General features: G+C 41.0%; 10 protein-coding genes and 3 long non-coding RNA genes across 38 annotated transcripts; 6 read left to right on the top strand and 7 right to left on the bottom strand.

Annotated features, from left to right (window-relative positions):
• Nucleotides 1–47080: 47080 nt before the first annotated feature.
• LOC109632414 (leucine-rich repeat-containing protein 15) lies at nt 47081–57120 on the bottom strand. 2 transcript variants are annotated; one of them, XM_020091671.2, is made up of 7 exons: nt 53105–53276; nt 50072–50260; nt 49775–49959; nt 49435–49691; nt 48165–48285; nt 47766–47901; nt 47081–47633 (listed from the first exon to the last, which is right to left on the bottom strand). In XM_020091671.2, the coding sequence occupies exons 2-7, from the start codon at nt 50253–50255 to the stop codon at nt 47443–47445; spliced, it is 1074 nt and encodes a 357-aa protein (XP_019947230.2). In that variant the 5' UTR covers nt 50256–50260; nt 53105–53276; the 3' UTR covers nt 47081–47442. The 2 variants fall into 2 exon arrangements, with proteins under 2 accessions (XP_019947230.2, XP_019947229.2); XM_020091670.2 differs by lacking the exon at nt 53105–53276 and adding an exon at nt 56702–57120 and having other exon boundaries at nt 47082–47633.
• Nucleotides 57121–63558: 6438 nt separating this feature from the next.
• LOC138405515 (uncharacterized) lies at nt 63559–66022 on the top strand. Its single transcript, XR_011239280.1, has 2 exons — nt 63559–63853; nt 63933–66022. It is a non-coding gene; the product is annotated as an uncharacterized lncRNA (long non-coding RNA).
• On the bottom strand, nt 64536–79053 carry lbr (lamin B receptor). 11 transcript variants are annotated; one of them, XM_069514614.1, is made up of 14 exons: nt 78873–79053; nt 74521–74695; nt 73687–73878; nt 73110–73193; nt 71406–71580; nt 71103–71299; nt 69726–69780; nt 69051–69245; nt 68811–68914; nt 68115–68240; nt 67805–67973; nt 67548–67628; nt 66989–67111; nt 64536–66790 (listed from the first exon to the last, which is right to left on the bottom strand). In XM_069514614.1, the coding sequence occupies exons 2-14, from the start codon at nt 74689–74691 to the stop codon at nt 66630–66632; spliced, it is 1833 nt and encodes a 610-aa protein (XP_069370715.1). In that variant the 5' UTR covers nt 74692–74695; nt 78873–79053; the 3' UTR covers nt 64536–66629. The 11 variants fall into 11 exon arrangements, with proteins under 11 accessions (XP_069370715.1, XP_019947279.2, XP_019947282.2 ...); XM_020091720.2 differs by having other exon boundaries at nt 71070–71299; nt 73669–73878; nt 78873–79023; XM_020091723.2 differs by having other exon boundaries at nt 71070–71299; nt 73110–73190; nt 73669–73878; nt 78873–79023.
• Nucleotides 79054–79066: 13 nt separating this feature from the next.
• On the top strand, nt 79067–81095 carry LOC138405514 (uncharacterized). Its single transcript, XR_011239279.1, has 3 exons — nt 79067–79186; nt 79701–79780; nt 81062–81095. It is a non-coding gene; the product is annotated as an uncharacterized lncRNA (long non-coding RNA).
• A 1040-nt stretch (nt 81096–82135) lies between these two features.
• enah (ENAH actin regulator) lies at nt 82136–205446 on the bottom strand. 9 transcript variants are annotated; one of them, XM_069514605.1, is made up of 15 exons: nt 204952–205446; nt 141064–141229; nt 138944–139121; nt 117791–117863; nt 103499–103818; nt 98048–98851; nt 94989–95320; nt 94294–94436; nt 93596–93644; nt 92994–93045; nt 92382–92448; nt 91180–91227; nt 88496–88580; nt 87305–87362; nt 82136–86396 (listed from the first exon to the last, which is right to left on the bottom strand). In XM_069514605.1, exons 1-15 carry the CDS (start codon nt 204954–204956, stop codon nt 86359–86361), a joined length of 2418 nt encoding a protein of 805 aa, XP_069370706.1. In that variant the 5' UTR covers nt 204957–205446; the 3' UTR covers nt 82136–86358. The 9 variants fall into 9 exon arrangements, with proteins under 9 accessions (XP_069370706.1, XP_069370704.1, XP_069370710.1 ...); XM_069514603.1 differs by lacking the exon at nt 204952–205446 and adding an exon at nt 168028–168252; XM_069514609.1 differs by lacking the exon at nt 204952–205446 and adding an exon at nt 168028–168249 and having other exon boundaries at nt 98048–98200.
• Nucleotides 180532–186041, top strand: LOC138405603 (uncharacterized). Of its 2 annotated transcripts, XM_069515268.1 has the most exons (5): nt 181231–181790; nt 182516–183504; nt 183612–183773; nt 183866–183961; nt 185194–186041. In XM_069515268.1, exons 2-5 carry the CDS (start codon nt 182536–182538, stop codon nt 185503–185505), a joined length of 1539 nt encoding a protein of 512 aa, XP_069371369.1. In that variant the 5' UTR covers nt 181231–181790; nt 182516–182535; the 3' UTR covers nt 185506–186041. The 2 variants fall into 2 exon arrangements, with proteins under 2 accessions (XP_069371370.1, XP_069371369.1); XM_069515269.1 differs by having other exon boundaries at nt 180532–183504.
• Nucleotides 205447–210256: 4810 nt separating the features above from the next.
• srp9 (signal recognition particle 9) lies at nt 210257–213154 on the top strand. The gene is made up of 4 exons (XM_020091504.2): nt 210257–210283; nt 210394–210638; nt 210784–210852; nt 212354–213154. The coding sequence occupies exons 1-4, from the start codon at nt 210277–210279 to the stop codon at nt 212471–212473; spliced, it is 441 nt and encodes a 146-aa protein (XP_019947063.1). The 5' UTR covers nt 210257–210276; the 3' UTR covers nt 212474–213154.
• Nucleotides 213155–215562: 2408 nt separating this feature from the next.
• On the top strand, nt 215563–223035 carry ephx1 (epoxide hydrolase 1, microsomal (xenobiotic)). 2 transcript variants are annotated; one of them, XM_020091525.2, is made up of 9 exons: nt 215563–215709; nt 218778–219012; nt 219126–219306; nt 219392–219610; nt 220111–220240; nt 220467–220681; nt 221086–221194; nt 221491–221613; nt 222529–223035. In XM_020091525.2, exons 2-9 carry the CDS (start codon nt 218830–218832, stop codon nt 222731–222733), a joined length of 1365 nt encoding a protein of 454 aa, XP_019947084.1. In that variant the 5' UTR covers nt 215563–215709; nt 218778–218829; the 3' UTR covers nt 222734–223035. The 2 variants fall into 2 exon arrangements, with proteins under 2 accessions (XP_019947084.1, XP_069370933.1); XM_069514832.1 differs by having other exon boundaries at nt 215612–215709; nt 218775–219012.
• Nucleotides 223036–223190: 155 nt separating this feature from the next.
• LOC109632358 (transcription factor 24-like) lies at nt 223191–229409 on the top strand. Its single transcript, XM_069514834.1, has 4 exons — nt 223191–225857; nt 226715–226867; nt 227689–227853; nt 228333–229409. The coding sequence occupies exons 1-4, from the start codon at nt 225690–225692 to the stop codon at nt 228471–228473; spliced, it is 627 nt and encodes a 208-aa protein (XP_069370935.1). The 5' UTR covers nt 223191–225689; the 3' UTR covers nt 228474–229409.
• On the bottom strand, nt 225705–231216 carry LOC138405555 (uncharacterized). The gene is made up of 5 exons (XR_011239319.1): nt 231108–231216; nt 228531–228559; nt 228260–228440; nt 226663–226861; nt 225705–225846 (listed from the first exon to the last, which is right to left on the bottom strand). It is a non-coding gene; the product is annotated as an uncharacterized lncRNA (long non-coding RNA).
• Nucleotides 231217–236004: 4788 nt separating this feature from the next.
• slc5a6a (solute carrier family 5 member 6a) lies at nt 236005–258694 on the bottom strand. Of its 4 annotated transcripts, none has more exons than XM_069514814.1 (18): nt 258561–258694; nt 250636–250744; nt 249279–249516; nt 248939–249160; nt 247961–248026; nt 247073–247124; nt 246853–246920; nt 246293–246447; nt 246036–246176; nt 245778–245907; nt 245519–245607; nt 244948–245060; nt 244434–244501; nt 244146–244232; nt 243834–244009; nt 243567–243670; nt 241941–242062; nt 236005–241844 (listed from the first exon to the last, which is right to left on the bottom strand). In XM_069514814.1, exons 3-18 carry the CDS (start codon nt 249402–249404, stop codon nt 241659–241661), a joined length of 1905 nt encoding a protein of 634 aa, XP_069370915.1. In that variant the 5' UTR covers nt 249405–249516; nt 250636–250744; nt 258561–258694; the 3' UTR covers nt 236005–241658. The 4 variants fall into 4 exon arrangements, with proteins under 4 accessions (XP_069370915.1, XP_069370914.1, XP_019947487.2 ...); XM_069514813.1 differs by having other exon boundaries at nt 250640–250744; XM_020091928.2 differs by lacking the exon at nt 258561–258694 and adding an exon at nt 257721–257807 and having other exon boundaries at nt 250640–250744.
• An 842-nt stretch (nt 258695–259536) lies between these two features.
• On the bottom strand, nt 259537–263874 carry rpl7l1 (ribosomal protein L7-like 1). 2 transcript variants are annotated; one of them, XM_020092025.2, is made up of 6 exons: nt 263750–263874; nt 263127–263235; nt 262199–262362; nt 260956–261093; nt 260757–260866; nt 259537–260267 (listed from the first exon to the last, which is right to left on the bottom strand). In XM_020092025.2, exons 1-6 carry the CDS (start codon nt 263761–263763, stop codon nt 260059–260061), a joined length of 744 nt encoding a protein of 247 aa, XP_019947584.1. In that variant the 5' UTR covers nt 263764–263874; the 3' UTR covers nt 259537–260058. The 2 variants fall into 2 exon arrangements, with proteins under 2 accessions (XP_019947584.1, XP_069370917.1); XM_069514816.1 differs by lacking the exon at nt 263750–263874 and adding an exon at nt 263317–263351.
• A 995-nt stretch (nt 263875–264869) lies between these two features.
• Nucleotides 264870–280884, bottom strand: LOC109632413 (gamma-aminobutyric acid receptor subunit rho-1-like). Its single transcript, XM_020091669.2, has 10 exons — nt 280532–280884; nt 275133–275183; nt 274136–274242; nt 272160–272227; nt 271848–272071; nt 268860–268942; nt 268588–268728; nt 268359–268511; nt 267974–268170; nt 264870–266944 (listed from the first exon to the last, which is right to left on the bottom strand). The coding sequence occupies exons 1-10, from the start codon at nt 280768–280770 to the stop codon at nt 266657–266659; spliced, it is 1551 nt and encodes a 516-aa protein (XP_019947228.2). The 5' UTR covers nt 280771–280884; the 3' UTR covers nt 264870–266656.
• Nucleotides 280885–281414: the final 530 nt, after the last annotated feature.

Here is a 281414-nt window from a genome sequence, read left to right as displayed (position 1 = left end):
GTATCACATTAATTTAATGTTCTGGCTGTTGGACCGGGAGCTGATTAAGGTAGCGTCCTGTGGGCCAGATAAAGCCCATTTGAAGTTTTCTATGGCCCACAGTACTGCCTGCAAATCAGGCCGACGTGTGTGACATGATAAACCAAATGTAAAGCTGAGAAGCCTCCTATGCGCAGACAGACAAACAAAAGCTAAAGTACTCAAGTGCTCAGACACAGGGCATGATCAGAGCAGAGACGCTGCAGTTAACATCAACACAATTAACCAAGTGAAGTGATGTTGATTTGAGTCAAACACCAAAACACCTTTTGATTGTATGGGGTAAAAAGTGAAAGAAAAAAAAAGAAAGTACGAGAGGCACTAAATTTGGCTTTTATACACAATTTCTGTCCGAGGGAGCATGCCCCCCTGGACCCCCATAGCTGGCTGTTTTTTCTAAATGCCTTGATACTCCATTATCTTGTGCAGACCTGTCTGAGTTTGTCTGAATTGATTATAATTATCCCAGATTAAGTGAAAGAAAGGGATGTGTGTCACTAGTATATTTAGAGTTATTTGTAGCCATTAGTACACAAACATTCTGTGTGGCCCATAAACCCCCAGTGATTTTCCGATAAGGCCCACTTGCTGTTAAAGTTGAACAGCCCTGCTGTTTGAGCTGCTTTTATGATCAGCAGGAATTTTGTTCTCACATTTTGATGTATGATGCCAAAATATAATCCATCATTTAATCTTTTTTTAACTACAGATAGCTTTAAATATAGCTTTTAAGGACGGGTTAAATAATTAGCATATATCTTAATCCAGAAAACTGATAAATGCAACAAACAACCAAGCGCAAGCACCACAGATAAGTATGATAGCCTAAAACACCTGTCAGTCCTCCTCCTATACATCATTAGAAGTAGCACTATGTAGAGCGCACACATCCACCAAGGCCCAACAATCAAGCTGCACCAAATTTCACATTCAGCAGGGAAACAAAAGCAGGCACATTCAGTTCCCTGAATGTGCCTCTTGAATTATTCTCTGGGAAATATGTGAAAATTTAAAACATAATAATTATAAAAAGATTTTTAAAAATATCCTGCATCCAGCCCCTGCATCCTTCCACCAAATTTCGTGTTAATCTGTCCAATAATGTTTTGTAATCCTGCAAACTAACAAACAAACAGAAGAAATCATAACCTCCTTGCCAGAATTAGGCAAATTATGTCTCAAGAAAACAAAAGTACACTGCACATAGTGTTTCCAGTCTCTGAATACTACTACTACTACTACGACTCAATGATGACCTAATGTGGTTTAGAATACTAGCTGACTGACCTCAACATACGGAGTTGGACACAATACATATGATGCAAGCATGCTGTCTGTCAGAGTATCTCCATCCCCCTCCCCCAATTCCTTATGCTGCTCTGATCTGTCGTCTGTCGGACAAAGCAAAAAGTGACAAATTAAGGAAAAGTGTGCGTCTGTCGGCAGCTGATGATTCATGACTGTAGCAGACTGAGGAAGTGAAGCAGCAGAAATACAGAGCTACATTCACAACAAGGATATCGGTTAAATACACTCCTGCATACTGTATATAGCACTTCATTTCTATTTTAATTTACCATCACATTTTCAAAGGCCTAGGCATTTGTCAGCTTTGTTAAGGCTTCCCTTTATGCACCTACCCCAGCTTTGTCACATAGATCGCTTGCTAGCTTTGTCACTTAATGCACAATGAATGCTGGGATAGGTTGGCTAAAGGATTCACTCGTTGGCTCATTTCTTGATTGGAAATGGAAGTACAAATATTTCGGAAATGATGAACCTGAAGCTCTGTTTTGTAGTTTAGAGTGACAACTATGTTCCAAATGTGTTTTCAAACATCAGCCTTATTTTACTATTCACTGATCACTTACTGTTACTGTTCATGCAAATGACTGAGCCTTTTCTGCTGTGGCTCTCCACTGCCAGAATTCATTTGTCATCAATTATTATACAATAATTAGAGGAAATCCCATGTGTGTGTCACCAGGTTAGTGGAGCTTCATTAGCGGTACGGATAAAACTACTTGACCTTGTTGTGCAGTACAGTGGGAAAACAGGGGCAGCATAGCTCGACCGATCGGCATGACTCAGCACGAGCAATGGATGAAAAGTGAAGGTGAAAACTGCATCTTAGCCTCGTCAAAATAAAACAATTATCCAAAATGTTACAGGTAACCCATAATAACGAGAGGATGCCACTTTAAGAGACAGCTGGTGGCATGAACAGTCATTAAATCTGAATTCTGCGAAGCTAATGAGTTTATATAACTTGTGTTTGTCACAAACTGTACAGCGCTGACTTAATTTATTCATCTTTGATTTGCATGTGTGTATTTGTGTTAGAGATCACATCATGAGTTTCCAGGGCTCATACGAGTGAAGTGGAGGAAAATCTTCATCCATGAAAGTGATCCTCAAACGATGCACACACCAAACACATGAAAAAATATCATACTCATTCACAAGTGCTCCAATGCAGATGGCTTGGTCACTCAAATGCACACACTAACGCACAGCTGGTAACAGGAGGGGAAACAGGAAACTCTGTACAAATTGTCTCCATCAAGCATGACACATCCATTTGACATCGCACCATGAAAAAAGTGCTTAAGCAATCACAGTTCTGGCCAACATCAGAGCTGCTAATACATTTTCTATGGAGCTCACTGATGCTTCACCCACACCCTACAGTAAATCTGTGCTCATTTCAGAGAGGAGTGGAAAACATACAGGCTTTTTTTTTATATATATATAGGGGAAGGAAATGGATATTAAATAAGGAAAGAAACTATAACTTGAACTATTTCTTTCCCTCTCGTGATGTCTGGCATTTTTCAAAAACATGTCTTATGCAATAGTTTTCATGTCTTACTGCCTCGGTCAAGAAGAAAATTGGTGTAAGATACAGATGGAATAAAGTGATGAATAAAATGCAAAAGTAAACTTCTCTCACAAACAGATGTCTCAACTGTAATGAGATAAAACCTGCATTCAAACAGAATCCATCTATTCATCTATTTATTAATTCCAGAAAACTGATTGTCTGTGGAACGCTCATCTTATCAACGTCATACTTGACATGTGTACTGTTTTTTTTAAGAAAGTAGATGAGGAATTTAGTCCAATATTAATAAAAGTTAAATAAATCAGCAAACAGTCGGTGGTGGTGGGGCAGTGTGCCTTAACATTTAGTCTGCAAACTCAGTTGACCATTTCTTCTTCTATGTCCTCAGATAAACTACAAAACTGGTCCACCACATCTTTTTGATCATGAATTATTATAATTTCACCACATTGGACTGACAGAATGTCACTGGTGTTGCAGGTGCTGATCTCCGTCATGGCAAAAACATTCATAGATTCACTTCTCCTCAGTTCTCTTCCTCTACCACTTTGTCTACAAAGCAAAACCACAACATTATTGGGGCCGGGATGCCTCACACGGGAGCTTCACTGAACTTTGAATCAACATGTGAACAGCTCTCCATGCTGCAGCAGTGGTGCAGCTTCAGGGTCCTGTGGTCTCAGTCTTCATCTGTACCACTACATTTCAGTTTAAAAACACAGACAAAGAAATGCCTGGTGTCCACATTACTCCAGAGTTCACAAACCCCAAAACGGAAAGGTTTGGAAATGCTGGTGGACTTATTTTAGTCTGAAAACTTTGGGGCTGTCTGGACGGGCTGAAATGGAGTTGTTTTAAAACAAAGATGGAACATCCACTTGCTTATTTGGCACAACTGTATGACACGAGCAAAAGTGATTAATGCATCCATCATCTTTGGTGATTTGAACCAACATGCACAAACTGAGTACACAGAGCAAATCCACAATGAAAGTGGAATGATTGTGTAAATAAACCAAAAACAATTTCAGGGACCAGATGCAGACACATGAGCGCAGGTGAGTGGAAGTGAAAGTTTTAGTGTAAGGGCAAGCAGACTCACAGATGCTCTGGCTGGCAGACATCAGGCAGATGAAGCACAGGGTGTAAATCCTGGGGCTCCAAAGTCAAACAGGACGGGAGGAACAGACAGTGAACTTAGTGAACACACAGGGGGTGGAGCTTATAACGCACAGGTGAGGCACATCAGGGCGGAGCAAGTTATCACTAAGGCGGGAAACACACAATGGGGCAGGAAGTGAAACAGCTGCAGACATATGAGAAGGTACATTTTCAGAATAAAACAGGAATTGCTATTCGATAGTCATGCTACAAAAAAAATCACTCAGTGTTACACTGTGTTCACACATTGGGCCCAATCTGTTAGACCCTCTGGTTAGAGGATGACCGCTCACAGTGGTGTAAGATAAGACAGGAAATACTTTATAAGTCCCACACTGGGAAAATTATCACCAAATTACTTTTATGATTCTAAGTGTAACTGTAACACAGATGATACTCACATTGGGAGCATTTATGATGCAGCATGTGTGTCTATGTTTGTGTGTGACTTCTTATCTAACAAATAAAAATATATATTTTGTTTGAAGAAACTTTAATAGCTGCTTTCGGACATACACTGAACTCCAGAGAATGTCAGGAGATTCTCCAGAGGGGCTGTATGTGAGAACATACATGTCCGAGTGAGCAGCCCCTGGAGAGTTTCTCCTGTGAGGCCCTCAGTTAAAACTCTGGAGAAGGCTCTTCCGTAGGATTCACGGCGAGCACAATTGAGCAGAGAATCTCCTGCTGTGTTGTCCATGTGCGAAAGACAAACTGGAGAACATCCACACAACTGGGTCCAGACCTCCTGCTGAGTTCATGCCTGAAAATGTTTATATTCTGTCACACGGTGCTCTCCTTCCTCTGCCCTGTTCTCTGCAGCAGAGTTATCCTCATGTGTTGGTCTGGAGAGTTGACAGTAATGTCACGTTCATTTTATCCAGATGAAACTGTCATCCTTTGAGTGGAGCAATGTTAAAGGACAAATCACTTAATATTGAACTAAAGGGCACACAATGTTGACACATTAGCATTTGTAAAGATGTTATGGCTACAGTGGACAAACGGTTGGCCTTTTACACATTTAGCAGACATGAAGCAACAAACAGGTTTGTCACTACATGCTGCACTTCTCATATTACATTAAACACAGTCATTTGATGTTTTCATATGAAATAGATATATATTTAATAAAATCGAAAAATGTTGGGTAGTACAGACATAAATGTAAAATGAGAAAAAATATATTGAAAGAGATGAATACTGTATTCGCACTTTCTTTCTGTTCAGGTCTTTGTCCCTTTCCCTCTCCTTTCATTCCCTTCTATTTGATGATGCACATCAACCCTTTCTTCTGGAAAAGAATTGGATTTCAGATTGATCGAGCCAGAGAGTGGCACAGTTTCATCTGTGATTCCAGCCTGAAATATGGGACCCAACCGTACAGTATGTCACAGTGTGTAGGAGCTATAATACCAGCGCTTAGCCAAGCCGAAGGTCTCCAATACTGACCTCTTATGGGTGATCATCCACCGCACCGATCAGTGTGTGTGTGTGTGTGTGTGTGTGTGTGTGTGTGCGCGCCTGTATTTACAGTACATTGTATCTCCCCACACCCACTTCAAGGTCACACATTCATGTGAATGGGTGACTCACTGAAAAGGAACATCATGTACGATGTGCAGTTTCAGGGCCAAATGAGAAGCTTTAATGATTCGGAATAAATGGATGACAGACGTAAGAAATAAATGAGGGGGATTCAGTGTTGAGAAGATGCATCACGCATGGTTTCTACTGCAGTGACTGAATATGCAAACTTATTTTCTAGCAAACCCACTGAAATACACAGAGGTTATCCTACTCATCCAGGACATAAAAGACTTAAACCCAGCAAGAGATAACGTTTGCTTAAATGATCAATGTGATAGACAAGCAGGAGGAAGTAAAGCAAGAGCTGAAGGCATGGAATGAAAGGAAGAAGTGATTGGAAGGGAGAAGAGGAAGTGAAAGGATTAATTTGATCCCAATTATGACTAGATTGGCAGCTTGTGAGCTGAGGCTGTATGTTGTGTCCTAATGAGTGGCTTTTGATTGAGGTCTATCAGGCTGTTGACTCTGGTTCTGCTTGTGATAAATAATGTTTGCTCTTATACTTAATATTTTGCTTCATTATTTATGGAGTGGGTTTAGTGGAATTCCTCCATATTTAATCACATTTTAATTATATATATATATATATATACAGAGAGAGAGAGAGAGAGAGAGAGAGAGAGAGAATTATTTTATGGCCAAACTAAACAAGATCTGCAAATGTACTACCCAGAACTGAACTAGACCAGTGTATGACTTGGCCCTGGACCCATGCAGAGTTGTCAAATGTCAGACATTAACTCTGTTTAGTCGGGAAACCCAGACACAGTGCTAGTGATTAATTGTGACCTTAAGGTCGTGCAACACTGTTTTAAATGATCAGAAATGACCTGCAGCGAGGTGCAGTGCTAATCACTGGAGGACACAGACTAAATGAGATCACAATAACTACTTGAGCCTTTCATTGGTGAAAAGAAGCACTCATAGATTTAATGTCGATAGGTCCTGGACGTCCAAACAAAGCGTCCACAGTTGGTCAGGATAAGAAGACGTCCCTGTCTACATTAACCATCAACACCAATGGTGAACTGAGCTTTAATAGAAATAATTTTCCTGCCATTACAAACCAATGTTCTATATATGTACGTGACAATTAAAACCATTTAACTTCAGTGCAAAGGTATTCATTCATCATTTAATATTGTTTACAGTGGTCACATTTAAACTGATTTAACAATTCATTTTACAATGAGAGCAAGAATAACAGCGCTTCAATTTCTAACACTACGTCCTTTTCTGTGAGTAATATTTCCACATTTATTCTGTATTGGCCCATGAGAGCTTTAATAAGCAGAAGCCCTTAAATCACTTGTTGCTGTTTGTAAAGCCTAATTGCTGTGAATCAATGTTTCTCTTCTCCCTTCTGGATTTTGGCAGCTTGACTGTCCAAAGATGTTTTCAGAGAGAATTTTAATGAGTAAATCAAACTGAGAGAGGAGTTTCCATCCCCAGTGGAAATTATGCCCTTGTTCACAACATTACTGAGTGACACTGATGTTTTAATGTTGATAGACGAGTGTAACGGTTGTGCTGCTTTGCATGTTGCACCTTTCCGTGTGGCACTGTGGGAAATACACTTTTTTTACCACGTTTGTGGCTGTCACAGTGTGGAGTTAGCATCCAGTCCTGGCTATGGTTAGATTCAGAGAGCGTACGCCCTCATGGTCTGGCTTGTTTCAGAGAAGGTGTATTCACATTTAAAAGTCCAGTGTGTAAGATTTAGGCGAAAGGGAACTATTGGCAGAAATTTAATGTAGAATAATCCTCATGAAGAAAAGGTCCTTTATATTTAAATACTTTATATTGACATGGAGGGGACCCTCTCTACGGAGGCCGCCATGTTTTTTACATTAGCCCAGACTGGACAAACTAAACACCTTTTGATTTTTTATGACAACTGAAGCTACCACAGGTTCTTTTTCATGTTAGGAAGGGGAGGGTGAGGTGAGGGGTGTTCAGGTGGAAGATGCAATTTCAACACTCTCACACACTCCAAGTGCTGTGAGAGTGTGAAAGATGTGCATCTATTTGCAAATTTGCATTGACTGTATGTAATCCCAGTGTGAGAAAAAATTTGCTTTGACTTTTCTTTGAATGCACAATTTAAAGTTTCTTTTACAAACTTCTTAACTTATCATATTATCATTTGTTTTAACGCTTTACATTTATCAAAAGTAAGCAAGTGTCATTTTTTCACAGTCTCATTTTGTAGCTTCATTTAGAGAACTAATTGACAAATGAAAAGGTCCTGTGTGCTCTTTTTAGGGCTATCTAATGGCAGAAGTATATTGTAGAATATTCATAATTACCCATGTTTCTACAGTAGCCCAGACCGGACAAACCACAGACTGGCTTAATAACACACAGGTGATTTTTATTTGTTAACAACTAGTGCTCCTTTAACGACTGAAGTGGATCCTGAATACTTCTCACTCAGATAAATTATATTCATCAGTGACTTTGAGTATTTCACCTCTTGTTGTAATTTTTCACATGGCGTTACAGAAAGAAGATGAGGATTTCCAGGTTCAATGTTTTGATCTCAGTTTCAATTTCCTTCATGTTGAAGAGATGAATAATAAGTACATGTAGAGGAAGCAGTTTCCTGCAGCTAATGAACTTCCAACGCCCCATATCTATCAGCCTATACAGTACATACAGTATGACTGTCTGTCCATGCTTTATTCTCTTTGCGAGCGCTCGTGCTTTAGATTCATGAGCTGGTCTGTGTCCTTGGGATGTCCTCCCAGGAGATGCTCCTCTCACACACTGTGTAAGTCTTTCATCAGCTTGAATAGAACAATATGGAATACAGAGGAGGAGAATTCAAATGAAAGGCTGGGATGGAAGTAAGATCGTAGTTTGTACTCCTATTTTCATTTTTATTAAATATAATTTTATATTTTCATTAGTTAGAATTTCTATCTAAATCACAACAGGACCAAGCATTTTAGAATATAATGATATATCCTGTGTTTATAGGAATCATTTTGTTAAAACAATCTTTTAAACAGTAATTTCAAAGAATTAATATAAATGAACAGCTCGTGGCTTTATCTTCTTTTCTAATCCGATACCACGACTTTTTTTCTTTACACGAGGTAATGAAATATTCATAGTTCACATAATCCATTTGAAATTCATGTGAAGTCTATAGGTGCTGAGACGTTAGAGCATGACTAAACATCTTGCAAGAGAAAGATCAAATTTGTCATATCAAGATTTAAGATGTTTTGACTGAATCCCAATGTCAACTCTTAGTAAATTGGTACGAGAACAATTAGTCATAGTTGCTGATAGACTATGAGATATAAAGTAATGCCACTTTAAATAAAACAAATAAATACAACTTATATAATTCAAGAAAAAGAAGGGAAGACACAGGTACAGAGGCACGATTAGTAAGTTTGTTGAAAAATCTAATTTGTGTTGCAGAAGTTGGATTAAGTTTGGATCCAGTTCGTTTTCATATGATTTTCAGATCAATTTTAAAACTATGTGCATCTCGCAGCTGCAAGACGGTAATGATGATTGTAACTGTTTCAGACAGCTCCATCGCTGTACAAGTTGGTTTTGTACAGTATGTGTTGGTATGCATGCCTGCATGTGTGTGTATCTGCACTCCTGTATTATGCATGCGTTTTTCCAGCGGTCTCATGACATTGTTCTGCAGCAGTATAGACAGCTTGAAGTGTCTCTCACTTTTCTACAGGCCTCTCAACCTGTTTGGGCATCAGCAGCGTTAAGCAGCACACTGGACCTTTTGACACCACTGATTACTTAGCACCGCAGAACATGGCGCCCAGGTCCCCCGGCTGGTTCCTGTCTGCTCTTATATTCTGCTTACCGTAACACAAATCTGACAGTGAACAAATTGACTGGGTGTTTGTGTGGGTATATATTTATATACCGTGCGTGTGCCTGATGAATTGCTCTGTCGTATTGGTTTCAGTTACAGCAGACATATAATACAAAGCCCTATATCTCCAGATTTGTCATTGTGCTGCAGGTTTATGCACTGCAGGATAATTGATAGTTACTTCACATATCTATTATATTCGCTGTGTCATTTGTCGGCTTGATTTATGACAGCAGCCGCCTACTAGAAATCCTGGACTGGATGAAAATCTATGTGAAGATGTTACAGACGAGGATGCTGGGTAGAATCTGAAACTGTGGGGGGGACACCATTTGGCGTATTGGATTGTTCCCATGAATGCTTTGTTTATATGTAGGTGACAGCGCTCATTCATCACCAGTGGCATTTTGAAAACATTGACGTGAAAGTGTCGGGGTTATCTCAACAGCTAATACATGCATTAATCTACCGAAACATCAAAGTTAGTTTAATGGATACAAACAATGATAAATCATGCTGCATGTCAAACGTCAGTCCTAAAAAAGCAGGCACAGCATGAAAGGATAGTACATGATATACAGTAGTAGTTCAATCAATCCATCAACGTGGTGGTCATGGTGGTCGATGGGTCCAATAACATACAGTAACAGCAATACGTTATTTATTATATCTTGTCTGCTTCTTTGCACTCACAGAATAATATCTTCTTTTGATTCAGTGATCTTTCAGTTGAGGTTAATTTGTCTTGAATCGCAGGTTAATCATTTATCAATATGTTAATTTGTATCTCTTTTACACCCAAATTAGCAGATGTATAGAGGTTGAACCAGCTTGAGTTTGCCTCATGTTCAACGTCACAAAAGCACCCAAAGATTACACACTCTCTCAATGCTGTCTTACCAAATTAGCGCCTGTGAGAACCTGTGTCCTTTGACCCGGGAGACGATGCCAATTGAACCATTTCTCAGTGGAGACAAAAGCAGGTGTTAGTTTGTTGTCTAGTGGGACAGGGTTTTTAACTTTACTCACATTTTTGTATTTTGTCTGTATGTGTTCTACACACTGGCAGTGATTCGTACACCCAGCAGGACCCTGACACTTCCTGTTGTCATGCATCTTCACTGTCAGGGTCATCCAGTCCTCTCTCTCCTCCTGAGCGTCACTATCAATGATCGGATCAGGAGCTTCAGCCACTGCAGTCGGTGGTTCAGTCATGGTGGTGCCACAGACTGAAGGGTTGGCTGTGATCTGAGGAAGCTTTATGTACCAGAGAGAAAGGACGAATGGAAAAATGCTGCAATTGCTTGCAAGAATGACAAATTTCATATAACGAGCAGGTCAGTGACACTTTCCCAACAAGAAGGACGTGCTGCTGGGTTGAAACATTGAGGAGTTCATAAAGATCATTGGGGGTGTTAGGTGTTTTTCCCATAGTAAAGAGTCACAAGGCGACATCTGGAAGGCAAATGATGTTTTAAATAGTATAAAAATAATAAATGGCTCTCTATGATCAATTGGGTGAGGCTACCAGAGCCAAGGAGCCAGTGTTGGTGATGTAAGAGTGAATCAAGCGATGTTCTAAGTGCTTTAGGGTCTGATCTTTTATCCCAAGTTCAAAAGACACCAAATGAAATGAGATAGTATTTTATTCTGAATAATTTAAAATTAATATTGAATTAATACTTTGTCATTTGCCATTACAGCAGCAAACAGGATAGAAAAAAGAAACATAAAAAAGTAAACATGCAATATAAACACTAGGAAATATTAAAACACCGCTGACAGAAAATTAGTATTGCTCAGTTAAATTAGTTTAAACCTAAGTGAGTTTGTGTCCCAGTGCCAGTCCCAGATCTCCCAATGCACAATTCACTACAGCACCCATGAAAATAAAAACTTTGACTGCAATGGATTAGCTAAAGAATAGTGTGGTTGAAACGGTGGATTCGACCATCCTACCATCACACTACACTATCTCTCTCCTCCTGCTCAGTCAGATTTATTGTATGAGCGGGTGTGCTGATACTGTCAACGCTGTCCTCTCACAGAAACATCAGTGTCAGCACGCAGTAGCTATTTCACCGCCTGTATATCATGTCTCAGGCAGAATGTGCACCAAACTGCCTCACTTATTGTTGGTCTGACATTTACACTGCACCCCTGAGCGAAGAAAGACCCTGTAAAATACCAAGCGTTATATAAAGGCCTGTCCAGATGGGATTAATTGTACCAGAAGAGGTCAAGTTAGTCTTGTGTGGGGAGGCATTATTTAATAAAAGAAAAATATGTGCCTCAGCAGTCTGGAGAATTATAACTGCAAACGATTCATCCAGGAAAGGACGTTAACTCAAATCACTGTCCTGCCCTTACAGACTCAACACCATCCTGACATGCAGCCCTGTCTGTGGAGGCTTTAATGCTGCATTCAATGGGAGTGGGGAGGAAGAGTCAATTAGAGTGGTAAGCAACCAGCAGTATTGTCCTTTACACCTTGAGAGTGCACCCTATTGAAGAACATTCATTTCCCTCCCCAGTTATTGACACCAGAAGCAGGCTGAAAAGACATTGCTGTTCCCCTCTGGTGTTTAGCACTCATCCTGTGTGGACCAGCATTGTTGTTTCAAAGCTGTTGTTAAAACGGTATGTAAATTGCCAGCTGATGTAACCAACAGCAACTGTGTCAGACCAGTTCAAACACTGTGTCTCGAGGGAATAGTCACATTCTAAAGATAGATACAATACGTTTTAATTGGCTGAGTCTTCTGCTGGCTTGTAGATTGTAAAAGAAGAAGTCAAATATTCAAGTATTTAAAGCAAGGGTGGGTAATCCTAGAAGAAGCTTGTGGCCTGCACCCGATACAACCCACCTCCTTCCACCAGCCCTGCTGTGAAAGCTACACCCACATGAACAAGACATGACCACTGCTTGAAGCTGACTTTTCCATGAATTGCTCGCTAACTTCTCACTATCATCTCTGCTTAATTTCTTGCAAAATCATATGCATGAGGAGCCATAGTTGGTATTTTTATAGTATGTATAAATATATCTATCCTGCCAATATAAAAACAGTCGGGGAGTATTATTACCTGGATGTGTGGCTCCAGACAGCTTTAATGTGATTTTTAGCTCATTGTTGTGTTGTCTGGCCTACAACTGTTCTGCTTTGGTTCAGTTCAGGAGAATACTGTTCTCCTTTTCGCCAGATGCCTACAAACATGACTCCAAATTCATTATAATGTTATTAACTGGTGGATAACAGTTTGCCATATTAAATTAAAAAGGGTTTGATTGGTCAAAGTTACTATCAGATTTGAATGTTCTCAATCCCTCTGTGTGTCTCAAGACTATACTCCATTACATGCATTTTAAGTAGACTTGCACATTTTACAAGTGGGATGATTTCCAATAACCACCTCCCTGATGTCGACATCCACATCAGCACCATCCATCACACCATCTGTATTTGTTTATGCAATTGCCTCTTTGGCAGTTAAACAGCATCTATTTTTAGGTGTGTACCTGTGTTTTCATAATGACAAGAAGGATCATTGTTCATCTTCCCTCTGATACTTCAACACATAATGATTATTTTATTGATAGGATTTATAAGAAACCCTAGAGGACCAACACGTCCTCCCAGCTAAATGAAAAAATAGATTTGGTCTCATGTCATTACCCTTGGTCACCACCCCTAGGACCATATTCTATGAAATCGTTACTGTTGTTTGGTTAATATATGAGCAGCAGTCTTCCATTTTAAAGTCCTGAGTTCAGTAAAACCATCAACCTTAAAATATGCATAACATGTACTTTGTCAGGTTACTGTAGATACAACCATCGCATAGTGTGCTTGCTCCTGTCAGCTAACACATAACCATGGATAGTAATTAGCTGCTTGCACAGACAACCAATAAAAAATCAGTCGAGGACCAGTTCTAGATGTCTGTACAATGTCGTGTAAATAGTAAAATCTTAATTATTATTGTGGGATAGAACAATATAGATTTACTTCAAGACAATTGATTTAAGCAGTGTTCACACTAATGTCTTTATTTGTTTGATTATCTTCCAAATCTAGTTTTGTACTCGATGAGATACGATTAGATTCTCCTTCATTAGTCTCACTATGGGGAAATTTTAGCTGTGTTAAATCAGCAAAGAGTTTATAGTGAAATACATTCAGTAAAGGTAATTGATGAATTAAAAAATTACAATACAAACAAAATGTGAAAACTTCAAATATGTTCGGTGTAACAGTATTGCAATTGTTTGGAATTGCAATCAAAGAACATTAAAATGATTGCTGCACAGTTTAACAGGGTTAAATAGTTAATATTACAGAATACATTACTGTATATTATTCTGTCAAACCTTTATTCGTCTATTTTGTTTAATTGTTTTACTTTTCTCATTTCTAACCTCATTCTCTCGGGCTGGAAGTCGGTTTTATCTACATTATCCACCTTTTCTTACTTTAAAGACAAAAACAATCTCAATCTGCTGCAATTCCAGGAGCAGGGATTTCCTGAGATATAATCATACTAATCCCCTCTGGAGCAGGGTAATGAAATGGTGCTGATGTCATTTTTACTGCACGTACACAACAATCGTGTATACATTCTCACATGAAATAACAAATCATTAATCTGAAAAAAAAAAAGATGCAATTTTCAGCCCAGGGGCACTTTTTGGTCCATGCTGCTTCTCTGCAAGGCGCATGTTCAGCAGAACAGTTTAACTCTGCATCGGGGCCTCATGCTATGACTGGATCAGAATAATTACCATCTCCTGTCTTTTAAAGCAGCTTTGCGGCGTCAACCTGTGGAATACAGCCGTGGATCATTTGAATGATCCTGCTATCAAAAGGTATCATGTTATGATATGTGTAAGAAATACACAGAGAACCTTAGACTGGACAAAGCAGGAGAGGCAGTTTATAAATCATCACAGTTAATCCTACATGACCTTACCTCATGGGAATCATGATATCACCATTAAATATTATAATAATGAGTTATCTGTTAAGATTCACATACATATGACTCTGGGGCACAGACTACATGTTTCATATGGATGACGGACACATCATACCCTGGGTACACTTGAGCTTAGGGAACATAAGGGCTTACGTACTGATATATTCCACTGCCCTGATGCATTATACATTACAAGCTGCATTGTAATGATTCAAGTGAGGCTTACTGCTGCTTTCAACATGACTGCATACGTTTTGATTTATATAGTTATATAGTATTTTTTCAAACATATTTATTACCTTTCTCTGTCAAACTACAGTTCTGTGACCTAGATAATAAACTGAATGCAATCGCATCATACATTACTTTAAAACCTGCCTGTTTGGAATGTCCTGTGTTAAAGCGACTCCTCCTCAAACAGTTCTACAGTCTATGGTGCAGAGTGAAGCTAGAACATGTTGTGTTCATCCTACCTGGTTTAACTGCAGTGAAGATGTTATAGTCGTGCTTTTTGTAAAATGAAATACATTGTATGTCAGCTATTTTAAAGGTCTGCTAACCATTGACATGATCTTCAGACCCAAGATCAAACATTTTCAAATTAAAAGCTGTGTAATTCTGCTTGGTATAAACTATTAGAGGAACGAAACGACAGTTGTGCTTTTAAATTGCCAAACATTTAGTGATTCTATGAATGTTGTCGCTTTAACTGAGATCAGCACCTGTGCTTTGTGTCTGTGTCTGCATCTCAGTTTGATCAAATCAAAAACAAAAAAGGTCTGAATGTGGTTTTAACCCGCTGTTTGACCAGGTTGCTGAGTGCTGCTGTAGTTAATCCAAGAATATAGAAGTCATGCTCAGCTTGTCCACAGACTGACTGTCTGCACACTGCCCCGCCCCATAGACTACTACAAATTCTGGTCACCTGTTTATTCACTGTTTTTTAATATTGAAAGTATCAAGTGTCCAAATTGCACCAAACTGGACGGTAAACTTCCCTAGGCCATTAACAATACACATGCCAAGTGTTCACAAGTTACAAGTTACGTTACGTGTGCTACATGCAGACGAACAGATACACAGACCTTTTTGGAAGGTAGATACGTTTTACATTTAGTTTTACATTTATTAACAGCAGCTTAGTGTCTTGCCCCCACACGCATACGTAACGGAAACTTTAGTCTCCTTTAGTCTCCAAACTTTAGGTGCAACATGACACTGACGCAGACTGTGCTGCCATTCCAGCTGGTGTGACAGCCACTGGTGACGAAGTGAGAGGAAATCAGGAGTCACACCCCCACTGGCCATGACTGTACATAAAGTTGCAGGCTTTCTTTTTTTTAAATCTCCCAGAAAGTCCCAACGACACAATAAGACCACATGTCAAACTCCAGCCAGCCACAGTGAGTGACACTCAATTACTGCAGGCCCTTTGGTGCTGTTCTCAAATTGTCTTCTTTGGACGATAAAATTCTCATTTCCATATGAATTCATCCCATCATTTCTCCTGGCTGCTGACTGTGGCTTGATGTGTTCCTTTTTCTTTTTTTTTTTACACACATTCCTAATTTCCCCCTAGACAGGATTAACCGAGCCAAGAGGGGGTCCAGGAGAGAGGAGTTCAGGCAGCTGCCAGAGCCAGACGAGCATTTCAAACTACAAGTTTGGATGAAGGGGTTTCTTTTACGCCAACTGAGATCAACAAGCAGCGCTGCTTTACACTGATGGGGAAGAGAGAGAAAAATCACACCAAAGCTTCTCTGCATTCTGGAGATAACAGAGTTTTTACAGAAAAACTCAGCAGGAGACGTTTTCAACCAAAAAAGAGTTTTGTGGGCAGAGGGAGGGGAGCGGTGTTTAATGGGCCCTAGTCAGCCGCCATCTGGAAAAACAACGAAGAGCAGGGTCAGAGGCTGTGACTGCATCCAACACAGGGTGTGTACAAGTGTGTGTTTCCTGTGTGTATTCAAATGTACAACTATTATCTTTTGTATGTACCATCTTTTTGTTTGTGTGCTTGTAATAGATTAGTAAGTGTGTGTGTGTGTGTGTGTGTGTGTGAGATGAATTTTCATGTCCATGTTATATCCAGACATTTGACACATCAACAGTTTTTTTTTTCCATAACCACCAGTTATGGACCAACATTATAATTCATTTTGAATCATGTTTCTGGCCATCTGGTGAACATGAGATGAATAATCTCCCTCTTTTAGCGTTTACCGCTATTTACAAAGGGATTATATAACATTTAACATATATTGCTTTTTTAACCCTTTATTTAATATTGGAAATATATTTTTATAATTGCTTTCTAACTTGTTCTAAGTTGTTTTTGTGCAATTTCAATTTTGCTGTAAAATTGTGTTTCTGAAATTCAAATATGAAATCATTGCAAAAGTCGAGAGAACAATTGAGGCTGAGAAGACCAATCGTTTTTGAATTTATTGTAAAAAAGATTAGTCAGGCATGTTTATATTGTATATTTCTCTAATCAGATGCTATACTTTATTTATCGAAGCCCATTTCTGCTTCTACCAAGTCAATGGATTCACGACATATACATTCTTCATTACCACAGAGCTTATAGACGGGCACTGTGCACCTTCTGCAGATAAGTAGGTTAAACGTCATCCTCATGGGCACCTCGACTGTAATTACAGAGGAGAGCAGCAGCATTAATCATTTACTGTCACTGTCAGTCTGAGGGCTGGATGTAGTGAACCTAGTCACAAAGCTCACGTCTCTACCTTTCATTTCTCTTCTCCTGTTCGTCATCCCTGGAGGTGATGTATTTTGTTTAGTGTATTTCATGTTTATAAGTGGTTTTCATACTGCAGTTTTATTTGTCAGGTAGAGTAGGTGATGCAGAGGATGTGAGAGGGTTGGGAGGAGCCTCTCTGGTATTGGGATACAATGAACCTTGAGGAAGTCTCAATTCTGAATGAAATAATAACGAGCCAAATTTGTAATCTGCTCCCCCCCCATATTTGTCAAACCAAAGAACTTAAAGGAAAGTACGATAAAAACATCCCAGTATTAGTTGTACATTAAGATATTTCCTTTGGCTCACATGCATGTTGGACCAAAACCCTCTCTGACCACAGATATATGTTGTAATACACTTTTTCACCACTGTGAACACCAGTCAGTAATCAGCCATCTTTTAACTGAACATCTGTGCAGTAGTTATTTCTTCATTAAACCCAATTTGTTGGTTTTCAGTGACAGAGTTAGATAGCCCACATGCACAGAGACGAACAGGGATGACGAAAAACTGTGCAGGGGATGGTGATTTGCCTCTTCCCCCATAAAGTCTACCTACAACTGTTTGCTAACCAAGCATCCACTACTGCTGAACAACGTATTTACAAATAGAAGCCTTTTCTCCCTTATTCAGATGAAATACTCGCCCCTGCAACATGGAGCCATACCAGAACAATTTGTGAAGAGACTCTACAGGTTTAATTAGTGTATTTGCAATGTCACATTGATTCATGTTCTCTAATCAGACGGTCTACTCAGATGATTACTTTCTGTTTTACTGGAATAATGAGGCAGCACAGTGGCTCAGTGGATAACACCATCACCCTGAAGCAAAAAGGTTGTGTGCCAGTTTTTAATGTTTAAACCAGAGAGCATCCAGCCCTGCCGCTGCAGTTCTACTAACCTACCCACTACTCCCCAGGTGGGATTTATCCCTGACATTGTTTCAGCGATGTATTTGATGAATTCTGTTCATTGTGTGTTTTTATGGCTTTGCACCTGCTCCTCAAATGCACACATAGAGCACATTCATTTCAACATAAACAGTTTACTCCACTTTGATTTATTTACTTAATTTAATCAGACTGGAGGCAGTTCAACTTCATTTCAGACATTATGCACTTTGGATGTTGGGCTGAAAACCAGTTTTATTGATGCCAGACAAGTTTTTACTGAGGTTGTTCGTCTCCGTAACTGCTCACTCATTCTGCTAGATATAGTTGATGTGAGTGCCTTTACAACTGCGGCATATGGGGACTTTTACAGATAGGCAGCCAGAGCTGAGAAATCAACCACACCCCCTCACTACTCTGCAATTTGCACGTCGCTACAGCTCGAAGCTTCGAAAAAACTGTTGAAGTCATTTTCTGATGTGCAAAATATAGATTTCACACACATTTTCCATACCAATTTGTGCAATATCACATCTCATCTCAGAAGTGTGAATGCTGAGTCAAAGGCAGCTTGTCAAGCATACTTGTCTGTAGCTGGTTATAAGTTGTCCCTCATCAGAGATCCCAGGAATATCTCTCTGCTTTACAAAGCCCCAGACTCGATGGGACACGGCCACGTAAATGATTAAAATGTTAGATGTAACAGTTGGTACTCAAGTTAGCTTTGTGGCCACAGGAGGGGAGTAAATTGCAAGATAATAAGATAAAATAATCTTTATGAGTCACAACGGGGAAATTAGCTGAGATACAGCAGCAGAGGGGATAGTTAAATAAGCATCAGTAAAAAAGTAATAAAATAAGTAAAAATGCAGTAAAAATATTAAAATAATTTAAAAAATTACTAATTAGTATTAAAAAACAGGCAATATCAGATCCTTCATAGGACAGAACACTGATGGTAAATGGTGTGTTTCAAAATAATGTATTTGTTTAACTTTTTATCTTGTATTTTCTCTCACATACTAACAATGAATTTCAAGCTTCATGTTCAAATCGCTGTGGATGCAACTGAGCTGTGCTCAATTTTTTTATCAGTGACAAGAGCACAGCATGAGACTAGTGAACAAATCTAATGATGCTTCTGTTGCTCCTGGATTCAATGAAGTAAATGGAAAAAATCTGCATCAGTTTCATCTAAACCTTCCCGGTGTGATACACAACACTGATTTCTCCCCCAGTCTCCACAGCAAAAATATCAGAACATATTTCTTATTTATTCCAAAACAGAAAACTCATCATCTAAATACTGCACGTGGAACTAAAAAGTGATGAAAGATAACACAGGTAACTGACTCAGCTGACTTAAAACACATTTTATTTTCCAGAGCGATCAATGGGCAGCCTCCACAAACAGATAAAAGAAAGGTCAGAGTGCCTTTTAGAAGATAAGATCAATGAACTGCGAGTACTCTACTCTATAAAAATAAAATACACATCATGGTACACAGCGCAGAGGGGGGTTTGTGTAAAAAAAATATGGAATTAAATTTAGTTTAATCTGTTTAGCATCAAATCAAAACTTACATCTGAAGGTTGTTTAGAGAGTGAGGTCAATACTATAGAGAGAAACCCAACAGCTCACACCAGGAGCAAGCACGTGACTGAGACGATTAAAAAAAAACTCCAACAGAACGAGGGGTCGACCTGACTGCATGTGTTGAAAGAGAAAAATGGGGGAGAACAGAGAGACCAGGAGCACCTGCATACCCTGCTGCATTTAAAGGAGACACGTGGTGCCTTTTTCTTTTTTCCCTTTCCTCTAGTGTGATAAGAACAATCTACAGAAACCGTCAAAGAGGAAAAAATGATTCTGGCCCATGTCCCATCCACTAACAAGGAGGCTGTGAAGTTAATGACCTATACTGGATCCAGCCACCAGGGCGCAATCAAGATGCCTTGGCTCTGAAATGTAACTGCCAATGAGATCATGGCTGTATTTATACAGTCCTTGATGCTGAAGTAACAGATGGATTTATAACTGCGCTTTTTCTCTCAGCCCTGCTCTCCTTTCAATTTCCTCTTTGGAAATTGACACTCAATTATATTCTATATTGTAGCCTATATACTGAACTCTGTAGAGTGTTGTCACCTTCATGATAAAAGCGACAAATAGAAACGTGTTACCTTGGAAAAGCAAGAGGATCATAGAGACACACTGCTGCCAGTAGTACTCCTGTAATATAGCTTTAAATTTTCTGTGATCATTCAGTGTTATCTGTGCTGCTGAAAATAGACCTCAGACCATACCTCTACAACATAACACAATATCTTAGAGGAGCTATAACTACAGACATTGGTTTTTACACTAGATGTCTGATGTAATTTGGGAGTCTAACAATTTTTGGATTTCAGTCCCCAAACACAAACCAAGGCAGGAGGGTGCAGAAAGACACAGGTATAAGAACAGGAAACACACTGGGCCAGGATGTAAATCATCAGCAGACACATGAGGAAGGACATTGTTAAAAATAAAAACAGGAAGTAATAATAAGTTCATGCATAAAGTCACTCAAGGGGCAGATCATGACAGGCAACGCAGGTAATTAACTGAGGAAATTAACGTGCACTGACTTCACGGCGCTCAAGTGTTATGACAACGTGTGTTGGTCGTTTTTTGGAGCAAGGAATTTTACAGTTACTTTGTAACACTGGTCAGAATAAATTAAAATTAAGGTCTTAAATAGAATTTCAGCAAACAAAACTCAGGGCAAGAGGTATCAGAATTGTAAGAGAAAAGGCAAAAATCACAAGGAGAATCAGAGGTCATACATGTAGGAACTAAAATGAATGGTGCAGTGTGTAAGATTAAGGTGAAGGAGATCTATTGGCAGAAATGTAATATATATATTTTTTAATATGTGTGCATTTGACAATCAGGAGATTGAAAGTACTTTTATATTTGTATTTAGTTCTGATGATGATATTTATATTTAGTTGTTTGATATTTATATTTAAATTAATATAGTTCTGATGATGATGTTGTGAACTGTAAGTTCAAGCAGCTTGTTGTTCACTGTGACTCCTGACTTGTGAGGATTTACATTACTTCTGTCTCTTTCCAATCTATGTGGGTCTGCGACAGGGGAACTACGATATTGTGTTGCCTTAAATGTTGGATCCGCAAAGAATTGTGGGGCAGGATTTTCTCCTGTCCTATCATAAAGGACAGTCAGATTTTTCCTACGCTAAAGGAGATAACTTCATAAATGTGAGCATCATCCAGGTAATAATCCAGAACTAACAGCCTTCGAACACAGATGTAAGGTCATTCAGTGTCATGGAGTCATACTCCCCACCTCTTGAAATGAGTCAAATGTTCCTCTGGAGCGTGAAGTCAGGATACAGTGGAGTCAGTTCACTTCTGGTGACGTTATGTAACTGTGTTTGCCATGTCTGTCAGTGTGACTGACTCCAGCTGTCATCAAGCTGTCGCACAGTCTCGTCCTTATGTGGACTCTGCTCCACTTCTTCCTATGTCAAAGAACCAAATATTAGTGTGACACTGACGATGTAAACTTTTTTTTTTTTTTCTGAAGGAGGGTGATATTATTACTGCCCATTTTCTTTTCACTAATCCTATTCAAACTAGTATAAACATGTGACAATAAAGAGTAGTTGGGAGAAATACTGATGTGGTATGTGGCAATGACCTGCTAGCTTCGGTCAGAGTCAAGTGTCAAGTGTCAAGTGTACTAAACCATCTCAGTGTGGCTCTCCTCTCTCTGCAGCTGTCGCAGTAACCGGGTGGCTTTGTGTCGTAAGCCAATCAGAAGAGAGGCTTAGAGGCTCTGTGACCTCTGTGAAAGACTTCGTGAATTTTGACATATGTGGTCACTGAATTGAGTCGAAGCAGAGATATGTGACCCATAGTGCCGTCCACACAAGACGGAGAAAAGCTCATTAACTTACTTATGAGAAATGTACGTTAGCAAATGTAAATGAAGAAAAGACACATTTTCATAGGATTTCATCCTATGTCCATTTTTGGACCCTTGTCTCTTTAGTTCTCATTCCAGTTTGGGAAAATGATTAGCCTGAGGCCTATAAGCCCAGCTGTGTGTGAGTGATATCTATGTATATGTATGTTGTCTTCTAAAATGATCTTATCCCCTTTACTTATGTAATATTTCATCAGTATTCTGCTTTAACTCTTACATCTGTTTTATTTAATATTATGAAGGCCAGAAACTGAAATACTTGTCTCCCCATTGCTGCATTTACCAAAAAATGGTTTTCAATATTGCAACCCATTTTGTAATCCAATACAATTAAAGTAAATGGAGACCACTTCTTCAAATGTAAAAAACATTTTTAAAAAAGCATGAAATGCCTCCATACTGCTCCTGTGATGTCATCCAAGTGTCCGTAAGCCCCACATTCTAATTCGACTTGAAATGACATTACTTACACCATGTTTTTTGCATAAATGTCCTCTATGATCCTCCTCCTCACTGCTCCAGCCTCTGCGAGAACTTACTCGTGGATTACAAGTATTCAAGAACAGGTTGGCCTCTAAAGGCAGAACACAGGAACAGAGTCAGACAGGGAAACAAAGTGGAACGGGCTTGTGGCATTTGCATCACTGTGGGTGTACAATGACCAGCTAGAGTCTCATGAGATGAACCAGTTTATATACTGACGCAGGCTTGATGAGTTGATTGCAGAATCCAGCTCAAGTGTGCAGGTGAATCCGCTGGGGAACACGAACCAGGAAGCCACACACACAAACACAGACAGAATGTGGACACACAGCCCAGAGTGAGGAAGGAGGAAAACAAAAAGAGAGATATATAAATATATAAAGAGAAAAAAGGTAAATGAGGAGGATGGGAAGAGAAAGAGCTGAGGAGGTGGGATGTGTGCCTTAGATGAGAGGAGGAGTGAAGGGGATCAAGGAGAGAAGTAGTGTGGGATTAATCAGACTGGACTGAGTGTCTGACTCTTTCACAATGTTAATGCCTTGTATCAGCAGCGGACGGTTATTAACTACATGCTTTGTGTGTATGTGTGTGAGAGAGAGATCAGCTGACTGAACGCTGCGGTTGTATAGAGTCTATCAGCCCGTTAGAACACAGCAGTCACTACAGACGACGGGATAATGGGATGGTGGGTGAAACAATATGATGATGAAAGACAACACAGACAGCACATCAGTGAGCAGCCACAATCAGAGATGACTGAACACACACACACACACACACACACACACACACACACACACACATACACACACACACACACACGTTGCTTTAATGCTTGACGGTGGATGTGCCTGATGCGATCATCATAACAACTACAATCAATTACAAGTTTTCCACTCAGGACACACAACACAGCTGTTTCTACTACATGCTCTCTATTACCAGTAAAACCAAACTCACCGCTTCTACAATCATCGCCCTTCCCACACTTAAAAATGAACAGACCAGAATGCCAACACATGCCTACACTCACCGTAGAAGACGATACAGACCACCCCCTTAGTCACAGCTTCACATTACTGCCATCCGACGCTGGTAAAGAACACTAAAATTGGAGAAGGGCCAGATTCAGTAGGAGCTTCATATCGTCTGCCATTGCAGCACTGAATACATTGCCGCAGTGAATTGTGACTTGTACATGCATGTTTTATGTTCCATGTGATATTCGGTAGGTTGCCTCAGCTGAAATGTGTCCTTTTGTGTTGATTGTACTGAAATGACTGTGAAAACTAATTTTCCCCAGGGGGACAATAAAGTCAAAAGTCTAATCAACCGTGTCTCCTAGAAATGACATTTATATCAGCAGATTCACAGACGAACACAATGAGGATTCACATGGCATAAAGTGTTCATATTATTGGTTCGAAACATAATGGAGGCTCAGGACATTTGTGCAGCAACAGCATATCTGAGTGCAGACAAACAGTTATGAGCAGCAGCAGAGGGAATTTGCAGGGACTATTTGGTGCATTTCACGCAGATAACCAAGCGTGAAATGAAGAAATAATACTTTCAAAAATAAAAGATTACACCCTTGAATAGAAGGGCAAGAAACTCCAAATAACTGGTGTCAGCTAAAACGCAACTTAAAACTTAGTATTTATGGGAAACAGAATACAGGACAGACATGCTGAGAAGCAACCAAAATGGCACAGATGACTGTCTCACGGAACAATCAGATAATTGACCAAACAGGTGTAACCATGGCAAAATGACATTGGACAACACCACCTGGGGGTTAGGATCCCCAGGAAGATTTATTTTAACAAATTAATTCCTCTTAAATACTGTTAATTAATTACAGAGACCTGGATTCTGTCTTTAGATGGGAACTTTATTTCACAATAGCAATAAAATATATTTAAAATCACTTCGGGCCATAAAAAAATGTACCACACCGTAACAACACTGAAATGCGAATGCCAACTTGGGATGGTAGCACACAAGAGTAAAACTCAGTTTACCGAATTTCCTGCCAGGCCACTTGGTTACCGTCACACACACACACACACACACACCCCGTCACCCGAACACAAACGTTTACACAATAATCACAAGGGAGAAGAGCCCCCATATGACACCACACTATTGGTCTGGCAGGGGAAATTGAACAAATTTGATGAGTGAGTGGCTGAGGTAGATAAAAATGTTAAAAAGGTGCTATTAAACCCTAGAAGTTGCCATTAAAGTAAAGCTGACCCATTCACACATTACCAGAGCAAAATATCAATTCACATAAAATCAACAATCATAGGCAAAAAATCAGCAGCTAGGACAACACTAAAATAGATTATTATAAAAATGAATTAGTAGATAAAAAGTTAAGCTCATGAAATCAACATCAACAACCATTACAACAACAACCACCCACAAGTGCCTGTTCTGGGATCCCATGGAAGCACCTGCTGGCCTCCACCAATGCAGCACCTATGTATTAAACTGTAGGGGAGTGATGCGCAACAGCCTCCAGCTGTTTTTACCTGGTGGGAGTTAGAGAGCGTGGGTGTTGCTGTGACGAATGAATTGATAAAAGTTGAAAAAGAGAGGACTTGGTCGGGCTGAGAGAGGTTTCCAATGGAAGAGAAATGCACTGTGTCAATAACACTGCTTGAGTTTAATTGGAAAAACAGGTTGAAAGAGGTGCACGGAGAGAAGCTCGGAGATCCAGAGAAAGTGAACCAGATGCAAACAGCCACATGCAGCGATGTAAAATCACCACTCTGACTCTCCAAGTGCTTCTCTCCCTCGGATGCATGTGTTTGCACCGGGGGAACAAAGCCAGCAGGAACAAACAAAGACAGAGATTGAAAATGACAGCAAGGGAGCAAGCGACAGAAAGAGACACGTGCACAAGAGTGAGAGAGGAAGACTGAGAACAACCAACAGGCATAACAAGAGACGACATTGCCACAGTATCCCAAGCATATGCCAGGACCATTACAATATACTCTGGGTACTGTGCACTCTGGGATTTGCACGCTCTGACCCTCCTGTTGTGGAGAGAGAAATGGATATGCAGCAGGATCGCCTCCTCCAGGGAATATAGCTTCTAAGGAACAAATAAGAAGAGGATGTTCACTCTGAAGAACAAGCTCTGAACAGAAAGGAGGGAAAATATGAGGGTGGATGGATTGTACGTCAAAAACATACGCATGTGCATATACAGAGAACAGGCAGCTACAGCTATATATTCTTTTGATGTGTTTGATATGACACCTTCAAAACCACATGCCGGGGGGGGGGGGTGAGCCAGAGAAGCAGCAACAACAAAGGAGTCGAATGCAGAGTATAGATGGAGAAGGAGGTGGGGGGAAGGAAGGAGAGATGGAGGGTGAAGAAGGTAGGAGTAAAACATGGAGTACAAAAGGGAATACCTGCTCCACATATGGGCCATGAAAGCAACCTGTGGGGGGAAACCTGAGCAGAGCTGGGCTGAGCTGCGTTGTGTTCCAGAGTCTTTGTATGAGAACATGAGGAGCTTCTCCCCAACCCCCCTCATCAAAAGACAGCAGCTTTCTGATCTTAATTCTTCAGCTAAACCAGACAGCTATTTTATGTGCAAAGACAAGTCCTTCAAATTCACAAACAACGGTTCTAGTTGGTGGGACCCTCCTGGCCCAAACTAATAAAGATTGTTAGGACTTGTTCCGTGAACCAGGTTTTCTGAAATATCTGGATGCTTTTGCTGAGAAAAACGTAATTTAATCATCATTTAGTTCATTCATAATTGTACATAGTCAGAGCATCCTGAGGTCCAGGGAACGACTCCTGTGTCAGATACCTGTCCACCTGGTTCCAGGCTTCATTATTTTTTAACTGCCAATTTTTTCAAACATTGCGTTTTGGTGCCAAATTTGTTTTAAAAGACGTCATAGTGCCAGTGAGGATACCAGTACACATGTAACAAAAAACACATCCAACTTCAGCTCTGTTGCAAGGCGACAGCAATAAGTGCTCAACAAGCTTGTGAAGGTGATCAGACCATATTGGACCAGACTGCGTCCTCTGAAGGAGGCTGCCCCTGAAATGGAACACCACTATGGTTTAGGAATTATGTTCCTGTATGATAATATACAGGATGTAGAAAAAAGAGAAGGAGCAGATTGACGTTTACTCTAAAATCCATAGACTCCATCAGTTCTGCAGATCCTGGTGATCAGCCCTCAACTCTTGGTGCTATGGTTTCAGTAAGGATTTGTCCTGTTCTGATGTCTAAAAGCTGAAGTGTTAGTTTGATGCACATCCAACATCATTTGTCATCATAAAGGAAAGCAAGACCTTCCTGTCTCACAGTCTGCTGCGGTGCTGTGGAGCATTGGTCACCTAATTTAGCTGAATGAGGGGCTAAATGAGGTAAGCTGTTTTTCTCCAACTGCCAGTGGTGTTCCCTGCGATGGGATACGCCACTTTAATTTCCGGAACAGTGCGTGAGGGGGTTAAGGTGACACCAAGGTTGCTGGTGTTGTTTATATCTTTCATATGTGACATTTGGAATTCTCATGATTGTTGATCATTTTTGGTATTTATGGTTGTTTTTCATCTGCGTTGGCCCAGGGCGCCATGTAAAAGCTAGAATAGCCCTTTATGCTTTCACTACTACTGTGCTACTAAGGCGGATCTCCAGAGCATCAGTTGTCTCCTCCAGAACATCTTGCACACACTGAAGACACTTGTATTCAGATGTCACACAATTTTTTAAATTATAATAACGGTCTCAAATGAATAAACAACAAATACCATAACCATATGCAGTACACAACTCAGACTATGAAGCCATAACATTTTTATAAATTATTAACAGAATTTAACTGAATTTGTCTTTATATCATCACACATAGGAACAACAAGCTCAGTCGTCTGTGAAGGAAGAAGAATGACTGTCCCCTCAGCTTTCTGTGCTCAACTCCTCCTTCTTCATTCCTTTACTCAGTTACTCAATTCAAACTGACAAACAACACCTCAGAAAACTGAAATATAAATGCTGGTGACCATCTTAAACTCATGCACGGGAAGTCCCACATGGAACAATTAGTTTGATTTTATTTTCTTCCTCCTCTAATCCTCTGGCTATTCTCAGAGGGAGAAATCAAATGATTTTTGTCAAATGCTATTTCCCCTGTGGGTGGACAAAAAAAAAAACAGAGCAGAAAAACAAATCGCACACATATATTCAACCATGGCCATTTCTTGTGATTCCCAGTATTTCCTTTAATCCAACGTTTCCTGTCAAATGCCGTTTAGACATGTGCAAACTTTGAGTCGTCTCTAATCAACGTAACGTGGGTCTGTCACATTGATATCTTGTCATCGGTGTTCATGGCTAAAGTTTGGCAGGAGAAATTGCTGTTAATCCTCTTAGTCTCACAGACGATGGGGTTTTTGTATGTTGGCTCGCTAAACTCCCACATGTTGGTTGCATACCATTAAAAACATGCTGCCCTGGTTGGGTTGCATCACTGACTACAAATTTCTCCGCCTCATTTCACATCACATCAGTGTCCCGCCCATGTTTTCTCCTCATAACATCATGCAGTGGGAGCAATGGGAGCGTTGCAGCTCATCCTTGGCTACAGAACGATATGCTGAACAGAGATTGATTGACTAGAGATTGAATTTTATTAAAATAACGTAAACAGTTTTGCTGGAACCTGGCCGTGCAGATGGTTCAGGGTTATTTTTCCATTTAATGGTGTCCATAGATTTCTGCCACCAGCCCAACACAAACAATGGTGAATGGTAAATGGACTGCATTGTTTTGCTCTTGATGACCACTCAAAGTGCTTTAGAGTAAAATTTGGCCATTCAGCCATTCACACGCGCATTCATACAGTGCAACTATGTGCAGCACTGTCTCTATCCCACACCATTAACACAATGCCTGCACAGCCATCAGGGGAATTTTTGGGTTGAGTGTCTTGCCCAAAGACACTTCAGCACTCAAAATGGGATCAAACCGCAGACCCTCTGGTTAACAACCTGCTCTAAATCCTGAGCTACAGGATGTAAATAAGTTCTACAGCTCAGATATAGTATATATTGTATTTGTATTTGTAGTTAAGATCTTCATTTGTATCAGACAGAATAAGTCCAACCAGGCAACAGATCAGACAGGTTGCTAACAAGCTAAACGTTCAGTCGGAAGCTGGGTCCTAGTCCAGGGGTCCAACCTCCTCACTGGCTCCCATAATATATCTGTCCAACAAAACAATTAAAGTGATTTAAGCTATACAAAAAAGTAAATTTGCTCATGCACAATCTGTTGAGAAAATAGGTCAGAACCATGAACTTCACCTCCAGGGATCAGGTGCCCAAAAGGTTGGATATCACTGATCAATAGCCATAAGTCTAATTTCACTTATTCATTCAATCAGTCATTTGGCACAGTGAGAGAGTACCCTCAGTTTCAATGGTGCTTAGGTTCAGACATACATTATAATGAATGAATGAATAGTATAGGTTTAAATTTCATTGAGTGTGATGCAATTTTGAGGTTGATGTAAAATATTGATTCCGAAGTTGACTTTGCGTAGGACATGATCAATTTGTAATTTGAATGACAGTTTAGAATTTCGATTTTTTCGTTTCTGTGTAGTAAAATCGTAATAGAAGACCATCAAATATATACCCATATACAAGTATTACTGTATTTCAGTACAGATACATAACAGTGAAATAGATCAAATTAAACAAGTACACCTAATAAATAATTGACATGTCTTTATTTATGATTAAGCAGGATTTTTTAGATCAAGGATTTTGCTCATGGAGCACACAGGAAGTCAATGACTCCCTTTGTGTAATTTTTTTCTGTAAGCATTTAACATAGACAAGGCTCGCTGGAGATCAGCAGGGAGACCTGGGCTTTACTTTCTACCAGATAATCACCTCCCACTGGTTTCATTACAGGAGGCGGCAGAGAAACTGCTACCATTCGCTCTCGCTCCTCCGCTGCCTCTCTCCCTCTGATTGGTCTGCCTACCGACCCCATACCTGTCGATCTATCAATCTATCTCCATTCTCTCACTCCACTGCCCCCTCATTCTCCTTCACCATTTTGTTCCAATCCACATCAATAGCAGTCTGTCTCTGTCCATTAGTTTGTCTGCCCTCCCCGAGCTCTTTCCCATTTTCCCTTCCCCACCAGTGTAACACGCTTATTTCGACTCCCGAAGACGCTGAGAGATACAGTGTGTTCCTGAAATGGCTTTTCCCCGTGAAAAATCCCACCGGCCCTCCAGTCGCTTAGAGTAACTAAAAGGGCAAGAATCCCCTGCTGGTAGCTTGATGACATATTTTTGATAACACCAGCGAAGAGGCAGCTCCCTGGTAAAATTCCAGGGAATACATGACATGAAAGCTTGTAGTGAAATTCCATGTAGTGTAGATAAAGAGCATTTATCCATCTCCCAGAATGTCTAACTCCATCCAGCCCCGGGCTCGCTGGGCTCCAAACGACCACGTCTCTTTTTCATTGCCAGGTCACATGAATTTACTGTATCAGTGGGGTTTCCTCAAACAGCTACAGAATCAGTACAAAGAAGCATTATATAAGGTAAAGTGGTTGTCAAATATTAATGGTTTTTATAAGATCTATGAAATTCATTACCCCAAAATTATATATTGTGACACTAGTAATTCACACATTTGTCAGGGTGATGTACCTCTCTACTGAAATTGGACAAGGTTTTGTTACAGCTTGGGTCTCTGACTTATGGTGGAGTTAGCCAACACTCCAAATTAGTGTTGCACAGATTGCAATTATACCTGTTGACTCACAGTTGTTCAACAGGGTTCAGGGTCATGAGAATTATCATTTCTGATTAATACCAGACCGGTTTGGGTGGGTGATATAGGCCATTTGGACGAGTCATTGGAGGAAAATCTTCGCTCTGTTTGGAACAAACAAGGCCGCTCATTCCCACCTTGCTCATTTAGCACAGCCGTTTGCATCATTGAGACAAGGCAGAGTCGCCTAAATCCTGGCACAGTGGACGCTATTTTATTTTTGGAATGTTTCATGTGGGTGCAGGTCTCTAAATTGGAGAAAATAATTCCTTTGGGTGGGTGATGGGTGGACGAGTTAAGCATTCGTGCTGATTAGGATGATGCCAGAGCCGATCTACTTCACATGTCCGTCCTTTTTTAACACAAGCTATACATCAACCTTACCAAGCCCCATTGTATGGCGACTACCTTATCATACATGAATAAAATAGAGGCCACTCCTATTCAAAACCCATCACATACGAGTTGAGAGGCAAAAGTATAACAGATGCTCAGAGACTTGAGTCTAGTCCATCATAGGTGAACTGTTCAACCAACCTGAGAGAAACATGGCCCCACCAGATGACGCTGCTTTTGTATCTAGGCAGCACAATATGTCTTAAAGGAGCAGTCCACTATTGGAACTGTTTCGTATTCAAGACAAACTCTGTAACATAACCACCAGAACAGGGCATCTCCAATGGTTAAGAGCCTTTTGCATTGACGAGAAGTCCTCCAAACTAAAGTTAGGTGCCATCAGCAGGACCACCTCATGACAGTGCTACTGCAGATGTTTCTTATGCTCTGTGATATTTCAACACTGGTTAAGGTCTGGTTTAATTTAGGCAACTTAAACTACTGGAGATGAGATCCAAACCATTTCCTGTGTCCAAGTCAGAGAATGTCATTGACTGAGACATTCCCCTTGACTGCAGAGGTCGGCACAACAGCTAATCACACCTACATGTTTTTGCAAGACAGCTTTCAAACAAAAGAAAGCTTAGCATACAGCTACATGAACTCAGCTCTGTTCAATGCCAACGTGTTCACAGGTCAGATTTACTGTGGAAGCCTACATGTGGGCAGTTTTGTTGGTGTTGGAAGTGAAAGCTTGATGTAACAGGGCCCAACATCAATGACCTGATAAAGATGTTTTGCTCCTTATTTTCCTTGTGGCTCCTCCTCTGTGGATAACCTCCAGATAGTGGTAATTACTTGAGTGTTGCTCCAGAAAAAAGGAGTCAAAGATAAGGGCTGGAAACTGCTGACATGCGCTGATATGGTTAATAGTTAGCTTTGAGACCAAAATGCTCCCTGCCTCATTATCATTCATTTCCAGTTTTCCCACAAAAGCCCCAGTTTTATAGCACAATTTTTCTAAATTAAATATTAGTTCAGAATAGAGGGGGAGGCAGAGGAGAGGGGTGTGTGGAAACTCAGTGGAGCTAAAGCTAACTCAGGCTAGTAATATAATTCAATTTAATAATTAGAACTGACACGTCATCTTTCCCTGTGACAGGAGCAGAATCATTGTTTTTTTTAATCTTGACTGAAGTGAACAAAATAAAATATTCCCATGAATTTAGTTAAATCCAGGAGTGGATCCAGGGGTGGATCTTAAGTCTAAAGGGCCTCTATCCTGTCGGTAATCAGCTTTTTTCTTCATCTTACTCCCCTCTAAACAGTTTTTAGCATTACATATTTAAGTTTGACCCTTAGAGCTAAATTTGATAATTTAATTAAATATTGGTGCACATCAGAATTTGGGAGTTCAGGGTTGTGCCTTGGTAGAGGTATGCTTTCTGCCATTTGACTTTTTACACTGGATTGAGTGTTGTTTCTACTGAACATCCAAAAAAGCCAAATAACATTTACATTACATATGACATAAAACATAAATCATTTTTGCCAAATGTTTTCCAATAATCAATTAGTTGAATGTGATGTGTACAGCCATTAAAACGTTGAATACAATTATTAATTTCATATTTTTTTAATGTTCATATAGGTCTCATGATTAATTCTTAAAAACAATATGCAAAATACATCCACATTTTAAGATAATGACAGACTTTTTGATAAATGGAGGTAAATACAAAATATACATCTATATACATAGTGAGCCATCAATTTATAACATTAGCTCCCACCAACTTAAACAGGTATCTTCCTAAAACATGGAATTGTGCATTCTTTAATTTCTTAGAGATTTCGTGAGATTGACAGTCATTACCTCCATGTGGATGCAAACAGCCCACGTGGACATTACAACAGCTCCGTACACTACAGTGTTGGAGAGGAGGACACAAGCACAACACACACTGTGATTCAACCCATTTTTTGAAGATCTGATGTATCAAGTCAAATTCCCCACACTTACGTGCTGTCACGCACACTGCACGTGTTGCCATGGTTACCACATAGTCTTACATAACTAGAGAGCAGATCCCCTCCTTGATCGGCAGATGCTCAGTTCGTCTTCTCAGTTCATACGTATGTCACACATGACTCAGGCCTGTGTTCACAGTCCCAATAAACAGCAGCAGAATTCACATGGATGCAGTCTGTGACTTATCTTGGAAAGTTGTCCCTGTCTGGTTGTCTCACTGACAAACACACCAATGTGCTAAACAGCGTTAAACGGGTAAACAGGTGATGTGTGCAAGTGACAATTAAGTTAAGATTTGAATTAGAAAAAAAACTCAAACTTAAATGTGTGTGTGTGTGTGTGTGTGTGTGTGTGGTCTTGATTACTGATCTGGTAAGGGTGAAGGTTAAAGTCATGCAAGTAAGAACTATGGGGCTGGGATTACAGAAATGCTGACACCAAATGTGAAGCAATTACTCTAATTTATAGTTAACTTGCAGTGCTTACATGAGCAACACGAGTGAACACAATCCACCTGTTCTCCTCATTAAAAAAGGGGAGAGGAGGACTACTGGCCAAAGTTACTACAGTTGCTGCGTTGTACCTCTTGTGGAAACTGAGGAGAAGCCAGGTCTTTCATGTGGGGGTACACAAGACCGTCCGGAGGCGCACACAGCTCTGGGAATTTCCCAGGAGCTGCATCTGGATCACTTGTTTCCAGCACAACCTGAAGCTGAGCAGCGGCCAGTTTGACCTGTCAGCTCAGGTCGGTGCCAGGAGCTGTCCCCGAGACTTTTCACCCTCAGCGTATCGCATCATGCAAATCTTTTACTCGAGTTCGAATATTTCAGCTTGAACCAGTGAAGCGAATGATAATTTCACATCCACGCTGGCCAGCGCGTACGTCTTTGCATTGACTTTGTAAGTAATGTCATTGCATAAAAATCATCATCAATTCAAGTGTGTGTGTTTTGCAGCCATTAGTTTGTCTAGTTGCTGGAGATGAGATGACCCACATGTTTTGGTTTGAAGTCCAGAAATTCTCCTGTCAGCTTTTTTTAAAAAGCAAACTATCTCCTTTAAGCTCCGTATCCACCTCTCCCTCATTAACAGTTTTCCCTGGTGCCAGTAGAAGCTCATAGTCGCTGCTCAGAGTATTGATTATGGAATTGGTTCAACAGCTCATCCCAGATCCCATGGCCCACATGGCTTTGCCCTCCTCTGCAGCTGGCAGGCAGACTGAAGCTTTGAGTCTATATTTAAGGGCAGAAATCACCAGATCACCAGACAGTGAACAGCTTCACCACCGGCTAATCCTTTCTTTATAAGATCCATTTGATGAACTAGTTAGTTCAGTGTCAACAGTGACAGTTATCTGAGGGGAAGTGCTGATTTAGATACTGCATATTCATTTCAATTTCTGACTTCCCCAGAAAAAAAAAAACTTTGGTTCACACCCAGAGCCTGTATCCATCAATGTATATATTTATATTATTAATTATAATTCTATTTTTGGTGTTATTACATATTTTACCACAAATTGACCAAGCATACCCGGCCTGGTGCAGGACTCTGAACTCACTCACTTTGAAATCGCTGAGGAACATTTGTTACAGCTTTTTCTTTATTTTTGTATTTTGTTACATGTATTTTTTATTTATTTGTTAATTTAGTTAAGTTAAATGCTTAAAAAGCAGTTTCTGTTCTGAGCACACACAGCAGCTTCTAACACCTGAGAAATCCACTCAACAAGAAGTGTGTTTTAACAAAGGGGAAACCATCTCTTTTAATCAACTGTCACATGGTGCCATGCGTCTAACATGCGTTTCTAAACTTAGAAAAATGAGTCCCTTCATCCTTTATCTCACTGCTGTCACTTTCACTTTGAACTAACAGGTTTTGTTTGATTATAAAGTCATGTTTAATCTCTAACCTGTTGAGTAGAATGTGGGGGTTTACCAGGATCAGAATGACAGTGACAAACGTTTGTGTTTTTCTTTAGCTGGTTTCCCAGATAGAGAAGCTGAGGCTAACAGGTCAGTACTAAGCTGTTATCCTCCTCCAGAGCTGTGTTTGCATGTGGATCACAGAGGACATTTAGTTTTAAAACATGGTGTGAATACCTACTTTCGAGTGGAATTTGAATGTCTGGGCTTATGGACACTTGGAGGCATTTTATGTTTATTTCTTTTGTTTTTTTTACATTTGAAGAATCGGTCAGCATTTACTTCAATTCTATTCGATTTGGCTGCAACACTTTTCACCCCTGATATTCCCAAAATGTTTTGTGGACTCAAGCACTTCCCCCACCCCTCCATAGGCAGAGTGGGGATTAGAAAATGGGTGAATTTTCATTTTTGGGTGAACTATCCCTTTCGGTTTATGCACAAAAACAACTTGTTTGGGTTTAGGATGACATCATGGGTTTGCCTCCGTCTTTGCTTTTGTCATCGGTGTCGATTGCTTACATACAGGAAGTGAAAAGCGTTTTGTCTTGTGTTTTCTCAACTCACCCATCCACCTCAACCTCCTCTGAACACACTCTACAAACAAAGTCACCTAACCTTTGCTCCCATCGTAATTACCACGAGTGCTCACCTAACAATAGAACATAACTATGGGTCATAATGAGAGGCTTGCAAACACGACCTTCGGGCTTGTTTTGGTTTTGGCTTTTAACAAGGGGACAGTCTCAAATTTCATCAGTCCACCTTTCCATTCCAAATGGCATAACATATGGCTGTAGATACCTCAGGGGGGGAAATAACAACATAAGGCCGGGTACTGTGGTTTGAGCAAGGGTGCCTCTCGACAGGGAGCACCCTCACTCATTAAAGATCATAATTCATGTTTTTGCTGTTCCGGTCATTAAAACTCAGCCCCAAGGGAAATGGTTTTCAGAGCATTAATGCAGATGTTAAGTGAACACGAAAGAAACTATTTATGAAACAAAAGCAGTGGGAAGGTCACATACAGAACAATGGAGCCTGGAAACAGAGAATAATGTCTCAAAAGAGCATGTTGCTTTATTTAGATTCATTTTTGTTAAAGCAGATTTTAAAACAAATAATTGAAATTCAATATGTATGCACTATATATATTGAGACATCTACAGCCACTGTCCTTTTAATGAAGTATCATTTAAAACGTTTTGTAATTATATAGAATTATTTGTGTCAAAAACCCACCTGCACTCAACTTTTGGCCAGTAGATGGCAGTTGTGCTTTGAAATCTCATTAACCGCCTGTATTCCTTGTTTGGTCAAGATCAACAAGGTGTTGTCTTTGCAATTCTTAAAAATACTGGGCTAATGAACAAACATGCATGTGTAACACTGCAACTGCATTATATTGCATATGCAATATGTTGTACTGGCACCTAGAACAAAAAGGCGGGGGGAAGTAAATATGTATTCTTATACTGTTCTTTGTTACATATGTTTCATTTGAATCTATGGTAAATATATATGATTATAAAAACATGATGGTGTTATGTCTCCTGGTAGCTACAGCTGGACAGTGACAGCATGTCTTCATGCATTTTACAAGTGTGAGATTTCGGCTTTGTCAGCTTTGAACAAAATGTGCCACCTCAAGAAAGGACAGGAAACATCGGCTTGAGTTATAAAGCAGGAGGAAGAGAAACATACACAAAGTTAACATGGGTCCAGTCAACAGCAGCCACCAGACATGCAGAGGAAGAATATCTAGAGAGGAGACAGCACTGACTTATAAAAGAGTTCCTTCCTGGACCTGTTGAGCAGCATCCACTGTGTCACCTGTCAGCACATCTGGCCCAGCGAGAACACAGGTCTTCTGACACAACGCCTGGCCCACCATCCCTGACAGGAGGGAAACCCGAGACATGCAACTTCCAAAATGTAAGTCAACAAAATAAACATATTTAAAGACATGCATATAATTATAATAACTTTTTATAGCACCTTTCAAGAGACCCAAGGCAGCCTTACATATTTGAGGGAGAAGGACTGTTTTAGGGTGACATAGACAAAGACAAGGACAGATCAGTCCAGGTCACATGCATTTTTAAACACCCCGGATGGGTGTAGGGTATAGGTCAGATATGTTTTGCAGAGTGAGGCCTTGAAAGTATTTGTAAGTGAGCAGGAGGAGTTTGTATGTGATGTAGGATTTAACCGGCATATGGGAGCATTTCACAGTGAACTCTTGGATTCATTCTTGTTAACACATCATACCAGTGTTACAAATCCCTAACCCTAACCCAAGTGCAACTCACCAGAACTCAGGAGCAAGTCATGAGGGTTTTTTACAGAAAAGACATTTACGGTAGAGAGGGAGGTGGCAGGTTCAGAGGAGGGCTTAGCAGAGAGAACAGGCAGTGAACATGCTGGTGAGGCGGTGGCAGGCAGGCAGGCAAAATACGAGGCACAAAAGACAATAATCATTTACAAAAAAACATGACAGAGCAAACTGTATTTGAATCCAGAATTCAATTGGCCGACTCCAACTACCGCAGTGATCCATAAATGTAGTTTGACGATCTGGCAGCACATGGGTGAAAGGTCGTGATTTATATTCACTGCAGGGTTGATTGTAGATGAGAAGCAGGTGAGCAGTGAGGAGGAGGAGGAGGAGGAGAGGCCAAGTAAAGAGGAGGCAGGACTTGAGAATGATCGGTCACTCCTGCCACACACACACACACACACACACACATAAACAACACAGAGAGGCACAAAAGAGGTGTGTCTCAAATCGGAAGCCACATCCATTGTCGGAGGTTGCATTTAAAGACCGACGTCACAGCAGCGTGACTAGACTGTCCTAATTCAAAGGCTCCACCAAATGTGGCCAACACATGTGTCCTTCCACCCCGGATCATCGGAGGCTCTACCAAGTGGATTCTACCCGGCCCATCATGTCCCAGGATTCATTGCAGCTCTGTGACTTCAAAGAGTCAATGGCAGCAAAAACTTTTTAAATCAACCAAAGACCTTTTTTGTCCATAACTCGGTTGCCTGGTAACAGCTGTAAGGGCGGGGCAAACTGGGGATGCAATAAGAAGACCAGATCATCTCATTTCAGTTCGACCTACGCGGTCCACGCAGCCGATGAAGGACGCAGCAGACTTCAGCTACATAGGCCAGGTCCTCAGAAGGACAGAAGGATGTGACACAAGGGGATACGCAGGAAAATACAGAGTAAGCTGAGGTCGCAGACATGGCTGTAACAGTCATGTAGAACTACAGTGTTTGTACAGTGATGGGCCATTTCATACAAACAAGATCCATTTTCACCTTTCAAGCACACATGCAACCTCAAGCATCTAAGTTCAGACTGTGAAACTAAATATTTCTGTATGAAATCATAACCAGGAAAATGTTAAAAGTCCCACATTTATCAGTTTGTACTATATAAAACAGATATTTAAGAAATATGGACATAGAACAGAATAAAATAGAATATATGTAATACTATTTCTGAGCATAATATTCAGCAGCACCATTAAACAATGGCCAGATTGACTGCAGCTGGAGTATTATAACTAAACATAATAATCCTCACAGACAGAGATTATACTGCAGGGGTGGGTTTGATTGTTTTAAGTGTATAAATGTGTTTAACTGAAGTTTTTTGTTATACAAACTAATGTTTATCAAGTGTTGACAAAAAGTGATAACTTTTTTGCTGCTCCTGTTACTAACTAGCTCAATACGCAAGAGGATGCTATTAACTAATATCTTACCTTTGCCCACCTGACTGAGGTGTGGGCATTCTGCACATCTGCACATTTTGCACCCAGCGTGCCATAACACCTGATTATATATTTGTAATCAGGCCCAAGGAAACAGTATCAGCATTAGTATCCGGGTGTTTCAAGACAGCTAACGTTGGCAAACCAGCTGAGTGGAGGAGGTCTAATACCTTCTGCAGATCCCTAAGGAGGTCACTGATTATTAGTGAGAGAAGAGTTGTTTAAATATATCTATCCTTCATCTATTAAAATGAACGGTGAGTGTTACACACTGCCAAAGCACGGACATAAGGCTAAAACACCCCTGAGACCACCGAGCTGTTAAAATCAGCCCCTCCATGCTCTGGTTATTGGTCTGATTACCTACAAGACAGTACAGCAAACTGCCTGATCTCAACAGAAACACAATGTACTGGAGCTCTTAAGCGGTGCTTTGAGACATATTATTTTACAGCTCACTGGCCTCAGGATTATTTATTATGCTGCTGCAACTCTTGTTTCACACAAACCCCATATGTGCCCGCATACCTTCAAATGATGTCCACAGATTGAATCCTGAACATCTGCAGCTTCCTCCTGATTGAGTTACTTTGTTTTATTGCCTCTTATGAGTTTTCCCCCGTGGCCCCCCCGCAGCTTCTGACAGTGTCCAGCAGGTGTAGTGCTGCCACTGTGTGTACAGATGTGATAGTTACTGGTGGTGATAATAGTGTTAATTGTGCCAATGGCTCCAAAATGTTGTCATTCGCTGGTTGTCAAAAACTGACACGTTGTCGAAACTTGCTCCTCACTGATTTGTGCAAGATTCTCAGAGACACACAGTTTTCCTTTGACTCCAGTGTTAACCCCTTCATGTCAACACGTCCATACTGTGTTGTGTGTAAAATGGCAGGGTGCCTGAGTCAATAGCTGCCAACAGTGATGTTTGCATGATAACATACGATGCAAACATTGATGCTTGATTCCATCGCAACCCGTATTGTAGTGTTAGCCTTCTACGATTCAAAACTGAAGAGAAAAAAAACAGAAACTTAATTGAAATGATTAAAACTGATTGACTATGTGATGACAAAGTCATATGATCTTACATTTGAGTCAATAGACTGATACTCAGAGCTGAGTATCAGTAAACAACTGATGTTAATGTGCGTTATTGCACCGATACCATAGGGGATCTTACAAATATAGTTCAGTTTATATCCAATAATACAGCAAATTTTAACAGACGTTTTTGAAAATAGGTGGAATATTTATGTGCATGTCTATCCACTACTTTTATACAACTATTAGAGTAAGGTTTAGGGAGATAAGTAGTAAGTAGAGCTTATTCTCCAGTCAGGTGCTATAATACACCGTTGCTGTTGCAAACTGAAACAAGCCCTGCTAGAAAAACCATCACAGAGCAGCATGCTGGTCATAGCAACAATACTGATTTGGGTGTTGGTGACTAGCATAGTTTTGCTAGGGGAAACCTCACCAGTAAGACCAGCACAGCCATGCTGATCCACCTGCCATACCAGCAGCAGCACTAATGAACATAGACCAGTATTGTGTCCATGCAGATTGATGGTGTTTTTTTCCAGCAAGGAGCTAAGGATGTCATATGACACCAACTGTAACACGTCTCGTTAAATGAGCTGGTTTCTCTTGTTGTATCTGTGCAACATGTTTTGTAGACAACATACACAAATGCATAAATTGTGAATATAAGCAAGGGTTAATGTATCAACAGAGGGAAGGAGTGGTGGTGTTAAAACATTTAAAAGTCACTTTATTGCTTCATACACTGTAAGAGCGACTGTGGGTGTATAGCATATTGTTGCATATTAATGTATGAGCACAGTCTGTGGTATAGGAGCACGAAAATCATGTGTCTCAGAGATTAAAGTGGAACGACTTTGTTGAAGGACAGGGAAACTCACAATCAGCACTTAGTACTTGTACATTATGTCCACCTCTTGTCTATTCTCTGTTGCATGTTGTTTTCAGTTAAACTAGAAAGCATTGGCTAAGGATGGCAATGTCCGTTGGTCACCTCCTTAGAAAGGTACATCATTTTATAGGTTTGGCCAGTATAATGGTATTAAGGTACTGTGGTGTTTAAATCCCAAAAGGTTTGACTTTTTGCAAACTTAAACAGGCACTGTCACAGACACTGAGTTTACGTGATGTTTTGCTGTATACAACACGCAGCACGAGTGATCAGCCATGATACAAACAACTGCTCGAACAGTCACAGAAAGCTGAGAAAGATGGTGATCTGGTGAAGGTAAGTAACCATTATTGTCAAGGTTGGCCTACAATCCCTGTGTTTATACTTTAAGTGCAACATCTGAACAAACCTTTTTGCACAGCAGGGATCTTAGTCACCCGAAATACACCCACAGCTGCAAAAAAGAAATCTGTAGTTTTCTTGGCAAGAATCTAGATGATTACATCTGCAGGATTTATCACTTTTAGCTGCTTTATAGCTGAAGGCTAAGAATTTAATTAGGCCAAACTACAAGACCAACATTAGTGTTTTTGAATGGAGAGAGTAGCAGTGTAACACAGTCTTCAGACCAAAGAGTTAGAATGATGCTAGACTAGTGAGAGTCCATTTATAGTATGTCTTTTATTCTGCCCTTTCATTAGTCCACTTTACCCTGAAGCCTGCTGCAACCTGTTACTGTCATAGAGAATTAATGACGACTTCTCACAAGTTCATGGTTCATGGTGTCTCCGTATTTAGTGCAGAAATGAGCAACAGAGAAAATCTGTCAAACAGCCAAGAATTACAGCTGTCACGGATGATGTGCTCAAAAAGCTCTGAAAAAGCAAACCGTCAGAGGAAATTATTTTGACTGCTGCAAGAGTCTGACAGTGGAGGGTCTGAGTCTGTCACTGATAGACACACAAATGTGGGTTTCACATCTTACCATATTTCATGTGTTGTAAGAAAGGGCTTCTTACAATTAGATACAATTTTGAATATCACAACGGCAGATAATCAATCAGCTGAGAATATAGTAGAAGGAGACATATGCTAATGTATCCTAGTTTGGGTTATTACTTGGAAAGGTTTACATGCTCTGATGTTCAGAAAACATCACTTTCCTCAAACGGTCCATGGCTGCAGCTTCTCTTCAATCTGTCCGGCACACTCCCGATAAAGGACAGTCTGCTCTGATTGGCTGGTCCACTCCATTGTGATTGGTTAACTTCCCTGTATGAATAGGAAGTGATTTTCTCTATTCTCATTTATCTGGCTTTGTTAGCGTGCTAGACTAGCCACCTAGTGTGTACTATGCACATGTGAAGTGAACACACGTTTGGGCTTGCAGAACGTTTACATACACAAAAACCTGTATAATCGCAATAATAAATAAGTATACGTATATGAATTATACTTATCCATAAAGTATACATACACAATTTGAAATGTTCAGTGTCGTAAGGAAACTGACTGTGCACAGTTCACTTGGTCAAAGCTGCACAAATCAGTTGTATTTGGAGCAGAAGTTTGTGACTGCAACAGTGATGTGTTTCCCTCATGGCTCAGCCCAAAGGCATGTATCCTGTGAGCTGAATGCAAACACAGACTACAGTGAGAGACTGTGGCGGTGCCACAGCAGCAGGACTGTGCTAAACCACACAGCGCTGGAATCCCTGACCAGACCTCCGTCTCTTCACTCTGACATGTGGCTCAGTGTGAAACATCTCACATGTCAGTACTTAGTTTGTCTGCAGTAGAGAAGGTTGAGTACAGTTGAAATGGCCTGCCCATGAAAAAAGCACATGTTTGAATATGTCTGTGATATTTTGGTGTGATATTGTGCTTTCACACTCACAGTTCTGACCTGTTTAGGTACAAAAGACAGTCAGAGGACAGTCTCTCCTCTGCACCATCGCTACATGACCCCTTTTCTAAATGGGTCCTCATGCACCACAGCTCAAATGACCATTTAGCAAAGTCCCAGTGAGGCTGCTGAGGTTAAACAAATACAGTTGATAATGAGGCCAACAATACGAGTCTGAAACCATGGCAAGGGAACGTCCCCAGACGGCCATCACTAGATAAATAAAAAACTGACGAGAGAAAAGGTCAAAATGTCCAAAATGAGCCTTGTGAGCTGCATATTTCCAGGTCAATATGAAGGAGAATTGGACCTCAACATCCCTCCAACGTCTCTCCCAGTTTCACTGACATAAACACACACACACAAAATGCGGGATGAATAATGTATGATGTGTGTTATATCTGCACTCCTGTGTATTCTTAGTTTTCTCAGCAATTCTATATCATGATAAAACGTTATGATAATGTGCATAACTACGCATCTCTTCTAACCTTACAAAGCCTATTTTGTAGACATAAGTGTGTACATGAGAGAAATCTTTAATTGTATCCCTGCTGGTTTGCTATTTCCTCTCCTCCGAGTTTACAAGTCCAAACTGTTGCAGGCCCTTCAGTGAACAACTCCACCACTTCATCAATGGAACAGTTTGATGTGAGGGGATGAAAGAGGGAGACTTTCCCTGGTAAGAATTGGAGTAAAACTTCAATTTCACTGTGGTATCGGGGAATCTAAATGTTAGAAATATTTTTCTTGTACATGTATGCAAGCCACACATGAGGTGCTCACAATAAGCAGTGCATGTATTGTTTTTCATTTTTACTTTTACATTCAAGGTCAATGTCCAAGGTCAGCATCGACTAAACTAAGAACAAGCAGCAAATGTTTAGCTCACTGACAGTAGGGGGATCATGATAAGGAATTTAAATTGGAATTGGATGATTTTACTTTTGTCATTTTGAAACAATCAGAAACAGCTGTCAGTGCAACTATTAGTAGAACCTTGTGAAATGGATGGGGCTCTGATGGACAAACTGTTATTATGGATGGACATCTATTGGAGACTCAACACTAGAATTATGTTTCTTGCTCCCTGAATTATTCTGCTTTTCAATAATGACTTTGTTTTCCATCAAAAAGCAGAACATCTGGGTCTATAGCTGCTAAATGTTCAGCAACAACGACCAGAAAAAAAGTGTGTGAACCATTTCAAATGAATAAAATGTACAGTCTTGTATCATTGACTAGATTTTCTACCTCCCTGTACCAACCAAGGTCAAGATCAAGGTAAACTGTATTAACCCACAAGAAGAAATTCATGTGGTCATAGCAGCTTTTCCAGTATGTACTGTGAATATTTTTGTCATATTATTTTTAAAATAGACAAGAAATATGAAGTGATTTTAATGTTTGTAGATTAATTCTTTTCATAATAGAGACCTAGGTGAAGATGTGTACAAACATGCAGGTGATTTCCTACCATAGTAGTAACTCTTACCTTATCTTCGATAAGTAAATCTAGCAACAAAGACTCTAAGTTAGAACAACTGCCTGCAAACTCCACCCTGATGACCAATGGTGTTACCTCAAGACTAAAACACCGTTTACTCTTAAAAACCAGTAAAACCACAAAACATCTAGCTTTTGTCTGCAATGGGAATAGATACAGTCAACTTTCACTCCTGGGTCCAATGACTCTGCAGTCCACAGATTTAAGGCTGGAATGATGTAACACCTGAGTGAACGTGCCAACTTGGCAAGACACAGAGGTGAGAGTGCGCCAATTTTCTTTGAGCATTTGTGATGTTAAACATGTTGCATCTGGGGAAGAAAACTGCAAGGAAAACTCCCCTTCTGGCATTGGGAAGGAGTCCATTGCCTTTTTTACAAAAAAAACCAGTGTATACACTTATTTACACTTATTCTGGTGTAGAGGAGGATGCATTTGGCCAGCCAGTGCTGACTTAGTCACTGACACAGTAAACAACATTCACAATTATAGGGTTGGCACAGTCCAGGGAAAAATAGAGTACTACAGCTTCGCCCCACAATTGGATGGTCAACAAGCTTGTGAGATATGTTGATTTGTCAAGTGATAAAGGTCCAACACATACCACATGCTAGCTAGTTTTTTTTAACCATGCAGGACCACAAAGGGAAAAACTAACTGAATTCAGCGTTTGTCTCACATCACTTGAAGAGGAGACCCACAATTCTCAGGGATAAGTCCTCAGCAGCAGCAGTCGCCAGTCTGCACTGAAAAGATGTTTTAAAATAGGAATGCATGGAATGCCTCTCATGATGTAATGTGGGTTTCCAAACAGTAACTATATCTGGCAGTGCAACACATTCATGATTCTCAAGGGACAACAGACCATCGTGGAAGAATTGCCGAGCAAACACATCTAACTTAAACACGACACATAAAACGTTGATAGTACAGCCTTTGTCTACCAGGCGTGTTGCATCACCTGTAGCTTCCATGAAAACCTAACAAAACACGTCAGCCTAAATAATTTAAATAAACAGCATGCTTAGTATGAGACTGTACATAAGCACAAAGTCATGATTCTGTATTTTATGCATGATGCATCTCAAAGAACCAGGCCTCAGAAACATGTAGAGCCATTTAATCTTGTGTAAAGAAATACACAACCACTAGCATGCAACACAACATGCATTGTCCAAATTGCACACTCTGTAGCTATTACTCTCTGCTGTAATTTCACACTCCCATCTAAAACCGAATCATCATAAATTCTGATAAGCATGAAATATTTCCATTCTGTGAAGTGTTGAGATGTGAATGTGTGGTGTCGATGATCAAACTGAACCCTCTGTAAAGATTATAGGTTTAGCAGCAGCTAATTAAAATAAACAGGCCAAAAAAGAAGCATTGAGGAGGAGAGAAAAAAAATAAATCATTGCTCTATATTATGCCGGATCCAACGGTGGAGGCGAGGAAAACTGCGGCTTGTTACAAAGCCTAGTTATTATATTGTTCTTAGGCGCTCTTCTATAATAGCAGGTTTAATGCAGGTGGAAATTATGGCTCACTCGTTAGAATTAGAAATTGGCGATCGTGTCAAAGTCATTGTGCGAGGAGGTCACCTTGTCAGTTACATAAGTTTTTGAGCAGGACATCATGCTCTGCCACCTCCTATCATCCCTTTACACCATATACTCATCCTCCCATTCTCTCCCTCTATCCACAAAGTGATCAAACTCTCACTGCCTCTTCCTGCTCCATCTCTTTCCCCCCTGTGGATGTGCAGTGATGAGCTGCTGAACGTGAGGAGTGAGTGTCTGACAGAGGCAGGTTCAGGGGAGGTTGCGGTACAGTAATTGCATATCATAGTGTGAAGCGTGGTGCAGGTGCACTGACAGTGAGAAGATGTGCAGTAGCAGCAGACACTGCAGGGGAGGTTGTTTTCTTTGTGTAAGTCCTTTTATACTTTCTTTCAGAAAAAGAGAAGTACGTGTTACCATCAATTAGTCAAAATCAGTCATGGACCCTTACTAATGGAGCATGTCTATGTCCAAAACCCTAGTGTACAACCTGAAACCAGATGATTGGAGGTTGATGTAGATTCAAATCACTGCCCACAGTTTTGGAATGAGACACGTCCACATACTTTTGGCCATTTCGCATATTGCTGCTTAGCTACTTTGCAGCATCAGCCTGGATCCGAGGCTCCCTACACTTTAATTTAGAGATTACATTTTCAATGAAATTTTTATTATCCAACACTGTCCTAATTCTTAGATTTTAGCTGAGCTTCTTCCTGGCAGTAATTAATATAATCCCACTGTAATCCCTCACTTTCCAATCCTGTACAGTTATTGTACGACAAGCAATATGAGATTATGATATTAAAGGTTATCTATAAGAGGTGATATTTAATAGTATAGCAGCCAACAACAATTTTCTATTTAAAAATAAAGTGTCTGTCTTCTATATGTACGGCAATGCTTTTTCATCCTGAAATATTTGTTTTCTTGTTCGCTCACTCACCTCCATGTGAAATCAGTCGCCCTCCCCTGTGTTTGTAAAGGGAGATGGTTACAGCTCTGATTGAGATGTAACTTTAAATAAAGAATTTTCTATCATGTTGAGTTAATGTGAATAGATCCGATAACTTGAGAATGATTTGATTAAATAATATTAAACTTCCACATAATATACACATTAAACACATAACTTTTGTGTAAACAATTTCAATTGAACGGAATTGAAAGTCAATAATATTTTGAGTTTAGTATTCTGCTTTTTTCTTGGCTCTTATGTACACAGAACTTGCTCAGACCATATGACAGCGGGAGCGGTATATTGATCTGTGATGCTGGTGATGGTGTGACATCTATGAATTAATATTATTAATATGACCATGTGTTGAATTTGCAGATAAAGAACAGCACTTGTATTTTGCTTGAGGGAAAAATATGATGATGTGCAGCCTGTCTGTCACTTATTTACTGTTTGAGTGCAGAACTTTTTATGAATTGTCTATGCTGCAAACTTTGTGTTCATCCTACCTGGGTTATCTTCAACCAGATTTTCTGATTGTACCAATATTTTACTATGCACAACAGTTTTTTGATCTATGTTGCTGACTCTAGTGGAAATGAATACATTTTATTTAAGTCAGTCTTGAATTTGCAGCACCTTTAGTTTGCTTGTTGAAAATACTGTGATTATACTCAGTGAAAACATCATACAGGTTTCTTGCTTGAACTTTTACTGCAGTTTAAAAGTTTCATGCTCCAGTATGGTTTGAAATTACATCGATATCTTTGGGCTTTAAACTTGATATACATGTAGGTCAAGCTAAAGTTTCAAAAAGGCGAATATAAGATTTCTAGCTGAAAATGTATTATGTTGCCCATAAAGAAGAGGAGATACAGAATCTTTCATTCAAATCTATTCCTTACATTAAAGCTTTAAGAAATCACAAGAAACAAGGTCACTCTACAAAAATGACCAAAACAAATTTGTTGAATAAAAGTTTGTTATCTGAATCTCTTAAGGTCCGGGGCCATGTCGAGGTCTGCTTCAAGGTTTTGTGGCGTTAGGCACGGCAGAGCAGTTTGCCGTCTTTCAGGCTGGCGAGGCTCTTGTTTTGGAGCTCTGGAGGGCTCAAGCATTTCAGGGCAGTCCGAGGAGACAGGCTGGCCTTCGTCTGTCCCATCCACTGCACCAAGGAGCTGAGGTTACAGTCACACCGCCACGGATTGTCATGGATGTGCAGCTTCTTCAGGTCTGAAGAGTCAGACAAGAAAGGTTATTACTAAACTGAATTATGCTGCATCAGCGAATGATGCAGTTATGAATCACTCCTTTGTTCCTGTGGAAATAGAATGGGCAGAAGACCCCTGCTGGCAATATTCTTACTGGGCATATGGGTGAACATGTTTCCATCCACTGTCTTCAGGCGGTTTCCACTGAGAGCCAGCTGAGAAAGCTTGGGCATGTTCCTGAACACATCAGGTGGCAGGTGCTCCAGATTGTTCTTCCTCAGATAGAGTTCCTGGTTCAATAGTCAGCACATTTATTTATGTCAGAGGACGAATGTACACTGAGAAAGTTTTGAGCAAGAACATAAATAACCATAGAGGTAGCTGAACTCCAGTGGTTGTCAAGATAATTACTGGGAAGCTCGCCTACTTGTTCTGTTCTATAAAAAGTGGATTGTTTTACACTGCATTTCATTAAGCTTGAGATGAGAATGATCCTAGCTGACGTTCTCAGCAGTTTGTGTGTAAAAAGAGTTATAAAAAGAGCCTATATTACCTGTAAGTTGTCCAGGCCATCCAAAGATGACGGGCTCAGTGAGAACAGAAGGTTGTTATCTAGGACCAACATCTCCAGAGACTGCAGCGGTTTGAATGCTCCAGGAGGAACAGTCTTCAGACTGGATATGGAGAGACATTTAGAGTATCATTATCAACCAGTATGGTAAGACATGGTACTGTAATGGCTCGCTCAATTCAAAATCAGGTTTTTAACATGTCCCAGACTTTTTCTTTTAATCATATCTCATAACACTGTTGCACAAACGATTGACAGCCATGGTATTTTACATCACATTTAAGGAACCAATCCTGTAATCTCACAAGATGAGGCTGCTTCCTCTGATGCTTGTTCCTCTGTGGCATTGCAAGTGGTATCAAGAGATTTTAAAAGGTATGGTACTTATCTAACTTAAGCAACACATTACTGTGTCATGAAGCAGTCAATTCAAAGGCTTATGCTATTTCTTACTGTGACATTTCAAATGTAACAAGTTATACATACAGTACATTACTATTCTGATCTAAATGGACATGATTCAGTATAATGTCTGCCTGAATGACTCTCTCAAATTTGCCATTGTGACAGATCTGATAATTCCTACATTTCAGTACAAGTCATTCATTAAACTGCTCATTATAGGCAAACTTAAAGAAATGTTTTATTACCTCATACATTTTAAAATATAAGGAGGTTGATTCAAAAATAGTAAATCAATTGTCTACGACTGTCTAACACAAAAATAATGAAATGCACATTTCCAGATTCAACATTTTACAGAAGAACTGTGCAGCTGTATTTACCTATATGACAGAGTAGTCAATGTTTGGGTGATTTAAAATGGTCAGTTGTCGAAGTGACACATCAAGTGATGTATAAATCATTTTTGTCTTTTGCTTTTTTAGTTCTCGGTTTTAAAATCAATTCAACTGTATTTGTATAGCGCCAAATCATAATATACAATATCTCAAGGCACTTTACATAGAAGGTCAAGACCTTAAAACCTTATTAATAAAGAGAAACCCGACAGTTCTCACAATGTGCAAGCACTTTGGCAACTGTGGAGGAAAAAACCCCTCAATAGAAGCATTGTGAAACATTCTGTATTTGTTCTCATTAAGGTAACACATGATTGAGTCTGACCTAACAATGCACAGTTGAGAAATTTGATTCTCATTTCAAATACCTGCAAAGTCAGTCTGCTTTTGTAGTCACTATATGCATGTACATCACTGTAGTAAAAAGAGGGGGGAAAGCCATGTGTTGTGACCTGTTATTATCCAAGTTGAGGAACATGAGCTGTCTGAGGCCATTGAAGGCCTTGGGAGACATCCTCTGAATGAGGTTCATTGAAAGGTCCAGAACTTTGAGGTCGGTGAGAGGCTTGAAGACATTCGATGGGAGAGAGGTGAGTGCATTGAGAGGAAGATCAAGATCTGACAGGTTCTTTAAACCAGCAAACATCTCAGCTTTGAGGACGCCTATCTGGTTCTGTCCCAGCATGAGGAAGCGGAGGTTCAGGAGGTCCTATAGATATGGGAAAAGAAAAGTTTTTGTGGTCAGATTATTGTATCCGTGTATGAAACCCATTCCCCCCCCATATCCTTTACCTGGAATCCTCTCGGTGGAAGGCTGGTGATGTGGTTGTTGTAAAGATTGAGAAGCATAAGTTGTTTTGCCCCGGAGAAGGCCTGAGGGTGGATGGACTCGATGGCGTTTCGTTCCAGGTTGACACTCTCAATCTTTGGAGTTGATGTCAGAACATCAGCCTTCAGGTCTGTGATACCATTCTCACCTTTACACACCCATGGGAAAGTTGGTTACTCATGGAATCATGTCCTATAACTATCATATCTTAAACATCACAACAATCTTGGGGTTCATTTTCATAACTGTGATGTACCCACCAAGTTTGAGGATCCAAGCATCAGCAGGCAGATCGGAGGGAAAATTCAGAAGACCCGTCTTGTAACAGTTGACCTCTGACTTTTCTGGACCAGCCTTCCTGGAGCATTTACAGACATCAGGACAGCTGTCCACAGTCTGTGCCACCCATAGGATCATTAATATCGACCACACGGAGAACTGCATCGCCCCTGCAGAACGGAAAGTGTGGAGAAGAAGCGGAAGAGCCTTTACATCGACAAAAAAATTCTGTTTATTTGAACATTTGAGTTTCAATATATTTTATAGATATGACAGTTGTGATCCTGGTGTCTCACAGCAAGTTGCAACAGACTTCCTCAAATGATGCAGGAATTTTTGGATTTTAATATTTATTCAGTATCATATGTTTGTGTTCCAATGACATTAAAATTCACTACACAATTTTTTTTTTTGGAAAGAATTATGTTTTCATGTTGTATATAGAGGCCATGGTAATAACTCGTTTGCCAGGAGGCACCCATCGACACAACACATTTCATTTTAACTTGTAATCTAAAGTAGCTTGGACCAACATGATTGTTTCAGGGGCCGGAAATGTATTTCTATTACAAAGCTTTTGTATTGGCGACATGTCAAGAGACAACATGTAAAATAAAGGACTGCAACATACTCACATGATCCTTCAGTAAATGAGTTTCAAGCATTAATAAAAATCTCATATGTCATATTTTTGCACAGCATGAGGGGGGCAAAATGAGCATTATTCCTCTAGGTGCCAAGATCGGTAGTTAGCGAGGGGTCCATCATAGCAGATATAATTTGTTGGATGTGAGTGATGATTGTAGGAGTTCAAAGTCTAAAAAAAGCACCATAATCTCATTTAGCTCAGCTTATTAAAGAACAGTAAACAATCAGTGTGATTTAGCTGCACCGAGTATAATGCGTGTGTGCAGGATGCTCAGTCACAATTACCAAGGAGGACCCAACCACAGGCACAGGAGCAAGGTGACGTTTAATTTAATAGAATAAGAGGCTGACAGTTTCTGACGGAAGGCAAACAAGTCAAAGTAAGGTAATTCAACACCAAAACACTCAAGCAGCAAATCATCAGTTAAACTAGGAAACAGGGCAGGAAGACACAGGACTGAAACAAATCAAACAGACCATATGAGCTTAAAAAGACAAAAGAAACACAGGCTATAACAGGGGCAGGGATAATTAAAAACTGGAGAAACACATCGGAAGAGTTTGCAGAAGAACATACAGGGTGGGACACAGTTGGAAAATAAAACATGTAAATGTAATGTAAAAATTACAAGGCATACAAAGACAAATCCAAAAATTGAAGGGGCCAAACAGAATAGTCCATAACATATATTAAATGTCCCAACATGAAAAGTGTCTCATAGGTTCACCACCAGTGCAGAATCTAAACATTGTCAACTATTCTCTGAAGCGTGTTCACGTTCTCACAGACACACCGGAAAACCACATACAAGCTCTTGACTAGGGGCATGCGCGGGGCGCGCATTCGTTAGCATTGCTACTTCAGATTTTATTCCCATGAACAAAAAGACTCAATAGTTGGAGTGGAAAGAGGTGATGATGTACAATTGGATCGTGCTCAGTTATATTTACTTGTTATCTAACTGGATGCTAGTCAACAGGCACTTTTTCAAATCCAGCCACGTGTTTGTTCACATGAGAGGCAGAGTTTTTAATTACAGGCCAATAACATGCATCACCATCAGATCAGGCACAGAGAATTTAATAAGTGACATGATGAAACTGTGACCATCATGGGGAAATCAGGTTACAGCAGTGTCCAGACTTATCAGTCAGGTGAAACACACAGCATGGTTTCACCATACTAGAAGAGAATGAGAAATATATATGGAAGAAAAAATAGCCAATGAAAGTATGCAAATGAAAAGCAATGGAATCATCTGATAAATTTGGTTTTTGGTTTCAATTTATCAAGCTAACGAGAATGAGTATTCAGAATAAATTGTTGACTATTGTGTGATTTGTCTCAGAATAACTATTGATTACTGCTAGTAAAAACTATTATGACTACCACATATATAACAAATATTAAGAATGCACTACACATACTAAATGCTTTGTATGCTACTCAATCCAGCGCTGATGAAAGGAGTGAAAGGGAACCTATCTGTAGGGAGCAAGCTAAAAGTGTGCATGTTTTTTCTAATGATCTGACTGGTGAGCAGATTGATAACTCGTACATACCCCATTATGATAAACAGCCACAGTATGGTCTGTGAAACACCTTAGGGTGACTTCTATTGTGGGTGAACTTTAAAGAACAAGCACCTAGAAGGGCCTCTTCCTGGAAAATCAACATCTCATCCATTTAGTCACATTTGGCTCAATCCCCCAAAACTGATTTGAGAAGCCACCGTGATCTTCGCCCCAGCAACGACCTGACCAGTCACTCCATAGGGACAAAGAAAAACACGGCCCCTCCCTCATCCTCAGACTGCATAGTAGGAGCAACAGTTTAATTTTCTTAATCAAAGTTCCCAGCTCCAGCAGAGACACGACTAATCCTCCTGCGACCTCTCAGCTCTGAACTGTGACCACACAATGAAAGAAGTGTTCAACATTGTCATTATCTGTATCAACCTTGTATAATTGTATAGTAAACTTTAAAGTTAGTTATTATAAAGCCAAATGAATCCCCTATTGTAATAATATAAATGTAAATTATCATCATAAACTAAAAAACATAGCGTCGAATGGTTCTGTAAGGATGATAAAAAGAAATGTTTTGACTCTTCAGTTATGGTGAGAAATTATTTCTAGACAAAAGTGTAATGGGTGTAAAAAAAAGTTAGAAAGTTATTCTAAAGATGAGGTAGGTAGGTATCAGCGATAGAAACCTTAGCATATCATTAATGTTTAAAATTTGTTCAAGTGCGTTGATTTCTCCCAATCCACATGGAAGTCAATTAGAGAAATGTAACAGTAAGACATGGATGTTGTTTGAAAGCAGTCACATCTGTTTTTTTACTTCTGTTGGTGCCACTTACCTGAACAGGCTCCTTCAAAACAACACTCCCGATGTCCTCTCAATCCAATTAAACACAATTACCCCTTTAGAAGTGTCTGTTACTTCTTATGTGGCCTCACCACCAAGAATTAAAAACTGCACTTTTAATTATTTTTTAATATCAGAGAAGGCACTGCAGAAGTCTCAGTCCCTACAGACGGGTGGAGGTAACTATGTATCATATGAAGCTGCTGTCAGACTTGACATAGAGGCAGCCACACAAGCCTCGCCAGTGTGGTGGTGTGGGAACACAGCCTCAGCAGACAGGGTGTGAAACTCTCTGAGCTGCAACTTCTGCAATGTCACAGAACCCAGAGAAATGTGGCATTCACAGGTTATGGCTCTGATCCATGTTACACTGCCAAGTCTACTGTGTGTGTGTGTGTGTGTGTGTGTGTGTGTGTGTGTGTGTGTGTGTGTGTGTGTGTGTGTGTGACTACATGGTGGGGCCAACACACTGCTCGTACACACTCGCAGGACAAGAACATGAACATAACCTCAGATTCAGTGAAAATAAGCTCAATATATAATACAACAATTCCCTGTGGAGTTTTCACAGCTCACTGCACATGATAATACATTGAGCCAGTTTGTGTATGCATTACCGTTGTGTGTTACTTTTGTTCACGACATATGTCATGAGGTTATTGATTAATAGATCCTGCTCAGGATGGTAAAGAAATCCAATGAACTATAACTGTATATCAGCAGTTTATGGGTATGTTTACGGGTTCAATAGGTCAGAGCTATTTTGCCTAGACCTGTGTCTTTGCAGAACAGAGGGGAACTAATAATTAAATAAATGGCAGATGTTCTGGCTTCAAGCTTGGCAAGGAATAACAGGGCGGCCAGGGCTTACACCTTAGATTGAATTTTACATTTCTGAACTAGTTAGTTTCTGTCATTTATCAGATGAGTTAGCAGCTACAACCATCAGTAATGTAGCGTGTGTGCAAAGATTCACTTGAATAAAGGCTAGACGTCAGTTTGTCTATTAACAATCACATTAAAGAAATCACAAAATCTGGAGCTGCTTTCAAATACATAACAGACACATGAGTCCGATAGAACACTGCGAGACCCCTGAGATCACTGGGGAGTGGTCTGCCAGTAGTACCCTGGGTTAAAATCTACACATGGAGAATCATATTCTAGTCACCATGCCGCACAGTGTTGGAAACAGCTGCATGATGATACAAATGCTCCATCTATTTTGATGTTTAAAACAACGTTTTAAAACTTTTTTATTCACAAAGGCACTTAACTAAGCTATTTTATATTGTCATACCATCATTGTATTTCATTATATTATTCTACAGTTCTTCCCATTTCATTTATGTTAATTGTCCCTCTTAACTTATTTTAAAGTTTTGATACAGATTCTTATTTTCGTTTATCTGGTTTTTTTTTGTTTTGAACTGTGCTTCTAGACTTTAATTTGCTGTCCCTGTGCAGCACTGAACTCATTAATGGTGCTTTATAAATAAAATGGCCTTTCCAACATCCATGCTCAACTCCTGATTCAGTAATTGATTCCTGTTTTAGCTCTATAGCTTTGAGCAAAGCCACAGGTTAATGAATATGTTTTTGAAATTGTTAAAGCACATTGTGTAGTTCAAAAAAGCTTAGGAAATAAAAATGTTTAACAAATTGCCAGTGTTGTTGATATGTTTGCTCTGAGGGACACCAATACTGCAGCCTAAAGCTCAAGGATTGTGTTTTGTCATAGAGGTAAAAATGTATGGCTCCACAAAAGGTTTTACACATAAACAGTCACTTAATGAATAAATGTTTTCAGATAGTGTGTCCAGATAGTTTAGATCCTTCTGTGGCTGTTTGTGACACACATTATTCCACAGGCACGTAGATGTGGCAGCAGCTGCATGTGGAACTGGGTCAGGACCGTAATTCCTTACGAGAAGAGAGAGCAGAGGAACTGCCAAACATGTCACTGGCTGTTACACAGCAAGGAGGAGAGGAGAGGGAGAAGAAACTGGGAGAAAACAATGATGGAGCAGAAGGGTGGAGATTAAGAAGCGAGAGAGCAGGTGAGGAGGAGTGGGAGGAGAAAGAAAGGGATCAGAGTGAAAGTAGAAACAGAGGGAGAATGAGAATGTGTAAGAGAACAGAGGGGGGAGAAGAAAGTGTAAAGCTTAATAGATTAAGAAAGCAAGAATAAATGGAGCAGTGGAGAAGAGCATGGGCCAAAACTGTGCAGCACGACGCTGGGATTTATCGAGACGTGCTGGGGAAGAGAGGCAGCAGATAGACAGCTGTGCTGACTGGACTGATTCTATTGTCAGAGGAAGACGAAAGATCCTTTTCAAACAGAGCCAGCGCCAGCACACACACGCACAGTAGGCAAACCATCTGGAAGTGTCATTATCCAGCCTTCACAGAGATAGTGAGAGAGACACAGAGCAGATAGGAAGAGAGACTGGGGAGTGTGTGTGTGTGTGTGTGTGTGTGTGTGTGTGTGTGTGTGTTTGTGTTTGTGTTTGTGTTTGTTTGTGTGTGTGTGTGTGTGTGTGTGTAATTGCATAAAAAAGTAGTAGCTAGTAGAACAGCAACAAGAATACATTTTGGAACTGATAAAAATGTGAATTAGGTTTCTTTTTTTCTAAGGCCAAATGAATAAGTGAAAAAAAATAAAATAATTGACCTGATAATAAAAAAAGTCAGCCTGTAAGTGGAAAACATATATGTCACACACCGCTCATATAATCTGCGATTTGGACTCCTAGGGGGCAGGGGGCAGTGTGCCTTCTGTCTGCAGACTGAGTTGAACATGACCTCTTATGTCCTCAGCTAAACTACAGCAGTGACCGTCAACTGGATCAAACTTGCAAGATCACTTTGATAATCTTATTTAACCAGAGACACAGCACAGGTGCGGATCTCCATCATGGCAACAACATTCATATAATCACTTCTTGTTTGGCAATTTGTCCTCAAAGTTAAAGCACATTATGGTGCTGCAATGCTTTATATTGAGCTGAATTACTGCTTTTATTTTGAAAAGATGCAAAAAACATGCAATATGAGATCAGTAACATCAGTTCATTCAAAGTTATAGATAATCCACATACATGAGCAAAGTAAAATAAAAAAACATTGATCATAACATCTTCATTGTGGATAAACCAGGTAGGATGAACACAAAGTTTTCTAACTTTTCTAACTGTAAAAATCTCTGAACACAACTTTCAGCACACAAACAATAAAAAGTGACAGTACATTGTAGAATTGTTTGAAAAGGAATAATTCTGAAGTAGCTCCAGAGCATCAGCACAGGATAAGAGAACAGGATGTCCCAAACAGACAAGTTTAGCAAAGACAAGGCTTCAGGATTGAGGCAGACACGCATTGGTATCCTTGTGCCATGCTGTATTAACCCTGCTGCATGTCCTCCTTCCTCTCCCCACCACTGACCTCTGCTCTCTTTACACGTTTACAATAAACACCAACACAGAACTTTCCTTTGTGTTTGATTCACTCTAGAGTTTGAGTCATGTATACAAATACAAAAGTCAAACATTTTGCATGCAGTGTGGAGTTGGAACAAAAACAGGCTTACCTTCTTAAAAGCATGTTGGACAAAGACACACCTGGTGGTTAGCTGAAGGCTAGAAGGCCCAATGGCAGCTGAGACAGGGACAGACTTCTGAAAAAGCCGGGGTTGAAACTTGGGCTGGTTGCTGGATGTTGATATCTTGGCATGATGGCCAAACAAGTTCCCCAAAAAGGGAACTGCTCGTCTAAGTGTGGTTCCTACAAGGCCCAGGTCTGCTGGGTCCATTTTGGATTTGTCATGGAGGCTTATGGTCTCCAGTGGCAGACAAACAGCACAGAAACCAGAGATCAATTCATAAATGAAAGTAGAGCTGAAACATGAGAAATAAATCCATGTGCAAACTGACAACCAGACGAGAGAGGAACACATTATGGTGCAGGTGCAGTAATCAAGAATAAGGAAACAAGAGGAAGTGAAGGGACCAACATTTAAATACAAGAGAAGCAGGAAGTGGACTTTAAAATAAAACAGGAAATGACAATACAGGGGATCAGAGGAAATTAAAGAAACTGAGGCAGAGACACACTAGGAAAGTTAACAATTAAATACAGAATCTTAAAACACAAAGTCCAAAACACAAGTCCATAACTTCAAAAAGTCCATAAGAGTCTCTCAAGAGTTTAGATCGACAGAGTCAGACAGCTCTTGTGGCAACTGGCAGCTAGTTTACAGAAAAATTAGGACATTGAAATACTAAGGACAAAAATCAGCTGAGCCATATTGAAGGTGACTGACAAGGTGATCAACATTCCACAGACCCCCCCGATGGTTACCACAGAGCAACAGCTCCTCCATAAGGCGAGATCAGACTGCACTTTGAAACCCTTTCTTCAGGCTGGCTTAAAATACCCCCCCTGCAATAAACCTGATCAATTTGCACATTATTTACGATATTAACTTTAGGAATTGTACCAAATTGTATATAGAAACATATTTTGTATTCATGTACATCTTATTATTTTCTTTCCGCTACCTTGTTGACCGTGTCCTCAAGAACAAGGCGGCCCCTGAATTGGGACACGGCAAAATGATTCATTTTCACAGGCACAATTTAGACATTGATACTTTGACATGAAATAACAGGTATAAAAGGTGTTACTAATTACATTAATTACAATTCTGTGCTATTTAGACAGAGTCTTAACAAATGTGATGAGTAATGTATGTTTAACTATGTTTCATGTCAAAATGGCATCTGTGAAAAAGGTCTGTTGCAACTGAGCTGGAGCTAAGAGAGGAAATCAAGTAAAAACGTATTTCATCTTTTGATTGATTATCAATATCAAATATTGCTTTAATTTCAGAGAGTCTAGAATGAGTTTTAAACCAAGTACATTTTTCATTGTAAAGTAAGGTCAGGGACATTTGGCTTCTCACCTAAAGCAGAGAGGAATATATTGTCTTACAAGTGCGACCACAACTTGAAGTCTTCGAGGTTTCAGAGCCTGCTGTTCGAAGTGTCTCTGTGATGAGACGCTAACAGGCCTCGTGGGCAGGTCTCCATCAGACAGATGTTGACTGTAATGATGCTCAGGGGAGCATGGTCATCCCCAGCTCAACCAGCCGAGCCAAATCAACCACTGCCTATTTAGAGGAAGGTCTTCGATTGGCTCGCCCCACGTTAGGCCCCCACGCTCCGTCTCCTCCCAGGTTAACTGTGAGAATCCTGAGATTGCAGGGACACAGCCAGACCGTAATGAACACACATAATCACCATGTTAATGATGTGAGGGTGAACGTGTTTGCACTCAGCTGCAGCGGAGAGAAAGAGCAGTGGAGATGGCTCATTAAATCAGCGACAGGAGAGATTATTAGTATACCTGTAGGTTCTTCATGTATTCACATGGAGATAAAATAATACTTCCTGTATATGGACGAAAGATATCACGCATCTTCATTTACAGTGTGTGTTCCACACCTGTAGGACTCGTGACCAGCATCGTCCTATCAAATGTTGCAGCGGTGCAGTATCCTCCCAGGGAAGGATATTGATGTAACTCCATGCTCATGTGCATGACACGGATTGTCTTACATCTCCGGCTGATCTTTGATCTCTGTGAAACAGGAGAAAATCGGAAAAAAAGATTTTTCTGGTATTATTGTTGCTGTATTATTATTATCTCCCAGATCCTAAATGGTATGACGTTAGAGAGTTTCCTTGTGTCCATGTCTTGCTGAGATCCCTGCATCAAAATCAGTTCACAATGAAGGTGCCTCTATTTGTAATGTAAAAAACATGTCCATCAAACACCTCATTAAAGTATGAATCATAGCGGTACAATTATTCTGCACAATCCACAGTGCTGACACCTCCATCGAGCCATCAAAAGACACTAGTGATGAGCAGGCTGATTGTGCTGGGCTGAGTCTGCTGTGCAGGCACGTGTACAGTAAGGAGAGGTGAGCCTGTGTGCATACTGGTGTGTAGTTGTGCACTGCACTAGAGCTGCATGTGTGATTAAAAGCAGGGAAAGCCTTTTTGCATCCTGTCTTAGCTGTTTGCCTGCAGCACCTGCCACTGAGTTGTCTCTGGCAGCGGAACACACACGTCTCTGAGCGGAGTGCTGAGCTGGCCTCTTTCTGCCTCCTGACTCATCTCTCTGACAAACAAATGGAGAAGATCATGGTTTTTTTTGGGGTGCACAGATTCTATTTAATGTGCTTCTACTAAAATGAGGAGAAAACACTAAAACACTGTAATTTAAAAAGCACAAAAGTGTAACTACAGGATACTTTTGCTGATGATATGTTGAATTACTTTTATTATTCTGTCCTCATCCTTCCAGACCTTTCTGCTGCATTTGACCCAGTGAACCACCAGATCCTTATTTCCTCCCTTCAGGATCTGGGTGTCTCAGGCTCTGCTCCCTCCCTGCTCTCATCCTTCCTCAAAGACCGCACTTACCGGGTAACTTGGAGAGGATCTGTATCTGAACCATGTCCTCTCACTACTGGGGTCCCTCAAGGTTCGGTCCTGGGTCCTTTCTTCTGTCTGTACACCAACTATCTTGGCTCTGTCATTCACTCGCATGGGTTTCTACACAGGTAGAAGTACACATCTCTTCCTGTCTGACTGACATCTCTCAGTGGATGTCTGCACACCACCTGAAAATCAACCTTGACAGGACCAAACTACATTTCCACTACCATGACCTGACTATTACCTTTGACAACTTCATGGTAACCCCCACCCAGACTGCTAGGAACCTGGGTGACACTCAACAGTTAACTCTCCCTTACTACCAACTTTACTGCAACAGCTCGCTCGTGTAGATACAGTACATGCTGCTCAACATCAGGAGAATCCGTCCCCTTCTCACTCAGAAGGTGGCGCAGGTTGTGGTCCAGGCTCTGGTCATCTCACACCTAGACTACTGCAACTCCTTCCCACTAGTGCTGTCAGAACTCTGCAGCTCATTCAGAATGCAGCAGCTCGACTGGTCTTCAACCAACCTAAGTTCACTCACACTGGTTACCAGTGTCTGCCCGCATCCGTTTCTGTGAACTGTGAACTGTGTGTCTGGGACCAGTCTACATCCAGGACATGGTCAAACCTCATGGTCGAATGCAGTTATTGGATACAAGCGTCAGCTAAATGAAATCCAACTGTCCTGGGACAGAGGCAACCAAAAAATCTCAAGTGGAGTTTTTGAGGATTTTAATTAAACCAAGGAAGATGGGTTTTTTTAATACACACTAGCATCTTAAATACTTTTTGAAATGCATGTGAGCATAATAATTATATGATATCATGGAGAAAGAGAAGATGTTTTGTTTATGTGCATGAGGATAGAAAGAGATTTATAACCGACTGGATTTACAGACTGAATTAAAGCAATAGAAGCCCAGTACGAGTACCAAAGTGTGTGTGAGAACAAAAAAAAAACAACACCGTGCTATTTTATGCTTCACACACTCCTGACTTCAAAGAGATTTTAAATCAATTAGTTATGTCAAAATCACACTCTAAGCACCCCCCCCCCCCCTCCCCTCTCTCTCTCTCTCGGTCTCTCTCAGTGTAGCCACAGACCTTAACCTGAATGTTTTGATGAAGCACAAACAGGAGCAGCGGTGGTAGCACAGCTTCTCTTTGATGTCTCACTTAAGTGACTATTGTGCTGCATAATGAGACTCACGCTGACCTTTGTGGAATCAACTGGCCTTATTATTCATTCAAAAACAAAATTAACTCGGCGTTTTCACTACAAGGACGAGATAATCTGTCTTTTCTTCTGTCTCTCTCTCTCTCTCTCTCTCTCTATGTTGCTGTGTGTGTGTGAGAGCAAGTACTCGTAGTTCTATCTTTCTGAGGACCAGTCTGCACATGGACATTTTCTAGTGCACCTTTAACTTCAGGGGCCTTGGCTTTACGGTGATGGTTAGAATCAGGTTTGAGTTGGGATAAGGTGTTCAGCTGTGATTAGGTTGTTTTAGTGTTTCAGTGAAGCAGCAACTCATTCCCCTCTGTATATTTGCTCCATCCAGTCTCTGCCTTGTCTTGTTCGTCCCCAGTTGGTCTCTCTCCGCTCGTCCCGTCCTTATTGATGATGTCTAGTGTCAGAGCTGAAGTTGGACGTGACGCATGTTTTAATGCCACTTGGAATTTTCTAACTTGTGTAACGTTAGGTGTTCGGTTGAGTTAAAACTTGATGGGACGTCTTGTTGCTTGCCAGAGCTACTGCCTCTTTGAAAAACTATATGGCTGCACTGGGAAAGTCAAATGACATGAGTATTTCAGCAGCCTCCATAATAAGTGTCTGTATATAAACTGAAAACATCTTTTCTCAGGACATTTCATTCTGTTTCGGACAGGAAACTTTATTATAACTGCCTGCAGCACAAAGTACCGGGAACATTTTGTGCAAATCTTCTGTGATAAATAAAACGCAGAGTGTAAGTGGAGTTAGATTTTCTCTGCACAGTGGTTCTCCTCTTCTAACTCCTTACCGCCTCTCCTTCAAATCTTTCCTTGACCTTGTGACGTATTCCATTGAGGTCAAGGAAGAGTGGTTAGGAAAGGAGAGAGGATATTATTTCCAAACGCAGCCTATTAATCACCAAAGTGCAATGAATCCTGGGATAGGTTGGGCTGGGATGGATCCACTGGTTGAAGCCTTCGCTTCATGGGGATGGAGGGACGCATTTGCTGGCTGCATTTGAAGGAGCCTTTGAAATGGAACAGTTTCATGTTTTCAAGTCCCGCTTTATTTTGCAGTAATGCTGGTCTCCTTTGTTTCACTTCCTGTCCTTAAGTGTTTCCCTCCACTCTTTGTTGGGCTCCGTCAGAGAGACTCCTGCTCACTCTGCCTTCATTTCAATAAAAGACCTTCAGCTGCTTATTGTGTCCTTGCCTGTGTTCCGCTCCTCGGGTCCAAAACTGAACCGAACTCAACAGCCAGAGAATAAATCATGCTGATGTGTCCCCACAAAGATTGTGGTAAAAGTTTGTGTGTGTGTGTGTGTGCAGGCTGGCAGCGAATGGCACAGAAGATGTGCATTGCCATGGCAACAAATGGACAGTTCACCCCAGGCAGCTCCCCTGTCCTCAGAGGGTTATGTGATTTGATTCAGCTCTATTGGCAGAGCCACCTGCAAACGGTCCATTTCCTTGGCACATCCAGGACACGTGATGTATGACTGAGGTCAACTCACACTGTTCAAGTAAAATCTATTTAAAGTGAGTTGTTCCCGTCTTTCAGTCTGTGATGAAGTGTCTGCATGTTGTCAAAGGTGAACTGTTCAATATTTTCATAATAACAATAGATGTAATAACTTTGTATAAAGTCAGAGGTGACAGCTGAGAGACTTATAGCCTCTTTCAGCTCATCGCTTTTGCTTCTTTTTCTCATGACCTCCTTTTCTGCAACAAAACAAAAATCCTAGAATAAACTGAACTCTTCATAGCTGTGTGTCTTTATGTGTTTCCTGATCTATTGCCCTTTTGGCAGATTTTCTAAAAATATTTCCTGCAACTTTTAGAAGAAAAACCACAAACTAAAGTTCAGTCAGGAACACTATGTCATGATTTACCCATTTGTTGCAAATGGGGATACAGTTATGATTTGCGCTCAAGGCTCCATTATTTGGCTGTTCCCTGGATTAGCCGAGCAGCGAGTTAGGATAAAACAGGGAACATGTGCAGAACCCCCTATTGTTTACCGCGACCGTGTTTGGACTTGGTGCTAGAAAGGTGGAGGCCGAGGTGGTGGGTGGCAGTGTAGCTGAGCAGGGATCAGCGAGGATGAGGTCGTATTTAAAGGGACTGCTTTGTTGAGAGAATGGGCTGTGATTGGTGGGAATCAGTAGCTGACAGCTGAGCACATGACTCCGTGTCCTGCATGAACTAAAGCGATGCTTCATTTAAGAACCTGCCTTAATGATTGGATCCAGGTAACAAAGTCATTGAATCTATTTTTTAGCATCAGACTCCACTTTGTTCATTTTCTCAGCAATTACATCAAACAGAGCTCAAACATATAGCAACATGTTGGCAATAGCAAACAACATGGATGTATAGTTGTACTTTGATTATTTTTTTATTCTGAGCCACAAGGGCAAAAAAAGTGAACCTGAATCTTAATGTGAAAAGTCTTAAAAATAATTAAATCTTTGTAAGAATTTAAATTATGACCAAACAATGTTCTAAGTAAGTAAAGTAATTGTGTTGTTATGACAAACAACATTTTATCGACCTATTAGATTTGCAGTATGTGCTCCCCTCAGGTAATGAGGGCTGGGAGTGCTGGTTTAGCTTTGACAGTAACACACAGATTCAAAGGGAATTTAAAGCTCAGTGCATTGATTCTGCACTGCAGCAAATTCAATTTAGTTTATTTCAATTAATCTGAGTTAAAAGTTAAGATGCTGACTCCTCATGAAACAGAAACATGTGGTCAACATATATACTCAGTTTGTCATTTGTCTTTTTTATGATGAACCTAACACATCAGCTGTACAATACAATACAGAATACAGTATGTGGGTGTGAACACTGGTCGATTTCTCTGCAGCAGACAGACAGTCGGAGTTATCTCGTGGAAAAGAGCTCCATCTTGTGGCAGCAGGACTTTGTGCGTAAATGATGGGATGAAATCTTGGCTTCTTGTCTTCAGAGGACACAACTGGGAAAAAGACTCTTTGCGCTTTGCATTACAGGTGGGTTCAATGTGCAAAGCTCCTCTTTTACATCAGTAAGACTCTGTCCCACTCTTATGATTCTGGTTTCCACACACAGGGCGCCTGAAGTCTCCCTGGGACAGCAATGAAGACACGACTCACTCAGGATTGGACAGGAGCTGCAGCCGAGGAGGATCCTGGTTCAGCTGCAGAAGAATCCGTCAGTCCACCTGAGGACACGAGACTCCACCTGCCAAAGATAACAGTCCACTGAGGAGGATGAGAAGGTTCTTTAACTGGGTGATGAGTATTTGTCGACAGAAACAAAACATTAACAAAGGACAATAAAAATTCAAACTCACTTCATGTCCTCCGTGTGATTTGGAGATGATGGTTAAATCACAGTATAACCCATTAAAACAATGCATGGATGCAAATGTATTCAGTTTTTGTTGAGTCTTCAGAATAATACAAATAAATCTATTATGGTTTAGTTCTGGCAGCTGTTTCAAAGTTATTACTTTACAGCAACGTGTAAAAATCAAATTACTTCTTTGAACTCCATCTGTTGGAAGATGCACATTGTAGCTTTTCTAATTCACACTTAATATGACAATAATGACTTTGTCCACGCAGAGACAAAATGGGCACCACGTCTTAGAAACAGAGAGCTTAGATACGAACCTACGAATGAACTAAATCCACAGACGGCAAGAGGAAAAAAGGAAATACTGTAAATCTTTATTTGAAGCTGCAACATTTGTACAGATGGGCGTTTAGATGAATCCTCACTGAGCTTCACTTCTCATTCACTGGTGTCAAATATTACAATACATCCTGATCTCTACTCAGACCAAACCAGAGAGAGAAGCTTTACCTCCATATTATGAAGAAGACAATCACCATAATGTGTCCTGGGCTGTACAGGGTGGTGCTATCTGAAGTATTCAACTCTTTTTGATCTGGCCAGGAAGGTATTGACCATCATACTTCTTTTTTTTTTTTAAATACATTTTGAAGAAATGCCCAGAAATGTGGCAAATCTATTTGTAAACATAACTACAGTGGTCAAATTGATAATTAACTTAAAAAAGCAACATTAAATATCTACTGAGAAACATCACTACTTTCAATTCTTTGACTCAAAAAAATAACATGATTAAAAAATATATATTTACAGGGTCTTCAGTCAGCACAGCATAAAAAATTACTAGCTAAGTATAGGTTTTTTTTGCTACTTGTGTATCTACAGCTGCACGGGCATAAAAATACTTTGTTTTGGGTTTGCACATGCACAGGTTATAAACAGTTCACAGCACCGCATGTTGTCACAGTCTAAATGTGGCCGAGCTAGTTGGGGCTGAAACGGGTAAATAAACAAATTCACGTGGCAGTGGTGAGAAATCAACCCCTTCATGAGGCTCCAGCAACTAGCTGGACAGAAATACGGATGTTTCATCAATGCTACAGAAACGCAGGAAGTAATAGACAAAAATAAACGCCGTTTGGAATTTCATCATAAAAGCATGGTACATCTGGGATGTGGTGACCCACTAGATGACGACATTACTGTAGAATAAAAATCAAACTAATCCTTCCTCTCTTCAGCAGAGATATCACACTCTTAATTACACATACTGCCCCCAAGAGGACAGACGAGGGAGAGCTGGACACTGAGGGAACCTGAGGTAGCAAAGCCCGAATCAAATACACTTTGGAAGAACTGATAAAAAAAACAAAAATGCCTTCAAGCATTAGTGCATTTTTTTCTTGAGACCTCATCATTAAATCATTTTACACTCTGGAGTCGAAGCTACTTGATAAAGCTATACACAACAAAATGATCATGACAAAACTTTCCTAGTTCAACTTTCTTAAAAAAGTTCTGGGTCCTGAGAAACATGATCCTAGTTCCAGCCAGTGACCGTATACAAAGATGGCCGACATGACGATTAAAAAGTGAAGCTGTAAAACACCTGGGGCGCCCTCTGGTGGCTGGCTACATTACATGTCATAAACTTTCATGAGGGCAAATGTAAAATGGATTTAACTGAAAAGAATGTACAAGTAAAATTAAGTTTTCTCAAAGATGATTCTATCACTTTAGGGAGTTCTTATCACGCTGACATGTCCTGAAGTTTCTGATCAGTTTTTTTTATTGGGGATTTGATGCTACCTGATCACTGCTCATGGCTGCTGTAATAGTTTGGCTTCATTTTTTCAGTGTGGGAGGAAGTGGAGACAAGTCGTCCATCTTTATATATAAAGTCACTGGATCCAATTTACAGATAATTAAAAAGTGAGCATTTTCAATACCAACCATGACAATATACACAAGCTGTAAAATTATAGGAGGGTATACTTACAACATTATTCATAAAAGCAAAGATGATACTGTCATTTTGAATATCAGAACAAAGCGTAAAACTTACCGGTATAAGTATGCAGGTGGTGTATTATTCTTCCAAGTATTAAAACAACAGTGTATATACAAAAATATACATCCTAACAAGACATTCCTAGCAGAGGTGTTTGTTTTTCCCATCATTTTGCAAGATCTTAAAGTAATATTTTTTTTTTTTAGGTATTTTCTATTTAAAAAGAAAATTCTTCAAACAGTTCATAAAACCAATGAGTCTTTTTCTTCCACGTAAAACTTCAATGTACTGTGGCCTTCTCAGTCCAGAAAGATTTTGAAAAATTCTTTGTTTTTTTTATCTAAAAAGTCAATTTGTTCATTTATTATTTTTTTTGGCGAGCCTTCTGATACTGGTTTAAAGAAAGGCCTCAGCTCGAGTGTCCAGCGTCAGGCTCCTCAGTAGACGCGGGGAATGATCCGGTAACGAACAGTCCGGCAGTACTCGTCCCACGCTGAGCCGTACTTCCTCCTGCAGTCGCTCATGTCACGGGAGTCCCGGTGCACGAGCAGTATGATGAAGTAGATCATGTAGTACCACGGCAGGAGGTGGCTGAAGCCTGAGACAGAGGACAGACGAGACAGATTAACCTGTGAGTATATCTCCCATCTGTTCACAGCAATAAATTCAAGTTCTCCACAAAAAAAAAAAATGCACTAATTCATGGTTTCTAGTCTGTTTCACTTTGCTTATACATTTTTTAACAGTGAACACTAGGAAGTTTCAGATCATTTTTTGTCTCATAGCCAGGACTCACCACAGGGCAGGGACCAGGCCAGAGCCATGATCAGGTCTCCCAGGTAGTTCGGGTGACGCACCACACCCCACCATCCAGAGACCAGGAGACTCTTCCCTGTCGCTGTGGGGATCGTTTTCAGATCTGGAGAAAGACAAGAAGTTAACGACACGAAAAAGGACAACGACGAGGAAGAAAGGAGGGGTTTGTTGTTCACATTATTTGTTGTGGATATTTCTGTAACATTTGATGTTAATAAAAGTGCATTTTCAGCATTTTGTTGAGTGTTTCATGCTGAAATTATTTGTGAGCCAAGTTTCTGAAAATGCTGAATGTAATGACAGATACTGAATTTAAATATTATTCACACTTAAAAAGTTCTTGTTCATTTAAAACACACTGTAGCTCATTTCCACCACCATTACGACCTTGTTAGTTCCATGCAAGTGACTGTGATTGAGACGACTGTCTGACTGACTGTTTCACCAGTTTCATTTGGAAGGAAATAAAGATAAGTATAGGAGAAAAAACATCTCATTACAGGACCAAGACATAGCCCTACACCTGCAGGACAACTTACAGGACAGTTTGGGGTCTGATGGGTCTCTCCTGAAGGCATTCTTCTCAGAGTTGGACTTCCTGAAGATGTAGAAGCCAATGACTGAGAGTGAGAGAGAGACCAAGAGAAACGTTAGCAAAACCACACCGAGGGGATACATATACTTCCTGAAAATATATAGCTTGACAAAATATAAAGATGCATTTTATGAAGCCAATAGCGTAAATCCTGAATTCATACAAACAGTAAACTGAGCCTGATGCTTTGCTCCTACTCACGTTTGAGTGTGACGATGGTAGCAACTGCTAGGGGGCTCAGGGAGTTGGGGTGGCTGACCAGGTAATAAGCCTGCAGGGTGTAAGTAAAAGGAACCCACACCAGATCTCCAAACGCCAACATGAAGCCAAAGCCATCATGCATCAAGTCCATGGTGGTCAGGATGGCCTCCTAGGGAGACAGACACATTCAGCCATTATTCATTAGGTCTGAACACATTTGGTTTAATGCAGTAAGGAGCTTTATAGGATGTTTACCTGCACGTGTAATTATTAGTTCTATTATACTGACATCACATTTTGTTGGGCTTACCTCATTCCAGAGGCCGTCCACCACATAGAGCAGCTGGAAGACATTGACGAGGATCATGCTGTACGATGGAGCATCCAGACCGTGCAGCTTCATCTCAGCCAGAGCCAGCGCAAAGTTGATCAAACACTGAACAATCAGAGACAGAAGAATTACGTCGTTGTCATCGTTTCTTAATCATCCTGGCAGATCTGTGTCACTTTGTGGAGACACAGATGAACAGAAAAACAACCAATGCATAAAACAGAACAGAAACGTTCTTCCAATGACTGTTAAAGGTGATCAGTGCAGCCATGCTACATGTCTGAGGTTACAAAGGAATGTGTGTTGAATATGACAGGCCCCTTCATCAACTCTACAATCAACAGATTACAGGTGCATTTTGGGTGATTGTGTTTTTGATAACAAATGTTCAAGGAACTGGCACAAAATATCTCCTCTCTCGCTTCCATCTCTCACTGACACACCCACAGACTAGGTAAAGACAACAGAATTTGGTCTTCATGAAAACAAATTTGTGTATTTGAACACAGAGTGGGGGAATGAGATGCGATCACAAGTGGTCATAGCTTTTCTATAAGTGCGTTCACTGATGCTGCTGCACACACACATGCAAACATATCAATCTGCGGTTGTTGGGGTGATGGTGGCAAAACATTCAAGCATATCACCCAACCCTAGTGTCCCATAACAACTCACCCAGCCGATCAGTCCAGGACGCATCTCACAGAAGAATTTCAGATCGAAGTCTTTAATGCGAGGATTGAGCTCACGGCCTTTGAAAAAGTCATACACTACATTGCCTGGGGGAAAAAAAAATAAGGACAGGTGGAATAAATCTGAGTGTGCAAGTTCAAAGCAGGCAACAGTCCAAAATAGTCATTAAAGGATGAGAATGAATCTGATTGGAGATTCATTTCCTGGGATATTTCTGCTTACCAGAGTTTCCCCCCAGTGCCTGCTGCTCTGGGGCAGCGTTGTGCGAGCGGACATACAGATAGACGCTGAGCAGGACGGAGACCAGCAATGAGGCCACAGCGAGCTGCAGGAAGTGGCTGTGGATGTAGGTGAGGTCAACACCCTGGTGCACAGCTACTGCCACGGCCACGGCACTCACCACAATGGCAAAGAAACCTGTGAGCAAACAGAGAAGGTTACACAAAGTCGGAGAATTGCAGCGAGTAAAGTGTGGAAGTTAAACTCAACAGCTTTAAATTCAATAAACACAACAATGAAACAAAATATAAACTCAGATGGCGGTTTATTAGGTAAACCTATCTTAAGCTAATGTGGTCTGATAGTGTCATAAATACTACCTACATATAATGTTCAGATTATAATGGCTGGAGTCAGAGTACACTCATTGATAGGAATGGTTAAGGGACACCTGTAAATACTCTTTAAAACTATTATTAGAATATGGTATAATTCTATAGGACTGTTATATTTGACTGCACCTTATAAACTTCCAACTAAGTGTATATTCAACATGTGAAAATGTCAATCACCACAAAAGTATGCTTGTAGTTCAAGTAACAATAACACATGAGCCAGGGTTCTAACCTGATACTTAATTGTGAAAGTTACAGTGAGCATTGCTTCACACAGCCTCACCATTGGTTCTGTACTTCAGCCTCTCCCCAGACCTCAGTGGCATTCCCTCGCTCAGCTGGAGACAGACAGGAACAGAATAATGACATTAACAGATGACAAAGTGTATTTTCGTCACGTGAGGTTCACTCACACACAAGCATGATCACATCCACTGGATATGGAGCCACTCCATTATGACATTTCAGCTCACAGAAGGTGTAAATGCCAGAGCTCCACAGGAGCCATTCAGAGTGGGCCGACGGGAGTCATGCTGCTTTCATACATGAACTGCAACCCTGAACTTTTTTTTTTACATGTTACCAGGTGAAGCTCCAGCTGAACTGGATAGTAAACAGTTTACTCTGCCAGCTTCATACATGTGTGTGTAATGCCTGTCTGAGCCTGTGTGAAAACCATATCACAGTATTTCTATGTCTGAACTCAAACAATATCTGGTTGTCTGCAGTTTAAAAGAGCAACTCTGGATGTTAAACAGTATGTAAACAGTCAGTTCACAAGCTTCACTTCAATTCATTTAAGTTTATATTGAATGCATCCAACCATAGCACTTTAGTGACTAAAGGTGGAAGACACTCATCAACTTTTTGATCTAAGAAAGTAAAACTTTGACTGAAAACCAGAACAAAAGATGGGCGTATGGGATTTATAATTTAGATTCGCACAGAGTAATCTCATTTAGAGGAAGACATGAAGACAAAGACCTTGCTTTTTCCTGATTAATAATTAAATTGGTGCCTCATGCCAGAGCGATTAAATTGAAGAAGTCATGCGCCAGTTCATGTGTCTTCCTGTATAATCACACAAAGTAGTACGTAGTGACTACATGCAGCTGGTCAGCTACCACCTTGCTTGAGGCCAGTTCATAGTTTCTGCTTGACTATAACAAATGTGCACCACACACTTCTATGCATACGTGAACACGCAGTGTGTGCAACCGTTTCACAAGAATAGGACCAAGGACGGGAATTAAACACTGCAAACATACACATACTGGCAGGTCTGTCTCTTCACTGGACCTGGAATGACCTGTTCCAATTTAAAATATACAGTCTCGTGATCCAGCAGAGGATGATCACTGTCAGCTTGACCTATTGCATGTCCTCTTGAGCTTTCACTAAAATAATTCATGTTAGAATATATTCAAACAAATTGAGTGTCATGTCAATATTTTTCAGCTTTTCTTTTCTTTTTTTAAACTGACAACCTGTTCATACTGGTGCATGTGTGTGTGTGTTTTCACAGGAGACTCAAATTTTGGGTTTCACATGGAAACATACAAAGTGGACAAAGGGAAATGGGGAAATTGGAACGGGCAAAAAATACTGCTCTATTAATGTTACACACTTGTGTGTAGAGATGACAGCTCTTCTCACACACCTTTCCAACAGGTAGGACGTAGAGGAGGGCCTGGAACAGGATCCACAGGATTACAAAGCCAAGGGCCTGGACATCCCAAAAGGCTTCAAGAGGGGGCAGTGGCGGGGGGAAGTTGAACAGGCTCGGGTCCTCCAGGTTAACTTGGAGCACCAGGAAGAGAACCCAGGATGGCAAAAAGAGCAGCCAGAAATATGCTCCTGGAGAAATAACAGATTTATAATAAGATTTCTGTGTGAATTTGCACCTCAGGCTATGTTATGCATTTGATATGAAACTGCACTTCCTGTACATTCTGTATCCTACCTATCTTCCCTCCAAAGTCCAGTGGGGTGGAGAGGGTGGAAGCAGGAGGTGCAGCCTCCTTGACGGCCTCCTTCTCCTGCTGCTCTGCTACGACTGCAGCTGGTTTTGCTCCTCCGTCATCTTTCCTGCGGCGCAGATTGTAACGGCCCAGGTTCTTCTCAGACTCAGCCTCCACCTTCCGTAGAAACATTTAGGATTTTGGATTATTGCAGACAATATTTCAAAGGTTTTTTTGCACAGCTTTCCCATGCCAGGGCTCTAGAGTGCGACCTGAAATTTTCCTTGGTCACACTGGTGCACCTAACGTCTCTCCTCTGAGTCTGGGAGCGAGGGAAAGTTTACACTTACACACACACAGGCCCCAGGCCAGCCACGCTCCCACTCACCGACACACAGGCAAATGGAAGTACAAGATTGGTGACGTTATCAGGATGCACTGAGCACAGGTGCATGATGATTTTACTGTGTTTAGTCCTCAATGATATTAAATATAAGTTAAGCCAATTGTTCTTCTTAATTATACAGAAATTAGAAAATATATTTACAATATAATTATAAAGCTGAGAAAGTCTGTTTGCATGGGCAGATCTTTAATATTTAAAACATATATACTCTAGATGACCCTGGTCTTGAGCAATAGTGTGCAGTGAATCCTATGAATTGTCTAGACTGTGGTGGACCGCCACAGTTGCATAATTTGAATTTTTTGGCATCTCATAATAATAAAATTGATTTCTAACTTGGTGTGTGCAGCACAATAATTTTACTGTCCACACAGACAATCAGACCTCAGAGTTTTGGCATGCAATGCACTCTCCCGCAGGAGAACTTATCACTCTTGAGTCTGCATACCTCAGAATCTGTTGTGCATGAGAGTGACCTTAGTGAGCATGAACCCAAGTTACCGCCAGAGACTGAATTAATTCTGTGGAAAATGCTGAGAGTATGTAATTTAACAACGTATTTTTATGAACAACTCTAAATAACTTTCCAGTAAAAGATGTGATCTTGTGTCAAATCATGAGCAATGATTAGAAATCAAATCCAACAGTAAAATTCCCTCCATTACACATTCACAGCTCTGTGGGATCTGAGTTTGTAAAACTTTTTCATCAGTCGTCCCCTGCTCCCCAGTTGTCTAGAAAATTCCAAAAGCAGGGAGAGTAAAGAGGCTGCACATGTTTGAACAGCATGTGACTGACCAACTAAAGCATGATCTTGTGAGGGGAACCTCTCAGTTGGAAAAACACATATCCACACACAGTGCCCCCCCCACATGTGCACATCATGACATTCCATTGGCTCTAACCTGCCTCAAAGCCCATTCAATATTGGAAAGCCTGTATTGCCTGGAATGCATGTTATTTTGTCATATGTCTGTCAACCTATCTCGTAAAACATATTTCTGCTCAAGTGAAGTGTAAAGTAAAAAGGCTTGAGAATTAAAAACTAGCATAAATACTCTTTATACAACATACAAGAGAAGAATTATGTCTGGGCATTTTCATACTTTCATACTTAATCTGTCTGTCACTTGAATGCATTGAATGAATTTGGTTTTTGTTTAACTGTGTATTGAAAGAAGCTGTGCACGTTAATGTTTCTATCCATTCAAAATTGAACCATTCATTTGAGTTTAAGGAGTTGCAACTATCAGGAGCTCCAAATACATGAACAGCTTTTCAAATACAAAACAGAACTCACCTCATTCACTTTGTTAGCCGTGTTATTCTCCTCTTTCTTTTCATGTTTATTGTTGCTATTGTTCTCAGCTGGCATTGTCTGCTGCTGCACATCAATAAGGGGTGAGTGATGGAAATGGAGACAAAGAGGGAAGGGGGAAAAAAAGCACAACGTGAGGACCAGACACAGGGAATTTGTGCTCAAAATCAGAAACAGAACCTGACATGTTTCCCCACAACGAAACTGAGCTGATGAGATGGGACAATTGACGATGATCAGGATCATGCCGGGCAATTCTAAGTAGGCCTGGAAGAATAATCATTGCTGTCTTTGAGATCTAGGCACTATTTCTATGTTATATGGGCCATTTTGCAGTGCACAGGACCTTATATGGCCACAACAAACCAAGATTAAGCCTTATTGTTTAACGCTATCACACTACTTGTACATGCATGTGTGTTTTTTAATGTGGGATTTGTACTCTTTGGCTTGGGTGTCTGATGGTTGAACCTCTTTCTGATGACATGAGCTCCTCTAGCATTATCAGTGCTGCAATAAGAAATTGAGAACTGGGAATTACCAGCGGGCCCAGCCTGACCTCTAATGCATCTTTCAGCCTTGTATCCTGACTGGATGACAGCGAACTGTCTGTCCCAGCTGCAGCAGCGACGGCCGCTGCTGTACGAGAGGACGAGCGCCGTGTTGTCCTTGCTGGAGAGCGGGACCGGCTGCGACGACGGCCCGGTGATCGAGAGCGAGAGCGGGAGCGAGTCTGGAAGCCAGCAAAATTCTGAAGGAAAACAGTGATTGAAACATGAGGAGACATTAGTAAACATTAGTACTAGGGTTACAAGGTTAAAGATATTATAAATATGTCGAACTCAATGGTGCATAAAAAACAAATATACACGATTGAGAAATTATTATTCAGTGGGGTCAAGAAAGGTCATCCATGATGTGTCTGCAGTAGAATGACATGTCTCCAAGTAATTTTCTCACAGAGACATTGTCATATTTCTAAATTGTCAAGAGCTGAATTTTTTACTTTTGACTTATTTGAAAAGTAAAAATGTCGATTGGTTACAGCATTGTTCATAAACACACTGCCATGTGAATTTTGTGATGACAGGAAAACAATTTGAAAGAAACCCAATGATCTTAGCATATCACATATAATATCAGATTCTGTGAATGTCTACAGTCTGAACTATTCATCAGACAACTGAGCAAAAATATTGCACAAGTTCCATCTCAACATCTTTAAACTAACTTATTGAAATGATTAAAATGTATCTGGTTCAAGGCTACACTACTTAAACAACTGACAACCTAGAGAATTAACCCAAACACACAAGAAATATTTAAACCAAGACCCTGCACAACATATTGTTTCAAGCGTGACTGTGAAAAGAGCAAGTGACACTGATTCTACCTTGATGTCTTGCTCCTTGAGCTCCAGCTCGGTGCCATCCTTGTAGATGACAGTGTAGAGCTGACTTGTGATGTCAAAGCCCAGGACCTTCACCTCATAGTACAGGCTGCTGCCAGGCCAGCGGCCCATCACCTTGTCCCCTTTCTGATACTTCACACTAGGCATCCTCATTGACCTGTGAAGAGTGAAACAGATAACTAGTGAGAGAAAGTTTTATGACAGTGAGAGTGAGAACAGGAAATACAAAAACACAAGAGCAGACAGACAGGAGACACGAGGGAGGAAACAGGCAGCAAGAGAAACAGAATTAAAGGAGATCAAAGATATAAGTATCTATTTTATTAAAAAGTCTTTCAAACAGCAGTGGAGACCTCTAAGGATAATTCAGCTCCTGATAAAAAGCTGGACGGAATTCTACCTTCTGAAAATAAAACAGCAACGAAAACAATCTCTGTCAACAATCAGAACAGTTTGAGCTGCAAGATGCTTTTGAGCCAAAACAGATATGGTACCACCAAATTCCCATTATGATTACAACATGACCAGAAATGAGTAAACCATTCTGACCACAGCATAACAAACAGCTACAACCATTTAAGAACAAAATGCAGGAGGGAATTTCTGAACTACACAGAATAAATAAAAGTTTAATTTTGTTTGCTGATGTGGGAAATTAAGTTGGCAGGTGTGTAGTGATGATTTCATTCTTTCACCAAAAACACAATAGTTAAAAAGGCTATTTTTAATTTGACCAAAGACCCTGTTATTTGTCTGTGATGAACATCATTTAGCTTTACCTGATTTGAAGTTACACAGTGCTGTTATTATTGTGCTACTTTAGTAATCGTATTATTTGTATAATTTATGGAATCAGACTTAGGGACAAAGTTGATGTCCAGCTAATTATTGTATTTCTCATTTAAGTATTGTGATTTTCTTGTTGCAACGCCGCTGATAGGATATTTTGTATTTTCAAATGGTATGCGAAGATAGTATTTATCTATTCATCTATGTTTCTATATTATATATAAAATATATAATCTCTTGTTGACTAGAGATATCTACCCTTGATTTTGCAGTTTACTTTTATATCAGGCTTAATGATACATGAGAAATTGTTGTTACATAATCCATATCGTCTTTTGTAAGTTTCTATCTACTGTGATTGTTCTATGCACACAGGCTGTTGTGAAGCTTTTATTATGATGTGATTTGTTTTGCTCTTAATGCACTGAAGGTACATAAGTGCCAAAATGTCAGCTTATTAAATAAATTCTGTACTGCATCACTATCAAGGTGCCTCAGCACATGTGTTTACACTCCTTAGAGTTGAGAGCATTAGCTATACAAATGACTCAGATTACTTTCACTTCATCTGCTTTGGATTCATTCAAGTACAAGAGTACGAATTACACTAGGAATACGTCATCACACACCACCTAGGTCTGTTCTGTTTATCATCAGGTTTAAAAACAGTGTCTGTGTTTATACATCTGATCAAACTGAGCACCCTCTTGGTTTACTACTTCAATACCAGCCAAACATTTTGAGAGACCGGGCAACCTCACACTTTAGAATGACAACATCCTCGTACTATGCACCGCTGGAAACAATGAGGTGGGCCAGGCAAGGTCAGCATTATGGAACATTAGGGACTAGGGAGGCTCAGTGTCTAGAAAACCACTACTGCAGAACTGCTGACAGGTCTGTCCCTGCTTGGTTTACCCAAAGCTGTCTGCCTGAAAGAGCCATTCAAGTCACAGCCGACCATGCAAGGGTTTTAGAGCAGCTACTGTAAAAGTTTTGTTACACTTGACTGTGGCTGTTTGCCAACTCAGGCAGCCACTTTGAAGAAGGCTATGAAATTCAGCTGGGCCAACAGCGGCGGTATCAGCAGGTCAGTTTTATGACAGCGGTAAAGTTCTGTGGACCAACATGGTATACTTCAAAGCTGCAGAAAACATTACCTAAATGATGGGCAGCTCAAAGGAATTGTAAATTGAAAAGTTAACCAATGCAGATATACGTTCATTCAGCTCATTCATAAAAACATATTCACTGAGATAAGATTAAGCACGTGCATGTTTCTGTTCCTGTAAATCACTGTTGCCACTGACCACATGAGAAAAAAGAGAAAGCCAATCAAAGTAGGATTAGTAGAGCTTTAACAACAAATGTAGTCACTAGATGGATGATAACACAGACTTCAACATATTAAGACTTTGGTTAGAGCAAAACAAATCTTAGCCACATACTAGATTTAGAGCCTCCCATCAGCAGCTTTAATTAAAATTCCAGCAGTTACCACAGCCATGTGCTTCAGCAATAATCAGGTAGTGTGGGTTATAATTAGAGGTATAATTGGTTGTTTTAGGATGTGATTCTAAACCCTTCATTTCACGAGAAATTAAGCTAAAGAAAATCCCATTAAAGGTAAACTTCACGATCTGTGCTAAAATAAGTATAAACTCCTGTGTGCAATGACATCTGATGTCTACATCCCTCTCTTATAAACCTTTATAAACACTAAATAACTGCAGTAATTTACAGCTAAAGCTTCAACAGTCAATTGGTAAATCAGCTCACCGGGTTTACAACAAACAGGCAGTAGGAATTAGACACATGCAGTCAACCCTTAGTCCACTGGTAAATGATCGTAATCCTGAAAAACACACACAAATCCAGCACATCTGTGTGAAACCACCTCAGTACGACACACCCAACGTCAGTCCCTGCGCTGCTCTCCTGCCTCGTCTGCCCAGTTTCATATGGGATGTGGAGGTCAGGGCCGGATCGTGACGGATGAGCTTCCCATCAGATCCCAGGCTGGACCGTGGGTGGAGTTTGAAACTGAAGTCAGGCAGACCACCCCCCACTAAAAACCTGGCATGCAGCCACTTCGGAATGTCAACAACACGTGGATTTAGTTTTTAACTCCCACCAAGGAGGCGCCAACCTGTTAAGTTCACATGGCATAACAAATATTATTTAACAATTGCAGGGGTTGAGGAATGGCTGGCGTGGTTCACTTTTCTGAGCAATTAACTGAACACAAACTTTAATCCTATATTCAATGCCAGATCCATGTCCCAGACCATATTAAACATTCTGTCAGTGAGGGTACTCTACATCAGTCCAGGTCTGAGGACCACACAGTGGATCAGACAGTCTAGGTGTTGTGCTGAGTTCTAAAATCCTGGGGATGCGAAGTTCTTGAGATGGGGAACTTCACCTAAACGTTCACTTACAGAACCAACCAGTCAGTTCTCTTCCTGGAGGTCAACTCTCCTGCAAAACCAAAAAACTTAGCGGTTACTTGGGATAAAACCTAAACCTCTCCTTAGCGTCGCATGGCCATGTTAGTTTTTCTAACACCGCGCCTTCTTTGCGTCACTAAGGAGCTCTGGAGCCGGGCTGGGCTCAGTGCTGCCCCCCTGAGGCCGGAGGCCCGCAGCTACCGGACAGTTAGAGAGCTTCGCCTGTCGTGGGCGTTTTTAACCACAGCTGCCACAAGGGGCAACAATGAGTCAATTAAACGGGAAACAAACGCTGACAATGACAGAGATTAAAACGAAGCTTTACTTTAACAGTGTTCAGATTCAATGAGACACAATCGAGGACTAAATGTCTCCGCTTTGCAGATGCACGTCTGGTTTATTTCCCCGCAAAAGAGCAGTGCACGACTGCCCCACAGCGTGAGCCTTTAACACCCAGCAAGTTTAAACATGTCACCGCAGGACACCGCGATGCGTGTTTGGGTTGAGATCAGCCACAGATCTCCTCACCACACAGTCCAGTCTGATGGTGCGAGAGCTGTGTCTTTAACGAAATGCGGCCAAAGTGCGTGTTGTTGCGCTCCGAGGAGGGAAAACGTCACGCGTTCAAACAGCGCGGGCGAGGAAGCCAAACAATCAGCCAGCTCGCACGTACGAATACGTTTGACAGGAGCAAGTTCAGCGAGGACGCACTGGAAACACTTCCGACACACGAGCAAAGAGCAGACCGTGCTAATGTTAGCATTACGGCATAATAAAGACTTTAAGTAGGCGCCGTCCAATTTCTCACTCCGTACGATTGCGCAGCGTTAATCTGGACGTTGAGGAATAGCACGGCCAACACCGCAGTTAACGTCGCAGCACTGTCGAGAGCTTGTATTCAAAAACACAAGGAGTTGTTAGGGAAGCGATGGCAGCACACAAGTTTAGATTCCAGGAACTAGCCGGAGCCTGCAGCCCCGTTACACGGCCAGCTTGAGTTAGCTTCGGCTAAACACCACTTTCCTAACAAAGAGGCGCACAACGCGATTTACCGCTGAGCGCCGTTCACGCAGGGCCCCGCACGGCTGCACTCACCTTAGACGCGTGATTCCAGTGCGAAGACGTGGTGAGATATTCCTCGGAAACACGCGGGATTAATAAATCCACTTTAATATTTTTTAAAAAGTGTCCCTGCAGAACGACTGACGTAGACTCCTTCTCCCTCCCTTTCTGGGCTAAACCCACCAGTCAGCAGGAAGGCGCGAAGCCCGCTGATTGGCTCGCTCAGCGTTCATTTCAAACGGTGCTGCAATCTCATTGGCTGTCGGTGGATTTGCGCTCAGCCGCGATTGGTTTTAACAGAGTCACGACTGTGTTTACTCAAATTTCTGTCTGACAAAATGGAAGAGGTGAAGAAATATATAACACAAAATAAACACACCACACAAAGTAATCACTGTGTTTACAGATATAACACGATATAATCACTGTACTTATTAATATATTATTTATAAATACATTATTTATAAGTATATCACACAAAATAGACACTTTATTTTTAAATGTATCACACAAAACAATGACTTTATTTATAAATATATCACACAAAATAGACACTTTATTTTTAAATGTATCACACAAAACAATAACTTTATTTATAAATATATTACACAAAATAATTACTGTATTTCTAAATATATTATTTCTAAATATATCAATCAAAATAAACACATTTTTTCATCAGAGAGACAACAACTGCTTCATAATTTCATAAAAAGTCTCTAATAATAAAATAATATATATAGAAATTAGCATTTGTCCAACATTGATCCATGAAGTTAAATTTTTAATTAAAGTAACATTATATATAAATGTGTAATCTTTAATAAAATGCTTCAAAATTGGCTTGGTCTGTCCTCACAGAGACATGATTGAGTGGAACTTGAACTGTGTCAGTAATTTGTGCACTGTGATGAGTGAATGGAACAAGTACATCAGCACAGGTACAGTATGTCTCAATGTTTCTGGATGATAAAAAGAAGTGCTAATAATCTTAACCTAGCAAATACCACAAAAACAATGTGTTTAGCAGACTGTACAGGTTTATGCACACCTCATATTGTCAAGGGGGTGTTTAATTTTAATTTGATCTCCCTACAGAAAAAGTCTGCAATTTGCTTTAATCTCTGCACTAATGACATCTGTGTTGTTTTTAAATCATTCAGTTAGACTGGAGTATCTTTATAGCATAAAGCCCCCCAGTGTTTGCATCGCACTGCCTTCAGCATTTGAACCAAGTCACTCAGACATGAAGATTGCAAAGAAAAGTCAATAACAGCTGCGTGCCACACATATGAGGGACCTGTCTGTGGTGGCACATTGTTCACACCTCTGTCAGTTGTACCCAAAGCTCCTGAATGAGAGAAAGAGGAAGAAAAGTGATTTCAAAAATTCAAACCCTCCAATTACAGCATCAGTGCTTTCTTAGCCTCATCTCTCTCTATCTGCAGCTCAGGGTGTTTTCCTGTCTTGGTGCAGCTTTGGCTGCAGCACAGCCCCTCTCTGGTTGCACGTGGAACGAAACCTTAGATGAACTGCAGATGCACTGATAGACCTCGCTACGCTTAGCTCACAGGAAGTGACAGTTGTTGTAGAGTGATGTTACAGAGAAAGTTTTACAAGTTCCTTTAATCTTAACCTGCAGTCTCTCTCTCCCCCCCTGCACACTAGAGGTATAGGAATATTTGTGGTGACTGCAGTTTTTGTAAGTTTAATAAGTTGTGTTCTAATGAGTTTAAAATACATATTATGTTGTGTTTATAGATTCTGCTTTTTTGCAATAACTTTAATATCGTCAAAGAGAATGATAATTTGACTTTTTATGTTTTACAAAATACCACATCCACAAATCCAAATTGACAAAGTTAAAGCCTTTATTCTTATTAATGACCACAAATCATTTTATATACTGTATTCAAATGGTAAGAAAGAAATGATCAAAATGTGCACTGTCCATACTTAGCCTGTGCTTTCTACATTGCCTCCATTTTTTCCGTTTGCACAACCCGTGTCTCTCTTATGTCATAAAAAAAAAAACTGTAAACTTCTTCACCCCCTAGAAAATTGTAGTTCAAGGATGTGAAAGAAAAATGACAAAAAATTGAAAAAGAATCCTCTGAGAGTACTCCTTTAGCCAGGAAGAAGGAAAAGTGCAAACCACAACTGGCAGGATTAGGTTCAAATCTTGGTCTGGACCTCAGTTCTGTCATCCTTTCCCCCTCCAGCCCCGCAGCAGCCGTTCAGCTCAGCTACCCGACAGCACGCTCATCGTGCAGGCTTGAAGAAATGTTTTTTTTTTTCATGCACTCATTTGGTTATTCTTCCACTTCCTGTTCTCCTCCACTGAGGCTGAGCATGAGGCGCTGTAGAGCAGTCAGACTTGTTGTCACATCAGACTTCTGCTGACCTGGTGGAACAACACACGTGGACGCACCAGGGAAGGAATGAGGCCTGCTGGGAATCTAAAATTCAGAACTTTTGAAAGAAGAAATAACAAAATCTTCCTCTTGCAAAAGAAAAGTTGAAGTCATGCTCCTAATTAACCTTGTTCAAGTGATTTAAAGTCATCTACCTACAACAGTAATTCCACAAATGTGTGTATCTGTCTAATCAGCTTCTCACTTGGGGAAGTCTAGTGCTGAGTTTGGTACAATATGAACTTAAAATATGTTCAATATATTAATAAAAACTGAAGAAAGAGACGACCAGATCTCTGTTGCAGTCAGTGTGTGTGTGTATGTCTTCTTCCAGGCCCTCACATAAACTGCAGCAGTGGTCGGTATATCATTGATAATTTGATTCATTTCACCATATGGGACTCAGACACGGACATTTGAGGGTGTCACTAATGCTGATCTCCAGAATCACCTCCTCTTTAGCAAGTTGTCTTCAAAGTAAAAGCACAACATTATTTTAATATTTTTGTTTTGCTGTTATAATTTAAATTGAGCTTTTATTTTGAAAAGTTGTACATTTGGGACTGAGCATTGTGTCGGTTGCTTCACAGGCCTTTTGAAAGAGTGGACATGTAGGGTAAAAAAATAACAGCAGTTAAGGAAATCATTCAAACTAATGTATGAGCAACAAACATTAATAGCAATAAAATGCAGATAAACCGGATAGGGTGAGAAAAAACTTCACTCTGCAACAAAGACTGTTTATAAAAAGCTCTGAACAAAACACCCAGCCAACAAACATAAGTGACATTACATAGAACAGGCCAAGCAAACCGCCCATTTCAAACAGGCAGGTTTAGAATGCGCACTTCATTTGTTCAAAGAAAAAAAAGAGAAACAACCTTTATATTCTTATATTGCAATTTTTATTTTATTTGCTCAAACAAAACAATATGTTAGCATGTAAGAAAGACTAATTAACGTGAGGACAGTATGGTACAATGCAGATGATAAAAGAATAAGTCTGGAAACCCATCCACGAAACTTGCCTCAGCCAAATCCTTTTCCGCAAATATTCCCCCTGCAAATTCACAATCCTCTCATCTCCTTCAGCAGAAAACGGACAGAGATACATGTTTCCATCAGTGGCCCTTAATTAACATGGAGCAGACCTCGCTGCAGAGGGCTGAACAGAGTTTCTCAGAGAAGTATGTAGAAAAGAAAAAAGAAATAAGCTGCTGAACACCAACCGTCTCTGTGACATTTACATGGCACAGAACACTGCAGCCAGACTTATCGGGACTTGGTTTAGAAAAATCATCTCAGAGCAAAGATCATCTTTGAACTGTAACAAGCCACAAAAGGTTTGATTGTACTATTGAGCTGTAAGAAAAGCAACCTCACAGCCGTATAGAAAGAAACCACATTTATGTAAAAAAAAAAAAAAAAAAAGATAATGAAGAAGATCTTGGTGCAAAGATGTTTTCTTGGTGAGGAACAGAACCAAGGTCACTGAACTCTCCCTTCGAATCAAATGATGAAAGAGAAACAAAACAATAACCGTATGTGATCGTAATTACAGTCCCTAGATATTATTACTACTCATCTTTATATCTTTAACATATAAATGCAACTTTAGAGCAAGGCACAGACCACATAGCTTCAAAACATTTCACCTGCCATCGCGTCCAAAGGACTGAATATAGAGATGGACATCTTTCTGCTTTCAGATCTCTTGACAAAATGATACAAAAATAAGAAAGGCGACTTTGTTGAGTGATCGTGTTTAGCAGGAGACTGCCGGTCTGAATCCTTTGGTGAGATAGCCACAACTGTTGGCGACAGAGGCTTTAAGCAACTGTTGTCAGAGTACGTTGGTTTGCTCTGCGGGTTTTTTCTCGTAAAGTGCAATCGATGCTGTGTAAACACTCGGGACAGGGAGCCTCTTGGCCGGGTGTGTCTCCATTTTTTAAAAAAGGTGGATGAAAAGATGACACAGCTTCATCGACAGAGAGTTGGAGGATGAAAAAGACCAGTTCAAACAGATGCCAAAACCTCCTGTCAAACCAAAGGATGAAGGCATCTATATGCGTCAACTGGAATTGAAAGCATTTTTTACCACAGTATCTTTTTGAACAGATTTGACCCTAACCCGAGCAAATGACAGAAACTGAGGGGAAAAATCTTTTTCTCTGTTTTTTAACAAAGCTGTAACATCCAAGCCCTTGAACAGTTCAGCAAGCAGCCTCTGATTAACCAACCAGGTTTAACAGCTATGCATTATGATAACTCGTGGGCCAATTCTCCACAGAGTAATGTTACCCATCAAAAATCAGTCTACTGAAAAATAATGTAGTGTTGAAGGCTCAGCAACTTCAGAAACCAGAGCAAACTGGGGATGTGGAGTTTGATGTGGGTGTTCACCAGGCGAGAAAAGACACTATTAAGTTGCATTCTGGGAACTGTAGGACCAAGCAGTCTAGGGACTAATGCCGTTTTTACCAAGCCTTCGGCCCGCCCCACCACCCCAAGGTATTAGGTATGACAAAGCAATCGTTCGTAATATGGAAACTAAATCACAACTACATAAACCCCTTAAAGTTACCTATACCTACTCTAATCCAAAATTAGCAGGTATACACAGGTTTTTAAAACACGGTGAAGCTGCTTCAAAACGGTGATTGACTCCTTTCCCATTTCTTCCCCCTGGTACGTTATGTTCAACATGTCCAACGGCACGCAGACAACCGAGGCGCTCTCTCACCTCACTTTCAAATTAGCATGTTCATCCGGGTGCCATGCTTCCATTAGTGCTGATCAGAGCCCATTAAAACCTGCGTCTACTGCAGATTCCTTTGACCAGCAATAAAAGCCAATTTCATCCACTGCCATCGCAGACAGAAGCCAGATGTCATCTGTTTTTTTTGATCGTGTAGAAAAGGGGTAAATACTATTACTGTTGTAGAGGGGCCAGGCATGTTACACTAAGATTGAGCTACAGTGATGATATACACGTTGTAAGTTCTCAGTTTGATATTGGGAACTATTAGAATATCACAAAATAAACTCTGTAGATGCTAAATTTCTTAAAGCATAACTTTAAATCATTTCAGGATATCATATCACGTAAGAATCCTCCAGAAGGTCAGAAGGTTGTTATTACGTGTGTCCTGCAGACACCACTGTAAAGTGGCTGCTAGTGAGTCATGAGGTTTGATTGTATTAGTGCGGCTGTCGCTGCTCAGGATCTTATTTGGATACAGAGAACAGAATTGTGACGTGGACTTCTATCTGCTACTTCGACATACAAGCTTGGTGCAACAGCTACAGTCTATATGAACACCAGTCTCAGCTCCCAACATGTCCCTCTCAGGTTGATTGTACTCAACAAACTCAGCTCAGAACCAAACATGCTGAAACCAAAGTGTTTTTTTAGAATAAAGTGACCTTATGTATTTGTTATAAGTTGAGGGAAAAGACAGATTTCTTGTTTTAAGGATCTGACAGTGGTGGGAGACAAAAGGCAAAGACAAAAAGATGAAACAAACATCAGTAAACACTGGTGGAAGGATAAATGGCACATTAATGTCCTCATATGGACACCATCACTTACACATTTGGGTTGACCTGTGCAACTTTAAAAAGTATTTTCTTGTATAAATGTTGTTAAATAAAAACAGTTCAGCTCCAATGTGGTCAAAGGTACAATATCCTTGGATTTTATATAGCAAGACAAATTTCCAAAATAAAAAGGAGAGTATAAGATTGAGAAATTCCAAGAAATCCTTTCTTACAGCTTAGCCTTCAGTTTCACAGAAAATCTGTAATACAAGCAGTGGCATAGTGTCACACGGTAACATGTGGCCAACAAAGGGCTCAGAAAGGACAAACACTGAAACATGTCTCGTGGAGTTGGGACTCGGGCTTTTACAATAGATGCTACACTTATTGCTTGTAATAAAACGTGTGACAGTTCATAACGATTTCGTGGCAGACTTGTGACCCTCACCTCATAAAAAAAAAAAAAACGAGCGTACGTGCACCAAATGGAGGACCTAAGAGTGACGAAAATGACGGAGACTGACAAAGAAAGGGGGAGAGAGAGAGTCTTCAAATCAAAACGTACGGGAAGGAAGTCTTTTCTATCTACACGTCTGGCCATGGTCAACGAGCGTGACGGCAGAAATGTCTCCACAGAAATGTCGCCCGCTTCTTATAACACCACGTGTGACGATGACTTCACAGGTGAAGAGACAGACGAGAGAGCATCCTGTTTTAAAGACTGGATTATTGAGCTACTTGATATGGCCGTGGATCTACACTGAGACAGACATGGTCGATAGATACGTGGTTTTCTAAATAACTTTTTTCTCTCTTTTGTACATGTTCAGGTTAAAATAGTATTTTAGGAAGACGAGCTTTACAGTGTCCTGCAGTGGTGGACTTCACCGGAGACTGTCTAGTCCCCCATACACACTCACTCACTCACTCACACCCAAACGCACACACACGCACGCTACCCCTATGGCATTATGGGAAATAAAGTTTTTATTTTCCATCCCCACCTTCCTGCTATCGCTAAGTATTAAAACGTGCCTTTTGATAGTAAATCACAAAAGTTCTGATTCTGAGCATCAATGTTGCCGTTCACTTACGCGCCAATGGTTGATACAGCATCATCGGAGAGTTCAGTATTATTTTGCTGTGTGTTTATTAGTTGTTTCTTTTTATAATAGGTCAAAGAGCGAGAAAGCGTCGTTGCATAAAGGCTTTCGCTTCTCTGTCAGAACAGCCCAGGATGAGGTGGGGGGATCGGGGGCTGCGGGAACACGAGACTTTGCAGAATGGATTCCATGAGTCGCAGCTACGTCAGCGTTACGAGCCTTTCCCATCACTACCCTGTCCACTGCCATTCTGTCCAACGCCGCTCCACCCCAGATAAAGTCCTCTGTCAGTATTAATATGATTATTGTCGTCATCATCATCATCATCATCATCGTCGCTGTCTCCACCGTTTGCCGCCGTTGTGCTCCGTCGTTTGTTTCGTCACGTCTTCGACTGACCATTTAGATGTCTGTGTTTGGGTCACGTTGGTGGAGATGTTCTGAACAGCAGATTTGGATCCTCTACGCCGTGCTGGACTTACCCAGCTCCTCCCTGATTGCTGTGGACACACGGTGAAAGACAGACACATGCAGACGGTTAGTCATTTTTTTCACCTGAGCTGACCCTCACCTCCGTTCTCAACTGTGTAGAATATTATATACGGAGCAACAAAAACAGAAGTTGCAATGATATAATGACCATTAAAATTCAGTTTAAAGAAAACTTCTTTGTCATTATTCTGCAGTTCTGCTAAGTAATACTGCAGAGTGCTGCCCCTGATGGTTCGGGGTTACATTTCAACAATAATGATGTTGGAACTTGGAAGTAGTCAATATTAAGTGTGAAGCAGAATAATAACTCACAGAAAATATTTTTTAGCTATTTTATTTCTTCTTTACCACACTTGCATACTCATCATTGTTGCAACATGATTCCTGGCAATGCTCAACGTTTTTGAAAATAGAACTATTTAAAAGTGTCTAGATGAACTAAACATCACCTGTTTTTACTTCAGGATCTATTCAGGGTCATTTGTGACTGACCTCTGTTGGTGTGTAGCAGTCGAAATGAATGGAATGTCATGTTTTGTCAAACTGACATTTCAAATTTGAATATCTCAGTGTCTTTTTCAGACGGTTCAGTATATTTCAGCTCTGGGGACACTGGGTCCTGTGTGGTGGTGTCGGCCCTGTGGCATTGCAGAAGCCTGCAAAAGCAAAAATCTTGCCAACAGCTGTGATAGTGCTGCTGCTTTTGTAGCTACACTCTATATGCACATGGAAAATTCAGAGTTGCTGTTTCAGTTATGAGTCACTTCTACACCAATATAAGAGCTAAGATGAGTATGTGTGTTTTTTTCACTACCTGTCCTCAGCCAACTTTTCAAATATAGTATTTGTTACTGCTACTTTACAGATGACTGATGTGCATGAGTGAAAAGAGAGCACAGCTTTCTGTGACAGTTACCATCAATGAGCTCTTCTTTTAGCTTCGACAACTCCTTCCTCATCTCATCCAGAATGTCCTAAAAAAGAAAAGCATATAATGTCACATTTTAATCTGAATGTCATCACATCTCAGAGGAGAGACAAACCAGACTCACTGACTCCCCCCAGCTCCCTGGAGGAGAGGAGCTATTTACTGAAAGTCTCCTGTAGCTGTTGGATTTAGAAAGGTGGAGGTGCTGCCAACTGGCAAAGGGAGATCCTCTGTCTGCTTAATAAAGTAGTTAATCCGCATGCAGGGAATCCCATTGGGATTAAGCTTAAAGACTTTACTTAATGACGCGAAGATGTAAACAAATCAGCAGAGAGAGTATATCGGCAAATTAGCTCTAATTTGAGCTATAAGCTTTCATCACACAACCAGTGAGAAAATGATAATGGAGGTGAGTTTAGTGGGTTAGCAGGTTGTCATCTGTGTCCCAGTGCTGCTGCTGCTGCTGTGAGCACTTGTAGTGACTGATAGGCAGGACTCTGACAGAGCAGGCTCATTCACAGAGGTCAGAGGGAGAAGTTACCTTATACCATGGACAGGTCACTGCACACCCAAACACATGTGTCTGCCAATGGCAGGGAAAAAGCCCTCTGTCTAAATTGTGCTTAAAATAATTACTGTGAAAATACTAACCTCAAAGACCTCAAATAATTTAGCAATTTAGCTCCGTATCAGTTGATATGCAACGAATTATAAAAATATATCAACACAAAATAAGATGCATCGAATAATAGTTTATTGATTAAAATGTATTAATTTATTGATGAAATGTGTGTGTAATGGTTTCCATGCTGAGTAACTACAGTTATATATACACCCATCATGCTGTTCAGTAACAAATCAGGAACAGAGAATAACATGAAGTTTCTAACTCTCAGAGATACAATGCAGAGAACTGCAAACTACTAAAACACTTTTTTCCTCATGATGAATCAGTTGGTTGAAGTGTAGAGGTGCAATTTCAGTCTCTGGTTGACCACAGCCCTCGTAAGCACAACATGTTTTTTAAATGTTGTAGTTTCTTCAGGCTCTTTAAAGTTTGTACACTCATTTCATCACATACTAACACAAACAGACACCAGCGTTACATTATATAACCCCTCCCCCCACGGTGACATAATAGAAATTTATCGTGGCTCTCTGTGTTTTTTTTTTTTTTACCTGTTTCAATCTGTCATAGTCAACAGCTTCTGTTGGCACACCGTTGGCAGTTAAGGATGCAGTTGGTGTAGGAGTGGATTTAGGTCTGCAAGAAGAGACAAAGAAATCAAACCGATAAAGAGCTGAAGGAGAGAGAGAGAGAGGGGTGAAAGGTCAAAGCGCAAAACCAGCTACCTCATTATTTTCATGAACATCAAATCAATGCACAGTTGGAGTCATCACCCAAACTGTGCATGCCACTCATTCTATCATCATTAGGAGAGAACGCAACAATGAGACCTGTTAAAACGACCAATCGAAACCAATGAACACAACAACAAGTTAGTGGCATGTGCTGATCTGTTTCCTGTAAGGTAGTTTTAATGTGAAGGATTAGGATTTCAATATTTTCAGCCGCAAACGCTTTGACAGAAAAACAAAAAGTGATCATTACAGCACCCAGTGAAGCCTTTTCCTCAGAGTTAGTGGCTGTTGCATCTGATGACACAATTTTCAAATTTCTTCACTTATTGTCTCAAAACCCGCAAAAAAAAAAAGATGCTGGCAAATGTGCAGCTGGGAACCATCTCTGGTTGAATCATGCACACACGTTTGAGGAAGTGCACTCACCAAGACATGCATGTAAACACACGGAAATGCACACACACATGCACTTCAGAGCAGCCGATGAAACTTAATAATGACAAAAAACCTCCTGCCACGAGGAGGTTACATATCTGCAGCTTCACACATCCTCCTCCATTCTGTGCAATTAAGAGACCATGTGTTCCTGTTAGTTCCAACTAGTTCAGAAAGCAGCAGCGAGGCTTCTTACTGGTTTTAAAAAATGACATCACATCAGCCTGATCCTTGCCTCTCTCCATGTGTTCCCTGTCTGTTTTGGAATAGATGTTAATATGTTACTGATCACTTTCAAAGCAGGCCGGGTCTGACCCCAGACATAGAAGCGCTGACCCCTTATGCTGTTCAAAGCCTTAGATCCTCGGGTGGAGCTATTTCAAAGTCGAGGCTGAAAACTAAAAGTGGCCGTGCTCTTGCCATCAGGGCCCCTGACGCTTTTATCCAAAGCAACTCACAATAAGTGCATTCAACCATGAGGGTAGAAACCCAGAACAGCAAGAATCATGTAAGTATAATTAGTCTTCAAGAAAGCCAAACTACAAGTGCAAAATGTAAGTGCAATATATAAGTGCAACTAAACTATTTTATTGTTTTTGGGAAAAAACCTGAGGAGATAAGGCTGGAAGACTTCATTTAAATAACTTCTTAAAACCCATTTTTATAGACTTTCATGTGATGTTTTCTTTATATCCTATTCTTATTGCTTTCTTTTCTTTATTCATTTATTCCTATTTTCCTTTTAAGTGATCAAGCTTTTATGTGACATAATCTTATATTTATATATTTAATTGTACACTGCTTTGTTTTCAACCACCTCAGTGCTTTCGTGTCACAAGCACTTTGTAATCTCTGTTTTCAAATGTGCTAGATAAATAGGTTCATATTATGATCAAAAGGACATCAGACATATGGAAACAACCTAACCAATTTCTTCCAGCTAACATCTTTCAATGAAGGGCGGAACCTATGACCAGCTCAGCTTCCTTGCACTCTCTGTCTGAAGAAAAGTGATAAGGCACGAGGACGCCGGCAATTAATGAAAAGACAACATGGAGAGAGCACTTTTACTCTGTGTGGGGTGGGATTGGGGTGGAGTGGAAAGGGGGGGGGTTCACCATGTAGCAAATCACTTTCAAGAGAGGAAGTGTGGCAGGAAGGAGAAGTGAAAGAAAGGGAAGCGAGCTCAGCAGCAGGTATTTAATAGCTGTGGGTTGGAAATAGTGTACTTTGCCAGTGGGCGGAAATCACGTTGTGGTGATTTTTTTGTTTTGTTTCCGCCTTAAAGTTAATGTACACAGAACAGAACAAAAGACCCGGGAGGAAGTGAGAAACTGATTTAGGTGGAGACACAGCTGCAGGTTTACTGTCAGCTCTTACTACAACGTCCATATCTGTTACAGTATTTAATGGAAGGGAAACTTTTTAATTGTTGGCACTATTTTTTTGCCATAATAAATGAATTACATAATAATGTCAAAACATATTTTCAGAAGAACGCAACAGAAGAGTCTGCTCAGCTCCCTCAAAGTCCAATATTAATGTTAACTTTAATATGCTGGAATCTGAAACGCCCATCTGGTTCCCTCATACACACACGCATGCACGCACACACACGGACACACACGCCTTATCTGTGCAGGCCTGCTGGATCTGTTCCGGCTCTACAACGATAAAACTGTGCCAAGTCTGCCCTGCATTGGGTGGACACTCATTTTAGTGTTTGTTTGTATGAAAGGGTGGGTGTCTATAGCGTGTGACGCACACATATGGATTTCCTTCTTTAGAAGGAGGGCAGCGGGCAGAGCAGCATGCAAAAAGCAACAACTGGATTCCATTAGAAATCCATCACCCAGACAAACAAAAGATGAGCAGAGCTGGCCCCTGCAGGCTGATCAATTCGTTACACAAAGACAACACAGAAATCAAATCCAAACGTCCAAGCATTTAACAACAGCTCCTCTCCCAAAAACAACACGTCCATCACAGCAAACCTCAAGGAAAAAAAGGAGATTGTTTTAAAGAAGAAGGGATTCCTCAAACTCTCCACTGTCTTTTCTCTCTACCTGTTGGAAGAATCTGCTCCCATAGGATATCTCCACGGAGACTCTCGTCTGTGTGAGCAGCAGAGACACTGACTTTACAAATTACAGCCTGGTATCTATCTATGCACTGTGTGTCTCCAGCCTAATGAGATAAAGTTGTGGGTCAGGGCAGTTACTGTTCATAACACCCATTAGCACTGTTATACACTAATTCAAACACCTCCATTGGATGTTACGTAACAGATTACTGCTAAACCTATATATTGACTTTCTTTATTCTAGACATATATAAAACATACATTTACTGACAGACCCCTTCCTCTGTTAACTAGGGAGGAGTTAGAATGCAACAGAAAGGGTTTTCAAGATGTATTGAAGAATATATGTAAATAAAATGTCATCCTAGTTGGCTATAAAGTAACTCTATAAGCAGATTCGTCCTGTAGCTTTACAGGTGGAACACATTGATCAAAATACAACTATCTTCTTTTTTAATTTATCTGCATTCATATATGCAGGAAGCTGTTCAGAGAGATTTGCCACAATGTCATCTGGACCTAAAATAACCTACATGCCTAAAGTATCTCTGTTTGACTTTTTTGTGGAGACTGATGTGATAAAATAAACTAGTTGGACTGTGATTGGAAGAGTCTTGGCCCGTACATCCATCTACACCGAAAGCCAAAATATCATCGGTTGACCCTGGTTCTAGACAAAAGCTGATGGGCTCTGAGATGTGAACATGTGAACTACAACTGAATGCATTTGTGCATGGGTTGAATATTTCTTAACATTAGATAATTAATCATAATGTCCGTGTGGTTGTGATGCATCATCCAATCAAAGAAAAAAAAGTTACCTTTATAACTGCCTCGCTAATTTGATATTCTTCAATTTCTTTTCTCTCCTGCTGAATCGCACACAGACACCTCAACAGTAAGTTGGATGTCCGACATCCAAAGTGCACACGGAGGCGCTGTTAGCTTTAGTGATGTTAGCCAGCACTGAACGGCCCCAGCTGCTCACCATGCTAAAAGTATCTGATGCTAATGTTTCTTTTATGAGGGGAAAGATGTTTAGTAGCGTTGCTGCGAGCCATTCAGAACACAAATAATGTGGCAGATCAAATTCACTTGAATCCTTGGATATAACGATGTCATTTAACAAGAATACACAACATGACGCAATTTAAGAGAGAAAGAAGTAGCTTTTTAGTACTTTACCTTCCAATGACTGGAGATTTGCTACCGTTCATGGTGTTTGTTCTTTCCCATGGCTTCCTGGGCATGTCTGCAAAAAAACAAAAACAAAAGAAAAATTGAATTCAAGCAACTGTAAAAGAGCAGATTTGTGTGTGATGCCCGGAAATCAAATAACTGTAAGTTAGGTTACATCCATACTACAGAGTTTTAGTTCGAAAACGCTGTTTACAAAAACATTTAGAAAATGTCTCCTCCGGAAGGGGGTGGTCATGAGATCTGGGACTGATGAATCATTGAACGCTACGTGGTGACCGAAAACACCCAGTAAATAAGCTGTTGTGACTGTCCACGTCATTGTTTCCAAACATTCCACCTATCCAGACTAAAACACAGCCCCTAAGTTTTAAAACTAAAACGGAGCCAGACGCGTTTCCAAAGTGGCTCTAAAACACCGGAGTTTTGTGAACGCTAGCCATATCTGCAGCAGAGTGGATGCATTTTCAAATGAAAACGTAGTAGTGTGGATATAGCCCTAATGCTAACTTGGGTCCTCATCGTCTGCTTTAGGAAGATGCATATTAATGGCTCCCCTCAGTCCGCAGACTCTGACTGCCAGTTCCTTCTGACACTTACCTGGTGTGCTACAGGCTGACACTTTAGGGGTTGTGTTTATGTCACCCTCCTCCTATTGGACACACAGAAACAGGGTTCAAAGGTCACCAATGTGTTAATCACAGAGCGGTGCAGATACCAAACAGAGATGGCAACAAGGCTGTTTGAAGGGGGAGTGCTGCATCGATCAGCCGCAATATTGAAAACCAATGACTGATTTTAACGTTGTGGCTGATTGGTGCATGATGAAGGACATCAGTTGTAATAAATGAGAAATGAGAAAAAACATCAGCCTGTTTTAAATAAAAAACGTAGCTTGATAGTGTCTGAGAGTAGGGATTTACAGACTGGACAAAATCCTCCCGAGGTATGTGGACTATCACACAGATAAAGCGATGAGTGACTGAGGAGTCGTTTCAGGCAGAAATGCATTGAATGCACTGCCCTCTACATTCTGGACACACTGACGAAATAATGCGCTTCATCACACAGAGCAGCTTTTGTGTGTTTCAGCAGTGGGGGGAAAGTAATAATGATATTTTGGAGCCATATCAAACAAGCTGTCCATATGGCAGGCGTGGACAGACATGGAGGGAGAACAGGGCAGCACTAATGATACTTACTGATCTCTGGTCAGGTTCGGGTGACGAGCCCTTCTCTGCAATTCTTCTCCTGTCGGACACACAGCGCAGGTTTAATGTTGAAAGATAAGTTGCCTTTTTGATGTTCATATTACATATATCATATCATATTATTATAAATTCTGATTGCATTCATTTCTACAGTTTTTCTACTTTGACAACAACAAAAAGATTTTTGAATTAGGATTGTACAACAAATCAAATCACAATACTGAAGAATACTGGGAGAGGGGGGGATTGTGATATTCATGAGATCAGCAAATTCCATTGAGACTGACATTGTGATTAGTTAAATGACAGGCACGGACATAGTGTAAGGCTACATCCATACTACTACACCTTAGTTTGAGATAGTGACCAATCACATAGACTGGGTATGAGGAAGGTATGTTGTAAGCTGTTGGCAAAGACAACAGGATCAGCAATGCTTGTAACTGATTATCCATGTTGCATTCTACAGTAGGCTAACGCCGGCTCTTTTCTTTCATGTTACAAGCAGACGAAAACGCAGCACCACAGTTTTCAAGCTAAAATGGGACAGCAGCGTTTCCAAACTTCTCCGCTTTAGCGACTCTAAAGCTTCAGAGTAGTGAGGAGGCCAGGAATACCTGTTGCAGAGCTGATGCATTTTTTAACCAAAATGTAGCAATGTGGATGTAGCCTAAGTGAAGTGGCACTACCTCCTGGCCAACAGGGCACTCATCTCCTCCATAAGGCCTCCTCCTCCAGGCAGAGGGCCATTGCCTCTGGCCTCGGACTTGGCCCCAGCAGCCCCTCCAGCTCCCGACAGGGCTGCTGCCAGAGATGCTGCTGCATCGTCACTCTGAAGAGACACAAGCAACATCTCCAATGATATACAAACAAATGTTACAGGCTCTTTACAACCAGAAAGAAGCATTTATCCAAATTTAAGAATAGAGCACAAATTAATAATTTATCACTGGTCAAGAAAGAAAATACAGTAACTATTGTTAAAGACTGCATTAAGTCAGATTTGTATTTGATTTCTGTATTTTTTCATGAAAAGACACAAGAGGACATTCATTGTTTGGCAGGGACGCTGTCAGCTTTATATGTAAATCTCCTCTGAGTCTGAGATAAGACAGGACAGATGATTACTGTGTGTGTGTGTGTGTGTGTGTGTGTGTGTGTGATCATGCATGGATTGGCATGTGTGTGTGAGACTGTTTCAGTGACAGTGATTCAGTGAGATTATGTTTGAATATCACGTGTGAGTGCTGTGTGTGTCTTTGTCAAACCAGTGTTTCACTGAAAAGAAAGGGATGGAAACATTGATGGAAAAACAGAAATGTGATTAAGTTTAAACATGACGTGTCAAGCCTTCCACCGGTCACATAACGAACCGAGCGCTCACCTTTGACACTTTGCGCAGCTTGGCTCCAGCGAGGGCGGTGGCCAGGCCTGAGAGGGGGCGGTCCTCAGCGGGAGAGAACAGCCCGGCGGGGAGAGGAGGTGCCGGGGGAGGGGGTGGTGCCCCGGGAGGAGGAGGAGGACCTGGTGGTGGGGGGGGTGTCCCACACGGGGTCAGTGTGGGAGGGAGAGGAGGAGGAGGAGGAGGAGGGGGCGGAGGAGGGTGGGCGCCCGGAGTGGTGGGGGTGGCGGTCGCCGAGGTCACAGTGGAGCTGGGTGGCAGTGGTGGTGGTGGGGGAGGAGTGGGGGTGGTCAAACCCGGGGTCTGCACCAAGTCTGTTGGTGGGAAGGTGGGGGATAAAAATTTGGGGGATGGGCAAAGACACAGGGATGAATAACTGAGATCAAGTATCAGAAAATCACAAGGCTGTTTGACAGTGTGGTCAGTTCCCTGTGAAACTGGCTCAATACATTTTCTAATTTCTAATTTCCTAAATCCCTCCTGACATCTTTGTTGGCGTCTTCTACATGTGGCACCGCTCTCTGGAGTTTTTAAAGAGGGCTGGCAGGAGAAACTGTATTATTAACTGGAGTTCAGTGCATGTCTTGGCTGATTGAAAAGTTGCGTTAATCCAAATGTGTGCAGCTGTTCCTAATAAAGTGACAGTGTTTCAGCCTGAGTAACTCTTTGTCAGGTCACATCAACAGGTTGCACCACTGCAATGTATTTCTTCAAATGAAACAGAACATGGAACACACAGATTAGCTATGACAGCATGCCACGTCATCATTACAGCAAATGTTACTGTCAACATGCAGCTTTAGTGAGTAGTAGTGAATGCTTTATGAAAAGAAGTAGAATGCTGGGAAACATGGGAAAAAAAAAAAAGTTCTATTTCTAAACAGTAAAAATGAATTATTGTCCAACCATATACAGAAGGTTTATGTTCCAATAAACCAGATCAGACAATCGAGAGTGAGAATCAACAAAATAAACATTTTGGTGGAATGTCTCTCTCTCTCTTTCTCTCTCACACACAAACACCCACACACACAAACATAATGATCACATCGGGCAGCAGTTGTATTTCGGTCAATACAATCTGTATGTATGTGATAAGCCCTAATTCCTTGTTTGCCAAAAGATGATTTACACTTAAAATGAATATGAACAGGTTTTCTCCACTTAATATCCAGATGATCACTTCATGTTTAATGACTGGAGGATCATAATTTGGTTCTCATCACAAACACAAATCAATGATACATGGGGGAATGTGAATGGATCAGCAATTGAGTCCATTCAAGCCAATCATGAACAATGATCTCAGAGGTCAAAGGTCATTGAAACCTCTCCTGCAGCTAATAAAAGAAATGCCCGGGGATAAAGGTCAACAGAGAAGTGAGCTAGCATAGAAATTCAAAACTAGTGTTTTCATGAAAATTATTAGGCTTTTTTCTGATCACAGAAAATATAGATAATATAGCAGATATTTTATTGTTGCTGTTTCACATATAATGACACAACTCATCAACATCAGAAGAATGTGTGCCCATCATATTGAAAATGTATGATTACCATGAGAAAAATAGATCAAATAAAGTGATTTAAAGCCAAATTTACAGATTACTATTCAATTTGGAACAAACTATACTTAAGAGAGGTTCAATATTGTAGAATAATGTAAATTAGACTTGAATAATAAAGTCAGTGATCCACCACTGTTGCACAGAGGGCATCCTGCTGTGACCACATTGGACGGACTGCACAGTGAAGTGTGAGGGTCAACTGAATGGTGAAACCATGGGAAAACAAACAAACACATAAAAAATATGCTGAACTATGAAATGAATTGACGGACGCACAACAAATCAACCAGGAAATCAAAAAGGCGGTCGCCCCACACAGACTTCAGTCAGCGATCAATAACAGATTCCTATCGACGAGACAGAAGGTCATGCTGCAGGACCAGACACATTTCATATCCAATGCACAGTCAGCCAGCAAGACCTTTAATCAGCAAGCACGTATTCACATGAAAGGACTTTATGAGAGGACAGACAAAGAGGTTAGAGAGGCCTGTGCAGCAGTGACTACTACGCCATGAGATCATCAACATGAGCTACAAGAAGCTGCAGCCTGAACCATGAAGAGGAAAAGACACTTGACAGAGTTAATCTAGAGCCAGATAATGGCAGCCAGGACTGAAGCATTTCCCAGAAGAAAGGCAACACTCCTCTGAAAACAGTGTAATGGAACTCCCTTTGTGATACGACTGCAATTTGTTTCTACTTTGACGATTCAAGCTAAACCCTGGACTTGATGTAGTTACTTAACCGAACTTGCGCTATTATGAATAGATAATGGTTTCCACTGGTTTCTTTGAATTGAACAGATTGTACATCGATACACAGATCAAGATTTAACCTTTTAACATTCAGTGATTCCAGGTCCTGTAAACGATCACTTGCTGGCCAGTAAAATGACTGTTTCCTACAAAAGTTATTTCCCTTTTTTTTTAGTTTGTGAAAAACACTCCAACACTCCTGCATCCTGCCTCGGGAATATGTGGCCCACAAGCTGGCCTCTCCTCACCTGTACTTATCAAAAGGCTCTGTTGTCAGGGGAGCCCAAATTCAAAACTGATAAAAATCAGCCTCCAACTATTATTTAGAATGTTTTGTATATAAAAGTCTACAACTACAATGTGTTTTATTGCTGTTATGTTATTTTAAATTAAGTTTTGATACATCTGATCTGTATGGTTGTTAGTAAACAAAACTTCCATTTTCTCAACTTAAATAATTTAAGTACAAATATGAAAAAGGTTACCTCCAATTTATCAGCATTCAGGTCTATTTCACAAATAAATTAGTTTCTCTATCATCCAATGCTTTGAAGATTTTAAGGTGAGCGGCTGCCTCATAGTTTTTAAAGACAAGAAAACTTTACAGATCCAACAGTTTAGTGCCCCCCCCCCGTTAGTGAGTGAGTCGGAGGATATGAGACAGAGGGTACAGAGGCAGTGAGAGAGAGAGCAGAATCCAGACTGGAGGCCTTACCCTGGGGCTGACAGGAGAAGCCCCCCTGAGGCAGGTGGGACTCTGGGCCTGCAGCTGTGTCCAGCTCCCCCGGCCCCGACAGGCCCAGGCCCAGGGGGAGGGAGAGGTGCTCAACAGAGGCAGAGGCGGCAGTGGCTGCAGCAGCAAGGGACGCTGTGGAGGGAGAGGGCACACCAGGAGCCTGGGATGAGGAGGGGGGAGACGAGGTGGAGGAGGAAGACGGATGGGGAGCTACAGGGGAGGGGAGAGGGGGTGGGGTGGGTGGGGGAGGTGGTGTTGGACAGGCGATGCCGATAGGAGTATGGCTGTGTGGGATGGTCAAAGGAGAGGGTGCGGGAAACATGGGTGGGCCGTTTGGGGACGGCGACGGGGGCTTCTGGGTCAGAGGGGAAGGTGCTGCGATGGGGATGAGTGGCCGTGGACCTGTGGCCTTGCCTGGAGGACTGCTTATCATGACAGGGGGTGATGGAGGCAAGGGCGTAAAGTTGCACGCTGACCACACCACAGACTTGGGTGGAGCAGGAGGGGCAGGGACCGGAGCCGGAGCAGGGGGCGGGGCCTGCGGAAGGGCCTGCTGTCGCCTCGGAACTGTGGCGTAGTGAGGCAGTACCGGGTGGAACGCAGAACCGAGCGAGGTGGCGAATCGGGACGCTGAGTGCCTGAGAGGCGGGGTTGGGGGTGTGGTGTTGGATGATGAAAATGAAGTCCCAGGAGCTGGGTAGGTGGGTGTGGATGGAGATACGGGTGTTGAGGAGGTTCTACCGTACTCCTGAGGTGTGGGAGAGTACAGGGTGCTTTCAAACGCTACAACACACGCCACGCCAATGGACAAACCAAGGTCAAAGACAAGACAGGACAGAAGGGAAGGGGGAGACAGAAGGAAGGAAAAAAGGCAGGAAGGAAGCAGCCATTGTGCACACAGGAGGGAAAGACAGCAGGTGAGGAAAGAGAGAAGGAAGGAGGGAGGGAGGAAAAAAGAGAAGGGGGCAGATGAAGCAGGAATAACCAGCACAGAGCTATATACCTTTATTTCCAGGTTGTGTGCACTTTCTGAGCCTGAGCTGATGCTACTATGTTAGTGGACAAGTGTTAGCACTGTGGACAGAGACACACAGCTTTCATAGTCATAGTCAGCATGAGAAGAGGGAAAAACAAATGGACTGAGGAGGAAAATTCCTACTTTGCCACATAGCAGACACCCATAGAATTGTAAGAAGTAATATCTAAAACTTAACTGTATCCACACAGACTCGACATGCAACGGTTAATATTATGCACATAAAAATAAATAAATCCTCGACCAGTGTCGGGATTCGCTCCAGCAGCCCCACAACTCTTAATACTTAAAATGAAATCCAAAGACTGTAAGTTGTGATGGTCACTTTCTTCAACCATTTGCATTTGGAGGATAAGGTTATAATCTACGCAGTGTTTAGACAAGCAGACCTGCAAAACCCGTCAAAGTAGAAGATAGAAATAAAAGCAAAACAAGAGTTCAAATTGCCGTTGCTTTCCATGGCTGGAGACAGCTCTTGGTAAGTAAAGGAAAGAAGTTTGATGCTCAACTCACATCATTTCCGTTAGTCTAAGTAGTCGTTAATGCTAATTTTGGATGAGGATGATATTCTGTCTGTTGTGATCTACTTAAGCCTTTCAAACACACAGATGCAGCAACATACATATATATTCTCTACTTTATGCTCATATACAGTAATGTTATCATCTTCGTAAAGCTAACCTCTAACACAGTGAGCAGTGGAGTAGAGAACTGAGAAAAGCAGCGTCTCCCGAGGTAATACTGAATCCTGTCTTTCTGCCTAAGATTGTAAAATCTTTATGGGGGGGTCACCAGCCCTGACACACAGGATGACACTGATGCTGCTGAAAATAAACTGCAGATCCAATGATTTAGTTAGCAGCACAAACTATAGGATATTCATCTGCACATAAGTTGTCTGTCTGCACATGCAGCCCTTTCTAAAAGGGGATGGGGATGGATTTTAGTTTAAAGGGGATGGCATCCCCCCCTAATCCCCTGTTCTTACAAAAGAAGCTTGTGTTTAATATGAACTTTTCATAGTCTTTTTAATTGGACATCCAAATCAGTGGGTGGGAGGATGGTGTCTTTCCTCTGGTTTTATAAATTCGGTGCTTCAATTAAGCCTAATGTAGCCCTCTCCAGATCATTATATTTATTGCAGCTCTTCATGCAGGCTGAACTACAGAGTATGGACATGCCATATGTTTTCCTTCTGTGTGTGTCTGTGGGGATAGTGTGAAGTTGTTAATCCACGGTTCACCTTCTGCTCCACTTCTCCTCACTATTCATGTCACTCTACACCTCATTTAAATCCTTATTCTCATGGCTGTATCGTAATATTTTGCTCTGGGTTGAATATGAGTGTAGATATTGATCATTTCCTGGCAACAAAACTACAGTGCTGCATATTAGTGTCTGTAATAATAGTCATTTAATCAGCTGCTAAAAGTTAAAGGCAGGTTCACATACACATGGTTCAGATCTACACACTCAAGTTCACACACTATCAGACATTTCACACAAACTCAGCAACAAACAGGACGAGGACACGACTTGAATTCACGTGAAGGACTGAATGACTGAAAACCAAGGGGCGTGTAAGACTGCCTGGCTCATGCCTTCCTCTGTGTGACATCTTTTTACTTCTCCCAGCTGAATGATCTGACAGCTTGTACCATTTATCCTCTGCAACTGGAGTCACTGCTCATTCCGACTTCCACTCCACTACACACACAATTTCACTCTCATTTTCCCAGTTCACCACACACTCCATCTCTTTTTCATCAACCCAGAATTTCCCTTCATGCTTTACTTCTTCCTCCGCCTCTGCCAACTATTCTTTATCCTTCATTTCCTTTAATCCACTGCTCTGCTACCATCTCCTTCCTTATTTGTTTGTCCCTTTCCATCCTTCTCCATCATACCCCCACTCTGTAGCTCTGGGCTGGTCATGTGACTGAGAGGCCCCAGCTTCGCTCTGCCATTCCAGAATAACCCCACGTCCAGAACACGCTGATTATGCTGACTGCTGGACACGTGCACACGAGAATATTAAGCGCATGTGCACACATGAAGAAGAAGACAAAGTCATATTGCAGCTCAGCTCTTCTTTGCTGAACTAGTTAGACTTTTGTGTGTAACATTTCAAAATGTATGGCCGGTTCATTTCGTATTATTAAATATACACACAGAACATACACAGTGTACTCAAGGTAAATTTTTAGTCACACACATCTGAACAGTATGATGAGAAAGAGCAGCATTGGTTATAGACATTATGATGTAAGATCTCTGCAGTAAGTATGTAAGTATACTTGGTAGAGGGACCACCTTCAGATGTTTTATTTCACTTTGCCGGTTTGTTCGTGAGTGTGCTTATCCACAAAAAGATGCCGATGATGCCATTTAGCAATTTTCAGCCAGCTAAAAGCACCATATAAGGGTCCTTCGACAAAATTGGCCTCATCAAGAGAAAATTACAAACATGATAGAAAATGTTAAGTCAAGTTTGCCTGACATGAAACTGAGGGGTTTGTTCAGAAAAGTCGATCTGATCTTATTAAACTGAACTGCACTGAGGTGATAAGAACATGATGTTCACACCATCGGCATTTCTTTCTGTTAACAGTGTGAAAAAGGAGAAAGAAAAGAAAACACATAGCTCTCACACTCAGATCAGTACATTGCATTTCGAGTCATCCTGTCAGAGAGAAACACAGAGGTGTTAAATGTTAAATCACAAGCTCACATCAAAGCCCTCAGACTCATAAAGTATGTTCAAACAAACCATGCATTCATGTGTATGTGCTGCTCCTGCATTTATCTGTGCATGTCCCATGTGTTTGTTATCTCTGATGTGTGTGACATATGAAATAAAATAGCTCCTCCCTCTTATCCTGGAGCTTTAGCACGTATGCACAACCAACACACACACGTACACACACACTGACATTCATCCCTGGGGGTCTAACCGGCATTCTCCCTGATGATGTATTTTTAGCCTGTGAGTAATTCTGAACTGTGTCTGCCTGCATGTGTGTGTGTGTGCATATGCTAATAGGCTGAATGTGGCACTGAAGCATGCTGCACAGAGTAGCCTTCCCCACTGACCCAGTCCTTAAATGTTGGAAATTCCCCTCTGACAGTTTCACAGAACCAAAACCTGATCCATTATAGCCCCAGTTTAGAATGTTGTTATCAGTGTTAATTTGGAAGGATTTGCAGGAAGTCACTGTTTTGTTACATAGTGCAGACATTAAGACATGCAGCATTACGCCTCAATTTGATTTTTGAATGTGTGTGTGAAGTGTCAGTAGTTTTGTGTGTGTGTGTGTGTGTGTGACTGGTGTAGGAGTTCACAGCGCTCTTTCTAAAGTTGTGCACTCACCCCTCCACTCATGCACAAAGACTCACACACTTATTTCCCCCGTGCCCCTGGTCTTAGCAATCTGTTCATAGCTCCTGACACCACCCTATGGGTAAATGACATTACTGTTGTGTTATGGGGGCTGGCTAACAATGTTAGCACTGACCAGAGGGGCAATAGACCAGCTCTCCAGGCACCTCCCCTGCTTCAAGGCATTAATGATGTGGCCTCTTTATTGGAAGCATGTTAACCTGCCACTTTAAATTGCCAGACTGGATTTCTGAGCTTCTCATCCTCATCGAGCAGAATCTATATACACACTATATAGTAAATCTAAATAAGCATGTAGTGTTCTACTGGAAATCAAGAAGGTATACTAAGAAAAAGGCAGAATGAATATTAAAGAACTTTTTAAGTTATTGATAATAATGTGTCCCACAATGCAACAAAAAGAATATGATCAATGTGAACGTGAATCTAAAACTAAATCTTAATGTTCAGTTTAATGACAGTGACTTTAATGGTGGGATTGACATGCATTGTGTGAATACATGTCAATGCATTGTATTTAGTATTGTAAAGTATTGTGGGCCTCTACTGTGTTATATTGTCATGTATTGAATGCACGTGCAAGATTTCCTGTTGATGTTGATCTTTTTCTTATTCATGTATATGTAGTTTGGATTGGGACCACTATTTACCAGACATTACTGTTGATCAAAATTTTAATTTAGAGAATAATTTGTTAAGGAAATAAACTCCTCAATTTAAAAATTCGGTTGCAGTCTATCAGAAAACAACTACTATTTTAATAGGACCAAGCATGTCGGCCGTTATTAATTACACTTGGTTACTATTTGGAAGAGAAGAGAAGTGCTTTACCGACCATCACTCATAGTATCAATTAACTGAACATTTTCAGATTGACAAAAATTATAGATTCTTTATACCTTCAGTCCAAACGTCTTGCACTCCCCTTCAAAAACTCAAAACCTAGTGTATGTAAAAGTGTGTGTATATTATGAAATATAAGTGTATCACTCACCGGCATTCGAGATGCGTCTCCCTCTCTCCCAGTCCTGCTGCTCTCTGTCCAACTGCTCCTGCTGATCCCTCTCCAACCGCTCTCTCTCCGCCTTCTCCCTCTCCATCAGCTCACGCTCGGTGCGCTCCTGCTGCTCCTGGCGCTCACGCTCGAGTCGCTCCCTCTCCGCCTGCGCCTCCCTCTCCTGATGCTCCCGCTCCTGACGCTCGCGCTCCTGCTCGCGCTCCAGCATCTCTCGCTCCAGGCGCTCTTGCTCCTGACGCTCCCTCTCTTGACGCTCACGCTCCATCTCCTTCTGCCTCTGCAGCTCCTGTAGCTGCCTGGAGAGGAGACAAAACAAAACACATCAATATAAGACTTGATCAAATCAACCAGCACCAATAAAAGGAGGAAACCAATAGTAGTTGATTTAAAAAAATTGAACAAAAGTGACAGAAGGAGTGAAAATTAGTAAATTAGTAAGAAGCCTGTCTTGGCCCCTGGACCCTGTTGTCATTATATAAGACATGTCATTATATAATATGACTCTTAGGCACAATAGCTCTTATACAACCCCAGCCAGCTTTGCTCAAATTTGGGCACATTAAAAACACACACACATTGAAGTGCCTGGGGCAAAATCCTTTCTTAGTTGGACACAGCTGCAAGGAAACAGCTGTCTGTCAGACAGAGGAAATACACAAAGAGAAAATAATAAAATCAGATTTGTCTTTTTGTTTCCTTATGTTTTTCCTGGGAGGAGGCTGCAGAATGATCGGTGATGTTGAAGTTTGATGTGCTGAGGGAGGTTTTTCTAAGCACATATGATGTCTGCAGACTCAGGTTTGGTCACTAGGTGTCAGCAGACAGCAACGTTAGAGACGCTGGTAACGTGAGACTGCAGCAGCAGTGTAGGGGATACAGGAGAAATGGACCATGTAAGCAGCCAATGTGTGTCTGTGCATGTGTCTATGTGTGCATGTGACAATGAGTTAAAGCATAACAGGGACAGGCTGCCATTCCCCTTTTTACTACATCTGAGATTCAATGTTAAAAAAAAAGCGAAACAACGCCTGTGGGGATACAGAAGTGTTGTCGCAGCAGTTTCTGCAAGAATATCAAATAAGAGCGAGAGACAAATGAGAATAGGCGGAGTGAATAGCTAATATGTGCAAGTCAGTATTCCATGGTGATAAATGTATTATGTAGCATTGACACAATGAGCTATGAATAAAAATGTGTTCACAGAGGAAGCTTTGACATGTCAGAAAAGCCTAAATATACAGAATATATGACAGTACACACTTTCAGCATTATAAGGGTCAATGTAACTCCACATCACATTCACCTACTGTGCAAAAAAACTGCAGCACAGGCAGGAGCATCACCCTGTATCCTATAGTCCACAGGATGCTTGTTTCATTTATTACCTTGACAGCACTTAAGACAGAGGATTTCTTGTAGATTTTTCTATTAGCCATCTGTGATCTATAACATCTCCCTGAGGATGAAAGTTCAGATTCACTGAATGGAGGATGAGTAGGGTCGTTAATAATTCTGTCGGTTTTACTCTTTAGAGAGTTCATCATACATAAGACACAGCAGCTTTTATGGCTTCCCTAAGACTGTGGAGACTATTCTGCAGCGCGTCACTGTTACAGATTACTGCAGCACATCGAGTAAACTATCAAATGCTTCCCACCAGGGCTGGGTGATACCGTCAAAACGTACATCAAGATAAACTGTTGATATCGATAGTTACTGCGATAAATGTCAAATTGTTATTAATTTTATGTTTTAATAGTGATATTAACAGGGCAGAGAATCCCAAACAATTGATGAATAGCAAAACATTTTGTGTGTTGTACCTCCTCACTGTGCTTACACAAAGCATAAGAAACATATCAATATATACTGGACTTTTGTTTATACTGCTATTGATTAAAATTTGAATGGGATAATTATTGATATCGTTTCATGACCTAGCCACTGACCCTCGGATATGAAATAGTAAACTGTGAACAGTTTCCATAATATTTTGGCTCATTAAAAAATTGCTGAGCTTAGTTCCTGTTTTCCTTGAAAGTAAAGATGAGATGCTCGACCATCTCAACCTTTTTCCCTATTATTTGGTTTTATAAGATGAGCAAATTGGCATCTTAGGATAAGTGGTATAGATGGATGATTGAAAAGGTTGCTGGTTAGGTGGATGGATGGTTGGATGGATGATTGGATGGATGTAGGTACCTTTTTAAAGGTTCAGTGTGTAGAATTTAGTGACATCTAGTGGTGATAGTTGCATGTTGCAGCTGAACACCCTGTGGTGAACTTCAGTTGTCATAAAAACTCAAAAGGTTTTAGTTTGTCCAGTTTGGACGATAGTAAAAAACATGGCGGCCTCCACAGAGACGACCCCCCCTCCATGTAAATATAAAGTTTTTAAATATAAAGGGCTCATTCTATGGTAAAGAAAGCAACAATTCATACAATTTAGATGAGACACCAGTGAAAACATCACTAGGATTATTGTGTATTCAACTTCTGCTAAAAATCCCTTTCACCTAAATCTTACACACTAAACCTTTAAACACTAGCTCTCCAGGGTGAACACTGGGTAATGTCTATATAATGACAGACATTACATAGAAACTCATGAGCACACAGTAGAAACTACACGATGTGTGCTGTTTCATACGAAAATGTCTTGCAGATGTATAAATGGAAAGGTACACAACTCATGCTTCATCATCACAATGAGAGTGTGAAGATTTATTCTTATGAAGAAAGAAGTGGTACAGGGAGAGAGAATGTGTGGTGGTGCACGCACGCACACGCACGCACACACACGCACACACACGCACACACACGCACACACACGCACACACACTAGTGAAATCTGTCATTTAATTGGAAAGTGTTTTGTCACATTCTATGATTTACACGGCTGTAAATTTCACAGGCTGTAAATGAGCGAGTGTTACTTTCATAAATTACAAAAGCGGGGAGAGAGAGCTGGGTACTGGAGCTACATGCCAACGTGCACTTTTTTCTCTTCCTCTCTCACTCTCACACACACACACACACACACACCAAACGCTATCTGGTCCTCCTCCCTCACTCATCCTGTTCTGCTGAGAGCTGACTCAGCTAAAAGTCGTAGCGTTAATGTTGCCTCACGCTAAAAACGCTCCCTCCCTCCCTCCTCCTTCCATCAGCCCTGGGAGTGACACACACAAACAAATGACCCTTACTCTGCAGCTGACTCACAAACACAATATCTCAGGGCATATTTGGACTTGCACACAAACAGTGGTGATGTCATGGTCGTCAAGTGTTCCCACGGTGTGGTTTAGGAGCAATGGCTCTTGTGCATCAGGTTGCTGTGAGAACACATCAAATACAGCTGTCCATCAAACACTAAGTAAAGCTGGTTACTTAAAAAAAGGAAAGAATGCAAGGTTTCTTTGCTGATTTCAAAACATAACTTTGGCAAAATGAAGATTTTTCTTTCAACTGTAGAAAGTTGGTATAATGCTGTGTATTTTTCAGCACATATCCCACTAGTGACGACTCAAAACAAACAAGTAAAAGTCACACCCACGCATCAAGTCACATAGACATGCATACAGTGCATCTATGCACAGCACTTTCACACAGAATTGAAGTTTAGCATCTTGCCCAAGGACACTTCGGCACACAGACTGGGTGAGACTAAGATTGAAGCCATTGTGCTGCCTCTTCAGGGCTACAGTGGACGTTAGAGTTACGTCACTATGGGAAAGGGATGAAACCGTCAGACTTGGTAACTCGAATTACATTTCATTCTTATAATTGGTGGCATATTTTTAAAAATGCTGTTATTAAGAATATATTAAGATTTACAAAAACAGATAGATGTTAACTGACCCAAGAGTCAGCCTATCACAGTCAGCCATGGTAACAGCCACTTCGCTCGATCCTCCACAGCGCCCTCCAATCCATCTCCAGCTCACCAGTATTTCTGTTTTCTGGCTCCAGTAACTGTCAAGATGGCAGCGGGTGCTCAAACCAAACTCCATGCTGGCCTCAGACTCCGCTGGGACGCCACAGATGCTATGATGCTTCTCCCAGCATGAGATCAGTCGGTCATGAGCCAGTCTGATTACGTGAAAAATGTTTTAACCTGAAGTACCCAAATATGAAAAAAAAAACATCTGATCCTAATTACATTACAAGACTAATTAGTAAAATTCACTTTCAATGGTTTAATGACAAGAACCATTAGTCTAATCACGACCTGGTAGATTTTTAAAGGGCGTCTTTGCAAGCTCACGCCCCCCCTCGTTCTCCAAGAGAGGCAGGATCTAATCAGAGAATTTACCTGAATTGACTTTTGATTGCATTAGCTGATTAGACGGAACATAAGCAGCACTGACGCAAATTCTCTCAAAACTGTGGTGCCTGGCTGTGATACAGCTGCACCCAACACAGCAGCTCCCACAGGACATGTCAGGTACATTCATGAAACTCAGAGGGCACATATAGCTCAGACGTACAAAAAGCCTCCTGGGACCATAGCTTTAATTCTGCCATTTTGGCGAGTCGAGGGGATTGGATATTAACAGACTCCTTCAAAAGAATTTCTTCTAACTTAACAGTACATACTCAGATCCTCCCCAAACCTTTAGAGTCCCATCCTGAAGAACGTATATGCAGATATTCAGTCGGCATGGCAAAATAAATCAATAGCCCCCAATACAAAGGTTCAACGAACCAGCACGCCCACGCGACTCCCATACAGCACACTGCTGCATCAACCAGCATCCTGCCTGTGACCCTGACTAGTACGGGGGTGCAGGGACCCGTTCATCGCTGCTTGCAGCTTAGATTGAAGTCTCTTCTTTCCTAACTCTATGTAATACTGATGGTAAAAATGGAAACTTTGGCTTCCCATGCAAACACACGTACATTTCTATTGCTCATTTTTTAATATGAAAATACACACACATGAAATGTCCTAGTTCCCACGGTGCTTCAGTGGTCCACTGATGTAATTACACACACACAGAGGTAACCTGAATTCACAGCCACTGGAAGCTGGGCAGTGTCTCGTCCCTGAGGATTTTACAGTCTCTTCAGGGGGATTCCCTCGTCTAACATAATGAATTCTCTCTGATAGCAAATTAGCCCCAGTAGGCTCCTCAGCAGTGTAACATCTTCATGATGAAACGTATCTCATCCTGTAATGGTGTGATGGTAGTAAACTCTGCCTAATGAAGCGGATCAGATTGCATTCTTCTGTGTAGGACGGCCAAGAAACAACTAGCCAACCAAATGGTGTCAGCGGGTACAGTCTGTTTACTGGCAGTGTGGCAGGTTCTGCAGGTGTTGGAGTGAGACCATGGCGGGATTCAGGAATACTCTATCATAGTGGTGGGTGACTGAGTGGGTTAAATGGCTGTGACAGCAGCACAGAACTCTGCCTCCACAATACCAACATGCAGTTTAAAAATACTACACATGGTTAAGCTGATTAGGACTCTGTATTGACTTACAGTCATTGTGAACAGCCTAACTAAAACCTTATCCCTAATCCAAACCATGACCAGTTCATGTCTAACACTAACCTTTACCTACCCACATTCACAACTTACCACTAACCTTACCCAGGACCTCAGAAATTATACATTTCCTCGTTCCCGAAAAGGTAACAAAGACAAGTACACACACAAGCACAGACGCACGCATGCACGTGCCACTATTTTTTCATAAATGAAACCTTAAACTAGAATTACAGCCTCATTGTTTTATGTCTCTGCCAACCAGTCATGCCTGTTTCTGTCCAGGCTCATAATATACTGCCTTAGTGAAGGCTGAAGGAATTTAATAAAAGGTATTAAGTTGATTTGTGATACAGGGATGTATATATAGAACAGATTTGACTGGACTTTTAGCTTTGTTGTTCTTGCTTGGCTGTATATTTATTCTAATAGCATGTGTAAGTCATTGAGAGAAACAAAAACGAGAGTCAAATTCCTTGCATTTATTCAAATTTGGCCAATAAAGTGGATTCTGCCTCACACACGTCTTTAACGCAGCAGCACGGAAGATCTAAGATGTACAATCACCACAGTTTCAAGGTGAGAAACAAGCTAATAGGATATGGTACCAATGTCCCAAACTGTTCCTGAGTTACTGTGTTGAATAATGGCAAAATCTCGCAAATTATTATGATGCCACAGTGAAGTTGTCCTTCTGGATCTAAAATCTCATCATTTTGTTCTATTAAACATTTGTGATGAGTTTTCAGGGGAGTATTAATTTGGCTTTAGCTGGAGGAGCAAATTCCAATAAAGATCTGAGCTAGCAGACTAATTTGTCTGGTGCGTTTTCTCTTCTAATGTCTGCCATTTGTGCACTTGCTGAATCTGTCCTAATTAGACAAGAGAGGCGACCTCAGCTGTTCTGATTTTTAGATGCACCGTTGTTTCCTTTGTTGTAGTTAAACGGCTCTGCTGTCGCTGGTGACATTAAGCTCTGAAAGCTTTTGCAACTCTTGACTGTTTGCTAACTTTGCCCTGAAGGTTCCACGGGGCTGTGCATTAGTTGTTTATTTATTTAGATGTCTAAATGGACCCAAATACGTCCTGAATGTGATCTGATCCCTCAGATTTTTACTTTGGTAAAATCCTTCTACATTGCTGCATTCAATCAGTCTGTCACAGACACACAAACACAACACAAATGATGATGACAGACAGACAGACAGACAGACACACGCTCTCTAGCTTAAAAATTCCCTGGACAGGAGATCATGACATTCCCAAACAATTTTCACACAATCTCAAAATAACCTGTCTAGAGAGTGTCTGTGTGTGTGTGTATACATGCAGATATGCAGACTAACCGGGGACAGCGAGCCTGTCTTCCGTCAGAGGGACACCTTTGAGTTTACGACACAGCTTAGCCTTTGAGCTGATGTCATGAGGTTGCAACGCTTGTCTTCTCCTCGCACGCATTCCTGCTGAGTGAGAGCAGCTTCTCTCACAGCCAACACTTTAGTTTTGATAAGCAATGGCAGGAAAAAGATTGATAAACTTTTGTGACTCCTTTTTCACTCACATGAGCGAGCTGTCTGCTGAAAACATTTTTCGTTCACTGTGTCTCAAACAAAAAAACTTAAAGCTGTTAAATCCTTTGAGTTCTTACCATAACCTGTGCCAACAATAACAACACACAGTTCTGACAGGCCAGATAAGATGTGTTAATTGAAACCAAAGTTGAACTGACCTCTTTTTGTTGACTTTTACGATTGCTGGAACGTACAATTGTTACCGTCATCAGTTTCACCCGCGCTTCTCCTTTTTGACAAGTCCAAATGTTTGTCATGAAAGAGATTTGGGGATCTGATCTGATTTAGAAATGGTGATTTGTAAAAAAAAAAAAGGTGATGCTTAGCTTGCAAATGTATATGTTTTTTATATTCAAAGGGGACAATGAATGGTTAAGTCCAACATGTGAATGTACCATATTTAGCAATACAGGCTTGCAGCTGAACGCACATTTGTTGATTTTGAAACCCAAAGTTTAACACTTGGTAGTTTGTTCCTTTCACGAAATTCTTTTCCGTCTAAACACATATTTGGTGTTTGTGGCCAAAGAGCTCAGTTGTTTTGCAGATTTTAGACAAAGACTGAAAGGATTCCGTCTGATGTCTTTCATGTAAAGATGTTGTTTGTGAACAATGCTGCACAGTGGAACAGTTTTCCACCACTCCTGTGTCAGATTAACATTTCTGCAGCTCCTCCAGAGTAACATGGGGTTTTTAGTTTGCATTTTTGCCCAGCTGACCTGCAGGTTTATCTCAAAGTTTTCTCCAAGATCTTTTCTTCATCATTTCCTCATGACATTTTGGACAGTGGAAAATTCAAGCTGGGTTAGGGTCCTGATGTCTTTATATGCCCTTCCTTGTTTTCTAGCTTTAATCAGCATTACAGTTAGATTTTCAGTCAGAGGAGCTAGCGTTTTTAGAGTGTTACCACAAAATTGTCCAATAATAATTCTTGACCTGTGTCAAGAGTCTAATTGAGTCCCTGAAGACAATAAATAAGTTAATGAGTGTTTGCACGTGCCAGAATTACTCTTCAATTTATGTTTTATTAGTTTTTTCATTAAATTAAAACCAACTGTGCACTGAAGTTTGTAAAGAGGCTATTTGCTGCAGGGGTTGTTTTTTTTCAAAACTCAGTTTGTGCATGATTGACCTCTTTGCAACTATGTTTCAGTGAGAATAGGAGGAAGTTAGTTGTGACCAAACTGTGTGAAATATTGACAATTGAGCATTGTTGCTATAAATTTGATCTTTCCATCACTTCCAAGGGACCAGCGCAAGGCTCCCACCTCAAATCTTCCCGTCTTCACCATCTGCTGTCTACTTCTCTCCTCTGATGTGTGAATGTAAAGGAGTTTCCTCCTCGCGTCCCCCTCTGCTTTGAAGGGAAACGTCACAGGATCCAGAGCTGTGAAAAAGCCTCCTGCACCATTTAACTGGCATCTCACTCGCCTCTTGACAAAAGTTGCCAGGGAAACCGTTGCTAAGGGAGCGTGGGCAGTGCCACGGCCTGAATCCCCACATGCACATGCATGCGCTCACACACATATTCCTTTACTCTCTGCTGTAACTTGGGATGACTGAGTTCAGGACTCTGTGAGGAAGAGACAGATCCTCCCTGTCTCTTCCTCACAGAGTGGGGCAACAGTGGAACCATCACAACACTAGTAAGGAAACATGACAGAGGACAGCTGCATGGGGAAAATTCAAAGAACCTCACAACACTTAGTTATGTAGTTACAAGGTATAATGATCAGAGGTTTAGCCAAAAGTAAAATAATGATGGTACATTCATTTAGATTAATAGTTAGGAATGTATTTATTTGTAGAATACTGAGGTAGAAGTGTAGATGCTTGTGTTTAAAAAAAGTATTAGTATTGATTCAACCTATCAAGGAAAACTATAAAAGTACAGGTTCTGAAATGCACTAAACGACTAATCTATCTGATCTGATTTCATGGCAATCTACCAAATAGGTGGTGAGATTTTTTGACAAGGTTCATCCAAATTTTTAAGTCCTATTGTTAATATAATTTTTGTTTCAATTTAATCACAAATGGTGTTGCAAATTATTTGAGGCTTGCTGAATTCAGTGGGCTTTGTGTGTCAATACTTCAGTCCTTTGTACTGCTGTATTTCTATCCATTGCATCTTAGGTGATTAGCAGAGTATGTCACATTCTACATCCGCAACTCACAAGTGGCAACTGTGCTAAACCTCCAGAGACACTGAAGTCTGGTGAAATCTGCAGGGCCACCACTCAGCGGGTCGTCTGATTGGCTCACAGAACCAGAAAATGTGGACTGAACTAACTGGGGCCCAGATGGACCTCATGGTCCAAGTCCAGTCAGGATCAAGTCCAAGTGTGCAACATATACACACACAAACATGCTCACACAAGCTCCATGTGTCAGTTGTCGTCTGTGGGATATGACCAAAATCCCATCTCCCAACAAACGTTCACATAATATTCACATAATGATGCATATCATCACTCGTTACTTGTTACTTTGACCTTTTCTTGTGTAAATTCTCATGTCATTGCTGATTAGTTAGTGCATTATCTGCGTTCATCTCCGTGAACTTGGAAAGATGCACAGATTTGAAAGGTTTTGTTGATAATTACTGATGCTAGTGCTGTAAACAACACCACCACTTCAGAAATAATACTTTACGAGAAAGTCCTCCAAACCCAAACATTCTCTGGGGTCCATGTCTGAAAATGGCTTTAGTGACGAATGTAATACACCAGAGATCATGAGACTAGAATCTAAAGTATAAGTCAAAGTCTGACACTGTCCCTCTTTAGCCTTTTGTGGGTTTCATCCGACTCGTCTTCGTGCATAAATGCTGAAAGAGGTTAGAAGTGTCTGTTGAGGAATTCGGTCTGCAGCATAATCAGTACAGTACGGTTTTCTCTCCCTTGCCAGAATTCAAACACAAACCACATCCATGTGGCAGAAGTAGCTCTTTTTTTTTTTATCATGTTCCTCAAGATTTACCCTCCATGTTTGCTAGTGTTGACTAGTTTGTCATCCAAATTTCCTGCCAACATCTCCATCATATGGACGAAGCCAATACATCGTCCAATAATGGTGCCATTACCGGGGATTTTTGGCAAAACAAAATAAATGACAAAGAACAATAACAGCCCTTGTCAAGTCTCCCACTGACATAAATGAACACGTGTGTGTCTTCACTTTGAAAACGGTGACTGTCCTTTGTGAATATATGCAGATCTCAACATCTGTTCATGACAATGTGCTCAACATGTTGCTGTCAGTAGCGTTGAAATCCTCTGAGTGCTAATGGCAGCAGCTAAATGCTAACTGAAGTCTAACACTCACATCCTTCTCCTCTACCACTTCTCTGTTCTCACTTTCATTCAAGACGATGCAACACATTCCCTCTCTCTGCTGTCACACACATTTCCGCACACCCACGCGACACACAGCTATTTATACCACAGCCTATTATTTTGCAGCTCATGTCTTTTTAATCTGAGGGCAGCACCCTGCATTTCTGAGCTGGGGGTTTATTGGCAGTCTTTCCCCCTGAGTCGTCCACGGAACCACTCACACATGCAGTGAATATTTCCATCAATCACCCTCGGAGCACCACTGGTGCTCTCCATCCGTCTGTGTGTCAGTGAAGAGGAGGATTGCAGGGGAGATGGAGGAGGAAGCTGATGAATAAAGAGGTGGAGGAAAGACAGTGTGAAAGGAAAGGAGACGCGCATCATTATGTTCTTGAACATGTGTGGTCACTGAGGAATGTGGAGCTCTATTCATTGGTAAGATGATCCTGTTAAGTGATGCAGAGAGTGAGGAGGACCGGAGGACAGTGACCCTCCTCTCATTTGTAAACACTCATCCATATCTCCAATTCTATTCTCTCTTTCTCTTCCTCTGTCTCTATTTCAGGCTACATGGCTAGGTATGACACAATCTGATGACAGGAATGAAGTAGGCCAGCCAAAATATGAGCTGTTATTGTAATAGAATGAGAGAAGGGTTCTAGTCAACACGGCAGGTTACAGTTATTTGTCCATTATAGTATTAGGCTTTGTGTGTAAAGCAGTTCAAAGGGTTAAAACTGTGTGTGTAAAATGTTAAGCAAAACTTGCACAAAAGATTTGTTGAAGGATGAAAATTTGACATTTTATCACTGCATAACATTGTGTTGCATATAATCTACAAGATGTAGATAGGGTAGTAGTAACATAAGTCAAAGGCTGACACCGGTGTATTCAGGAGGGGATCCGGTTGTATACTATCATTCTTGTCTTGCATTATTTAATGCGTGGGAGAGCAGCAGAGGGATGGGTGGGGGTAGAGGCAGTTAGACAGTTAGTCTACATATTCATGGTTCCAAGAATACCAGTGAAACAAAGTTGTAAAATTGAATCCAAGCCATTTCAAGGCTACATAAAAAAATGTATATAAAACAAGAATGAGGCTCAGAAGAGTTCATCCCTCTGTCAAGGCCCAATAGTCCCCTTAAATTCAATGAAGCTGCACTAAATTGTACACACTCAAATATATCAGTCATCCAACCCAACCAACAACACAAACCAAACCAACCAAAGAAACTAACCAACCCAAACCAAACCAACCACCCAAACCTACGACCCAACCAATCCAACCAACCAACCAAACCAAACACTCAAACCATACCAACCAACCAACCAACCAACCAACCAATCAACAACTCAAATCAAACCAAACCAAAGAAACTAACCAACCAACCAGCCAACCACCCCAATCTACAACCCAAACCAACCAACCAACCAACCAACCAACCAATCAACCAAAGAAACCACTCAAACCTACAACCCAGACCAAACAACCAACCAACCAAACCGACTAACCAAACCAACCAACCCACTAACGGACAGGGGTGAAAATATAACCTCCTTTGTGGAGGTAAATATGTCATTTTGAGGATCAGGGTTACTTGAAGTTTTTAGACTTCAGCCCAAGCTATAAAGTAATTTAAGCTTTATATTTAAATCCATTGAAAGCTTTTATAAAGGCTGATAAATGAAAGCTTGGATTCAAGCTTGGACATTTAAACCAGATGTTCAAGAACAGATGCTTCTCTCAGCCTTTACACTTGGAATAAACAATCACAACATCTGGGTGGATTACTGAGAGCAGTGTAATGATTAGACATAACACAGCCCCTCAAAATTAAGTTGAGGAGGAATATGGACCAAAAACCTCCAACCACTTCCAAACTAAATCTTACAGTAAGTCAGCTTTCCTTTTAAAGAAACAAGAGGCCTGAATGTTTTTTTACTTCTCTTCCTCCTCTCCCTCCATCTCCTTATCCACTTTCATCCCATTCTCACTCTGCTCTATACACATCCTTTATTCGCTCTCCCACCGGGCTGATATTGGCCTCTGCATCAGCACATGACCTCAGTCACTGTTCCACTCGCTGCCTGTCTGTCATCCGCTGCTAAATGTGGAGCAAGTGAGGAGGGGGGAACAGGAAGGGGAGAGGGGAAAGAGAGGTGAGAAGAAAAAAAGAAAGACAAATGAAGCTAGACGGAAACAAAAGGGTGAGAAAAGCGAGAAAGCTCAGGGGGGCGCAGGAGGAGGAAATCGTAAAAAGAAAGAAATGGTGAAAAAGGGAGGGGGAAACAGAATTAGAAGAATCATGACTCACACCTGAAGAATGCCTCTCTACCGACCGAGAGAGTGAGAGGAGGAGACGGCATGTCTGCGAGATGACAGCATGAAGCCCTCTCTAATAAAATCCATACTCGTATGTAGGTGATCATGGAGGAAATCTCACTTCTGAACTCCCTTCATGTGGTTTACTAAATATATTTGAAACCTCAGATGACCAACTCCAAGAAAATCTGAAGTCTACCAAAGAAAAAATCCGTCAAAACAAATCTGTGTTTATGGCTCATTACGAAGTAAACACAGCAGTCTTGTAAATTGAGGGATTTCAGATCATTTCGAAATATAAGAAAAAAAAATAGGTGGAAGTTTTTTACATCATTATCACCAGTCTGTTGATTTCTTCTTAAGACTCATTGATATTGATTTAATGTGTCCTCTTGTTTTTACTTTTAGAGTCTGTGAACATCTCCTGAAAAAGTCGAAAGAACAACATCCTTCTAAAACATATGTTTTAATGATGGTGGGTGGAGAGTGTTTTCTCACACATCAGTTCCAAATGTTAAATATGCGTTTTGTTGGCCTGAGATCTGGACACAATTGTATGAATCACATTATTTTTTTATGAAAACCTCATGGTGAGCCCTGATGCCAGCTATGGGAGCATCTGCATCCATTATGACCCTCCTGTAATTTTTTGTATACCACGAACACAGATGTTAATTAATCCATCCAGATGTGTTTTTAACGACGTGTGTGTGTTGTGCAGCAGCCGCCCTCTGTCTGAACTGGTTTCCAAAGCAGTCGTCACTGTTTGGCTCATGTAACTGATACTTAAGTCACATGTTTACATCTCTGAGTGTGGTCATGGATCGAATTCAAGGACGAGCGAAGTGAAAAAGCTCACTTCACTGCTATTCAGTTTAAAATGTTTGTCTCAACAAGTTGTCACTGTGCACCAACACCATTGTAAAGACATATCATCCTCATTGTGTACGCTGTGGTTTGCTCATGTTAGCCACAGCATTTGCTTAGATATTGATCGACAGCTGTGATCTCCCACCCCAAACTTCCTGGCTTTCTCTGATTGGTTAGAAGGTTAAACACTCTCTGTACGCTCCAAGCTGCTTAATGAATCTCCACATTAAGAAGTTTTTATTTGGAGCATATTTCAACATCTGAACAGCTTTAATCCCCTGAACAAGGTTTTCTGGTGAATGGTATCCAAACTTTAGCCAACAGCTGGCCTCTATTAATACAGCTCTGTGTGTGTGTGTGTGTATGTGTGTGTGATGTCTCCTGTGGTTAGTCCACAGCTTCATTATTACCTGAGCAAAAGACTGCCCTTGTATGGGGAAGTAAAACAACTCTGAGTGCATGTGAGGCTTTGTCAGACTCATACACACATGCTCTCACATGAGTGTATGAGTCTGCCAGACAGTGATATTTGAAAAGGTGGGAGGATAAAAAACAATTATGCATGAATCAAAATCTCAGAGAAAGCAATGTAATAAGACGAGAGATGGGGATGGAAGAGATAATGGTGACTGACAAGGTGAACTGACTATTTGTGGTTTTATGGTGCTTACCTTCTCTGCAGCTCCATCTCCTCTGGTGTGGGGCCATTCTGAACCTGGGGGCTTTGTCTGGGCAATGTGGGGCCTGTAGAGGGCAACACACAGACACATTGATTCAGCATTCTTTAATTCCACACCATACTCTATTCAGTACTAATAACGTGGTGTGTGTTAAAATAAGATGTCTTCAGGAGTTGACATTAAATTGTTTTTTTATGTGTTACTCCTATGGAAACATTCAAGGTTCAGATAACTGTTTTAAACCATTCTGTATGAAAGCTCAGACTCATTTTCATACTCTACAGTGATGTTGTGTCACCATGTTAAAAAAGTCCATTTGTGGTTAACAGGATTATTGCAGGTGTGTTAATGTTCCGCACATAGACAGACCAACAGAGACAAAATGAAGCTGTATCATGAGAGATCAGCACAAATACACAGACAGCTGTCTGTGTGTATCCGTCTGGTTCTTATAGCAGGCGGGTGGATGATCACACAACAGAGTTTGTTCTGACTTATTAGACAATAGCTAAGTAGCCTGGTTAGAACAGAGGAAATAACAAAGAAGTTGAAAACATGGTAATAACAGAAGAAAAAATACAACTACATATTTTTGTGGGAAACAGTCCTGGTATAAACTCTGAAACACACAACACACACTGATGAACGCTTAGTGGCCGAACACACACGCACACACACGCACACAAATAGTCTGTGCTGGTTGTTGTCTGAATCAGAAAAAATGTCAGCGGAGTAAACAGCTTTATTTTGCCTTGATTTTTTTTCCGTTAACTTACATGAATTATCCAGCTTCTTTGTTGAACAAACAAAAACAAACAACCTTATTTTGTGAAGAATCACCCACATTAGAACAGAGATGTTATGCAGAATTTTCAAAAAATCTCCACAGAGGACGAGCTTAGGCCTTGAAATCCCTAAACACATCTGCGCTCCAAAAACAAGAGTGCAGAAAGATACAAACATGACCACATGAAGCCATGTTGAATGGAAACAGAGTCACAAACAGTAAAGAATCCCTGTGTCATCTTTTAGTGTGACCTTGGACAATAATGACTAAACCCTGAGCATGAGGAGATTTACTGGAAGCCTGATGAGTCAGCACAACCATAATGAATGTGTGAGTCAGCTTAGTGGGATCAAGGCAGTAAATGTGTGTTGTTGATGTATGTGATGAGAGCAGGGAGATATTTTAACAGTTTATTCACTTTGGGGTTTAAGCTTGTATTTCTTTTCTTGTCTCTGTTACTCACTGAGCGTTTTTCACCTATGAGGAGCAAACATCCTTAGGGGCAGCTGTGGATCAATGGAACGTGTGTGTGTGTGTGTGGTTGTGTGTTTGTGTGCGCTGACTGGAAACTACTCAGTTACATCACTTAACAGGTGTCTGTCAGGACACACACACACATACACAAACATACACTTACTCTCTTAACTAAAACAAAATCAATGTTTGTGTACTTCTACAGTAGGTTTTGTAGGAGTTAGTCTATATGGGTGAAATTGTAGATTAAAAATACATTGATTACCCTTTGCCTCCTCCTCCCATTCCATCTGTGAAGAAGAAACTATTGTGGCCTTCAGGTGATATAAACTGACGAAAACTTTCTCTAGAACCAGTGTTTTGTTGGGTTGTTCTGTGTTACTGTATTAAAACACGGTGGTGGAAAATGGTGGACTACAAGGAAGAGGACCTGCTCTAGACAGAAAGTGGTGGTAACCCTATGACTATTTAGTAGGTGTTAATTTATCTGATTATGGATTGATTTAGAAAAGTACCAGACAGGTTCTTGCACTCTACAAATGGACCCTTCTCAAGTCAGCAATTCCAGACGAAGCTGTTGTTGAGTCTGCATCATGTGTCCACTGGAGGGCAGAGCTATGAATTCAGGGAGCTAATGGTCTACATGCACAATGTGTGTCTGCACCTTAGCTGGGTCTAACTATGAAAGAAAATGAAGGTTAAGTGTCCCAAACCAATCGAGCTGCAGCCGTGGAGTTATTTGAACTTCCTAATATAGTCAGGGTATGGGTTGAGTATGGTTTGGACTCTTCTTCACCAGTAAGAAACTACTGCTGCAAATGGTAATCATTTTGTTTGTGTAACGTCTATAAGGCACACCTACCATGTTGTGTGGCCCAGAGGTGCATTCTGGGTCTGGCCAAATGCTTAATGCTAAATTACTGATGGTGGATCCTTCAGATTGGGCTTTTAAGTTCAGTTCTACCATCACTTAGCTCTGCACCTTTAATTCAGTTCAGTGTGTGACAACTGGGATGAGCAAAATGAGACTGGAGAGGCTGAGAGGACTGGCAATATTTATACATGGATTATTGTTTGCAACAATAATCTCAAATAGTCCATTAAAATAGAAATAATAATAAGACACAGTCTATTAGGCATTCATATGAATGATTATGAGATTCTTAGATTAGATTATTCATATGCACTCTGTTTTTCAGTGTCTCGTGTCACATCACCTCCCATTTAATCTGTTCACAGATTGAATTCACACTCTTTATCCTCCCACAAACTTTTTTTTTTTTATACATGCACACATTTTATAATGAACCCTGGAATTGAAAATCATTAAACAAGCTCAAAATCGTATTGAGCCCAATTTGAGCTCATTGTTTTCCTGTTTGAGCTTAATTGAAACACTATTATATTAACCTAAGTCAATATCTGTGAATATAATTGCCAACATGGTCGACTCCATCTTCTGCTGCCTTTGGGGAGTAATCATGTTACTGTCTGATATACTAGAGCTCATGTGCTAATGATGGAACACAGACAGCAGCTCTCAAAGCAGCTCCGGAGGGAAGTGTTACGATCAGATCAGCGGCTCGGTTTCTGATTGGACCAACATTTTTATGATTGCAACTTAGTGTTTTACTATATAACTGCAAGGAACTGTCCTGCTGTAGCATCTTTCACTTGCAAAATTAACACTCGCACTGAATCCACCAACTCTGAAGTTGACATGGAATCATTTTTCATTCTTTTCAAATGGAAGCTCTCAAGTGAACTGATTAAGTGACCGAAAACCACTGAGGAGATTCAGTGAAAGAGAGGAATGAAGAAAAGACAGAGGCAGTGCAAAGGAAAGCTAAACAGAGCTATCTGGCATTCACAGACAAAGGCGGAAGTATTAACTGGTCATGACATCGCTATAAACAAGACTGATATTAGTTCATATGAGGAGAAGTGACGTAAAGACCTTTCAAGAGTATCTACAAATCTGCCTACTAATGCACTACTAACTATTATTAGCTTGTGAGTTTCATATTTATTGTAAAGCACTTTGTTGCTTGTATTGAAAAGTGCTATACAGATTAAGCTGTTAATATTAATTCCACAAACATCTGTCTGTCTGTATGTGGAACGCATATGTTGCAAACTGTTCATTGAATCGTCTTCCCTCAGAATGTCTATTAAAATAGTATGAATAAAGACCATTAATTAAGCATTATCACTTTAATTTCATGAAAAACAACAACTATAAAATCTTCATCGTAAATGAACGGTGGGTATGAACACTACGTTTTCTAACTTCACTCTGTGTTTATAAAAAGCTCTGCACAAAACATCTCCAGCACACAGACAATATATTGCAGAACGGTTTGAGGAGGACTCACTAATGACGAGGCATAATTCTGAAGTAGCTCCAGAGATTTAAGCGAACAGGACATTCCAAACAGGAAGTTTAGGAACAGGAACTGCACTAGTATCTTTAAATTGAACACTCACTCTCGATTGACCAATCACAAAGCACCCTCTCGAAATTGACATTTAGTTATTTTCCATTCCTTTGAAATGGAAACTCTTAAGAGATGTGAATTGATTCAGTGACCTTAAACCACTACCTGACACCATACTGTGAATGACAGGAACGAAGAAAAGACAGAGGCAGCACAAAGACACAAAGTAAAGCTGAGCAGAGCTTGTCTGGCATTTACAGACAAAAGCAGACGGAGAAAATATTAGCTGGTCCTGGCATCACTACCTGGTGTGCATGACGTAAGGTCACGTGACTGAGGAGAGAACAGACTAACAGAGAGGGATGACGTAAAGACCTTTAAAGAGTAATACTTGTAAATACAAATCTTATGACTACAATATAACAGAATGAAGTTTCTAGCTAACTTTACAGCATCATTCATAAAGACACAGACAAACAGTAAAACAGCCTCTGCTTCCATCCCTGCATGTGTACCTACATGAAGGCAGCGTCAGCGTGGGCCTCCTCTGGCAGCAAACGTAACACCACAGTCCCTGTTGGGCCACGTCTGACCCATTTCCAGCCCTCAGAGCAACCGCCACCCCGCTGCCAGCTCCCCTCACAAACCCTGCTCCCCCACTACAATCCTGGGAGGTTGCATACAAAACCATAGCTCAGGCTCTGGAACTTCTTCTCTCGGTAGCTCGTGCCTTAGTTCTTTATCATCCAGAAGCTCACAGAGATGGATGGATGAACTCCAGGATGAAAAAAAAACTGAATTCTGAGCGTTCTTCTGTTGCAGTAGCCAGTTAAGTTCTTTATCCTCTGTAATGTGATGCCTTTAACAGACTGACCGTGCACCTTTAAAGATGACGACAAAATGCCGGGTGTGGTTCCTCTCTGTGCCGCTTCTCCAATAGATTATAATTGATGGAAACAAAGAGAGAGGAGAGGGAGGGATGGAGAGTGGAATGGAGGGAGGGATGAACATAAGAGGGAGAGACAGGAGCCACAAAAGGGAGAGAGAGAGAGAGAGCACGAGATTGTGAAAGAGAAAGACAAGCAAAAGAGACAAAGAATTAGGAGAAAGCAAACAGATGAAACACAAGGCGGAGAAAGAAATGGGAAGGGAGGATGAGAGAGACAGAGAGAGAGAGAGAGAGAGAGAGGGGATGAGAGAGAGAGACAGAGAGCTGTGGATGTGGTAGCACTCGCTACCTGATGGGCTGGACAGCCAGTTTGTACTTCCTGGATCCAATCTATTATTCATACACTGGATACAGATAAGGAAACAAGGCTGCTGCTCTCAATATCATTGTACGTGTGTGTGTGTGTGTGTGTGTGTGTGTGTGTGTGTGTAGGTATGAGGCAAATGGGAAACCAGCTAGGAATCCAGTTTGAAATATGTCTTTTACCTCAATTATTCATTTAGATCCCAGGAAGCAGCATCAGATGCAGAGTCAGTTCATCCAATTAAAAAAATATATATATCATCTAGCCATGAAGGAGCATTTTATTAGGTTAATGGGTACAGTGAATGGGTCAGGAGCTTCAGTTAACCTTCGCTTCAAACCTCAGAGTGGGGAGAAAATGTGATCTTATAGTGACTTTGACTGTTTGAATCTTTGTTTTGAAAAACTGCAAATCTAGAGGATTTACTCAGACGTGTTTAACGGTGTACAGGCACATACCAATGACTTAACCTATTTGGATTTTTTTTTAAATCAGAGCTGCAAACCATGTTCAGTGAATAAAAAACTTGTAAAACACTTAAAAATACAAAATCATAATAATTTCTCATCAATACATGTTACTGACTTCTTCCCCTTGTGCTTTATCCTTGCAGATCAAGGATCGCCGATCATTGTGGCAGCTAATTGTGGATTATGATTTGATTGTTTACATATACAACATGCCTTTGCACATATACTGCGTTTATTGACCATACCCACCTTTTCATTGCTGCTCCCTACATCTCTGTCAGACTTTTTTCTTTTGTATAAATAAGTTAAGATTGATATACCTGTCTTTTCTCATCAATGTTGTAAATATTTTGTTGATGTCACATGTGACATCTGTTGTACTTCTGACCGTCCGGAAAGAGAAATCCCTCCCTTGTGACGCTCTCCAAATTTTTTTTTCTCTGTTAAAAGTGTTTATTTTTGTAGCTTCTCCTCACTCTTAAGGGCAGAGGATGTCATAACCTGTTGAGCTCTATGAAGCCAATTGGATTTGTGAATAAAATCTGATTGATTCAAACTGCAAATGTCTCCTCCATGCAGGCACCACAGGATGATGACAACCAACCTGCACAGTGAAGAGAAACCCCTTCATGACAGTAGAGCAAGTCAAGAATTCTCTCCAGGATGCAAAATGTTCTCTTGTCAAGAATCTAGAGAAGACGTCTTCACCAGAACCTCAGGGGATTCACTACAAGATAGCTCAGACACAGAGAGTCCGGGCTGCTGTTCACAACAACACACACAACTAACGGGAAAACAAAAATCAGCCTCTGTCAAGATGATTTTGATAAAGTTATACCTCCATCACATTTTACCAAAGCAACTAAGGAGTTTTTCAGGATGAAGAGTAAGAACGTCCTTCAGTGAGTAAGTCATCTGATCTCAAACACCTCAACTTTATGTGCCATATGGGTTGAAAGGGCTATATTTCACACAGAGGCCGGTGGAAAAAATGTTAAGGGCATTCCAACTGTCTTCACTCTGTCAAACTCCACCTGACTGTAAAGACAAATGTCCGTGTGTAGGTTTATGCAGACAACGTGGTGAAAAAGGTCAGGTTACAGAGTGGACACAGTTTTAGAACTTTAGAATCCACGTATAGTTTAGGTCATGATGTCATCCTCTGAGATCTGTTGTCAGGTAAGAATGACAGAATCTATAGATACAGCTAGTGACTGGCTCCAACCTCACATGACACATGATCTACGTCTACTCGTCATTTTGGATACAGGCCATGGATGAGATCATGGCCAGTGTTAGAATTCCACATGCTTATGGTTAATCACTAGGACATGACATTCTCTTACTGTACCTCAGAGGACATCAAGGTTATGTATGAAGCTTGCTGTAGTGACTCCTAACAATGAAACAGTGTGACTTTGATAATTTACTGGAGAATATTCAGAGCTAGAAGGTAGAAATTATGACTTTTTATAGTTTGAAGCTTTAGACAAGGGTTGTATCTGAATACTGAATACATCACTGTAGTTTTAAATGTAGATGCAATTAAGACTATGTAATTTAACTCTGCTTCATTCCCTTTATAGCTACATTATGTGTTAACTTTGACCTAAAGATGATCCAATTATTTTTTGCAGTATCCCCAGTTTTTGGAAATAAGATAAGATATTACAGCTATTAGCTACTTTCATGTGAAATAAATACGCACTTAAAGCCTTTATTTGATTTTGCCGTTGTAATTTATGTAAGATACCCTTCACTGCAGTTAAGCATGACATTCAGTAAGGTCAAAGTTGTATTTAAACAAGTTTTAGTCTGCTCGCCGAGGAACCTTGTTGATTTATGACTTTTAATACATTTATTTTTGAAGGTATCATCTCATTTACACAGCTGTATTTTCCCTTTCCCTTTCTGTGTGCATTCACACAAAATATTCTTCCATGGCTATAGTTTGTTCATGAACTGAGTCTCATTAATTTTTCCCAGAACAACATCTCCTGGCAGCTCCAAACCAATTAGATCTCCTCTGCTAAAAACTATTGCCCGAGATGAGAAAAATCTAAGTTGATAAAAACTTCTAAAGGACCACAAATCACTAGTTGGCAGATGTTTGTTACAGAGTTGGGAATGTGCCTAATGGTTTTGTTGTTGCTTTGTCTCCCTTTCCTGGTTCTCCCTGACGCAAGCGTTTCGAGCACAAGAAGGTGAAATGGTTCTTTGAGGTCTGATGATGAAGCAGCATCAATAACCATTACATTAGATAGGCCAATGAAAATGGGCAACTTGGCACCCATAGACCTACTTCAAATACTTTCTCTGGCATCCATTCTCTTTTCATCAGTTGCTATCTCTCTACCTCCAGGACTTTACTACTTCCAAACAACCTTTGCATTGACTTTATTTGATGGCTGATATTGCACTGTGTGGGAGCTTTAAAGCTCTCTGCCATGAACTCATTCTGTGACTTCTTTCTGACTTTCTGGGTCTTTTTTTAATCAATGTTTCAAGGTCTCAAAAGTTTAAGAACCAGTCATGTCCTTAGGCCTCATCCTGTGAAGAAACCAGAGTGAAATCATTTCTTTTAAAACTGCTGCTCTGACAAAGCAAACCTCCAATGTCCTGAAGCACACTGAGGAATCTCGAAGCAGTGCTTTGATTAAAAGGAAAAAATGGTCTCACTTTCAAGGACACCCGTACACGCTCGGAAAATATTATCTAAAATGTTTTTCTCCAATAACAAGATCCAAGGCCTGTGGAAATGCTGTTAAATAATTCATGAGTTCATGAACTGATGAATGAATTTGGAACAATGTGATCTTCGTTTAATTTTTTAGCCTGAATGCTATTTTTTCAAGTTTTTAAGTTTTTAGTTCCTGATTTAGAAACACATTATTAAAAAGACAAATTATAGCCAAGAGTTAGGTTCACTCAGGAATATTGTAGGACCTTAATTATCATGTTTAATAGAACCCAGGTTCAGACAGATTTGTAGAGGTTTAAATTTGCTCTAGGTCCGAAATGAACAGAGCTGTTTCCACCTGTTTTAATGTCCACCTCTGACTCCACTGTGTCCTAAATGCTGGGGGACTATTCTGGGGCTCAGGGGAGTCAGGATGTCTAGAAGGGCAGAGGGACGACGACATCTAAACCTCTGCCGTCCTCGCCCAGCGCCACATCTCCATCACCCACTAAGTCTGACAGCTGGACATTTGATTCCAGGCCACAACTCTGTCAGAATATCTGAGTGACATGACAGGGATGATCCTGAAACCAGTGTCAGACGAGGGAGATCGTATGTCGGAGTGACACAACCTGCAAACATGTACTTATTATAGTTTCAGATCTGCCCGGCAACAAGTGGGCGGCCCTGGGAACAGCCTTGAATGGTTAAGGTAAACACTATAGGGTATTCAGTGGGGTACTAGCAGAAAGGAGGGGGCAGGGTTAGCAGATGCCAGATGATGACTCCTCCATCTTGAACCTGGGACAATCAGAAACTGGGTCAAAAGTATCTCAAATACAGAAACATCAACTGAGTTCTTCTAGATTCTTGGAAGCAAAAAAATATTAAGAAGTAGTGTACCACCGATGGTCAATAACCGAGCAACATATACCATCATGCATTGCACTCCCATTAAGTATAAAACTATTGTGCAAAACATTTTTTTTTCTTTTTTCCAAAGAGCTAACAATATAGTCCTCTAGTGAGTCCCTATATAGTGAGTAGGGGTTTATGATTTCGGACACAACCGCAGTCTGGACTGTGACTCCATATAAGTACTGATAATATACTTCTATTTTTACTGAATAGCTGAATTAGGCAGTCAATGGCTCACCTCACTGAGATGTTCCTGTTTAGCTGCTACCTCCACTTTACCCATACGCACCTTTTAGACACGCAGAACCAATTTTGCAATTAATTATATATCACTACATGACTCATCATCCGCTCACTGGGATAAAGGCAACAAAAAACTGACCAATTCCTCAGAACTAGCGTGTGTGAGATACAGAGCCAGACAGGAGAGAACAGCATGCATTTCAATGTACACTCTTCACTGTGGAAAATTGAGGAGGAAATGAGGGGGGGTTTGAGGAGAGCAGCACAGGAGGAGGCAAATGTACACAAATCTGTGTCTGGCAAAGCTGGCAGTTAATGTTAGACAAATTGGGAAAAGGCTCATTTCAGTTATGCTGAATTACAAGAGACAACAGCAGATAATTTAAGATGGAGAGGAGGAGTGTGTTTTATTCATCCTCAGAGCCAGTGTGTTTCATAAGCATATTTTGTTTGTCAAACACTCATGATGTCTGCCTCCACAAATACGCAATTATGGTCAGCAGCATCACTTCCATTAACGTAGGCATGTTGGCGTTTGTAAAAACTTAATTGAGCTTCTTTCAGTGTTGTTGCTTACATTGCTTGCTTACGTTGCTTAATTCACAACTGGGGTTGTTTACATCTGTCCTCTGCCCAAAAGATGACATGGCTCCCAACAGCTCATTAATCATTCTCCTGCAGGCTCAGACTGAACACTGAACAAATGATCAGAAGAGCTCAGGTACAATAGATCACAAAAATCAGTATGCGAGTCTGGTAAACAGTACACTGCTAAATCATGACTGAAGTACACTTCACATTAAAAGATAAAACAACAGATGATTCATGGGAAAGCAAGAATTGGGCTTAAGTGAAATGTCATTAGCCAGAGGCCACAGCATGGACACATTTTAGCATGACTTCGGTCTTGTGATGTCAATGAATGTTTTGTTTGTCTCGGTCAAAAGATGATGATGATTGGTCTTGGCTGTTTAAATGAACTCTTTTGTAAACGTTCGATTGGAAACGCTGGAGAGGTTTTAGTTCTGCTGAATATTTCTGTAGTGATGATGATCTGACCACCAATTACTCTTTGGCCCTGAACACAGAAAACACAGCAGCATTCTCACATTTTTTTCGAGAGAATTTTTTTTTTCCTGTAGTCTTGACATAATAAGGAACCATGTATATAACTTATATGTTGTGTATATGTTAGCCTATAGCAAGAAACTGCATGATAGAAGAGCCAAACTAGCTATGGGTCAATTAAAAGCAGTATTAATTTTTTTTAAACCTTAAAATCATAACAAGCAACAATCTGTATACAAAGGCTTGGTGTCTAGAATTTAGTGACATCTAGTGGTGAGACTTCGGGTGACATAAAAATATGAAAGGTTGTGTTTTTTGTTTCTTGGTTTTAGGTGATAATACACCAAATAAAAACACATATTCTAAATATTGTATTTTATTTCTGGCTTTAGATCCTGTAAATCCTAAACACTGAACCTTTAAATATTTTCCATCATTATATTTCTGGCTTCGGCTTAAGAATATGACGTCCCCGTTTTTAATGGCGTCTACAGATATCCGATTGGTTTGGTTGTGTTTTTCTACCAGGCAACAGCTGTCGATGAGCACAACAGCAGACATATTTGAACTACTATAAAAAAAAATGGAGACACAGGCATCTATTCTGAGCTCTGGAACCAGGATAGTGCTCAGCCCTGGCATGCTACACTACACAAACACACTTATTAACGTGTTTTCAACTGTTCACATTCCCTCGTGCTTTGTTCACGATTGTTTGTTTTCAGTTCGCAGCCTTGCTTTCGTTTTTTTTTTTTTTTGCTCATGCTTATTCATCAGAATTTTAAAAAGCCCACAAACAAGTCAAGTCATGGTTTATATTTTTCTTCTTTGTTTTGATCCCTTGTGCATTTTCCACACACTCATAACTGCAGCACATGGTTTGCCAAACTAATACAAAAACACATTCATGCTGTGTCTCGCATACAACGGTAAACTTGTTCTTCTATTGCAAAGATCAGGAGACCGTGGTGACTGTGTCATTCCTCCCTGCAGCCCTCCTGCACTGTTGTAACGTGACAACTAGAGCGCGGCTGAACCAATGAAATTGCAGAACGGCTGCGTGGCCAATCGGGAAGACTCAACGGAGGCATCCATTGCAGCTAAAATACATGTCTGAGGCTTGTGGGACAGAAATGTTTAAACACACACTCATGGTTTTTTTTCCACTTATAATAAGTTGTACATGGAGGCAGCGGTGGAGGGCATTCATTTGCAAATAACTGACCCCCCTTTTACCTCTCCTCACCAATTTTCCAACTTGGATTCAAGAGTACTGATCTAATACCTGATAAGCTCTTATGGGATAAATATCACGCCAAATTCCACCGCAAAAAAAAAGCTTTGAAAGTTGTTTAACAGCTTGAAATCTAATAAAAAATGTGTTGCATGGTTGAAACTGAGCCTAGCATAATAGATGAAACTGAGCCTTGCAAAATGTTCTAAAAACAAATTCAAATCCCTGCAAACATTATTTTTGCTTCTTCAAAACTGCAGCACATTGAACACATTTTCAAAGTTTCAAATTTGTCACTGTTCTCCCGGTGCATGGAAATCTTTGTGGACATACACCTGCACTCCTGCAGAGTTGAGTTTACAACACCCACTTTTCAGAGATTTTCCCAACGACTTACGATCATGCAAATCGTGTGATTTCTCTGATGGTCTGAAAAAAAGTCCGGAACCTGGGTGCAGGGGCATTTGCACCTTTGCAAAAATTTAATTTTTTTTTCATTTTAATTGTGCAAAGCTTCCAAACTTAGCTTCAATCATACAAGCCCCAAAATCGACACACACAAGGCCTGCGTTTATGAAACGGACACACTGTAATGCTGAAGTGTTCCGTCAGGTTGACTATACTCACTCCTGAGGATGATTTGAGCACGGCTGATCTTCTGCGTGTCCTGGGAGAATCGATGAACTCTTGCTGCAGCAGGCATGTCTGCAAATACAGCTGTGACGAGGCCTGAGGGGGGGTCCTCGGTATACCAAAGTCTCCGGCAGCAGCGGTCAGAAAATATACGACAGCTACGACCTCTGCCCTCTCTCTCTTTTAATTATGCTTCCTTTTCTGTGTTTTTTTTAACTTTCCTGTTCTCTGTCAACCCTTTCTCTTTTAACACGTCTTTGCCTCTTTCTTTCTATGCTTCTTTCACTCAATTGCATGTGTGTTGTCCAGCCATGTTGTGTCTAAATGTTGATGCTCTACACCATGAGCTCATCATGAAAAACAAGAGTGGGCCAGGCAGATGGGGGGTTTAGGAGGTGGGGCGTTGGGGTGGAGGGGGTTGCTGGGTTTGGGATGGCGGGCCGTCCCAATCTGAAACAAATAAACACATACCAGACTGATGTGGTACGGGGTTGTAGGACGTGTTACACCCTCGTGACCTGCAAAAACAAACTCATTCTGGTCGGCAGGGACGTCGACTGTTTCTAAAAGTCGCTCAGCGTGTCTCTCCACCTTTCTGCACCCCCCCCCAGATTTCAACCCCCTCCTCCTCCACTAAGGTTTCACATGATGGAGAGCCACATGGTGCACTGTTGGCAGGGACCATAAAGACTGGAAATAAGTGTCAATCCCCAGTTAGCAAGTTTTCATACGTCTCTGCGGAGACAAGCTGCTGCCAAATCTGAGTCTGGCTGTGCAGACAAATAGAGCAGAGGGTCTGATTCTGCTCATCTGGTGAGACCACGAAGAATAAATTGTTTGCTCTATTTAAGCAGGAATGCAACACTAAATTCCAACGTGTAACAGAGTGATTCTTTATAGTTCTACTCCACAACATTTTAGATATTTTACTTTTATCCAACTGCATCTAAGCCACCTTTCAACAGAGAAATGTCACAAGTGTGTGCTGTGTTCACACGGATGGGTTAAATGCAGAGGTCACCCCCATGTTGCATGTAGAGCTGTGTGTGCATGATTGAGGGATAATAAAAGGAATCTTAATCTTGAGGATATTTTTTCATCCAGTTTTCATCATGGATGTATTATTGGTCAGGTAACAACCCATTACATTTTGGTACATATCTGGATTGGGGGGAAGATCCAAACCGGGTCTAAGAGTCTAAGTTTTTCTATGAAGCAAAGGTAAACAGCTGAAGTCTGTAGATTCTGACCTCACATTAGGGATGGGCCATATGGCCAAAAATATTATCAAGATAAACATTCTCATTTTGGTCAGTATTGTGATAATTGTTATTAATATCAATTCGATGAAAGTACCTCACAGCTTTGCTTTTCAGATATTAGTGTGTGTGTGTGAGAGAGAGAGAGAAATTAAAGGCACAGAGCCAGAACAACAGCTTCAGAGACAGATATCAATATTTAGCCGCAGGGCTGCTGCGCTCCGTCCGTTTCCAGAAAGGTATGACAGTCATGCTGCAGGTCACATTCTTTCTTTTCAACACAAAGTGGTTTCACAAGCAGTGAGCTGTTGACATGTCCAGCAGAGTGACACAGGTTAGGCCAGGACAGCCTTGTTGTCTGTGATGGGGACGGGGCAAGTGTAACGGCACAAATATATCCCCCCTCCATCGTTTACAGGTCATCCCACTCTTATACCTTCCTGTTATTCACCTTGTTCCTTTCATCCTCTCTACCCCTCCCTGCCATGCCCTGAGAGGAGCGGCTTACAGGCCAGACCACAACACAGACAGACGCCTGGCCAGTTGTGACCCATCCGTCCCTCGCTTAATCCCGGCCTTTCATCCAGCCCTACTTTGGCCTTTTTAGGAGAAAGGAGAAACACTGATGAACAAAGCGCGTGTGTGGCAGGATCGTCACGTGTCCCTGTTTGAGCTCACAGTACAAAAACTATGTAACTAACCAAAATCAAGAGGAAGTCCAGAACTGCAATGCTCATTATTGAAAGTTACATGCCGAGGTTGTAGGTTATAGGTATAGGTTATCTATAACTGATGTCTAACTGTTCTTTTAAAGGCTGACATCGCCTCATTGCTGTCTTTTATTGTGGCCTCTCATTGAAAACAATTATCAAATGACTGGATCACACTACAGCTGCCAACTGTTTTTACTGAGCTCTGTAAATCCAGTTTTTCTCATCATGTACCTGCAACTTGGAAAAACATACAGAACAATCTCAACTCATTTTTATCCATAGATACATTTAAGTTTTTAATCTCGTTTTACTGTTTGAGTTTATTATTTTTAAATCAAATGTTATGCACTGTGTTTATTTCATTTTTCTTATTTGTGTTTTCTTCGTGTCTTGGACTGATTTATTTATTTTCAGTATTCACCTTTGTGAGGTCTCTACCTCATTGTATTCGCCAGGTAAAATAAAGGATGAATGAATGAATGAAGCAAAAGGCTTCATCTGAGTGGTGATACAATAATTCTCACTGTGGTCCAGATGCAGACCAGTGCTCATATCAACATATCATTTTGTCAATACGCCATTCACCCACTCACACCCATTCACACAGTGGCAGCACTTTTCATCTTTAAGGGGCAATTTGGGGTTCAGTATCTTGCCCAAGCACACTTTGGAATGCGGAGTGAACCGCCGACCTTCTGGTTAGAGGATGACCGCTCTACCCCCTCAGCCACAGCGTATATGTGTGGTCACATACAGACACTTTGTCAGGACTCAAATAGAAAATGCTCTGCAGATTAGGTTCGGTCTTTGTGGTCTATTGATATGAATGATGGAGTTTTTAGCTGTAAAGCACGTGCCTACACGTGGATGGCTGCCATGAAAAAATACACTATAAAGACATTGGTTCAAAAAGGTTTGGTTAAGCCAGTGGGATTTGAACTGGTTACAGGTACAAATATGAACTCCTCTCGAAGCGGAAGAGAAGAGAAGTTGCCCCTTATTAAATACCAGTTTAACAATCATCCTCTCACATAATCTTCTGTTTTGATTACAAAATAAATGTTTTTGTAGTAGCAAATCTTCTCTGCCTTTATAATCAAAAGCTGGAGTCATTGAAAACCGGTCAAAGACAAAAGCTGAAAGGGGATTATTATTCATGTGCAGTGAAAAACTGGTCAAAGAGAAGAAAGAGATCAAAATTATTCACATGTCCACACACACTACAGTGAAGTATTAAAAAAGAGAGATTTTGATATTAAAATCGTGACATCACAAGAATTGAATCATAATTTTAGTCTGTGACTGGGTTGAAATGTTTAGGTTTCACAAATAAAGAAATAGTTTGGGCTCTTCAGCTCCACGTTATTAAGTAGCAGGAGTCTATTCTGAAGAAAAGCACACAGATTTGGAGGATCTTTCATGGAGGAGTAAATGTTGGTTAGTGGTCGCCTGTCTATCGTCAGTTACATCTGTGTGATATTCAGAGTTTTTTCATACTTTCTCAAGAAACAATGAGACTGATAATCAAGACCTTGGATCCAAAAGGAGTAGAACTTATTTAATTCTTTTAATTTTCCATTTTATTTATCTATTCTTGTAATAGTTATATAATATTATATTATATTATATTATATCATATTATATTATATCATATCATATCAATTAATTAAGACTTAATTTTTTTGTGACATTCACACAATGTCAGATTTTTTACTTCTTCAATATGGCCCAATACTCCATCGTACTTTTCAACTCTCCCTAACAGCAAACATATTTCTAGTCTGATAATTGGTAATAAAAGTGCAGGGACTCGCCAAGAGTAAAGAACCGGATCCAAATCATGCCAATAAAGTGAAGATGACTGTAAATATAAAAGAAGAAGCCATTACTGTGCTCATCCAGCTGTTTGTCTTGTTCCATTTAAACTGTCCTCTCTGGCTCGGACTGACCGAGGTGTGATTTACGGTATGTCTCCATTGATTATCGAGCTGTTCCTGTAAACCATGAACATGAAAGCTTAGGTAGCGAAAGCACTCACTGCACTTTCTGTCTATGTGACTTTAAAGATTCACAAACAGCAGCTTCCACGCGAATTCAAAACAGGGATGATGGCATTCGGCCACGTACGACACGTCACAGCGAAGGCATCGCGAGGATTATTAAAAGCTTCCACTTTATCATTCACACAGCACATATCACCACGTACAACAAATGCACGTCGAAAATAAGTGACCTGCGCTCTCTCGTGTGGCAGGGCTTTAACACCCACTGAGTGAGTGATGGAGGGTGAACCTCCGTGTTCCGAGGAGGATTGTCAAGTCCACAGATGACTGGGACCGGAATAGACGCCACACCGGGAGCAGCTGTCAGGACACAAATATATTAGCAAAACAGTGGGGTGAAAGGGGAAACCCTGTCACCTTCCAGTGGCTTCTGTACGCAGCTCGCTGAACCGATGAGACAGGGGATGAGGCAAGGAGGACGGTGTGTGAGATGAATGAGAAAGTGGCAGAGAGAGATTTATTTTAAAAAGATGTAAAAATGGACTGCAGCGGCCACTGAGGTTCATTTCTGATTTCTGTTCTTTGCTTCGTATCTTTCACCGCTCTCTCTACACCACTTAAACGCTTCGATTCTATCCAATCAATAAAGGCTTTAGTGCACAAAATATGTTGAAGGGAACAAAGAAAGAGAAAATGAATTTGAAAGGTTTTTGGTCGTGCTGTTGATGAGTAAGACTCAAGGGCTAACGGTCAAATAAAAGCCGCAAACACCAACACACATCTGGCTTTTGTCTGAGACAGAAAAAGATACAATCGACATTCACTCCTGGGTCAAATGACTTTACATCAACACAGGTTTTTAATGGCTCTAATCGGCAGTGATCAAAACATGATTCATGATTCATTCATTCGTGCTAATTTCTTCCTCTCTTTTATTTTGGCAGTCTAGATGCTGACGCAGCAGTTTTGCTGCACAACGTCATAACTTGCATTGCACTTCCAGGCGTTGGCGCGTAAGTAGCCATGAACCCTTGTGAATGTTTTTTACATCTTGAGAACAAAGTGCAACATCACAGGATCCTTAATGACCCATCTCACATTCTGTTCCCTGAATTTGACCTGTTACCATCAGGCAGACGTTACAGAGCCTTTAAGTGTAGGACCAACCGTCTCAAGCTTCAACGTCCACCATACCACTCAACAAGGAGACGCTGTGATTTGGTCATGCATCTAATAACCCTCGCACTTGTCTCGCACATGTCACACTTCGGTTTTTAAGTTTGAAAGCCAGTTTCTGTTTCTCGTCCTTTTAGTGCTGTATCCTTTTAAGTGTTTCAGGGCAAGTGCAATATTCAACTTACTTTTATCCTGCATTTTTTTCTGGGTCTTGCATGATATGTCTTTGTGTACTGCTTGTGTTTTTGTTGTTGTTGTCGTTTGTTGTAATATGTTCTGCAGCTGCTGTAGCATTTTTGCCCAAGACAAATTTCCCTGAGGGACAATAAAAGTATATTTGATTTCATTTGAACAGCAATTATCGAACCCAACATGACAAACCTGGGAAACACAACACCTAACTCCTCTACATGTATTTTTAGTGGGATTACACAGCTTTAAAAAAACTGCATTTACCTACTGATTCAGTGGAAAAGAGGTATAACAAAAACAACAGTATGTGTCTGTGTCCTTTATCTCTGATAAAATGATTTAAGTCAGATCAAAATGACTTTTATTCAATTGGTTTTATGCAACTACATCTAAAAAAGCAAACATTTCTCCACAATTGTTATTTTAAGCACTGAACCACACATAAGCTTTATCTAAACACGGTTGAACATGTGCAGTACAGGCCAGTGCTTTTCAGTGGGTAGTGTTTACCTCAATATCACAGCATCCTCCAATTCTTTGTGTCATATTCATCAAAGCTCTCTGGATGCATGTCCCTGTGAGAACCTCATTGGTTTTAAATGAAGCGCAGCCTTATAGATTTCTGATTATTTTCACTCATAGTTTATTTCGAACATGTGGCTGCACATCAACGTAGCTTTGACGCTTTTCTAAAATGAATGAAATGAAACTGAATTATTGATGTTTTTGGCAACTTGAGAGCAGAAGAACAAGCTGTGAACAAAGAATTTGAAGCTGTTACTGGATGTGTTCCTGCACCACCTCAAATACCTTCAGATTCAAGGAGCCAAATTGAAACATGAAAGTTATAACTGTTACAACACTAAGAGTTTTATACAGAGAGAAAAAAACACTTTGAATCCATGTCTCCTGCTTGTATAACACAGCACAAGAAAACAATACAATGTGAGACCGAGAGACGATGGAGACACACCAGCACAAAGCCTATTTCTTATTTACTCAGTAACTAATTAGTAGAACAAGTAAAAATAATCAATTTATATTTTTGCATGATATATATAAATTGAAGAACTTTCAATGAACCAAGTCTATTTATGTCTATTATCCAAAACTTTTTAAATGTTCAGTTTGTGAAAGGGATCTAGTGGAAGAAACTGAATATAAAATAATCCTGGTGGTGTTTTCACTAGCGTGTTTCATCTAAATTGTATGAATTGTTGTAACTAAACACCTTTTGAGTTTTTGTTGCTGACTTTGACTCTGACTGCCGTGCAGAGGAGTGCACATAGGGAATATATGGGAGTGCTTCTGTGAACAGTGACAGAAAAACAGTTGCAAGAGGGAAACAACCTGCTGACAGGTAGAGTCCTGCACCAGGTCGGTTACCTGCAGTATGGGTAGCAATCCAAAAAGCAGAAAAACATATAAAAATAAATAAAGTACGGTCATGGGTAAAGATTTTTATAAATGTGGGTGGGCAACACCTGAGAAATGTATGTTTTTTTTGTTTTGTTTTTAAGAATGAGAAACAAAAATGATCGGGCAGTATTTTAAACATCTAGATCAGCGTAAAAAAACTTAGTTTTATTGTGAAAACCTATGACACCACCTAGTTTACCCTCACTTCTGCTAAAATCACTGTCACGGCCGACACCGAACTAGCTGCAGCATCAAAATAGATCGCATAAAGACAGAAATATCCAGTGGTAAAGTTGTTCTCAGTGGCTTTGCTGCTTGTAAAAAGTGCCACAATGTATTAGCTTTTATGGCCACAATAAGCTAGGCACGTTGTCACTGAGGAAACACATTGACAGCTGCAGAGGCACAGGTTCCTCGACTATTCAGATACTTTTCCAAGAACACAACTCAACCACCGAAACACGAGGACGAGGAGGACATGACCCATTTGATGAGAGTGACTGTCATTTGTCACTTTGTACTTCCTATGAAATTATACAAATCATTAAAAAGATTGATTAGTGTAGCTTTAATCTATGTACTGTGGTTACAGAGGCATATAACATTATTTCTATATATTTTCTATTTATTACCCTCAACTGTTGGAATTGTATGTGTTGGGATCGACTCTAGCTCCCCCCTGCGACTCTCAAAAGACAAGAGGTATAGAAAATGGATCAATGAGTAGATGGAGGACAAGTTATTTTACCCTCTGTCGCTCATCCTCACACACAAACAAGCCGAACGCACACACAGCACCTTTAGCATAATGAGGTGCATGACTATCATCTTAATTAGTGGATGGGATTAGGGTGTGGGAAGAGGACAGAAGAGGAGCAGAGAGGACAGGAAAAGATGTGGGGCATTGTGGGACATTAGGAGCAGCATCTGGAGTCACACACACAGAAACTGGCTGCAATTAAAACCTCTGCTGCGTCTTTGTTGGATTTAAAAACGGCAAAGTAAACTACAAAAAGCAGGGGGGAGGGGGGGGGGGGTGATGCAAGGATAGTAATCAGCAGAAAGTTCAGCTTCAAGCGGGGCACTGTTCACTGTGGGAGCACACACGAACAACACACAATCATCTGCGTAACAATCCTCAGCCCTCCTCCTCCTCTCATCCCTTCTGGCAGGTGTGAAAATGCAGACACAGCCGGGGGATGTAGCTTCGTAATGAGAGCATGTTTCCGAGAGCCAAGGTCATGGTGTACCACTGGAAGCACAGTGTGTGTGTGCGGCACATGAATACCGACTCCTTCCTTTCCTGCGTTCTCTTAGTAGACTGGCTGCCTCTTGCCATAAAGTCGTCCCCTTCGCGTTTAGATCGATGCTCAATTTAAAAGGTTTCAGATTCAGAATTGCCACATGTAAGTACCAATCATGCTCAATGATGCCAAAAATGCATTATCCCATTAAGTCATGCTGTCACCAGGAGCCGTCTATCATTAGCTGCCTGCTGTGCTCTCAGACAGGCAGCTCCAAATGGAAGTTTTGATTAAAAGAACTCACGGCTATAGTAACTACAGCTCCCTCTCTTTCTCTATGTGGGGAATTAACTTGAATCATTGTTTCTGCCAAACCCATTAGTGACTCTAGTTCACTTGAAAAACATGTTTTCAGTATTGACGTGTCTTTCTTTATCCTACGTCCGTCTATGAACGCTTTATACCCATAAGTCACTCTGTTTCTCCAGCACACGCAGCCACGATGAAATCAGCCACTTATCGGAAGAAGTACGGGCTCAGGCTGCAGCAACAGCTTCAATTCAATTCATGTTGCTGTAAAAGCCATGTTTTTTCACATTACAACTGCTGCTTGGCTTTTGAACAATATTCTGTATTTTCTATTTCCACAATTTACAATGCACGTCCACTGGTGATGAAGCAACAAGGCTTGACTCTAGTTATCTATTTATCTGCAAGCGTCCATGTATAATATTAAATGCTGATTAGCATCTTACAGCTAATTTTCCTCTGCAAGGCATTAGCAGGTCACAATTAAAAACATAAAGACAGTGGCTGAACAGCACTATACAAACAAGACAAGAAGCATATGACCAATATATACAGAGTGTCACACACACACACACAAACAGACACACAAACAACTTTGCCCTGAAAGCCATGTATTGTATGTCAGTCTTACCAGAGTCCTGGGAGTTGAGCACCTCCAGGGCGTGCATCATGGCGCTGGCAAATACGTTGGCGTCCTCCTTGCTGCCAAAGTTGAGGCCATAGACCTGTCTGGAGTCACGCCACTGGTGGAAGGTCTGAGTGGCCTGGTTGTACTTCAGACCCTTGGGGATTGCACAGTTTATCACCACCTGGAGAGCGAAACAGAGAGAAACACAGGAAGAGAAAGAGAAATATTCTTTAGATTGACTTAGGTTGGTTTTGATACCTAACTCTTTACTACGGCATTGACTGAATCAATCAATTCAATATAATCTCATTTGTAGATTATCACATTTTATAGTAAGGTTGAGACATTAAAAACTGTAGAGACACCCAACAGTTCCCACAATGAGTAAGCACTACATCTGGTACAACATCTTCACCCAGCTGGTTGGGGCTTCATCCATCACAGTCAGCAGAAAAGAAGCTGAACTCTCCATGGATGATGATAAATGAACAAAATCTGTCATCAACAACTTCATTGACATCTTTAGGTGACTTACTATCTCAGTAAATTGAGTTGTTGATGGAGATAACTGTCTTGGTTGATGTTAACTTAGCATTTTTACTTACAAATGCCAACACTCAACAATTGCTGCATCTAAAACTCCTTTTCAACATGCTCTTTATTTTGCTAACAGAGTATTTTTCCATATATCTGAAACAATGGTATGGAAAGACAAATGCATAATATTTATGGGGGAGATATTACAGCACAATATTACCAGACGACAACAACATCACAGAAAATGCACGTGTTTAACCAAAGGAGTGAAGTATTACAAAAGGTAGGCCTGTGGTGGGTACTGGTACTGACTTCCACATACCAGTACGAGAGCAATTCAAATGTGAATAGTGCACAACCATAATGGCTAGTAACTGGTAAATAGACAGAATGCGCCTTGGTCCTGTTTAGCTGGGCTGAAGTGCTCGAGAGCATTAAAGGTACAGTGTGTAGAATTTAATGATATCGAGTGTAGAAGTTTCATGTTGCAGCTGAACACCCCTCACCTCACCCTCTCCTTCCAAACATGAAAAGGAACCTGTGGTAGCTTCAGTTGTCATAAAAACTCAAAAGGGGTTTAGTTTGTCCAGTCTGGACTTATATAAAAAAACATGGCGGCCTTTGTAGAGAGGGTCCCCTCGATGTAAATATGAAGTATTTGAATATAAAGGGACTTTTCTGGGGTAAAGAAAACTATAATTCATACAATTTAGATGAAACGAACTAGTGAAAACATCATGAGGATTATTCTACATTAAATTTATGCCAATAGATCCCTTTCCTCAGTCTTACACACTGGACCTTTAACTGACATTAAATACCAGCTTGGAAAAGGTTAAGGGAAGTGTATTTGAAAGCCGAGCTGACCTCAGATTTGCGGCCCAGGAGCCCACATACAGAGATAAAATCAAGGAGCAAAGATCTTCAGCTCTCACTCTGTCACTCACTGGCTCTGTCCGCCTGCTACAAAAACTCCATGACAACTCAAAACAAATTCAAGCACTCTGATCTGATTCCGCTAAAAGCCCAGGGTCTAATGAAACATAAACACTGGAGTTGATAATGTGGTAAAATATCATTTTTACCTGCTTGTAAAGGGGTTTTATGATGCACTCTGTCTCGTGTTTAAGGTGCTTCAGTGCTAACATCAGGAGTTTTTAGTGTCCTGGGCCGACAGCCAAGGAGAGAGACCTCAAACTACTCTTCTGTGACTCTTGGAGACAGAGTGGGGACACCAGAACCTGCAGGACTGTGACAACAGCAGATTCTCCTCTCTACACTTCTGTATCCTGCATACCCCTTTTTAATTGTGTCTATAACTTTTAATTTAGTCTTGAGATAAAAAGGAAGCTTATGTTACTTTTTTCATTATTTATATTCTTAAAATCTTTGAAATTAACTTAAATAAAAAGGAAACAATTGATAGAGACTTTTGGAATATTTCATTAACTCACTAAAATCTGTGTTTTTTCCTGAGACAACAAATAATTCAGACACTCCACTGAAAATGAAAAACTCCAGCTGACTTCACACATTAAACAAACAGGGTTCAATGTGTGTGCAGGTTCTTTCTTTAATGCACTGACCTGATGATCTTGGATCTTGCGTCCCACCACGCGGAAGGCATTGTTGCCTGTGTGGTGGTAGATGTGGACTCTGCTGAAGCCGGTGGAACCACCGGCTGGGACCCACTTCTTATTGGCATCGTCGTACACCATGACAGCGGCTCGCGCCTGGCAGATACTCTGTTCACTGTATGGACAGGAGACAGAAAGAAAAAATCATCATCTACTATTCACCCATAAAAAAACACATTACTACCTCACATATATATTTTACTTTAGCCCATCAGTGTGTGCTGTGTGTGTTACTGTGCAAGAGGATGTGACAGACTGCAGGGAGGGAAACAGTCAATTATTCATCGTGTGACTTCTGCTAAAACTGCCAATACCAGAGCAAAACAGAGGGGAAAACAGGTGAGAAGAAAGCAGCTCGGAGACTTGAATATCTGAACATCACTGCAATACTGACAACCTGAATACAAGAACGTAAAGAGAGATGGGAAAAGAAAGAAACGGGAGAGATTCAGAGAAAAGGAGATAAGGGGACCAGGGGGAAACGACAAGGGGATAAATCTACTTTATTCAGATGCCATCTACACATACTAATACTATGAGTCTTCAGTGTGTATGTGAATATGTCATTACTCTCTACGGCTCATGTCACAACTTCTCATTTTTCCAGGTCCGAAACAGAACAAAGCACAATAAGGTGACATTAGCCAGCCGTGACGCTGCGTTATTGTGTTTGCTTGCTTATCAACTGGTCTCATCTTCACCCCATCTATGAGTTTCTTTAAAATGTTCTGTAGTTGAGGACTGAGGAGAGGACTGGTTTCACGTGTTTACTGGGTACATGTGCAGCACGTGATGGCTGTATCACGTGCACGTCTGTTGTTAGCAGAGGCAGCGTGTCTGCTGCATGGCTACCACATGATGTTTCTGGTATGACTACTGTATTTCCTCTATAAAATTAGGCCTATGTGTTCAACTCAATGCCAGGACTCTACGTGATGAAGCCGTTCAGTGTGGTCACAATGTGTCCTTGACGACCTCTGCCAAACCACGAGAGGTCTTTAACGCATCTTGAGTGCATTCACACGTGCACTCTCATGTGGTCAAGCCTTATCGGAGTGTAAATGGGCTCCCACCTTATGTTTCTATAAATTAATTCGTACTGAGGTTGGACAGACATGACAATGGAGGGTCAATACTGAAAAGTGAAACTAAATGTCAGCATGACCGGGATGTTACACATTAACATGCAGACACACAAGTGCAACAGTCTTCATAGCTACTTAATATGCGTCTCAATCCGGGTGGAAAAAAAGAAACACAGAATCTTCCTGAAACAGCTCTGCAACATTTATCTCCTGTGTGCATTGCGTTCTTGTACTAGACTCAAGGACACACCCGCATGCACAGTGTGTATCCATATCCACACCGTCATCACCAGCATCCAGCTTTCACGCTCACGTTCACACCTCCGCTAATGTGCTTCATTATGATTACAGAGGCTGAACTGTGTTAACACTCTCCAGCAGCTGACACACTTACATTACGCCTCAATGTCTAGGCTTTTCCCACAAAGGTGTGTGAGTTTACATCTTGGCCCATAACTTTTCTGTGAGTAGAAACACACAGGAGCTGGTGCTGGCTGGTATAGTGGAGGAAAGAAATGAAGGCAGGATCATTAATTCATGACTCACTACTCAGCCAGAGGATTTCTACATATTCTACAGGCACATTATTAAATCTCATGTCTCTAAAGGATTCTGCATTTATTTTTATTTCTCAAAAAGGCTCGGAGCAGCACTTAGGTCTTAACGCTGTACTTTAAAAGGTGAAGGTCGTAATCAGGAAGGTCAAACTGAAGTATAATTACTTTCTGTTGAGAGTGAGTTAAAGCAAGCATCACTTCCACAACCCTGATATTCATTTCTGTTTCTCTGTAGATTCAGACTCAGGGATGTTTGGACAAAGAAGCAAAACCATCCAGAACAACCGGTTTGATTAAGCTACCATGACGATGATGATGATGAAGACGATGATGAAGACCTGTCTGGGGTAATGTAAACTTGTGACTGCTTTGCATTAATATAGAGCTTTTACAGTCTCAATGCACTTTACAGTACAAGTCCCAATCACCCATTCACACTCATACAGCAGCTCTTCACACAGAGCTGGGGATCAAACCCCCGACCTTCTGGTTAGTGGACGACAATCTGAAGCTCCTGAAACACTGCTGTTGACCAGCAGTACTATGCTACAAAGATAAGCTAAACAGACTTCTAAAAATAGCTGACAAAATCAACACTACTATACCCACTTGTAAACTGTACATTTTTGTGTGTGTTGTGGATATACTGCGGTTTGCACTCGTGTGGAGGGTGATTATAAGTGTGTGTGTGTGATTCAGCTGAAGGCTCCAGGGTTTTTCCTCTTCTTTACAACTGCTGTGAGCTACAAGCCGGAGAACTTCCTCCCAAAGAGTGATGGGAAGCAGAAAATGTGGCGGCTGCAAGAGCGACACATGCAACATGCCACACGGAGAGAAGAGCCTCTTAAAACTCATGAGTGGAGCGCAGAGAGCAGCAGACATGACATATCTTATCTTTCACTTGCATTGCCATGCCCCATCGAGATCATCAACATTCCTCATCAAGCTCTGCATGCTTATGCATCGGCCCTTTGTCTCTGCAGCCACCACTGGGGTATGATGTCAGTCAGTCATACAGAAATGTGGATTTCCCCTTGTTGAGTGCGTGAGTGGTGTAATCTAGACTCGTTGACCCCCCCCCCTCCTGTCTCCCTGTTAACCCTTCCTCTGAGCACATCAGCTGCCCTCTCCTTCGCTTTCTCTCCACTGAGCCAACGCTGCTGCCAAGCTCCAAGTCAGCGTGTCTACAGGAAGTAGCGTTCCGTTTGCCAAAACAGTGAATCTGTCTTTTTGTCTGACAAACCCAAACAGACCTTTCGGATGAGCTTTTGTAGCCCCTTATTACAACCATCTGCACTGTCTCAAATATGCTAATTATGAATTCATGTTTCCCTCTGTTAATAGTTTTTGTCCTTACTCTTCTAGAGGGTTAAGGGCAGAGGATGTCACACTCTGTTCAGCCGTATGAGACAAATTGTGTACTTTTAATGACCACTCCAATGAAAATCAAGTGATTAATTTTGTTAATGTGACTATATGGTGGTAAGAAACTTATCATGATCACAATATTGGATGTTTCCACCCACAGAGATGCTTGACAAGTGAGGCAGTTTTAGATAGCATCACACAGATGTTCCCTTGCTTATGATCACTGTATTTATTGAAACAATCTGTAAAATGTATTAAAGACCAGTTCAGTTGTAAATGTATGTTAATGTATTTGCCTAAGGTTGTGACTGAGAGCTCAAGTACACAACACGCCTACCTACACCAGCCACCTGCACCCATTGGACTGTACCAGCTGTTGCTCTAAATGGGACCATCAATTACATAATGCTGGAATAAAGAAGATGTGAAACTGTAGCGATCGAGACCATAGACTCCTTATGAAATTGTATCTGCAGACTGGCCGTCATCGAACCATATCACCCTTAAATCATTTTACTTAATCAGATATATTACATATGTGGACATGACTTGCCTGTTAAAGGGCGCGTGTATCTGTTTACCATTCACTCGCAAACACACACACGAGTACACACACACAGGAACTATCTTCAGATGTGACGAGAACAGAAATGGATAACAGGATATGCGATGAGTCTATTTTCATCTCCTTCATTAATGTTAATGAGGATCCGAGTTTAGAACGGTTCCGACTTCAAAGAGGCACAAAGCGGTTCCTGGGGCTTCGCTGCCATGATGTCACATCCTGCAAGGATCAGGTGGATGTGGCACAGGGTGAGGGAGCAGGGTGTGGGTGTACAGAGGGTAGAGAGATATTTGGTTATCTGTGATGCTCCCGGAATAAGGGCGAAGCAGAGTAATCTGTCTAATGACTGGAAGAAGAGGATGAATATATTGTTATATGTTGATATATGTTGTTATGTTATATGTTAAGTAAGGTGTTCTTGACCCCGCTAAATAACACAAGCACAAAAGGCCAGACAGGACATCTGTGACACATTGTCTGATTGTACTAACTCACTGCATCACCACTATGGATGGAAATTATGACTAATTTCATTGCTGATGGGCCAAAGTTACGTAACCAGGCAACCGCCTTGTCTAATAATAGAAACAAAACCAAAAAAGGGGGAGACTGAAATCTCTCACATTGTGTCTGCCAAAAACAATTTGACAAATCCAGGCGATGAAGGATGATTTCATTTTTGTCATGCCAGCTACACTGCTCCTTCTGAAAGTGGTGAATCACTGAGTGTGACCTCAGACTTCCTCTGTGTAGTGGACTGATTAGAGTTTTGACCGGGCAGATTCATCAAACTTCTTTATTCATGAGGAAGAAACAAATATTAATTTAACACTGAAAAAAACGTTTGGTTCCAGAATCCAATCATCATGTTTTGTTTGCATTATGAATTTATAATCTCTTTAATATTACTGATCATCTATAACAGAAGGACACCGGGCATCCTGTTTTCTACTTTTTAGTTTTTGCATCTATTTGCAAACCTTTGATACATTCTGTACAGAATGTAATAAAAGGCTGAATGTCCATTTCAGCTGAAGGACACAAAGATTCCTTTACAACCTTGACCTGGTGGGACTGAGGTTTCTGGACTGCAACAATGTTCTCTCTGATACAGACTCCTGATACTTTAACTTAAGTTTCTACACAATAATTATATTGATTGTCTTTTTCTCATATGTAATTTATAAACTTTGCCACGTGCTACTCATTACCTCAGCCAAGGAGGTCATGTTTTCATTGCTGCTTGTTCGTCTAATAGTCTGTTTAAAGGATTATGAAAAACTACAGAACACATTTCATTGAAGCGTTTGACTGAAAATGAACTACTTATAAAAGCTGGATTTTGTCAGCAACAATTATGATAATCAAGTGCTCCCAAGAGCAAAATGTCCCAACATTCATTGGTTTCAGGCTCTAGAGTCACAAATAAAGCTTTGCTGGTTCTTTTTGTCACAATAGCAAAGTGACTATTATGGAGTTTTTGATTATTGGTCGCACAAAACAAGCCTTTTGAAGACGACAACTCTGGCTCAGGGACACAATGACAAATTTTAACTACAGTCTGAAATTCCATTGATCTGCTAATGAAGTAAATTGAATCAATCATGAAATTCGTCATTCACAGTCCAAACAAAGCTACTGTTGTTATAGCAGAGTCAATGAATGTGTTTGTGTGTAGTTGTTATATAAAGTATTCTGTCCATTACACACTGGAGACCACATGCAGAGATTTGCCCTGTAATCTGAAGTCTTTGTGTCATAGCTGTGGATCTTCTTTACCAGCTGCAGTCTGCTGACACAGACTAAAACCAGCTACAGCACTGATACAGTGTATCCAGCTCCTCATATTGTTTTGGATTCCCATTAAAGTTAGAGTCTTCATTGCACTCTTATCAAAGTCGCTGTTTTATAGCACTTTACTGACATACAACAGCTCTTTCTTTTGAATGGGGTTGTGCCTGAACAGAACAGAATGTTTCCTCTCAAGGTTATGTGATCATGGAGACTGTCAGCATTTCAGCTGCTCCATCAGCTCCATCAGCTGGTTGCTATTACAGTGCGATTCTCTCGTTCACCTCTTCCGTTTCCTCTGTTTCACTCGAGACAGACAAAATTAACAAAACGACCCTGTTTCCTACATAAAGATGTTTCAGCGCAACTAAACTGCAGCAGCAAATATGTTTTGTGGGAAACATAATTGCAACCAGATTGGATTTTCATAATGAGGACGACATGGTGGTGCAGTGACTGCTTTATGAGTAGTTTGTATCTTCTCCCTGACTGTGTGGGTTTCCTCTGGTCTACTCCGGTTTCCTCCCACAGCCCAAAGACTACTTTTAAAAAAATGACATTCTAAGTTCAGTTTACTTTCTGAATTATTTCTACTCTTCCGTAACTGTGTTTGAAGAATTGTGAGAGTCAGGAGATGACATAGAGCCAAAAACATCAAAAGGCATCATTTCACTATAACCTATTAGCATAATTATGACATTTTATGAAACTTCTTGTTTACGTCACATCAACACAGCGGTTGGCCCTTATCATGTCTTCTACATGTATGGATCCTCTGGATAATTTCAAGAGACTATTCAGAGTTTAGTGCACGTCTGACAGCAGCTTAAGACACACACACACACACACAATACAGTCCGTATTATGTCTTTTCTTTTTTTTCCACTGTGTCCATGTCTCTTTTCAAACTGGCTTGGCGTTTTTGCAGTTTGGCCTTTCTGGCTGTAACCCATCTGACAATAAAAAGCTTGGGAAGGATGATAAATTTGCTGTAGCAAAACATTCGAGCGGAGCCATATAAATGTTAGAGAGGGCTCTTCCAAGCTTGGGTGGGGGAATCCAGGGGGAGTCCCTGCTATGAAAGAGGACGAGAGAGGAAGAAAGAAAGAGAGAGAGAGAGAGGTAAGATAGGGCTGAGGAATGACCCGAGGGTTTGTTCAGGGAGGAGAGCAGCTGGCTCCGGACGGACGGAAGGAAGGAGCATCGGGATGGAGGAGCTCTGGGGAGCATTTCAGCCACATCTGCATCCTTTTCATTGCTCTGACACCAGGTTTTTAATTTTCAACTCACACCATCTTTTTTACCTCCCCACTCAATTTATAACTTTGTGTACCACTGTCTCACCCTCCTGTTGCCTTCATCAAACCATTTTTTTCCTAATCGGTCTCCCACTGCCTCCCCTCTCCCTCTCATTCCCTTTCTCTCGCTCTCATTAATCAGCCATCACTTATGGTGCGGTGCAGGAGATGCAGAGTCTTTCCAGCCCATATGGAAGTGATCAGGAGGGGGCAGGGAGGAGAAGCAGAGGCCCCACAGACGAGAGCATGTCCCTGTTCTACCACTGAGTGTTGGGTATTACAATAAATTTACTGAGTACGACATTGTCAAGGAGAAATTATTCAATTACAAGTTTTACAATCCACACCACGTTTTCTATATCTATTTGTAGTACAGACCAGATACTGTGTCACACAGCTGATGCCTCAGTTAAATCCATTACATCAAGCTGTTGATGGATTTAATTGATGCAACTGATGATTCATTTCATTATCGGCTAGTCTGTTGTTTTCTTTCTTCAACGACATTTAAGTTTTCACAGCCTTAAGTGACACCTTAAAATTGCATGTTTTGTCCTTCAATCCAATCCCCTGACAAAACACATTTAATTTACAGCTGCCCCCTCACTAATCTCCTGTCCTGAGGGAGCTGCGATTGCCCACTGGAAGCTTATCGTCCCGCCACTAAGCTTCGGATTTTTGGAGTGTGAAGCTGGGTCCGTGGGGCTGCTGCAAATCGGATGGTGTGTGTTTTTTTAACCTTTCTGTAAACAAAAACCACAATAACAAATATGTAAGGAATGGATTACATGAAGTGTTTCTCGGCTCTGATTTAAACTGCAAACATTAGCATCTCCGCCTAACCTTGTGAGACTGCTGGACTTCTCACAAGCGACTGTGTTCACAACTATCGCCATGAATTCATAACTCAGTTTATCTTACTTTCTTCATCTTCCATGAAAAATAGGATTCTAGTTTACCTTTCTTTTGCCAACATATACAATAGGAAAAATGTAATATATCAAAGTGACAAGTGGCCACAACTTCAGGGGAAAAACCCCTCTTTAATTCTAAACCACTAATCTAAATAATCTAAGTGCCTTGAGATAATGTATATTATGATTTGGCGCTTGGCTATTGAATTAAATATCAGTGTGTGGTTTACACCACAAGTCCAAGCTGTAACTAGAGAGACCCAGCAGAAAAAGCTAGTCACTGGACAGTGAGAGGTGGTAATCAACAGTCCAGCAAGCCAACACAGGACTCCCCATCCCCTCCCCTTTCCAACCTTGGAGCCTTTTTAGAGGAACTGCAAACTGATTTGTCACCCTAGCAACACAGCTTTGTGTGGGCGAAGGTCTGCTTACCGCTAAAGAGAGGGAATGGGGGGGGTGGAAGGCACATGTATGATGTGCAGATGTGCATACATGTACCTGTTCACCATTCTTTTCGCGAATAGACGTTTGACTGCATGGAGGGTGCCCACTTTCTTTGCTGATAAACACACACACACGATATGGTGGAGCCATGAGAAAATACCCTCCACTCACAAACATGACTCATCCACTCTACCAGATGGTGGGAGAGACGGGGACGGAGCAGGAGAAGACCAGCGTGTGGCATTACAGCAGTAAAGACACCTGAAGTGTGACAAAGGATCCACCATCACTATCAACTAAATATAACTCAGCACAGGCCAAGGTGAGACTGAGACTGTGTGTATAAGTGTGTGCGTGTGTGTGTTTGTGTGTGCATGTCTAGCTATAGTTATGAGGGCCAATTTTTGTTCAATAGCATCATTGTGAGGAAATTTTGGCTGGTCCTCACAAATTCAATGGGCTGTTTGAGGGTGAAGACTTTGTTTTAGGATTAGATTTAGGTTAGGCATTTAGTTGTGATGGTTGAGGGTAAGGGGCTATGGAATGCTTAATGTCAATGATTGTCCTCACAACTATAGAGAGACGTGCACGTGTGTGAGTGTCAGGTAGACAAGCAGGCCCTCCAATCAGAGCAGTGACTGCAACCTTGAGAAATGGAGTGATGATTCTCTGCTTTACTTCTGAAGGCAAAGGCCAACATCTGGTCAATAAGAGTGAAACACAAGTTCACATATTGCAACTGTGTTAATTAAGTGTCTTGTCTGCATTTATACATGGGTTTATATGTGGTTAAAAACATGTTGATGCCAGATAAACAGTCTATATACAGTCATGCCTTGTCTACACTACTGCAGATATTTTTTTAATGAATATTTTCCCCTCCATTTTAAAACAAAAATCTCCGTCCTCACAAACTTGGTTTTACAACATATCTCAGTCCAGATGAGAACACAAAAAATACTACAAATGCTCAAACGAGCATGTCGGCTGGTAGGTGGCTGTGGTGATGCTAAATTTAGCTGCAAACTCGTAATTAGAGCTAGCAGCCCAAACGTAGAGAAACTGGTACATAGACACCATTATTGTTGTTGTTTGTGGTGCGTGCTCATTACACAAAACAACAGTAGAGAACAGTAAACAGTAGCAGATGTGTTAAATAGGTTGTGATGTCATTATTTCCCATTTTACCTTTTTTTTTCTACATTTTGGAACACATTGGTTAACGTCCTCAGTAATAATCAGCTAAATGTCAAGCAAAAGCTGAGAACAAGGTAACACATCAAATCTGTCGATCAAAGGACAAAGTGGCTCATTCAGAGTCTGTTTTTCAATTTAAATGTTATCAGCTCCAGGTGTCTGCAAGGACACTTCGTGTGCACATGCAACTGAACAAATTTCCTGTTCAGTGAGGAGGCGTGATGAAGATGGTGGAGATTCAACTTAGGCACACGCTGCTTTGAGGAGACTACTGCTGTGCAGCTGATTGCTTGGCATACCTTAATCCAGCTTGCAGCTATACAGTGAGATCATCATCCAAACAACTTCTCACAAATAACTTGTTACAGCAATGTACCACGGCGAAGGTGGGGGGGGGGCCAGTTCAAGAGAAAAAAATGTGTGTGTGCGTGTTTTATAAGCCCTGTTGATGCAAAGTCCATGCCTTCAGATTTGTTTACTGTGCCCTTGGATCCGTGTGCTCAATCAACTTGGTTTGTGGGTGAACACCACAGTAGATGCAGTGTTACACAATGGAGAGAAACCCTGGCATCTGCACGCTGTACGTTGTCTGAGCTGCACCGCCCTCGGAATTTAGTGTTTGACTTTCCAAGTTTGAAGTTGATCTGATGAATGGTTATGAAAAAGGGCAGACAGATATTAACATTAAGTAGAAAGATGACAGAGACTGGGCAGGCGACCAACTGATGGGAAAGCTTCTCAATCTTGAAAATGTAAACAATATATTAACCTTGGCCACTAGGGGTCTCTCAATCAATAACTAAAGACCTAGTTTAGTGATGTCGTGAAATAGGGCGGGATCATGGGAATTGTTGTCTTAACAACCGTTGCAGGAGAAAATCTACCGGACTCGACTCAGGCACAAATTATGTGAAGAGATGAGGTAACGTATTTAAGTTTCATAAATGATAGCAAACAACAATGAATAATCGTGATCGGTTAATGACCAAGTGTAGCTAGCAGGGAGTTTTTCCTTTGTCATATGTTGTTTGCCCCTGAAAATATAGCAGAGATGGGCAAAGCCACAAGTAAAGTAGATATGACGCAATTAAAAGGTGATCGAAATGAAAAGTTCCCTTTACTTTGAATAAAATTGGGTATTTATGAAAGTAAACAAGTCAACAAAATACATAATTTTCATGAAAAATTCCATTATATTAATTTATATGTACATTACTTCCAAAATTGTACCCATGACACTATAACGACTAGAATAAAGAAATATTAGTATTAGTAAAATTAGTATTTATCAGAGGCCTTTCAAATCATAGAATGAATGTATACCCATGTTTAATAGAATTGAGAACAAACTCCCACATCACTGCTACAGTACAACAGTGCTGATTCGTTGTTCACTAATTATTTCCTTGTCACCTAATGCAGGTCATCATGGAATAAAACATTTATTGCCCAGTAATTACCCGGACCGTCGACTGGCCTAGTCAAGCACCAGGCTTCTTTAATGAGTAGTTGGGCCTGATTCGCTGAATCCTCCTGGATTTAATAAGGCTTTGAGAAAGTCACTCAGAAACCATTAGCGAACTGAAGACACAGATCCCAGAGGAGGGATCCACAGGTGCCCCCCCACCCCTCTCTCCTTGCCTTTAATGACTCTGGCCTTTTCAGTAGCGCGGTAATAAGAGCCTTTGTTATCACCCCCTGGGGAGCAGGGTGGGAATCCCCACAACAAGCCTGTCTGACCTTTCATTAAATGAAACGGCACGATCTGTCAAATGGGTTACAACGGGTCATAGAGAATATAAAGAAAAATTGCAGTACACATTTGCCTGCCTTCTAATGGTGACTTATGAGAACACAGTAGGAGCAAATAGAGGTCATATCAAGTGGAAAAGCAGCCACCATGATAACGCAACAACATTACATCCACACTACTACATTCTAGTTTTTAAAGCATCACTGTTGCTATGTTTATGCCTGTTGCCCACACTTCTCTGCTGTGAAGTGTTCGACACGTGTGATAAAAGAAATTAGTCTGTAAACAGTGTACGGCAAACAGTAGACAGAGTCTGGGCCCTGATATCTAATGCCTACACAGGAAGCCCCAAAATTGTGTCCATTGTCCCCAGAAGCTAATTCGTCATCAGCAGACAGCCGATGGGCTCCGAGATTGCTCCTTTATTGGTTTTCATCTGTCATGTCATTGCTAACACTTAGTTTCAGTAACATTGTTGTTAGACCCAGATAAGAAATCCCTGATCTTAATCTCTGCAAGTAAGCGACCAAGTGCAGAGAAGAAAATCTGCTTCGTCTTTACACATGCCCAGTGTATGCGAATGGTCATGTGATATGCATTGTCAGTCTGGACGGACATTACTTCTGACATGGAACTAAAACACTAATCTGGAGTTTGTTTCAGTAAAACTACGTAGACTGAGGTGGGAGAGAGTTGGATACATTTCAAAACAGACACTGAAAGTTCCACCTGTTATAAGAAACAGGACAGCAAAAAGCCTGAAAACTAGCAGTCATTTACTCTAACACTTTATACATAGAAGACAGAGACACGCTCCAGACACGATTTGTGTGAAAGTGTGCATGTTAGCATGTGTTAGGTCAATGGACATGTTAACCAGGCATACACACTGCGCACACACACTGCATAGTGTATTGCAGGTTGCCGGGGCTCCGGGTGCAGGCCGCGTGTTCATTGGGAACCTGCCACATTTTACAAGAGTCCAGTCACGTTTGCATTCACACAGGAGACAGGGGACACATTGACCGCAGGGCAGGTCTGGACTGGACGGAACAGCAATCAGCTTTCACTCCTCGTACAAATTCACGGAGAACCAACAATCGAGGCCTTCAGATGAACAGTATTCACTTGTGTTTTTTTTAACCACAGTCAGAACACAACGGTGCAACAGGGCACTGCTCTCAAAGCTCATAAAATACCTGTGAAATTCACCTGGTGAATGGGACGTTTGTCCCTCTTAGGCAACCATAGATGGCCTGTAGGAACTTCAATTTGGGAAAGTCCTCTACTTTATACTGGGTTTAAAAAAACAAACAACTGCTGTGCGTCACCCAAAGAAAGTCTAAAAAAAATTATCTTTTTTATGACATTCACATTCATTGAAATATACAGCTAGAGCCAATCAATAATTCAATCTGAAGAGTATGATTTCAATAAATTACACAATTAACATTATAGTTCGTTTGATCAACTCATGTCTATAAAAAGACATTTAAGTTCATCAGTGTTGGTCAAACTGCATTTTAAGGATGATATACTAATATATAATATAATATTACCTTTCAGTTCAATGGGATGACAACCAATCTGAAATTTCACTGCCAAAGTCACATTATCATACTGTACATGTAAAATGATGCCATGGTTAACTGGTAATCTTGTGTTTTCTACATTAAACTGTTTATTTATCATCTGTCTGGTTTTTTTCATGCATTTTCTTTCGTATTCTTTTTGTTTTTATAATCCTGATGGTTTACGTTCTAACACAAAGAACAGTGCTTCTTCTTGCAATTCATTTCCCTCACATGGGTTTTAATCACTAAAATCAACATCTTTAGTGAGATTTACTTGAATGAAGCACAAGCTGTTGATGAGAGGAAACATCAGTGGACCTCACTGTGTGTTTGTGGGACTTTGCTGTGTTGTTTTTGATCTTTAAACACCCTCCAACATAATGTCGGGCATCAATCACCTCTCACTCCAAAGCATGACACACACTGGCAATACAATACAACACACACACACACACAAGTACTGACACAGTGGACTGGTTTCCATTAGTCTAGACACAGGACTGACAGAATTCATACAGGAAGACTGACAGACCTGAATAACAAGCCGAGCTCACCTTATCCATCACTGTTTAATGAAAGGGCAGGCAGGTGAGTGACTAGTGAAACATGGGATTTTGGTCTGATTTCCAGAGAACTTTGGGTTTTGATGTTGAGTCTGTGTAGAGACACCACACCGCTGCAACATCTCTGTGGCTGTGGCTCAACATCATCATTCTTCCTGTTGGCCTTCCCTGGTTGTTTAAATCCCCACTCAATGAAAATGCTACTTAGAGAAATTCAGCAAATTTGAACCAGATTTAAAATGTCTGCCCTTTACTTTGAAGAAAGAAAAGAAATTCAGGTTAATTGTCTCTTCTTCTTAAATCACCTTGGAGAAAAAAACTCTGAAAGCCACAGATCAAATAACAGAGGTTGTTTGATTATTGGTGGAAAAGATCTAACACTGCTCCCTGTGTTCAATCAGTGTTTTAAAGTTACTATTTTTAAAAAGCATTCATGTCTGATGTAATAAGACTAAGAGCTGCTGCAAGGTAATTGTCGGGTATGAAGGTTAAGAGTTCCTCCCTGGAGCCTGGCTTCAACACTGCAAATCTAGTTCAAGGACAATCGGTCTTGATGGTCCATCAGCCATTCAGAGTCCAGTCTCTCATTTGAGAAAGACAAATACAACCAGTCATCTGTCTTTACTTAATGCCATGTTTTCAAAGGAATACTCCCTTCAAGTGAAGATAATACCCAGCCCACCGGGCATACCAAAGATGTATTAATAATTAAGCACTGTCTCCTTGTTTAACATTATGTTATGGCAGCTAAATGCAGAAGTCAGCAATGTTTTGCTCACTGAGCCCTCACTGAGCCCTCGGGGAGACAGGAACCTGGGCATGAGAGGGAGAATCATACAGGTGGTGTGGTTTCACAGAGGAAAATCCTTCTCTCACAGCCAGACCCCAGAATTCTTACTTCCAAATGGGAGACAAAACGAGAAGTTCTGCAATAACCACGAATCATCAGTCAGCATCTGAAATTCATGACATTCATTGAAAGTAAGAAAAGTCCAATTGTCTGCTTGTTACCGATTGTCACAGATGTCATTTGTCTTTAGATGTCATCTTTACTGGGCATTTCACTGCTGTGCTATTTGTTAGATGTTACTTTAGATTAAGTTGGTAGACACATGATTATAAATCACAGATTACATCAACAATGTCATTGTGTTTCTCTCTGTATTTAATATAACTATAACTCCCTCTGGTCTGAAAGTGAAGTTCTCTTCTTCTTTCTGTCTGAACCAAGCATGTCCTCTTACATCCTCATACATCTACACTGCAACAGCAAATGCTGTTGAATAGTGACTTACTAAGTCAAGTAGAGGTGTAAGAAAATAATATATCAATAATATTGATACTCTTCAGTATCATGATATCATATATAGTGATACTGTAATCGATTCTTAAAATAACTGCATGCACATTTATCACATGCAGTGGTTCTTTTTGATGATGATTAATGATACTAGAAGTGTTGACATCAATCTTGAGCCTTTTAACTCTTCCACTTTATCATATGAGTGTTCTATGATAGTTTTGCCAAAGAAAATTTAAAGATAGAAGATATATATATATATATATAATGAATCCCAATCATTGTCACATGATATGTTCCACAACACCAGATTCTTGCCAAGCCCTAGTATGACAGGATTTGCATTTAAAAAAAAGCTGGTTAAATGTAAAAAATATATATATATAAGAAAACAGTCTTTCTTTATCATTAGCCTTAATCTTTCTCTTTAACTTAGCAGTAAGTTAATAGAAAGTCTACACAACCATGTGGTTAAAATAATGTTTCCTGCAAAACGTCTTTGCTGTTTCAGTTTAATTGGATTCAAATATAATTCTGAGGAGACAGATTTTAGAACTCAATTAAAACTCTAAACTTTTTTTCAAATATGCACTGAGCTCCAGATAATCTCCTGAAAATATGCGGAGGGGCTGTATTTGAGAACATTATTGTCTGAGTCAAAGGTTCCAGACAGTCTTTGGAGTTTTCCCTGAGTGAGTCCATGTAAGAAGCGGGGACTTATCTGGAGAATTTGCAGCGAGCTGGAATCAGTGTGCTTGGAAAGACAACGACATTGCAGAACCTTTGTTGATACAGGCCAGCATGTCTATGTACTGTAAACAAAAACATGTGATCCCTGCAGTGGAATTCAGACATTATGTCCTGCCTCCTACCTCCTGCCTCAACCCTCACCTCAACACTCCATAGATTGTCTTGAGGTTGTGTCTGGATAATATCCAGAGCTCATGCCTTAAACTGCTTATGGGAAACTGTTCCCAGCAAAGGAAGTAAAATGTACTTACATGTTTCAAATATATATATAAACGATAGTTCAGTTTGGTTCCATACTGTATCCCCAGCTTAGTGCAATAACTGCAGAGGCAGGAGGCAGCTCCACAGCAGGTGTGGTCAAGCTGATGCTTCAAATGTGATGAAATGTGAAGGAATACAACCCAGGGATTTCCCTCTTCTTCAATTAACTTTGTTTCTAGGAACATCATCAGAAACACTCACTCTTGGGGCCTCAAACATGAGCAGCATGATAAACAGACACAGTCCTTATAGAATGAACACAACAAGAGCATGACGCTGTGGTAGAAGCTGATGAAGAAACACAGAAGAAGAAGCCTTCAATGACAGCTGGTACATACCGGTGAATCTCCATTTTGAGGGCTAGTGCACATCTCTGATTGAGGATGAAGCTGGAGGCTTTGGACTGTGGACCAGAAGACTGGATCTGTATGCCTCCACACAGCCTGCGAGTTGCTACCTCCCCCCTGCCTTCAGAGCTAACCCAGCCAGCCCCACTCGTTGCTTCTCCCCTACCAGTCTTTCCCTTCCGTGGCTCTCCTCTCTCAGGCTCTCGCCACCCTTTGCTTCCTCTCTTTCACTCCGTGAGGTAATCTCTCTCGTTTCTCGTCCTGCTTACCAAACAGCTTTCTTCATCATCCAAAGCAGGGTGCCAGCCTCCGACCCCCTGCCTCCCACCTACTCTCCTCAAAGCCCCAGTGTCAGGGTGATTCCTCCCTTATTCATACGTGTGTGTTAGCGAGGGAGACGGCAAGCAGGGGCGCGAGGGAGCCATTCAGACAGTCAGCCAGCTGTGTTTTTCCCATGGCAGCGGCACCAGCCAGCAAACACACACACACATGCGATTCCAGTCCTGGCTTTTCGCCGCCGTGGGGACAGTGAAGGGGTATCCAGGCAACAGGATCCTGCTTCTGCACAACTGGCTCCTGCGTTCTCTGAGCTCCGGGGCGAAGGTTGTTAGGGTGCTGGTTGGGGGCAAAACACTGCGTTGGTATCACACAGCCTGGCACGGCTCAGCCCAGGAAGGCTCGAGCAGGGATGTTTGATGGGAGGCGAGGGGGGTGTCCTTCTCTTCTTTAGCTCTCCGTTAATTTTCTTTCTCTCGCTTGGCTCCTGCTGCTACATCTGTCTCATCTCTCACTTGATCTCTCTCTTTCATGTGCATGTGGCTCCCTTTCTTCCTCCCGCCCAGCTCCTCGCTCCGCTTTTATCAGCACGACGATCCACGCGCTCCTAATCTCTCTAACTCGCCACACACCCACCCAACTCATTCCCTTTCACTCTCTCCAGAACAATTTCTGCTGAGGCGAGTCGGGAGGAAGGGAGCCGCCAGAATTACTGATGTTCTGTGGCATTGGAAAAAGGATTAGTCAAGCCTTGCTCCAGCGTTTGACGGAACCACAGACCTGACAGGAGGGATTCTCCCTTTCACAGCACACACACACTCCCAGGAACGCTGCAGAGTTTTATATTAACTGTCTAAATATGGTGCAGCATACTGAAGTCTTCTGTGGGATCACACTACGTATTCATTTTCATTCTCTCTGCATTGTTCTGATAAATTCATACTGCGAGATCAAAGTCCGAGTACAGCTGCATGGAGTTCAGTATTAAAACAATATGTGTATATCAGTCATTGACCCAGTCATTGGTATCTCATGAGAATTCATTATTAAAGCAGTTATAATATCTGACTCTTGTGAGTCACTATTCATATTTAGAGGATGCCTTCAGACAAACTTTTGGGATTTCCCTATGAGCGAATGCTTCCTGTACCGCAGTCCTTACTGGGTTGTACTGGTTGCTATGCCAACTCTTTCGCTATCTTGGGAGCTTGTTGGCCACTTTTTTTTCCCTCTCAAGCACGGATTAGCATTTAAAAGCTTATGCTAAATGCTAACATTCTCCAGTGACATTAAGCAACTAGGCAAAATCATTTTGTAATACTAATCAAGGTAGTGGTTCATTTCATTGATCGCTTGTCAATGGCATTATCTTCTTAGCACATGTGTCAGCATTGTGTTTGTCTGCAAGAAACATCAAGACTTCTTGTCCACTTTTAAAACATTTTTATTTCAATCTAATTGTGAAAAACCTGAGCAAACCTTAGAAGTGGCTCAGCCGTAGCCCCTCCAGGATGTGTCAGGATGAGAAACTGCTTTAATCAATGTTTTTAAAGGATGTGCGGATAATTCGGCTCCTGGTCCAAACTTCCTGAAACATTGAGACTGAATTCTAACCAGAAGACAGTTCCCCCATGACTTCACATCATCAAAAAAACTTTGTATTTTGTTACTGATTTGATTGAGAGACCCCTAGTGGCAGAAAATTACAATCTCTGCAACAAAAAGGACAAAGAAGCAGTAGCATAATAGCAGCAGTTAAACAATGAAAGCTGAACCACAATGGATCCAAAAGAGATTTGAATTTGTTCATTCATCACCAGGATATTGAACCTTTACTCTGTCATTGGACCTATTCAGAACTACCTTGTAGGAAGAATATTCTACTTAAAACTAAAAATCTAATTGATTAATGATTAATTATCTGTAGACACATTAAAACAAAACTAAAATAAGTTCCATACTCAAACATCTGAGCCAAACTACAATCTTATACCACAGTTTTTGCCTTATAAATGTAATATAGGCTCATCATCCCTAACACTGAACCTTAAACACAACAATGTATCATGTTGTAAATAGAAGAGCTTTTTATATTTTCCTCATCCAATCTTGAGCAACGCTTCTCACTCCACATCTTCTATTTGCACGTAACATTTCGTCAGCAGCTGTCACTGACAAAGGATCGACTTGTTGAACACATGATTACGGATTAAACTTGTGATTCACCCTGAAGGCTACAAACATGTTTGAATGTAAATGTATGTAAAAGCAGCCTTTCTTGTTCTTTACGCGTTGGAAATATGGCTTGAGTTGACAGGCATGAAAAGAGCCATAATAATAGAGTACATGTCTAGCAGCATGTGTGAGGGCTGTGTTGTTTCATGGCAGATGTACAGTTCAGACAACGGGTATTTGGATAGTCGTCCACATATCTTTTTATTTTTCTATGCATATGAAAGATGCATATGAAGTGAACACAATTTTTAATATTTAGAGGTTTAGAAGTTTCTCTCTAATATGCATTACAACCTTGTCCAACTCTTGCTTGTTTTCTCTCTCTCTCTACTTTTACTCTGGTCTTACACGAGTAATGTGCGAGCACCACCGATTAGGTGTGTCAAGGATATTGGCTGTTTGCCTTCTCTCATTGGTTAGAGGGGCAACGCTCACTCAAAATGTCTAGAAGGGAATATCTCTGCCCTGCAGCCAGGCTGTTCAATCAGGCTGGGTCACGCAGGCCCTTGACAGCACCTCTGCGACAAGAGCGCGTTACGAGCAAAAACAGCTTCCATAACAGGTTCCAAGAACAACTGTCTGGCCTGTACGTATAGGACTGGGCACTGACACACAGTATAACAGACATACAGTGACAGGGCCGCAAGCAAAGGCTGTTCCAACCTCTTGAAGGTCGGAACAACAACGGCTGGAGGAGTTTTAAGCATTTCAGCCTTTGTTCAGCACATTAGATGCTGACGCTCTGAGCTAATACTGTCTAACTGAGCAAGTAACAGCCATGTCAGGTTAGCTTGATGCAAAGAGCACAGTGTAGGAGGAGCAGCTGCACACGTGCTTATGTTTGGGCTCCTGCAGAGAGGTGAGTGACTCTGCGTCAATGCAGCGACTGAACATTATCGTGTTGTCTGCCACGTTCATAGCTGTGGTGGGTTTCCACCGCTGAATAAATATCCCCACCGCTGCTTCAGGAGAGAACAGACGCGCATTAAAGGTCCGGTCGTCCTCTGTCAAAGTCTCTGTCCGAGTCTGCTTCCTCCTCACTCCCTCCCTGAGCTGTGCTCACTTTACACTTTAGCAATAGACACAATCACTGATCACAAGTTATTAGGACAAAGTGACCGGAATGATCTGGAGTCATGATCCGACATCAATGATTAATAACTAAATAAATGTAATTTTCAGTTTGTGTGTGAGCGGACACACACACACACACACACACACACACACACACACACACACAGTCATAAATTCTTCACGCAGATTATGACGCAGCGCAGTGTTTTAACTTCATTGTTGTGCAGTGGCACTGATTTGATTTTTATCTTGATATATATCGATATCGACTTACATGAAAACAATTATCGTGATTTTGGATTAGAAGATTTTTTTCCACATTGTGGAATTTTACTTATTGCACATGTCTGTACTGCTGGAACACAATAATTTCCCCTCAGGAATGAATAAAGTATGTCTATCTGTCTATCTATCTGTCTATCTATCTGTCTATCTATCTATCTATCTATCTATCTATCTATCTATCTATCCATCTATCTATCTATCTATCTATCTATCTATCTATTGCCCAGCACTAACTTATAGACACAAACACATACACACACACAAAGCAGTAGGATCAACTTATTAACATATATGTTCTTCTAATGTATCCATACTCTACCATTAGTCTCATTAGAAATGAATGAATGTGTGTGATTATTATTTATAATTAGTTGACTGGACCTAAAATGGAGCTACCACACGAATGCACATACTGAATCTATTAAATAAGGCTTTTTAAAGGCAGCGTGTGCGATGGGAAACAGGTCGTGACGGATGAAAGGTCTACAACGAGAGCAGTTTGTCACACTTCACTTAAGCACACACTCAAAGGCTGTCTAAACACCACACACACATCAAGAGCTATTACAGTCATTTGGAGGGAGAGGACGACGGAGAGGGATGAGGGGGAAGAGGGAAAATGAGAGAGCGCGGTGTGAGGCACCTGTAATAAGCTCCCTGCTGCTTTTAGCAGCACAGATGATGTGAGGGAGGAGAGGGGGAGGTGGAGGGGAGACGAGGGTAAAATCAGGCAGATGGAGGGAGAAAAAGAGCGCTGAGTCAGCGGATAATTCCATCATAGCGTTCCATCCACTATAAATGGATAAGTGGTCGATTGGACCTTAAGAATAGCTTGATGTGACTTTGTCCAAACTCATAATGTTTTTCATTTTATTCACTCAGTAAATTAATATTGTTTACCTTGTTTAACAAGATTAGTTAGCAGTGATAGCAACTTCTGAGATGTTGCTCTGATTGATCATTTTAATTATAGTATAATATACAGTAGGGTCCAAAAGTCAAGTGAATAAGCAAGTGGGAGCAAGCTATTGAACCCCACTGTACTTGAACACAGTCCCATCCTATTATGTGACTTTTGTTAACAGCTCAGTGACATTGGCGTTGAAATTGTAATTTTTACAGTTTTGCCTCTGTCTCCCGTTAGAACTTTCATCAGTGTACCCACAGTGAATTCTCTGGAGAATCTCCTGCTGTGTTCCCACGGCTCATTCATGCAGAGTTTTTAAAAGAGGGCTGGCAAGAGAATCTTCGGAAATTGTGCAGAGCCTCTGACTTAGACGTTATTGTTGTGACATGCAGCTCCTGAATCTGTTCCGTGCATGTCTGAAAACAATGCCTTAAAATTCTCACCATAAAAGTTAAATTGATGATTGGTTAGTCAGGAAGCCTCTTTTGTCTAGATTTAAACACTCTGATGGAGCTTTTATTCTGAAAGCAAATGGATCAACCACCAGATTACCAGACACGTGATTTTAGCACAAATTTAAAAGCTAAACAACTTTTATAGCATTAATAGGAAATATAAATCCAACTGCTTATTGTGAACTGTCCAAAAAGCCACCTTATAGTGCGATATCTGCATAAATGTAGTATACATGTATGCAAATCATTTGGTTACCATAGCAACACGTACAGGATGTGCATCAGCACAGGAGTGTAGAGATATGTTGTTTCCTTTTAGCCCTCGAGACACCAGATTTGGATTTGTCCACACTCCACTGGGAACATTTGCAGCCTGATGATGCAACAGCTGACAAAACTGTTCAACCAAAGACTTTATAACTTCATGTTCACAGCTCCTGGATTTGTTATAAAACCCAATGAACCAAAAAAATAAAAAGATATATAACTGAACGAAAGTGTGAAAGAGTAAAAACAATCCGACAGCCATGTTTTTGTGTTTTCTTTCTTTCCCCTGATTCTACTCTATACGCCTTATACACATTTTATAAAGGTTTCTGGCTGTTGTGAACATGTACTTAAGTTACAGTATTTCATTGCTACAACATAAAAAGCTGCACACTTCCTAAATATCAATGATCCAATAATATTAATATCAGCAAAATGAGGAAGATGTGAAGACAGGAGGAGTGGAGGATGTATGAAGAAGACGGACACACTGTGACAGCTCCGTTAATAGAAACAAAGGCAGCAGGAGAAGAAAGTGATGGAGGCGAACAGCAAGACATCTTCGCTTCCCTCAGGCCTGACGCCATTTCAGGTTGTCTCACCACGGGAGGCTGCAGGGCACAGGTGGCGCAAATGCCACAGACTCAGGCACAGACACTCGCCTCATAAAAGACAAGATTTTTCCCACAAACACCTTCCAAGACCCTGGATACAGGACAACTATAAGAAAATGAATCTTAATAATGACAACACGAGAGTTTACACCTTAAAAGTCACTGTTTTTCCAATGTATTTGTCTCTGTACAATATTTTACAATGTGTGAGTCCACATAAATACAAACTATGGACTAATAAAGTAACATCAAAATGTTGCTTCTCAATCTTTATAGAGATACTTACATAATTAAAACTGATTAACCCCCCTCCACTGAATAAATCATGACTCTCAGATGTGTAGATGATGTCCCTCCAGTATAAACAGAGGCTTGAGTTTTTCTGCAGGAGCCACAGTTTCACTTCTGACCCATGTCTTCCACTATTCTCTCCTGCAATTTACGCTTAGACTGTCCTCTCGATAAAAGCAAAAAGGACTAAAGAATGTCTTAAAAAAGAAAAACCCTGCAATAACACACTCATTTGGGTATAAACAGGGTATAAGGGACACTGGGTGTTGACTTCATAGACTAGAGGAACGACATGAATGCTCCACAAAAGTGAAGCCAGATCGTCCTGATTTAAAAAAATAGTTTTTTAATATAGGTAGTTCTAATCTTGCTGATGCATGATCAGGTGATCATTTTTTCGGTAAGTTTGATTACTTGATGTTATGAAAATGAGTGCAATGATTGACAGCTGCGACTGATTGATGGAGCGTGTGGATCCGTTGACCCCCCCCCACGATCTCTAAGACGCAGAATCTGGCTTCATATGTGGATAGTGGGAAAAAGTCCCCAATCTTTAAATTAAATCTATGGTTGACACACACACACACACACACAGATGTTAGAAAACAGATCAACACAATTGTCTGAAATGTGGAGAGAAATAAATGCACATGAGCACCAGAATGAAACGCACGCTTCATTAGAGATTCTCTCTCTCTTTCATTATTTCCAGCAATATCAACAGTGTCTTTAAAGGCCGGCTTGGCACAGTCTCGCTGATGGAACAATAATTCACCATCAGCCCTCCTCTTTAATTAAAGTCAAACAAACAGCCTCTTCTTCTTAATGTCTGTGTGGGTGTGTGTTATGACATCATGAGGGAAGTCAGCAGTATTTTTTGCCACAGCGGGCAAGAAACAACAGAGAGCAGGAACAGAGGAGACTCAATACAGAGAGGAAGCTTTTATCTTCTGTAGGTTGTCACTCTCTTCGTCTTTTCAGCGACAGTGGTTATTACCAAGTAACCCCTGATCTTCTCTGCTGTTTGTCTACAGTAGATTCTGATTCTACTTTCAGAGCATTAACCACAAGACGCAAACGCCTGACAAGCCTCTAAAGCAGTAAGGCCAGGTTGCATTAAAAACATAGAACGAAACATGTAAAGCAGTGGATTGAAGTAGTGAATAGGGCCAGGTAGAGTTGCAAACAAATACTTATACTAAAAAAAAAAGGATCTCGGATGCTGCAACAGGCAATGTAAAGGCTTTGTGTGAGACCAATGCAATAATACATAAAATAATCTTCAGTTTACTGACTAAAAACTAGTGATGGGAAACAGCTTGTCGAGAAAGACAGACCTTTTTTTAGGCAAAGTGAGCAAATAGAAAGATGCATTGTTTTGGTGCCAGGCTGTTTCCCACGGTGACTGTAGAGCAAGCAGGGACATCAGTGCAGGCAGACAAGTGAGGCACGGATACAGCACAACTAAACAGCAACACAATAAACACATGGAGGGAGGGAGAGCTGAGGAAGGGACGAGGGAGAGAAGTAAGAAGAGATAGAGAAGAATGACAGGAGTAATGGGGAGGAGGAGAGGAAAGAGGATGCTGGACGTTGTTGGAAAACTAAACGCTGACCCTGATCGTAATAGACAGAGTAGCTGCATGCCAAAGGTTCATTCATCATTAATATGGCTTTACCCATGTGTCTCCTGGTGACTGGAGGTCCCGTAAAGACAAAACATGACAGAGACGATCAGGTGACAGTGAGGTCACAAACCATCCATCGCTGTCAAGGTATCCTTGAACAGACAGTGACGCACTGTGTGCTCCAAGGTAACGACAAAAAAACTGTCTCACGGCCAGAAACACACCCTCCTGCTGAAACACAGCCGCGCACGAGAGTCAGGGGACGTGAGCAGCTAATAGGCTCCATATCAAATGGCAGACAGGTGCACCAAGACTGCCATGGTGGCGTTTCCCGTAAGACTACGCTGGCACTGTGCTAACAATGGAGCATTTAACTCTCAACAAAGGCATCCTGACAAGACCTGATATAGTTACTGTTCTCATGCGACAGAGGGTGTGAGGACTAAATCCCAATAAACAGAGAGCCAGTCACTGCCTGAATGACCGTACTGACCAGGACACAGAAGAAAGAAGAAGCCTTTGTCCTCGAATAACAGGATGTGTTCAGGTACACGCTGAAATGCTAATGGATCATTTTACATGAGTGCAGCAAATAGAAAGACCTGAAACAGAAGCTGAGGTGCTGCTTTGGCGTTTTCTTTATTATATAATTTTTTCTATTTTTTCATTTCTCACAGCGACCCTGAAACAATGGTGTGAGGCAAACCTCGATGTTTGCTTAACTATTTAAGTGGCTGAGCTTACTCTTACTTTAGAATGAAAAATAATTGTGTGATTTGCAAATTAATTTTGGGTAACACTTTATATTAAGGTACACATATTCGCCATTAACTAGGTGCTTATGAATATAAGTATGCATATAAGTAGCATAATAGCCCTTAATAAGTAATTATTAAGCACGTATTAACACCTTATTCTACATAGCCAGTGGGTTATTTGCCCCTTTACAAGGCCCCAATAACCCACTGGTTATTCACATCATTATTCAGAAACAGCAATGCATTAATTTAGAGCCAATAAGCGATAATTAGGAGGTAATATAAGGAAAAATCTTAATTCATGGTGTAATAGAGGTAGAATAAGGCTATGTAGAATAAGGTGTTAATATGTACTTAATAATTACTAATAAAGGGCTAATATGCTACTTATATGCATATTAGTAAGCACCTAGTTAATGTGTACCTAATTTTGTTGTATTGGTTAAGTAATGAGCTTAAGTATGAGCACCAATGAACACTACATAGAACATTACCTTTTATTTTTATTAATTCTGTTTTTTTGCCATGTATTTTGTGAAGCACTTTGTAACCTTGTTTAGATAAGTGCAATAAACATGAAGTTTAGGCATGTTGTCATTGATGAAACACACTCGACAGCTGTAAGAGCAAAAGTGCTGTGACAACTTTTCCCAGAACACAAACCAACCACCAAATCCTGAGGACAAGGATGACATAACCCAATTAATGTGAGTGACTGTGTAAGTAGCCTGTGTTTTTAATCGCGGGTGATGGGTCGGGTTGTGGGTCATTTGTTAATGGGTGCAGAAGAGTCTGGATTTGACTCTGAGATAAAAGCGGGTAATAGATTGGAAGCAGAACAGAGCTCTGTGGGAGCGGGTTGGTAGAAATGGACCCATGTACTGGTGGCAGAAGGATGATGTTGGGGTATTGCGGGCTCATTGTCCTGAATCGTGAGACAAGATTGTGGACATATGTCCGCTCCCTGTGCCGGTATTGGCTTCGGAAACAGTACATGCAGGAAAAACGGCAGTTGTAAGGCGACTTTATATTTTCAAAGCTATTATTTCACACCAAGTCTAAAATGTTATGATAAGAGAAACTTAACGTAACTTACACCTTAGAGTTTCTTGCTATGACATGTCACACTGTCTACTTTGAAAAATTCTTCATTCTGAACATGAACTGTAGATGAACGTGATCATCAACTAGAATGGGACTCAAGTAGAGACCAGTTCTTCTATGAGTCTTACCCCACCCTCCACCAAGATTCAATAAAATTGGTTCAATCATTTTGGCGTAATCGTGCTAATAAACAAAACATCAATGAGAACATAACCTTCTCAAAACACATTGATATATTGTACACAAATACAAATATCATGTTAGGGTTACCTAAATATACATTTGTATAGTTCTTTGCATTATACTAAACTGTAACAGTGTCTAAAGAATCCAAAATTAGACAGAACAAAGACAGTTTATATGAGACAGGTGACTAAATCCCTCATCCACAGTTTACACAGACAGCAGGACGCTTCTATGTGTGTCACAGGAACACAATTCGGATCTGCTGTCATTTGACCTGCACTGATTTTATTGTCCAGTCTGGACAATGATGTCATTGTTGCTGGGTGAACTCGCCATGCCGGAGGCAAGAACAACAAAAGGTGACATACAGATAGATGCTATGTCCACACAGCAACTTCATGAGCAAAAATCATAAAGCAGAAGCAAAGAATGATACAACAAATGCTGGATTAGCAAACACCAGAGAAATTAACATTCAACACAATCTCTGGGTCACAAAACCCTGAGTCACAAATGTTTTTCCAGTTGGAGTCTTTCAGGAAATAAAGCAGCAGCACCAAGTTGTGCTATCAACTCACATTGATATGAGCAGCATACTGTAACTGAGCAAGAAACTGTCTTTGACTGGAATGCGAGTAGTTTAACAGCCACTGCAGTTCTATAAATATAAAAGCTTTTCATCTGCTGAGAGAGGCTTTTTTAGACAGAGCCTTCGAATAATGAATGAATAGGTGGACGGCGCTAAAAGCTAAATCTGGTTCGTCATTTAAGTGAGAAGAGAAGCCCACAGATGAACAAGAGAATACACTGACAGGTAGAAAGGCATGCGACATTCTCAAAGACCAGGGAAATCCTCAACAATAAGCTGGCTGCTAACATCCCTAAGAGCTTGTATTGTACTACAAACGCTAAACCAGCTATGAAAGGATATAATCCTGAAGGTAAGGGGAGGAAAATCTTTAATACAGCTGATTAAGTCTCCTATTTGATATGAGACTACTGCAATGTCTTGACCTCTACATTTTACAGTAGCTCCACTGCTTCTCATCAAGCCGTTGAGACTTACGAGTCACGGGTCATCTTGGCACCAGTAATGGGTGAATCCGGCACCTCCACCTAAAGGAAAATCTTGCTGTTGAAAGCTTTTGCTCTGATTCTTCAAGTGTCCACTTTCTTCACTGACTGGCAGACTGAGCAGCTGCTCGGCTGGCTGCGGGACTGGCTGTCTGACTTCAGGGAGAGGGGGAAAGTCAACCGACGTTCAGACGGACAGTGATATACATCCGCCCACGCGGGCCAACCTCACTGGTGCCAGGGTTAAAAGTGGAGCAGCTCAGTGGGGGAGGGCTTGGGGTGGGGGGGCCAATGAGTCTTCAGTTGTGGGGGGTCATTGGGGAAGGCAGCCCCCTCCTCAAAGAATGCCTGTCCAAAAATAGATATTCCGACCTGAGCCCATCAACAGCCTGGATTATGTCGGGGATTGTTGAGGCCTTACCAATACAAGGTTTATTCATTCTGAAACAGATGTTACCATTTGTTACCAAAGAAGGAATCATGTCATTGGAAACAAATGATGCCACAGAGACAAATCAGTGATGTCATCCCTCTGAGTTTCAGCCAAACCTTAAAAAATTTATTTAGTTTGACATGTTAACCAAACATATTCCCATCAGTGTGTTCAGAGTGTACAGTTAGGAGAAGCATCCCAGTTTCAAACAGCTCGGAAATGGTCATATCATTTTGGGATGAAAATGTAATCGTGAACTTTCATTCCAACATTTCCGCTCCTGTGAACACAGCTGCCTGTAGGACACATGAAATGAATGATGGCTGAATACCATTTGGCTGCTTCAGTTTCAGGGTCCATTTCAGGGATCGATTTCATGCTGGCTCACTGTCAAACCGTCATGGCTCACTGGGAATCTTGAAGATGTCACAGCAGAGTTGACCGCATTCTAGTACAAGTCGTTATATCAGCAGCAATACCAGCTCTAGCCTGGTTAGTCACTGTTACCTGTTGATTTTCCTGTCCAGTTTTTTAAGTTGGAAATCTATATTTTCAAATGGAATATAACATAATACTGTATATACTCCAATACAACACAACACATACTATCGGCAAAGTCTGATCAAAAGAAGGCCCGTGCCTCACTGGCTCTTTGCGTACACAAACTGTTGTGTAATCTATTCTGGTTTCTTCATATACAGAAGTGCTGTTGATGCTCTGCTTTGTTGTATCTGCTTCTTTGCAGGTAGAACCATATTTTATATTCTATATATTTTGATAAAGTTATGTCATTACCTCTAATTGTCAGAGTAGGAAAATCACAGGTGTAACTACTGTAACATCAACTATGAATATGTTTACATGGACACCATATTCCAGTATTAACCCAATGAGATAATAATCTGAATAAGACACTGCCATGTAAACAGCATTTTCTGATCACCATAAATAAGGTCATACTATAAATAAGCAATAATTGTTTTGTATCATGTAAACATGAATGCAAATTGAATATTCTACTGGCAACTCATGTAAACTCCATACTCAAAATAATGTCTTATTCTAAATAAGGTCGATGACTGTTCTATTCAAGTATCTCAGGAAGCTATGACAGTGTGACAGTGAGCCAGCATAACCAGAAACCTGAATCTGACGGGGTTAATCATTATTATAAACCATACATGTGGATATTCTCCAGTCTGTAATTAGGTTCAAGCCATCAGAAAGAAGGAAATGTGATGTGCATTTTAAATCTGAAATGTAATCATTGCCCTCTAATCATTTATCTTTTAATAAGATTGTAATAAGATTTCATTGGCTTCAAGATAGCCCCTTACAGACATGCAGATCATGTCCTTTGCCGTAATATTATAGCAATTCAATATGCTGATCTCGTCTCCCTGGTCCCTTTTAGGTTAGATGAAATGTCTTTTTTCTAGGTCAGACATTTATCTATCACAGTAAACACAGCACGAGTCTGAACTGAGTGCCATCAGATTAACAGAGAGGCTGCAGCACAGCGGCACAAGGTTAATCATGCAGAATGACAGTAAGAGACAAAGAGAGGGATAAATTCATCACCTCAGCCTCACTCTCTTACTAAGAAAATAACAAACCAATTAAAACAAGTAAAAACACTATAAAAGTTTGAACTAGACTGTTCTAAGGTTTGGAGGACACTACTCTCGAACCAGATCAGTTCTTAAATCTATTTCTCCCCTCTTAAGAACAAGAGGTTCAAGAACTGTTGTGCAGCCACAGAAATAATCTGACCAACCGTCTCTCGCTGCATTTCAACTGCTCATGTATGCCCACTACACAAAGAAATGCCTACAAAACTTCTTTAGCCTACATAGAGCAAGAGAGCTCATAGGAATTAATAGGTGTCCCATTGTAATATCCCTGCTGAATTCCTTCAGAGACAGTAGATACAGCTATGTTGTGTACATCATGTCCTAAAAGGGCTGATGCTTCAAATCAACCCCTCATGCCACCAGAAGTCATCACAAAGATACTTGTCAGTTTCCATGTGCACATAATGGATGCCTTCAACGAGAGATTGTCTAGAGGTTCACCATCACCCCTGTTTGTATTAATTATCTCATGAAAACTACAGAAACATGTTCAACTACAATTACTCCCCTGCTGTTGAATGCTTCTGTCCATCGGTGCATCAGTTAATCTTTGAGTGCAAGTGACAGATGGTGAAACTTTAAGAAATCAGACTTGAGATATCATGTGCAAGTGGCCAATAATGTGTTTTGTGAGGCCACAGAAACCTTGACCTTTGACCACACAAATCTAATTAACTTATCAATGAGTAAGAGTAAGATAACATGTTCACAAGGGGAAAAAAAAGACATTTGACCTCCAAATTCTAATCAGGTCATCCTTTAGTTCAAGTGAATGTTGGTGCCTGACGTAATAAAATTCCTTCAGGGTGTTCTTGATGTATCACATTCACAAGAACATCGGGTCCCAGTTACCCTTTGACCACCAAATTCTAATTAGTTAATCTTTAAGTCCAAAGTACTGTTACTTTAAATTCCCCCCATGCACTCTCAAGATATCGCGTTCTCAAGAATGGGACAGACAAACAGACGACCCAAAAACATAAGACACTCAGCCACTAGCTGTTGCAGGTGCAGAGGCATAAAAAGTGAGATCTAGACGCCTTCATAACATTCCTTTACAACTGATATAAATGTAACCTCCATTAACTGGTGACTCCCAGTCAGTTGTATATATTGTTCAATGTGTGTCATATTTCTTAATGTTCAGCTGAAGAGCTAAGACCTTCAAGAAGCATTTGACATGACAGTATTTAAGTCTTCTCAGCTCTGAGTTACTGTACAGTATTCTGTATATAGCCTGGCTGCACTCAGGATTGATTTGACACCCACTGGATCAATGGAAATGCACATTGGGGGGCCTATGAATCATTCTCCTCTGCCATCATGAAGGACATCTCAATTCCCTTGCTACTGTTAAGAGGAGCAAGGAGTGGACACTGAGAGGCCGTCCTTCGCTGTTTTCTCATGTCTGCTTTGGAGAGACTGAGACACAAGGACGGAAGTGCGGGAAGTGAGGGGAAATTTTAAAAGGTAACTAGAAGAAGCCAATTGAGTCATCTTTACCTGCTGGTGGCTCAGGAGGTGGAGCGGGTTGTCCCTGATATGAATGATATGGGCTGTGCATAGAAACACTGTATAAACCTGTGCATGAATGGGTTGATGGTAAAACTGTTCTGTCCATCGAGACTAGAAAAGATGCTTTAGAAATACAGACCATGTCCCATTTACAGCATCGGTCCGTCTGCACATTTTAAAACTCCCATCTGACAAACAGCCAAATCAGATACAGTATGTCCTTCATCGTATATGACAAAATGTGTCTGTTTAATTCAGTACAGACAGTAAATGAGCTCACAAAGAATAACCCTGCGACCTGCGTTAAACCCATTACTGTCAGCTTGAGCTCACAAAGGGACTCGATGCATTGTTTACGGATCGACATTTAACCTTGAAATGGAAACTACTTCAGGAAATCCTTCTATCGTCCATCCATCATCCATAAATACATCCTTCATCCTTCATCCACAACATAGAGAGGCTGGCTTCTACTTGCCCTGGTGGCCAACATCTGATAGAAGAGATCAATATGTACATTACTGTGTCCAATGATCCATTTTTTATTTTCCATGACTGTGGAAAACTAATACTAACCAATCAATGTTGCAAAGGTCTAAAAGGGAGGGAAATCAATAGTATATGATAAAGACAGACATCATACAGATTAAAAGGATTGGGGGAATATCACATCTCATTAAGGTGAAGGTAGATTTTCTTTTCACACATCCTTCTTTCTAAACAATTTCCTACAAGACATATGTGTGTGTTACCTCAGTTCTACAGAGACACTACATACAACCAAGAAAGATAATGAGGAAGAAATGGAAGAAAACTCAGAGAGTAACAATGAACCACCTCCTTGACTGAACAGAGAAATAGTTTGAGTATCACTTTCTAGTTAATTTCTCACTCCCCCTGCCTCCTCCTGCCCACTCTCAAACACTCTGTCCATTCACCCACCCCTTTTATTTCACTTTATTGCTTTTAGTCATAACTGAAGGTTTCCCCAAAAGGACCCTGCCCACCATCCTGGCTCTAAAGTCCTGTCCCTGGCAGAGCAGGTCTTGATGCTGCTGCTGGTTTTATTCCCCACAACAATTCCACCATTCCCGTTAGGATCATTAAACGCCAGTAAGTTAATTTAAGGTTTGTGCTCATCACAGATAAAGACACATTATCCATTCCCCCTGTTACCTATATATTCTATTTATTATCTCAGTTCCATTTGTTTGTCATACAGGTTTGATAACAGCATCTTAGAAATCAGTGCCAATTGGTTTCAATCTGCTGATTTTTTTACTGCCTAATTTCAGTATCAGGTTCCACAAATGTTTTACTTTACTTTTTTTTTTTTTTCTAAAAACTTCGGTATAGGTCATACTACAACCTAGCCCACCCCCCACCCCACTAATTTTTCATCTTGTGTTATTTAATAATGGTTTGAAAGAAGAGGCCAATATGGTTCTCTTGTTTAAAGGTTCCCAAAGTTATTAATCCCTCCAGTATCTCCTTCTTGTGCATCCTAAACCCTCTCATCCGGATTTCTCTCTCCTTCATTCCCCCTAATTCTTTGCCTCTCTCTCTCTCCTGCTCGCTCTCTCTCTATCTCATTCATTCACTGCCTCTCCTCTCCTCAGCTCACCTCTCCTGCATTGATGTGGTCTCTATGGTGATGTGCTTTTCATTCCATTGAGAGAGGGACGGGCAAATGGCCTGACAGGATGAGGGGGGCAAGGAGCAACCACTGAATGTGTGTGTGTGTGTGTGTGTGTGTGTGTGTGTGTGTGTGTGTGTGTGTCTTTACAGCCTTCCACACAGCACTGATGCGGGCAGGAAATTGAAGGCAACACAGATAAACCTGTAGTACAGTGAACAGGTGTCTCCTTCTGTCACATGGACATGGTTAGTGTGTTAACATGAAAACATACAAGCACAGTTGAATGTTCAAGACAATCCCCTGACTTCTACAATTTCACAAGAAGCTTTTCTCCACAACACACATATGACAAGAAATGATGAAGATGAAGCTGTGACAACGTACATCTAAGAAGACATGGTCCTGATATACATGGTGCAGAAAAGGTTTGAGTAATGTTGTGTATCATTAACATGGTGTGTGCGTGTGTAGGGGGGGCATGTCTCTCTATAGTTATGAGGGCCAATTTTGGTTCTATACCATCATTGTGAGGACATTTTGATGTTGTGAGGACATTTTGGCTGGTACTCACATATTAAATTGTCTTTTTGAGGGTTAAAATTGATTTTAGGGTTAGAATTAGGTTTAGGTAAAGGTTAGGCATTTAGTTGTGATGGTTAAGGTTAGGGCTAGGGAATGCATTATGTCAATGAGTGTCCTCACAACTATAGAGAGACATGCGTGTGTGTGTGTGGGTGTGTGTCTGCGGGCAAGTGTGTATACGAAAAACATTAAAACAGATCAGCCAGCATCATCTGCTGAGTTGGCTAAAATATGTGCAATATGAATTCCAAACATAAGCAGTGTTTGGTAGCGGTGCTGTGTTTTCTATATAAGCACCACAAGTCCCATCTATCAAACTCCAGTGTGGTTACATGTGGACACATGAGAGAGTTGTGTGTGAAAGAGAGTTAGAAGGAGACTTCATGGAAGAATTTCCTGTCTACAATATGAACAATGAGCACATTTTCTATGATGTGAAAACAATAGGAATTCAACTGAAGGAGGCCTGAATGAGATGCTTAATTATCTTATAAGGAGGTTTTGGCACACAACTGCATGGTCCAAGCCTGGATCAGTTGCTGGCAGACTGCACTGCCAAGCCTGTCCCGGCTGGGTTGTCATGACCGAACCGAGAAAGGAGGTGTTGGGTGTTTTTTTATTTTTTTATGGGCACTAGTAAAGTGCCCATTCTAAACCTGCCTGTTTGTCCTGTTCTCTTGTCCTGTGTTAAAGCTCTGGAGCTACTTCAGAAGTATCCCTTATCATTAGTGAGTCCTCCTCCAACAGTTCTACAATATACTTTCACTTTTTATTGTTTGTGTGCTGGATGCTGTGTTCAGAGCTTTTTATAAAGGTGCAGAATGAAGTTAGAAAATTTTACGGCATCATTTACAACATGTTTTAGCCTAAATGTCCTCTGAAAGCGTCCTTCAAGGTGCGTTCACAGACACTTGGGCACATACACATACTCACATGTCGTATGGCTGTGTCCACTAGCATCTGCACTTCTGGTATAGGACATTTAGGCTTAAAACATGGTGTATATGACCTTGTATGGAGGCATGTGTGAATTTTCATTTTTCTGTGAACTATTCCTTTAAGCAATCGCTACAATATTTGGTTAAAAACTTGTCAAAATAAGAGGTCTGTGATTCAGTTATATATAAAGCATTGCAGAAAAAAAAAACACAACCACAATAAAGATTGATTGCCAAACAGGAAGTGATTCTGTGAATATTGTTGTGATGACGGAGATCAGCACCTGTAGTCAGTACGTCTCAGTGAATATGGTAAAATAAAAAATAATCAAATTATCCAAACTATCTGGCTGCGATTTAGACCCACAGTTGGACTGAGTTGCCGACCACTGCTGTAGTTTATCAGAGGACGTAGAAGAGGACAAGTTCAAGTCGGTCCACAGACTGAAGGCTAGCTTCCCTTCCCCCACTGATTGCTACTGAACACTGGTTGCCTGTTTATTCAATTTCTATTAGTATTGAACGTTGTTGAATAAGCAGGTAGATGAGTAACAAGGAGCAAAGAACAGTCCAGTTCATGAAAAGGTAAAGGACAGAGAGACAGAGCCTGGATGGGATGACGTGACCTGAGAGGGAGGAAGAATGTGGCTTAAACTCATTTAATTTCATTACTGTATCTCACAACACCAACTCAACTGAATTAGATTTCAGGCTTCATTTTCTTCACTACTCGCCTCTTCACCTGTTTACCCTGCCCCCCCCCTGTAGGCTTCAATGGTAGCTGTAAAAACACTGAGCATGACATCTGGCTGTGGTCCACTTGAGCTCATGTCTGTTACAATGAATTCCAAAAGCAATATGATTAGTTGCAGAAAACGTGTATTGAATGTCCATAGAAACCTTTGCTGCAGCCCCTCTCCGCTGTCGATACATATGTTCTGTTCCAATTTGCTTTGAGTTTTGCCCAAATATAGCTAAATCCATTGCTTCTGACAGGAGCTCTGGTGGGTGATGCAACATGAGAGCAGCGTATTTAGCTGTATTTTGGTGTTTGGAACATACTGAGCATAATCAAACACTGAGTCAGGAATAAGAAATGCCTCAAATCCCTTGCTCTGTTTCTTCAGCCTTTAATTATCTACAAGTTTGTTGAATACATAAGCTTTCTCACCAGGCCTGCGGCAAACAACATGTTTGCGTCACAGACAGTTGCTTATGTGGTAGCTGTCTGGTACAACTAGTCTTTTAGAGTGAGCCACTGACCAGCCAATGACTGAGTGCCCTGCTCAAGGGCAGTGACATTTTAAATGCACAGAGAAGCAAATGTTCATGCCAAAAAATTCCCTCTTGAGGCTGCACCAGTCAATATTTTTGATACAAACGGATCAAATGAATGTGAAAGGGGTCACTTGTACTGAAAACCCTACAATTTTCTTCCCCATCGCTAATACAGCGCTGCGTGTCATCAAGGTCCATCAGAGGAGGACAAGGGCACATGCTTGTGTTTGCACTCACACGCGCAGCTTTTAAAATCTTCCCTCAAGCAGCCTTTGACAAAAATAAGCGTCCAGTTTTCCACTGACTGACTCCGTGGTCGTGTTGAAAGAGGAGAGACATGTGGAGAAAAGGTTTTGTTTGGGCCGACCCTACACGCTCTCTGCCTCCTCTGCAGCCGGGTTTGTGCTGAGCCTGTGGAATTCCACTCACACAGGGGTCCGTTTGTGAGTGTGTGGGTGTTTCATTTAGGACTTTAACGGAGCAGTTTCCTGGGTTTTCAAGTGCCTGCAACCTCTGTGTTTTGTTACAACGGACTGCTGCCAGACTTCCACCATGCCATGACAAGGCTGTGCAGGCTGATGGCATCTACCGACATGGAAGATGGTGAACAACAAAATGACTAAACATGCAAGCCTGCATTTGACAATCAAAGACATGGAAATATCACTAATCTGGAAAATGGTACAGCACATTCTCACTGAATAAACAAATATAAATGTGAAAATAGAGGTCCAACGTTTTTTTTCTCAAGCAATTTTAGTGAAGAAATAAACTTATTAGTAAATGTAATAATTGGACAGATGGTGGTATCAGAGTAAATGTTTTTGCACCTCCTGTTAGGATGGTGTAAATTAGTTCATTGTTTTAAGTCACTTGTGAGATTTGATGAGATATTTGGTGTTATTTGTCAGAGATGCAATAAGCTCTAGATTAAATTGCATTTGCATTGAAAATAAGTTGTGAAGACCGCACACATTTTAAGGTAATATGGCAACAGTTGTTAGCAACATGTTTCTGGTCATTTGGTGAATGCAAGTGCAATATTCTCTCTCTTGTAGCTCAGTTTTTGGTCTCCACCATCTCCTGAGCTGTCTCTTTTGCTGCTAAATGGTCCACTTTTTTCACCAGCCTGTCGAGAGAGTGACTCAAGACAGGAAAGTGTGGAGGGCTGGACAACTAAACAAAGCTGAGAGTCTCTGTAAAGCTCTATAAAGCCGAGTGGAGCTGCAGATTCAGGCCACAACTCTCAGCAGATTCAGCGTATTAACAGACTGCTTTCACACTGCCGTCATCAGGTAATCATTCAAATCAATCATTGTTTTCACAACTGTTATTGTGTCATCATACTTACATGAGCTGATCAGCACTAAGCACAAAATACAGTTAAAACTGACAAAAAAGGCAATTGTTATTAATAATAAAAAATAGTAAATAAAGATCTTATACATTTTAGATAAAATGAATGAAAAATCACAGATTCTCAAAGGCCCTGACTCTCTGCACCAACTTTATCCATCAAAAAGTTGCCGAGATAACCCTGAATTTTATGGGCACCATGTTTATCTGTTCAAAATCTAATAGACCTTCAGTGAGCAGTTGTGGAGTTACTTCCCACCCAGCAGCCACTCACAGGTACACACTGAATTACATGATCATTATTTCTAGGTTAGAGGAGGCATTAAATAAGGCCTGAGCTCCACTGGTGCGATGCAGACAGTGTTACAGTCTCTATCCTGGACTCCCTTATAGGGCCTCAGCAGCTCATCCTGACCATGATATTAATAAGCCTCAGAGACACTGGTCAGATCACAGAGCTCTGGATCCAGCCTGCTGCTGTGGTGTGGTGGGAAAGACAAGAGTGCAAGCACAAAGACCGCTAATAAGCTGATTGATGGTGGAAAGGCACAGAGAAATCCAGCCTGCAGAGAGGAGAGGAAGCCACTTCACCATTTACACGTTGGGCTTGTAGCTGACAGGTTTTTTTAACAGGCTGCAAAGCAGTCAGTGGTGGAAGTCCTCTTGAATCATCTTGTTGGTCCTTTCATAATACAGCTGACAGTTTCGTGATTTTCATTTCATTCAACGTTGCACTTCATTCAAAAGTGCAACGCAAACACTATTATCATCATATAAGCAGCTCAGACGTTTTAGATGCTGATATGTAAGCAGAGGGAATATCTTCTCTTGCATTAAATCTAATGCAGCTTGCAGACATGCACTGAACTCCAGATTATCTACATACATTCTCCGGAGTTTCCCTTGTTAGCCCCTCGCTGGAGAACGTCCAAAAGAGCCAATATCAGAACACAGCAGGAGATAATCGGGAGGATTCACCGAGAGCAAGTAGCTTTAAGACGTTTCTAATGCGACAGACACAAACAACTAAATGAATAAAAATATAGATAAATATAAATAACACTAAAATGTTTTAGTGCTAAAAAATAAAAACACGTGATCTCCGCAGCAGAATGAATGCGTTGTGTCCTGCCTACTGCCTGCTGTGCCACCTGCTGAGATTTCCCTGTTGTGAAAGTGTTTGCCTGGAGGATCTCCTGCTGCGTTCCTCCTATGTAAATGGCAAACTCCAGAGAAAGTCCAAACCCATTTTTACAGGCATTCTATAGAGCTCATGTCTGAAAACGGCTTCAGTTAATTATGGCAACATCACAGAGTTGTTGTTGCAAAAAGGCAAAAAAAAAAAAAAGGTGAGAAGCAGATTCCTCCAAACTCCGTACCCACTGCGGTTAATGGTGGTTTGATTGGGACCAGATGAGATGGGGAGCCGAGACAGTCTGAACCCAACATATAAATCACCTGGGGAGACATTAAACTTATTGGTGCACTGTAAGCGTGTGTGTGTGTGTGTTCACATATCTTGTTTCACATTCCTTTATGAAGCCTTGACAGGCGGTGGAAAAAATGTGTGCACACACTGTAGCATAATCCACCCATGTGGCAAGATGCAAGAACTACTGAAACTCCACCGCAGTGGAAAATAACACGACTGTAGCCATCAGTTCACGGGAAATTCATGAGACAACAAATGAATTCCTTTTTACTTTTCTGTCCTCCTCCTCTTCAGCTGATCCCAGTGAGCCTGTGAGGCGCAGGATGGAAAAGCCACAGCAGTGACTGTAGCCGAAACAAAATATACAAGCTTGCCACACATCAAACTACTCAGGAAGGGTTTTACTCTTTATAGAAGCCAATCCCATTAATCACCACCACATTCTCATTCTGGAAGAAACTAGTAGTACATAAAAAAAACAGCTTGAAAGGACTTAATAAAATGAAACTGCCTTCTTTTGTGCAGAAATCTGAGATCCAGGCCACCACGAACATCTAATCAGAAAGGTAGTGCCATACCATGCTGCTGATGAACCCTGAGGTGAAAACACAAACTGTTAAAAATCTAATCTGGCTCCAATGAATATTTAAAAATCTACTGTTGGCAGAGAAAGCCACCTTATCATACTGAAGCACTGATAACAGAGCATTGACATGAATTGGTGTTTTTTTATAGTATGGGATTAGAGTGAAAAGAATGTTACATAAGCTGCGATACAGGCTGAATCCTCCATGTTGGGTAATGGCAGATATACTAGTGAGAATGACAGTCAAAGAAACAAAATTATCTGTGAAACTGCAGCGGTGGCAATAACCTTGCCCGTCCCCCTGGACAGCATTCTGAGGCTTCATTAAACTCCTTAATAATACTATGCTCTTTTCTGGTAGCTGGTATGTACTTCTTCTGCTTGTGTTTCTAAGTATATGCAAACAGCAGATAGGAGTGAAAGTGTAGTGGCAGCTCATACTGTATGAGCGGCTGGTGTTTCAACAGCGGTCTTTACTCAGCATGGAATTTCACTAAGACAACAGGAGCTCAGCACAAGCATCAGCAAAAGAAACAAAGAGCCCTGATGAAGCTGGCAGCTCCCCTCCTCTCACTCGGCTCTCCTTTCTCATGAGGATGTCTTCTATTAGTACACTCTTTTAATAAATCCTTAATATTAATATTTAAGTTTGTTTGCACAAACCATTCAATCATGAATTTAAAAAGGGAAATAGTACACCTCAGCTGTGCTTTTTCGAAACAATAATTTGACTGCTGACAATTAACTTCATCTCTATCAATACAATCAGACAATGATGATTGAACAAACTGTGATGAAATTACAGTTTTATTCAGTGTTTTCCATTTATTACCTCGACTGTGTTGGCCCATCAAGTCTAATTGTCCTGACACAGTTCCATAATGATCCCAATTTTGTTTCTCTGCTTCCCAACAATTAAAAGTTGTGTGCTTATATGCATCATCAGTCTATATAATTAAATTAATGAGGAATTATTTCTGGTGTTCCTTTTGTACTCTAGTACATAAATATCACATAAATCTGAAGAACTTAATTCATGGTTACTGAATCAGTAACTAAGAACCTTCACCGTGTGTGTGTGTGTGTGTGTGTGTGTGTGTGCACTGTAAAACCTAACAGTACATCTTAATAAATGAAGTAAGTTACAGTAACTTAATTTACAAAAAAAGTTGAGGCCACTGTTTATCAATAATTTAACATAACTCAAAAGTAAATAATTGAAGTAATAACTTAGTTACTTTGAGTGCGATTACATTTTTAGATCATTTTGAGTACTGGTGACATAATTCAATTTGTTTCATTGACTAGTCTTCTTTAAGTTGATTTTATACTATTAAAAAAAATGCAATTCCCATGTGCTGCTATTTTCCTATATCTTAGGATTTTAAATTGTATTTTTGTTCTTGTTTATAAATCATCATATTGTGCATAAGTATGCATCCAGATCATCTTTAATAATCCTCCAAAGTGGAACCTTAGTATGGTTGTTTGTTACATTACGTACAAGCAGGTATTTTTGCAACTTGATTGACAGAAAATGAATTGCCAACTAATATGATACATGATTCATTGTGTAGCATATGTACATTTGAAAGTATAAATGACAATTGTTTCATATATTCAGCTTCTATGAGAATATATTGTTTTATTGTTCCTTGTCTTATAAATCTTTTAATATTTTTGAGTGTTGAAGGATGGGGCAACTACATCACTGTGGGCTGAACTTCTGTTCATGATTTCCAAACGATTTTCCAGCCCAAATCATTGTCATATTTTATAGTCCGGACCATATTTCCTGCGTGTCACGGCTGCCTGGTTCCTAGTATTTCCTCGAATAAAAGCAGGGCTCTATACGCAAGTAAACGTCAAGACTCCACGTTATTACTCCGTGCATCTTCCGCTCCTGCAACAATAAAACCTTGTTAATGTAAATTAATCGATTCAGTCAACAGAAACGCGAGGGTGCTTTTACTCTGAAACGGGCACAGGAAGAATTGATTGCTTTAACCGGAAGACACGGCGCTGAGGTGAAGCGGCTCTCCGGCCAATCCACACCAGTAACATAGACAGCGAGGCCCGGGAGTAAACTGTGTCATATATTTAGAAAAGCTATTTCAGCGTTTACAGACTCATTCAACTTTATGCGCCAACGTCACGTAAGTCTGCTCACAACCGGTAACCTGCCGTTCACCTGCTGTCGCACACGGTACCGAGGGAGGCGTAGGGCGGGACCAGCTCAAACCGGTCAGCACCAAGTTTGCACTCGGACCGGAGTGATGAAAAAGATCGGCGCGAAGAGTTTTTTGCTGGACAAACTTCCCTACTGACCGAGAACCCCGCGACGATACGTCTTCCACGCAAGGTAACGTTGTCTTTTATTGCTGCTTTTCATGCTTTGGTTTTTGAAATATACAAGAAAAATGTCTGACCGCTGAAACTTGCTAAGGAGTTCGGTTAAACGGCGCTAGCTTGAAGCGCGCCCAATCCCGCTTCTGAAAAACATTCAAAAGTTAACGGTCCAACGTCGTGTAGTTTAAATTGGCCGGTGTTGGATTAACATTAGTTTGTGAAAGTGTTCGGTCAAGCTCCAGTTATAGTTCGGGTTCGGTAACGTTAAGGTAATAACTGTTCAACTATTTTAAAAGCACAGAATGAAAGAGAGAATGGTGGTGGAAACATGTTAGCTTGGCATGGTGCTTTCAGGCCCCACCCTGTTAACGGTCATTGTGGAAAAGTGGCAGGTGTGTGAAGACTCAAACCAAACTCAAAGTTTCTGCCGAGACTTTGAGTTCTACTTTCTAAAGTCAGTTGTTTTAAGGAGAGCAAACCATGTGGAAATGTAAATTGTGTGATTTTTCTACTGCCCTACAAATACAGTTATTGAGACATTACAGACTGTATCATGGCCAGTATTCCACAATTTCCCCTTTACCATGCCTGTTTAACAACTGTTTGTGTATACAAAGTTAAATGGAAGAGCAGCAGAAAAGTGTGCAGCCAATTTACAGATCATTGTGGTTGCTCTATTCAGCTAGTAAAAAACAAGGAGCCTTCACCTGAATTAACTATTTGTGTTTTGTGTTGCAGGTCTTCCTAATACAGAGTAAATGGATCCGAATGCTGTCCTCAAAGTAAGGGTCATCCTAGATGATGTCAACGCTGAAAGGCTTATTTTGCCCTCTCGTCCTGAGACTGTAAATGCCCTTATATTGGAGGTGAAAAACAAGTTGAACTTGGCCTATGACTTTCGCCTTCAGTTCCAAGACCCAGAGTTTGACAATGCTCTCTGTAATTTAGTTAACGTAGAGGACCTTCCGTCCAAGGCCACCATTAAGATAGTTAGATTTGTTGATTTAGATCTTAGTTCAACCAGCACAGATGACACAGTGTTCCTGTCTGATAACACAGATTCACCAGAGCGTCTTTGTCGATGGCCAGAGATATTTGTTGTTCCAACATTCTCATATGAGGTGGAGTATGCTCTAAGAGAGGGCAACCTTGCATATGTTCAGGAGGAAAAAACTATCAGGTTGATCAGGGATCAAAAACACAACATATTAGATGTAATGGCTGCTGAAATATATAAACATAAAGCATATCCTAGTACCAAAGAGATAGTCAAAGCTGCTGAGGCTCTGGTGAGCAAACACCCCTGTCTGACAGAAAAGGGTTCCAAAACGGGGTACGAGGGTTGGAAGAACAGTTTGCGCTTCAAAATGGGCAACTACAGGACAAAACTGAGCAAGGCTGGCATAAAGGATGTGGCCGTGAATGCAGGAAAGCGCAGCAGGACCAATCCAGAGGGTGCAGCATCCAGGGCAAACATCAAAAGACCCAAAAGAGGGGAAGTCAACTTCCTTCCTAATTATCCACTGGGAGAAACTAAGGACACATTGGAGACCATGAGGCTTGAGATGGTGGAGCAGTTCAAGAGGACATCAATTGAAAGAGACGCGGTTCTTATCCACCAACTCATGCAGCGTACCTTTGCACTAAGGCGCGAAGAAATTGTGAATTCAGGTCCTCCCATTGCTGAACTAAAAGACAGATGGCCTGCACTCTTTTCTGAACCCCAAGTGAGTAAACAATTCATTGACAAAACACTACTTGACCTGGAAAAATTTGCTTGAATTGTTTAATATAATGTCTATTTGTCTGTCCTATGCTGTTGTTTCCCATGCAGCTCTACACTGAATTCCACAGGATCACCAATCAAAATCTGCCACATTCCTTCTATGCTGCCCTTGACAAGTACACACCACTGCTGCTAAAGCTCTACAGAAAGAAGAAGGCTGGAAGTGTTGCCAAGAAGATGGAAGAGGTTATAATGGCATATAATGATCAGGTAAAATATTTTTTGTGTATTACATAATGTTAAATGTGAACAGGATGCCCCAACATCCATCTATGCATAACCTGTGTATGTTGGTTCAACAGGACAAGAACAACATCACTGCAGCTCGAACGGCAGCCCTGGCCGGCCTACCACTCTACTTAAAGGAGGATTCATCAGAGGTCTTCAAAACTTGCAAGGTATGTTTGCATTCTTTTCCATCTCCACAGCTTTTTCACCAAAACCTCATTATCTACTCACCACTATGCCGATGGAGTGATGGGTGAAGTGTTGGAGTCCAGAAAACACTAGGAGTTTCAGGGGCAAACAGCGTTGCAGCTAAATCCAACACAATTGAAGTAAATAGTGATCAATCCTTCAAATGTAAAAAAAAAAAAAACTGCAAAAAACCTTAACATACCTCCATACTGTGCGTGTGGTGTCATCCAAGTGTCCATAAGCCTGTACATTCAAATTTGATTTGAAATGGCGTCATTTAATCCATGTTGTTATTCTAAATCTCCACGATATCGTCTTCTGGAACCGTGTTCATGTTTGCACGCACACAAACTAACAGCCAAAGGGTACACGCAGGGTGCGCTTTAGCATCGCTACTTCCGGAAGCAAACATTTAGGCTACAAAACAAGGTATAAGTGACACCGTCTCGACTTCAATTGAAATGTCCGGGCTTCCGAACACTTGGATGACCCCACAGGAGCATTATGGAGGCATTTTCAGTTTTTGTTCTGTTTGAGTTACTTCAATTGTATTGGATTTGGCTGCAACGCTGTTTACCCCTAAAACTCAAGGTTTTTGTTGGACTCAACTCTTCACCCACCCTGCCATCAGCATAGTGGTGAGTAGATAATGAGTGAATTTTAACTTAACAATATTATAATATCTATTTCCCAATTTTTCTTTTTCTTTGTTAAGTCATGAAATATATTATGCCAGCCAGTGTATGCAGGAGGAAGGGTCCAGGTAACAGAAATCGTTAAAAATTTGCTTAAAAATCTGATGTCATCAAGTACAGACTAATTTAACAGATTATCTGCTCCCAAGTTTGGGATACAAATTTATAAAATAAGATTTGGCTCCTTACTCATCCCTTCTCATCTCTGTGGATGGTGTATTTTTGTGCTTCTCTAATTCACAAATGTCAAAGTGGTTACGTCTTGAAAATGTATCTGTAACTAATGACTTAATCAGCTATTTTGAGCAAAATATAAGCGACAAATGTATACCCAATCCAGAACTCTGCCCTCACTATATGAACAACTCAAAGGTAATGATCCACCTAAAAAATCTTGCACTCATGGAAGGTATTGGTGCACCACATAGAAGAACTAATGAATTAACCTTTTTCACAGCAATCATGTTATGGTTTGTAAAAGTACACCCAACCACAATGTAAATGTATTCCTTTTTCAGGATGAGTTGGAGGCAACCCAGGAGGGAGCAGTGGCTCTGGTGGCAGTGGTGGATGAAGCGGAGGTGCCTGCAGGAGTTCCCTTTGAAACTCACCATGTGTCGATCGTCCTTGAAGATCAGGTTGTAATGTCTCACAGATCTTGGACTGATTCACTCGTCATTTTGTTTGGACTGATCTATGCTCTACATTTGAGCTATCCTGAGAAGCTGAGTGGCTTCTTTGAGTTCATCCAGGTTGTCCTGTTAAATCTTGATGATGGGAGAAAGCAGCTCAAGCCTAAGTTACAGTCCTTGAGAAATGAGCTGGAGTAGGTTGTCAGTAGCTTTTACTGTTGAATGTCAGCATCGTTTTTTGCTTGCATGCCAAATACTGGTAGCTAATGACATGTATATACAGTAAACTACGGCACCTCTGATTTGTGTGTTAAAATAGGTGCTATTCTTGGTTCGCTTCTGTGGTGTTCTCATTTCTCTTCTTTACCACATGGCAATATGTTTAATTTTTATTTATATGCTTTTTGTATGAGCCTGATTTTCATTGTTATGTCCAGCATATGAATGTAAATGTATACAACATTTAATTCAACAGCTTTATTGTAAAACAATATTGGCACAGAAACCAAGGGTATCCAAATGTTTTCTTTTGTCAGCCACTGACACTTTGGGTGAACTATACCTTTAAACTGTTAACTTGAAATATGCCCTGCTTTATGTTATACAGTTGATAGTTAGTGCATAAGAAAGTGCTAAGTCTGCTTTAGCCTTTAAGGTTGCATATGTGAAAAATCTTCGAATTTCAGCAGCTGGTTGCACTGAGATGTGAACAAAAAATAAATTGCTGAAGCTGAGTCATGTGGGTGTTTTCTTTTTGAGTTAATAGAGCTGAACGGTTTAAGGCAATCAGTTTCATCAAATGAACTGAGTAGCCATAATAAAGTTTTAAGTTATCACAACTACAATGTAATAATTGTCTTAAATGGAAGACAACTAAGTAAATTTAACTTAAGTGGTAACATTTGTAAAAAGGAGGTTAATTTAAGTTAGTTTTACTTAATTCGCTAACATTCTGTCAACACATTGTAAATAATTTTGGGTAAATACTGCATATGAGTATCAAATACTGAATTGAATTAAGTTCAGGTAAGTTATAGGGATTGGCAATATTAACTTTATTTACCCAAGTTGCCTCATCAATAACTATTTGAGTTACTTTTGCTTAAATCAAATCATTGGTAAACCTTAAATTGTTTGAGTTAATCAACTTAAATGGTTCAAGGCAATCGGTTTCAGCAAACGGATTGAGTTGACCTAACTTGTCAGGTTTTACAGTGTGTGTGTGTGTGTGTGTGTGTACAGCATGTATTACAGATATACAGAGCTGCGGCTCGAAGCCTGGACCTGCATACTTATTAAGAGATTTCTTTCAGTCTCCACCACACAAATACACACAGAGAGATATGAACACATTCGTAACTGCTAACAGAGCGCTAAAAGAATTGGCCGTGTTTTCTGTGTGAAACAATAGCTACGACCCATCTGTTGGTGTGGGCGTGAGAAAGACACAGAAAACTGAGAGAAGCGACTCAGAGGTGAGGCGTGAGAAGAGGAGAGGATGATGTAGGAACAAGATAGGGATGAATGAAAACAGAGAGCGAATGAGAGGGAGACAAAGAAAGAAGTGAAAGACAGAACAACCAATGTATTTATTGATGTATTTATCGTTGTCAAGGATCTGAAATATCCGCTTTTAACATTCTCACTGTGTGAAAATCTGCATCGGCACAGAACGTGTCACACTTCATATAAAGGTTGGAGAAAGCACAGTGGAAGAGTTACAGAAAGGTGTCAGAGCTAAAAAAAATTAAGTTAATTCACACAACAATTTAAGAGAAGCGCTAAAGCCCTGTTTCTGTTTTAACAAAAATATTTTGAATTCATAACATTAGAAATCTGAACATAATACAAAAGTTAACATATTTAATGGCTTGCTTCAAATGTCCTTCACAGTTTGACAAGAATACAAATGGAAAATACAAATTCAGCAATTCGGGGGAGGTGGAGAGGAATGCAAAGGGGTAGAAAGGGAGCAAGGAGTGAAGAGAGAAAGAGAGGGAGAGAGAGTGAGAGAGAGAAATAAGAGAGAGGGATAGATAAGCTCCTCAGTCAAAGTGAAGCCCTTCTCTTTATCTTGAGCTGATAGCAGCAGACCTGACTCTCACAGTAGGAGTAGGACAGACACAGCTCCAGGTTTCACACAAACACGCACAAATATTGTGTGCAACATATTATCTCACATTTGTGGAGCTGAAACTATTCGTTCAGTTTATCAACTTAAAAATAAAAGGGGTTAATTAACAAAAGCCATTTTTCAAGCAAAGATTCATGTTCATAGTCACACATGCAATATGCAGTTGTATGGGACACACAGGCTTGAAACCTTGAAACATTTTTGATATTTTTGAACCACTGCACAGCACGGATACTGTTCTAGTCAAGGTCAACAATGACTGGCCATTGATGCTTCTATGCCTTTGACACAGCAGATTGCAGTGTCTTCATCAGCCATCTGAAAAACGAGGTCCCACAGGGGTCTATTCTCACTTTGATTTACTTTATATAGTACATGCTATACCCTAATACAAGGCATGCAAAGATATAATATTGATTTTAATTGTTATGCAGAGGACATGTAGCAAAATATAGTAAAATAACCTGGCCCCAGCACGAGCAGCATTCAATACTGCATCTAGTTCAGTACCATTATCTGAAAATTTCACACACACACTTCATTGCTCTAGGGATGAAATGATTACGGGTTTCACAATATACGATATGGTTACATGTACAGTTTAATCTTTAATTATTTGGCCAGCAAGTTTCCAAGATGCAAGCAGAGCAAACGCAGCATTTGTAATGTGTTATAAAAACATGGCAGAAGGAGTGGCAGGCAGGTGGGGGCTGTGACAGCAGGAGAGCTCTCTGGCCATAGCTAACAAATGCTTACATCCACTGTCGCCAAATTGCGTATCACTGATATTGTGCCTCAACTCTGACATTTGTGGTCGTCATCTGCCCCCAACAAGTTGTCAATCTTTGATAATTTGATAATTTTGTTCAATATAATTGTGATACCAAATTTCAACACCATTTGGGTTTTTTGGGACACTGACTGACTTGTGCAGATCCTAGTGCGTGACCCTTGACCCGAGCAGGAACAACATGTGTGGACGAGAGGACAGATGGACAAACAGAGCAGCCACCTGTTCTCAGTCTTCACACACATTCGCACCCTGACAGTCAGCTTTCATAAACCAAAAAAATCACAGCATCTCATTGCGCTGGCCTCCCAATGGCTCAGACAGCTTCGGCTTCATGTACCCATACAAAAAGGCAGCGTGTCTCAATAGTTGGCAACTCTTCCCAAACAGACAGGGACCACAGCGAGAGCGAGAGGAAGAAGAGAGCAACTAGACTGGACTGGATCGTCAGACAGCCCCCACCAAACACACACAATCTCTCACACACACATGCACACAAAAGCTCGCCGGCAGCGAAGAGTATTGGGCATTAGGTTGGCAACGGCATTACAGGCTGCCGCATAAGCCTCTTCTCGTTTTTTACAAGCAGTGACATCTGCTGCCTGAGGTTACATGTGTGGATACAGCACTCACACTGATAATACAGCGGCGTTAACACAACACTGAGGATGTGATTTGCGTAAATATGATACAGATACAAATACAAACTGAAAAAGACTGAACTAGATTTGAATAACTGAGGTCACTTTGTTTCTTCAGCAAAAAGGAACTGGCTGCAGGCTCAGGATGCCCGCACGTCTGTCTTCAACCTTTGTCGGCCTGCTGCCAGAAATGATTTCTTTTCAAATAATTAAAGCAGCTATTGGTTTCATCAGGCTGTGGTATCTGCTGTCAACACAGCCGATATGAGAGGGCAGCACTTGAGTGGAACTAAATACATCTTTAGGGTTTGTTATTTTTGGATTGAAGTTTATTTGGTTGACCTTGCCGCTGCGTTAAAAAATGAGTGAGAGACTTGAAAACAAATTTAATATTGCCCTTGAAAGAAGTTGAGTTGAATCCTCAAAACACTGGATCCTTCGTATAATAAAACTCCACTGCATTTTTTTCATTCTACCCTCCCTGTTAAAATACACACAGCGTTTACAGGCCAGAACAGAGTCTTTCTGCTTGAATCTGCAGACAGCAGACCCAGTGAACTTGAAATCTGCACAGTGCATGTGAATGAGAATCTGATATTATTATCATAAGACGCTGGATTATAGGAAAATTTAAATAAAACTAAAGGACATTCAAAGTGAAATGTCCTGAAGTGTTCCTGCTGCACTTACATTCTGTATTGTACAATGATACAACTGCTTACATGTGAAGGAGAGCTTTTATTTAAGCAATCTGCGACAATGCCTGTGCACACTGGCACATGTGTGCTCAGTGTTAAAGTTAGTGGTAAAGTGATATGAGTTTTAAGCGTGTTAGTATGGACGGGGTTTCAAAGTGATACAGAGCCAAGGTGCTCATGTGCACAGGGATCGTTGCATTTTAAAAAACCTTTTCAAACTAAAACATAGTTGTATGGATGTTGAGTGGGAGCTCAGTAGCTGACCCTGCACTCACGTTTCAGTGTGAAGTGTAAAAGCATATGCTGGTGCCTTAATTAAATGCTGCTTCTGTATATCTTAAAATACTGCACAGTGAGGTGAGGCGGTGCAGTGGGAAGCAGGCCATTAGTCAGCGTCCCTGTCCGGCTGTGGTAAAACAGATTGACGTTTAACCCAGGTTCTCACCTCTATAATCCCATCTAACTGTCATCTTAACCCTGCCTCCTGCTGCTACTTTACACAACAGGGCCAGGAACCTAGGTGGATACCAGCACACATGTACACACACACTAACAGCATGCAGGCACTAATGTGCTGCTGTATCTTAACACTGATAAAAGGATAAATAAGACTTCTACATAAAATTAGGGGAATATAAAAGAATTCCTGTCAGTTAATAACTGCTCTGGCTGATTCAACAGTCCACTTTCTTTAATATCCATATATACACACCATCTCTGTTGTGTTAGCAAAACAAATCATGTTGGGCCGAGGCACAAAGGTTCAAAAAAAACAATCAAACCCTGTAGCCTCCTACAGTGCTGGACTCTCCAGCGGCGAGAGAGCAGTAATCTGGCATAATCTGACTAACGTCCACAATGAAGATTACAGTCTGACCTCCTGCAGCCCACACACACACACACACAGGTAGAAAAGTGCAAATAGAAAATCCCATGCGTGTATTTAAGGTAGAACCTAAAAAAGAGGACTGCAGCAGCACCTGTCCGATGTAACGAGAACACCAAAAGCCCCCCCAGTCAGGCTACCAGTTAATGTACATCCACAACTGTTTGTGTGTTCTCAAGTGGCAACAGGTGTTTAGCAGGCTGCTTGTGAACAGCAGCTGTGCGACTGTCAGGGCTGTCAGGGGAGAAAACGTGGCACCACAGACCTCTGAAAGTTTAATAAGAGTGTCGTTTTAGAGATGAGGGCTCGCTTCTACAAGGAGGGGGATGTGAAGAGGTCACTGAGCCGGCAGCCTGTCCAGCACATCACCCTGTTCTAAACAACCATGTGTGTCTCTTTGAACTAAACTTCCAGGGATTTCCCCTCGTTCTGTTTTTTTGGAATGACAAAAGAATGAATTCATGCTAAATATGGCAATTAACATTAGGGATGGGTATCATTTAGATTTTGACAGATACTGATGCTAAATTGATACTTTAAAAATAGTCAAGTCGACAATTACGACAACAAATACAGCTTTTTTATTGCTAGGGCAAATTTGAAGTTAAAATTTAACATATTAAAGGTACAATGTGTAGAATTTAGTTATATATAGTGTTGAAGTTGCATGTTGCAGCTGAACACCCCTCACCTCACCCTCTCCTTCCAAACATGAAAAAGAACCTGTGGTAGCTTCAGTTGTCATAAAAACTCAAAAGGTGTTTAGTTTGTCCAGTCTGGACTAATGTAAAAAACATGGCGGCCTCCGTAGAGAGGGTCCCCTCGATGTAAATATAAAGTATTTAAATATAAAGGGCCTTTTCTGGGGTAAAGAAAACTACAATTCATACAATTTAGATGAAATGAACTAGAGAAAACATCATGAGAATTATTCTACATTAAATTTCTGCCAATAGATCCTTTCACCTAAATCTTACACACTGGACCTTTAAGTGAAAACTGAAATAAACAAATATAAATAAATGCAAAACTCAACTTATTTATATTTTAAAAAACTTTTAATGAAACTTAAGTGAAGTACAAAGTTTCAAGTTTTAAGACAGCAAAATACTCATCATTTATTGTTTCCCCACTGCTGGGGCCAGGGAAGCTGCTGGCTGATGTGCTCGGCATGAGGTCACGCAAACAGTCAAACACTGAGAATCCCTCTGCTTCATTAAGTCTGTCTCGTTCCCTTTTTTACACACAGCTGTTTTCAAGCATTTGCTGCCTGTCACTGTGATGGAAGAGTTCCACATACAGACGTACTTCTGATCGTTTAGCTTGAAGCATTTTGTTTGTCGTGTCACGAGTTGTGTAATGTTAATGCTGTCCCATGTGGTGATGTTTATGGTGCCTGTAAGCAGGGCAACTATTTCGGTACAAAGCTCACTCACCGAGATGAGCAACACCAAAATCTGCGTTGGGATTAGCTCCAGACATGTAGGATTTCGGTTTATCTAATTACCAAAAGGGATAGAATCAGCAGATAACAGAGCAAGAAGTTCCTCCAGATCGGGAATATGCTTCACATCACAAAGCATGTGACAAATGTTGAAAGAAATAAAAAAAACAAGCTGTTCAAAAACTTGACTTCAATTAAAAGCATCCTATCACTGCTGATTCCTTTATGGTCTCGTTTTGCCTTTCTTCCACCACAGTAACAACAGAGATACTTTCTTCCAGACAGTTGCTGCCGTTGCAGCCACTGCAGCATGTAAACACGAGCTAGAACTTCCTCGACTTACAAACGTCAGAGTGACGCGATTGAAAAAAAAAACAGTTGGAACAAAGTATTAAGAGCAGACTGAAACCTGAGTGGTTGTCTTAGAACAGTGGTCGCCAACCTTTTAAAGCACAAGATCACTTTTTAATTCAGAACGTAAGCCGAGATCTACCACCCCGATGTCTTGCAAAAAACCCACTTAGGAGGATCATATTTATTATTTCAGTATGAATTCATGCATCTTCAGCTCCTGCAAATATTTCACAATAAAAAAACTTTTTAAACAAATGAATGGATTTGGTCAACAGAAACGCTGGAATGCTTTTCTTTTGTGTTTGTGACATAAATTCAACAGATAAACATTCAAACAGGTGAAAGATCATTTTATTCTGCAGTGAAACACAAAGTTGAACTCTCTAGGTCACAAACTTATTTACAACACTTCTTGAACCTGTTTCAAAGTAAAAGCACTCCAGCGTTTCACGTGTGAATCCATTCATTTGTTCTAACAGGGCTTTGATTGTTGTCAACAGACCAGAAGATGCAGGACTTCATACCGTAGAGTCCTGACATTTAGTTCAGTGCATAATCCGACTTGTACTGAAGGTAATGCAGGAGAAAAACCTGCTGCCCCGCCGCCAGTAGTGGACACACAGTGGGTGTGAACAACAGAAAACAGATCCACAGCTGATCTGCCGCGCACCCGCAGAATATGAGTCCAGAGAGTTCTGGAGAACGACGGTGAAGACTGACACACATCGAACGCGTGTAAACCATGGTGTAAACTCAGACTGGTACACACAACTTAATTTGTAAAATTAGGTAAAATATGGAGAGCCGGAGGAGATGGAAGGGTGCGCTTGGATTGGCTCGATTACAACGTCGATAGAACTAATTTGAATCACAACAGTCAATGATAATAAGAATAGCGCCTCGCCGTGCCGAACCAATCATGTTGCTGGAATAGAGTTACAGCCACATCAGGTTAGGTTGACGCACACAGCAGAGTGGCAGCCGGCAGCAGCACACGTGCTAATGTTTGGGCTCCTGCAGCCGTGCACATCGGTACGTCAGGAAGTGAGATAAGAGAAAATGACGACAGCAAACGTTAAAGGAAACTCGAGCGACAGCGTTACAGATGATACCACAACGGACACAGCCCAAGGCTCAAAAGACAAGGACATTTTTGAAAAGAAGTTTGAGGAAACGGTAGAGTGGAGATATTCTGGGTATTTAAAGTCCGACAAGAAGCAGAGTAGTGTGCACTGCAAATTGTGTCGAAAGCATATTCCCACAAAGACAGGTAATATTATATGTTACTATATATATTATATATTATCTAATATTTTTTGTGATAACATTTCTTTCCATATCGCCAAGCCCTACCTATCGGTCAGGATTTTTGTTTTCAAGTACTGATCCCAAGGTCTCTCAAAACTAGAAATAGACACATTACAGCTGAGCACTGTTCAATATGAAGCACTATATTCACATGATTCAACATGTGGTGGTCACAACCACACAAGGAGGAGCCAGAGTGGATGAATAGGAGAGGCGAGAGCAAACAGGCCGGACCGTCTCATCAGATCATAGACACATATACAAAGAAAAGCGTGTAGAGCTGACCCAGTCAGTGCAAACATCACTGACAGGTTCTATGAGCCAAAGGTCACTCGGTCAGGAAGTACGGCCAATCAACAGCCTCTGAGGAAGACAGGTGCAGAAAGGAGGGGTACCACACTTTAGGACAGCAGCATTCAAATGATTCAACGTGCCAGCAAATCGACATAGACGACCAATTAATGATTTCAAATCCTACATCACAGCCTAAGCTGTAAAGACAAAAACATTTAAGGAAGAAGTACACACACAGAGCCGAGTGCAAACTGTGGCCTCAGCCAGAGAAAATGAATTATTCAACAGAGGACACACACACAGAGTGCTGTTCTCACGCTGCAACTGGGACCTGGTGCGTGCCTCATTTTGATAATAAGTAATTAGAGAACCATTTCATAGGATCGCTCCCAACCCTGCATTAAAGAGGGTCTTGATGTGTGTGTGTGTGTGTGTGTGTGTGTGTGTGTGTGCCATGACTTTTTGAGAAGTGACAGCCCTTGACCAAATTAATTACTACCTCTATGATATGGATTTGCCCAAATAAATAAGTAATTGTTTTTTCTCATTTATTCCAGTCCAACCTAACTAAGTGCTGAGATTACTGAAACCCTTTATTTCCTGTGTGGCGGTGTTTCACGGAAAGTGCTTCAACTAAAAGTCACTGACAGAACCAGTCTGAACTTGTTTTGCTGGCAGTGCAGTTTATTTGTTTGTTGAAGTCACTTGTGCAGAGTCTCCCAGGAACCTAACCTAATTTAAGACATGTAAATTCTCTTTAGCACTATTTGAATCCCACTTTGAGACAAAGTGTGGATTTAATGCTGCAGAGTGAAGCTTCAGCTGATGTCCAGAGATCTGCTTCTTCTCAGAGTGTTACTAACTGCAGCTGTGTTTGTATTTCTGTCATAATCACATGCATTTGATGAGAGTAATACTAAACATGATATCTCCTTGATTTTATACTTTTCTTATAAATTCCAGACTTAGGAATGAGGACTTGCGTTGACGCAGATTTCCACTTCACAAAGTCACAGCTGTAGCCCTCTTTTTTCTGAGTACTGCTGTATACAGTATGGCCGTTGTCGGACATGAACTCCAGAGGATTGGGTGCGGACTTTCTCTGGAGTTTGCATTTCAAATGTGAACAACGCAGCAGAGGATTCTCCACTCAGACACACACGTCAACAGAAAAATCTCCGGAGTGTTCAGGTGAGGGTTGGAACAGCCAGCAGAGGACGTATTTATTCCACTGCAGAGATCACGTGTTTTTGTATGTAGCTTATCTCCACACTGGTGTTGGCTCTCATCACCAAAAACTCTCTTGACAGCTTCATCTGTATCTTCTACATCTACAAAAGTCACACCACCACTCGCTTGCTGTGAATCCTGCGGAGGATCTCCTGCTGTGTTCTCACATCGGCTCCTCCGGGCTTTCTCCAGAGCCTCTCAGTTGGACGTCCGGAGCCTCTCATTTTTTGTATTTGAATTCACACATAAAGCCCCTCCGGAGAATGTCCAGAGAATCTCTTGAGTTCAGCATCTGAAAGCAGCTTACGTGTTCATATTGTGTGCTTTTTTCATTAGCTTGTAAATACATTTCATTTTGTAGTTAATTCAACATCTAAGAATTCGACCTTATCTTGCTGATTAAATAAAAGTAATTAGAAGTGAAGGGGCATGGAAACAATGATATTGGAAGAGAGAGAGCATATCCCAGAATGAAGTATTTAATGAGAAACGTCTGGCTGTTAACACTTATTTAATCATCTAAACTAGATATGACAGAAAAAGAGCCCTGATTTTAATGGACTTTGACTTTCCATCTCAGAAAGGAAGTGAAAGTTATGGGAGAGGGGAGGGGAAGGGATATTGGAGACCCACAGTTATAACAGTGGAAGTCAGTATCGACTTTTAAATCGTTTGCAAATTTAACTAGTTCCTGTCGGATGGCTGTAGGTGTCAGGCCTGAGCCCATCCCCCCCCCTCCACTCCCCTCGGTATAGCCTGTTGAGCACAGCTGACCATGGGGAGTTCATGTGTCCGATGATCTTCTCTCCCATTGCACCTCCATTGTCCAGGGGAACAAAGATGGAGAGGTTTGTCCCAGCTTGGTTCATTATGGAGGCCAAATGAGGCCTGACTGCAATGTTTCACAGTTTGCTCTTTACACGCCTCCTTCCCTTGACCACGTTTTGCCCTCTCCCATCTTATGAGTCTTACCACCGCCAGCCGCTCATTTGAGATCTACTAAGGCTCCAATTGGCTGAAAAGTGAGTGTCAATTTGGGGGCATTGTTGTGTTGCTGGGACGACCACTTCAGATGAGGGAAGTATTTGTATTTGAGCGTGTGTGTGTGTCTGTCATAGGCTACATTTGGGGACAGATTTGAGACAAAAGACCAATTATTTGAGGACGGCTTATCTAACTGGCGACAAAGGCTATGTTTCCAATTGAACAAAAAAGATTTTGGGGTCAGTATGGTAAGGGTTGGAATTAGGTAAAGAGTGGTCATGGGTGTGGGTAGGTTTCCAGGAAATCAATGCAAGTCCATGTAATGTCCCCAAAAGTGACCTGTGAGGACATGTGAATACGATGTTTCACATCCCAGTGGGGACCTCAACTTGAAAACACACTTACCCATGGGGCCTCGGAACAAAAATAAGGGTTAGGGAAGGATATTGGTTTTAATTTTTTGTTTTGATGTCTGATCTGTAATGGCTGAGGTTACAGTCTTAACCTTAAGAAGACTGCATTATGTCAATAAGTGTCCCCCACGGAGATAGGGAGTCCTGGTACTGTTCATGCTGTCACGGCTCAACTAAGACATTTGAACTGAACAGAGTCATGTTATTAGCCAATTAGCCAGACAATTGAGAAACTGTATGAGCAAGCAGGGGTCTGTATGTTTTAAGTCACATTTCATAATGATAAAAACGTTTCATTTACAGAGTTTAGGTTTATATACTAATATGCTATATATTTTCACTGTAAATATCAGTTTTCAATGTATGATCTATTTATCTTTCTCTTTTTGGAGAAAGGACAAATTTCAATTACTTTTCATGATTTCAACAATCTTACAATAATTATTTATTTGTAATTACTACTCTATTGAATTATTAATCATTTGATATGTTTTAATATTTTCAATATTTCTAATATGTTTTCTCTCTTCCAGGAAGTCTTGTTACTCTAAATACCATTGAACAAGCACTTGATTCAGACTATCATTTCTAGAAAATGGAATCAACAACTCAAAAAAGCCTTAAAATGCGCTAAAAGGGATTGGCTATGGGACCTGCTTGGTCAGTTCCAGCGGGGCCTTCCTCAGGTGAGGATTTATAGTGATAATGGTCGATAATCCTATTCTGGGGTCCACAACTGACCGTGCATCCAAAAATTTGGAGAAAGATCTTAACCTGGACGAATTTATTGTACGTGTTAATGGAATGTTTTGTCATCTGTACACTTCTGGTTAAGTTAGGCTTGCTGTATTCAGTTTTGAAAAAGCTAACCCTTGTATCACAGCGAAAGATCACTTCGTCTAATTAGCTGAATATGAATGTAATTCGTGTTGGACACAGTTGGTGTCGGAGCCTGTTGGCAGATGTACAGTTCAGGCTGTATACTTGTCAGTGTTCCCATCTCAGCAGCCATCTGTGAACCTGGTCCTTCCCACACTCTCACTCACACATTCAGCAGGTCCTGATCGGTGACTGACGCTTTCGGAGCTGATCACAACCCAGGTGCAGACACCGCTCTCCGGGGTCACAGCATTCCACCCCTTCTCTACCCGGTAAGTGATGTCAATGGCAGGAGCTCCACAAACCCACAGAAAGGTGAGGGAATTTCACATCACAGGATATTACAGGTTAAACACACAACCTTCCACTCAAACACACACACACACACACAAACAGAAACAAACCATCAGTGCTGTCGCCTGTGACACTTCACATCACCGAAATAAGAACAAACATGCTTCTTCTCTCAACATTGTTTTGCATTTCTATTTTTTACCAAGTTGCTTGTTGGTATTTCCCAATAATAGCTACAACAAATCCTGCCAGCATGCTAAAATTACACCACTGCTATGAAAATATAAATGTCAAGCGCAGATCTAACAGGTGGGTGTGAGCTTGTGTGTGAAAAGTGGAAGAGAAGTGTTAGTGGGACGTCAATGCTAATCTGGCATCGCACACTCACTTCTTGATATAACATGGACGTGACAGAGGGAAAGGGAAATCTGACTCCAGGTCGTCAATGCGCTGACATCCAGAGGAAACATGAAGTCTATTGTACATGATGACTCCAAAGTCCAGCAGTTACTTCTTTTAATTTCAAATACAATTTCAAATGCCATTTTCATTATTACTAGATAGATCACTTATTGTCTTCAACCATTATGAAGACTTGTTTTTTCTACTAGATTTTAGTTGGTGGAGATATAATCAATGAGCTGGAGAAGGGTTTCAACTACTCCTCTGGATTTCATCTTCTAGCATACATACTCTTAGTCTGTTATTTATATTCTGTAAGTAAAGTAAGATTCAAAAGCAACAATGACTCTAGTACTTCATTTGATTTCAGATGCATGAAGTTGCATGCATCTGACGCAAGACAAGAGATGATGATGAAAGGTAGCTATATTGGCTCTCTGAAATGTATCTAAAAGTCGCTAGATTGTGTAATGACATCACATGCTATGTAGATACGTCTATGTGAGCCGCTGGGACAACAGCGAAGTACAAATACAGATCCGAGATTGTGAAAACAGAGATTGTGAAAGTAGCCGAAGGACGCCAGATTTGTCTTTTGTTGCTAAATAAGATTTTTAGTCATAATGAAGCATTGCGTTAGTTCATGCAGGACACAGAGTCATGTGCTAAGCTGTCATAAGCTGTCACCTACACCTACCTACTGATAGGTTTCTGGGTGCTTGTCAGTCACCCACCAATGACAGCCCATTCTTTCAACAAAGCGGTCCCTTTAAATACGACCTCATCCTCACTGATCCCTGCTCAGCTACACTGCCACCCACGCCTGCTGTCCGCAACTTGCCTCCACCACCCCAGCCTCCACCTTTCAGCACCGAGTCCAAACACGGTCGTGCATCTTAAACAAATGTACCTGGCCTGTTATGCCCACCGGGGGGTTCTGCACATGTTCCCTGTTTTATCTTAGCACGCTGCTCGGCTAATCCAGGGAACATCCAGAGAAATGGAGCCTTCAGTGCCAATCATAGCTGTATCCCCATTGTGCAATAAATGGGTAAATGATGACAAAGTGTTCCTGACTGAACTATCATTAATCAAGAGCGTGGTCTTTCAGTTTGAGAGCAGGACTTACTGATTTCACGTCTAGTTTAAGACTTCCTGTGCTCCAGCTCTTCTCCTTGTGCTCACATTGCTTCAAATAAATGCCAGATGTGGCATAGACAAACGTAATTGTCCTTCCGTCATAGTGGCATCATACACAGACCAACGCAGGGTAAGAACACCTAAACTAACTTCAATGGAAATAGTGAACAGTGAGGAGAAACACAGGGCTGAGCAACACAGCATGACTCGTTGCGGCGAACTTTCCAGATGACAATCAAAGAAAATGAAACCTGAATCCTTAAAAAATACATTGTGGAATGGTGATTTGAAAAATCTGTTCAGAGGACAGGTCGTGTTAAAAGGTTTGTTAAAGAATGCATTCTGGGAAGAAATATGAGAATATTCACAGGTTAAAAATACATTTTATGTGCATTATCTGCCGACTGCTCCCAAACAGTCACAGAAGAATACAGACACAGAACACAGAACAATATCCCTATGAGAGAAACTGAAGGGGATTTTCTCAACCTGGTTTAGTGTCAAAGTGTGAAACTGCAATTGTGGTCAGGTTAAAATGAGTGACTTTAAGTTAATTGGCCTTTTTTTGTCCTTCACAACAATCTTATTAATACATTTAAGATAAAGTGGCTTGATACCATGATCAAGGTGCTCAACGTAATGTCTTCCACTGTTGTGAATCTCCTGGGAGAACGATGTCTGCCTCAAACAACAGCTGTATGACCTTACTTGTGCAAACAGTCTGTCAGCAGTCTGTAGGGCATGAGATGTGATTCTCTGGGAGGGGATGGAAATATCAGAGGAAAAGAAATCCAGGCAGGGAGAAGCCCCATTTTGGTGCCGACAGTAGGGAGTGTGGTTATGGATGGATTGGTGGAGATATAGCTGCGGAGGAAGGATAGAAGGAGTGAGGAGATAAGGAGTGCAAGGGGCAGACTGTGGCGTGGAGCCATCTGTGATAAAAATAAAAATAAATCTCCCCAAAATACTTCAAAGGAGATCACTTGAGAAACAGAGTTGCCCAGGTTGCCAGGTTGCTTACAGTCATTGCCTTTGACGATTTATTGTTTGAACAATAAGGACGTTCATTTGGAGCATACAAACTAGTGGTAAGTACTGCACCTGAAGTTGGTCATGTTGGTTTTAATAAGGGTTGGTTACCTCAATCCGATATCAATCAGGCACCAGTTCCTGCACGGCACATAAGACCGAATCACAATGAGTGCCTCATTTTGGTGCCTTAGCTAATCGAAATAGTTGCACTGCTTACGGACAACATAAACATTGCTGCACGTGTCCAGTTAACATTACACTTAACCCTGGCAGCAACACGCCTCTACATGGCTCTGGCAGCACTTAACAATAGCCTACAGTTAGATTGTAGCTTCCTCAAACTCGAGTAACCACAACAACAAAATGCTTAAAGCTAAATGAAAGTGTGGCTGTATTTCCAGCAGTATGATTCTAACACTGGGAGGTCCAAAAAAAAAAAAGGGTAGTAGCCTAAAACGAGGAGCCAAGAAGCGGGACCTTGCAGCTGTGATTGTGGCACGAGAACTGTTTTATTTAAGTATTGATCTAGCACCGGTGTTGGAAAAATATTCAAATGATACCCAAAACTAGTGGTAATACTAAAGAGATATTTACACTAGCAATGAAAATAACCAAATAAACAGGTTAATTCATTTTCTCCATATGAACTGGAAATACCATCAACCATCAAGTTTCAAATGCACACCTATAAACCAATCAATGTCAAACATAGGTAGACACAGCCCCAGTAGGGGACAATGACAGGACGCACTTCTGTCATACAAAATTTTGAGAGCTCCTTAAATTGCAATGTGAAACCAAATCAAATGCAAACCCTGTAAAGACGTGAACCATGGTCCGATCTTTCAGGTGTGAAAATGCCCTTTGGTGCAGTCTAGTGTTAGATGTATTCAGAATAGAGGAGACACAGACAGCAGAGGATAATATAAAAGAATACAGAGGTAGAGTATGGGTTTAGCTGCAAGTCTTCCAGCTGATTGGATTAATTCTCGTGGCGTCTATCCGACATCATCTATGAATTATTCATTAACATGTTCACATCTCTATTCAGTTGATAATGAAGTTGTGCTTCGTGTGGCGATATTACATCTCGGTGATCTATTGGTCTATTTATCAGATTGTTTCTTTGTTTCTCATTCTCTGTCTAGACTCAATAAGTGTCAAGAAGTGACTTGTGGCATTGACTTCCTTTTTAAATCAATGTACATGACAAATGTATTCTCATTTCAAATCAGCCTCGGGGTGACCTCATTAATCCCTCATTTGGATTGGATAGTGTACAGTAACTGGCCACAGTCCATCTTAAATTCCACAGTGACTGGTGTTTTTCTCCACATGAATAGCCCCCCTCCCCACCCTGCTGCAGTTAGATTGATAACTAAACAAAAAAAAGTTCCAGACCACATGTAGCCCCGGCCTCAGCTCCTGCCATTCAACTGTGGTGTGAACCTGCTGCGACTGGAAGGCATGAGGCTTTTCAGCGACTGTCAAGGCTTGTTTCTATGACACTTCACAGCCCCGTCACCCTGACGAGGCAGCTTATCAAAAAGCCCGAGATAAGCTGACATCACTGCTACATGTGGCCTGACACGATGCAGGGAAACAAGCAGACCACCATTATATATAAATTCATGCGCTCATGGTTTAGGAATGTGCTCTGGCCACGTTTGTTTGACCTTAGTAGTCAGGTTATAACCACCACCATGTGCTGCTGAATGTCAGCTGGGACCAGAGACTTTGTTAGCTTCTTTTGTTGGCATGGTTGACATTATGGTTTACATGTTCTTGACTTCTGTTGTTTGGTTGTATACATGTGGTGCTACAAACCATATATGTGCAGCAACAATGTTCTGACTAAACACCATTTTACAGCTTTGGTACAATCTCACAAGCTGTGTTTTTAATTTTTTGGGGTTTGGGACTTCAGTCAATAATGAAAATAATTATAAGCTGCAGCCTTGAAACTTTAAATCTCCTGAAGCTCATCTTCTATCCCCCAAAGTTTCCCTGAGAAGTAGAATCTTTTCTGAAAGGCTCTGCACACTCACTTATTCTGCCTAACTAGTGTTATGCTCACTTTGAAGTACTTTGAAGTCCTGATTCCTGTTAAATCAAACACTGCTGATTTTGGTACCCGAGAGCGCATCTGGGTGAGGGACTAACAGAGTATAGAGAGAAAGAGAGAGTGAAACTGATGTATATGTACACCACCACCCCTGCAACTTAAGTCATGATGAGGTATTTCCCACTTTTATTGTAGGTTTCAGTTTTTAGCATGCCACATCAGTATGTTTTAGTCTGTTCAGCACCTGAGTATGGGAATAAATAGAACATGAACTGCTTGCTATTTATGGGGAAATATAACAGCGTGGACTATACAAGCATTGTAGTCCACACAACAGTTTTAAGGCAAATTCATGATTTTTGCATCTAACACTCGGGGTTGTGATCCACTGTGGTCCTTGTCACATGAATGTTGTTATCCACCCATGTGTATGCACTGACCCGTATGCAAATGAAAATTAGTGGCCGCATAATGACGGCTGGAATAGCCTATGGGATCAGGTACGCATATGTGGAAAGCAGCATCGATGCAAATGATCATTTTAGAATGAATGGAACCAAGGGCATGTAGACGTGACCGGAACGAGAACCCAACTCTGAGCAGGCATGGAACATGTGGTCAACACCTTTACAATGTGTTTAGTGACCTATCAGATCATGCAACCTTCCTTTTACTTATTTGTCTGGCTCCTGACGGAACAACTATTTCTGTCAGCTGAGCAAAGCAGGAATAAGTTATTGACTGCTGATGGTCACTCACCATAAAACGTTTGGCAAACATCTCCCAGTTTTCATTGTTCTTTCACTGTTATTGGAAATTAACAGACAACACAAGTTAGTTCTGTTGAATTTATGTCTCACGTCAACTGACGAGATAACTCCAAAAACCCAGTGTGTTGAACAGCCAGCAGAACAGTAACTTAGGCCGCCTGCCGTATGGCACACTAACACACTGCCACAAGTGTCCTGCATGAGTCAGCTCCAAGCAGCTGAGGCCACCACTCACTCTCGCTCTCTCACACACACACACACCTGTTACTTCCCTCAAACACACCAATCCATGTCCCCTCTGGACATGCATGTCTCCCTTTGAAAAGCAGCAGGGAAACAACTACAACAGTCTGGTGAAAAACAAGTAACTGTCTCTGCTCTGCTGCCATCAGTGGTTTGGCTGTGTTCACTCTCAGTAAAGCTGCAGTTTGAGGACAGATATTCTTCAAAACACATATAAAGGCTAAAAACAACTAATGACTCAGATTTTAATAAGTACGGGGGAAGATGAGGAGAAGAAAAGTCCGTGGTTTCCACTCAGGGGGGCCTGGACACAGCATTCAGATCGCTGAAACAAACAAAGCTATTGTTAACTGCAGTTTGGCCTACAGAGAGATTCCAACAGCTGGATTCGATTAGAGGCTTTCTGAAAGGGGGCAGGCCTCATGCACACTGCACGTCTCACTTCTGAAGTAAGATTATGGATTTGAAAAGATAACAAAACGAGCTCACACATTGCCATAAAGCTGCTCTGACATCTCCATTTCCTCGCTCTCAGCACCGAGCAGAGGTGACAAAAACCCGCTAAGCTGCATTGGCCGTGTCCATCAGATTCCCGCTTTTTGCCTCATCAGCAACCTCAGGGCGTTTTTTTGTTTTTTTCTTTTAAAGGGGGGCATTCCTGAGGGGAGGACAATTCAGCATCGCGTAAGACAATCATCTTAACGTGATAATTCCGCCAGCATTCACAACAAACGCTGTCCTGAGGAAACAAGGCCACTTCTGGACCCTGGGTGGCAACAGCGTGATAACGTGGGTCTTGGCAAGTGTGAGGCTGCCAAAGACAACCTTAGAGGAGCTTTAGGGTCTTGGATGAGAAGGCAGGAGAAGATGAAAAGGAAACAATACACATTTCACAAGATCTCCAGTGTTTTCAATTGATCCCAGTATTGATCTGCACTGATCAGCCTCCCTCTGTCTCCACACACACTCTGCATGGGGTCAGTCTTGCCCTTTAAAAGGCAGGAAACACCATGTTCACTGGGAGGCAAAGGCTCCATCCATGTTACACAACAGCCACACATGGAGGACACTGCCTCACGCTGAACATCTGATCCCATGTTTAAGGAGGGGGGGGGGGGGGGGGGGGGTGCACGCTCGTGGGTGTCAAATGTGTGCACCCAGGTGGTGTCACCATCGGTTTGACATGTGCCACTGAAGTCTGTGGGTTTAGTTGTCATTTCCCCTGCACACACAGGTGCAACAGGCCGCTGGGATGCACGGTGCGCAACAATTACCACCGTGGCACCGCACAAACCATCACCGCCGGGCGCTGGAGGATAATCCGCCACCGCGCACCGTGGAGGTTGCGGGAATGCGCCATTTCCCCAAAAGCTGTGCACGTCCACGAATGCGCCACACACACACAAAAAAGCTGCGTGAACCCGGTGGCTTTGAGAAGCCGGTGGTGTTCGGTGTAGTGGGTGAGACTGCAGGGAGACATTCCTGGAAGACATTCATGAACCAGTGCCGCTGTCCATCACGTTTTCAAAGCCACGTTAGCTCCCGTGGGGTCAGCTGCGCTTTCCCCTTTTGCGCTCCGGACTCCCGAGCGGAGCCTGAACCCGTCACTTCTGTGACTTCATCACACGCAGAGCTGCTCTTACCTCATGGCGGCTCTGTCGTCAGGTCGAAGGGGGATCGCAGGCGGCCGGGGGTCGACACTTGGGTTTTGTAGTTCTCGCTAAAGTTCGCCGCTCGGTTCGCGACCGGATGAATGAAGAGTCCGGGCTGCGAGGAGGTGTCACGGTTCGCAGGCTATCCGGTGGAAGTAAACAAAAAAAGAAAAAGGAAACACACAAACAGTCGAATCCTACATGTTCTGGAGCATCGCAGGCTCCGCGGGGGGGCGAAGAGTCACTGTGGAGAATGCGGACTGTCGCGGCGTGTCTCCGGCTCTTGTGAAGCACTTGTGTCGGGGCTGTGCTGCCGCTCTGTGCCGCTCGGGTGCCGCTCGGCTGCCGCTCTGTGCCGCTCTGCCGCCGCTGCTGCTGGCCGCTACACTTGATGCGTTCAGGGCCGCACTGTAGACTCCCCACATCCGAGCTCTGCTGTCTCAATATGCAGTCATGCTGAATTTGATCAATGGCACACTGAAGAAAATAATAAACACTTGTGGCTAAATAAGCCTGTGCATGTTTGTAAAGCATCGTAGGAAATCCTGGCTATATATATATATACACACATGTATATATATGTCTCTCTGTCCTTTGAAAATAAAAGACAGCCGATTAATGCATTAATGCATTAATCATTTAAATGAAATCACAAAACAGGAAACAAGAAACATGTGAAATAGTAAAATGGTCATTAGGTAAAAGAAGTGTTTGAGTGATGATTTGAAAACAGTGATGTTTCAGTCTGAGCTCCCCTGATAAACTTACTGTGGACCGAGGCCCTGACATTACAGGCCCTGTCACCTTCAGTCTTCAGTCTTGGCCGATATCTAGATATGATCACAACAAAAAAAGTTTATGAAATAAAGTGACGGACAGATTATTATTAGATGGTCATGATGTAATTGTTATTAGAATGAGCTAAGTGCCCCACATAGCTTAGGAAACGTAAGATAACTGTCTTCGGTGCACGGCTTAATGTTATATTTTATTGTAGTTATAGCCTCATGGGGTTAGGATTAGGATTATATTTAGGCATATTATACAGAAGTAGTTTTAGTTTTGTCCTGCTGCCCATTAATTAGATTTATATCTGTAAACTTGAGTAAAGCATAAAGGGAACTCCTCTGCTGCGTCTGTCATGTTTGCCAGTTTCAACAGTGGATAATTTCCAACGGGACCTGAAGGCAGCATTTGACGCAACTTGTGGGACGGAGCACGTACAGGTTGCCCATGACAACAGAGTTGGATCTCTTGCTGTGTGTTTGTGTCTGTGATGTTGAGCTGGGACCAAAGCAGCCTGCAAATATTACAACCATACAAGCAGCATATTGAATTGACTGTGTCTGCTCATGCTCCTCAATAGCATCAGAACTAATGTATGAATTCAATTCTAACTATGCATAAGCTCCATGTAAACTCTGTGGTAGTTTGTTCTGCAGAAATGTTGCTATTATGCCAAACATCAGCAAATCTGCAGAATAAAGCTGAGGCCTACTGAGGATCATGTCAGTAGTGATCATGTCACTGTGCATGAGGGAAGTTCAGACACTGGCAAAACAAAAAATAGATAATTAAAAGTCTGTTATCCACATGACCATGAAGAACATGGCCTGTGGCTTTCATGATTCTCCTCTGTCATACTAATGGTGTTTGGACAGAGACAGCTGCAACCACATTAACATATAGCAAATCAATCAGCAACTATGTACAAATGTATCTGCCTGATTCATAGCAAATTGTTGAATTTGTTACTGAAAATCTTTAAAGTCGGTTTTCAGTGACTGCGTCTAAGATATGACATTTTGAATAAAAGGCCAGAGCTGTCATGGCTCAGAAACACTGGGCTCAAAACCCCCAGCTCTGAGATGCTGGAGAAGAGTTGACCCTGGAGGTAGTGCAGTCAGGAGCGGGAGAGGGCTGCTGTTCGTAACTGACAGGCTGGAACACAGCAGACAAAAGTCCAAACACATGGGGGGGGGGGGGGGGGGGGGGGGGGGGGACGAAACAAGGGAGGAGAAAACAGCTGTGTTCATAAAAGGGACGACACATAACTGAATGAACTGTGTCATAGTTTCTGCCACATCAATTCTCCAAACACGTTGCCAAGTTGCTGCCACAATGAGAAAAGGAATTTATGAAATAAGAAAATCCTAAAATGATGTGAATATGTTAAATCTCTGCCAAGTTCTCTTTTTAATGATCAGAGAAGAAAAACAGTCTCTATTTGACCATTTTGGAGATTCCATCTTAACTGTTTAGTCTTCATTGGGGTGCAATGCACACACAGAGTGACACACCATGAGGGTGTTGATTAGGAGAGTGACACAAAGTGGCGCAAACGTATCCTGTCTGACCTTGTAAATAAGAACCAGCTCATGGAAAAGCCCTGGCCGGCCTTGTTCTGCCCTCTGTTTGAAATATAGCCTCCGACAGCGATACACAACCTGATAACTCTTGAATGCACTGAGTTGCCTGTGTGTCATTGTTTTGCAGACTCACTTCCTCCAATCACACTGAGGGATGAATATAGTATCAGAGCTGAATTAAATGGAATGTGTGGGTGTGCTGACTATCACACTGACTCCTTTTCCCTGTGTTATTTGGTTCTGAAATAGATGCAAGTCATGCATGTGACTGAGCTGCAGTTGACTCAGCTGATGATGAACGAGCCACGAGCACGCCACCCACTCCTCGCCGGCTCTGTTATTGTTACATCTAACACACTCAGCCATTAAATGTCACTAAATCTGAGGGGAGGGGAGGGAGCTCTGCTGCTACTCTCGCTCTAGGACACTATCAGGGGGATAAAGACAGAAGAGAGGCAGTTAAATGTGACATGAACCCTCTCAAGTCAGCTCCATATAGTGCTCACTCAGTCTCAGTCACATATCTATGCATACACACTCATAACAACACCCACACTTTGTCTTCCATCTGCTGGACAAACCATGATACAACACGTTTAGCCTTTAAACAGCCGAAGAGCTAATATGTAGTAGCCCAAATGTAAAGTTTAACAGAATAATGTCCTTATGAACAATTTGAGGCTCTTTACTTTTATAAATACTGTATTGCAAACATATCAGGGATGCATGTGAGATGTTTTTTCCATATGATATGTATTTGGCAGCTTTGGTTTTAAGCAGGTAAGTACATTTATTTTAATAAAACCCTTTTCTCCATTCAGGGTTACAAAGTGCTTCGCATAAGTAGAATAACACCAGAAAGTAGTAATACACTATATCCAATAAAAAGACTGTGAATAACAGACAGACAATTAAACACATGGATTCAAACACGACAATGCACATGATGAGACCAGAGCCAGTGTGAATAAATGGGTTTGAAAGGCTTCCATAGATTCTGAAGACTGCCAATCTATATGGAGAGTACTCCATAATGTTTGGGCCACAACTTTGAAGCACCTGTTGGTCAGAGGATCCAAGTGACCTACCTGGGCTGCATGGATGGAGCAGGTCAGCAATGGAAGCAGGGGCCTGACCATTCATTGCCTGATATATTGTATTGCAGATTAGGATCTGACACAAGTGGTTAGTTTATAAAAACCCAACAAAACAGTATCAATACAGTAAGCACATACAATTAGCCAAACCTCCACCAGATGCAATAAGAATAAAGTCTATTGTTAATTGCTTAATTAACCCCATTTTCACATTGTTGTATTGCTGTGATGATGATCTGAATACTCCCTCCATGTATAAGGACTTCATGTCATCCAGGGAGGCTGCAAAAATGAGAATGGCTGATCGTGCTGGTCCACACACTGACAATTTTGTAAGCACCCCCTAAATTATTTTATGTAGCGACTTAAAGAAAACAAAAGTGTCACTGAGAGGCTGAGGTCAGGTCTAATAGTTTGTGTTACGTTTCCGTGTTTGCAGAAACAGTAACACTGACAATTAACAAAGAAAGAACTCAGGGTGGACGTGAGGCAGTCAAAGAAAAAAGGTTTATTTTCAATTTAAATGATGGTAGATAACAAACGTAGGTTTGAAACATGTGGGGGTAGGAGGAACCGTGGGGGTTGTACCAAACCAAATAAACCAAGTACAACAAAATAGGGCCTAGCTCAACTCTATCTGTAAGAAAGTAAAATAGCACAAAAGGCCTGACTATCTTATCTAAAAAAGTGTCTGAAACTAATAAAAGTACATCAGTGGCAACAACCCATAACCTAATGTACATAACAATTTCTTCCTACATGTGAGAATGTATAGGGTACCCCAGCCTTAACTCAGTTCAACCTCCCCACCACAAACCTTGCTTGATAGAAAGCAACAGAGGGAGAACAAAGCAAAAGAGAGGCTTTTAAAATGGTGCCCTCTGTCTCTGATTGGCTACTTGGCTGAAGCGTGAGCCATCCACAGATCTTCTGGAGCTGGCAGCCAATCTTCCACTTCTCACCTGCAGGACAAAGGGAGGAGAGAGCAAGGGAGAGAGAGAGAGAGAGAGAGAGAGAGAGAGAGAGAGAGACACCTGCACACACACACACACACACACACACACACACTCAATACACGTAACAGTTTGAATGACATGCTAATCTAAACATTTGTGTCAACTTTAATTAAAGAAAAAGATGATCAACTTATTGTATCATGTACAAACTCATAGAATAAAGCAATCACAGTGATAAAATTGAAAATAGCATAGTGGTCAACAAAAAATATGGCATCCCCACTCACCCTCTCTCCACCCCACGAAGGTGAACAGGTGCTCATTTAACCCTCACCCATATCCTACATGACCTACATTTAATATGATCACAAATAAACGATAGAAAACAAATAATACCCCAAAAATACAAACCCATCACACCTTGTTTCATAAGCAAAATAATAATAATACAATTTTTACAGCCTATGTTCAGGAGACCACTCCCTAGATGGAAACTCCCTAATGAGACCACATGCTGTAAGCTTTCTGTCTAAACTTGTGTGCATGACACGTCTGGGATGGTGACATGGGGGGCGCTCGGTTTTATTCAACATAAGGTCCCTTCTGCCTGGAGCCTGCAAAGGCCCATGAAATGCTCCTGCCTCAGCAACTGGAATTATTGTAAAATGTAAAATGTCTGTCATGGTAAACATGACATTTTAAAACACGTACATTGTATAAAGTGACAGTCCTGCACTCTGCTGGGAAAAGGCCCACGTTGGTCTTCAATCAGATTTAAGGGTGAACACTAGAGGGCGCCATGTAGAAATCCTCAACAGAATGCAGCACAGGAAACTGTTTGGAAAATGACAAAACAAAAGTCCACTGAGGGGGGGGGGCAGAGGGATACTTGGCATGTCAGGTGTGGATACATATTTCACTTTCTAGCTGACATTAAAACTCTATACAAAATCGATGATATAACCAGGTTTGATTCACTCTTCAATTTACTTTCTCGTTCATTTGCATTAGTTCGAAAAGGTAACCCGGAAGTGATTAGCCCTCCACGCTCTCTCGGCTCTGATTGGCTGAGGGGCGCGCTGCTGCTGATGTGGTGTTCGGAGCTCAGAACCTGTTCAGCGGATTCGAACCTGGGATTCAAGCTCGTTCCTCGGTGCCACGGCCACCAGTCCAACCCAGAAACCATGCCTTATTTCCAGACTTGGGAGGAGTTCGCCCGCGCAGCAGAAAAACTGTACCTGACGGATCCCATGAAGGTGAGAACACGTCGTTTAGGACCACGGCTGCGATGCTAGCTGGGTAGCACGTTAGCCTGCTAGCTTGATAGCGACTAACTGACGAACCTGATTCACTTTCGAAACTTTAACTTGTCCGATTGACGTGTTGGCGTTGTGTCTACAGGTCAGAGTGGTTCTCAAGTACAGACACTGCGACGGGAACCTCTGCATTAAAGTCACCGACAACTCCGTGGTAAGGATCGGGAGGAAAAGCCACTTTTTAATGTTTAATAGGCATCAATCAATGGATCAAGATGTTGAGTAGTTATGGTTACTTTTCCATTTGTGAAATATTGATGCTTCCACTTCATATCACAGAAGTTTAAACTTTCTATTGCAGTTCTTGTGAATTTGAATGATGGTAATTTACTCTGTAAAGAGACTTGTAAACATGATCACATCCATTATGAAAAGTGTGGCTGTTTGCAGCGCAGGCTGTGTCTGAGGATCATTCACACGAAATCCAACAGCAAGCGCTCGTGTTGTGTTGACCTATTTGTCTTGGCTAATTGTATCAACACTCCTTCCCACAATGCACCAGTGCACTCATCTGATGACATGCTCATAGCTTTGCTAGTTGCAAAGGGATGCGCTCTGTTTGACAGACAAACCAAAGCATTGGACTAAAACATATCTGACTTGTGTTCAGGAGGAAAAGTCAATGATCAGCATAGTCACTAAAGGGATAGTTCACCTGAAAATGAAAATTCACTCATTATCTACTCACTGCTATGCTGATGGGGGGTGGGTGAAGTGTTTTGAGTCCACAAAACATTGTTGGAGTCTCTGGGGTTGACAGTGTTGCAGCATAATCTAATATAAGAGTCAATGGTGACCTCTTCTTCAGACGTAATAAAACAACCAAATTATCAAAACATTCCTCCATACTGCTCGGCTGGTGTCATCCAAGGGTTAGCTTGCCCCGATATTCATATTCGACTCGAAACAGGGTCACTCTGTGTTTTATTCCTACAAGTCCACTGATATCTGCTTCAAGGTGCATTCACGGCCCCTCGGACACATCGTCATCCGGCTACGTCCACTAGCTTAGCCTGTTCCAAAACACAGTGTAAATGACGTTGTTTCCTCATTATTATTGGCTGTTCGTGTTTTCCGTCAAAACATGGATGGAATGAGTTCTATCCACGTTGTATCGACCATGTCTTATATTTCTATCGAGGAACAGATACATCACTTTTGCTATCGTTTTACGGCCAAAAGACTAGAAGACACTGAACCAAAATGTAAATGCAGCATCCAAGCACGCTTAAATTACACCACTATCTAGAATATAGGACATTTTCATTTCCGGATGCTTACACATATTCATAACTGAATTTGAGGGTCAGTGGTTATGATTTAACCACTCAGTATGTGGCATTGTGGTGCTTTATGAACTTTGAAATGTTGTAGTGTCCTTTTTTGCAACCACTCAAGCTCTCTCCTGTGCAGTAACCATGGAGTGTGCTCACTAACACAAATTTAAGTTTTTTGTGTGCTCAAAAAAACATCTGAGATCTTTTATTTCAACTTTTGAAACCTGTTCCTATTTTTATTCAGTTATGTCTGGTCTATTTAGGACCCTTGAAAGCCTTGTAGTTACTGATACAGTAAAGCTGCTTTCAGACTCTCATGCTCTGAGCTCTGGATAATTTCCTCACTGCCCTCATTCAGTCCATTGTCCATCTCTACAGTGTTTACAGTACAAGACAGACCAGGCCCAAGACGTGAAGAAGATCGAGAAGCTCCACGGAAAACTGATGCGACTCATGGTGTCGAAGGAGACGCACAGCGGTGCCATGGAGACTGATTAAAGATGCTCTAGGAACACTGATCTTCTCGAGCACCTGGACTGAGTTCAGAGGACACAGTGATTGTTGAGAGCACAGCACCATGGGAGTCTGAGAGAGGGGAGATGGTGAAGAGGGACTGTGGCGAGGTTGATTTGCCCACCCACACTTATTTAATGCTGTCAGAGATGTGATGTATAAATACTGTATATATTTTATTCTCAGGATTTGTTTATGATAATACATTCTTAATCATGAAAATCCTGTAATCTTACTTTTCCTTGTTAAGCATTTCAGTCACATCTTTGATGGTATTAATATTAAGTAGGGAAAGCTGCTGGGGAGTTTTAGGAAATATTAAGATGAGGGAAGGAGTGGGTTTGGGAGATTGTGGGACAAAATGTATGAAAATGACAAATCCCCTGCTGCTGTTTAAGCAGATATGATTTTCTAGAGGTTTGCCTTTATTGCCTTTATTTATAAAGGGGATGAAAGGACGGATATTGAGGTCATCGCATGTCTCGCCTAATTACATCTATGTTGCAATTTTAGTTTTTCTTCATGGACTTGTGCCACATGGATGAAGCAGGACCTTCTGTAACAGTGTGGAGAAACCCACGATTTTAAAGCCCCCATGCCTCCAAATGCCATTTCCTACACAGAAGATAATTGCGTTACATTTTCAATAAATGTTTATTTACCCCAGTATCTCTCCTATATTTGTCTTGTGGTGAAGTGTGTTTTATTCTGTACAAAGACCTGAAATGGCAACGTGATAGTGCTCAGAAAAAAACCGAGCATTTCTTTTTCGAGTTACATATTAATTTGCTGTCTGTGGTTCACAATGTTGTAGCTCTACAGAGCAAAAGGCTAAACTCTCATGTACCTGCCAACTCAAGACAGTTGTAGATCTGAGGACGACACTGCTTTCACCAATCCAGCTTGAGACTGAGTTGAGCCCCGCTTTTCCAAATTAACATATGGACACAGAAATATACGTATACTGTGCCTTTTCCGCACACATTTTCATTTTTCCATGATTTAAGTATTGATTTATTTATATATTTATCACTACTTAAGTCAATTGCTTTTGTCCTTTGCTTGTGTTTATTTTGTACTTACAGAAATTAATTTTGTCTCATACAGCATAAGTCAGTCAGACACACAACCACAAGATAACAAAGACACACAATACCATCCACTTTCAATAAAGTGGATGATAGATCAATACATAAATTGATTGATATTTAAAAGTAAAAAACAATAGTAAACCTAAATGAATAGGACATAATCTAAAATCAAACTTTTAATAGTAATATAACCTAATGTATGCATAATAACATGTATTATCTCTGTAAGGCTCAAGTATGTACCTTTCCAAACATATTTAGCATTGTAGGGACAAATAATCTACAGAGAATACACAGTTTATTGACATACATGTGTTTTTAACTAGAACCTCTGATTGCATGTATTTCACTTAAACTACAGTTGCTGTTCTCAGTACATTGAGGAACGAGCTGTCATGTGTGAAAGCACGGTGAAGCTAGAGGCCCTTGGATTTTGTTGCGCGTCTACTTCTGCATTTACGGTAAAGCAGTATAGATCGTGGAAGCCGCAAAAAACGACATAAACACAATAATATGTTATTTAACGTCTCATTTGATATTTCCTTATATCAGATGTCGTGTCACTTAACTGCAGAATGACAGAACAATAAAGGGGAAGTCTGAAAATGTATTCATAATGTAGTCATATTTAGATGCTTGTTTACAATATTCCATTTGAGATCATATTGAAATGCATATGAAAACTGATACTGTACTTGTTACTTATTTTGCAACATTAATCAACAGTATACAGAGATGTTTCCTTGCTTTAAGTAATTATTATGCACATTAGTATTTGTCAATTTTGATTGCACAATGTAATATGCAGCGTCTATACAATCCTGACAGTTCTTATTGTCACTCTCCACTTAAATGTGAGAGAGCACTCTGAAATCATATTGGAGATTTCCGTCATTTTATAGATTCAATGTGACACGTGTGAACGATGGTTCCATGAACAGTGCCTGGAGATGGACACCAAGGACCTGGAACGAGCCACGGCTGAAAGTTGGAGCATCTAAATCCCTGAATCCCTCCTCAGCATCAATCTTCAGCAGTGATCATTGAAGTTTCCCAGTAATACAGTGACTGAACAGGAGAGCGTGTGTTTTAATCTAAAGGTTCAACAGTCATATCTAGAGTGCACATGCCATGTCATGTTTTCTCATTGTTCCTTTTGTATACATTTTACTCTCTCTCTTGTTTGTTTGCTCCCCGTTGTTAATTTATTTTTCTATTAGTGTTTATTGTTGTGCATTTTGTTAAGCATGTTTTCCTTAGTCATAGATACAATATGAAAAATGTGTATTATTATTATTTCGTGTTTTTTCTTTTATTATTTACCATGATAAAGAAACAGGCAGTGTGAAATGCAAATGGAAACTAAATTTGAAGTGTGATTAACAAACTGAATATCTAGAGTGCTAAACAAGTGGTTTCATTTCCCCCCATTGTTTCTTTTGCATTATATTTAATCCACTCTGTGTCTGTAGCTCCTCATGCAGACCATTACTGACATGCTATTCATTAACAATTCAATTGTTATAACTGTTTTTTTTAAAAAGAAAGGAAAATGCCTTTTCCCAGCTTAGAGGAGTTTAATTTTGAAAATTGAGATCAGTCTTCTCTGGAAATTACCCATAACCTCTCATGGAATATTTTGCATGAGCGTGCAAATATTACATTATGAATACCTTTGACTATTTTCACAGATTTTCCTTTTAATTTCCTCAGTCATTCTGCAGTGAAAGGACATGAAAGTCAGGAACATAGTCAGAGACATTACTGGAAATCAATTATAACCTCGTATGGAATCCAAATATGACTTCATTATGAATGCATTGGGATATTTCCCTCTATTGTTCCCAGTCACTCTGCAGGAAAACAACATGACATCTGATATAAAGATAAATAAATATCAAATGACACGTTCAATAAAACATTGGGTTACTTGTTTGGACGCTCCAACGAGCTGTACCGCTTTACCGTAAAGACACAAGTAGACGCGTAGAAAGTAGAACCGTGCCCACTGTTGACTAATCGCTTTCACACACTTCTCCTCCACCACACAGCTCAGTACAGGAGCGGGAGCAGAGAGGCGACCACCACCACCACCACCACCATCACCAGCAGCAGCAGCAGCAGCAGCAGGTAAATCCAGAGGGACAACTTGTGTTGCATGTGAGTTATGTCGTCGTTTATCCGAAGAGTGGAATACGTCATTAAAGCTGGACCCTGAGTTTAAACCTCGTTTCTGAAAAGTGGAGATATTTTTTTGGGAACAACGTTCTCGTCCCTGCGACACAGGAAGCCACCTCCACCTCCACCCAAGTGTGTGTACAGTTCAAAAGTCAACTTCGAAACACACGTCGTACTTTATCACTCAACAACTTGTCTCTGACCAGCTGAGGTTTACCAAGAACTAGCTTGAATGCAGACAGTCAGAGAGCAGCTTCTGACCAGAGTCACTAGCTTAGTGAACTCACTGTGCTAGTGACAGCAGTGTGTGTGCTAACCATGGTGCTAACAGTGGTGGGGGGGGGCTCTAGTATGTTTTAGAAAAGGACAGTTTGTGTCAACAGTGTGTTTGTCAGGGTCCATGCTCGTGTAACAGAGTTTACATGGTGTTTTATCTCTCTCTCTATATATATGTACCTCCGCTGGGTGGCGCTGTAGTGATGATCAGGGTGTTGTTTTGTATATGTGCATGTTGTGTGTGGGAGACTTCCGGTAACAGAGGTGTGACGGTGTGGTTCCGGGCAGGTAACCTGGCTGGCTCCGAACAGTTTCATTTGAGCTCTATATAGTATTTATATACTTGTACTCATTTTCCTTACCTCTACAGGTAATTCTCTATTAAAGGTTCAGTGTGTAGAATTTAGTGACATCTAGTGGTGAAGTTGCATGTTGCAGCTGAACACCCCTCACCTCACCCTCCCCTTCCAAACATGAACGATAACCTGTGTTAGCTTCAGTTGTCATAAAAACTCAAAAGGTGTTCAGTTTGGACGACAGTAAAAAACATGGCGGCCTCTGTAGAGAGGACCCGCTATCAATGTAAATATAAAGTATTTAAATATAAAGGGCTCATTAAGAGTAAAGAAAAAAATTATTTGGACAGTTTAGATGAAACACAGTAGTGAAAACATCACTAGGATTATTTTATATTTAATTTCTGCCTATAGACCCCTTTCACCTACATCTTACACACTGAACCTTTAAGATTAGGTGTACGGATAAGGTTCAGGTTGATCTGTACAAAGAGCTGTGCAAGTCACTCTCTCTCTCTCTCTATCTCTCTCCATCTCTGTGTACTAGTACAGATATCTAAGTGATGACAATTTTGAGTCTAGACTTAACAAAGTGAGTACTTTTTTGGTAAAGTGAGGACTATTTGGTCGTTCCTCCCTGTTTTGACGAACTTCCAATGGACTATTTGTGCGTTAAGACTTAGGAATTTAGTTTTGATGGTTACAGTTGGGGTAAAGGGCAAGGGATTGTGTCATTCCAGTGAATTTCCTCATTGATATACAAGTACAAGGTTGTGTGTGTCAGGGTTAGTGTGTGTGTGTGTCAGGGTTAGTATAAAACAACTTATAGCATATTACGGTAAGATAACATAAACAGTTACAGAACCCAGTAATAATATTTTTTTAATAATCACTGTATCTGTATCACCAAGACTTTAGTGTCCACATAGTCTGTGTGTGTGTGTGTGTGTCTGTGTGTGTGTGTGTGTGTGTGTGTGTGTGTGTTTGTGTTTACATGCCTGCAGCCCTCCTGTATGAGTTAACACATTCTTTGTCATGCAGCTCTCAGTAGCTGTGGCTGAGTGAGTGGCCTGGTCAGCCTGTTCTTTATTAAATCCTCTCAGTGGACCACAACCACAATAACAGCAACAATAACCCCTTTGTTTGGCTGCCTCCACATTTTTCTCTAAACTCATGACAAATAAAATCTGTGTGGCCCAAACTCAGATTACATCACTGGCAGAGAAAGCTACACTGAACCCTGTTAATTGTGTTATTGTCAGGCTGCAGTCTTCAAATATCTGTGTTATCTCCTCCTAACTTGTCACAATTTTAAGTTTGCAAGTGCACGTGTTGCATTCCTACAAAATTGGTAGATCATTGTGTTACAACAAAAGATGCTAAACCTACCACTGTCTTCTCTGGCATCTATCAGCTACAGCTAATCTTTGATACAAGCTCATTTTCAAGTTATATTTCAAGCGTAAGGTTTGGTGACCTTTGTTCGTCTTTCAGTATCAAATATTTGTTTAGTTTGTCAGACTTGTTTGACAAAAGAATAATTTTGACTATATCAGGTACAATCAACTGACAGAAACCTACTTTAAATAAAGGCAAAAGAGAACATTTTAATATTCACTCTTTACTTATAACGGTTGCATACTTTCAAACGCTTCTCCACTGAAGGTAGAAGCGATTGCTGAATCTGATGTGTCACGTTTTTGCAAACTCTTACAAAACCAACCAATGCAAGAGAGGTTCAGGGTAAGACTACATGTTCTAGCACGAGGCCCATTATGTCTGGTGAACACTGTGGTGGCCAAAGTCCATCCCTATGTTGAAGCATTGTGATTTCAACATCATGCTAAAGGGGCAGGGACAAGGAGAATCATCAGAATTCAGGTCCTTCAAGAAAACCTGACCTGACACTGGGGCTATGAGAGGGTCTGCAGGTCAAGACTGTGCCTGAGATTCCCCAGAGGTAAACCCACAGAACAGAACATGTGTCGGGAGACGTGAAGATGGTAGTTCACAAACACCAACCATCTAATCTAAAGAAGGGGAAACATTTGATAAAGGATTTGTATATTTTTGTAAATTAGAAATTTCAGTCTGATCTTTAATAAATAGTCCCCCCTAAACATCTAGAATGGGTTATCAATATTATTATATTTTGCTGAGTGTAGATTGGTGGACCAAATTGAAATCTACAGGAAACTTGAAGAGCACATACCTCTACCAAAGCGAAATGTTCAAGAAAGTGAAAATAATTGATCTTGATCTGCTGGTTTATCCCCTCCACAAAATGTTATGGATGTTAGTTCAGCAGTTTTTGAGTTACTTGCTAACTAACAAAGGCAGACAAAAATATTACCTCTTTGGTGGAGGTCACAAACAGTGAAGGGGTCTGAATACACTCAAAAGTAACATTTCATGTCTTTGTGCTGTCTCACCCTCTCCCTTGTCCAGCTCTGTCTTTCTCCATCTATCCATTCTTGTCCTGGTGTGGACACTGAGCGCCATGTTCACAGCGGTGCTGGTTGGTATAGTGGTTGGAGGGCTTATCTTCTACCTGGTTCAGAGGAACAGGAACCAGGTTCTGAATGCCGTGGATGGCTGGTGGGGAACTGGAGCGGCCCCTGATGGTGAGGAGGACATCACCATCCGCCCATTTGAAGTCACCACCAGTGATGAAGAGCTGGAGGTCAGATTCCCCTCATTGTTTGTCACCATAGCATTTATTGATGATGTAGTTAAACACACTTTAAATAGAAAGATTGTGAGAGCCTTCACATATCTTCTTGTCTTTTCTGTCAGGACCTGTATCGTAGGATAGATCAGACGCGTCCCGTTGCCTCACTGGAGGACAGCCGGTTTGATTATGGCTTCAACTCCCACTATTTGGAGAAGGTGGTGTCTTACTGGAGAAACGACTTTGACTGGAAGAGACAAGTTGACAAAATCAACCAGTACCCCCACTTTAAAACCAAAATTGAAGGTGAGGCCGCACTGCTACCAATACATTCCTGAGGAAGATACTGTCATATCTCCAACTTATTCATACTTGTTCAAATTCCATACAGGTATTGATGTCCATTACCTGCATGTGAAGCCCAAAAAAGTGCCAGAGGGAACTACTGCTATTCCTCTGATAATGGTTCACGGCTGGCCTGGGTCTTTCTATGAGTTCTACGGGTTGATCCCACTGCTGACAGAGCCGTCAAACCCAGACGACCTTGTGTTTGAGGTGGTGTGTCCCTCCATACCAGGGTATGGTTTCTCTGAAGCACCACATAAGAAAGGTGCGTGTGGAAGATTCTTTTCTTTATAACGTGGGACAGACGTTCCCTTTAAAGAAGACAAACGTTTTTTGTGCTTTGTGCATCATTTCAACAAAATAACAGCTGGATAAAATATACATTTCTAGTAAAAGGGTATAAAAACAATGTAAGGATGAGATAAATAGATTGGATCACTCAGAGCCAAAGTTTGGACAGTAGGGTGATGGAGTCATAGTAGCAGAGTCCTGTGACACACACAAAAACGACTAATCGCAAGACAGTCACATCTGTCAGTCATGATTCTTCACCTCATTTTTATAGCATGAAATAACTTACTAAAACCAAACTCTTGTTGTTTTATGTGTCGTGTACTAAAGTAGCTAAACATATCTAGTAAAAGAGTATGTATATTTGCAATGGAAAACCAGCAAGCAATAAAATGATATCAGATGATCCTCTTCCTCTGTGGAAGCTACATGTGTTATACTACAATATCTGAATGTGTGTGTGTCTGTGAACAGGCTTTGATTCAGTTTGTGCTGCCAACGTTTTCCACAAGCTCATGAAGCGTCTGGGTTTCCAGCAGTTCTACGCTCATGGAGGAGACTGGGGTTGGCTGGTCACCACCAACATGGCCCAGCTGGAGCCCAAGTAATAAACACAACACCTGCCTCGACACTCTAAAATACTGATTGTACATATGGTCTCTTATCATTCAGAAATTTCACAGCATATTTTGTTTTCATAAAGTTTGCTTGTTTAACTTCGGAGGGTACAACCGGTTCTCCTGGAAACACCAGCCCTCTGATTATACACTATCTACATAGAGTATTTGTACTTTTCCCAGTGTTTTACTTGTGTTTTTTCTTCATACCAGGATAGTCAAAGGTTTGCATGTGAACTTTGCCCCACCCTCAAAGCCTGGTCTGACCATGATTTTATCCATCGTGCTCGGCCGCCACTTCCCTAAACTCTTTGGCTTCACCGACATGGATATTCAGCGTCTCTACCCTTACATGGAAAAAACGGTGGTGGAGTCCCTCAAAGAGAGTGGCTACATGCACATCCAGGCCACCAAGCCTGACACCGTGGGTAAGGATCTGGAGCCCGTCTCCACTGAATTTGTAGTAGGAAAGCTGCAACTTGCAACATGAGATTATTTTCTTTTAACTGATCAAAAGAAATGAGACGCTGGCCTCGTGTGTGATCTATGTGTAAGTAGAAACAGGTTCCAAGAGCAGAACTTTTAAAATATAAATGTCCATGATGTACTAACACTACAAGCAGGTTTTTTACAAAAGGTCATTTCTTTGAAAACAAATATTTGTATCTACTATTTTTATATATACTATTCTAGCATGAGTTTGAAGAAAACCAACTGATGGTTTGGTTAGACTGCCTAAGTGGACTGGCCGGGGTTAATTGACTCTTTGATCTAATCAAATACAAATAGTTTTGATTGATTAACACATTTCTGACTCTGACTTCCCTCTCAGGACGAGGACTGAATGACTCCCCAGTGGGTCTGGCAACCTACATTCTGGAGAAGTTCTCCACATGGACCAACCGTGACTTCAGGAGCCTGGAGGACGGCGGACTTACCAGGTACCCAGTGGGGAGTCAGTGCTGATATGTGCCATTAAGTACATCCCCTTCATCGTTTACAGTATGAAGATGTTGTATTAAACTATCATTTACAAATATGCGCCATTAGTAGTATATCATATATTTGGTGGTAGCAGTATATGCATTAAATTGTTAAATGGGACTGTTTAGAGAAAGTTAAGTCAGAATAGTCCACAGTACTAACTTCCTGCGGTAGCTACGACTCAGAAGCCTCATAGCAGAACCATTCTTGTAATTGCTGCAGTATTAAATATTGTTTGTGCAATGTGTTGTAGGAAGTTCTCTCTGGACGACCTCCTGACTAATGTTATGATCTACTGGGTTTCTGGATGCATCATCCCGTCTATGAGGTTCTACAAGGAAAACATCGGCAAAGGTCTCGACCGGCCGCACACTAAGTGAGTGACAAAGAAAGAGTTTGTGTTGGCCAATCGGTGACAGACAAAACAAAATCATTAACAGTGTTTGGGCACAGTCACACATACCTGATGTGAAGCGAATGTTGCGGGTCAAAGTTCACCAAACTTGGACCCCACACAAAGCTGTGCTGTGATTTGCTTTGTCACAGGGGACAAATGTTTTCTGTGCCTCCTCGCTCTCACAGATTGGAAGTGAAAGGGCGGCAAAGGTTCACCCACCAAACCATTTGTGATTTTGTGACCGTGCCCTAATGCAGGCTACATGATTTACAATTGTACACGTGCCTTTTAAGATTTTAAACATTTAGTTTTGCGGAAGACAAAACCACTTCCTTTTCTTCCCCCCTTTCCAAGACATGTGGATAATTAAATAATCATCTTATTTGTAACAATGAGAAGACGTTAAAAGCAAATAGAACAGAGCACATGTGCCGAACAATGACAACATACAAAAGTAATTTTATGAAGAACGGTCAAGTTCAGCTTTTCCTGCTCTCTACATCTACAGCAGCCTTCCTGTGCGCTCGCCATCACAGGTGTAGAGCATCAACAACCCCACACATATTGATTGTTGCGGACAGGGAACATACACTCATACACACATACACACTAATGTATATATTTAAATTACTCCCTGTGCAGTCAAGGACCATGTGTTTAAATTTGTCACAAATTTTCACAGGAAATGCTTATTCTCATGTTTGTTGATTTTGACTGTTAATCAAACTCCGAACAGATTGTTCAATCATGTTTCCAAGAAGCTCATGAAAGCAGAGAACTCATAACAGTAACTCTTAATAATATTTCTAATATTAAAAATGACTCTCAGACTGGATGTTCCGTGTTCTCTGCAATACCCTCTCTTGATGTGAACCCATCGTCCTCTCTCCTCAGGATACCAGTTTATGTGCCTACCGGGTACGCCTGCTTCCCCGACGAGCTGATGCACACGCCCAAGCTGTGGGTCAAACAGAAGTATCGCAAACTGGTGACCTTCTCTCCCATGGCCCGCGGCGGCCATTTTGCTGCCATGGAAGAGCCCCATCTGATGGCTGAGGACATCCAGAAGTTCGCCAAGGCAGTTGAGAAGAAAAAGTAAGAATAGACCGATGAGCTAAAAGTAACAACATAGAACAACATAGTAGTGCGCACTACGTAGACAGACTAAAGCTAGTTAAGTAAGCATTGTATATAATATAGTGTAGCTCACTGAAATTCCTAATCATACAGTCAGTCTTTTGCAGTGTTTATAAAAAAAACACATCTGTTTCACTGGATCTGTTGACTGCAAAATTTGGATATACAATGTATATGACTAACAAAAACCTCTGTGTGAGTATTTGTAGGCCTGGTAACCAACCTCTTCACATGTACCCAACAGATTAAAGTGAGAAGAGCAGACAGCAGCCTCCATTCATTATTTCTTCCACTCATGCTTACAGTGTTTATGACTTGCCCACAACAAGCTTTGTAGTCTCGGGAGCAGTTTACTAAGCAGCTGCAGATGGGCGGTCAGGGGGCACTTGCTGTTATGGTGTTGACAGCATAGACAAGGTGCCGGGCATTCCTCTAACTAATAACATAAAACATCTTTAACCCAGTTACAACAGTGATCCTACAACATCGCCTTACACCTTCAATATACACTTGATTTTTCAATTTATTTGTTTGTGTTCAAAACCTGTTATCTGATTGGTTAATGTCAATTTACAAACCTCAGGTTCTACAACTTACGAGACTTATAGCACTGATTATTATTGTTATCGTCTGTGAAAGATATTTCGGAAGTTTATCTCAGAAGGTTTGTTATGTTAAGTACTAAGAATATAGTTTGCTTTATTAAGAATAATAAAAAATCTGGATCATTTCAAACTGTGATTTAAAGTAGTTTTAATGCAGTGTATGCAGTAACCAGTTAAAGAAGACAGGAGTGACATATTGTACCTCACATAATGTACTGGACACTGAAAACAGTTTCTGTGGACATCCTCATAGTGCTAATTGTAAAGGTATGTGTCTTGTATTGTCTTCCTATATGTGCTTCATTCACATTTCACAGTGCTTTTGCACATTACCTGGAATGTTAATGGAGACAACTTGATTGCAGCCTTGGTTCAAAGTGATCTTTGCTAGTTTTATAGTAATAATATTGCATGTTGTTACAACCCAGATTTTGTCTAGGACAAAAGGAAAGCAACACAGCCTTTTTATCATTAAGTGCTAAATGTTTTACATAAACCACAATAAATAGTAAACATATTCGGGCACAACGGGCAGAGGGTGATGTCAACTCATAGAAAGAACAAAAACCACCCCTCTTCCTAATCGTGGTCCCTACTCCCCATACTCACAGTTTCACTCAAAGAAAAACAAAAAACTGTCTTTCCTACTATGCACTCTGACCTCATATATATAAATACATTTTGGCAGTCACCCATAAGGCCTAGTGAAATATCAGAAAAACACTGGGTGAAGTGTTACAAACTAACCTAAAGCCCAACAGTTACACTTACCAACGGTCACAAACCTGAGAGCAAACAATACACACTTATCACTAGACCTACACCAGGACAAAATACATCGAGGCGCACTGATCACACAAAACCACACAGTCAACATCCCCCAGGGCTTCTTGTATTCTTGTCCACGAGGACAAGGCAGCCGGATTGGTCGCCGTCGCAATTGGGGGAGGAGACAGCCACAACAGGGGACCACGGGACTCGATGCTCCAGGCACAATCCCCTGGAGGTGCGTAGGGTGGAGGAGTGCTTTACCTGTGAAGAAATAAGACACTGCAGAGGCCCGTAACACATGTCAGGCTATATTAAATGTTCTTGAGTACTATTATTATACATTTGCAGGTTTGACCTTAAGTAAAGGAATATTTTCAAACTAATAACTAACTAAACATTGGTTAACAAAATGAAGGGCTGTCATTGCAGGGTTATGAAAATAAAATACTGTTTCCCAGTTGGCTGAAATCTGAACCCGCTAAACTAGGACCTGGAACTATGGGTAGAGACCAAAATAACCAACCTTCGAGAAAGTTGGCTTCAGGCTAAGTTGACATGATTTGTGGAACAGGGGCTGCAGGGATGGAAAGCTCAGGACAGGTCTGCTTAGCTTGTAGTTATACTGCATGTGGCCAAAATGCTGGCGGCGTGCGGTCGGTCACAAAAACAGGATTATTGGCCGTGATGCCGTTGGACATTCGTTCATATGAAGGTCACAGATTCAATCCAGCAAGGCTAAGATGCCCCAAATATTCTCATCCAAACCAAAATGTATTTCCGCTTTTCTTTGCTAATGGTCAATGTCGCAATGTCCCAAGCCCCTGACTCCCCCTATCACTGTCCAGCTGTTAGCAGAGCTTTGAGTTTCCCAAGCCCCCCAGTGCCCTGGCTCGGTACACCCTCCCACCCAGCGTTGCACTCCCCCAGGCCTGACTGCCTGCCTGCTCCTTTTGGCAGTCCAACAGCCAGGGGAGGATCAGGACGACCGGGCGGCCGAGATAAGGAGCATATGAAGTTCCCCACATTACCTCACCCGATAAGGAAACAAGCAGAGAGAGAGACGGGAAGAGAGGGAGAGGGTCAGACTGGGAGGAATTCTGTAGATGGACGATGATGCGCAGAGAAGCAGCAAGTGACTATGGCGTTTTCAGCAGTTGTTTCAGGGGCCTGAGTGGAACTGGGGTGCCATAGAGGTCTGTTGAACTTTGAAAAGGAGCTTAGAAGAGCTTGAATGGAACGGTCCTCAGTAGGTGCATGAAAAAGATCACAGAATCAAATGATTTTCTTCAGAGCAGATGAGTAATCTCAGCTGTTTTTAGCCAGACTTTTATTTTTTATCTTGATTCGATTAAAAAGATGCTTTGAGAGCAGATGGAAAGATGACCTCAAACTGTTTGTCTTGTAGATAACTTAAGTAATGATCGTCTGACAACAACCTTTTAACTAAGGGCAAGCAAACTTTAATCCATCCATTAAAAATAGACTGAACAAAAGTGATTGAAGTTCTTTAGGGAAGTCTGCTGCACCAGTAAGGCTGCATCCATGGCCGTTAATCCTCTGGAAGGTCTCAGGACGGTCGCAGTGAATCACCAGCTCGTCTCAAGCTCCACGGCGGAGCTGCGGAGCCAGCAGCCCTGTGCAGCCGGCAGCCCAGCATCTCTGCACAGACACAGGCAGAGCACACACAGCAGCCGGGAGCCTAGGAAGTGGGTGAGTCTGCGTTAACAGTCCAATTTCAAGCCTTTAAAACCTGATTAAAGTGTGTCCTTTCTTTAAATATACCCATCAATGTATATTAGCTATTGTACTTTTCTTTTTGTGTATAAATACAACAGAATTTAAATGCTAATGTTCGGCAGGACATGGTTTTGGCAGTTGAAACAGAAGCACAATACTAGTTTCAAACACAGATCTGTCAATGCAACCATTAATGATTTTGAGCAACCACAAGCGTCATGATAACTGTTATAAAGGTATTTGAACAGAAAAGAATAATAATAATAATAAGTAAAACTGTGGGACGTCATGCTTCTGTATCAGAGAATAACTTGCAGAGTATAAGTGAAATTCAATACTTGAAGATGAAGATGTGAGCTTTCCTGCAGCAGAATATGTGAAGGATGATGTGCATCCATCTTTATCCACAATTTAATAAGTTTACATTTCTCTCAGATGATGTTAGGCTCTACCTCATTTGTGTGAAGAGTGAGGGTTAGTAAATTATAACATTAATCTGCCCATAAGAATTAAGGATTTGATGGAAGCAATACAAGAACCCAACCAGGGAATTTCAGTGAACTTGAACAAATAACTAGTAACAAGGAGGATGTGTGAATGACAGTTTATTCTCTGGCAATCAGACAGAACGTAAATTAAGCACTAAAGCATCAGCTTGAAGCACATTTTTTCAAATGCTTCTCTTGGAGGCTCATTCAAACTCAAATGAAAGAAACGATTGTTAATATTCTTTGATGTCTTTCCAGAATCAAGGTAGACCTTTAAGAAAATTGCGTACGGATCTGATGAAGATTTAGTTTGATCTTCTCTGAACATGTCGTCTGCTGCAGATACAGTCTACGTGTGGGTCCAGGCTTCACTCTGGTCCCATCTGTGGGTCTGCGGTCCAGTCCAGGACGCTGCGGAGTCAACACTCCCCAGAAAATGCAGCACGAGAGCGGAGCCGCGTACGCAACCTGCGACAGGCCTTCCACAGTCTGCAGGTACATCACAGACACAGACAGCAAACGTTGAATTAAACTTCATTTCATTGAGTAAACGATGAGTTTTAATCCGGGTATTGCCCCTTCCTGTTTGGTGTCAATGTAAAAAAACAAGTTGGTTGACCAAAGTGCTTTACAAAGTAAAATGTATAACAAGAAAAGGGCAATACACAATATATCATAATATAAAATCTGCTCTGATAATAGTGTTCTCAACTGGAAAAGTAGATAAAAGAGAGATGTGTCTTTAACAGTGATGTGAAGCGTGCGAGAGAGGGAGCAGATCTAATATGTAGTCCAGCTAGGTAACGCGGTGCCAGTCCATTAAGTGATTTAAAAATTAACATTTAAAAATCAATCCTGTAACAAACAGGAAGCCAGAGCACAACACAGGTTGATGAGAGATGACTTAATTTTTAGCATCTTCAGTGTTTCCTACACGCATTCAGTGAAATGTTGGACCATGTTGCCTTTCTGTATTTTTTCTGTAACAATTGCAAACTACATTATCACTCAGTAGAACCCATATCTCCCAGCAGGCCCCTTAAATTCAATCAAGCCTCACAAAATTATATACACTCATTGATTTCAAGATCATCACGATCAATCATTTAATCCCCTCGGAAATTTGTGTAAATGTCAAAAAAAACCTCTTGCAATGTTAAAGAAAGTGATCAATTAATTAATCTCTCTTCACATCCAGACCAATATTTAACACATTCTTCCTGAGCCCACATTTCTGATCTTGATATTAACAAATTAGGATGAGAGCAGAGTCCGATTTCTGATCCGACCCTGTCCACTTCCTCCTCTCTCCGCAGGCTGCTCTGCCCTCAGTCCCACCTGACACCAAGTTATCCAAGCTGGATGTTCTGGTTCTGGCTACTAACTACATAGCCTATTTAACAGAGACCCTGGACCAGGGAGAGTTAGTGGCTGAGCACGCCCTGTCGTCCAGGTCAGGAGGATACCTGCATCCTGTTAAGGTACCGCTGGGAACCAACAACCTACTTCTGATCATACCCTACACTGACTGCTACTGATATATACATTACATGGAGTGTATATATATATATATATATATATATATATATATATATATATATATATATATATATATGTATACTAGACCAAACTTAAATGTCATGGTATACCTCAAATAAAAAATAAAGCTGTTTCTCAGTCATTTAAGGTATTTCTTAAATGAGTTTTCCTAAATTAATGACAAAGCTTTCAATGTAAGTAAATGCTCAGAATCAACTTGAAAAGATGATTTGATCATCTGATGTGGGAATTTAGATTTTATTGTTTAGCGCTACTTTTCACTGCTTGCTTGTTTGGTGAACATTTAAAGGTCACGGCTGCTTTAAGTTTCTCCGAGTAAACTTTCACCTCATCAGAATTTCTCTGGTTGTCACATGTGTCCTGATGTGTTTTCACTTGTGATGTTGTGCCGTCTCCTCAGAAGTGGCCCATGCGTTCCTTGCTGTACTGTGGCAGCATGGGAGAGCTGCTGTCAGGAGGTATCTCAGCCAATCAGACGCCCCCACCTGGATGGAACGGGACACACCCTCTGACAGCCGCCGCGGAGGCAGACAAAGAGTGATGATCAGAACACGTGACATAACTTTCCCCCTGTTTCTTATCTTTTGTGTTAACTGACCTTCTAGCTTCTCTTGGTGGTGTTCGACACTTCAAAGCAAAGTGTTGCAATGAGACAGTGATGAGGAATGAAAAGAAGCTACTTTCAAAACAAATTAGCAGCTTGGTCAAGTGAAGGACAGGATTTAATTTCACCATTTACATTCTACAAGAACCCTTTCTTTTTATCTCAAGCTGTTGGTAAAGACAATGAATTGTGAAAAACGTATTTAGTTATTTAATTTAACATTAGAACTCAAAAACTAGTCAATCTCCTGATAAGTTCAAGGCTTGTTCTTTATCTTGCTTGAAAAAAGTTTTTCCGACCATATGAGGGTTAAATAAAACACACACAGTAAAAGAACAGACATACCTTTGGTGAAGACGTCCCATCACTATCTGAGCATTAGACAGCAGGTTGTCAGGACAGGATTTAATACAAGGAAATTAAAAGGCTGCTCCACTTGACTCATTATGCCACAAATCACTACATGGAATGAACAGAGTGTAACCTGTTATCTTGATTTAAAGCTTGTTGGGTTTTTATTTTGTTTTGACTGTAATGATGAGTTTAATTACCTGCTGTGCTTTGAAAAGAGACTTTGTTAGGTTGTGTTTTGTTATTTTGGGGATTTGGTGTGTGCGTGCGTGCGTGCGTGCGTGTGTGTGTGTGTGTGTGTGTGTGTGTGTGTGTGTGTGTGTGTGTGTGTGTGTGTGTGTGTGTGTGTGTGTGTGTGTGTGTGTGTGTGTGTGTGTGTGCGCGTGTAGCAGTGAGGGAGGGATTGTTGTGGGAACACAGCAGCTGGGAACTACTTCATATTTCTGCAGAAATGAGCACTTAGTTCTCTTTACAACTACAACAACAGGATGTAACCTTGGAGTAAATCACCGTCTGCAGTAACAGTGTGTGTGTGTGTGTCAGTCATTTCTAATGGTTACACAAGACGAATACCAAATAATCAAATAATCCCAGTATAGACGAAGTAAACGTCAACTAAACCTCCATACTTCAGTCTCTGAAGAATTCGAATTTCAGGCTACATTTCACAAAACAGCTTCTTTGTTAACTGGACATGATGTTTGTGTCTGTCATGATCATGAACTGAAACACCAACAAGAGTCAGATGTTGCAGTGACATAAAATCACCAGACAAACTGGACACGTGTGACTCTCTGCCCACATTCGACATCAGCAGGTAACCATCAGGGGCTCTAACATCCGTTAACCAGAATGGCACCCATTTAAGTGCATACCTCCGCCAAAGCCCTCAAGTTCAATCAAGCAGCACTAAATTGCTCACTCATAGAAATCACTCTCCCAAATATTTCTGACTTTTTTCATCAGGATCCATGAATTATTCCCGGAGGAAAAATGTTGAAAATGTTCTATCTGTTGTATTTAAAAAATGATTTATGGGGTTCTTCTTTGACACATACATCCTTTCACCAAGTTTGCTGGAAATCTGTGATGTAGTTTTTGAGTATTCTTGCTCACAAACAAACCATCAAACGGACCGGGCCGAAAATATAACTTCCTGGCAGAGGCATCGAAAAGACTAGTCCTCTAATATTTCTGCAGTATTACTACCGGGACTGACAGAGTGCCTGTGCTTATCAACAGCTGTTCACGGTGTTCTGACCTTAAAGTCTCAGGGAGTGACAACGTTTGTAACAAATGCACTTTGCCATCCCATAAAAACAGTGAGATAAAATGTATTGATCATCTATAGCATTAAAGATACTATGTTGCATTTATAGCTTCAGCTTTGTGGACTGATAAAAGCGGAACTTTTTCTTACCCGACCAATCCCACGTCCTTCATGGAAATCTGTCCGGGGGTTTTTGTGTAATCCTGCTACCACACAAATGTTGATGACAAAAAAAAGAAGCTCCTTGGCTGAGGTTCCTATATTACATTATATATTATTTCATATGATATGGGACTGTTGACTTTGGCTGCTTGCTTCTAAATAAATGACTTTTCTTTCCACATCCACACAGTTGATCGGAGTTTGTCTCAGTGCAGCTCTTGTTACAGACATGACAACATTTGCTCATTAATTATAGGAAAACAAACTATGTTTTCCAAAAACCCTTTTTGTAACAGAAACATAATCAAATGTGCAAAGAAAATTGTGACTGCTGCTTGACTTATTTGCTTGTTTGTGCATGCAGCTGTATGTGAGTGCTTTTTAAAATATCCGGGTGGTTCCTGATGTGAGATCCTATCCTTACTAGATACATATCATTCATACATGTATATAGTTCTTCTTTCCTTCCGCACTCCAGATTGTTCTCTAAATAGTACATTTGTCTATTTTTATCTTATCTTTACATCAAGGAAAGTCCTATAAAGGATTTAACTGCATGTAGTACTTTCTATGGTTGGTGAATGTGACTAAATTAAATTTTAATTTGTTTTTATTTGACATGTCCTGCACCTTAAAGTCCAGATATCAATACTGGGCCTTGCAGAGTGAGAGGGGTCCAAGCAGGTCACCTTGTGTCCAGTACATCAGCCTATCATTTTTGCTGATGTGAGAGAACTGCACAACTCAGACACGGAAAAGACAGTGAACCATTTTCATCACAACGTTACCTGTACACAGAGGATCTGACGAAGCGTGGAGTGAAGCAGCAGGGTTTGCATGCAGCAGGGATCAGGTGTGGTGTGGATCCAGATTGATTTCAGGTGGACTTGATAATGAGGAAGGAAACTCAGGTAGGAGGAGGGTGAGCAGAGAGCCACGCCCCCCAGGAAACAAACCCAGAGGAGACACAGGGGAGGGGACAGAGACAAGCTTCTTTCTGTCCCCCACACATTAAATTAATGCACTTGAACATACTACAGAGTTTTTAACTGGGTATGAAACGACCTCATTTTAATATTGATGTCTTGATGACCTCCTTATGAGGTCAGAGGAAACGATTTCCACCAGGTTAGGGTCATTGCATGAACGGCACTAAATCAAAATATTAATATCGTCATATTACAGTTATCAATCATGCATTTCCTCATGTGCATCCTGCAAACAGCTTTGTTTCAAATGCACCTGCTGCTTTTTAGACAGGAGACAGAAACACTTGTGTCCACAGAGGCGCCAAGATCAACAAAAATGAAAAGTTCCTTGTGGTGGCTTTAAGTGTATTTTTAATGTATCTGTACTTTACTTATTTAGTTCCCGGGGCTTTTAATTTTAACTCCGCTACATGCGTCAGCAAATATCTGTACTTTCTGCTCTATTTACAATTTCTAATCTATTTTCGAGAAAGTAATCAATAACAAGATCCAATCCAATCAGAGCGGGCAGGTTACATTAGACCATAGACATTAGAAGTATGTTTAAAGACAATTACTTACTTACTTTTACTCAAGTAGAAAAACTTTACTGTCCCTTGAGTACAGTTTTGTCTATTAATTAACTGTAACCGAATATACGAAGCGTTTAAATTAATTTCATGTGTTTCATGTGTAAATAGGTAAAAAGAAGAGCCAGTGTAAGTAAACCCAAAATGCTGTTTACTGGCACAGTTTGAATGGACGACATCTTGAGATTAAAGAAATGAGAGACGGTTTCCAGTGTCCTCCTTTTTTTCCACATGTGTACTTTCTGTATCTCAACTCATAATTCAGCAAGTACCACACTTAGTTGCTGTACGATTACGGTGTAATTCCAAAACTAAAACCTCAGAACTGCGATCCAATCCAATAACTCACGGTGATACGTTTGAGAGGCCAACACCAGGCCGACCGAAATCACCCCCCCCCCCCCCCCCACCTTGGAGAAAATGGGCTCGGCTCCACAAGCAACAGTCCTGCGTTCAAGGCTAGCTCTATAAATCAGTGGAGGGGTGTGTGGGGGGAGAGGGTGTTGGGGGGGTGGGGGGGCAGAGCTCCTGGTTTCCAGTGTGTAGCGATGACAAATTTGGAAATGCTGGAGTCTAAACTGCTGAGGTGCAGGTTACAGGAAGGGAAGGAGAGGCCAGATGTTTCGCTAAAGCAGCTGCAGAGAGAGAGAGACTGAACCAGGACCAGAGACGAGGGACAGGAAACTCTGAGCTCTGGATAGAAAGCGTGAAAATGAACGTTCTGCAGGAAACACTAGAATAAAAATTAGGCCATTCATGAGGTGCATCCATCACTCACACTGCTGGGATCAAGGGATTCAACCTGCAACCTTCCAGTGTGGACGACCCACTCTACCTCGTGAGCCACAGCCACTAATGCTTACTTATGTTTTTTAAAACCATGACTTAGTTTTATTCTCAGATTCTGCATTTTACGTTACATAATCATTAATAATCATCAGCATTCTTCCTTTGTTGGAGATGGAGTCTGACCCATCAAGGTTTAACTCACACTTATACCACAACCTCCATAACTGACTCCACACTGCTGCAGCTTCTGAAGAGGCACAACTTTCTTCAGATTATACTTCCAGCTCAATTAGTCATTTTTTGTACCTCAGCAGATTTAAGCTTTTCTCTTGACTTTAAACTTCTTTCAGCAGCTACACTTGAATGGACACATTAACTTCATTCAGCAGATCCACTTCCAACTATTTCAAATATTGCAATTACAGATTTTGCTGCATGCCTGTGCAAAGGCGTCAGTCAGAAAAGTTAAAGTGCTTCTGAAAATAAATGAGCCATAAAGTTTTTTCCAATTAACTTCATTCAAAGTGCAATAAACTGAAAAAAAAATCGAATCAATTTTGGTCTTTGTCCTTTTGTCTCTTTGAGAACGAATGCTGACTAGAGCCCTGTGGTACACCGCCTGCTGCAGGACTCCCCTCTCTATCTGCAGGCCGTGTGTGTGTCTGCCCTCAGTGTGTGTGTGTGTGTGTGTGTGTGTGTGTTTTCCCATGTTCAGACAGCTATTTATGCCACCGGAGGAGCTTCAAGAAAATGTGTATCCGTTAGTGTCTGCACCTTCATCCCCTCCCCCTCATGTTGGGAGATGATCAACAAATATTTTTACTATCTCCTGCTCATTACGGTCGGGAACACGCTGATTACAAGCTGGATTTATGGAGCTGTGAGGCCGCCTCCCCCTCCGCCTCCGCTGGGCCTCCGCTGGAACTTGGTAGAAGCCAAGGGAGAAGAGGAGGAGGAGGACAAGTAGAGAGGAGAGGCAAGAGAGGAGAAGAGGTGGAGGAGAGGACTGAGCAGGAACAAAGGAAGAGAGGAGGATAAAGGAGGGGATGTTCTAAAAAAAATCAAATTTCATCTGTCTGACTGTTGTCAGATTAATATTAACATTCAAATTTCACTCATTACACCAGGAAGGACGAGGACACTGCTGATGGATTAAACCTGAAGTCACAAGAACACTAAGCTGATCAACACACAACAGCTACAGACCCTCTCTCACATTTCTCTGAGGTTAGATTTCCTCCCAGAGACTAAACACAAACTTCTAATATCTGTGAAAGATGCAAATCACATTTTTCTCTTAACAAACTATCGGTCCTGCAACCTACTATAAAATGACCCATACTTTGTTTTGCATGTGACAACCTGGGCTCGTCCATGTGCACGCCAAGACTCTTCTTGTCATTTTGGTTCAGATGGTTAGGGTCAGAAACAAAGCTGCTAGGTTACAGGGAAACCTCGGGGTTCAGGTTAAAAAGCTCTTTTAGGCATTTTTGCCTTTATCGTTAAGACACTGAAAGTGTGAAATGGGGAGACTGAGTGGGAAGGACATGCAGCAAAGTGCTCACGCCTGCTGAACCAGGGTGAAAAGCTTTTCACAGTCTGAGGTGATGGTATAAACGTCCCCTGGTTGGTGGTGTGGAACGCTGCTCTAGTGCCGCTTTACTTCAAAAACAGAGTAACTGAAAACAGAGTCATGTTACGTTGCCTTCAGGTCCACACGGCACGTCGATGGATCATTGGCAAGGATCGACCTGCAGGCAGATTTGAAAGTGTCAAGTTGTGTGAGCTGTAGTCAGAATGAAGAGAATGGGGCGGGTGGTGAACGTGGAGGTGAAACCATACTGGATGCAGAATGTCTCTGTAATAATAACAGTGTAGTGATAATCCCTGTTATCGGCTTCAAACAAAGCTGCCGATGTAGAAACCTTCCGCTGCAACATGGAGTGGAGGAGAGAGACTCCTATCTGATACCTCCCTTCACAAATAATCACTTGTATGATGTGTTCATGGAACATTTCTACATAGACATCATTCAAAATGTGTCACTTTTTACACTTAAAGGCTTCTTATTAGATTTTTAGAATACAAGTTCCTTACTTGACCTTTGACCTTTTTGTAAATTACCATTTCCTTTGCAAGAGGACGATCATGGAGATATTGACCTTCATATCTGAGTGCAAAAACTGGAATTACTGTATAATGATTATGTTTACATACATTTACATTAAACTAGAGTCTTTTTGCTGTGTAACCTCATTTAAGACACTTTGGTATATATATATACACACACATATATATATATATATATATGCACATATGTATATAATGCTGAATCATGTTTACTGGTGAATACATTTCTTCAGTGTTTCTTAATACAATCATAGAAACACTCCACATACTTCAGTAATTGTTTGGAGCCTCACATTAAACTTCTAATCACAGATTCCTAACAATGATTAAAATGCCCACTGCACCCTGGCACGTGCACACGTAGACATCAAAGGGGGCTTGAGCCCCTGCCTTTTTTCTTCTTCGAGCACACGTGCCCTTTTTCCAGGGTCCGAGTCATGTGCAGCATTATAGAACATTGTGGATGTGAATGAAATGCACCAGATGCGTCTTCGTGCATTCGAATCGCTGAATCATAATTGAATCATGAGACATGCATTTGCCAACTGGCCCTACGGAAACATTTCACCACAGAACTTCCCCAGTTAATGACTACTGTTGAAATATGCAGATGAGTGTGTTCTGTGGATTTAGGATAAATCCACAGATGCAGACAGAGAGTAAAACAAACACCAACTAAAGGTGTATTTCTGGAAGTTTTCTTTTCATTAGAGTGAAAGAGCACATGGAAGCAAAATTGAGCAGTACATGAAAGACAGTGCTTGTCTGTAGTGTCCTGCCTTAAACATTAACTTCATGATTTTAATTGTAGTCTCATCTAATAACTATTTATTCAACTAATTTGTTGTTTGCTGATATATCTTCATCAATACACGACACAGGCATCCCTCCCTCAAATGTTAGAGGGAATTGTAGCATCACAGAAACTGTAAGTGTTGCAGATTTAAAACCTGTTTTTGAGGGTGAGCGTGAGGGTAAATAAATTGTTATGTAAGTCAGAGATGTGCTTTTATATTTAACTTTTTGTTCTTCACATTTCTTTTATAAATAATTATGAGTGCCCTTTTTCCTCAGTTGACCCCCTTCCGCCCAAAATGTCTGCGCACGTCCCTGACTGCGCCTTACATTACCTTGTTTCCCACCAGGGGGCGCTAACATAAGGATGACCGTTTCAACGAGAGCTGAGTCACAACAAACCAAACAGTGAATGAATGATATAATTTTTTTTATAACATCTCATTTCAGGTACAACTTATAAATCAGATATTCATACATCCAAACGACAGGGAAACAGTTAAAGGGGCATCTCAGAAGTGCTCGTACATTTAGCAATATAATTTAAATCCAACAGAAATTACTGACAAACGTCTGGTTGATGGTTTTTCTTTTACATTTTGCAATAACTCCAGTTATTGCACTCATCATATTAGAAGATAAATGTGTTAGTGTCCTTCTTCTGCTGCTACTAGTAGCTGATTTGTAGCAGACACATGTTGAATGATGGATAAAAGACTTTCTCACGAATTGCTGGTTATTTGTTCTAATCACCTACGTTTTCTACCCACAGGACCATTATTACACCATCGCAGCAGAGGATTCTCCTTCGCCACTTAAAGAGAATAAAACAATGTTTTGCATTATTCCAGAAATAAATTATTACATGGTACAATTTATTTATTCATTCACAATTCCAGGTTTGTTCCACTCTGGGACAGACGTCTCATGGTTCAGACCTGGGCTGTGGATGAAAACTTCACAGGTACTTCAGGAAACTCATCAAAAATTATAAAGATAATAATGAAGGCACAGACCAAAGCAGAGGAACCATATCATGACTCCAGTGCTTCTGGGGTTGTGTTTTTTTTTTTTTTGGAATGCATCACAGGAAGAATTCTTGGTGGGTGGGACAACAAACATAATAAATATTGTTCAAAACAATATTTATTGTTGCTGGAAATTACTAAGTGTCCCTGCTTCTCTTTCACAAACCGTATTCTCAGCTGTATTATTGTGCGTTCCAGTAAAAAAGGCCACAAATGATAAAATAATCAGGTCCTTACAGAAAGTCTAAAGCTAAACATCATCATGAAGACGTATCTGAATTGCTTTACACCAACTGATGGCTTTAGTCAGGTCTCCTCCAGTAGCACGACTACCGAGCACTGACCTCATTGTGCTTTATTAGGTGCGTTAGCAGTCAGAGTTTTAAAATGGACATTATTTATTATTATTATTATTATTATCAATGCCAGCACTTGAATTATATGTTCCCTCACATTAAAGAAGGGCTTTAATTGTGTATTATTAAATTTTCAGACTCACACTTCAAGTAATTTCAGGTATGAAGGAGGATTCCACATAATGCAATCATAAATAAAGTACACGCAGTCACATGGAATTTAAAAGTAGGTAAAAAAAAATCTCTTGGAACCATTAAATGTTTTGAACAAAGCGTGAATCTGACAGTCACAGTAGATTGGGGGTGTGACAGTGAAACGCTGTCTAAGGCAAAAGATGCTCGTGCTCTGACAGAACGCTACAAACGTGTGATGCTCCAGTTCGTGGAGATCTTCATGTGGACTGTCGCATTCCCCTCTTCTGTCTGACATTCACCGACAACATAAAAACATTTCATGGTTCTTGCATATAGAATTCCACATTTCATGTCATGAAATGTTCGCAGGCTTTACGTGAAATTACAAAAATATACAAATGAGATCTCAAATACATCTGTTGGTAAAAAAAAAAAAAATATATATATATAAAACATGAAAGAAGATTCATATTCTATATGCTTTGGGATAAATTGAGGTATTTCTAAATGTCAGGGTGATGGTACAAACATGTTGGTAGTGTAATAGGCCGGTGCTGAACATGGTTTTAAAAGGGATCAACATTCCAACAGAGGGGTGCGGAGTCCCCAAGGCCCATAATCCTTTTCAAAGCAATATGACATTAACTAAGCAGATTTACAATTCTGCTGCTGAACTGTGTCACCTTGATTGCCTGGTGAGTACTGAGAACACAACTGCAACTGAGAAATTAAAGCAACACTATGCAACCTTATCACCTTAAAATATTAAAATGAGTTTGACAGTTCAGTGACTCCCAATAGAAAAATGTTTCAGCTTTCATTTCTTAACTCTGAACCTCTGTTCTGGCTCTATGTAACTTTGGAGAGCGGATACGATCTCACGTGAAAAGTGTGGAACTGACTGATAATCGCAGCTAAAATTGTCAGAATCCCGTCCAACAAGATCATAATAATGTTGAACTGTAGATCAGTTTAAAGGTTCAGTGTGTAGAATTTAGTGACATCTAGTGGTGAATGTTGCAGCTGAACACCCCTCACCTCACCCTCTCCTTGCAAACATGAAAAAGAAACTGTGGTAGCTTCAGTTGTCATAAAAACTCAAAAGGTGTTTAGTTTGTCCAGTCTGGACTAATGTAAAAAACATGGCGGCCTCCGTAGAGAGGACCCCTCGATGTAAATATAAAGTATTAAATATAAAGGGCTCATTCAATTTAGATGAAACACACAAGTGAAAACATCACTAGGGTTATTATATATTTCATTTCTGCCAATAGATCCTTTTCACCTAAATCTTACGCACTTGACCTTCAAAAGGAAAAGTTACAGCGTTTATCTAGAATATTAGCTCTTCTGGTTAAGGAAGCTGGGGATCATAGGTAATATCCATCGCTAGTTGTGTTTAGGTTCAGCCAGTAGCATTCCACAACACATTGGGCCTCATGCAAGAATATGCTTCTATTCTTATCCTGAAGTTCTCCGTCATTTCTTCGTATGATCAGTTTGAACGAACATGACACGTTAGAGTCAAGAAACACTTCCAAAGTGTGATAATGTGTAAACATGATAAATGCCACCTTTTTGAGGGGGCAGGCACGAGGAAAGCGAATTAGCATAATTGATTCCCCAATAAGTGTTCATTCATGAAAGTGACATCAAAGTAAAACGACAAAAAGGTTTACAGAGATTGAATTCCTGATTTCAAAGATCCAGAGAGAAAAGTCTGGACTTTTTAGCAGCGTCAGAGACCAACTAAAGCAGAGCTGTTTAGAAGCTCAGATAGTGTCAACATAATTATGAGGGCTTATTTGTATATTATATGTATATACTTGCTTCAAACTACTGAAACAAGTCTGGACAACTTGTCAGTTCTGTTCATACCTAAATCACTCGTTCTCACTCCCTAATAATAAATGTTTGCAGTTCTTGCATGATGTCCATTGAGAGGCAGCTTTTTTTCTATACATGAAAAGCACTTAATCGCTCAGACACAGAGCCCGACAAAATGAATCACCACGTGTGTCTGCAGAGGGCGCTGTTGCTCTGTAAGCGTTACATAGTGTTGCTTTAAAGAGGAAGGTGTAAGGCGACGGAAACATGTACTCACCATAACCTGCAGAAAACAGACACACTGTATCACATCACAACCGGCCCTTGACATGGAGTCCACTGTCAAAGAGCATAGACAGTACCGACAGAAAACATTGAACTCACGTACACACACACACACACACAACACATCACAGTGACAATGAATGACCTAAAATGGGGAAGTGGTGATGGTCAAGAATTCTGTGATTCCAAAAAAGCTGAGACATTACGATGACGAGGTGGACCAAACGGTCCAAACCACACACTATTACGCAACATGGCACTGACAACCTCAAATATAAGAAGAAGAAAAAAAAGATGCACTTTATCATGTTCACGATACAAAATAATCAGAGAAGACTGAATCATCTTCACAGGCAATTACATCAAGGAGGTGCCTGATGTAAATAAAGTAGGTCCATCTGAAGGTCAAGATGGCTTCTGTGTGATTCTGAGCAGAGTGGGCTTCATTCAGGGCAGACACATCCGATGAGAGCGGCTGTAAACCCACGGGAAATGTGTTAACGTCCTACAGTGATGTTTATAAATGTAACTGAGCCACTTGTGAAGTTTGAAACAGCAGGAAACCAAAGATACCTAATAAAAGCTAGAGTGCTCACACCAGGCCAGTGAGGAACCTCATTTCATGGGGTTGTGTGTGAGCAACACAACTCTGATTAGGATGTGTGACTGTCCACTAAACACAAACTTCCCCGATCAACAGATTCACTCTACTCCTCGCAGCATTTCTTTTAAAAACACCAGTCCAAGTCAAAGGATGCAGTCTTAAAAGTTACAGTGAATTCTTAAGGTTTCAGACCCCTACACTTTTCACATTTTGTTATTTATGTTGCAGCTTTATGCTAAAAATAAAAACGACTTTCTCAGATCAATGTACATTCAGTATCACATCAATACAATCACTTCTCTTACCAGGTCTCTCCTCCCCATGACTGCTCTGTTTGGTTGTACGGCCAATTCTTGGAAGAGTCCTAGTAGTTCGAACTTCTTTCTTTTTAAGAGTTATGGAGGCCACTGTGGCTCTTTGAGAACTTCCAATGAAGCACTAGTTTTGTTGCAGCCCTCCCTAAGACACAATCTTGTCTCTGAGCTCTACAGGCAGCTCCTTCCACCTGACAGCTTGGTTTGTACACTTATACATCCTCAGCTACACAACTGTACACATTCATCGAATGAACCACAGGTGATAAGATCTCAAAGACAACAAAGAGAAAGTTTAAGTGTCTGAATACTTATATACATATATTATATTTCAGATTTTCCTTTTAAATTAACAAAAGGTGAGTAATAATTGGAAAGGAACTTCTATTTTTTCAGCATAAAGCTACAACATAAACATATGTGATAAAAGTCAAGGGGTCTGAATACTTTCAAAATATTTTGCTCAAAAGTTCCAACAACTGAACAACATGGACGCTACATTCATAGTAGTGGTTTATGCTTAAATCCCAGCATGCAATGTGCTGCATATTATAAATCCAACATCTCAGCCAGTGATGATTAATTATAATCAAATGTACTAAAATCTATAACTAAGGATTGTTAATTATATGCAAGGGATTTGTTTCACATCACAGGAACAGTAGATCCTTCAACACGAGACCGAAGTGGAAAATATCAACCTCCTCTGAGGAAACGTGTGGGGGGGAGCAGCTCAGTTCACCCACTGGCTTGATTTCTACTTGTGTCAGTCGAGGATTTACTCTGCTGCATCTGATGTGGCCGCCCCCGTCTGACCACCACGTCTGCCCTCCTCTGAACACACAGCTTTGTTTTCATCAACTCTTTGTCACGGGACATTTATAATAGCAGCTAGAAGGCGACTATTAGGGTTAAACCAAGGCCATTTAAAGACAACACACTATCACAGTAGCACAGACATGTCATGCCTTCAAGTGGAGTTCGGTGTCTCTCGACATCATTTTTTTTTTCATATTATATTCTCTGATACATATTCTGGGATTCTATGGTTCCGCCATCTCTCTCTACAAAAATAACACATTTACATCTACCTGAATTATTCTTATTCTTTTGTCAAACGTGATGACAGGACCCAGCCACAGTGGAACAGCTCATTGTGCAAAGGAGCTGCCCAGTTTCTTAACTTCAAACTGCACACATAACATCTGCACACATCTGGACAGACACCAGCAGACTAGTTCTTTCATGGATCGCTGTCGTTTGTGCGTATGCCCTGTTCCAGCTTGGCATAAGTTAGCTTCCAGTTTGGGAAAGGGTAGGTAAAAAAAAAAAAAAAGAAAAAGAAAAACCCACATCTACACTTCTAGATACTGACTTCCATAAGCCCTTTCTATATCATGTTTCTACTGATTCTGCCAGTGAAAACCACCAACAGATCAGTCTTTAGCTGCATCTCCCTCAATGAAACTGGCTCAACCACTGTCATTCAAAGTGTGTTATTAATTAATGAGAAAATGATCACAAGGACGTCTCCTGAACTGTGTGGGCCGTCGGAGGACTTGAGGACAGAGAGATCTTAATTTCCAAGTCTTCGTCATGTGACTCCGTCTCTTTGTCCTCTGTGACCGAGTCCTCTTTGCAGTGCGCCGCTCCGTTGCTGCTTTTCTTGGCCATGTGATAAGGTTGCGGGCTGATTTCTTTGGGCTGGTCAACACGGATGAAAAATAAACAAGAGTGTTGAAACCTCAGGTTCGGCTGAACAAAGCAGACAGAAACACAGGAGTGGAAATGCGAGGTTACCTTCGGAGTCAGAGGAGTAATGCAGCAGAGCTTTTCTCTGTAGCGCTCAGGGAGAAAGAACAGCAGCGTGCCCAGGACTGGAAACACTGTGCCGGGGGTCAGCTCCTTCTCCTTCATGGGTCCTAACGTGGAGACACATGAACAGGTAGGAATTACACTTTTTACTGGTGTAGCCATTTTTCCATTTTGGTTGATAGCTTTTGGGCGGGGGAAGTTGTGGCTGTGCTCTCTTCTTTTTTACTTTTCAGGCGGATTATTTCTTCTCTGATTGCCAAGATGGGTCAAAGCCTGTCCTCACATGTTTGTTCAGGGCCAGGACCAGCATCCCTGTCATAGCTAGCATCCTCACCACTATCGCCACAATGTGCATGTTTAAAATACGCTGATATTTCAGCCATTTTTTTTGGGACAATTTGGGCTGGTGTCTGTTTATCTTTGGTTTTTGAGGGATTCATAAAATGTTGGAAAGCTTTGCTGCACTTAAATAACGGCTTGTCAAACTGTTTCTCCTCTGCTCTACATCTTGTTCAATGTGTGTCTCTTATCTCCTCCCAACACATAGAAAAGAGGAGAGAAACACAACAGCAAATGACAGTGAAACACAGTAAAGACTCACACACTGAGATGAAATGAAACAGGTGGGGAGGAGAGTTAAAGAGGCACAGGAGATGATCGTAAGGGACATCACAAGTGGAAAATTACATGAAGACTATCTGACTATCTATGCATGTTCCACTCTTGTCTAATAAGAGGATCCAAATAATACAAACATTTGTAATCTGATAGATATTTTGCAACAACCTATTCTTATTTTAATGTATTTATTTAACATATTACCACTGACACTGTTAACCTCAACCAATCAAGTACTGTCTAGGAACTGGTAACTCACTCGTCCTCTTCCAATCCCTTCATCTAATCACTCTTTCAGAGGTATGGCCAACCTGGTGGTAACATCCCTCCTCTCAGTGTCCATACATTGCCACAATTTTCACACTGAGCAACACATGGTCTTTTGGAAAATTGGCAAAATTTCCATGTAAGCAGCGCTGCACAAGCTTTAATTCGTCACCTCCTGATTTCTCTGTCTCTACACCTCTCTCGCTCGTGCAGACACACATACCCTGACACATGAACAGTCTGGTGCACTTCACAAACAGGTTAATTTAGCAGGAAAGCAAGATCTGATCACAAGAATTCAGAGCAGACACATTAAGGATGCATTTTAATATCAGGGGTGAACACACAGACTTAACGCTGTTCACTTGTGATGGGTCTCTCAGGATGGATGTTAATGGCAGGCCTGAGCAGGGCCAGACCTCACCCAGGGATACCTTTCAAACAGTGCGGCCCAATCATTTCAGAGACAGCTGCTCACCCAGCACATACACTGAAATAGTAGTGTCTCTTTCTGACCAACTGTCTGCATTCAGAACTAACATGAAAATATTATCCTCATAATATTCTTGTTCCAGATGTGAAATCAAAGAGCAGAGAGATGAATCTGTGTGTGCGTCACATCAGCTGGGGTGCAGGTGGTTATTGCCGCTGCACCTCAGATGGTTGCAGTGGCAATAATGTCAGTGATACTATGGGTTTGGAACTTGAAGCTAGAAGTGTGCGTACCTGTTAAAAAGCTGACTATAAGTCCGACCACCACCACAGTGGTTGAGTTGTGAGCACTGTACCACATGTAGGACAATGAGTAGAGTGCCTTCACACCTGTCGGCCTGAAGAGCAGATGAAAGAAACAAGAACAAGACAAAAAAATCACATTTGTTATTTTACAAATATTTGATTTTATGTTGTGAAGAATTGTTTAATCTACTTTTACATAGTCCTGTAAAGAGAATGGAACCAACACACATTTATAAGGTTCCTTCTTGACATTACCTTGGCTTGGCGGTGGTAACCAGTGTGGTCATGACAGTGGTCATGTTGTCAAACAGGGGCAGAGCAGTGGTGTTGAGAAAAGGTGCTGAGGTGGACGCAGACATACGCATCACAAAACTGCCAATGCCGATCCAGAAGGCCATGGCGAGGCCCGTGAACAAACCAACCAATGCGCCCTGAGGCGAGTAGCAGAGAGAAGAGGAGGCAGTGTGGTCAATGACATATCCCATGTTCCAATATTACAATTATATGTACAATATATGACAACAGAAACAAACAGGAAAAACTTCCTAAATTAAAGCATCAACTCACAATCGAGTTTGCCCAGGGGAAGAACATTCCCAGACAGAAGAGGCCGAGCAGGGGACCACCCACCATCCCGAAGATACTGAAGGCTGCCTGAGGACACAGATGGTAGAGCAGCTAGGTTTAAATCTTAATAGAATGAATATCTCTGCATATGAACTTATTTTGTACTGCACAGTTTTCTTTTTCACAGACTGATCAGAGATTTAAATAAATTATCTGGTAAAAACGTCTTTGTGTTTTTTCATCAAAAATGCAACTCTGTGTTTCTGCTCGGATGTTGTGAAGAGTTACCTGCAGCACAGATCCCATTATGGAGGCGATGTAGGCCATAGCCAAACACACCAGGCCATAGGTCAAGGCTGTGGAGCACACGCCAACAAATGATCATTATCAGAAGGCATTAGAAATTGCAGTAAGTGGGTACAAATGAATGCGTCCTGTGTTTGTTAATATTACTGTTAATAGTGTTATTATTACTTGTTAGTAACAATTATATCAATAACATGTTACAGAATACGCTGCCATTTACTACAACTAAATTTCTGACGATATACAAAATGTGGTGGAAAAAAATACATTATCAAGTATCTAAACATGTTCAGACTTTTATTTCTTCTTTCCCCTAAAGTTCAATAATACAACAATAATTTCCAGGCTCTCATCATTGAAAATTGAGACAACCACACACACTCAGACACAACTACATGCCCTGTGTTTAGACTTGATACAACAAAAGCCACAAACTTCTTTGGAAATCTGAAGTACGAATTCAGGAAAAAACTCAAACTAAGGCCAGCTGTCTTACCAAGTCCTTTAGACAGCAGTGTGGCTTTGGCTTCAGTCATGTTTGGAAAATAAGGTTTAATCAGGTCCTCCATAGTTACTGTAGCTAGGGAATTGAAGGCTGATGAGATGGTGCTGGTGGGACAGACAGAACAAAGTGAGTTAAAGGTTGTTGTTTTGATTTTTACCTCATTAGAAATTGATATCTGCACAGCACAGGCATGTCAGACTGTAACTGTCTTCACATTTCATTTGCAGCTAGAGGAAGAAAATTCACTTTGGTGTAGCGTAGTGTGATTTACCATTTCAACAAGAGGATAAGAACAATTATACCCTGGAGTTTTACTCCAACGTTTAAAATCACAACTGCTTGCTTATCCCCAACTTTTATCCTAACCATTAACCCAACTTTAAAAGATGTCTGTGAGGATTTCATTATATTGATTATTTAAAGATTGAATCCAAAGCTCATACAATTAAACTAAAACAGTGAGCGACACCACTGTGACAACCAGGCCGAATTTCAACATTTGTAATTATACCTGGTGACTGAGGATCTTTTAGTTTCAGGTATTCTTTTCTGGTTCATTTACCTGAGAGCACCACTGAAGAGACAGGCTACAAAGAGGCCTGGGAGCCCGGGCAGATCCCTGAATACATCCATCACAAAGTAAAGCACCATCTACACACATAAAACAACTCATTAGAATTCCAGATTGCCTGGTGACCAGTCACCTGATGTCAGCAGGGGATGCAAACTACCCTGTGACCTTCAAGAATACTTCATTGCAGCTGGTGGATAATATGGATAATTTAGGTAAGCATGAAGGCAAAACTATGATAAAATATCACCTGATCATTTGTTTTGACATAGCCCTTGTCCAGAGGGCTGTCCTCTCCATAGCGAGCAAACATGACCAGACCCATCAGACAACCTAAACACAGGACGATCTGCTGGCACGGGAAGACGACATAGCAGGACCTGAGAACGTGACCACGAGACATGGTTATAAACATGAACGTCACACGATGTTATAAGGGAACACATGAAATCAACATTTTAAAGGAAAATGTGTCGGGGGCATGTAAAGAGACGTTGATGATACTGACATGACGGCTGCTTTCTCTGTGCGTGAGCTTAGGTATCTCTGGACCTGGGCCTGGTTGACCCCGTACAGAGCCAGCATCAAGAAGACTCCGCCCACACCCAGAGTCCAGAAGGTGTGACGCTCTAGAGGGTCTGGGTTCAGGCTACACAGACAGAGTGGGGACAGCATTAGCATGTCTGAGGTATATACACAGGTTCCTGTAGCAAAGGGTCTTTTAGCAGATGGTAAAACAGATGAGTACAGATGTGTAATACTGACTCTAGTCCAGAAATCCGGCTGCCATTGTTTGCTTTCCTCCAGACCTCTGCTATGCCCCCTGCCTGACTGGCCCCTACTATAATCACTGCCAGCTGTCCCGCGAACATCACCACGGTCTGGAACACATCGGTCCACATCACAGCCTTCAGACCCCCCTGTGAGACAGGAGCACACAGGTTTAAACTTCATTTAAAGGTCCGTGAAGATCAATACTACAAACCATCTGTAAAGGTGTACATGGACTAGAGCTGTGATGCACTGACAGTATGAATATAAGAGGATAAAGGAAACTGATGAAGAAGACAAATAGATTTAAAGTTTTCCAATCAAGTAGTAAGATAGATAATCAAAAATCACCAGTTGTTACTAAAAGTATGATCAACTCGCAAATCTTTTACATGAAATGAGATGTCGTACACGATGTTGAAATAACAAATACATGTTTCATTAAATGGCTTAATTTACTCATTGTTTAGCTTTTGCTGTAGAACAACAATAGTCAACACTTTGTCCCAGTTGATGATGATGGTAACCATGGTTCGATAAATCTAGACACTCACCAGAGCTGTGTATAAAGTGCACACCAATCCCATGGCAAGCACTGCCCCCCAAAGGTCAAAGCCTGTCACTGCAAGTCAAAATGGAAACCACGTTACCAAACACTGCATGAGGGTTTACTCAATTGTCCAGGAGAAACAAGTTTTTTACAACATCTATTCAGTATCATTAATAACTGTAGGCTCCTCTTATGTAAAGCAAAAAAAAAATTGTTGTTCTTACCTACATTAAGGGCCAAGGCTGGAGCATATAGAACCACTCCCATATAAATGACCTGCAGAGGACAGAAAAACAAAAACTCTACTACCACTCACAAAACAGAGGCGAGCTCAGGGAGCAAACCTACTCACATGTCAGATTATATCCTCCAAAAAACATGTAGATTTTTGGTTGTACAGATCTACTTCCTGTTTAACCTGCTACTTCCTGTTTAACCTGCTCATCTGCCAAACATTGCTCATACACACATGGTTTATACACATTTCCTAATAAATATGGAGGCATTTAGTTATAGAGGTTTCCTTTGAGATAAAAGTTCATGTGCTTCAAGTCATATCAGTAATTCATGACGACACTGCTGATGCATCTACAGGAGACAATATAGATAGTGCCAACGTCAGCGGAAACACAAACAATAATAAAAATGTTACAACGGTCAATGTGTCATTTCCAGGGCCAAAGTTTCAGTCACGCTGTAATATAATGTAACTAGCCTGCGAATGTTTCCTTGGTCTGTTCTTTCTCAAGAATAAACAGCCACTGTTTCACATCTAGTATCACTCCACAGACAAAACTTTTTTGAAGCAAGTTTTTTGGTAACGCCTCAAACCAAAAACAAGTTAGAAAAGCTAGAAAAGCTTTTATTGGCAACCATAAAACTGTAATTATCTACTACTACTACTTTCTGTCTTCCTATATCATTGGTGACTATGGTTGCCATGCCAACTAAATATTAATTCAATTCTACAATTTGTGTGTGAAATGACTGATGACTTAGAGAGTAGCTGAGATTAAGACGGTGGCCATTTTATCATGATAAGCATCGATTAGATGCTTCACAAAAAGCACCGAAACTAATGTACAATGAAAGTATGAAGTCGAACAAGATACCATCTGAAAGATGAATGTCACAGTCCCACATATGCGAACCGTCTTGTTAAAGCGCAGCTCCAGATACTGTTGAGAGGAGAGAATGTAAAAGAACAAAAAAAGAACAAAAAAGAAAAACCAAAATCAAAAAGCTGATTATATATCATCTCAGAGTCACGTGTGCTCTCAGGATCAGAACTGTCCGTTTAGGTTCTGATCATTAAAGCCAGATTTTAAAGCTGGACAACATTCTTTGTTCCCAGGACCTTACTGGAGTCCTGATCTTTGGCAAATGCCTGATCACTGTCCTTGAGGTTCAGGCTGCAGTTAAAAATAAAAACAGCGTTTAGAAGATAATGAGCCTCAAGGCAAGAACATGCGTCTCTGTTGAGGATAAGACAGATTACAGGACAGATAAGAAAAATGAGCTCTGAGATCATACTTTAGAGAAACGTGCTGACAGAGTGCAAAACAGAAAAACAGGCAGACAGGGGAAAGAGGACATTATAATTAAGAAATGTTTTAAAAACACATTCACACCATCCAACATAGTGACACTATCATGTCCAACTGAGGCTACATCTATACTGCTACATTTTAAAACTAAACTAAAACTAACTTCGTAATCAGTTTTAACCGCCTTCGATACTAACATGCCTGAAAACGCAGATCATGTGACCACTCACGTACACTGGGCATGTGTGTGCCTGTGTAAAATGGATGATAAGAGTCTTGGGCAATTGTGTCTCCAACATGAATGCAGAATTTAACTGCACATGCTAGCAAAAACATCAGGGTCAGCAAAGCTTTTAATTGAGTATCCATGTTCTACGTTCCACACTGGAAGCCAAAGCTAATGTTGGTTGTTCTCTTTCGGAACGGGGTCATGTGATAGAAGCCAGAAGAATCTGCGAAGGCCATGTCGTGACAAAAATGTTGTTGTGTGGACTGGACGCAGCCTGTGTTCTTTATTAATACTAAGTCTTTATTTGTGTGTACCTCATAGGCACTGGACAGCCGCAGCCTGTAGAAGACTGGTATAAAGATGTGAGCTGGGATGAGCAGGCCCAAAAAGTAGGAGCAGCCCAGGAACCAGTACTGAGTTCCAAAGGTGTACACCTCAGACGGAGCCCCCAGGATGGCCACGGCTGACTGGAAAGTGGCCAGCAGGGACAGGGACACGGGGAGGCAGCTCATGGAGCGGTCTGCCATCAGGAACTCCTGTGGTAAACAAAATGTTGGTGTCGGAAATGTGTCCGAAACAAACACTGTACACTTAAAGAGTGTTTTGGGTTTGTCAAGAGAATCATTTTCCTGAGTGTCTAACACCAAAGTCTACCTGTGTTGTGCGTTGGCGTCCACCGGAGAAGGCATAAAAGAGCCCGATGCCTGCGGAGGCCACCAGCAGCAGGGCAAAGATGACATAGTCCACCGTAGTGAAGTGCATCTGGACAATCTCCCCCATGCTGACCCTGTATGTGGAGAGGGTCGGGGCAGTGAAAGCCGATGGGAGCGCAGCCCCTGACTCTGGTTAAGGTTTCAATGAAAGCACTTCACCAACAGGAAGACCGACAGAGCTGGAGGAAGAAAAACAAGCAAAGAAAGTCAAGTTAACTTCTCTCACTAACACCTGGGGGAAACGGCAGCTGTGACAGTGCAGTGAGAGTAGTACTGAAAAACATCCTGGCAGCAGCAGTTTGACAGGTTTTTATTCAACCACAAGAATCAACTTTATAACAGTCACTGGAAAAAAACAGCACAACAGTTATACATTGTGTGCTCTTCGGATATCGACCAGAATACTTTTTCATACTAACAGCTTTTATTACCTAATAACCTCCTTGTTATGTTTTCATCACCATTTGGTCTGTTTGTTAGTTATGCAAAGGCAACTATTGTGATTTCTTAGAAATTTTGTTGAGGTTTGATGCATGACCCAAGAAGAACCCATTAAATCTGTGGCATTTTGTACTCTTTCAAATTCTATTCTATTTTTCAAATATCTTTCCAACAGTTAAATTTGACCATCTATATATTGTATTTAAATTAACTTTTTGGCACAAAATTAGCATCATCGTCATTTTTAGCATCATTGTCAAGATTATCACAGTAATGGCTGGTGCTTCCTACAGGCAGAGTCGACTGGTGGGTGCATCTGATTACAACCTTGCTCATCTTTCTATTTATTTTCCTCTTTAAAGTTAATCATTGTTTATTAGGATATAGCCTATGAAAAAGCCCTGAAGACAGAAAAGAATGTACCACCTCAAACCAACAGAAATAGGTAGTGTTCAAAGGGGGGTGTTAAAGAATGACTGCGTTAAAGAAGAGTAGCTTTGGTTCTGTCTGTACCAAAAAGTATATCTAATCTAAAGCAGCTCTGATGTTGATACTTCAATAAAACTGACGGAATATTCTCTTCTTATCCTTTTCAAACAGCAGCAAACAAAAAGTTTAAGACTTTGTTAAATTGATTTTAAATGTAAAATCAAATTGCAAAATCTTCCAAAAATGACTGAGACAATTTACTCAAGACATTCAGATCATTTCTCCTCCCAAAAAAATTATTCAAACTGCTGAATGCCATTTCTTGCAGCGCATACAAACACAGATACAAATAATTCCAATAACTAAAGTCATAAATGAAGCCTTAGCTTGAATATATCAGAAATAAATTAGCAGTAGACTTGATGTACCTACTGGAATCAAGCTGCTGCTGCTGCTGCTGCTGCTGCTGCGACACACTGGCCACTCAGGGGTGAGTGCACTGGAGGGGGATGTCTTAGTCCAATCCCATCATGATCACTATGGAGGCAGAGGAGAAATTCAGCAAAACAATGCACCATAGCTAAAGAAAAACACAAGAGGAGCGACCTTCCACAATATTTTTTTATCAATCATTATCTGGACAATCTTTACTTTAGCAGCACTTTTATTGTCTTTGGGGCGGCTTTAATCTCAACCAAACAAAACCCAATCCATTGTTATGTTTTTAAAAGAGACACACAATTCTATTGCTTCACAGATTTCACTTTGAGGATATATTTTTGTTATCAACAGGGACGTTTCACTCCATACTGTGTTCATCTGAGATTCCACAAAACCTAAAACCATCAGCACAGCTTGATTATGGGAGTAAGAGCTCTCACATGGTTTCCAAAAGAGAAAATTATACCAAACCAGCAAATCCACTCTTCAACTGCACGTATTTTCATATTTGTGTGTGTGTGTGTGAGTGAGTGCAGACTCACAAAGATGTATTTATACAGCAACTCTGCTCACACGCAAGCTCTGAATTCACATGGACAACTGTCGAGCAGTTCTTCAGAAAGACCCTTCAGCAGCCATGCTCACATGTTGGCAGCTTTAAATGGCAGTGAAGGGCAACTGTTTCAAATGACAAGTGGCCAAAGATCTCGGTCTCAGTCTGAGTCCAGTTAGAGCGCTCGTCTGTTGCCGCTAACTTTCGTCTCTGGACTAATCTGACTTTCCTTTGAGATCACTTGAATTTCCTTCAGGATCAATAAAGTATCTATCTAAAAACACAACTCTTCAGGGATTAGAGAGTGTGTGGCATCATGTGTGTTCATCAAACTGAAATGTTCTTCACTGGCTGCTTGTCTTGTGTGATACTCTGTGCTGGTGTGATCAAGCAGTGGCCAACAGACAGGACCACATTAAATCCCCCTCTCATCATTATGTTTTATCTCTAATCCATCTGAATGTATCGGTTTGGGAACAGAAGCAACCACAAGGGAAACTGGTTTAGTTCCAATGCAGCCACTTACAGGGAGGTTTAAACACAAAGCTCTTAAACTTCTATCCGTCACATTTCAGGGTAATATTCATTCAGGATTTTTTAAAAAGACATCCCTCCAACATTAGACTTTTGAAAAGCAGAATTGAATAGTACAGTGACTGTTCTGTTTGGAATGGGCTGTTCTCTTGTCCTGTATTGAAGCTCCGGAGCTACTTCAGAATTATTCCTTGTCATTAGTGAGTCCTCCTCAAACAGTTCCACAATATACTGACACTTTTTATTGTCTGTGTGCTGGACGTTGAGAGCAGAACATTTTATAAACAGTCGATGGTGCATTTGCTGTTAATTCTTTCTGTGGAGGTGCTTCCAGGAGCTTGTATGAGTAGTGAGTCGCAACTTGGTCGGTTGTTTCACAGAAACCTTTGCTCCTGTTGAGAGCTGGATTTTTGTGAGCAACCATTTGTTACACTGTTGTGAAGGGATAATGAAACCCCTACTGTTAAAATGCCATTCAACAATGCATCAGTGTGAAAAACTGGACAGGTTACAAAGGGCCCTGGGATTAAAATCCTTTCAGTGTTTAAAACAAGAAGCCAAAGGCTTCACAGAGGACGGCCCATGGAAATTTACTCAAGTAAAGCTTCTTAAAATGCCACACTGACATGAGCTTGTGCAATTGAGACTTATTTTGCTCATATTCCCGTTCATGACTTAAATTTAATGACTTGAAAAGTCTTGCATCCTGTAATGTTCAGAAAACTCATGATATTTCTCAACTGTCCTTTGCTGCAGCTTCTCTTATGAACCTCTGAAACACTCCAGTCTCTTTAAGGGCTGTAGCAGGGGCTGCATGTGTGAACGCAAATGTCAGAGCCAGAATTTCTGCAGACTTTTTCTGTACGAATTAACGTTTTCTTTACCCTAGAAGGGTCCTTTATATTTGAATACTTTATATTTACATCGCGATTAGGTCATCGCTACGGAGGCCACCATGTTTTTGACAGTAGCCCAAACTGGAAAAACTCAACACCCTTTGAGTTTTGATGACAACTGAAGGCTATCGAAGGTTCTCTGTCATGTTTGAAGGGGAGCTTAAGGTGAGGGGTATTCAGCTGCAACATGCAACTAGATGTCACTAAATTCTACACACTGAACCTTTAACAACAACAACAACAACCCTGCAGCTACTCCATCCTGCAAAATAGTGTACAGTTAATGGCTTGCTGCAATTTACAACATAAGGTTCAGCACAAAAGAACGTGGCTCACAGAAAGCTAATCTGCTTCTGCACCAGTTGGCTGAGGCCTAGTGTCCTGTCAGAGTGCAAATCTAACTCAACAAGCTACTTGACAAGGGGTTCAGCATCAGAGTGGCACATTCTTGATTCAAATCTGACCAGTTACTGTACATCAGCTCCCCATATGTCCTGATTATATATTGTCTGTGACTATCAAATAACAAAAATGGTTTAAAACTATTTTACAAAAATACTTAATTATTATCAATATATGAAATTCTAAAACTTGGACCTATGTTTAAATATAGTCATAAATCCCCAACAAATAAGTTGTTCCTGTTCTGTGCATCTCAACCCAGCCACAGATATTCAATTTACAATTATGTCAAATACATTATCAGCGAGCTGTAACATTTAAGAAGCTTGAAACGATAAATATTTGTCATCCTTACATCAGCATACAGCATAATACCCACTGTTCCCTATGAATCAATGCTTAGGCTTATATGATACGAATACTGTCCATTTGCAGCAGGTTACTGTTAGACCTGGCTCTGTATGAATGTTAGGTGGTGGCTGTCAGAATCACCAAACGTCACACAAGGAGGTCACGGTGGCCAATGGTTGCCTGGCAACACAGGGACACTGATTGTTTTTACCCCTGCTTTGTGTGTGAATTGTGGTAAATGGTAACGCTGTTGTTTGATGATGAGAGAGCAGGTGGAGCATGGGAAGGTCTGCAGCTGCATATGACCGCTGAATGAGGCTGGAGCTTGAATAAACAAAAAGATAGTTCAAAGTAAATCACATTTCTTCATTCTTAGATAACCACCAGAGACGCTGCACTCAAACCAGAGAAATACAACCAGATATCTCCTGACCGCCCTTGACTGCAACACAGAGCCTGACCAGTTGGTTAATAATATCAACCGTTATGATCCTCGTAGTATTGTCACGTTTGCCGACCTTTCCAAATGTCTTTCAAGAATTTCTTAACCACCTATTGTGAATAAATAAATATTGGCTCTGTGAGGCTGTTATTGTCTTGACTAAGGGTAGAGCTAAATGCATTTAGCAGGAATTATGTTTAAAATGTTCACAGTCTTAAATTAGCATGTTATAAAAAAGAAGTTTGGCATGCTATTTGGTAGACCTGGTATTAACATCTGTTCTGAGTGATTCTATCACAAGTTTACAGCGCAGCACCGTACAGGTCCGAAAACACCCAAATTATCCTCAATGCATCCTGAGATCCGATCGTCCTGGGCCACATATCAAAGACCCCCAATGACATCCGTGATTATTTGCATATAGAGCATGGAGGTGAGATCTGCAGTGGTCACAGGCGACACATTCAGGACACATTTGCCATTAATGCCACGTGTGAACAGACAAACTTAACACTGTCCATCTGTGATCTGATCTGTCAGGACAGATGTTGCCAGGTGTGAACAGGGCCTTAAACCAAAAATATGGTGCCAATGCATCCAGTAAATGTTGGGATATTGAAGTCTAGGCCTAAGTGTTTGACTAACAGTATCATCATTAGAAGCACACCACTAGCTGAGTTATTCCTGGATGGTTTTATAGACAGCTCAGGAAGGTGAATGTGTGCTGCTATTTTTTGGGGGTGGGGCTGGAGTTAGTCTTCCTCCTCGTAGCAGAGCTTAATGTGTGCGCTCAACCGAGAGTAGAGAGCGTGAATGCGGCTCCGGAGAATAAAATCAGACATTTAGGCTAAAACCATGGTGTAAATGACCTTGTTCAGAGTCGAATTTGAAAGTATGGGCTTACGGACACTTAGATGACACCACAGGAGCAGTGTGGAGGCACCTTCTGTTTGTTTTTTCCTGTTTTCTTTTTTTTACATTTGAACACACAAAGCAGAGATTAAAAATTTATAATTACCATTAGTGTCAGTATCAATCTTGTCTGATATTTAAAATTACCATTTGCGTTTTTTAAGTTATAGTTTTTGTTACACAAAGCTGTTATAATTTAATAATAGTATATTTATATAAAAATAATCAAACAAATGTGCATTTTTAAACAGATACCTTGACCCCCCCCCAAAAAATGTGTTCATTAAGGGATGCATAAGAATTAGTGTCAATAAGCAGGTGAATGGATTCAGATTTAATGAAATAATATTGTATTCCATCACTTTATGTTTCTAATATGTTGTAAGACTAATCGTTTTCTTTTGCTAGTAGATGGTAAGGCTATGTAGTTGGGCGTGCCTCAGGAGGTAGAGAGGGTCATCCAGGGCTGGTGGTTCCATCCCCAGCTCATCCAGTCCAAATTTTGAAGTTTCCATGGGCATGATATTGAACCTCAAATTGCCCCTGACAGCACTGTTGCTGTTGCACTGCATATGGAGGCACTGTATGAATGTGTGTGGATGGGTGAATGCAACTAGGAAAAGTGCAACACTTCATTTAGTCCATTATTATTTAGGATTATTTTGAATACCTGAAGATTGCACTGCAGATACAATAACGTGTACTATCTTCTATTCTAAGCAATACAAGGCATATTTTCACCAAATCTGAAATCAACCAACTAGTGAAACAATTATCCAATCCATAATATTCTCCTGCCAAGATGAGCACAACACACAAAAGGCTGCACAGAGAATATTATATACACATACAGATCCAATAACTGACATGCACATGGGTGCAACCAGCACATTTTACCACAGGCACTAATGGTTTACTGTCGTTGAATCTGTGCAGACCTATGATATCGGTAATCATTAAACTCCAGGCTGAACCATGACCTGCTTTGTGAAACCCACACCTACATCACAAGAGGCAGTCTGTTTTCAGAAGCACCCAAGATAAAAAGAAATATAAATTGTTCATATTCAGATTACTGGGCTGTTAGGAGCTGTTGAGAATTGGTTCCATTGGAAGGTGAAACATTGTGTCAATCTTTTGCAACAAATGTTAATGCAGCACTGCTTGCAAAGAAGATAGTTGTTTGGTTGAAGCTTGTGTGTAATCATTAGCCTGCAAGAGATATCACAACAGATAACTGAGAGGTTAAATGGTAAATGATTTGTATTTATATACATTTTTCTAGTCCTATCCTAAATAAGTTACTCTTGAAACCACATTCCCACCCACATAGCACATGTATGCAGCAAACACAGTTCACAATCAGCTGTCAGGGGTAATTTGAGGTTCAGTAACTCGCCCAAGGACACTTCATCATGCAGCCTGGAGGAGCCAGGAATTGAACAATCTGCGAACGTCCTGAAACTGATCCTTCATGTTGGACTACTATGGTCTTGATTCATGAAAATAAAAAAGCATCCAATCAGTTCAACGACACTGAAACAATAAATATGAGAGACTTTCTATTTATGACCCCTTTATGAGCTGACAAGGAGCCAATTAACTGGATTGATGAAAACACATTATTGTCATAAACAACACTTTATCATAGATCTACAGCCGTAACACCAGTAACAAGGGTAGTTACAATGATATAAGCAGTATAGATAAATATCTGACAGCTGACACATTGGTAAAATGGTAAATGGTACTGCAGCTTGCTTTTCTAGTCTTGATGAACACTCAGAGCCCTTCACAATACAGTTTTACCATTCACCCATTCACAAACAGCATCTATGTGCACATATTTCTACATTTCCTCTTTCAACCCACCACATCCTGGGGCGATAAATTGGAGCTTGATATACTAATTTATTTTTGGAGCTGATACTGACCTGATTACATTGATGTGAAGCCTCCTGGAGTTCAGTTAGCAGTGGCAGTTATTCAGTTACTATCCCATCAACTATTCTTGTCGGATGGATCTGAGTGCAGTGCAGCACCTCTGTTGGTTATTTAGATTTAAAGGTACAGTGTGTAGAATTTTGTGATATATAGTGTTGAAATTGCATGTTGCAGCTGAACACCCCTCACCTCACCCTCTCCTTCCTAACATGAAAAAAGAACCTGTGGTAGCATTTAATTGTCAAAAAAAAAGGTGTTTAGTTTGTCCAGTCTGGACTAATGTAAAAAACATGGTGGCCTCCGTAGAGAGGGTCCCCTCGATGTAAATATAAAGTATTTAAATATAAAGGACCTTTTCTGGGGTAAAGAAAAATACAATTCATACAATTTAGATGAAACGAACTAGTGAAAACATCATGAGGATTATTCTACATTAAATATCTGCCAATAGATCCCTTTCACCTAAATCTTACACACTGGACCTTTAACATGTTCACAGTCACCTGTTGATATTTACACAGGGCAGAGTTGAGGATGTGGGATGAGGGTTCACATCTGTGCCCAGATGAAACCCTGTAAATCCACGTGTAGTGATGGAGGAGCAGAGCATCGTCCAGGAGCATCAAACTCGTGACCGTCTACAGATCCTCCTCCCTGATTGGCCAATTAGCCCCCCACGCGCTCCGTCAAGTCATTCATTCCAGCTGGCTCATGTTGGAGCGTGTTAGCTAGCCCACCGCTAACCTCACTGTGTCGTGACCGTTACATGACATTACCCAGCAGATACAGCATCAGCAAGAGTCTCGTGCACACACACACACACAAGCGCGTGCGCACACACAGACACGCGGCCCCATTGCCCAACCACTCTAACTTTCTCTGCCACCGCGTGTACCACCGTGTGTCTGGTGTCAGAGAGCCGGCGACAACGTCCTGGGCGCGGGGGCGACGGCCGTCACGACCCCCAGAGGGTCCCCCTGCTGTTCGCGAGAACATGGCTCAGTGTTAGAGGTCAGCCGAACGCACTCACACACTCACCTCTGCTCGCTCCTCGCTGCTGAACATGGAGCAGCGGCTGCTTCGTGTTCATTAGCTGCTGGCTCGGGAGCTGACGCCCCGCCCCTTCTCCTTGACAGGAGATATAGTGCTGCCTTCGCGTGCTCCACGTAAAACAAAAGACACTCGGGCTTGGCAACCGTGCGTGCAGTTGTAAATAGAGGTGTCCCCATTTGAATGATTGAACACGCACATGATCCATGTCCATGTATGGGAGTTTGTTTGACCTCTATCATTGTGTGGGGTGAGATCGAAAGGAGAGATACTTAATGCTGAATGAAGAGGAAACAGCCTGCAGAACAGAATATGTGTCACTGACCATAAACTGGACTACACACACACATATTTATATATATATAAACACAAATTACCCCTCAGGGATAATAAACTAAATCAATCAATCAATATATATTGTAAGGTTATTGTATTATCTGTTGATACTGCTTAACGCCACGTTTTCCGCACTTTCCAGGTCGTCGTCATAATTCCGACCTTCCCGATACCGCTGAAGGCAGCACGACACGTGCTCTGCTGGTGAATTGAATCATCGATCTGTGAGCGCCATCATTTTAATTAGATCGATTTAATTGAAAAGTGACCGGACGTGACATCATCTCTGTGACGCCAGTGTTTTTCTCGGTTCGCTCTGAAACACATCAGCAGAGGAGGACCCGCTTCTACGTCATCGTGACACCAGCCTGGCTGCGCTGACGCCCAGAATCTAGTCGCCATGGTGATTAATCGCCGTGGTAATGGATGCTGATTGATTATATAGATAGTGACGGCATCCATCACGTCACCCCACGTAAACAGTTCGTCTACCTGCTCCTGTGTGTTGATCACTGGAATCTTCTCCGCTGCTCCATCTGACCACCGACCAATCGAGTTCAGAAAAAAAAACACGAGGGTGACATAGATGACCCGTCCCCGACATAACCATTCGTCCCTGTGCGAATTCATGGAGCAGCAGCCCTATAGGTCACCTCTCTCTCCTGCTGCTTCCGCCTGTGCATCAACAGTGACACCAGTGTGTGTGAGTTGGCGAGGTGGGAGGGCTGATTCTGTTTTAAAGGCAAAGGGTGGCCACCAAATATTGATTTAAAGTATTGATAAATCCAAACTACTCATTGCATCATCACTTCACCTTGTGGAGAAGTGTCTATAGCGCCCCCCACTGTGTGAAATATATACAGATGTAGCCGGTTTCAGACATGCAGTGAACTCAGTGAGAGCCTACGAACTTTCTTCTGAGTTTCTCCTGCCAGTGGCCAAGTACAAACTCTTGATAACATCACATTGAGCCCATGTGAGAACACAGCAGGATATTGATCGTAAGATTCACTGCGAGCGAGTGGGCATGTTGGTGTGCTGATGACATTTCTAACACTTCGGATGCAAAAAAACCAAAAACGTATGAGAGTGAAAAACAGGTGCCATACACTAAGAAGACACAAAGACCATTTCATCATAACGGCTGATGCTGGCGTCGCTGTAAATAGACAAACGTGACCGCCATAGTGAAAACTATATGCTACATCCTTGCTCTGACCGCTGCGTCACCAGCCCTCACGTGGACGCTCCTGAGATTTCTGTGTTGTTGTGACTGTACCAGAGCGGAAAGTCTTCTGCTGCATTTTCAATGTGTAAAAGGCAAACTCTGGAGAAAGTCCCAACCCGATTCTGTGGACATCCACCAGAGTTAATATCATAGCTTTACTGTTGGTTGACAATGGTCTGTAGCCCCCCCACCCACACACACTGTGATACATACTGCAGATGTCATTGCAAAAGTACTGAATCAGTTTGGGTTTTTTTTATTGTAAAAACAAGTGAATCAACAATAAAGCACCAGTCAATGGATCAATGATTGATGTTTAAAAGACTTCACACCTTTTACACTAAAATCAACTGGACGCTGTAAATTGATCAGTGTTAGATTGGCTGGTGGCTCACGTGAGCAGGACAACCCATACGGTTCAGTACCTGTACTTGTAGCAAGTACTGATTCATCCCTCTGAAATGAAGAATATGGTGTACTGATATTTTTAATATACAATATTGTTACATTTTCACCAAGGAGCATAACTGCTCCCTTCAGACCACTGTAAGGGGCACTATGTGAGCATAGTGCTGAACAACAACAACATGGATGAGGTCAAATAATCCACTTTTCTCACATCACCCCATGTCCAGAGAATGTAACCAGAGGGGTACAGCCAAAGAAACAAAATACACATTTTGTCATCAATGGCATTTGCTCCTCTTGAAGTCCAGCGTCCTTTTCGTGGCAGCTGGGTATCCACCCTGCAGGCGTCTCTCCTTAGTTCAGCTGCCTGATGATAGTGTTAATGTCTGTAGCACGAAATCCAGGGTTTCCCAGGTCCTTCAGGAGCCTGGCCTTGTCCCTGGCGGCGTGACGAGCCACTGACAGCCTGAAAGGCAACAGGAAGTTGTTGCTGGCCCGGAAGTTCTTACCAACAGAGTAGATCTCATGGATCAGGTCCTCCAAACAGATGATGCCATGTTTCCCTGAGGAACAACAGAGCAGAGGTGTGAGATGTGATAACAGGATGGTGGCAGATACAAACAGCTCACTCACATAGCCCAACCTAACCATTCTGTGCCAAAAGATCCAACACATTACAGCTTCATTCAATGTGTGCATTCTCTAATGTCCATGTCCCTTGTTCCTGGGATGTTTAAGTGCCAAAACAATGGCAAAAAAACAAAACAAATATATAGTTTTCAATCTTTATATATTGTAAATCATATTTATTTTACTATTCATAGTCTCAACAGTAAGTTACTTAATAATCATGCGTGTGGATGACACCACACGAGCAGTATGGATTACATACATACATCTGAAGAAGAGGTCACCTGGGCTAAAACACTGTTCAATCCTGAAACTCCAGGTGAGTAGATGAGTGAATTTTCACTTTTCTGTGAACTATCCCTTTATATGCTTTTTATGCTATACTTGTGTGGTGGCTCCATCACACTGTAAAGGACACTTACCCATGTGCTGTTCAATGAAGGTGTTGTCTGTGAGAGGAACTCTCTTCCTGCCTATCTTGGTCTGTCCTCTCTTCAGGATGAGCTCACGAACAGATTTCAAGTTGGGAAATCTGTCGGCAAGATCATTAAGTGATTATCAGTACAAGAACTGAAATGTAACACGTTTGATTTACCAAGAGTAACTGTCGGATTGACTCACCCCCAGGCAACGTAGGGCTCAACCAACTTCATCATGGACATAGAGGTCTTGTTGATTTTGACGAAGCATCCACTGAAGATCTTCCTCAGCCTCAACATCTGGACCACCTTCATCACTTTGGGACTGACGCCTTTGATCCTAAAAGGAAAGGATCGTCAATGTTAATGTGTATTTGTTTTGAGAATGTCATTAATGTAATAAAACAGCTTCCCATCTCAGACTTTCAGTGATTGGACCCTGACAAGTTTTAGACTTGTGTCTATAGTGTTTCTCCTGCTGGAACACGTTCACAAACTGTTGACATTTTAAAGGATATTAAATGAAAGAAATATGTAGGAATGCAGTCTGCAGACACACAGACAACAATGTGTAGTGTTCCTTTTCAAGTGTAGGTAAAACTGAACATTTCAAGTTAAATTAACAAGACTATTAGCAAATTAGTAAGACAGACCATGACATTTTCCCCCATTCAGAAATGCCCACATCGCGCACTGAGCAAAAATTTAACTTGTCTTGGATTCAAGTGTTGCTCCCTCTCACAATGATTTTATTTCTATATGTTCACATCAGCCATCTTTGATGAGGTTTTCCTCAGCAATCATAAAACCACTACATCCATACTTCAGACTAAGACTCAGGCTACATCCACACTACTGTTTTAGTTTTAAAACACATCACTGCCTATTTTCGATAAAGATCTAAAACACTAGTCTGTAAGGAGATTGTTAACTAAAACTTATTGTATGGATGTAGCATTACAAATCTCTAGTTCTTTTAGATACTGGGAGAACAAGAGGAACTGTGTTGTTGTATCTAACAGGTATGTGAGGTAAAGACAAGGAACATGAAGAGGGATTCAAAGTCCAGAGTTCACACAAACATGCTGCCTTGTGTGAGAGGATTCTGAGGCAAACATTAATTCTCACTTTGGTAACTTCCTCTGTCAAAGACATTTTCAGGTAATAAAGGCAAAGATATGACAGAGCTTAGTTTTCACCCACCAACAGCTACTATCAACAAACCAGGAACAAAACAACTACAGCAACCTCTCAGTAATTGAGGTGTATTCTAAAGGCTGCTGGGGATGCCTGTGAGAGCTGACAAGACATTTTACTTCACGTGGTCTCATTCCCACCGGTTTCACTGAAGTGCACTCGACAAATCTAAGCAAAAATGTACAACCAGTTTTTGCTTTTGATAAAATTCCCCGCTTACGACCACGAGCCTCTGTCCAAGTACTCACTCTCTGATGCGGACGGCGAAGGCGAGCTGGTTCTTCGCAGGGGGCAGAGGGGCAGGCGGCCTCTTTTTCAATCTGCGGATGCGAGTTTCATCACGATTCCTCTTGTGGCTGTCTTTCAGGAAGTCTTCCAAACGTTTGAACTTCAATGCTTTGCCTTTTGAAACCTGGAATAATGTCAAAGTACAGTTGTGAATATACAGCTATGTGTACATATGTGAAGAACCAAGTGCAGTTTGGGCAGATTTTTTGGCTTACAGGAAAACTCATCGCTTTAACCCATGGATTTTGAGTTATACATAACTGACCAACAAAGTGAACAAAACATTGCAGTTGGTTTCTTGCACAGGTATTTTCAGACAGGGACTCTAGAAGATGTCTGCAGCTTTGGGTCCAGACTTTCTCCGGAGTTTGCCTCTCACACATTAACAATGCTGCAGGAGGTTCTTTGCTCAGATGCATTTACAACACAGAATTGAGGGTGAGAACAGCAGACAGAGGCAGAAAGCAACGTATAAATTCCGCTGCAGAGATCACAAGTTTTTGTTTAAAGCACATCAACAACAGCGAGCTCTCTTGACATTTTCGTCAGTGTGGCACCTCATTTTCATCCTGAGATGTTTGTTTTCTTGGTGTTTTCAGTTTAGAGTTTGTTGCATTTAAGAAACATCGTCAACATGGGCTCGTTCAGATATTATCCAGATATTTACTAGGGGACTTGCAGGAGACAATCAAGTCTGGTCTCTGCTCTTTAATCAGAAAGCCATGACAAATCAGTCTGATAGTTTGGAACTCACAACTCCTAAGTTATCAAACTGATGAGTAGCTTTGCATCATAACCTGATGCTACAATATCAATGTGTATCCAGGCTAAGTGGGTTCATCTGCATTGGAATTCAACATGTCAGACAAACAAACCGTCCTCACTGACCTTTCTCTTCTCGAGCAGTGCGAGCTTGGCTTGTGTGGCTTTGATGGCCTGGTACGCTTTCCTCTTCTTCAGGAGATACTCAGGAACCAACTTGATCACCTTTTTAGACCTGGAACCACCAACATACACACAGTCACTGACACGAGCTTCAGTGTAACACGTGAACGTGGCTACTGTTCATCGAGGTCACCTCTCTAATGGCAGATACATGTTGCGCGTTATGACATCAGTGACACATGTTTAAAGCCGCTGTCGTCTCTATCCAGACACAAATTAGCAATATTTAGCTTTAGCATGGCATGCTAATGACCATATTGTTTATACATTAGATTAATATAGTTACACAAAAGGCAGCACAGAGGCTATTAGCTACACGTCTGCCATCTCACTTCCACATTAACAGTTTACTAAACGAACACTTCGCTAGTTATGGAGTGGTGGAGATGCACTGTGCCCCATGTGAAATGAGACTCCATAGAATCTGCTTGTTCTACCTCCAGCGCTCACAATAACAGTCCCGACCGATGAAGTTAAACTTAGATTTTTACACGAGAGAGAAACGATGCGGTTGGACGCAAAGAAAAGTGTGGATGGACTGAGATGAAGTTAAAAACAATACATACTCTGATTCGGCCATGGTGGAGGATGGAGACGCGACCGTCGCTGTGATATGACGTCAGGGACTTGGTTTTCAATGGCGCCTGGCAAACATGTTAATAGACGCAATACCGCCACCTACTGGACTGAAGTGGGCGTCCTATTCTGCAGACCATATATACTGCTTTGTATTCCACCTACACAGAATAATGCAAAAACGTCTGCCTGAGTCACTTAATGCAAGAACGTTTTATTTATAAGGCACATTTGGAATCCAGGTGCTGTTCAGAGACATTGAAAATAATGTAAAAAGATAGAGACAAAAAGAAATAAATTTGATACAGTACATAGTTTAAAACAGTTTCTAAGCAAACTAAAGAAGGAAAATAATACAAAATAGATTGGATAGAATTTTGTACAATAATAAAAGATAAATAGAATAAACAGAATTCTTATGAAATCATGGTATGTCCTTGTGAAATAGTTATGAATAAAAAAAAATCTCAATCTGGTTTTTAAAAGTCCCACTATTCCTATGGTGTTGTATGTATAGATCCTATTAAAGCATGTAATATCTATTTAACTTTATTTGCATATCAATTATCTGTAGATAAAATGATTTTTTTACCTACCGCACCAGTAGGAACCCAAAGGAAGGAGACAGCCAATCCCATATCCTGAAGCCTGAGACATGACACATTTCCTACAACATGCTGCCTGTATACATGACGACTTTCCAGACTTGATGCTTGAAAGAAATCAGTGGCTATTACCCTAGATTGATTATTTAGTTCCACCCGCTGTAATGCTGACAGTTATTCAGCTGAAGGATGGACTGACACTGTGTTTCACTGACGGATGAAGAGTCCAGTCTCTGATGTTCTGGAACCATTTGTAAATATGAACACCTACCTTGTGCTTGTGTTGAATCTTCTGCATTTTTGTCGAATTTGGAGCCAGACTAGATTTGTCTTTTAATCGTTGCTGCAGACTTATGGATAACGAACAAATCCCCAAGGAGCAGATGCTGAAAAAGTGAAGCTCAGATTCAGTTGTACCAGAAAAGCTTGAATACATACATTTTAACCAATTAGAAATAAAAATGCTAGTTGGAGATTAGTGTTAAGAGGTGAACACACATCCGAGTACTATGTACCGTTTTATTACATATTTGATAGACATGTGTCAACTCATATAAAAGATATCACAGTGAGAAACAACAGCAGCAATGATAAGGCTAAATGTTGCTTTAGCTCAGTGAGTAAAGCGAACTGACTCAAATTATTTCATAATAGTTTTGAGAGCATCTGGGAAGATGAATAAAAAGTGATGTTAAACTCATGTAAACTTCAGCTTTGACTCCTGATGACTTGGAAGTGAAAAGTTTTGAGTCCTCTCTCCCATCCTCTTCTCCACCGGTCCGTTCGACTTGTTGCTGTGAACTTCTTTCAGTCCTGACAAATTAACCACATCAGTCACACAAATGAATACATTCTCATATTAAATAAACAAATGATGTCTGCCCTCTGCATTATTTCACATGATCTATACTGCTTATCCTTTTTCAGACCATAGCTGAACTGGGATTCGAACCGGGAACCTTCTTGCCTCTCTACAGTGTAAACCCACAAAACACACTGATGGGATGTAACATTAAATCATTAAATCATGATTAATTAGAAAGGCAGTCAGTGGAGAGTTTATTATCGCCAAGGCCCAACAGTCACCTAATAAAACCCCATTTCAATTCACTAGCTCCTGATTTTTATTTGATCTGCAGCAAATTGTACACACTCAAAAATATCAGTCTCCTAAACATATCAATCTGATTGGATTCACACCAAAATTGAATGGATGCTTCCTTCGGTCGGGCCCTTCAATAAAAATTCATGGCAATCGGTTGAGTATCTTTCGTGAAATCCTGATAAAAAACAAAAAACACACAAACACAGCTGGAAACATTACGTCTGCAGTGTAGGTTATTATTATTATTAGAATAATAAACCGACATAAAATAGTACACCTCTAACAGCTGAATCCTTTCTGACCAAACCTATCCCATGATTCATTGCACATCATAGACAGACTGATTTTCAAAGAGGTAAGAGAAGAAATATCCAATGCTCATGTATCGCGCTTCAAATCAACAGCTAACAGAGCACATGTTAAAAACTCTCTTGTCGTGTCCAACTCCCCGATCATGGAAATCCTCTGCAGACCAGAACGTCTCATTGCGGTTCTGCCCTCGCAATGCACGCGGCCCAAGAAGAACGCCTCCTTCAGGGACCAGGTAAATCGTGTCCTTGAAAGGATGCGGCCCCTGACTTGAGACACAGCTTTTGTCTAGTTTTATGTCCCCTTTCCCCTAGTCCAGCACGGGGTCGTAACACATACCAAAACACACACTATCACGCAATCCTGTGCTTTAATAGCTTTGCATTTATACAACAAACAACAGTAGCAAACACAATATGAATGGAAGTAGGTATAAAATGAGCATGAATGGTATCTACAAAGTTAAAAAGCAACTAGAGTGAAACTGCCAAATGGATGAGGCCAGGAGAAGAAGTGATTCCCACATATTACAGATGGACTACTGTTGTTTCAAGCCCTTTAACAAGAGTTTAACAAGCTTGGAACTAGTTGAGAAAACGGCTCAATTCAAGTTCCCCAACCATGGCTGGTCCCTGGTCATCGTGGGACATACCCTGCACTGTGATGAAGCCACATTGGATTATTGTTGTTGTCTTGATTAGCTGACTAAAGGTTCAGCTTCACTTGGTCCTGTTAGACTGCTTCACGTCCACCTTGGGGCCACGTCTGGTCTCTCTGTCCAACTTTTCTGTTCCGTTTCTCACAAACGCCTGGACGTGCGCGTACAGTGCACGTGTCTTTTCTCCAGGAGAGGTAGGTCTGTTTGCTTTCGCTCTGTGTTAGGAGTAGATGGACCAGTAGATAATGTTGAAGAGGATGTAAGATCCAGGAAAAATGACCCGGGAGTACTTGTCGATGACGTGCGTGTCGATCCACGCGTCGCTGTAGCTGCCAGAGTTGACATGGCCGGTGACCTGGTCGGTCCCCATCGCCAGCTGCACCAGCATCCTCTCCCGTTTCACCCCGTTCTCCTCAGGGATGCCATAGTTCCCTGTGGTGTTGACATCCATCTCACTGTAGCTCACAGACATCATGCCAGGGTGGGACATCCCACACGTACACAGCAGCTGCAAGAAGACAACGTATACATTCATGGTTTCAGACCAAAACACCACGTCTGGAAACTTGTATTTCAAACTGTCACCAAACAGATTTGATCAAATTATTTATTAATGGTAAGAACGCTTTGAATAGAAATATTTGAATAAATAGCATTTTTGTGATGACCACTGCAGCACTGCATGCAAAAACACCACGATATTGAAAATTATACAGTTTCATCCACCAGCGGCTGAAGAAAGCTTATTAACTTCAGTAATATTTAATTCAATAAATATACTTTTACTACTTTACCATTCATTTTTCAATCAAAGCTCTCAAAGTGGCTCCACAACTGTTCAGTCACAAGTCAATCATCACTCTTGTCTTTACTAGTTTTAATGTACAAATCCTGAAAATCTTAAATATTTCATTTTTATTTATGTAAGTACTTGTCCTTTACCTTTTTTTTAAGCTATTTTATACTTCTCAGCTTTTATTACTTTTTCAGTGGTTTCAAACCATTTTGGCTTTTAACGTCTTTCAAAAAGGAGTTAATTTATTTCAGATGCCTGATTGTACTTCCCCCTCTGTTCTCAAACAGTTCCCAAATGCTTCAATTTCACTGGGTGTTCAAATGATTCAATATTTCAGTAAAAATCAAAGATGAGAAAAACAAGCCATCAGATTCATCACTGCTGAAAAAGTATTTTCCTATAACTCCACCTGCTGCTAAAACAACTATTTCAGTATCATTACCCGATATTACATATATATTACATAAAAATCTGTCAAACAAATACTTTCACTTTAAAAATTAAGCAACATTAGTCCACATATGATGGTGTCAGGTGTAGCTAACTGTAGATTTAAAGATTTGGTGAGATATTTCAGGACCACAGTAGTTCACAGACTGAAAAACCAGGCTACGCTGTATCGCCCAGTGAACCATGGGGCTGGTGTCAAAATCTTAAAACTCTGGTTCTTTTAAACTGTGACTTCATACATTTGCATCAATGTGATATATATGAGTATGGAGGTGAGTGATTGGTACCAACCCTCTCTCTGAGTTTTCTCTCCTTACGCTCTTGTAGTGTGGACAGGTAGTTGACCGCAGCGTACTCTATCACAGACAGGAAGACAAAGACAAAGCTGACCCAGAGGTAAATGTCCACAGCTTTGATGTAGGAGACCCTGGGCATGGAGGCGTTGACTCCAGTGATGATGGTGGACATGGTGAGCACCGTGGTTATACCTAGAGCGTGTGAAATAGAATGTGGAATTGATAAATTAACAGATATTAAGAAAATGTGATTTCTTTTGTCTTAGTCAGCTGTGGGGTTTCATTTAAGAAGTCAGAAACATCGAGTCCACATCAACTCAGCAGCTACAACCTGACTGACTGAGGCACCGATTATCAACAAGGTGGCTGAGCCTGCTCACCCAGCGGTACTCTGGCAGGGACGGCCCTGCGGTCGATCCAGAAGGACACCCAGGACAGCATGACCATCAGAGTGGCGGGGAAGTAGGTCTGCAGCAGGAAGAAGAAGATGTGACGCCGCAGAGTGAAGTTGATGTACAGACGGTTGTACCAGCCTGGGGAGGAGAGGAAGTTAGAAGCTGCTCAGGCCCTTAGAGGTGAGAGAATTATATTCAAAGGTTCTGTCAGTGCCTGTGCTGCTGTAGAAGGCCAGCCTGCTGGTGGTGTGGAACTCCTGGATGAGGAACTGGGAGAGAGAAATTCTCTCGTCTGTGTTCAGTGAGCGGTTCCCTTCTTTCCAGTATAGCATCAGGTCATCATCTGTATACGCATCTGATGAGACAAAGAGCTTCAATCATCTATGGTACAAATTCTACATTTGTGACAATCACAGAGTTGAATCAGGCCAGAAAGAGAAATAAACCACGGCTTGTGTTTAACTGAGAGGAAAATCAGTTACTTACAGCTCTCTATCTCCAAAGAGCATGTTTGCGTATCAAGAGGAAAGCGGCTCAGGTCCATGCTGCACATGGATGTGACCGTCACTCTGTAACGACAAAACAATTGAGCTGGAGTGATGTCATGTAAAAATGTAACCAGAGAATTAATAACTTCACTTATGCTCTGTTCAGACCTTTTATTAACATCTGACCTGAGGCATCCAATCATAAGGGGACACTGTTAAATTTGTCCGTTCACACTTCACACGTCAATTGTGTTCACGAAGACCAAATTATGTAGTTTTTACTGAATTTTAAGATGTGTCTGATGTCACTGTGTTTGTATGTGGGTGTGTGTGTGTGTGTGTGTGTGCACGCATGTGTGTGTGTGTGTGTACTTGTATTTATATCTTTGTGAGGACAATTTTAAGCATATAGACCTTACAGGTGATGACATTTTGGGAAAGTGATGGTATTTTGACCAATTCTCTCTTTTTCAGTGGACTGTTCAAAACGTATATGGGTTAGGGTTAGGCATTAAGTCTTAATGGTTCAGGTTGGGTAATATGCTTGGCAATGCATTATGCCAATGAGTCATTGGCTCACTAAAATAGTACGTTTGGTTTGGACTTTAATTTGTTTTAGTTCTTAGGCCTTGGAAAGGACAACCCCCAGTTGCTCTTCAACATGTATACCTATAATGCAGGTCAGTCTGAAGAATTCATGGAAGAATTACTTTGGTAAAAATGGTCTAAACAACGTAACATCCAAATCAGGCTTCAACTCAGTGGCAGATTTTTCTAAAGGGGTCCAACATCCATGCTCCATTCCTGAGTCAGTTAGGTGCACATTTAAGTCATTCTTGTTTACTGTTAGCTCAATAGCTTTGAGTAAAGCCACACCATTATTGAATATTGAACATTGCTATTAGTATTGTGAGAAAGTGACTAGTTTATTTGAAAACAACAAAAAACAACTGGACAGGGTTGTGAAAAAGATACACTTTAATATTACCAACCAAGATAAATACTATAAATAGTGTCCAATGTCTTTTCTTTATGAGCCTATGATGAATGTCTACCCTCCAGGACAGTCATATAATAATGTGGGCCAGGGGTTTCAGCAGAGATTTGGCATTTCAGCGCAGTAACGATAAATGAAAATACATAATCCAGCTCACAGGACGAGTGAGGACTACGTGGTCTGAAGGCGAGGTCTGCGAACTGTCATCCTCACTCGCCAATCTGCCTTAGTCTGGAAAAACCTCCAACCAGCACCACACAGATTAAACCCCAGCCATGTGATGAGTATACTCCATCAGTCTTCTCTCATACATTCAGTTTCTATTCGTCAGGTAGGAATGTACTACAACCTACATCAAGATCAGGATCTCTGATAGCCACAAAATCCCTTCTCTGTTTTTATACACACCATTGTATTTATCACTTGTGTTATGTGTCCCTCACAATCACGTTTGGTGTTTCAGATCAAATAGTGAAAGCTGGTCAATACTGTCTTTATAATGTTGATGTCATTAAAAATTTTGTTTGTGCCAGTCTGACAGAAAAGCAGCACTATATGCGAATGAGTCGGAACAGGATGCAGATGGCTGGCCAGCTGTTACTCTCTGCAGAGCTCTGTAATGTGGATTACAAAATCAACTATCTTGGCCCTGAGCCTTGTTCTGCTCACCAGAATGACTAGGTCATGCTCAGCAGTATAAGAGGCCAATATTAGCAGAATGTTATCCCCTTAAATACACATCTTGAACTGTGGCAGCTGGTGCCACTTTGTCTTGGCGGGACGGCTAATGGCAATTACATCCCTGAGTGCACACTAACATAACCTGAACAGTGTTTGTATAAATTAAATTAGTTTTCTTTGTTTTGCCCAGGCTGTATTGAATGTGTAGGCAGTGTGTGACGGCTGCGTCACAAATCTGCTGAGTCTTGTACATGTCCACCGGAAGTGGCTTAACCAGCAGACTTAGCTACATGATGTTGTGTCTAGGGTCCTTGAATGCACCTTGCGGAGATCTCAGTGTACTTTAAGGCTTAAAACTTGGTGTAAATTATCTTGTTTCGAGTCTAATATGAATGTCAAGGCTTGCAGACACTTGGATGACATCACTCGAGTAGTATGGAGGCATGTTCAGTTTTTTCTGTTGTTTTATTACCTCTGAAGTCTTGGTCACCAGTTACTTCAAGTTTACTTCTGAGTCTCCAGCAATGCTTTATGGACTCAAACACTTCAACCGTCCCTCCATCGGCATAGTGGTGAGTAGATAATGAGTGAATTATCACTTTTCAGTGAACTGTCCCTTTAATCTGTGTGAGAGCCTGACAGAAATTCATCCTACGAGCGCCCTGTCCCCGCATGACAAACAACACAAGACAAAGCTGAAATCAAATCTTTTTAGATTTTTATTCCAGTTAGGAATTTGAGCTTGCAATTGTTAGAACATTGAACTTGTTATTTTCTGTTTTACTCTGAAATCGAACTTGTTTTTTGGTCTCTGTTGCCAAATCTATGATAATTGTCGTATTTGTGGGATAATTTCACCCTCTGTGCAATGCATAATAAGGCCAATTAATAAAATTATATATATGACACTATTAGGATTTCAATCTGTGTATTAAAATATGGATCCAGCGACATGCTTGTGATGATGAATGTGAATATGATCACACATCTCTTTACACTCGATGTAGGAGACACTGAGAATGTTGATCTATTTATTAATTTTTTGGGATTATTGTGCAGAGATGAATGTACCAAACCTGGCAACCTCACTGTTGAGGGGACCCTGGGAAACTACCAACAGTCACTGCTGCCAAGAAATAGTCACAAAACATAGTCCCACTATTGGCAGATCCATCTCACACTTGGAAAGAAAGCAAATGTGTTTCCCCAGAGTCCGGACAATCCCTATTAAATCAGTGCTGACTTAACAACTGATCTCTGTGGTTTCATACATGCTGAGTGCTGAGTCCTGCTGACAGTGGGAATTACCTGAGGCTGTACAGGACTTTGCCATCGGGGTAAACTCGCAGCATCACATTGTCAGTCGTGGTGTCATGTGTGAAGGACTTCTTTGAGTGGACAAAAAACATGTCGGGTACCCAGATTTTCTTCACCAGTCGGCCATCAAAAGTCATGCTCTGGTTTTTATTGCTTCTGAAGGACAGGCGTTCATCTTTCCAGTAGTGTCTCAGGTACAGGGTCATTGTGAAGTCCTGAAACAAAAACACATGTGTGCTTCAGTTTGTTATTGACGGACCACATAAGCAGTAAAGTGTTACTCACAGCTCGGTCCAGACATACCATATCAACCTCTGAAATTGCATCCAGACTTTCAACCTGCACGTCCACTCCAACTGGGACTGCAGGGCCTAGGGAAAGATGCATCACCGTGTATTCAGAGCAGCTCACATGGGCATTATTATAAAAGACATCAATGGATGGAGAAAGTGCAGATGTAACCCAACTGCCTAATTCAGAACTGTCTGGATTATCTGTTTATTTAGAGGTCATAGTTCCTTTTTAAGCCAAACCCTTTGCATCCAACAACAACTTCTGCTGTCTTTCATCCAAATCCCCATAAAAGCAGTTGGGTGCAGATTTCAAAACAGAAATGGCACAGAGTGAGTATACCCTAATCCTAATTGACGGTAGAGTGCATTGTAGTATACGTTTTTTTTTTACTTTTTCCTTATTTGTGCTGTTTCAAACATTGTTTTGTGAGCACACAACTTGGACTGTAGTAGTTAGTCTCATTCAGCTTGTTGTTTTAGTGTTGATTTTTGTGGAAAATCTGCTGATCAATGGTCGACTCATCAGTGAAGAAAGTGTTCAGGAGCCCTTTGATGTCTTATGCTGAAATATTTATTGAAGCTCGGCCGAGGAGAAAATCGGAATTCATCCACACAACATATGTGCATGATGCTCTCTCATATTCTGAAGTCTGCTTTCCTGCAGTCACACTTTCAATCAAATGTATTTTCCAGTTATGGAGACAGCATTGCCTGCTTACACAGTCTCATATCTGTGATGTCGAGGGAGTGAAGCCTTTGACCTTCTCCAAGCTCTTGCACTTCCCAAACACAACAGCCTGTTGCACTATGCCCCAGAGAGGACAACAGACAGTGTCTTTGAAAATTCCATAACATTGGTAGATAGGTCTTTTGTTTCTATGAACATCTAATTAAACCCTGCTCCCACAACCTCCTATTCATATATCATTAAAAAGTAAGGTTAAGTGTTGTTCAGCTATATAATTCTGTTGGATGTAAAATACTGTCCCTGAAAAAGTTCATTTTGTTAAATATATAGTAAATGAAAAAAAAAGAACCCTGTACTCTCATTCATCATCTTTGAGATGTTTCTAAACCTTGACCAGAGTCAACCTGTATACTCAACTGATTCAACATGATTTGATTATATACACTCACCATTTGTCTATACAAGCGCTCACAGCTGAAGATGCTTCCATCCATCATCTATGTAACTACTGGTGACCACTGATTTAGAGTCTCCAGTTAACCTAACCCCTCTGCATGTCTTTGGTCTACGGGAGGCGGTACTAGCGGCTGCAGCACGCCACTCCTGAAAATGGATGTCAGAGGTGGAAGGAGCTGCCTGCAGAGCTCAGAGAGCAGATTGTGTCCACCTCAATAAGAGAGGTGAACAAGAGCTCCAGAGATCCTGTCTGTAAGTCATCTTTCTCTATCCATACTATGCACTTTAAGATTAAAGACAGTTTAACACAGAAACCTTCAGTAACTAATCAGACTCCATCCGGCTTAAATGTTCCTGTTTAACAGCAGTAAAGACGTATCAAAGCCTGCTGGGTGAAGGCATTACAAGACCTCCAATCTGAGATTTTAAATGTACGGAGGGAATACAAGTGTGAGAGTTTAAAAAGGACACAGACTCAGGCTTTCAGCCCTGCTAATGTGGCAGATTAAGATTGGAGTTATCGAAAAACCAAAGCTACAGACAGCGACCGCTTGGTAATTAATCGCTGGCCCATGGCAGCGTGACTCAGACATAATCCTACTCTGGTTACGTCATCTTTACAAGCCAGTGCTGGACACTGTGTATGAATTGAATACAAGCACTTTAGACGTGTGTATAGACCAAATTATATAGGTAGATGTTTAGCGTAAAGTCTAAAAGAATAATAGATTGTGGCTATTAACTTGTTTGGACGCCGAATTAAAAGAATATTTGGATAGAGGAGGTAGTCTAATGGCTGCCTGCATGACAAGTGATCGAAACTGAAAGATGAAGCTCCTTACCTCCAAATCCCGGTCGCATCGTAAAGTCGTGGTCGTCTATCCTCAGCAGCTGCTCTGACTTTGTGCCCCAGGCTTTAGTCATATCTGGACTCCTCTTGAATATGGGGCTAGTGGGAAACAACAGTTTGAGAGTTTATTTAGCATTTTAGACTTAAATGTGCAGCAAGTTTTTTCCAGTCCATGTTTTTGCACAATCATTGCATTTTGAAACACTTTATGCCATTTTACTTTCAACATATATATTGATATAATGTTTGTCTTTTAATCAAGAGTTTAAATGCACAACCTTCACTCAGGAGCAAAAATCAATCTTTACACTTGAGTTCAAACGAAAATGTGGTGTGAAGGCTGAGATGGTGAACATGGTAACCATTACACCTCACTAACATCAGCTTGGTAGTATTTTCAGTGTGTGCATGTTTGCATGCTAATGTTGGCATCTAGCTCATATTACATCTGTGCCGGCACATCTGTAGACTCTGTTTTTCAAAGTCTGGGTCATAATTAAATTCAGAATTCGGCCTTAGTGCTTTGAGGCAGATTACCTCACATTCACGCAGACTACCTACATCTGGCGGAAGTAGCTATTGCAGACAGTGAACAACCCAAACATCTCTTGCTGTCACTGCCACCACAGCAATGTGCTGCAGCGCTTTTGTATGCCACACAAAAAGCTTATGAATATAAATACACATTTGATATAAATCATCCACCTTCATTTTTTGTTCAATTTTTCGACAGCACTACAGAGTATATACTGAATCCTAACCCTACATATGAACTTCATAAGTCTGAAGGATAAGAATGGATTATATTGGGCTTAGTAGGATACCCAGAAGCGTCCCATCCTCCTCCTCTCGAGATACTGCACACAATAATGTGATTAAAATGTGATCATGTGCCTTTAAGTCCAGTCATGCTGCTTTAATCTTCAATATACTCTTTTGTCTCGTCTCTGTTATCGTTCTAATTGAACTAAAAAAAAAACCCCACATACCTGCCAATCTTGCGCCCCGATTCTTGCATCAGAGACATTTCTCTTTTCGATCTGAAAGGGGGAAAAACACATTATGTAATTTCCCAAAAATATTATGCAATGTTTAAACGGCACTCAAGCTAAGTTGGGTAAACCTTTGAAAGTAATCTTTAAAATGAAAAAAGAGACTTTGGAAGTGTTTTCATTTTTTTTTATAAACTACTAAGATGCAACAGTTAATAAAAGAGGAGGAATCACATAAAATCAAATTCCCTCAAGGTGAGGGTTGTTTTAACACCTGAAGGTTGAGTGATGCGTGGATACGGATCTGATGAGAGTGTGTGCTTCAAATACGTTAAGCCTGAGGAAACAAGATAATCTCCACTATCTCCCCAGATGTCTGTGGGATATTAGATAACATTATTAGCATCATTGTTTTGATTTGTATAACCTATCACATGGAGAATCTCAGTATTGAGTCATCACAGCTGCAGTGAGCTCCAGGCGACATGAGAGGGGAAACAACTCCACTCAAAGTAATGAGAAATATGCGTTTTGCTGATGATGCAACGCTAAGCATCTAAAACACACCAGATAACTCGGAAATGCTGAACAAAACATGCATCAATTGCATCAAAATAACTCGCAATCTCGCAAAAAAATCAAACAAAAGAATGACCTCAAAGGACCCTGGGCATGAGTACCCGGGAGTTGCTTGAATAGTAGCTCATATCCTTCACATGTAAGAAGTTGTATCATTGTAAAATACAGAATTTAACTGCACGACACTTGTTTGTAAAGAAAACAGGGTCAGCTTCTCTTGTAATTGATTTTCCATGTGATAGGAGCATGACGAATCAGCAAATGTTAAGTCATGACTGAAAAGACCCAATCAATAAGAGTTTGTGAGTGTTAATATTTTCAGACTTCTCAGTTTAATCTGCATCTGTAGCAGTTTCAAAAAACAACAATATAATAGCATAGCTTGCCTGCTTATTGTGTAACAGTCATTGTAGCACAAGATGTGTCTATATTTTTTACAACAAAGCTTTTACATCATGAGGGTGATGAAATGACAAGATGATTCCTTTCAGTTCCAAGACCTGTGGTTCACTAGAGGTCCGTCATAACAGATGTCATTTTGTTTGTCGTTTTGTTGGAGGTGAGTGATGCTGGTAGGATTTAAAAGTCTAATTAAAATAATCACAATAATCTCCAAACACCACACAGCAGTGAAGAGGAAAAGACCGTTCAGGCAGCTTATTAAAGAACAGTAAACACTCCACCGAGTACATCGGCTTGTAAGAGTGATGCCTGCCTTCCAGATGTGTTGAACAACTTCTTTGTATGATCTGCAGGTGAAGAAGAATACCCTCTCCTCCTGACCCATTTCTCACTGAAGTAAATGGGAACGTTGTCTCAGACGTTTGGACCACATAGCACATGCTTGCATGTCCTGCACTTTATCGGCCTAAAAGCAGTGCAATGTTCATGAGTCCAAATTGGAAATATAAAATACACAATGCATTTAGAGGCCCTCCTCGTGCATTTTGAGGGAAAATTACACTTCAGAGGAAAAATATCTCAGCCACACATCGTCTAGCGTTTCTGTTCAATTATATAAATGGCAAGTAGTGGATAAAGAGAATGACATCACTTGATCATCCAAAATGCTGCTGACCAATGGGTATATATATGGGGTAATGGTTATTGTAATGATGGTTATAAACTGTTGTCACTTTTCAATCCAGTGTTGTTTAAATAGCAAATGCACTTCTATCTACACATCCATGACATATTGGTCTGAAATGTATAGTCAGTCACATTATCTTGAACCTGGTCTGACGTTGTTGGAGCAGTATTTCATCAAGGTAGTAATGCATGCCTACGTGTGTGGGTGCACAATGAGAGCATTCCTTCCTCAGTGTAATCTTTTTGAACAATGCATTTGTCACAGCAAACCTGTTCTCCTGCTGTTAGACTAAGTGGAATTTGGACACATTTTCTCCTGCCACCCCCCCTAGTAAAAACTCCAGATAATGTCAGAATGAGCCCATGTGAGAACACAGCAGGACATTACCCAGAGGATTCACCGTGAGCGAGTGGGCCTGTTGATAACATTTCTAACACGGAACAGACGCAAAACTAAAGTATCAAAATAAAACAAATATGTAATGATGAAAAACAGGAGCCATACACATGGAGACATGGACGGAGACGTCATCTTGGAAAGACAATGAGATTCAAATGAGATTTCTGGATTGTTGTGCTGGAGAATCCCCTGCATTGTTGAAAATGGCATAAGTTATCGATTGTATTCAGTGGTAGTCTTGGCTGACTGCTGTTGCATCTGTCCATCACCTTCACAGAGAGTACTGACACCAACTGTCACATGTTGAAGAATTACAAAGGCATATTTGGGAAGGTTCACTCTTTGGAGCTGGAAGGTTAGACCAGTGTTTTCTAAGCTGCAGTCGCAGCACTTTTGCTTTAACTCATCAGCTTGGATGCAGTGATACTGGGAACGATTAAGCATCTGATTGACACGGTGAGGTCAAAAAGCTGATCAGCTGTCAGGGCACCGTCTGGTTTGCTTCATGGCCTTTGAACCTCAAGTTGACTTGAGGACACCGAATGTTTTAATGCAGCTTGCCTCCAAGAAGTGTAACAAGTAGGAATCCCCCCTGACAGTTGTGCAGGAATGTCCCAGATTATATACATCTGTTTTTGATTTTCTAATAACAGAAAAACCTGAACAAACCATCCATCAAACCTCAATAAAACAAGGCTTAACTTAATTGAGTAAATCCCAACTTTCAACAAGTCACGTCAACTAAGCTTCTTAGAACTAACATCTTATCTTTCAACAGATGTAAAAGTTTTACATTTGTGGTTAACTAACAGTGCTGTTAAATTGCTGGCCTTCCTTCCGCCCGGCTAACCTCTGCCAGAGCCACAACAATGGCAATAACTCAGAAAGCACATTAACACACTCAGGGGACGTGTTACATAATCAGAGTGAGTGATTTTTCTCACCAGGCACACGTCACCTTTTGTTGCAGTCAGCTAAAAATGGAGCTTTGATTGCCGAGCATGTAGGCGAGCTCTGCTCTGATGCTACATCGCATCAGCGAAGAGAAGACATTGATAGAGGAGACAGATCCAGTCTTTGACGCGATGTCCAAGAGTTCTTGGGCCATTGTTATTGGACTGGAAGGTGTTGGTGCATAGCTGATGCGGTACACTATGGTTTGATCGAAACAACAGCAGTCCCCCAGTATTTATCATTCTTTGTATTATATATTTCGAGAGCTTAATAAGTTTGATACCTGTGTCACCAAGAGGTAGAAAAACACCTTTAAAGGTTGGATCAAATCAGGAAAGTTCTTCTATTACCTCTCATGTAAGTCAAATAAATTTCGAAATAAAGAGAGCTCATGTTACTTAAAGGTACAGTGTGTAGAATTAAGTGATATCTAGTGGTGAAGTTTCATGTTGCAGCTGAACACCCCTCACCTCACCCTCTCCTTCCAAACATGAAAAAGAACCTGTGGTAGCCTTTAATTGTCATAAAAACTCAAAAGGTGTTTAGTTTGTCCAGTCTGGACTAATGTAAAAAACATGGCGGCCTCCGTAGAGAGGACCCCCTCCATGTAAATATAAAGTATTTAAATATAAAGGGCCTTTTCTGGGGTAAAGAAAACTACAATTCATATAATTTAGGTGAAACAAACTAGTGAAAACATCATGAGGCTTATTCTACATTAAATTTCTGCCAATCATCACACAAACGCCTGGTCAGCACTATGAGTATGTTAGACAAATTCAAAATTATGATATTTGGAAAACAAATACAACTTTTCTTAGCAAAATTATATTGATTATAAAATGATAATGGTTGCAGAGTTGAGTAGCTTTAACAGGTTTTTCAATTTGACATTCAATTTACTGCTAGAGCTGCAACTCTGTAAGTCGTCTGCTGAGTTGTGGCTTTCACACAGAAAGCTGAATGGCCACAATAAAATCTATTGTAGAAGATATTTCACATTTACAGTTGGACACAGATTTGAGAAAAGTGTAAAAAGCACAGTAGATGATGTTTCTATCCTACAGTGATGATGCTGAATAAGCCAAAGAACATGTAATACAAATGTAAGGCAACATGATTGCCTTGGCAACATGATTTCCATATAATATTGGTTTAGCAATATAATGCTTATAAAATACAATTTTATTTACTCATGTGATAACCATGCTGTTTTACTGAAAGGAACTGAACATCTGACCGGTTAATCCAGTCCATACCTGTACCCAGATACATATCACAGATTTATTAGCAGATATTTCTCCAGTCATTACTTGCAGACAGAAGCTTTACGGAGCCAATGTCAAACCGATGCAATCCCTAAATCTGAATAAATGACATTACATCATCATGGATACCAACAACGGGAGAGAGGCTGCCCTCTTGCTGACTTATAACCAAATGTCACAATGTCATGTGCTAATTTCATAACCCAACTCTGGGAAGTGACGAACGAGAAATCAGTCACGAGGGCCAACAGTTGGCCCGATACCAATAATCTCGACTCAAGGTCTGTTCACCAGCTTTCAACCTCATCGCATGGTCCTCACTTTCACAGCTTTCACAAGAAAAATAGTTTTTTTGTCACAATGAGGGGTCAGATGGTGTTAAAGCAGGCATCGGCTTGTCTCAGGAGAGACCATGATGTTTGAGGACCCCCAAAACAACAGAGAAAAGAGGGAGAGACTCAGAGTTCAACTGCTGTTTCCAACTTTCTCTATAGTTCAATTTATTTCTGTCTTTCTCTATTACCCATATTTTTGTTTAAAAACACAGATCAGCTTGTAGGCTTACCTTAAATGAAGATGTATTTTTGGAATGATGATAATTGGAATGAAAAACTGGAATAGTTAATTTATCACACCCCAAACACTTATACCTGTTGTAAAGAGACATTCTAATTCCATGGAGCCTCTTAACCTCTTTTGATAGAAGTTGGAAGTTAAAGCAGGCTTCAATTAATTAAAATGACAATTTTCAGCTGTATGCATAGCATCAAAAGTTAGCCATGCATCAAAAGCAATTACAGTTTGCAATGCTCAAGAATAATCTGTCTCTTTGGTTCAGTGTTCTTCTTTCTTTCTTGCTCATATCTTAATCAGCTTTTAGAATGAAGAAGGATCTGCCACTTACCATGTCCTAAACACACATTTGTTTTCAGAGCATACTCTTTGTAAGTATAATATAAGAAATAGCTCCAATTGTCATGAAACCTCCTCAACCCTTTTGGTAGAAGTGTAAATATATCGATTTTACGCGCGCTATAATTGATTAAAATGACCATTATCCGTTTACGCATAGAATCAAAAGTCAGCCATGCCTTCCCTTCACTCACCTGCAGTGTCTGTGTGGCTCCAGTGTTTGTCCCCTCGGACTCGTCATCCCGGACACACCGAGCATCCAAAGCACCAGCACCAGGTTGATTAGCACGACATCCGTGTGCATGGTGCCCTCAGTCCCCAATCCTCCCCAAACAGTCTCACAGCAGCAGGCTGCTCCAGGTGTTGGCTGCTGCGCACAGGACGCGCGCTCCGCACATGTTCCGCGCCGTAAACATAGTGAGAAACTATACATAGAAGCCACGGTATTTAATCTAACAGAGGAGGGGGGTACGAGTTTCGCCTAAACCTACAAATCCTCCGTGTCAGATGGCTCGGATTTGCGCTCTGTGCGCTCGGTGGAGTGGAGCGCACGGTTTTTCCCCCCCGCCTGGCATGAGTGGAGTCCTTCACCTCCATTTACACAGGTCAAATACTGACCGCTGTGCAGCATCTAATCTACACACGCAGTCCTACATCCGTGATAAAAGCGGATGAGGTGGGAAACATGCCCTGACGCAACATTTGGCTTTGTTTTAATTGCTTTTCTCCAAATGTGTATCGGGATGATGGCTGGTCCAGAACCTGCAGAAAGTGCAGATAATGATAAATGATCATTTGGCACATTTTGCTCAATAATGCTGATTTGATTGTTTTGATGCATTTGCATTGATGATGTATAATCTGTAACACACTATAGATAGGCAGTTACGTAAGAGCTTGTTAATCCAATGTGAGTGTGCATGCTCAGTTTGAACTTTGGGTGATGGAGCCACAAGCTGAAACCAGGCATGTCACCTCTGTCATATACACCGTCACAACGATATGTTGTGTTGTTGTGTGTTCATGGTCTCTGGAACTATTCAACAGGGACATAAGGGCAATGTTAAATAATAATTT

The sequence above is a fragment of the Paralichthys olivaceus genome, chromosome 19, assembly GCF_024713975.1.
Source record: "Paralichthys olivaceus isolate ysfri-2021 chromosome 19, ASM2471397v2, whole genome shotgun sequence".
Lineage (NCBI taxonomy): Eukaryota > Metazoa > Chordata > Actinopteri > Pleuronectiformes > Paralichthyidae > Paralichthys > Paralichthys olivaceus.
Note: the sequence above shows the minus strand (reverse complement) of the source record. Positions and strands in the feature narration are given on the sequence as shown.

Excerpts from the sequence above, each read along its gene's own strand:
- LOC109632414 (XM_020091670.2), bottom strand. The coding sequence starts at position 50,255 with ATGCAGTTCTCCGTGTGGTCGATATTAATGATCCTATGGGTGGCACAG. Across the intron at positions 48,286-49,434 it reads CTCAACTTGGATAATAACAG|TCTGAAGACTGTTCCTCCTG; the intron begins GTCACAACACAT and ends CTCCATATCCAG. Across the intron at positions 47,634-47,765 it reads CATGTTCACCCATATGCCCA|ACCTGAAGAAGCTGCACATC; the intron begins GTAAGAATATTG and ends CTGACTCTTCAG.
- lbr (XM_020091720.2), bottom strand. The coding sequence starts at position 74,691 with ATGAGGATGCCTAGTGTGAAGTATCAGAAAGGGGACAAGGTGATGGGC. Across the intron at positions 73,194-73,668 it reads AGGTCAGGCTGGGCCCGCTG|CAGCAGACAATGCCAGCTGA; the intron begins GTAATTCCCAGT and ends ATTGATGTGCAG. Across the intron at positions 69,246-69,725 it reads GCTGAAGTACAGAACCAATG|GTTTCTTTGCCATTGTGGTG; the intron begins GTGAGGCTGTGT and ends GTTTGCTCACAG.
- enah (XM_069514603.1), bottom strand. Across the intron at positions 98,852-103,498 it reads GAGACGCATCTCGAATGCCG|CGTTTGAAAGCACCCTGTAC; the intron begins GTGAGTGATACA and ends CGTGTGTTGTAG. Across the intron at positions 93,645-94,293 it reads AGTGCCCTGTTGGCCAGGAG|GAGAAGAATTGCAGAGAAGG; the intron begins GTAGTGCCACTT and ends TGTGTCCGACAG.
- LOC138405603 (XM_069515269.1), top strand. The coding sequence starts at position 182,536 with ATGGATCCGAATGCTGTCCTCAAAGTAAGGGTCATCCTAGATGATGTC. Across the intron at positions 183,505-183,611 it reads CACTCTTTTCTGAACCCCAA|CTCTACACTGAATTCCACAG; the intron begins GTGAGTAAACAA and ends TTTCCCATGCAG. Across the intron at positions 183,962-185,193 it reads AGGTCTTCAAAACTTGCAAG|GATGAGTTGGAGGCAACCCA; the intron begins GTATGTTTGCAT and ends TTCCTTTTTCAG.
- srp9 (XM_020091504.2), top strand. Across the intron at positions 210,639-210,783 it reads ACCTGACGGATCCCATGAAG|GTCAGAGTGGTTCTCAAGTA; the intron begins GTGAGAACACGT and ends TTGTGTCTACAG. Across the intron at positions 210,853-212,353 it reads AAGTCACCGACAACTCCGTG|TGTTTACAGTACAAGACAGA; the intron begins GTAAGGATCGGG and ends CCATCTCTACAG.
- ephx1 (XM_020091525.2), top strand. The coding sequence starts at position 218,830 with ATGTTCACAGCGGTGCTGGTTGGTATAGTGGTTGGAGGGCTTATCTTC. Across the intron at positions 219,013-219,125 it reads CCAGTGATGAAGAGCTGGAG|GACCTGTATCGTAGGATAGA; the intron begins GTCAGATTCCCC and ends CTTTTCTGTCAG. Across the intron at positions 221,614-222,528 it reads CTCGACCGGCCGCACACTAA|GATACCAGTTTATGTGCCTA; the intron begins GTGAGTGACAAA and ends CTCTCTCCTCAG.
- LOC109632358 (XM_069514834.1), top strand. The coding sequence starts at position 225,690 with ATGGCCGTTAATCCTCTGGAAGGTCTCAGGACGGTCGCAGTGAATCAC. Across the intron at positions 226,868-227,688 it reads AGGCCTTCCACAGTCTGCAG|GCTGCTCTGCCCTCAGTCCC; the intron begins GTACATCACAGA and ends CTCTCTCCGCAG. Across the intron at positions 227,854-228,332 it reads GATACCTGCATCCTGTTAAG|AAGTGGCCCATGCGTTCCTT; the intron begins GTACCGCTGGGA and ends CCGTCTCCTCAG.
- slc5a6a (XM_069514814.1), bottom strand. The coding sequence starts at position 249,404 with ATGGGGGAGATTGTCCAGATGCACTTCACTACGGTGGACTATGTCATC. Across the intron at positions 247,125-247,960 it reads TGACATTCATCTTTCAGATG|GTCATTTATATGGGAGTGGT; the intron begins GTATCTTGTTCG and ends TGTCCTCTGCAG. Across the intron at positions 244,010-244,145 it reads TCCCCTGGGCAAACTCGATT|GGCGCATTGGTTGGTTTGTT; the intron begins GTGAGTTGATGC and ends TACTCGCCTCAG.
- rpl7l1 (XM_069514816.1), bottom strand. The coding sequence starts at position 263,336 with ATGTATCTGCCATTAGAGAG. Across the intron at positions 263,236-263,316 it reads ATGTATCTGCCATTAGAGAG|GTCTAAAAAGGTGATCAAGT; the intron begins GTGACCTCGATG and ends TGGTGGTTCCAG. Across the intron at positions 260,268-260,756 it reads CTTCATTGAACAGCACATGG|GGAAACATGGCATCATCTGT; the intron begins GTAAGTGTCCTT and ends GTTGTTCCTCAG.
- LOC109632413 (XM_020091669.2), bottom strand. The coding sequence starts at position 280,770 with ATGTATAGTTTCTCACTATGTTTACGGCGCGGAACATGTGCGGAGCGC. Across the intron at positions 272,228-274,135 it reads GATGCGACCGGGATTTGGAG|GCCCTGCAGTCCCAGTTGGA; the intron begins GTAAGGAGCTTC and ends ATCTTTCCCTAG. Across the intron at positions 266,945-267,973 it reads AGAGAAAACTCAGAGAGAGG|CTGCTGTGTACGTGTGGGAT; the intron begins GTTGGTACCAAT and ends GTCTTCTTGCAG.